This window comes from Rousettus aegyptiacus, unplaced genomic scaffold (assembly GCF_014176215.1).
Source record: "Rousettus aegyptiacus isolate mRouAeg1 unplaced genomic scaffold, mRouAeg1.p scaffold_m13_p_15, whole genome shotgun sequence".
Taxonomy (NCBI): Eukaryota; Metazoa; Chordata; class Mammalia; order Chiroptera; family Pteropodidae; genus Rousettus; species Rousettus aegyptiacus.
In genome coordinates this window covers 44,781,928-45,070,285 of record NW_023416290.1, presented here as the reverse complement: position 1 = coordinate 45,070,285, position 288,358 = coordinate 44,781,928, and the positions used below count along the sequence as shown (strand labels likewise).

At 34.9% G+C, this 288,358-nt stretch overlaps 1 protein-coding gene across 8 annotated transcripts; it reads left to right on the top strand.

Annotated features, from left to right (window-relative positions):
- Positions 1 to 47,531: 47,531 nt before the first annotated feature.
- On the top strand, positions 47,532 to 283,505 carry TRPS1 (transcriptional repressor GATA binding 1). 8 transcript variants are annotated; one of them, XM_016138163.2, is made up of 8 exons: positions 48,370 to 48,500; positions 49,938 to 50,063; positions 89,438 to 89,594; positions 92,724 to 93,652; positions 106,595 to 107,724; positions 122,650 to 123,253; positions 273,717 to 273,839; positions 276,880 to 283,505. In XM_016138163.2, the coding sequence occupies exons 3-8, from the start codon at positions 89,558 to 89,560 to the stop codon at positions 277,939 to 277,941; spliced, it is 3,885 nt and encodes a 1,294-aa protein (XP_015993649.1). In that variant the 5' UTR covers positions 48,370 to 48,500; positions 49,938 to 50,063; positions 89,438 to 89,557; the 3' UTR covers positions 277,942 to 283,505. The 8 variants fall into 8 exon arrangements, with proteins under 8 accessions (XP_015993656.1, XP_015993654.1, XP_015993649.1 ...); XM_016138164.2 differs by lacking the exon at positions 48,370 to 48,500 and adding an exon at positions 48,648 to 49,168; XM_016138165.2 differs by lacking the exon at positions 49,938 to 50,063.
- Positions 283,506 to 288,358: the final 4,853 nt, after the last annotated feature.

The following is a 288,358-nucleotide window of genomic DNA, read 5'->3' as shown; positions in this document are numbered from 1 at the left end:
TTCACAAATATTTATTTAAGGCTGCCAAGTTTCTGATGCTATGTGGATGCTGAGGAAAATTATAATGAACACCACAAACTTGACTTCTACCCAAGGGGAAATTTCAGTCTAACTGGGTAAACTAAAATGTGCCAGACTATTATGTCTGTCCTTTATACATTGTATTAGTTTTGTATTGATGTGTGACAATTTACCATACACTGGCTCAAAACAATGCCTATTTGTTAGCTCACATTCTTGTGGGCCAGAAATATGGCATGGTGTAGCTGGATTCTCTGCTCAGGGAATCACAAGACTGAACTCAGTTATCTATCAAGCTGAGTTCTTTTCTGTAGGCTCTAAGGGTAACCTACTTCCAAACTCATTCTCATTGATAGAATTTAGCTCCTTGAGGTTGCAGGACTGAAGTTCTTGCCTTCTTGCTCACTGTTAGACAAGGACCACTCTCAGCCCTTATAGAACTCCATCTAGGAGCAGTTGTATCCTGAAAGAATAGCCTAGACTATTTGGTTGCGCTCTCTCTCTCTCTCTCATTCTCTCTCTCTCCCTCCCTCCCTCCCTCCCTCCCTCCCTCCCTTTCTTTCTCTCTGTCTATCTGTCTGTTAGCACTGAAAGTCTTTATAATTGAGCAGGATTTCTCAACTTCTGCATTATTGACATTTTTGGCCAGATAATTGTCATCAGGGGCTATGCTATGCATTGTGAGATATTTAGCAGTATTTCTGACTTCTTCCCACCAGATGCCCCCTTGCTTCAGTCCTGTCAACCAAAACTGTCTTCTATCACTGTCTCCCGGAGGATTTAATGTCCTCATTGAGAACCACAGCCTCAGGGCAAAGCCAATGTTCAGATGCCTACCAAACGGAGAGAGTTATATGAACTTAAAAAATTCCTCTCGGATGAGGCAACTCTTAGTTTTTTTCGCCCCATACTATGGGTATAGCTTTGGCAAGAAAGCTGTAATTCTCAAGCTCCCTTAACTGAGATAGTTTTCTTTCCTGAACAGCATTTGGTTATGTTTCTTATCCTTTCAGTTCACTGTAGACACATTCCAGTGCATATCTCCCAGTCCATTCCGTTGATTACATTTCTGCTTATTCAAGTAAAACTATGTCCTCCCTTTCTAGGATTACTTCATGATCACCTTGATCGAAGCATTAAATGTCTCCTACTTCTTTAATTATACCCTGAGAAATCCCAACTTGGTTTACTTTGTTTTACTTCCACTGAGCCAATCACAGTCATTGCACATGGATTTATTTTAATTCAAGGTTAAACATTTTCAATATTACATAACATGAGAGGACAGATTTCTCATATCTCATGTTTAGCATCCATTTCTATTTCTATATTTTTTTCTATAATTTATAATTATGCTTTTTAAATGTATTTTTCTTTTTCCCCCATTAGATAAAGGGCTCTCTGGGAGCAAGGACTCTGCATATTTTATTCTGTGCTGAATGCATGCAGATCTACATAGCTCCTGGCTTATAGTAGTAGTGAATATTTATGGAATGAAAAAGTGTTTATATGTATGTAAACACTCACATATACATATTTACATGCACGTACATAAAGCATTCTAGATAGTTTTAACATTTCTATTATCACAGACTATTCTAGCATCACCTTCAAACAAAGAAAAATGCCTAAAAATTTACACTTAATATGTATTGCTGTTGTTTCTCTTTTATGGGGGGGAAAAAGCATATCTAATGGATACTTTTACATTTATTAGCATGGGTGAGGAATGCTGTACTGACGTGAATGTCTGAATTCATAGCAATAGAGTTTGAATATTGGGTTAAATCAGGGAGCCAAGCATGTGTATCTTAGTATTTCTCTCCAGTACCTAACAGGCAATTATCTTCTTTTACTTTCCTAATGAAAATACAATACGATTTAGAAGTGCATATTTTTAACAAGTGACACAAATAGCTTGATTATCTTACTTGTAACAATTATTTAAGTATAGTTGCTATAACTGAATTGTTATAACAAACTCAATTATTGTGATTCACAAGTACTATAAATGATAACCATAATGTAAACCTGTAGAATTGAAGTAAAAATTCACAATATCTTCACTCCGTTTTCAAAAGTCAAACAATCTGTTCTCCAAAAGGCAGAACATGTGGTGCCAGCTGGGATCTTAAGTCGAGTTTCTTATTCTCTCTGTATACCTCAGGGAGTTCATCTACAAAATAATGATCACATTATCTACTGAACAAGAAAGTGATTAACAAGTCATAGCTTTTGCTCTTTGTAGGCAGTCACCTGTTATAAGAAAAACACTTTTTTATGTGCCATAAAAAAACAAAGAAGGATTACTACTTAAATGATGAGGCAATGCTATCTTATCATGGAGATTGCAAGACACCCTGGTTTCTGAAACATTAAAACATGAAAAAGTGTGTTTGATAATCAAATATTTATGTTATTTAGAAAAGACATAATTCACACATTCATTCATTTAGCAAACTTCTCCCGAGCACTTTTTGCAAATGATCATAATAAAAGTTAGGTTTACTTTCTTTTAGATTGCACAATTTAACAAAATATGAAAATAAAAGCTTAAAATTTAACATGGTACCAAGTCTTAATGAACCATTTTTTAAAGATTTTACTTATTTTCCCTTTCTATGAAAAAGTATCTGATCCAGGCTTTGGTTTAGATGTTCAGGACAGAAAGATGATAAAGAAAAGTAACCACGTGCTGAAGGTGTTCACAATTTGTGGGGAAGACAGACAAGAAAACAAATAATTACAATACAATGGAATCACTCACTGTCATGAGACCGCAGAGAAGGGAGCAGATACCATCTATGTCCCAATACGTGGTGACTCATCATTTTCCCCTGTTGACTCATCAAATTGATTTTCAGAGAATGCCATCTTCATTCTGTCTATATTTTAAGAGGTATCGCACTCATTTAATCTAAGTATTCTCATTGAAAATTTTATCCAAAGTCTCAAGTGCCTATGTAAATGAACATGGGAATTATTTTTTTTTAATTACTCCTTTACAAATATATTTGTGATCTCTACATTATAACTACTTTTGCATTACATTTTAAGTGATCATTAAAAGACTTATTCTCAATAATGTTTTTTCAGGTATGATATCACAGTGTAAAAAATAATTTAAAAATCTGTGTAAATGTATTTGATGCCTTTATTAACCAATTTTATCAGGGACATCTTTAAGTACCAATAGCAATCATTTCTGCTTAAAAGAATTTCCCCCAAATTGTTAGTCAAAAGAGAAAATGGAAACAATTCCCATAAAATAAGATACTTTGTAAAGAATTAAGGTGTCGCTTCTCTTTTTGGAAAGATGGTTGTGAGGGGGAAGCTCATTTTATACTCAGTCATGTATGATAATCTTGAGAAAGTTAAGGAAAGTTGCATCTGTGGAGATTAAACCAAATTAGAACCTGAAGGATTACTTGGATGTTCCCAAGGGCAGAGTAGGGGAAAGAGAAAGAAATAAGAGTGTTCAGTGTAGAAAGAGAATATAGTCTCAAAAATATAGTATTTTCAGGAAAACATAGTTTTATTCAGCTGGAGCACACAGTGTAGATGTGAAGTGAGATGTAAAACTAGAGAAGTATGTTTAGATCCAATCACATAGAGCTAATAAATTTAAATTTTTATATTGCAAGCAATAGGGAAACTTCTAAGGTTTTTAAACAAACAAATGATAATAATAGATTTTTAAAAAATCTATGTAAAATAGCTAAATGCCAGTGACATACATTAAAATAAATATAACAAAATAGGTAAGATGAAAGCCTTATGCAAAATGCGTTTGGTATCCACATTTGTTTCCCACGCCCATCACTTGTTTCTATACCCATTCACCCCTCTATAGTACATTCATTTCATTCCGTACTACTTACCCAGTATCCTCACACACTCTTCTTAATCCTCCTCTATCAAAAACTTGGAGGAAAATAAGAAGCCGTTATAGACATCTTATTTAATCCACCAGCAACCATAAATTAGATCCCATTATCAAGATTTTACAGACAACAAAACTATGCTTTACAGAGGTTAGGTAAGTTTTAGAGCTAGAATTTCAGAAGCAGGTCTATAGGAAAATACATTCTTGCTCTTAAATGTGATATAATATATGGGTCTAAAATTGTGCTGAATTCGACGTGCAGTATTAAGGGATTTTCAATCCAATCGGGAAGGAAAGAGTAACAGATGGGGAACAAAGAGAGAAGAAATCACGGTGTAGATAATTTAGCAGTAAAGTCATATAGAGAATGAAGAGATCTTTGGGAGACTGAAGAGTCACGAAAGAAGAACCTTGAGGGCTGCCTGGAAAATAGTCATCAAGCAGAGGTGGTGGCAAGTACGGTAGTGGGAAGTGCAAGAAGAGACACATGGAGGTAGAATATTCAGGACTGTAAAGAATAATTAAAACAGGGAGAAGTTCCAGTTATAGGCAATAAGACTGGATATGAGTTAAAGGTTTATATATGAAAGACTCTGATGTCAGAAATTACACCACATGTAACTTATGATATGCTGTAGGTTTTGATATGATAAAAAGATAAATATCATAAGACTCATCTGGCAGCCATATACAAGCTGGATTAAGTTTGCAAAGAGACAGAAGAGAAGCCAACTAACAGGCTGTTACAGTAATCCAGGTGTGGAATGGTGATGGCCTGGACTTTTATTTCCCCCTTACGTAAAACTCATGGTAACAGCCATGGCTATGAAGGCCTTTCAGAAAATAATACAAAAACATGGCCTCACCAACTTGGAGATTAGTAGTTTAACTGGACAGAGGCCATGGACCAGTGAGTCATTGGAGACATTTTAAACAATGCGTCCAGACAGACTCACTTTGTATTCAGCTGCAGTATACCTGGAAGGTAGGGTAAGGTTATCATCAAAAACTGTGCTGAATAAGTCTGTGATGCCATAGACCAGCCATTCAACCTATAAAACTGCAGCCTTATGACCCACCCAGTGAAATAGAATTATATGTTGAAAAAGTAATCTACTGTTATACGTTGACGTCAGTAGGTTCCACTAACTGAAAAAAAAAAAAAAAAAAGGTTGAGTTTATCAAGATTTACAGAAATCAACAGTTTCTGTGGTCACTTTGAAATTATAGGGGAAATCCCTCAATTTTGTGTCATGGATTACTTCTTCCAATTAGAAAAATGGAAGGAAAAATATTTAATGTTGTTAAGCACTCCAAATGTTTTTTTGGGGAGATCTACATTCTTTTTCTATCTGCTTTTTCAGAATGTTTCTGCCTGTGTGCTCTGTTTACTAATGTGGAAAGTGTAATAAAGGCTTTCAGAAGAGAGGTACGGCTTCCCATTTGTATTCTACAGGGTAGACAGGCTCTACTTTAGGAGCCTATATGGATAAGCACCTAAATTTATCTAGATGCTCCTGGAATTCCAGAGAGCCTAGTGCTCCTCTCCTTGTTATCCCTTTGGATCTTATAGAAGTGGCAGGATTTACACTTACCTAAAATAATTCACTGAGGAGTGAGATCAGTTCTAGGGGTGATGCCTATGGTCTATTGAGCATTGCCTCCTAAACCATCGTCTCAACGGAAATGGAACTTGTGCTGTGCTGTCAGGCTGCAGTCGTTCTGTGAGAAAGGAAATCAAGCCGTGTGTGTGATCTCTGAGGAAAGCGATGGGGAGAACTCGGGGAGGAAGTGGGGAACCTGAGTACTTCAGCCACAGTGCTTGTTCCATAAGGCCAGCGCAGTCCAACAGAAACATAACGAGAGCTGAAATGCGAGCTGCAGAACATAATTTTAAATTGTCTCGAACCCACATTAAGAAAGTAAAAATAGACAGGCAAAATCCATTTTAATCATATATTTAATATAATCTAATACATTCAAATTATCAACATTTCAACAAGCAGTCGATATAGACATTATACATGTACATTTTGTGTTCTGTTTTGTGCAGAATCCGGTATCTATTTTACATCTTCGGCACGTTCCAATTTGAATGAGCCGCATCCAAATTGCATAATCACTATATGTGGCTTGTGGCTCCCCTCGTGTAACTTAATGTCACAGAACTACTTAAACCAGGAAAGGTGTTTTCATTCAGTTTTAAGAATGTTGTTTCACTGGGATAAGCTCATCAAGTCAAATAAGGAAAAGAGAAGGAGGTAAAGAAAACTCAGTTTTAACAATCCCTTAAACTTTAGGGTTTAATTTTATTCTCACGAGGGAATTCTCTCCTCGTGTGAAATGGAGGCAGAGAGCTTAAAAATGAGGACACAATAGTAAGGATAAATACTGATCTGTAATGGTGTTTACTGGCATGCAACAAAATGAGCAAACAAAGACAATGTAGTGAGATTTCCATAAAGTCAAATTTATTTAATTGAGAACACTCCCTGTTATTTTTATTGTATGTTCTTCCCCTTTGTGTGTCAAAATGCCATTGCTTCTATTAAATAATAGCAGTAGTAAATTTGATGGATGTGTTTTTAATGTCTCCCCTGACAAAATAAATTTTGGCAGATGTATATTGATTCTGAACTTTAAATATGTTTCTCTGAAACATAAAAGTCATGAAAATGCATCTAGAGACAACTATTAAAGGTAACAGAGACCTATTTTGGGAATGAGAAGCCCAGCGTTCGAGTCCTGTTTTTTGCTAATAAACAGGTTAAGTGCCCTGAATCCCACTCATTGAGCCTTTCTGGTCTTCACATATTCACCTGTAAAATGAGGGATTTGGACCAGATTACCAATGAAGTGAATTATACTTATGAAATTCAGCTTTTATGACTCGGCTAAGATCTTTTAGTAAGACAGTGACAATTTCAAGATACCGAAGGCAGATGGTGGCTTCTGACATGGAGCTAGTGTGTATTTCCACCAGAGGTAAATTATGTGATCCTGTTTTCAGAAACTCCTCCTTGAAAGCCTATGAAAGGAAATGTGCTATATAAATAAGTGATCATCAAAGGAAAGACTTGCTTCTAAAATACAACCTGTATGTACATGGTGATGTAGGCATGTAATACCATCTGAGTCATGCCCACAAAGCTGCTCCATCTCCTGACATGACTAATGCACCTTTCTCCAATTCTTACGTGAAGCTACATTATGGTTTTGGCAATTAAACTGATTGATATTTGGCTTTATCATTTTAATACTTCTATAAAATACCCGTTTAACCTGTTCTAATCTGTTGGTAAGTAGGAGTTGAAGTGGTTTCCAGTAAGTAAACAAAAATACTTCTCTTGATTTACTACCTAGGGTTGGAAAGAAAAGGAAGAGAGTTCAAGATATAATAGTATATATTTGAATATATAATAAGAAAGAGAAAACCTGAACATTATTCAGTGTATAAGAGTATTAATATCTCAGTCAAGTCATAATTTTAAATATTAAGTTCCCATAGAAAATTAATCTTCTCTTGTTGATTGTCTTGAAATGTACTAGTGTCCAATTTTCACAAGCAGAATTGGCTTTATAACGTGTGAGTGTTGTAGATTTGCTGCTTTTCTGTTAAAAGTTTACAAGTGGATATGATTTATGACTCCGGTTTCTTTCAAAATGTACCCTACTCTTCATCTAAGAAAAAAAAAATTGTCTCGAAATATATTTAGGGTCCATGACCCCCCAAAAAATTCAAAGTGCTTCAAACTTCTGTGAAAAAATATAAAAATGGAAAATGGAAATATTAAAAGTGAGATTTTTTTTCAATAAATTTCTCTAAATTCTAACCTTCCTATTCTGATGTTTACCTATCATAGAGCATACTTCCCAATATAGACCTTTAGCTACCAAAGAGATAAATTTAGCTTGATTTCTATTTACCTTATATATATTTAGATCTTAAATGAGTCAGGTTGAACAATTTTTAAATAAAAAGTTTCCATGATTTCAGACAGTGTGAAAGTTCTGTGTAATAGTTGAGAAATGTTATTTACTAAAAAAACAGGTTGATCACATTACCTCTTTTCTCTTTTCATTGGAAAAATAAATGAGCTAGCCTAATCTTTTTTCTGAATAAGAATCTTGTTACTCGAGAGTTACATGTTTGCTTATTATTTGAGAAAAATATAGCTAAATTCTAACCATTTAAAAAAAAGATGAATAAAATACATAGACAAATCATTTCATATAACGTGATTTTTCTCTGCCACCCTGAATGTTTGATTGATAAATATAATAGGTTATATTTATGCACACATGTATATATACTATAGAAAATATACTATTTTCTGAAACTCTAATAAAGCTAAGAAATAAACCAGATTTTTTTCAGGGTGACTTATAGCAATTTCTCTTAATATATTTAGATTAGAACTAATGTACATTTCTAATATTCCTTTTTAGATTGGAACAGATTAATTTTTTCATCTGAACAGTTGAAGATAATGAAGTCATTTTTGCAATAATAAATCTCTTCTTCACAAGTATTTGTCCACCAATAATTAACAAGTTAGACTATCTTAGCATTTATTTAAAAATTTCTACTTTTTCTTAAGCATATAAATTGTGTTATGGAATCTGGAATTTCATTATTACTGAAGTAGTCACATTAAATCCTTTGCGGAAACAAAAATAAAGATAAAATATAACTGATTATTTCCTAGGCTCTTCCAGAACTATATTGGTAATACACTTAAAAACTGAGTTGCCTAATACATAGTGGGGGGCACAACTGTTCATGCAATAAGCATTTCTTGAACAACTCCTATTCATTCATTTGTTCCTTAACTGGTCCTGCAAATATATTTTGAGCCCTTATTATGTAGCTATCAGTCATTGTGTTGGACTCACAAAATGAATCAAAGAAGAGGGCCTGGAAGTCCTCTCCCTACAGGGAGCTTGCCGGAGATAGTCACTGCAATTAGATATAAATGTTTGTGTGATGAATATTATAGAAGATAAGGAAATACCAGGAACATTATAAAAGATAATGGAAATTGAAATAAGAGTTTATCACAGGTCTACCTGATCTGGAAGGCAAGACAAAAGATTTTCATGAGGAAAGTGACATATAGGCTACGAAGTGAAAAATGAGGATGAGTTAATGTTAGGCTAGAAGAGGGAAAGAGGAAGCCAATAGAGCTTTTTAGATAATAAATCAATAATGGGTTTAAAGTCCTGAATTCTGGGAGATGTTGGAGCATTTGAGGAATAGGAAGAGCAGAGTGAGGAGCAGCATAGGATGAGGTCTCCCAGAGCTGGTCAAGAGACTAGCAGTGCAGGGATTTATCTGCCGTGATATGGACATTGTATTTTATCCCAAGTGTAGTGGGAAGCGAGAGAAAGCTGTTAAACAGGAGTTTCTGGAAAATTGATCTCAAGATGAAGTGTGGAGAACAATTGGAAGGAAAGCAAGAGTAGAAACAGAGGAACCATAATGAAGTTATTGCAGTATTCTAAGCAATAACTTGGACTAGGGACATGGCTGTGAAGATTGAAAGATGTGGATAGATTCTAGACAATTAGAATATAAACTCAGTAGGACCTGGCTGTTGGCTTAGATATGAAGATAGAAATAAACTCCTGCATTTCTGGCTTAGGCAATTGGATGAATGGTGGATTTTTGAGGAAGCTGGACCAGGAAGAAAAATTCTGAGAAAGTCAGACGAATTCACTTTGAACATGTTGCTTTTAAGGTGCCTGTGAGACACTCAATTGTTGGTGACAAGTAAGCATTTGAAAACATGATCTGGGGCTCAGAAAAGAGGTCTGAACTGGAGATATAAATTTCAGATTTGCTTTTACGAATGGTAATTGAAGCCATGTGAGTACACGAGACTGCCTGAGGAGAATGTGTGTGGAGCGCGCAGGAGAGAAATTGTAGGACAGAGCTCTGAGGAACTCCACTACCTAAAGGTCAGAAGATGGAGAGGAGCAAGAAGAGACTGAGAAAAAGTAGACTGAGTCATAGAAAGAAAATCGAGAAGGGAGCCCACAGAAGAGAGGATTTGGAGGAGAAATTTGACCCAAAGTGTTGAATTCTGCACAGGAGTCAATTCAGGTATGTGCTATATAAAAGAAATCGTGCTGAGTACTCTGAGGACCACAGAGATGACAAGCCATGGAGGCAAAAAACTAACTAACCAGTGCGGGAAATAGGCATATAATTAACTTCCAAACAGAGTAGAATAAATAAGCACTTGCTAGGTTAAATGCAGACACTTGGACATAAGGAAAATTTTATGTTATTGTCTAAATGATTTTTAAGACTGATTCTAAAAAGGTTTAGACAAAATTCACATTCGAATGCATTTTCAAAATGTTCACTTTAATAATGGCATTAAGAAAAATACTATTCTACTTTACGTATGTATTATTTGACTGGTATGGAGCAACCATGTATAACAAAGAAAAAAGAAATACTTTCATGTTCAGGAATTTGAGAGTTTTGACCCTGGCCCAATAATCTGTTTCTTCTGGAGCTGGCTTTGCCCCATCGCGGCCACTTCATAGAGATCCAGGAATTTGGCCTTAAAGACGATTGGACCTTAAGGCAAAGGAAGATATTGTTCTTTCTTCCTCGGGGTGACAAAATGGCCCATCTGTTGAAATGCACAATAATAGCTGGGACAAATGTCATAGACACTTAGTAATTCAAAATTGAAGATAATTTGGACCCACTATAATTTTTCTATTATTTCAATTATAATTAATTATTTTAAAGCTGTTTTCAAATATTTACACATTTCATATGTATATTTCTTATATCAGTATAATCTTACAGTTCAAATTTAAACTTTCAAGAAAAACAAATCAAAAAGTTATTTTTAATAAAGTTTTATATTAGTAATTTTCTTTAAATACTGCTCTCTCTCATGCATTTAATTTTTTAAATTTGTTTTTGCATTTGTCTTACCACATTTCTGGGAAGTAAGCATTTTTTGTTTTGTTTATTTGTTTTTGTTTTAGGAATACCTTGCTGTGTGAATGAGGTATTTTTGTAATTTTCTTTTTAATACTTTTTAATATCATACCAGGAAGTGCCTCATCCTTAAAAGCAATAATTACATTTCATTAAAATGATTTAATTTAGAATATTCACTAATTAAGCATAATTTCTCTTTATTTATATGATAAATTGATGAAGCTCTACAGACTATAATTAAAATTCCCAAATTAATTTAAATATCTTGAGAGACTTTGTCTTAGACATACTTTAATGTTATCTCATTATAGGGATAGTAGGCTAAAGGCTCTTTGATCTCATTGATGGATAAATTCCTCTCTTGGTCCATAGTCTTCCTCTTCACATTCTTAAGCATGTTTCTAAAGAGTTATTATTATTATTGTTTGAGAAATTTAACATTTTGAAAGGAACATAAAAAGATACTGCTTTTTCTTGAGTATAGTGAATTACTGGATATAAATTGTACAAATTTCAAACAAATTGGACAAGCCTTTATATTTATAAATATATGTATTGAATCAAGCTGTAGTTAGTTTTGTATGTTTTTGAAGAGTTCATATCTTAAGTGGAATTTAATTAAGTCTCTTTTGACATGAACAAGCCAGGAATTACAATTTATTTTCTTTCTAGTGTATTCTAGAAGAACATCCTTTTTGTTTCTCTGGGAAATTTTTTATTGACATTTTAGAGTATCTGTCACAAGAGTTTGTACTTATCAGCTTGCTTAATGCTTTTAAATTTAATCCCCAGCCATTTTGTCATCAGAAAATAGCCATATTCATAACAATTCACTTTGGGTTAAATTTACATGTCAGAGATTCAACACAGGGAAACAATTTGATGGAATGGAAAGAAATTCAGGTTATACAATTGAACTTGAGTCATGTCTCTTCCACTTAACAAGTGAATGACCTTGAGTATCAATTAACCTTTCTTAGAATTGTCTCAGCTTCCTCATCTGCCAAGCAGGGAAAATAGTACTTGCTTTAACTGCCACAGTGCATAGTTGTAAAGATCAAATGATAGGATATATGTACATTATAAAGTAGTGAACAAAATAAAGGTATTACTATGATTACTAATATCAGTTTTAGCAGGTTAAGGAATGCTGTTAAAAATCAGGTGTTATCTTTTGGCTGTCTTTATCTCAGAATACAGAAGATAAAGCAATGAGAATTTTTGAAATGAAGGTTTTAGGAACATCGACAGTCACAATTGGACAATAAAGTAACAAGAAGTTTAGAGAGAAACATGAACTATGAATGTGTGTGCATGTAGGTATGAAAAATTGAATTGCATGATAAATGAATTCATGTATTTTCCCTGTTGGCTATAGAAATTGCAAAAACAAGTTTTCTTTAGTTTAAATCAAAAGTCCTATATTATCTTAGTTTATTTTTTTCTCTGTCTTAATTTGTAAAATGAAGTTAATATCTAACTCCAGGATCTTATGTCAGTAATGCTCTGTGGTATTAAAGAAGGACCTCAACATAACCATTTCAATAGATTGAACCCAACAACTACCAATTGATTAGTGACTGTGCAAGACACTGTACTTGACAGATGCAGAAACCACTAAAATGAGTAAGATGTAAGCCCTGGAAAAACATACATTTTGAAAGGTAGATGATACAAATATACAAATAAATAAAACATAAGAAAAAAAAAAGCAAGTGCATAATGGGGGTAAAAATAAAATGCCATGGGATTCAAAGAAGGAAAGAATCAAATTTCGTTGAGTCAATGTCCTCAAGCTTTATAGGAAAGTAGAGAAAGTGTGAGATACTGATGCGAGTACTTTGGCTTGGCTGCCAGACATAGGGTCATCACAGAGGCACTTGACCTGTGATGTGATAAGGAGAAATAAAGGAAGAATTCATTCAAGCACTTGTTTGAAATTCATTGTGAGCATACCATTGACCTGCCATTGTGCAAGGAGCAGAGGAAATGGTGGCAAATAACACATTTGTTGTCATTACGGAGTAAGACCAGAGGGAGGCCAACCCAAGACACCCCATATAAGTTGGTGGGAGACACATGGAGGGAAGATGTGTTCTAGTGTCCTAGGAATAATGACATGCTGAAAAAGACACAGAATTACCAGTTGAAGATAAAAAGGTGTTTTAAACATAGGAATAAAATACTCAGAAGCAGATGTTGAAAATTTAATCTGACAACAGATTCCAGAATGAATTGAAGTGACTTTAATGCCCTGGTGCATACTGAGGACTTTATGTACATGTGAAACTGGTTTTTTGTTTTTTTTTTTTTTTTAATATTCTTTAATCAAATCCTCACACTAATACTTAAAAGTAGATATTACAATTCCAATTTTTAAAGATGGAGAAACTGAAACTCAGACAAGTAAAATGACTTATTCAAAGCTACAGAGTTACTAACTGTAAGTGCTAGAATTTTAACCCTGATGTTGACTCCAAAGTCTGTAATCTTGAACTCTACCCTATATTGAACCCCGGGGAGAAAGAAGTCAGCAGAGAAGCAAACCATCATCCTTGACCCTCAGTACAGACCATGGAGTGTCATTCCATCCCCCTTTCACAAGGAGGATTTGGTAAGAAACTATGCAGTTCATTCATACATTATTCATTGATTCATTCCTTCGACCAGCCTGGATTCTGTCAAGCACAGTGCTAAGTGTTTAGATGCAAGATGAATAAGACAGAATTTTTGCCTTCAAAGAGCTTAAAATTTAGATGAGGAGACTGTTGAGTAAGCAGGTTAGTTTATGGCCCTAAGGTCAATGTGAGAGCAGTAGTGAAGGAGAAGATCTACAAGAATAAATGAGAGAGGCCCCTCCCCAGACTTGGGGAGGATCAGAAAAGGCATGTTGCAGGAGTAGCTTTCAGTATGAACTGGGAAAGGTTAGGAGGTGCTAAAGAAAGCAATGAAGGCAAATGAGACAGACATGGAGGCCCAGAGTGTGTGGGATATTGTCAGGCCTGCGACTAGTTGGGTAAAGCTGCCTCTCAGGCTTATCCCAGTGTTGGTGAGAGAGGTAAGTTCTAGAGACATAATCAGGTCTGGATCATGAAGAGCTGCTCAAATGTATGGAAAAATTATACTTATACATTACTAATGGGAGTATAAATTCAGCCAAGTCTTAAAACAATATATTACTTTATGCTTTAAAATTTCACACCATTTCATTTCATATCTATAACACTTCTGTGAAATTCCATTAAAGGAAATACTTTAAAATGTAGGCACAAAGTTATTCATTGAAGTTTTATGTATAATGCCAAATTTTGTAAACAAACTAAGTACTTAATATCATAGAGACAATTCAGCCAATTGTGCTGCTTCGATATGAATGTGATACACACACACGCACACACACATATTTGTGATATATAATTGCTATATCATAGAGCATCAATCCTAATTATTCATGGATTTCATATTTTCAAATTGCCCTACTCACTAACAATTATTTGTAACCCTGAACCAAACTCCTGGCACTTTGCAGTCATTCACAGACATACGAAGAGCAGCGAAAATTTTGAGTCACTAGAGACACACATTCTCAGCTGAGGTTAAGCAAGGTGGTGTTCTTCTGCCTTCTCATACAGTGAACAGGTGTCCTATATACTTAATGCCACATTTTTTAATATTTTTGTGCTTTTCTTATGATTTTGCTATTTTAAATAGCCTCCAAGAATAGGGCCAAGGTGCCGTCTACAGTTTCTTAGTACGAGGCTGTGATACGCCTTACACAGAATATTCATGTGTTAGATACGATTTGTTCAGGCATGAATCTCAGTGCTGTTGACTGTGAGTTAAGTGTTAATGAGTTAAATAAGAACTCTCTAAGCAGAAACACATCTAAAACATGAGTGTGTATTGATAGGTTGATGAAAACGTTGTGATAAGAGGCTCATGGGAATCTAACCCTGTATTTCCCCCAGGAGTAATGCTTTACTGTTTTCTAATTCAGATTAACAGTAACTTTATAGAACTTAAGTAGCTCAAGTATTGACTGTAAATATACACCATACATTCAGGGGTGTGTGTGTGTGTGTGTGTGTGTGTGTGTATGTATATACACATACATCTGTGTGTGTGTATATACAGATACACATTATCTAAATATTAACTAATAATATAGACATGCATTTGTGTATATATATATATTGCATTATAGGATAATTTCCTAACCATTTTTTTTATAATAGTCTACATGCCCATACCCCTAGTTCAAATAAAACAAGATTAAAAACAAAGATGGGATCTTCTTTGTTTTAATGACATATTAATTTCATAATGAAAGAATAATGCAACTAAATAACAGTTAATTTAGGTTTTAATTCGCTTGAGATGAATGGGGTAGGTAGAACTAGAAAGCTCTTGTTCGATATTGTGTTTGGGGGAAGCCAAGGGCTGGAGTCAATATTCTTAACTCTCCCCTGTGAAGAAAGCTGAGACTTAGGTCACCTCACAAGATCTTCTCCTTTATCCTCTCACTCCTCCATAAATTATCTCAGCCTTTACTGACGTCACAAAGCTGAGTTGATGAATATCTCAACTACCTAATTGTTTATATCTTTTGGACAAAGTCCATATGGGAAGAGTGATTTATGGAAGGGATAATTTTGAATACTTTAAGCTAACCAAGAGAAAAATCTTTTTTGTCTTGGTGCGTGCATATAGAAGGCCTCTGAGAGATGGACTGGAAAATAAAAATCAGCTGCCTGGGATAAAGCCGAGAAAACGCACACATACACACAGTTCATGATGGCTGCAAATAAAACTCAAGACATACCCCATAGTAGCAGCATTAATCAAAAGAATCTTTCAAGGTCCCACCACAAGGGCATAGGCAGTAGAAGGAGACGCAGTAACCTCTTCTATCTACTTGGAATTCTTTATTCTTGTTTATCTAGGTTATAAATATTGTGATGGTGGTTGAATGACTAGAATTGGGATGGCCTGGTTTGGATTATCAATGGGGAATCTTGACAATGAAACCACACGGTTTAAGAGAAATCTTTACTGTGGTCTGTGCATGATACAGCTCATAGGAAGAAAATAAATTGACTTCCTCCCTCCGTATTCCCCCTTTTGGGGGAGTGTGCTGTTTGGAGGCAGAATTGGGGAAGCGTGCTCCTGGGAGCAGATATCTAAGAGGGGATTCCCTCTGTCATTTCTATTCAAATTATTAGCATAATTCCTCAAACACAGACTCTCTAAGATACCTTGAGTTATTTATTAATATTTAAAGAGGTTATTTGGCATGAAGCATGGAGTATAACTCTTAAAGGGAGCTGACAGCAGAATGCATTTGTTAACTAGAAAGACATGTCTAAACTTTGCCAAAAGAAATACTGTGTGCAACAAGCGCTTTTCGAGGAGAGGGTTGTTTTTTCTCTGGATGGTGTGTGTGTGTGTGTGTGTGTGTGTGTGTGTGTGTGTGTGTGTGTGTGTGTGAGAGAGAGAGAGAGATTTTTTGTTTTTTCTCAATTTCCACTTCCACACCCCACCCCCGTTTCTTGGACTCATTTCTGAATGAAATACTAATGATAAAGGAAAGAAAGCCTTGCAATAGCTATGAAGACATATCCTCTCTCTCTCTGGTCCCGGGGCAATCTTTCCTTCTAGCTTAGAATTTAATAGAAGACCACCCTTACTGTCCTCCCATCTAACTTGTTTATATTTTGTTCATTTTCTTCATTTTAACGAGGTGATGAATAAATGTGATTTACAAGGAAAAAGGGACTGTCAGGGCTAGAGACTGAAGTCCTCTGTTCATTCATACACTAGGGAAGGTACAAACAGGCAAAATGCAAATCTGTCTGTCAGTAATCACAAATTTGGCCTGGGGGGGCAGAACCTAGTTAAGTGAAGGTAGTTAATTTTTCCTCCCTGTTGCTTCATTCCTGGATCTCTTTAGCAGCAGAGTTAGAATGCTAGTTACTGATTTCTTTCCTTCTCCAGACCACTGACTAACACACTTTAATGTGTGTCTCTTGCAAGCTTCAGAACGCCACAGTTTTCATCATGCGGGGTACACTTTAAAGGGTGGCAATAGCAAATAAATACAAATCAATATCCTATATATTTGTTTGATTAAAAATGATCTCAAAGCTATGGGAGCTATCGAAATTATATATTTAATTTTATATATTTAAATGTAAATTATAAGGTCTAGGGATTCATGCTTGGGTAACCAAACATAAAAATAAAAGCAAGGAAATGATTACTATAAAAATCAGGAAGGTGGTTTCGTTTGAAAGGAAGGAATGGCTGCAATTAGGATGGGACACATGGAGAGGCTTTTGGGTGGTTGTCAAAGTTTGGTTTGTTGACCTGGGTGGTGAGCATGAAGTAGATGTTCACTTTATAATGATTTGCTAAGTTCTGTTCAAAAGTTAAGTAAAATTCAAGGTAGTTGCTGCCATCGGTGGAGGGAAGGAACTAGCATGAGCGATGCCTCTCAGACGCTGTCGTTGTCCCTTTGCTGGCCCAGAGTTCTGGAAACATGAGTTGGTTCAGTTTGGGAAACATCTTCCAACAGACTACTTATGGGCACTAGTGTACACAGAAATTACATTCCAATCTAAGTGTAAAAATTCAAAATTAGACTTCTTAAAAGACTTTAACACATGTATTAAGATTTCACCCTAACTCTCTTTCTACCTCTGAGAAATCTCAGTGATTAAAAAAAAAAATCACTCCAATTATCCTGAATGTTTTAGTGAAATTTCACCAGCTACTACAATACAAACTTTGCTCACATGGGGGAATAGGAGTGGAGGGACAGATTTAGAAGGTAGATTTAGAGGAAAACAGTTTGTCTAGGGAATGCCACAAGTCTTCCTGAGGCTATGACTTGCTATAAATAGAAAACAACATTGAACAACTCAAGGCAGCAGGTCAAAATAAATATATAGTAGCTCCTCCAACTTTGACCTTATATGTGTTAGAATAACCAAACAGCACTCAATAAAAGTATTTTGATTTGTTTTTCAGTTTGCTGAAAAAAAACTTTCTTTCTGCTGGGCTGTAAAGTCCTGTTAGAACTAAAGCCAACAGAGACATTTTGGAAGCTTCTTTAACTTTTTTTTCCCCTTCTTCTTTTTTTTTTTAATCTATTAAGGATGCTCACTGAAAGTCAGAGTCCATTTGGGAAGTAATCTAATCTTTTTAATAGCTGATAAACGGAAATGAATAACTTCTTGGATGCAGCAGAGGTGGAGCAGGTTTGAACAGCTAGTACTCTCCTTTTTTTTACATGTTCATGCAAAGCAAACCAGCTCTTCTAAAATATGATAATGCTAGAGAATCAAGCAATCAGATTAGAAACCATTTTCTGATTGTTCCCCCAGCACTGTGCACGACAACGTTTTCTGAACCTAGACTTATAAAAACATAGAGACAGTTTTAAAAATCCTAGTTAAAAAGAAGAAGAAGAAGAAGACAGCATTAGAATGCTCTGCTAAAGGTGAAGTTTGTGGATGCAAACACCATCAGAATGATAACAATAAAAGGTGTGGGAAGACCTTCCCTGGCGTCATGAAAATTAACGTGGGCAGATTGCCTTTAATCATCACATAAACTGGCAAAAAGAAAGGGCAAGGATTTCTGAGTGACTAGAAAAAGGTACTCTTTTTTTGAACCAGGATTACCATGTAGCTCCTCAAGAGAAGCCGGGTGAAGGTAAAGGAAATACAGTTTAGTGTAACATCCCTTAATTATTTACAGATGTTTATGGAACTCCTAGTTGTATCATCTGTTCAGCAGGGGGGAAAACATAAATGGAAAAGCAGGGATCGGATCCCTCTTTCTGCTATCAATTAAATCATCAAAACAAAATTATCATTCAAATTACAATGTATCATTTCACTTTTAGAATGTATGGGGGACAGCCATCGATGAAACAGAAATCTGTAAACCATCAAAGCAACAAAGCAACATTAAAGTTCAATGAGCAGTTTGTTCATGCATGTTTTAATCTAGTTAAAAAATGGAAACCATGCTCACGTGGTCAAAATAACACTTGCGTCAAAGGAGTCTTTGAGGTTCAATCCAATGAGACAGGCAAACGACTTTTGTGAAACCCCAAAATATTTTCAAGAGGAGAAAGGGCTCCCTAGGGACCTGAATACGGTGGCATTAGTGGAATTTTAATGTGGGAAAGTATCTAGCAATAAGGCGAGCTTGTTAGAGGGAGAAAATATCAAATGTTCAACTTCTAAATGTGTTCTCTTTAATGATTATGTAATTGAGAACTGTTTTCTATTTTCTATTAATACTTACATTCTATTGTTTCCTATCATGCATATGCTAAGCTTGCTTTGTATTAAGTCCTGTGTTATTGTGTCTTGCCATGTTAAAGTAATTATCTGTCTCTACAAAAGAGATTTATTACCTTCATGAATCTGACCATACACACATCTTAAATAAATTAATGAACTGACAAACAAAGAGTGCCTCGTCATTCTAAGTAGCTGACAACATTTAAAAAGCAGTCACATTGCAGTGGCAAATGTTTTAAAGAGATGGGCACTTTTGGAAGAGTAAGAGAAATTATTTTGTGAATAGTCGTTTTTGGCAAGTATCCTAAGTGCATCTAATAGTTAGTCAAGGATCAATGCTACTCCTATGTTTTTCTAGAATCCTTATTGTTAGAGTACCTTGAGTTATTTTCTACCAAAAGACCACTTTAGCCTGGAGTTTCTCAAGAAGCTGTTCTCTGGATTGGCTCGGTAACTTTATCCAAAACATACTGACCAGATTGATTTAGTAATTTGAGACCAGGTGCGTGGATTTTATTAAAGATGAAAAAAGATTATTTATTTATGGAAGTGTGTAAAGTATCGGCAAAGAAAAACAAACACTAGATACCTTTAAGCAAAAGGAGTTTTCTCCAATACAAACTAAAAAGCAAACAAAAAAAAAACTATATTTCTTTTTAAAAGACAGTGTTGTCATAGTTTTTAATTTGAAATTTAAATGTCAGCTAATACTTCGAACTGCCAAATTATCTTTCACTCCACTAAAGGACAGAAATAGGGTCTATTTTTCTTTATTTATCCATATTGTCCTTTTGAATTTTAAAAAAGTAATTGCAAGAGGAAAATAAAACTCAAAATTCTTGACTGAAGAATTATTTTGACCTAATTTTCTCATAATTGGAATATAGGCAGATATACACAGAATTTTCTATAAGTCAGATTATTACTATACTACTTTTTCTTCACATAGCTAGTAAAGAGTATTATTTTCTTATCAATATTAGGTCAACAAAATAAATACAACAAACATCCAGCTCGTAAAAAATCAAGGATGCCTCATTTCTGTGCTAAAGGATCAGCACAGGGAACAGGAACAGCATTCACTGCCAGGCCTCAGGGATCACAAGTATTAAAAAATTATTGAGATAACCGTTTTCTGCTAGGTTTTATGTCTGAGCACTTCCCAAACCTTTATTTTTACAGTTTGACAATTTTTTTTTCCCCTCATGAACAAGGCTCTTAGGAAAGATTTGGAAACTTGATTCCAAGAGAACTCCTAAAGGAAAATGTCACTAAAAACAGTCATTCCTCCAGTACCCAAACGCCTTCGCAGTTGTGATTTCCTGAGAGTGGTAAGTGGGTTTTTAACCTACTAGATTATGTTCAAGAATTTAAAAATGTATTTTCTATAACTAGGTAATATATGAGACCCATATTTCAGAGACAAGCTTTCTAGTAAACAGAACGTTCTACTCCCCCTACTGAAGTATATGTCATATTTTTTTTCCCCTGAGCCACTTTACATAATTTAAAAATTTTTGCTTCAATAGATTGTCCAGACATTTCATTTTCTAAGAGTAAACTTATATTAGTTTTTACTTAAAATTCAAAACAAAATACTTAATCATTAACTTCAAAAAATAGAATACCAAGTTTCTGTATATTTAAAAGTATAATTTACCTAATGATATCAAAAATATTCACTGCTGAAATATACCTGTTACATCTTTTTATAAGTTCTTGACACTAGATCTTAAAAAGTAAATTTGTAATTTTTTTTTTATGGATTAAAATATAAGCAAATATTGCTTGTAATTAAGCTACACTACTGTAGTTACTAAATGCTCTGTGTATGTTTGTATTTTGTCATTATCATCACATCATCATCATCATTATCATAACCACCGTCATCATTACTAAAATGTTCCAAGTGCTTATTGTGTGTGATGCCCTGTGTTAAGTGCTCAATGTGCACCATTTCATTTCTCTGTCTAGTTCTTACTTCCAAGAAAATGTCATAAGATCAGCAACTGATCAGAAATGTCATAATGCGAATGTGGCTCTTGGTGGGAGGATCTCACCTAACAACATTGGTCAACATGTTTAATGGTGCTGCTCAAATCAGTGGAGAGAATACTTTCATAATTGTGTTTCCTTCTTCTTTCTAGGGCCTAGTAGAAAAAGAAATATTGGGTTGGGGAGGGGGAGAGGTGTGCGAGGGTGAAAATAACAGCATTCGGAGAAGGTAGAAGAGCAGTCTCTATTTAGAATGAAGGAAAGAGCATGATTTTCAAATACGTTTATTTTTATTAAAGCTTTCCCCTTACATACACAAGAATGAAATTTATTGTGAATGTTATTTTAAAGTAACGTTCAACAATTGTACTACGCACAATAATTTAAACCTACACAAAACTGGGTATTCTGAGGCGTGTTTTAGAATTGCATTTCTTTCCAACTAAAAGTTATTTCTTTAGAAAAAATACTGAGATGTCAGCAGTATGTTCTTTAAACTGCGTGCATTTCAGTTTTGATTCTGTTGTATAACTTTAGGAGAAAGACAGCACCTGAAAAACATTCAAATCTCATTTTATCTTTATGTCATTTGATACTGTTCCATACTTCTAGGAATTCATTTTTGTTTTTTATGTTCTTTCATAATTATTTCATTAGAGATGAAATAATTTTTATGTGAGTGTGCCTAATTTTAACCCTTCTGTAAAAAATAGAACTTTTAAATCCCCCAACTCAACTTTTTAAAAATGTCGATTTAATATTTCGGAGGTAATTAAAAATGGAAATTTATAGATAAAATTTTATTACTGAGGATAGTTTTTCTGTTACTAAAATTTCCTGATATAAATCTCAGTACAAATAGTTTTCTAAGAATCCCTTTTTTCCTTCTTCCCTGTTTCATTTTTATTGACTATTTTGTCTCATATGATACTTCGTAGGTATTCTTAAATAAAAGGTACCATGTAAATGCAAATAGGCTTTAATTAAACTCTCCTCCACCAAAACGAAACGGGTGAACATTAATTATTTCACACATCATGGAAGAGGATCATTTCTAGAAGTTAGTTGCTAGTAGTGTGAGTGCATGAACACATTCTGGTCTCTCTTATGCATTTACTATTTCAACACTTCACGGAGAATGCTTTCCAAAAAGTCCAGCTTTGCCAGTGCCTTTCAATATGTAACTTGATGTTAACGTCCTTTGGATAGAAAGTAGTATTGTTTTCAACTTCCGAAGAGCTCAGAGTAAATATAAATACTCTGTTGAGTGTCTTCCAACATTATAGTCCTGTCATGTATCAGAATCTGAACTCCACCTGAACGGCTTAAAGGGGTTGTCATTGAAAAGATGTTTTTCTTTTGTAAAAGTTTAAAGTGGGTCAGTCGTGCTTATTTGAATTCTGCAAAGCAGTAAGAATCTTTTAAAGAAAACATGCCATCTGCAGAAGAAAAGGGAAAGGAAAATAAAAGCTGTTTCTTTAAGATAAAGAAGATATTTGGGGGGGGGGGAGGGTAGTCCTCACCCGTACCAAAGAATGTAGGTGTAGAGAATTAAAGACTGTTTCACCTGGAAAATTAGAGAAGCTAAATCCTTAAATTGTAAGAGCAAATTATATAATAATGTATTTTTCTATTGCAAAAAAAAAAAAAAAAAGGAAAAAAAAGAAAAGAAAAAAAGCTTACACAGGTCAGAAAGTAATGTAAACTGCTATCCAATGGAAACCGGTTATGTTTATGTTTGTGACATATTTAATAGTTTTGCTAAGAGTATCACCTATTTCTTAAAACAACTAAAAAAGTCCAGAAATACATAACTTAGGGGGGAAAATGGACATCGCAGTTACTTAGTAAGGGGTATTTTCTATAAACTGAGTCATTTAACTTTATGGTTTCTCACAGAAAGATTTTAACCCAGCTAAATCTGCCTACATGCAAACGGCTTTGAGAATAAAATAGTTATTTTAAAAAAAGGGAAATTCAGTCTGCCTGTAGAGAAACAAGTGCAGCATATTTTTTTCCTTCTTCTAAGCTTTCCACAGGTCATCAATCATGAATTTTCCCTGGTATTTTGCCGAAGCGTGGAGTGAAATGTGCGCCTGTGGGTGTACCGATAGGAGGGTTTCCGTACCTGCACATTTTAATAAGTCATCCAAACACAGTCAGAAGGAAACCCAAACTTTGCATATTTACCTCATCTGTGATTGTAGCTGACATCAGAGTGTTTTGGTTGAGTGTATCATGTATTTCAAATAGGACTCAACTCATGCATAGTAAAAATGAGATGACATAGTTTTAAGTTAATACCCTTAATATATTAGTAAATTAACGAAATTAATTTATATTCCAGAAATTGCTACGTTATATTTTTCATCTTTGTTTTACATCTCAGTCCCATTTTAGTGACTCTGTGCCTTCAGTGTACTTTCCATGTGTTCCTGTCCTCTCTTTTCATACTATTGGGCATTTATAATTATAAATGAGTTCATGAAAATGGTATCACTGGCAGGTAATGTGATATACTTTTTTTGTATTTTCAGATAAAGAAATTAGGTTATTTACCTAAGGTCCATGAGCAAAATGTGCTACAAAGAAAGACAAGATTGAAAGCAACCAGTTTCTAATTAATTTCTTGAATCATTCTCTGCCACTGTTTCTGAAAGTGGTCCAATGCTTCAAGCTTATGCTGTAGTTTTCCACTAAAAATCTGATGGCATATTTATATTTTGCCTGTAAGAAGCCGATGCACTTTTAAAAGTGGAAAGTGGAAAATTTAAATACATTTAGTTTAACTCAGGAAATAATTACCGAGTACCTATTATGCTCAAGCACTGTACTAGATACAGTGGATCACAAAGATGACCAAGACAAGGTCCTTCACCTTAAGGAGCTTGTAATATAGAAACAGGAAATAAACACATGGGAAGAAATATCCGGATGCATTTTGGAAATAGCAAAATAAAGAGTAAAGAGGCCGCAGATGTGAGAAGGCTTCCTGGAAGAAGGGTTAGCTAAGATGCGTCCTATTGTATTATAGGTACATTACAACCTGTCAAATGTTGTGGGATGGGTCTGGAGAAGATAATGGGTGCTAGGTCTTTAGAGGATGCGCTACACCCCATGAAGGAGCCTTAAAGTCTCTCTCCAGTGCTTGAGAGAGACTTTAAGCAGCAGAAATGGTTAATTTTCCAGGTCATTCTGGAGTCAACAGAAAGGGATGCTGTCACAAGAGGACAAATATGGAGGCAACGAGATGAGCGAGGAGATGGTTCCAGAGCGTGGTCTGTAGACAGGAGCAGGGGCACAATGTGAGTGTGTGTGTGGAGTGGGGGGTGGGGTCGCAGATTCCACCTACACCATATGCAGTCAGAATCTGTTCAGTATCTTTGGTTTTCATGTGCCCATTAAAGTTTAAGGAGCCGTGATCTAGACTGAGTGGGACTAGACAATGGCTTCGATTTTGAAAGTTATTGAGAAGGAGGAGCAGGCCTGAAGTGTTGGGAGACATTGTCAGGGTCTTGCAGGTCTTTCATTAGAAGCCAACACGCCAACAAACCAATGGCATTCATGTAAACGATATCATTTGTATTCTAAGACTGGAGAAATTCAAGCTCAAACATATTATTATAGAGAAAATAAAGATCAGTTGACAAAGAAGATAAGGAGATGATATTATTAATTTTCAGAAAAGCAAAAATGTGAAATAACTGGGTAATTCAAAGAGAAATGTCCATTAGGAATCTGGATTTACCTATCCGTAGACCTGTGGAAAGGTCAGGGCGGAGATAAAGATGTGGAAGTCATCAGTCTGTTTTTGGCTGTTAAAATCACGATGGAACATGGTCCCAGGGGGAGAATAGGTTGGCTCCGAAGACCCAAGGGATGCAGAATTTCTGTGAACACACGGACTGAGAGAAAGAAACCACGAGAGATCAGTGGAAGATACGGAGGGCATCCAGGAGCCGAGGGAAGGGAGTGTTTCGGGAAAGTGTTCAACAAATTCCAGTGCAGCAGGGTTCCAGAAGATTTATGTCCACCGGATTTGGCAAACGTTTTGGTTTGAAAGCTGGAATATTAATTTTGTAAGGAGACTCAGATTCACTGTCTTCTGCTAGCTAGCTCATATTACTTTTATAAGTGAAATAGAAATCATCACTGAGTCTGAGTCAGAAATGTAGTCTCTGTTGGTGGTTTTATCCATTATTTAATATTCTCTGTCATTGAAAATTGTCTCCTCCATTCAGTGGGATTCTCTAGGATGAGCACCTGAGGATTCCAGGTGCAATGAAGCCCAGTAGCATTGAAATCTCTTGGAAACTAAGTCATACTCTAAAGGTTAATTTCCTGGCAGGTCAGCTGGAAGTATGGGATTTGTTGTAGGTAGTGCTGTCCTGAGTATGGGATTTAGAATCAGGCAACTCTGTAGTCAAAACCCATTTATGGCAACTACTAACTACGCTATTTTTTTCTTAATCTCATTTTGCTCATCTGTAAAATGGGACTAAAAATGCCTGTGGAGTCACTGAATTGTTTAAGTGAGATTTTTTATATATATATGTATATATGTATATGTATATATGCATATACATACACACACACATATATAAGGAGAGATTTTACATATATGGAGAAAGATTTTATATATAGATTATATGTGTGTGTGTGTGTGCGCACGCGTGTGTGTGTGTGTGTGTGTGTGTGTGTGTGTGTACGGAGAGAGAGAGAGAAAGAGAGAGAGGGAGAGAGACTGAAATGTGACAGACTCAATAATCCCACCCCTGTAGGATCATACTTATTTTGTTACTATTACCAAAAAGTAAGTATAATTAAAAAGTTATCTGTCTCACCTTGAAATTATTTATAAAATTATAGATTGGATGATTATGAGGGAGGCAACATAGTACTTCAGAAAAATTACAGATATTAAGAATTTAGAAACCTGGATGGAAATCAGCTTCATAACAAGTTAGGTGAGCAATAGTCATTTGTCCCACAGATATGTCGCACACCCACCGTAGATCAAGTTCTTTGATAGGAGTCAGAATGTAAATTACACATGGGAAGAGATTTTTCTGTTTTAATTTACTGCTATAGCTTAGCAAGTAGCAAGAACACTCAAAAATTTATACGTACCTAGGTCTTTAAGAGTATTAAATTTTAGCTGTAGATTCGAGTAATTGTAGATCTCGATTTTTTTTTTTCTCTTCTGAGGCTCTGTAATGTTACCGTTACAAACAGAGTACAAGAGATAGAAAAGTGTATATATAAATAAGAGTCATAACAATTAAATTGTCCGTGTAGTTCATATAATAACTCATGGAACACTTAACATTTATTTTGTATACCTACTATGTGCTAAGCACTGAGAAATGGTGAACAAATTTGATATAGGTTTTGCCCTCACAGGATATATATTTCATCTCTTTTATTTCCATGTACCCCATGCCTCTATATGTGAGATGTCTGGCAGGGAGTTAGCCTGCAGTTTGTAGCCATGAGAGAATAAATGAAACTAATCTACACTAGAGTTAGTCCCATACCACTGAATGCTACCCAAAGATAGCAATTTGCAAAAGGTAAGTTAATACTGGAATAATTTCTTCCTAACTACAATTGTTTGAGATAAACAAAATAAAGTCTACCATTGTAGCATCGGCAACTTGACCAAGTAGGGAGAAAGTATGCAGGCCACCAAAGAAGGAAAAAGAGAAGTAAATAAAACCACACAGAGGTGGAATTACAAGGGCTGTGAGAGAGCAGGGGTGACATAAGTCACGTTGACAACCTACGTGGACTGAGCCTGATCCAGAAGAATGTCTTTGCAAGCAATGGGTTTAAATCCCGTGAGCCGTTGACGGATGTTTAGTTGTATTTCCTGGTGTCTGGTGATAACCCCTCACGTACACCCAGAAAGGTATCCATCACTATGTATATAAGTCTTTCCATAATTTATCTGCCCTCCATTGATTTTGTGGGCAGTATTTTATTATATGTTTAGAAATACCACCTCATAACTAATTCCTACTTGTTGTGTTACTATTTAATTTTTGTCAAACTATGATAATATTTAAAGTGTTCTTTAAAACATGTTTGATTTTGAAATGTGATTTCATTTTCCTATTTTACACATTTTCCATTTTTAGAATAATAATTATTGCATATATGTCACTTAATTTATATAGATTTCCCCTTAAAAGATGTTAACAGAAATTCTCTAACCTGAGAAATTTGTTTTAATGATATGACTTTTGTTTTTGATAACTAATAAGTATGTATTTTTAATTTATCTTTAATAAGTCCAAGTTTTTTTAAAAAAAAAATTGGTATGAAAATACACTGTTTGGGCAGATGTTGATACACAAAAAAGAAAGTCACAGTTCTCTGAAACATTAACACATCTATAGTGTTTTATATATGGTTACAAAGTAATGTGGTAAAAGTGCCTATTTGTATGCATAGCTGCTAATTAATGTTTCCTTAGACGGAAAGTATTGCATAAATGTGTACATATTGACATGTATTTAATATAGGCAAACCTATGTAAATAAATCTATTTAACCATATGTCAAGCAATCAATATATATCATCTCCTAAATACTAAAAAGAGAAACCCAAAGTGCCCTGTCACATGCTAACAGTGTATTTTAAGGACATTAAATCAGTGGTTCTTTATTCTGTGGTAGTTAAACCTGAGGGCCAGATAGAGCCCATCTTTTAGAAGACCATGTATCTATATCATCTTCATGGAACTTACACTAAGTCATTATAAAATCTGCAAAAAGTTTAGAAATACAATTTTTCCTGTCTGACAAAAATTTTTTTAAAGGATTTTCTTTTGATATTTCTAATTAAATTTTTAAACATACAAAGTGCAAATGACAAAAATGAGTACATTTGCTAATAAAGTTTGAAAACTTGATTTCAAATCGTTTTATTCTACAAACTTGTCTCCTGATTTTACAGCAATTTATTCAGCTTTAGAAGTAAAATATGAGAAAACCGTTTTTAGAGATTGTCTCATTACTTAGAAGAAACAATGTGGAATTTAGATTTCATCATGGATTTGTCCCATGTACTAGCTCTTTCAGTCATTTCTACTTTAGGGATTTCCCAATCGCCACAGTATGAAACATTTTCGATGCACTAATTAATATCATTAAGGTTTTTAATTATTAATGATTATAATGCTAAAAATAAAAATAGGTTTTTGTTGCTTTTGTTAATGTTACTATTTGTTTTTAGGACATGAACAAGGATGGGTTATATTGATTGTTTGGGAAAGATGTTATAATATTAATAGACAACAAAAATAAGCAGAACCACTCAACTTTTTTTTTTTCTACTTTTCTATTGAGGAGTATGATCTTCAAACTGGAAAGGTTAGAACAAACATCGTTAGGAGGGCACTAAATTCCAGAATAGATGAGGAGATAATAGAAAGTACCTAGCACTTCAAATGAGTTTCAAGTCTCCTTATGAATAACGTCTCATGGTGCTGAAAGAACTTGCAGATGTGATGATGAAACCAGTTTCAGTAATCTTTAAGAAATCATGGACAACAGGAGAGGTGCCAAAAGACTGGAGATGTGAAAAATATCCCAAATCTCTCAAAGGGATAAAAGCACAATGCATCAATTGTGCGGTAGGAATCCCTCAGCCCCGCCACCCCCATCAAATTCTAGATCATGTTATCAAATAAATGGTTTATATGTAAATAGGGGGAAAACAGAGTAGTTACTAGAATTCTTTAATGATAACCTAAAAAATATTGTGGCAAACTAACCTCATTTCTGGGTTTTATTACAAATCACTATTAACTAAAGCAATGGTTGAAAATCATAACACGAACACAAAGCAGTATGGTATTTCAGGTGTTATATTGATTTATTAGTTCAGGATTGGTGAAAATTTTTATATCAAGAGCCATGTGAAAAGGACTTGTGTTTTTTAATTGCCAACATGCTCATGTCAGCCAGCTGTGTGACAACTATGCTAAAACAGTACCAACATTGTAAGGTCTGTTCATTTCAGGTGAAGGAAAATGGTATTACTATTGCGCCTACGATTAATCGGAGCTCATCTTGACAATTCTTGCTTCCAATTTTTGGGCACCAAACATTTGGAGGATATTGTCAAACTGGAGCTGACACAAACAAGAGTGAACAGGCTGATGATGAAGGGCATTTCAGTCATAGTAGCGAAACCACTGAGAGACGTAAAAAGACTCAAAGTGTCGTTTTCAATGATGTAAGGAGAAGCACGTGGTCATGAATAGATTGTTTCAAGCAGATCCAGAGGCTGTAGCCAGGAACAATTAATGAATGTTGCAGGAAACCAGAGGAGAGGTTTCTTTCAATTAGATTCACCAAAAAATGAACCCACCTGTCTTATGAATCAATCATTTTCCCATCTCTGGAAGTATGCAGGGAGGGACGGAATAGAACAAAGGAATTTCTACATTGCTTGGGCAATTGGTTAAATTTCAGATTCTTTTTAATTCTGATTATTTGACCCTAAATATTTCTAGCTATCATTTAGTATTCTTTGGACATAAAAAAAAAAAAAAAGATAAAAGAAAGAAAATATCTTGAACTGTTTCTAAATATTTAGGAAAAGTTATCGAATGTAGTAGTTTTCACTGCCATGAAGAAACGCATTCAGATGTCATCATACAATATATCCCAGAAGCAAAAGCTTTATTTGAGCTTTCTTCTTTGGCATAGGCACAACTTCTATGTCATCTTAATGATGAATGCGTATTTTGGCATTTTATCTGATTTGTTGTTATAAAAGAAACATGTTTAAATTGTATACTTACACAAGCTCAGCATCATTTTCTCTTTACTGATTTAGTTAAATATAGATTGTGAGCTCAGAAGGGAGCAAACGGTTGATGATTCTCAGAGTCTTTTGTACTATAAATGTATGATCAAGAAAGTAAAAATTCCCAACCAGAGAAGACTAACTATATTCTCAGCTCCTGACAAGATGGAAATAATTTGATAATGTGAAAAATTTAACCAATTTACCCTCAGTTTCAGTGAGCTAATTCAGCCTATATTGTAAGATGTGTCTTGCCAAGTGACATACCTATAAAATTTGGACTCCTAACTCTGAAGATTTGCATGTCGGTTAGAGATGAAATCTTTGAGATATATATTCAAATTAATGAATCATGTACAAAAAAAAATGAAACAGCCTCTAAAATAAAACACTCCCTTATAAAATACTAGTACCTCAGTGCATATTTCCTAGGGAATGGGAACTTTTAAGACATGGAGAAAAATTAATTTAACAGTTAGAAAGATGTGACAAAAGTTTTCCTTCAAAATGAAAGAGAAGGCAGTTCTATTGTGTATCACAAATTTTGTTCACTACACCATAAATATTTAATAAACCTGACTATGGACTGATAACATCAAGGAATATTTTTGAACATATGCAAAATATAAGCGAGTTAGCTAACATGACTTTACATATTCATTATATAAATTTTAATGCTTGCTAAAGTTGTGGAGAAGTAATTTAATTATCATAATGGAGTGCTTATAAGAGGATTACACTATAGGCAAAAGTTGCTATCTGCAGTTGGATTCTTTAAAAATGTAGTACAGCAAACCTCATGTATAATACATGTTGTTATAACAAGGCCTCAGATATGCTAAAGGAGAAGTCGATACTCACGCACCCCTCCCAACCCCCACGCCTGGAAGAACTCTGTATTCCCCTTTAGTTCTTGTTTCAGGTGTTACTCCTGAATCCTATATCTAACATTGTAAAAGCTTCAAGGTATTTCACAAATGCTAAGTGTTACCGAAGGCTTCACTTTATAATTAAAATAAACAGATAAACAGAAAAACAAAAAATCTGAAGGTCTAAAGACTTAGAAAACAACATAATAACATAAGAGTAAGTTAGTTTTAAGAAGCATAGCATCGCTCAAAACAATGTTAAATGAGATAAAACATGAGGCAATACATTTATATTCAATGAAGCATTCATTTTCCTTTTTCAGATAATACTTGCTGAGTTAGTTAGGCATCAAGAAACATTAAATGGAAGAAAAAGAGGCCAAAATACAAAGAACTTGCTCAGTAACCGCATATATTGTTATAGAAAGATATTTAAAGTGGATTACAAGTGTGTTTTCCCTCAGCTTCTTAAAGATTGGAGAAGGACATCTATATTAATGGAGTTTGCAGATTGGATGCCAACATTATATTAAATTGTCAACATGAAGAAATATGTTAAAACATGAGTACTCCTAAAGAACTAGAAGTGGTTACAGCAATAATGATATAAATTAAGGAAGTATAAAGCAAAATGTCTATGGGAAATAATTGAAAATACACTATTCTCTGGTGAACCTGAAAGACACTTAAGAATTGTCACAGAACATTGGTTCCCTTTCTTGGGTTGTGATACAGATTAAGGTTGCTGAGCATCTACAGAAGGGTCAGGAAAAATCCTCAGGGGAAAAAAATGTGTTCCCTGACCTCCTGGGTAAACACAGAATGGCACAGGGGAAAGAGGTATGTTTTGGTTTGTACTCCCCCTCCTCCCTCTCCTCCTCAGTAAAAGGGAAATAGTAGGGAGGGAATATAGGGTGCTGAGGAGTCTCTGCCTGGGCTGTGGCCACAGGACAGGCCAGCAGTATTTCAGATCGACGTGGCATAACTATCTTCCTCTACACAACTGGCTGTCATCTACAATCCTCACTGGCTACCTTTGATTCAGGGGAAGCAGTAACCCCCCCCCCCCCCCAAAAAAAAAGATTTTATTGCAATAATCCTTGTTATATATTCATTTTGATAAAGCAAATAAGTGGAACTCTTTTAGTAACTTTTTTTGTCTGGCCACTGAAATCATAATGATGATCGATTTATACCTTCCTTAATATATCCAAAAAGCAGGGTAATATAGATGATAGAAATGGATGGTTTAAATAGTTGGTTTCCAATGAAAAATACTGAGGTTCAAAAAGGAAGCAGTATTTTCTTTTTTATTCCTTGGGATCTGAATAAGGAAACTTGGGGCATTTTTTTTTTTTTTCTGAACGAGAGCCAAGAACAACTAAAGTACTGAAGAAGCTCCAAAGATACATTAGAGGAGAAAAAAAAAATCTATTTTTTAAGCTGCAGAAAGAAGAGCCTACAAACAAGTGTGGCGGGCAGTTCAGGTGACTGGTAAGATTATGTTGTAAAAAACAGAAATTTAGCTTGAATGTATAGAAAACTATTTCCAAAAGATGAACATCTAAACAGCTAAACTTGCATACTGGTTTCTTAATGATGGACAAAGTGTTCATTTTTTTATAAGATGAAGTTTAATGAGCTTAGACAGTAACTATACTTTCAGAAAAGAACCACATAATCAGTTGATAGTTCCCTCATAGCTAAGATTTCTATTCTATTTACACTAAAGAGAGAGATAATTTCAACCTGATAATTTTCATCTCTGAAGTTTCATTTTATGTGCCCGTTGCCAACTTATAGACCCTCTCAGGGTTTTGCACACTGTAATCAGGGTTGCACTGCTCAACACCCTTTTCCTAGAACAATAAAAACTCTCCATACCTTTTCAACTTGTCACGTTTTCACTGCATTATAGAATTTAAACAAGCTTTGAAGATGAAAAAGACTGTACACAATGCTTAAGTGTTACTATTATTATGATGATGATGATATGGTCTACAAGATGTACAAGGGCATTTTGGGATGAATGTATTATGAGTCACAAAGTTGCAACTAAAGACAGCTGTTTGATTGCTACTTGAGAGAGTAGAGTTGAACAAGCCTGAATATGGATGATCTCATTTGGCTTTATAAAACTAAACAGAGCACAGGCAGTTTAGTTGGATAATATATCTCTAAGGAAAAGAAGAGTTAGTATAATTCATCTCTCTGCTGTAGTATATATCATGCTCTTGGTTATAAACTCCAGATAGGATTTCTGTTTCCAAAAGGTCAGATTATCTTTAGCCTGGTGACCTCACTCTTTGGTCACAACATGTAAGCTTTCATTTTACTATCATATTTTTTTAACTTTAGTTATATTTTTCGCTTTCTTATCTTTTTTGTAATTCTCCCCACTATATTATGATTCTTGTGTTTCTGTGATTCTTCTGTTACTGATTTTTTCCTGTACCATTTCTCCTCCCATGGAAAAGAAGAATAAAATTACTTAGAACTTTGGTTTGTATTTATGAGCTCCCAGGCTATTGTAAACTATAGAGGGAAAATATGAATTAGAAACCTACAATCAACTCAATATTTCAAGATGCAAAGAAATGAAAAGTTAAATAATTATATAAGATTAAGTAACAAGGAATGTCAAGGGTATCACGTAGTTACCAAATGAGTCAAATAGTCACAAAAGGACTGCAGATTTAGGCATGGAATCTATCACAATGTGTTAGCTGGGCTATGAAGTTTGCAACAAAGAAATGAGACTTTACCAACATTGTATTGATAGGCAGAAAGGAGCAGGGATGGCATTTTAGACTGGAGGAACTCTTTGAGAAAAGTTGCAAAGTTGGAAAGGAAAATATGTTTTTTTATGGAGTGGTATGATTGGAATAAAGACACCATGGGGAGTTTATGGAAAAAGGGTTAGGAATGTTGCTGGGGTCAAATTTAGGCAGATGTTGACTTTAGATCAAGAAGATGAAACTTTACTTTGAAAGCCTAGAATAGTAAGTATCATGTGTCACACTTAATTTGTTGATTGATATGCAGATAGAATGACTTATAGATGACGTCATGAAATTTGCATTAACAGAGATTAGGAATCGGCCATGGGAAGGATTTTCAAGGTTCAGCTGGAACAAGTGCCATGATTATGAACATGAATGTAATGGCGATATGGAGGCAGAGTACATGCTAAATATTCACCAACTGTGAATTAAGCAACATGGAGCCACTGAAGATTTTGGTACAGAAGAATAATTGGACTAAGAGGTATAAAAATATCTAATAAATGCATATATGTGGATTAGAGAAGGAAGACAATGGGCAACCCAATAAAGCATGAGACAAAGGTCTTAATACAGAGAAGTGGCCATAGGAAGGAAAAAATGATGTGGAAAAATGACATGACAAAGGGAAAAACTCAATAAGACCCGATGACTGGCTGTGCATATGGGATATAGTAGTGAATGAATTAATGAAAACACAGTTTCAAGCCTGAGTGACTGAGATGCTTGGTCTCATAACTTAAAAATGTACGTTTTCATTGAATACACTTGTCTTTCTTACAGTATCTGAATCCGTGGAATCTGGGTCATTGAGCAAATGGATAATCTGTTCTGGGTGAGTATTACTCCAAAATGAAGTAGAAGGGATATGAAAAACATTTGGGATTGGCAAACTTGAGGGGAAAAAATCGAGATCCAAAATATCATTAAGTGATTTATTGTAATTATTTATAATATTTGACTGGTGATTTTTTAAAACCAGAAATGCATTTTCAGTGCCAGATGTCACATAAGTAAAGAGTGAATGCATTATACTTTTCTTGACCATATGTATTACAAAGGGTTGAATATGTAAACCCCGAGAAGGCAGAGACCATCTATACTTTTGATAACAAAAGCTCTGTGGAGATCTCCATATTCAGGTTTCTACTGGAAAGGAAAGTATTTATTTGATTTTTGTCCAGAAGGTGTCTGATGTACTATGTGAAAATGGAGTCTTTTGTTATCGGATTACATAGTTCATAAAAATATAGCCCTTAAAAGTAAAGTTTTCTTACTAGGGTATGACCCTTTGAGTAGTACGTAAGCTAAGTTAGGTGGTAAAATATAATATTTGGGAAGACTATCAATGAGGAATTGGTCAAAAAACATTCACCAAGAAGAGCAATGAAATGAATCCTCCTTCTTTAGAATTGTCACGACTGTACCCTGTATACAGCATTATCTCAAGTAAGAATATTTAAGGTACAAAAGGCCAAAATTACTGGTCATATAATATTGTTTTATTTATGGAAATATTTATCAAAGACTTAGTCACAAATTCCCATGGTATATTCAAATCTATTTCACTTGTAAGAATTAGTTTTAGGAGCAGTTGTGAGGAAAGCTATTTTCGTTAATTTATATTTTGGTTTTTTAAATTGATAACTTTTAAAAACTATCTGCCAAATGGTGGGGGTAGAGCTATGCTACATAATATATAGCTTAAAAGTCAAATCCTAAAAGAGATAACCTACTTCTCCAAATGCTTAACATATCTAAGAATGGCTTGAACTCACATGACACAATCTAACCTAGAAATGGATGAGGAAAATATCATAGCACAGAAACTAAATTTGGTTCTGCTATCTTTTTTTTTTTTTTTAAATAAGGAGCTGTGTGAAATTGAGAGTTACCAATTTCTCTGGATTTTAATTTCCTTAGCTGTGAAGTGAAGAGATTAGACTAGACGCTCTCTCACAGAACTAAATGTTCTTATCATGTGGAATCTGTGTAGGTGACCAAGTAGACTCAAGAGAAACCCATGAACATTGATTTTGAACCTTATCACCGCAAGAAAGTCTGGAGCTGCTGGCTGACTGCTTTCTTTGTGCTACTATATTCCTCCACTGACTAATACATAGAAAACATCTGAGAGAAACAGTAAATGTCAACTTGATTACAGAGTCCCAGTCACCCTGGAGGATCAAGGTTAGCTTCCTCAAAAGGTATGAAATTATACAGCCCTGCCCATTTCCTCTAAGTGTCATCAAAATAGTCTTGGTTCCCATGGGCACTTCCTTGCCATGTTGGTAAAGATATAATCAGTGCTTGTTTTATTTCTGGAGACAATTTGGGCAATACATATCATAATGTAGAATGTATATACCCTGTGTTCCGGTAACCTCCCTTCTAAGAATTTGACCCAGGAGATGACAACGCAGGTGTGAAACACTCTACACTGAAGAGTGTTCACGACTGTGTGGCTCACAATGAGAAAAATTGGGAACAACTTAAAAAAAAAAGAAAGCATACTCAAAAACAGCCGTTTAAAAAATGATGTAAATAGAATGAGAAAATGTGGACATTTTATTAATTGTAGGAAGGAAATTAAAGACCAGCATGCCTAATATAGACCATTTATGAAAAATCGTGAAATTGCATGCGTATGAGTATAAATGCATTGGTAGGTGGTTTTTGAGCTCTTTATTGGAACTTTTATATAGCACATGAATATTTTAGAATCAATATATACATCAATATTTCAAAAACAGTAAAAGGAATAAAGAATAATTTTGGCTCCTGATCAGTCCCAAGTGAGTGTAAGAACACTTGGGTTACAGCTATGCCGGTGGGTAGCATTCTTTTTGGATTGTGGCTAAGTTGTGAAATATTAAAATTTGAAGTTTTTTTCTTTTTTTTCTTTTTTTTAGAAATACCTTCGGTATCAGAAATTACAATGTCTACGATAGCACTTAAGTATTTATTTGTTACATCATTATAGCTGAAGGATTTCCCCTTTTTTTCTGGCTTCAAGTCCTACAGTTGTATAACTATCATGTACTATTCTATATGATAATATTGCTTTAGCTTTGGACAGATTTTATTAAGATATCTTAAGGTAGTATATTTTGTCTTTCTGTAAATATCCTGTGGGATACTTCTTTTGCCTGTCCAACATTTGAAGCTATTCTTCACTTTATGAATCTCTGTGGGAAGTCAAGAAAAACCTCCCCTTACAGAAACTAATCATGTGAGATACTTGCTTTCCCAGCATCCCTTGAGCTAAGGCACAGGCTCCATCAGCAGACACTCCTGCGTCAGACTTTAATGATAGGGTTATGATTGCAAGAGGAAAGTAAGGAGGAATACTCTCTCTTTCTCAATAGCAGAAACAGTGGTGGTAGCTGCATGGCCAAGTTTCTGGGAGCATTATTAGTCCAACTGTGCAAATGTTGCTCCCTGAGCCCAGTGGTGGCAGCAATGATTTCTTCATCAGTCTAGTTCTGAAGATAGTTTGGGGTGTCTTTTCTAAAAGCTAAGCTTTGAGTCGATTTTCCAGATCTCACAATGATTGTTTGAGCTACTGGGAACACTTGTAATACATTTATTTTCTTCTTAATCATTCCGTCAGTTATAACTGATGACTCTGCCTAATAATACACTCATGCTTTTCTGCCCCTCGTCAATGAATGCACACTTGTACCTGCATCCTTGCCTTTTCTCTGACACATTCAAGAACGACAATATGCTATAGATGCGATCTGTCACCGTCTTAAGGACTTGGCTTCTGACATTATGCCCTCTCTTATCTGCTTTATCAATCTCTTACTTTGCACTGGCTCTTTTCCTTCCGCAGGCAGGCGTGTTCGTGCATCTTCCATCTTTAAAAAAAAATCCCTTGCCCTCACCCATACTTTCAAGTAACTAAGGCTTTGGCTTCTTAATTGACAAACATCTTAAAAGGGTTATCTGTGCACATCGTCTCCACTTCCTCACCTCTGACTCATGGCCCAGCTCTCTCCACTATGGTTTCAGTTCTCATCTTTCTACTGGAATACATTGTGCCAAGGTCTCCCACAGTCTAAGGCCATACAGTCTAACTTATGAAACACAACTTCTTAGCTTCCCCTCTTTGTTGAAATGGTTTCCTTTCTCTTGGATGGTTTGCACCCTGTGCTGCTTTCCTTTCTCTCACCTGGGTTCCTCCCTGCACACCCCCCCCCGCCCCCCCCCCCCCAACACACACATACACAATATCCTTTGCTGGTTGGGAAGAAATCTTTGCCACTAATTGACTTCTCTAATCTCAGTCCTAGGGGCTCATCTTTCCCATGCTTTCTTCCAGAAATAATGTGATCTGTTTTCGTGGCTTTGAAATGTCACTATATACTAAATGTAAACCTCTTGCACTAGACAGATTTTAATCCTGTCCTTCATCATTTTATGACCACCAATGTCTTTCTATGAAATCTCCATTCCCACATATGGATTTGAATTCCTTGGTCATCTTCACATGGAGCCTTTCAAATACTAAAGGATTACTGACATGTTATGATAAACATTTTGCCTAGTTAGTCTCTTACTTCCTTCAGTAAATTTTGAAGGGCACTGTACAGAAAACTCCAGGTTTCTATTAACACAATAATAGTAATTTATAAGGTGAAGGTTATTAAATAAAACTGCTGATTTAAACAAATATCCCAGCGGTATTCCCAGTATACCGCTATTGTTCACAGAGGTTATTGAAATTTGTCTTTTGGATACTTTCACTGAATTTCCAAATCATTTTTAATATCTTCATGTCTTTGCCACCTGAGAGTGAATTCAGTGTTGAATTTTGTCAAAAATTACACAGAGCCAAGCCTAGCAAGTGAGATGGGTCATCAATCTGTGCAATATCATTTTGGTATGGAAGTCCATTTATTTGAATTGCCTATAATTGGCTAGAAATAAAATTATACTTCTTTAAAAGTTCCACAATAGTACAGTTCTTGGATATCAACTGACACTGGTTTAAGCCCTAAAGAAAACTGGAGAATGCAGGGGTTACAGCTGGCTTGGGGTGCGGTGTTATTCAGGGGTCCCCGCAGCATTGCAGACCTCGGTCTCTGTCTCTCCACGCCTAAGCTCTGTTTTTTCTGCATTTGCTCAAACTTTCTGTGGTGGCCAGACAGCTGCAAGGGCTCCAGCCTCACATCTCTGCAAGCCTGAGGGCCATGGAATGTAAGGTTCAGGTTTTTTCTCCAGTTGTCCCCGAGGTTTCCTTGGTTCTGACTGTCAGGTTCCTGACTGTGACACTCCGATAAGCAAGGCCAGATGCTTGCTTTTCTTGCAGTGAGTCATTTTATAGAGTTAGAACAGGGGCTTCTCTTCCTACAGAGGAAAAACAGTGGACTATGGCTAGGGAAGAGAGAGTGGATGTTGGTATAGCTAAAAAATAGCGAGTGTTCACTGGAACTGGACACACACACACACACACACACACACACACACACACACACCATAATTGCAAGTTTTAGTGTCATGTCAAAACCATATGTTGGAGTCTCAGGTCTGCCACCAAAATGGTAGGATAGGGTAGTGTGTCTTTAGACCTCTGATTGAGTAAGTTCCACGCCTGACTGCATGTTTGACTTTGGTCTGGCATTGTATATGCCTCAGTTGCCTTATCTACAAAACGGAGATAATAGTGATTCCTACTCCTTAGAGTGTTTAGATTAAATAAATTAATATATATGAAGTACTTAGAACAGAGCCTGGCATATAGTAAGCACTGTATAAGTGTTGGCCATTATTGTTACTTTGGTATGCCTTCATCTCCTTATTTGTAAAATTAGAGGAGGAGTCTGCATTGTAATAGAGAGCCGATATATTATAATTCTATGCTTTCTAAGCATGTAGATGATTCTCATCCTCGAATATAGTCTCTCCAAAGGAGACTTTGAAGCAGGAGGCCTGAAACCTGTCACGAACAGGCTACATTTTATCATGACCTTAATAGAAATTATATAACCTTCCTCTCATGGTATTCTGAATGAAAAACAAATCCACTGCCAAAAACATGGTTAAGGAATATGTGCCTGTTAGAATAGCTCGTCACTATGTTATAAAAGCTCTTAGTAAAGCAGAATGATCCTCAGTTCTTACCTCTGTTCTATCAGTAGAGTCTCATGCTGGATATGTGAAGAAACATTGAGTAAGAGTTTGAGTTTTGTCTAATGATATTATAAGTCATAGCATAGTTTCCCACTGAGCAGTGAGCTCGGTAGGACAGATGATAGAGTTATCAAATATAACCAATAATGGAACCATTTTTAGAATATGTTGCATATATTAATCTATACAAATTGTTCAGATGTACCTTATAGAATAGGTTGTTTCTAGATGGCTACTTTATATTATTTTCACTTTCGTGGTCTAAAAATAGAATTGCTCTTTATTTACCTAATATGAAATCAGGTGTAAAGTAGCATGTCTCTTTAAATAACAGCGCTGGGACACTGTTAGTTTCTAACCTATAGCAATTAGAAACTCCTGGCATAATTGAAGCAATCTCTGCATTCTTCAAGTGTCTTTATGTTGTGGAAGATAATAAGAGATATGTCTCCTTGTTTAAAGGGCTTCAATATATCTGTGAATACACATGTATGGATGTATACAGACTATGCCATGATATTCTACATGACTAAGTTATACAGTTGGGTATGAGTAGTTCAAGGGTTTTGCCTGAAACTGCTTTTTAAAAAAAGGAGTTAAAGAATATTGAGAACAGATTAGGTAGTACTGTCTAAACCTTCATTTAAGACTGCGAATAATAGAAAAAAAAATGTGATTGAATTATCGTTTAATTAAAAAGGCAATGGCAATGATTATGTAGTGGTCATCTGTAGTCCTGGGCGTGCCCTTAATCTAAAATTTCCGATGGCCTTGGGAGAAGTGAACGATATAGTTCGACGTGTCAGATGTTACCAGTGTTCTCAGTCTCTAACTTGTGAATATCTTGGGGCCCAAGAAATTCCCCTTATTCCCAGGAGTCTTACCTTGTTTATCTTACTGACTTAATTAGCTTTGAACTATGAGTGTCCATGCCTTTCTTTTCAGACAGCCATCTCCAGAGTCTAGACGAGAGCAAATTGGAGCAATTGCCCAGGGCTCTGCTCTGCTGGGGAAACCCAGCAGCTGGGGCTGCTGCAGTGGGTTTGCGGATGTCGGCTTAGGAAGGAGGAGGAAGGTGAAAGGGAACGCCATAGAGCACAACAGCCAGACACAATTAGCACAGTCTGTAGAGCATCCTCCACCCCCAACTTTTGCCCACTCCATGAAAACGTGGTAACCCCAGTGCTGCTAGCATTGTAAACTACTGTACGTGACCTTTTCTTCCATGTCTGAACTACCTTATTCTCAACATTAGCTCATGCCTTCATGCTTTCACCCAGTTAACATTTATCAAGGTCTGTCTTCATATCTTCACATTTGTTATGGATCAAAACATATGTATTTAACTATTGAATTCTATTATAAAGATGATGTTAGACCCTAGGGTGCAAAGATGACTTTAAAGCAAGTCTTTCTGTATCAACCAGAGTCCACACAGATAACACAAGACATACTAAAAGAAGAATCCGAAGATAACACAAGACATACTAAAAGAAGAATCCGAAGAGTATTTAATGAAGGATCAAAGTCAGGGGCAAGGTTTTGGAAGGCAAAAAAGAGATGGCGAAACATCCAGAGCCTAGCAACAGCCAGAAGCAGCTGCCCCAAGGCCTAAAATCACAAGGAGGTGGGGAGGTCTTATTACTAGAACCCTATAAAAGTATAGCCATGACAGAGGGGCTGCTCGGCAGGAGAGAGTCAGGGGAATAAGTACCCTGACTGTCTCTCTTCCAATACTCAGCGCTAATAGTGCCATCAGTCAAACCAGATAGTGGGGAGCCCAGGTGATGTAGTGTTCCTTTTCTTGCATGGTGCAGAAAGAGAATGTGGGGACTACCTTCCTTCCAGAAGCTGACAGTCCACTGTCTTCTGATTAGTGTACAATTATAGCTGAGCAACGTTTACAGTTAGAATAATAAGTAATACTTATCATTTGATCATTTGGTCATGTCTACGTGTATGTCTCTATACCCTTCAAATTGTCTAGATGCACCAAGGATAAATCAATTGTGTGAACACTAAGATGAAACATTAACTAAACAGAAGTTTTTATTTTTCAGATGATCACACACTCAGAAGCACATGTACATATGCACACACATGCACACATGCTTCCAGACACTTCCATGGGATCCATATCATGTTATGAAGTGCTCCCTGTGAAAACCCTGGGACAGCTGGATCTATATCATCAATTAAATATTACATGTTTGATAACTTAATATTCAAAAATTAATAGCTATCATAGATAGACTTATGCTAAAATGATTCACTGTTTTAATATGAAACAATATAGAGAAAAAACACCATTAATGTTTAAAGAGATAACTGTTTATCTCTACTTCACTTTTGTAACTTTCCTAACTCACAATTCTAGCTTCTAAAACTTCAAATAATCCCTTACCATCTGAAAATTCTCAGCTTTCTGCTTCATTTTCTATAATTCTACATATTAATGCCTAGTATTTAAAGATCATTTAATTCACTATTTTTAGAGCAACTTGGAATTATGAACCCAAACTTAATGATAATGAGGACAATATTTCAGAGGAGGACAAACGTCTCCTGTGATATAGTGCCAAAAATATGCTGCTGAGATGAAGACCACCCAGAAACTTCAATTGGCATATGATGCATCAGCCCATATGTATTAAAGACAAAAAGAACAGAAAGGAAGGAAGAAAAGGCCACATGGAGCATTTGAAATTTGGGCTCAACAGTGTGTTTCTAAGTAAAATGTAAAGAGGCTGTTCTGCTCTACAAATTCAATTTAACAGATGTTTATTGAGTACCTATAATTTGATGGTCTTCTGCCTTCAAGAATCTTGCAGTTTAACACAGGAGGGAGGTAAGTCAACAAACAACATTATACAAGTCACTGTGATTTGTCTAGAGAGAGAAGCAAGTCCTGTGGAAGCTTACTTCCTGCCTTGCTGATTCAGATCTGGAATTTTGGAGAAGGCTTCATGCAAAGGCTAAATCTGCGTTTGACCTGAGAAGAGTGGGGATCTAGCATGGAGAGTTGACATGAAAGGCCCTTTGAAGCCTTCCAAGTGGTGGTGGCAGTAAATAGAAGCATTCTGAAGTGTCAGGTGGCTCTAGAGAATGGCTCAATAGGTGGGTCAGGAGAGTGTCCTGTGTGGAAGAATGGAGTGAAGAAATAAGGTCAAAAAAAGAGTTTGGGTCTAGGTTGTGGGAGAACTTGAATGTCATAAACATTTTGGTATTATTCTTTTGGCAGGTGGGAATTATGGGATTTTTGTCATGAAGAGCAGAAAATGCAGAAGGGAGAGGCTCTGATCCGATTGCTCTGTATAATGATGAACAGAGAGAGAGAGAATAGGGAGGTGAGGCCCAATGAGATGTCTCAGGAGAGATAACTTTTTAATTTGGGAAGGGTCAGCGTGGATAGAAAGAAAAATAGTAGGAGGCACGAAACCCTTGAGAAAAGGAACCATGGGAGGATGAGGCAGCTGATTAAATGTAGGACCTGTGGGAGGGGGTCTCGTCAAAGGTCTGAGGTTTCTGGTCTGGATGACTCAGCCTTTGAAGAGAGATAAGGTTTGTCTATTTCCTTCCTCATGTTGTCTCTCTTTATATACTTCTCTTCCTAAACTAGGATATTAGACATATATTATTCAGATTCATGAGTTTGGTTTTTAGTGTACTATTTCAGTCTGAAATTTAGGCAAAATCGGGTGTTGGGCTTGGATATATACAACTGAGAGTTAATTGAATAGAGTTTGGAGAATGGATGGGATGAGATTATAGCAGAAGATAATAGTGTAGAGGGTAGAAATATGGAGAACATTGGAAAACACCTACTTTTTAGAGTTAGATAGTGGATCTTGGTTAATTTAGATACAAATGTTTCTTACTGAGAGAAGGAAAGTGAGTTCAGTTATTTCCTACAGTGGCTTGGTTTGAATGCACAACACTGAGTAATCCAATAAATTCCACTTTTAATCCAATGGATAGTGTACGGTTGGTTGTTCATAAAACCTATTGAAAAAAGCAAAAATTCTTATTATTCTAGGGCTCCCTAAGCAGGGATTTTGTGTCTGTGTGCATGTGTGTGTGCGCACATGTGCCTGTGTGTTTCTACACCTCAGAAATTTGTTTCCTCTTTTAATTAAATAAAGCCCATGTTTGTTGGCTTTTAGGGTGGGCTGCAAGGCCCATCTGTTTAACTAGGCAGTTGCCTGATATTGCATGGGGAGGGTTGGCAAGTGTAAGTGTGAATTTGAATACCAGATACGGGCTATTTTAAGCTGAATTTATCTTTAATAAATTCACCCAGAGGTGTTCAGCAATAGGTAGTTTGGAAAATGATCATGATTTGTGTGGCAGAGTCTTTTTTTTTTTTTTTTTTTTAAGGTTGAGTGGTGTGTAATTGCGAGAAGAAATAGACTCGGGGAAGTTCATCTTTGATAATGCTGTTTCTTTAGGTCCCACGGTGAAGGAAGGCAGACTACATCAATAATTGCTTTTGATATGCTGGAAGGCAAAATAGTCTTCCATTTCATATGATATAGTACTAATTTGAGAGCAAATAATACATAAATATTTTCTCGATAGTGTGCGTTAAAGCAGTCGGCATTTAGGACCAAGGGTTGTCAATCTTTGAAGTTTCTGAAAGGAATTGCAATTTATGACGTGTTAGGGTAAACAGTTGGATTACATTTCTGAAATACGTGTTCCATCAGGTAAAATCATTGTGATTACAGGGACTGGAACTGTAAGTAAGTTATGTGCTAAAAGGTTGAAAATGTAAAACAAGTATGCTTGTGCTTAACTACTAATCCCTCTTTGTATCTCTGCTGAATAAACTACAAGTAAAGGGGGAAAAAAAAGAGACTGTTTAAATAATAAAACAGAAAAAGTATACTATGTTATTTTAAATAAGAAGCATTATATAGCTCAAGGAACTGTTTCATCGGTGCTCCAGCCGTGAGAGAATATTCCAGAACAAAGAATTATGAAAGATTATAAAGAAGTTATTTTAGTTGAAAGTTATTCCTTTTGTTTGCTTTTTAAAATTTTCCTTAATTTTTTGATGTATTCTATAAAAGCAAAGGTTGTCATTTAAAATCTAGACTCCATTGTTCAGAAACGGGTTGCAAATAACAGCTAAAGAATGGTTTTAAGGGCTTTGCATATGTTTGACAGCAGAAGATAATAAATGTAAATAAATCTTTAATATTTCCCTTAATTCAGTCTGTGCCATGCAAATGTCAGGACTATAAACACAAATCAACAAACATTTGAAGGAAAACAATATACATAACTTATTTTATATATTAAAAACAACTGTCAAGCAATTATGACCTCATGTATTAGTTGGTTGTTTTGAAATATTCCTACTAGAATTAAAAAAATGCTATGAGGGCCTTTGAGCTTATACATATTGTGTCAATCAAGAGCATATGTAATATATCTAAAGCATGAGGTAAAAATTTTCTTCATAAATTATTTCATAAATAAATAAGTAATTTACTTGAAAAAGTTTACAAAAATATTTGTGCTTTTAATAGTTCTCTACAGATCCTTTGTGGTTCATGTAAATGGATTGATACAGACAGCATTTTGATCTGCTGTACTCTAACCCGAAGGAAAAAAAAAAAAAGTAACATGAAGAGATTCTTCATGTCTCAGGCAAACTTCAGCAAAATTGAGTCCGTGAAACTTCATTCATTAAATTTTTAAGTGACCATGAATTTGTTGGCTTCGATACCTAAAGTGTAACTTTATCCTTTCAATTGAAGAACATAATTCACTCTCAGACCTTTGGCTTTAAATTTTTATATAATGTATAATTTTGGGTACACTTAATGGTCAGATTTTCTATTATTACAGGTGGAAAAACACCAGTCATCTCAAGGATTTTGTGCTTGCAAAAGCATGTAATTTAATTTTTTTGAACCAATTTAATCAATGATTGTTTCATGTGAGTAAATTTACACTCTTGATGATTACCTTAGATGTGAGAGTGACAGAGAGGAAGATCACTTCCTCTTTTGAAATGTCATTTAAATTTTGGGGAGCAGAAGGAGATTAGGGGACTAATCCTTGTGATATATTGTACTATTCAACTTTGCTGCTAAAATGCTATAGCCTGAGATTTTATCAGTTAGATACCAGCTTCAGCAATTTTAGGTGGTATTAACCCTTTAAATACAAACTGTTCTACTATTCAGATGCATATTTCAAAATTTATTTGATCTAATATTTTTAGTTAGTCATGACTCAAGAATGTTTCACGCAAATCTTTTTTTTTTTTTCCTGAATAAAAATGCTTCTCACTGTGCCGTGCATATTTCCATAAAAGTCGGTAAGCTAATTTATGGCTTAAAAAAGAAAATAAAAGTCTATATTTAATATATGAATACCTTTTACAGTGGAAATTGGCAGTGGACAGTATTAAATGACTCTAGTGTGAAAATATGCAGGTGGTCATTAGTAGCTGACTATGAGATTTACTGAAGATTTTGATATTAATTTTCCCTGCAAGCAGAACTACATATAAATCTCACTGTTCCCAAATTAATTTAAATTGATGTTAACATATGAATAACTTCATGAGTATAAGGTTCATTGTCTTCTCACTCCTTTAGGGAATATATTGTTTGCCTCATTCTGAAACTGTATTTTGACTATTCTTTTACCTGACTAGTTTCTCTATTGCAAAAGAATTACTGCTTTTCTACTCATAAAGAGTGTATGGGACACGATACCAAAATTCTGGAATTAAAGTGCTACAAAAAAAAAAAAATCACGAATTGCTTGACTAGGTATATTAAGTAGAAATGAAGTCCTTACAGAAAAAGCAGTAAGTTTCTAAGAACACATACGTAAGTTAAAATTTTTTTGATTAGCTTTTTCGGTTCTGATAATAGTATGTTTCGAAATATATATTCATCTTTTCTCTTTGAAGGTACAAAAATCACTTAGTGAAAAATATTTTGGAGGAAATTACTTCATCTTCGGCTCACAGATTCATGATTGTACCTCTCTAAAATTCTGATTTTAATCATTTTGTAGTTTGGAAAAGGAAGGATGTTTCTTCTTTTAGCACAAAATTAGTTTAAACTGCTTTTCACTAGAGGAAAAACATGCCACTTAAAGTCACCCAACTGAAGAAAATGAAGTCCAAACTCCCAAGAAATGTTTACTTAGTTTTTAACACCTACTATACTTTGACTGCTGTCATGGTAGTCTTATGTATTATTGATTTTTAGAAGTTAAAAAAGAAAAGAAAAGAAAAAAACCACCCCGCTCAATTCAGTAACTTATTTTGAGGATATTTTACTTGATAATGAGAGTACTTGCAGATGTGAAGTAATAAAGAGAATGTCATGCTTAATTCAGAGTTCCTTATCTGCTACTACAACCCCACAGAGCGGCAGGTACTAATCTTGCAGCATTTGATAATGTTCTCACTTTATCTATTTTGTGTACCCCCTTTAAGCGCCCGTGGAGCTTACTAGCTTCTCTCTAGCCCAGAAAACCATAGCAACCTCAGTCTGCACTTCTCCAACTCAGGATAGAGTTCAAGTTCTCCTCAAGCCCTCTTGCCATCAGATGCATCGGAAACACAGACCACCAGCTTGGTGTCCTAAGACTTCTTCATGTCCTAGAAAAAGGGGGAGGGAACACACACACACACACACACACACACACACACACACACACTCACACACTCTCACACTCACTCACTCACACACCCTGCGTCGTTTAATTGGTAGGGAGAATGGAAAGTAACACCCGAAAAGGTAAAAGCACTTTTAGAGTTCTTTTGATTGTTCATGAGAGCATCTCCGAGTGTTTTGGGACCATAGATCCGGCCGCCACGCTCTGACGCCGATCTGCCCCCCCACACCCTCCAAAGGTAGGTCCTTATCTTTATCACAGTATCCCTAAAGCTTTTGGATTTTTCCTCGGTTTCCAGCCCGCACGTTCACACATGGGGGTGGGGGAGGAGGAGGGGGGAGAGGCGGGGCGGGAAGGTAGCCGGTCCCTGCACCGCGCAGCTCTCATTTGCGGCGCTCGGACTCGGGCGAAGTTCTCGCGCAGCCGGCTGGCCGCGGCTGGGGCCGGTCCCGGCGGGCGGCGGCGGCGGGTGCTCGGAGCCGGGCGGGGCGGCGGCGGAGGCGGCGGCAGAGGCGCGGGGACGCGCGCTGTCTCTTTAAGGGAGCTCGGTCTGGGGTGGCGCTTTCCTCCGCGAAGGCTCCTTTGATATTAATAGTGTTGGTGTCTTGAAACTGACGTAATGCGCGGAGACTGAGGTCCTGACAAGCGATAACATTTCTGATAAAGACCCGATCTCACTGCAATCTCAAGCGTCCTCTTTTTTGGTGCTGCTCGTTTCTCCAGACCCCGCGTCCTCTCGATTGCTCTCTCGCCTTCCTATTTTTTTTTTTTTTTAACAAAAAACAACACCCCCCCTCCCCTCTCCCACCCAGCACCGGGCACATCCTTGCTCTATTTCCTTTCTCTTTCTCTCTCTCTCTCTCTCTCTTTTTTTTTATAAAAGGGGGGAGGGAAGGAAAAGGGGGGGAGGCAGGAAAGACCTTTTTCTCTCCCCCCCACCCCCCCCAATAATCCAAGATCAACTCTGCAAACAACAGAAGACGGTTCATGGCTCTGGCCGCCGCGCCACCATCTTTCGGGCTGCCGAGGGTTTTCTTGACGATTAATCAACAGGTAAGGAGGGGAGGCCCGGGCGGGCCGCGGGGCCGAGGACCGTGGGGGGCGCGGGCGCCCCTCGGCCGGGCCCGGGGCGCCGCGCCGCGAGTGCTGCGCCCGCGCGTGTGTGCGCGAAATGTGGGCGATCGCGAGCGGGGAGCCCTGGGAATTAAAAGTGACTTTCTTTGGGGGGTAAAAAAAAAAAAAAAAAAAGAAAGAAAAGCTGAGGGAGAGTGTGCAGAAAGCCAAGCACAGGCTTCTCGGGTTTCACATGCATTTTCTTTCTTCCTTTTTTGCGAGTGTGATTTCTTTCTTTCTTCTCTTCTGCTCTCTTTTCCCTCCTTCCTCTCCTCCCTTTGGTGGGTCTGAGGCATCTGAGCCTTAGAAAGGAGCGACTTCAAACTGCAGTAGCCCCTGGAGTCAGGAGGGTCAAGTTCAGCCGCCCGGGAGGAGGAAAAACAAATCCCCATTTGCCAAAAAAAGAAGTTTCGGGCCGGTGCCCCCTCCCCCTCGCAGCCCCACTCCCCCTCGCTGTCTCTTTCTGGCTGATTTTAATTCTGTCCTACCGGGCGCAGCGGAGGAGCTGGAGGTGGTTGGACCCGAGGGGCCGCCGCCGCCGCCGCTACAGCAAGTTTTCTGGGGCTCCTGACAAGCGGGGAGCAGACTAGGCACCAGCATGCAAAGTAGTAAGTTGGTCGAACTTGGGAGGGTCGGGAGGGTCTCCAAGAGGGGCTTTCGTGTGGTCCCCAAAGTGGGAAAACAGCACAGGACTGGCGTTGCCTTTGAAGAGTTTGCAAAGCCAGGCTTCAAACTTTTTTCCCTTAAAGGCCCAGCTGGGCTGGAGAAGGAGGGTTGTCGCATCTCCTGATGCACCCGCCTGAGCGCGGCTCAGGGCAGCTTGGCCGAGGGGTCGGTGCCCCGTCTGTGCCATGTGGCAGGGCCTTGCAGCCAGGGCGCTTCCGTAGGGGCTGAGGAAGGGGCAGACTTCCTCTGCGGTGCGGATGATGCGCCATGTGTCGCGGGTCAGCGGACACTGGTCGGTGATTAAATGCCTGACAGCGATGGGACATCCAGGCGGACAGGCGCTTCGCCTTCTGTCTAGTTCCTGTTTGGGTTCTAGAGAAACGCATCCTTGAAAGGCCAAGGCAAACACCGCTGTCCCCTCAAATAACTCCGGGATTACAGGACCCCATGCATAATTTGAGGGTGAGGCGGAGGTGGGAGCCGTTTGAAGTGCAAAGCTGTTTTTGTGGCTGGGAAAGCTTTTTTGTTAGTACCTGTGTGAGATGGTGGTGTTTCTTTCCCTTTTTTCCCCCAGGGAAGTCAGTAACTGTTTTATGACCCTAAGACTCTAAAGCAATTTAAGTTAGAGGGCGAGAAGGACTGGTGGGTTTCAGAGGAAATCGTGGACTTATTAAATTTTAGGTCTTGCTTTACTTCCTCATATCTTTTTAGGCCTCAGAATTGATAACTATGAAAGTTTTTGAGTAAGAGCGATGGATCTTAATGCTGAACCAAAATTATGATAGAATATTCATCCTTATCCTATTTTGGAAAATCACGGCTAGACTTTTAAGTGAGGTAAGTGAAGTGAGAAGTTTAGCGGAGAAGTTAAATCACAGAGAAGTTAGGCCGATTCATTGAACTTTTGTAGATTCATTGAACTTTTGTAAACGCACCTGGGGAACAGGAAAGGGTCTGATAGGGATACTAAGCACAAAGGCAAAACACAGATAGGGCCTGAGACAAAATTACAAAGAAGTGATAACTCTAGGCCTGGTTGTTGGCTAACACTTGATTGCTCAAAACAAAAATAAAATAGGAACCTTCCAGCCAGTTTTCAAAGTCCTCCAGCTCTTAAGTTAAAACCTATGGATCTTGCTGGCACTGGCATCATGTTACTTTCCTGCTGGTTTTAGGAAAAGTTGATCATTTAGAAAAGGCTGCCAGAGTTAAAAATGCAAGGGGCAGCAAAGGAAAGTAGTGCGCGCAGCCAGTTCTTGACGTGGACAAAATGAGAATGAAAGTTTCTGAGTTTAACTGTTGTTAAGTTTCTTACATGTGCTCATTTGCTTAGAACACTTTCTCAGATAGTCCACCGGTTAATGTTAAAAAAGCCAACTAGTTCTAAAATGGTGTGGCCTTTTTTTTTTTTTTTTTTTCACCCAAGTATGCCACGGTTGTGAATAAATACAGGGTTTGTATGGGAAGATGAAGCGTTTCCTGTAAGTTTTGATGCTGACAGGACAGTCTGGAAATGATACCAGCATTTTGAGGACTTTTTTTTTTTTTTTTTTTTTTTACCTTTAAGCGAAAGTTTATTAATGATGTGATTAATCTTAACAAGTCAAACGTATCATTCTTAGAGCTGATCTCTTCTCAGATTTTTAAAAAAACTTTCTTTTAAAGTTATACCCTGGAATGAAACATCTCTAGATTCAATTAAATAGACAGGGCCACTAACATGCTAAAGTTTGACGGTTATTTCTGGATACTGATAATATGAAAATAAAACTCCTCGGGGGAAATAGAGTTTAAAGCCAACATTATGACTGACTTGATTTCTCTAAATATGAGACATTCTGAAGCTCCATTAATACTCTGTTGGCAGAATGTTTTTTCCCATTGGTGAGCTGATGTCTGTGGCTTCCTGATCTATCTGTTGTGTGTTAGGATATATGTGGGTAGAATACTTTTCCACACATATTAACTAGGTCTGACACTCTTCAAATAAATGGTGGAACATAACGAGCTCCTTCCAAAAAAAGTTTGTCACTCCTTTGAATTCTAGCTGCTGTAAGAGAGTGCTCTTTAGATGTTGTCCTTTGTCTCTTCAAGGTAACATTAAAAGAAGTGTCTTAGTAGCTATGAAGTCCGAGTCGATTTTAGAGCTCAGCATTTTGACAATTAATATTTGAAATGATTTTGTAAAATTTTGCTTGAAAACAGTTTAGAATCTGTATTAGTATGCTAACCATAAGTAAGTTCCACATGCCCGTACCATATTTTCAGTATTATTTTTACTTTTCTTTTAAGTCACATATTACTTCTGAGTTTACTCTGATTTTCACAGTGTAGGTCACTCTGATACACATAAGGATATCTTCATTCATCAGGAAAACCTTCAAAACAGGGAAATGAACGCAGCTGTGAAAAGACTGCTTTTAAGATCCTAGTATTTCAATAATGTTTCTGTTATATTGTTATGATTATTTGATGGGTGTACTTGTGGGGAGAGAGAAATACGGACTATGATTTGCATTTAATGATCTGCATATTTCTATTAAGAATGCCAAAAGGTGTTAAGTTTTAATAAACTCCTGTCTTACCTTCTTTGTTGAAGTAAATAAACATGACTAAAAGTTTTAAAAGAACTTGTAGCAAATTTTCTTTTGGGTAGAACTTTATTTCAAGTTGGAAATTAGCACAAATATTGTTAATTGGCCTTTAAATATTTTCTATAAGACAGATATGTAAAAAATTACTTTTTTTTTTTACTTGATTGAATATCCCTTTGACAGCAAACAATGTAACAACATGTTGCTATTGTGTGTAAAACAAAATAGACGTTAAGAAAGTTATGGGCAGGTGTTTATCATTGATTTAAAGGGAAAATTATTATTTTTGAAATAAGCGATGCACTTAAAATAAAACGACTGGTGCACATTAAAACATATTCTTATTAAGATATTCTCTGGTGTGTAAAATGAAGCCATTCATTCAACAGACTGACAACTTTCCACTTGGTATTTGCCTTTGCTTAATTTAGTTTCCGCAGGACAGCGAGTGTGGTAGTCTGCATCTGTTTTTGGCAGGCATAGAAAACTATAAACTCAGACAGTTCTGTCCCAAATATTGCAGCCCACAAGTGACAATCAATCTGATAAAAACAGGCAAGTTTTATGGACTTGCTTTCTGTTGTTCCTCCTGGGTCAAGCTTTCAGGTAACAAGTTTTTTGTTTATTTTTTCTCTCCCTTTTGCTGGTTGTAACTGCTAATACCATTGATAACTAATTCTGAGTCTTGTTTACTCATTTCCTTATTTATTATTTATTGGAATTTGGGGGAATCAATGACGGCATATATGAACTTGGTTTTACTTTATCCATGTGATAACTATATTCATCCTTCGATATCATCATGCAGAAAGACGTGAATTCTTTGTTACAATAATAGTCATGATTTATGGAACTGTGGGGTCCCCTTTAGATAAAATATTGAAGAAACTCTTATAGCCTTTGCCAAATAGAAATTTAATCTAATTCTCTAAGGGTACTTGTAATTCTCATGTATGGAGAAGACTGACGCATTTTGCAATTATTTACTTTGAAAAAATTGAGCAGAGTTTTTGTAATTATCAGAATTATTTATCTCTTAAAAGCTTTAACCACTGCATTAAAGTAAATATGCTAAAATACCAAGTGTTGTTTTATACTACCGTTCAGTAGCAAACAGCGCTGCAGAGGGAATAACCACTTTTAAAAATTTATCCTGGAGTATAAGTGAGTCTGAAGCCCTTTGTTTATTTGTGTAGAATATTTGATTAATTATATAGGGCCCTTACGAAGTCTTTAATGTTGTTATTATGGTCCCCTTTAGGGTTTCCACATTACCCTGTGGTTCTCAATTCTCTGAGAACCAAGTTCATTGGTCTTTGGTTCTCTGATGCGTATGATAATGTAGAATTTGATTTAGGTTAGAAAGTGATCTTAAGACTTAAGGAAACCTCCTCATTGAGTTTGCAGAAGGATCTATGGATGAAAATTATTTCGAATTGTTAAGTTAGATGAAGAAGGCTGACTGGTCACTGCAGCTGTAGTTGCTATTACAGTAATAATGTCTATTTTTTGTTATCCACTTTTTCCCCCACCACAAGAATACAAATCCAAGTAGCAGAAACAAAGATGAAATTATCTGTGTATTTCAAATTTGAAGCATCATTGCAAATCATTTTCTGATTGAGATCTACGATTAAAATACAAATAACATCCAAACACGTCAAAAGAAGACATGACGTTTTTCGTTCCTAAGTATGTTTCATTAAAAATAAGAAAGAAAACTTTTAATTTAAAAAAACTTTTCTAGCTCTTTAAAAACCTGCCGTAAATACTTTACAAGTGGCTAGACACCTTCCCTGGTGGTTTAGTTTATACAAGCAGGAAACTTTCTCTCCTACTCTTTCTCTCTCTCTTTCTTGTTTTCTTTAAACCAACTGACGTAATGCCAAACTTTGCTTTAAAAGAACAGACAGAAGTAATTGGTAGCTTTTAACTTTTAATAATGTTCTGGATTGGTTTTAGTGGCCAAAATGCCATTTAAAATAAAAAAAAAAAAAGTTCAAGTAAGAACGGGCTTGTGGCCTGAGGAAGAAAGGCTCTGTTGATGTAGTTATTTTTATTCTTGTTTTTCAATCTGTTATTAAAAATCTTTCCTGCTGAACACTGCTGGATTTCTCCAATTGCTCTCTGTGATGGCTGGTGCATTTCAGGTTACCGTAACTTAAACGGTTTTTGGGTTTTGGGGAGAGTGGGTATTTGTGTTGCGTTATTTCTTTCTTATTTGGAACATTTGTTTTTGTTTCAATTGAGATGAATTAATTAAGATTATCAATGGCGACAGGTCAGTGAGTATGTTTATATAAAGAATGCTACACCTGTTAGCAAGAGCCTGAAATGTGGAAGTTTAATTGTAACATTAATCATTTTTATGTGCAGAGGAAGGAAAAAAGATGAAACTTTACAAAACTATATTTTTAGATGGAAAGTGTTAATTTTAAGGGTCAGTTTGTTTCTGCTGGTTCTTTTTTCTCTCTCGCAATTTTAGATGATAATTTTTAACCCTATTTATTGCACAGTATTTTTAGTTTCTTTCTTTCTTCTTTTTTTTTTTTAATAGTCATTTTCTTTCTTCCTGATCTTGCACAGGCAAACAGAACTCTCTCCAGTTAAGAGACATCTTGGTGATGTTGATTGACAACAGGGCAACTTCGGAAGCTGGCAAGTAGGAAAACCTTTCAGGAGGGCAAACAGATTTGTGCCAGTTTTTCCTTCCTTGGGGAAAGATACTTCACCCCAAAATGGGGCTCTGTCCCCCATTTGGTGGGCCAGAACTGAGCAGCATTACTGATGTGAATTGCTCCTAAGGTTTAAATCTTATGGTGACTTGCCTGGGACTTATATTTGATTTTAACTCTAAATTTGTTCTGAGAGATTTTTCTTTCTTTCTTTTTTTTTTAAAAATAGAGTGCATTTTAGAAATAATACATACTGAAAATTAGATATCACAAAGATACCTTAAAATGTCTTTGAAGGCATTTATAATTATAAAAAAGATTTCTCATATTTAGAGAAGTTGAAGTGTTCTCTATGTAGACATTTGACAGTTTTGACTTATGCATTTCTCAGTGTTTTTTTGTGGGAGAGAGTGATAGACTTAAGTTCAAATCAGAGGCATTCTTTCTTTGTTAATTGCTTCTTTCCTAAGGATTTGTCAGGAAAAATTTCAGGAACTTAAGCTATAAGTTATTAGCATCAGCCCAGTGAAAGTGTCTTTGAGTAAGTTATGATTTAATTTACTTTTTGCCAAGTTTTCAGCCATGAATTTCTAGTGACGGGTTTTTCTGTCAATATATTTTCATTTAGTTAATGTTGGTTTATTCTAAACTGAGGCAACAGTAATAAAGTTTAACAAGAAGAAAAAAAATGGCAGAGGGAGGTGTTTAGAACTGCAGTCTTTAATATCAGCATTTGTTTACTGTGCAGTGGTGGGGAGGGGTTAGCGAGGCTTTGTGGAAGATGATACAAAAAAAAAAAAAAAAAAAAACCATCAGCTGCGCATATGATCCCCTCCCCTTAAGGTTTACTTAAACAATATGTTTCAGTTTTGTCTCAAACCATTCTGCATCACTTCTGCTCCAAGAATCTACCACTATCTTGGTTCCTGAGCGATTAAGGATGACACTTTCTGTTGTATAATGTACTGGAGTATTGTTTGAACAAAGGTAACATATTTTGATTTGTGTAATTTTGGGGTAGTTAGTAGGAGGATACCTATAATATGAAGGAAATCTAGCAGTGTAAATGCCTGCAAATGCATGGAGTATCCACGATAGCCATCCTATGTTTAAATTATTTCTTCTATGTGTGATTGCTATAGTAGGTGTTTTGCATATGTGATTTATGTGAACTGATAATACGTAGATGCACCTTTGTGGTGGAGTCTAATATGCTAAACCATTAACTCTGAGTTTTAAATATGAATCTTTTAAGGAGCTACATGACCTACTTTGTAAAGTCTAGGAGTTTGAAATGACTATGGAGTTTAAACATAACGAAGCCATCATTATTACAAAACTTATACTCTTTCTGAATTTAGTAAGAAATTTAAGAAATGACAAAAAACTATAAATCAAAATGCCACCTTTCAGTGTATTTTAAGAAATACACCTCTTAAGATAATTTTTTCAAAGTCCCATTTCTGTTGAGAGGAGCAGTTTAGTGATGGTGCTGTTTCTGAATATTTATTTTTGTAGGGCAGCATTTTATAGTTTATAATCCTATCATCTCAAAACGTTATGTAGAAATAATATGGAACATGTAAAGACTCTGTACTGTGACCATAGCGTTCTTCCCTAGGGTGATGGATTCTGTGCGTCACCCAAATATGATGCTGTTTGCCTGGCTTGTAATACTGGTTTTGAGGGTTGCTGTATGTCCTATTTCATCAGGCAACACAATATAAAAACTTTGGTATCTAGGTAATTGACACAGTCAAAATAGGTTCTGGAAAATGTTCCAAATATTTTTAAGTAAGTCAGAAGTTAACTTATAATTCTATTTATTTAACACTTAAATAAACAAATGACTCATTGTCAGCTTTTTAAGCTTTCTTATAGTAATGTTAGAAGGAAAATATACGTGTCCATAGTTTTTTTTCCCTTTATTTGAAGAGAGTGTGGTTCCCTTATTTGCATTTATAATTGCTTCATCTGTTAATTACTTTGTATTCATGGTAGTGAGTAGGATAGTATTATAAAGAATAATAAGGATGTTCATATTATCTAATGTATATGTCCCAAGCCTTAGTATTGTATTATTAAATTGAGTATTATAATAACCAAGAATGAACCCAGTATAGGATGATAGATATACAACAGTTGTTATTTAGACATTAAATATATTTTAGCTGTAGAAAAAAGAGATAAAAAAGATTTTGCCTCAGAGCTTTTTTATTTGTAGAATCTGGATAGACTTTTTTATGAAACTTACAAATCAGCAAACAATTGTAATATAACATGTGCTTCTTGATTAGATTCTGGAATATGGCTTTCAGAGAATTCTTATAAATCACTATTTCAGTTTCTCCTTCTAGAAACATGTATTATATCTGAGGTCAGATACATCTATAAGTAGTGTAAATATATATGGGAGAAGTTAGTTAGTGGAATCTAAGTTTCTTTATTATTTGATACACTTCATGTGCGCAGGATCAAGCATTACTAATCCAGGTTTAGCTTTATTTTTCCGAGTTGTGCACAAGTGCAACGTATGTGACTTCATGTTAAATTAGTGTTACATGTAGACGCACATATCTGTAGTCTCACTCGTGTAGAATGTTTTCGCATTACAGGCACTGAATGGAATTTTAACATATTACATATCTTTTTGAAATTACTTTAATTTTTATAGTATGTTTTAATTACTTAATGTATCCCAACACTTATTTGAAGGTTAATTTAATTATAATTTTGGTTCTGAAACGAGAGCAAGATTTGGCAAAACAAGCGAAAAACCAACTTCTACTTGTGACTCCTCTGTGATGTCATTATCCACACATCATCTTTAGCTCTGAAAGATGTAGAAATATATACCTCAGCCCTTTTTTTCTCTCAATACTATTACCTAGTTCCAAACATATAAAAGTTTCTAAAAGAAACTTTTTTGTTTCTGCTTAACTACGATGCCATTAAATATTTCTGAAAGAGAATTTAACTTACTTTAATTTTAAAAACTGCCATTCAACTGCTGGAAGTTAAGACTGGTCATATATATATTAATTTTAATCAAGGGTCATGTTATTAAATTTTCTCAAATATTAGTCTAATTGTTGACTATCAATTATTTCTAGATATGCCTTTGAGATCTTTTAGAATCATGTACTTCCTGTATTTGGCTGCTAACTTTATGTTAATAAATCAAATGATAAACTGAAAAAAACAAATTACATTTAAAATTGTCTTTAAGTTATTATTGAAAGTTATTCTTTTTAAAGATTATTGCAAATTTTGCTCCTCAATTATGCAAACTTAGGTAAGTTTCAGAAAATAACTTAGGTACAAGTGGTCAGTGTAAGCAATTACACATGCAAGTAATGAGTAACATAAAATATAATATTCCGTGATTTATAGGCAAATAGTAGGAGATGTTTCTCCTTTGCATTTGGAACGAATTTGCATTACATTCATTGGCTGTAAGATGTGGTAAATTACTATAAGAAAGTCACTATCATTTAAACGTCAATTATAATAAACAGTTTATTTACTCTTTATTCCCATCACTGTTTATTTTATTTTTAAATGTTCCATTCTTAAGACAATTTTTGTCATTGAAAGAGTGCCCTAATTACTTTTGACTTTTTCTTTGTACTTTGACAAGTTTTAAGTACAAAAGCTGCCACTCATAAAATTTGGGGCTAATAGTAAAAATCATAATGTACATATTTTAAATGTAAACATGTATACATGATCTTGCATGTTCACCTTGTCAAATGTTTAACTCTTTAGTGTTACACTCTGTACACACCTGTCACGTACTTTTTACTCCCAGAATAGTTCACCGTGTCATTGTTAACTTTTAATTATGTATGCATGCTCCTCTCACTCCCTGAATAACTCAGTGTATCATTGGTAATAATAAAAAAAATTTAAATTTTGTCCAATAATGATTAGAAATGGAGAATAGGAGGTTAGATATGAGTGTGAGCAGGTTTTCCTCCTTTTCGCTTATCCCATTTTTGGTTCCCATTTGTAGAAAGATGTATTTGAAGAAAAGGGGGACATAGATATTGTACATTCCATTATGTTAGGAACTATTGTTATATATACCTTGATTTGTTTACATATTTTTGACATAGAAAACTTTTGACCTCTTTGCCTTGTATTACTTGAGAATTTTAGATAAACCCTATTGGGGTCACACTCAGCAGTTGCATCTTTGCATGACAAAAAGCATTTTCTAGCTACTGGAGTGCCACTGTGTCGTTTTCCTTCAGGAATGGAAGTCCTGTAAATTAATCTGACATTTGAAAGCACAGCTAGGATTTTTCCTTTTTGAAAATCCTCTGGAAGTTTTTCAGAATAAGCAGAGATCACGGGCAGTGTGATGTTGTTCATTTCAGGATGCTAAGGAAAATTATGCTGAGACCAAGCATACTTCCTTTGGATTATTTTGCCATGCTTTATTATCCGTTTTTTTCTGTATTTTTTTTTCTTTCTTTGAGCTCTAATATTTCAGTCTGTGGAGAAATAAAGATTTCTCCTTTTAGTGGGAAAATGTACCAGCTGTAGGATTTTTACCTACATTTCTTTATGATAGTTATAATTTTATTCAGGGTGGGGAGCAGTATAAGAAGAGAAAAAAATGTATATACTGTAAAATAATAGTTTGATTTTATTGTTTGCTGTCAAGCAGACATTTACCGTTCCATTTGTATGAGGAAATATATTGAATGAAATTAAAGAAAGTTGTGGTATAATTTTGAAACAGTTGTAAGCACCGACTGTGACTTATTTCTGGCAAAAAGATTAAGACAGTTTTAGTTACTCAGTGCTTCCACCGAATCTAGTAGTCCAAGTTTATAAATATGTATTTGACCAGTTGATCACAGATGATGCTTGAAGCGAATGTGTTTTAATTCAGGGACGAGAGTACTGAACATTATTTTGCCAGTCGATATGCTTTAGATTTGCAAGAAATAGAATGCCAACTCTCATATTATCAGCTCTTTGAGGTCTTTAGAAGAGAATTTTACTTGTTTATGGTAGCTTATATGTAATAACATCAAGCCCAGGCAGCTTAACGTGTTTGTATGTTGATTCTAGTGAAGTTCAGTAAATGGTTGCATTTCCATCAGGACTGAAGGAGTAATGTACACAAGAATAGTAGCCATCCATCTACTAAGGATGCTTCTGAGGTTTGGAATTTGTAACTGATTTTTAGGAGTTACGGCATAAATATAATAATAGTTAGAAATATTCAGAGTGTTCACCTTTTATAAAAGTTGGTTCTGTCTTTCACATCTAGAAAAATATAGCAGTGAATGTTTGCTTTTTGTGTGTTTTGTCTCCAAGCAGAGGAAACTGACAGTTTTATGTTTTAAGTGCCGAAAGTTGTTCTTGGCTAAGCAGTCCCTGAGTTAATCACTGGGATGTTAACTTGAATTTTTGTCTTTAAAAAGTTTTCAGATTTTAAAATGAAATATCCTTCCATTATTTCCAAATTGACATCCTGCGTTCTGGATTGGTTTTTAGAGAAATGTTTTCCAAATTCTCTTGGATTGCTCGAAGTCCATTGATTTTGAAATGGTTTGTTTTCTTTAAAAGTTTTTCTGAAAGGAGAGGAAATACTTCATCTTTCTAGAGTTTTATTATAAAACGCTTGTTATTTCCAATAAGATGCAAATTAATTTTGCATTAATTTTATATTTTCCTTTTGTGTTATCTTTTTAGAAACTCATTTGGAAATATTAAATTGGGAGATACATAATTTCAGCTCTTTTTTCACACCTTTCTGTGATATTTTGGTCTTTTCTAAGCATTCACTACAGATAAATCCTTCTTTTTGTCATTTTCACACTTTCATTTTTTACTTCAAAGAAGAGTGGTGTTTGAAAATCATATATTTATTCTTTGAGGCTAATTGCAAAAATTATAAATGCTCTAAAATAACGTGTTTCTCATTTGTGACTTGGGCAATTTGTCTCTAAAAATTTGATTGAAGGAAAAAGAAAAATATTTTAACTAGCTCTGAAATCAGTTTAAGGTAGGTAGCCTTGTGAATTTTTCCAAAAGTAATAAGACAATATAAAATACTAATAATGCACAGAGTTAGATTTAAGCCTGTATATATAGTGAAGACTTTAACCTGACGCATTTTTAGTGTAAAGATGTTTTATATAAAGAAAATTTTCTCTGGTTTCATCTGTATTTTATTTTATTTTATTTTATTTTATTTTATTTTATTTTATTTTATTTTATTTTTTTTCAAACTACTTTGCTTTAAAATGATTGTCACCTTTAAATTATAGTTATGTGTAAAACATATAAGGCTGCTATTATAAACAAGCAACAGCTCTGCACATTCATCTGAAAGACTAAAAATATTTTCGTTTGGAATAAATGCATCAGGCTCTAAAGAAATTGATAGCAAATTGCAAACTTAGTATCCGAACCTAGCGCCCATGCCGTTTGCTGAAAGTAGAACTGACTTTGGGAGAGTGCATTATTTCCACTTCTGGTGGAATGTGTTTAACAGGCTTTTGATGTCTCCACTGGTAGAAATGTGGATATTTCAACCAACCGCGTCCTTGTTTGGTTCTGGTGATGTCAGGCAAACATTTTGCCAAAACTTTGGTCCAGTGTAATCAAAACCGCGTTGTGCAATTAGGCTAATGTGATGATTTCAAATCATGTTTAATGTGTTATTTTGAAGGGGTAATTTAAAATTTTTTTTTACCTATTTGGAATCTAATAGGAGAGCCGAAACAATGTATTTTAGATTTAATGCTAAGCCTCTAAATACAGATAATATGTTTTTAAAAATTCCACAGATCATTTCTTCTTTTCCTAATATAAGAGAAAATAGGGTTTATTTTTGTAAATACCACTGTAGAAATAGTCAACATTTTTTTTTTTTTGATGAAAGATGATCATATAAAAATGAGGAAACTTTCTGAGCCCTACGATATGCGTACTTTATTTCATTAGGGTACATCAGTAAAACCATGTACAAAACAGAAGAATAAAAATTGAATTACATATCCGAGGTCAGATGGAGGACGAACTGTGTAACCTGTGAGAGAATATCCTTAGTTTTGTACTTGTGCTCGGAAACTTGGTCCCCATCTGACTAGCTGAGGGGCACATATTTTATCTAATGTTTGCAAATGTGTAATGTTCTGCTCCCTACATACATGAGGAAACGTAGATCTAGACTTGAGAGTCCTTTAACTGTTTTTGTTTGTTGTGGAAAAATAGACCCTGGGCAATAAAACACTTCTTTTCTCAACGGCTGAACTTGACTTGAATAGCTTGATATCTGCTGGTCAGGTTTTTTTGTTTCTTGGTCTTTCTTTAATTCAGGTATTATTCATGGTGACCATAGAATCATCCTTTGTTTTGAGTGATAGAAGGGATATGAGCTACTGTCTAGTCTAGCAGAATCATATTATTTCACAAAACTGAAGATTATAGTTAAGTGAATTTTCCATGATCACCATGTCTTTTACTGCTTATATAAAGGACTGAACTTGAACCTGTGTCTGGCCACCATCCTTATTTATACATAAAACACTAGGAAGTTTTGATGTTTGTTGGTGAAATATGCCTAATAGTTGAGATACATTAATCTTTATTTTTCCTTTCATAGATAGGTATGAGAATAAAATTAATTTATCATTTGTTAGTATTCATTGGGGAATTGATGATTGTATAATAAATCAGTTGTACATTCATATTATTTTTCTAGCAATACTTCACAAAGATAGGGGAATCAAATTTATAGTTTAGATGTTATCCTGGAAGGTTAAAAAGTTACTGCAGAAAATCAAGGCTTAATGTTACTTTCAAACACTTGAGTGATAGAAGTTTCTTTGGATTCATTTATATAAAATCCAGTTGGTATTAAGAAATTGGTTATAAAATGGTCATTAATAAGAAGTTAGTTTGCATTATTCTTCTCTCTTTAGCTTAAAATAACCTCCAACATTTATCTATTTTGAGACTTTTTTTTTTTAAGTGGTCCGTTTGAATTAAAAATTTTTTGTCTTCCAATGAAACTGGACTTTTTTTCATTTATTACAGCCATTACAGCCATAAGTAACTTGGCAGGTTGAAAACTATGGACAGCATCTGTGAGATTAGGCCTGAAATGTGCAATTAGTTATTAAAACATGTTTGAGAAATTATGTGTGGCATTTTGTGTAAACTCTTCAGCATTTATAAAAACAAATTAACAAAAGAATAATAAAGAAACCTCATTTATTTTAAATGATTTTCTTATTAATCCTATCTTTCAAAAGAACAATTTCAATTGAAATGTAACGAAAATGAAATGTTTTAAAATATCAATTTAATGCCTTTATTTTTCTTTTAGGATTTCTTTAATGTTCAATTTTTATTCATGACCCTGCTATACAGGATGGATGCAATTCACATATCTTTATCGATATAGTTAAGCTAATTTCAATTATTTAGTTTGCTGCATTGGAAAAACAGGAAAGTCTTTTGATCTTAGACATCTAAGGTATTTTACTTAAATTTCTTCTTCCTTTTTCTCTTTCAGTGCTCATAGTTATATTGTATAATCAATCTAAAGGGTTAATGTAGTCCCCTGCCCCCCATCAGTGAAATCTATGATTTATAACCCTGGATGCCACTGTCATTTCCTTTTCTGTTTTAAAGAATTGCTGTGACTTCCATGCAGAAAGATATTGGACCCAAGACATCCTCCAAACTCTTTCAAGTCAGCTCCAGAAGTGACTTTGGAAAGGGCGAGGAGGTGTGTCAGACACTGAAAATGGGCTGGTTTGGTTTCTGGTCTGATTTTGAACCCATTTCTTGTTGAGTTGCCAGGTGCCTTTTATGTCTGGGTTTTCCTCGGTATTTTAGCCAGAGGGCAGGCTTGTTTTTAATTTGATTGTTTTGATTCATTAATGTTTCTTTCAGGTGAAAACCGTTTAAAGTGGCTGTGAATAGTTACTCCTTTGAAATGAAACAGTTTGCTTGTGGAAAATAATCATATTCAGTCAGTCAGAAATTATCAATTAATTTAGAGACTAATGGAATGACTTTTGACATTAAAAAGCAATTCTTCTAATGTGGGTTGAGGACCCATTTTAACTGCTATGCCGGTCATCCACATAAAATCCCTTTCTTGGTGTGATGAGCATGCTGTACAGAGAAGGGCTGAGAACTTCCATTATTATTACGTAACTATCTAGGATTCTTTTCTAACTTTTTCTTTGGCTTTTATCTCTTTATATAGTTGACTTTTTTTTTTTTACCCCGACTGTGAATTATAGTTGAACATCCAGTATATAGATGATAGAACCATAGGAAATGCTAGAAATGCATAATTCGCCCTAGTTTTTCTTAGTTATTTTAGAATTTATTTTTCTAAATAAATTTACTTGATTCTCCCCTGATATACAAACTCTGTCTTTTTCTTCTTGTACTTTAAGAGATTGGAACCTTTCTGTGTACTTTTGGCATTGCATATCAAAATAAGTTTAAAGTGGCTCTTACACTGGGCTTTTTTGATCAGAATGTACTTTTTTGTTGACTTTTAAAACAGGTCAAATCCAGGAAAGGTTTAAATAAGTTGAGTTTTTGTATTTCTTTCATTTATTAAAGGATTTGCTATCTTGACAAATCAGTATACATTTAATTTTATTTTACTTCCCCTTAATCACAACTGTGCTAATATATTCACTTTTGTTAAACCTCTTCTCAAACATTCTTTTGTTATATTTTATATTCTGTTTTATACTTGTTCTCTTGGCATGTATTTATGAACAAAGACTACCCTGGATTTTATAGAAAGTAGCTAAATGGCATTTATTTTCTGCCCATTTGGATTATAATCCAGTTGCAGTTGTTTATGTAGCATTCCTGGAATCTAGGAAAAATCCAGTTGCAATTCTGTAGCTAATATATGGCTACTGAAGCTGAGAGATAGGTTAGGGTTTAAGTGCTGGACTGATTTTAGGTAACAATTGACAAATACTGACTATAGCTTCTCTGACAGTTTAGAAAAATAACAAGGTAAAACAAAACAAAAAGGTACTTTTTATTTATTTCCAGATGGAGTTCGTCTTGTACTTGGCATGGCACAAAGTCAAAGTGTTTCTCTTTGAGATTTATTAATTAGAATGTTTCTAAGCCAGATATAGAATCCATTTTTTTTTTCCAGATAAAAGATAAACCTACTGACATATAAAAATAACCCCCGAGTGGGGAAAATATTGAAAGCCTAAATCTGGGTTTCTTTTAATGTACATCTCCATTTCTCAACTAAGTGAAATAGGCCAAGACTCCTCCATTTGTTGACGCTGCTGTATTGAGGACAGCAGTGGCTGCATAGCAGCCAAGTCCAGTGGTCTTTCCATCTAACTGCACCTCTTAGATATATTGGATGCTGCCAGCCTTTCTGTTGAGCATCTCTCCTGGCATGGCTTCTGGAGCATTGCATCCCTGTTATACTTGCTTGGTCTGTCTTTGACTTTCCCCTTCATCTCTATACTTTTCCTTGAGGATTATATGCTTTCAGCTTTTGATCTGAATGAAATACCTCCAGCACATTCACCTCTAGACCTGACATGGCTTCTGATTTCAATGTCAGTGATCTTCGAACGCCATAGATATTTATTAATACACCTGTTTATCATCGATAGCTTGGCATTCGGTACCCTAATCACTGCTCCCAGTTTACTAATTCCATCCGTACCATACCATGTGTTCCATCCTCAAAGCGGTACTCAGTCCCAGAACATTCCCAAACAGTCGTTCATGTTCTCCCCTCTAAGATATGGCTTTCATCCAACCTTAACTGCAGGAAGTCTGCTTAGTCCTCAGATATTGACTTGTGTATTTCTTCCTGAAGCCTTTCCATTTTCACCTATTGAGGTTTAAACCTCACTGCCCTGTGCTTCCATTTATTTGTGGCTTTAGTCTATATAGCCCACACCAAAACCCACTTGGCACTGCAAGTCGGAGGAGCGTTAAGAACATAACCGACTTAATTTTGTTCCCTTTACAATGCCTTGGGTACCGTGGTTTCTCAAAAGTATAGCATTAAATTAGCACTGGAAGAAGAACACTTGGATCAGAAGAGCGTAAGTTTAGGTGTTGAGAAAATTGTGAAATTGGATTGTTAGGTTTCAGAGAGGAAAACTGTTTATCTGTTGCCTAATCAATAGACATTTTTTGAAGTCTGCCCTAATGTATTGTTCTAAAGTATAATACTGCTGGTTATAACTTAATATGCTATATTTTACAATGTGCTTTCAAATCCTGTCTTTTACTGGTTATGTCATTGAACCAATGTGACCATGTCACTGGGGCAAAGGGAGGCCCAAATACGTGTGCGGATTATAGAAAAATGACATCCCAGACCGCCTTGTGCTTTACTGATCAGAGATGAGAAGTAATAAATGATGTGCCCTTAAAACATGAAGGATAATAATGTTAGGCTCCAAGGTCATGAGTCAGAAATGTGTAATTTTAACTTCCACGTGTTGACTGTCTGTCAGCCCAGATGTGTCGTGATGTTTGAGAATAGTGGCTTATATATTAGCTACATGATGAAAGTTACTGTAAGCAGTTCAGTGCATGGACTCTGAGGGAACAAGGATGATTTAGACCTTCAGAAGATCTAACAAGGCTACCGATGAATAAGATTTGTCAGGAGCCGAGCAGAACCTTACGTAATGCTGCTTTGGGATGCCCAGGTTTATGGCAGTGGAAGGATACTTTGCTCTGTGTAATACCCATATGTCCTTGAAGAGATGGCTGATAAAGCGATAACTGAAAAACAGCTGCTGAGATGTTTTCTCACGTTGAAACAAGAATCGCTGGGATGTCTTTGAATGTTTGTTTTTTACTAATCACTTTTAATTTCATCTTTAAAAGCCAAGGAACAATTTTGAAGTTTGTTTTTGTTTTTTAAGACCACATCCTTGGCCTCTCGCTAGTTTTTTTTTTTTTTTAACTAAAAATCTTTCTTAATCTGAGAATTGGAAGTCCCTTTATTTATTATATGACTCTGTTAAGCACTTAAGTATTATTTCAAACAGCTCTGGAAAATGATTATTGTGCATTCCCAAGTCTGTATGGATATGGAACCATGAGGAAGAACTCAGGGAGAGGACCTATTTAGTGAATTTCTTTATTTCTAGAACAGTTCATTACTTATAGCATTCACATTTATCTATTTCTTCCTGAGTAGTGAAATAGTCCAAAGCTTTCCAAAAACCTTAGCTAATTGCATTTTTTTTTAAATGTAGCTTTTCTGATGTCACCTTACGTCTATCTGCAACTTTAAAAATCGTTTGAAGGAGAGCGTTGGATTTTTAAAAGTAGTATCTGCTTGATTTTTACATACTGTTTAACTGACAGGAGAAAGAGTTTCATTGAAGAGTGCAGTCTCGTTAACAAGTAGGGGTTTTTAAATCCTTTGTACTTTTCCACAACTGTAGGGGCGCGTACTTTTGGTTGAAAGTGAGTAGGCGAAATTTAGTCCTGCTGTTCTGGTAGTCTTGGTGGCTAAGAAATCTCTTTATTGCAGTTTCATAATCCCTGACATGACTCTCCGGCTCTCATGTCTGCTAAATGCAGAAATAGAGGAAGGAAATGTATGTTTTGGCTCCATTAAAATGTTCCTTATCAGACTGTATGTAGGAGGAGTGGACACTGTTGAAGACGCCACTGCTTGCCAGCTGGACAGCATGTGCGCTGGGCTAGTTTCCTGTCGGCTACAGCTGTGTGGTGCCCTTAAGTGATGGGAAGGGGCACATTATTAAATGTGTCGGTTGTAGTGTTTTCACTTGTGAAAATCAGGGAGCAGAGGGCATGCAAACTTTGCCCAAAGGCTGGACACAATTTGCATAGAAATGAGCGACATGTAGCAGCAGCTGATTTGGTAGATGCCCTGACCACTAAATAAAAGTGAGAGCAAGCAGAGGCCTTGGTGAGTTAGGTTGACAGGGGAAAGGCTGCTTCCTTCTCAAGAGGTTACCCTTCCACTAGGGGCCACTTTGAAATGATGATAATGGCTCAGACATGTTGAGGACTCTGCTAAATGTACTATCTCCACTTGAGGTACGAATTGCTGTCATCCTCATTTCTTAGGGAAGTTGAATAAATTGCCTAGGCTACCACAGGTGGCAATAGCAGAATCAGGATTTGAACCCAGGCAGTCTGGCGGTAGAGCTAAGGCTCGATAAGCAAGTCTGTCTCTCATTGGGTGTGAGCAGGGTTTCCAGTTGCTATCTGTGCCAGGACTTTCAAAGGTTAGGTGACTTTCATACCAGCCCTGTTCCAGCATGCTTTCTCTTTAGGCCCTAATCTACCTCTGCATTGTCAGAAAGATAAAGCCACCACCTTTATATATACGACATTTAAAAGCCTGGCTTTCGTAATAATTCACATTCAACTTGTGTTCTTTTCCACAGAGATAGCTGCAATCTCCTGGTTAAAAAAAAAAATCATATTAATCTAAGTAACTGCCTCTTCTTGGCCTCATTATAGTAAAAAGGCTGCGATCAGCAAACTCTTATTTATAAGGGGAAGTTGTTGAATGACACGGAGATGTGGTACTGCCCCCTTAATCCGTAGGACTTTGTGTTTCTTAAATTATTTACCCTCCTGAATAACTATTTGTGCTCCAAATGGGGTCTTGACAGTGTGGCATTCTGACTTGGCTTCTGAGTGTTACAAAAACATATAAAAAGGAAAGGTTGGTTTGGGTTAAACATACAAACCAACCAACCAACCAACCAACCAACCAACCAACCAACCAAAACAACCTTTTGTCATCTAAATATTAGCCTTTTTGTCTCTGTTGTATTAATAAAAAGTAGTTTATATTTTATGAATAAGCTATAAAGACCCAGTGAGTTTTGGTGGTTAGTATAGTCACAGAACTAAAAGCCAAGAATAAAATTGCTTTTTTCCCCCCTTTTATTTTTAAGGAGAAAAAAAAAAAATTAGAACCGCAGATAAGTAACAAATAGGATTCCGTTTCCTTTTAACTGATTCTCAAGAAGCTACAGCGAGAGCGAGTTGGTCGTGTCTTGGAAGAAGGCTGCGTGCTGTCTGTGGCCGTGCCTTTGAAGCTGCAGGCGACAGGAGCTGGGAGCTTTGTGTGTGTCGCTGGTGTTCGCTTTCGCATGAACCCCGTGGCCTGCTGCAGTCACCGTGCGTGCTCCACACCCGGGCTGTGGGCGTGTTGTCGCAGGAAGTCCTGCGGAAGCAGTTGTGTGCGCTGGCTCCCCCTCGTACCTCGCTGTCTGGCTGGTGCACGCGGGCTCCCAGCCGCGTTCGCCTCCGCATCTCTCGCTCCCTGCGCCCTGCCTGCCGGATCAGCTGCGTCCAGCCAGCCTGGTGCTCGCCTTTCTCTCCGCCTGCATCTCCCGCCTCCCTGCCCTTCTCCCCACTTCCCAACTTGGTGTCCTGTCTCCTCCATCATCTCTCCTTCCTCTTGTCTTCTCCCTTGCTTCCTCATTTTCTGCTGCCTTCTTTGATTTGATGCTCGACTTTCATTTCCTCCTCCCTAGTCCCAGATGGGTTTATCAACACTCACTCCTCTTTAAATCGTATTCACCTGTGATCATTGTGTGCTACAAGAAGAGACAGTCGCCAGTGGAGATAACTGAAGTTCTAGTTTTTCATTACAGTAATTGCAAGAGTATTATTACCTTCCAATCAGTCACATACTTTCTCATACAGAGTTTTCAAGGAGGTGCTTAAGCCAGTATTTCTGATATTTTGAAGTATATTAAGTTACACAAACATTCTTGAGTAAGTGGAAGGATTGTGTCTCCTGCGTTCTCAATCAGAAAGCTCTGAATAAAATAAATGTAAGAAAGTCATATGCACTGAATTAGAATTTATGTTATAATTTAGAAGTTTATATAAGCACAGGAAGCCTTTTAGGAGTGGCTGAGGCTTCTGTTATATTTTCGGTGTTCTTAGAATTGAGGCCTTTATATTTTTTTTAAATTACGAATTTTGAGACGGCTTCTCTGCATGGATCCCTATCAAGTTTTATCCCATTATCAAGCTTATTTTAAATTAATTCTTTTTAAGGCCATGTTTTCACACCCTCTATATTAATTTCTTTTTCTGGAAGTTCATATTATTAAGGCCATTTAGTAATACGTGAGTATTTTTAGTAGAGCTGCTTTTAAGTTCCTTACTATAAAAGATTGTAGTAAGGGTTGAATTTTATTGAGTCATATAATTTTATATGTTTCATTTTTACCTTGAAGATTCCAGTATGCCCGACCTAAAGAAAACAGTTGATATATATAGCTGATGCAAAGAGGCCATTTTTTCTTGTGCATGACAGGATTTATATATTGATAGCTTAGTTAATTTTAAAATTAAAAAAAAATAAGGAAATCGAGATCTTGCTTTTTAACTTGTAACATTAACTTCTATACTGCTTTCTATAGGGGTAGAATTTGCTAAGTTGATTTCATAAGACAGTATAAAACTAGAGATGTTTTATTGGAAAAAAAATTGACCCCTAAATATATATTAAAATATTTAATACAGTAAAGTTTTTTAAAAGTAGTATGTTGGAAAAAAATAATCTTATGATAAAAAAATCAACAATACTAAACCAGTTGTTAGTAAGTGCTGTCCTGTCCTCAAACTTCTTAACTAAATAATAACCCTGTGAAAACCAAGGTACTCAAGTCAGTGTCGGGAACACTGATTCTCATATACAAATAATAAACACTGTGTCCACCATATATTTTTCTTACTGTTAGAGCAGCCATTCCTGCAGTTGAGAAGGTACTTATTACTTCAGTGGTCAGAAATACACATCACAATGTTTTTTATCCTTTTTAGGTCTTTGTCGTTGTTGTTGTTTTCAGTTATTTGAGCACTTTGGCCTCTTTTCAAGCTTATTTATTCTCCAGACACATACAGTACAAATTAAAATGAAGTTTCAGCCATCCTGTTGCCCTACGGGACATGTGATTGTCTGGAATAGGCTTGTGTCCAGGTGTGTTTAGAAGATCAATCGGTCGTAGCTATGTTTTCCTATCTGGTGTGGCTTTGTTATAATAAAATCAGAATTAGAGTAAGTCCTACTTTCTCTAGTTTCCAGTCAACCCAGCTATAGGCTGTGAGGTCTAGCTGGGAACGGATTGTGGGTGTAGAATCCATTTAAATTATATATGTAAAACAGGTTTGGTGAAGACTAACGTGCTGCGACACTATTTATTATTATGTTAATAATTATAGTCGTTCTATTTTTAATCTTTTAAATTTTCATACATTATTATCAATGGGAGGGAGTGCTTGCTTATTTAGACTGTTCAAAATGGTGTTTCTAAGGCCTTATTTTTTCTTTTAATTTAAAACCTTAAAATTAGGATATATACAAAGTAGAATTTTAGCTGTCAACCATGTAGGGAAGAGTGGCATCAATTATTTCAAAAAGACTAGTTGGCATCATTCCCTTGGAAGAGTATATGCCTTAACTAATCATTAGTTTATAGTTTGGATTTCTGTTGTATAAGTTTTGGTGTTCAGAGGTACTCTGAATTGTAAAAGTTTTTGAAAGAAATATTTATGAGTTATTGTTTATCTGTGCCTTATTTCTTGGGTCTTTAATGACTCACGCCATCATTTTGATTTTAAATTATATTAATACTTAATTTTAATACATGATTTTTTTTAATACATGACTTTTTGAAAGTCAGAGATTTCCTGTCATAGCTTACTTTTTGTATCAATTTCATGACATTTCTTCCTCTTCTCTCAAATGAGTCTTACAAAATTCCCCTTCAGAATTAATCACTGTTTTATTTGTTAATAGATTGTGGTAACTTGGTCAGACTGTTTCAGTCTTATTCCTGAGGAGAAGGAATAAGTTATTTTCTCTGGGTATTTCAGAATTTATCTTTTTTTTTTTTTTTTCATATATAGAGCATGTGCCACATGATCATAAGTACTTTGTGAATAAAAATGATTTGTTACTGCCGAGGTCACCCAGTTTTTCCACAGGAGAATAATAAATAGTCATGTGATTTCATAGCTTCTGTAGGTTGTACTGTATGGTACAGTGATTCTGAGGCATCATTTGCAAACACGCAGCCTAAAATATCAAGTTAATTGTGTGTGTGTGTGTGTGTGTGTATTCTTTTTCTTTTCCTTTTTGAGAAGTAAGCATGTTTTTAACATCGGCAATAAAAATATTACTTATTTACAAAATATGTCTATTAAAGGAATAACAATATGATTAAAATTAATGGTTTTTTTTAAAGGTTAGAAGCTCAAAGCATTTTCTTAACAGTAATACATGAGAGATGTCATTCATAGTTTCTAGGGAAATTACAGTGAATGATTGGAATTATTTTTATTTGATAAAAGAGAGATCCCTACTGAGAGCACCAGTCCTAAATTTTGGTTGGCAAAAGCTGCTATCGAATTATACTTGGAATGAAAAATTCACAAGTCCCATAACTAAGGGTTTGCAATGTATTGATAAGATGACTAGAATTTCTCATTTTGTTATACAGGTTTTCAAATAATGGAGGAAGTTCTAGAAATCACTGAAGAATTTCCAAAACGCAACTGTCATAGGGTCTCAATGATAATGGTTCTCTGAATTCTTAATCATTTAGACACAGTTCCCTCTATATTTTGTGTTCTAGACTAAAGCTCATCTCCATATTTGTATTTATATTTTTGGTTGTACATTTATATAGTGTTTGGTAATAAGTATTGCATACTTTAAAAATACTCAGATTCTTAAGACTTCAGAAATTAAGAAAACTGAAAATGGAGCTTTTCATCTCTGTATCACGGTTGTGTTTCAATGCAGATCTTTAGTAACTAGAAGCCATTTCTATGTTCTGGTAATTTTATAACCCATTTTGAAATGCATTTGTTGACCTCATTGTAATTTCACGTGCCTCTAATGAAAGGCATGTGAAGGTATAGATTGCAAGAATGAGCTGTGGTTGGTCCCTAACCCAGAACCCACTAGTGTATTTGCTAAAACAGAATTTTCCAAAATTTAAATGATGTCACATTTGAAAGCAATGCCAAGAAACAATGTGGCAGTTTCTAAATTTTGTGAAGCTAAACTCCTTGGTTACAAGAAAGAGTACATGTCACAGATGAGTAGTTAGTAATGACTTCAGTTTAGCAGGGAAAGAGCAATTCCCATATGCTGATTCTAGTCTCATAACAAAGAATGTTATAGAAAGATTGCACAGTCTTTAACAAGCTGTGAGTTAATGTGACAGTGTCAGTGGATCTAGTTCCATAAGGAGAACCACATTTCTTCAAAAATATTTTAAGTTATACAGAAAACTCGCTACAAGTGAATCTGGACTGTTGCCCACTGTACCCTAACCCCCCAAGTGAAGCAGTAATATTGAGTTTAGTTAAACAAATTGTTTGGGACTACTTGAGCCTAAGTACCTGGATATCTAATAAATAAGTCTCATTATCAGACTCTGAACCTCAGAGACTTACCTCCTAAATAAGGACGAGTGTATAGAAACAAGAGTTACACACCTTGAGCCTCAAGTAGCCAAGACTTATTTTTCAGATCATCAGTTTACCTCTCATTGAGAGCCACTTCCACCAATTTTAACTTAGACTCCATCCAACATTTATGGGCACTTTAGAAGTCAAGAAAATGAAGTCAAGTTGTATCACTTTCAAACCTTTGGAACATGTACTGTGGACGTCGTTGGTGTGATAGATTTGTTATCGACCATTCATTTCCATGGCCATTCCCAGGAACTTGGCCTCTTATGCAAGTTCATATTGGCACTGTAATTTCCTTGCTGCTATGAATGCTTCAAAAACTAGTGGATTTGATTTTGATTTTGCATGGTAAACTTGACTCCCTTTAAAGCTTAGAACTTAGTGCTCATCATTTTGCAGTTGCTAAGATTCTTAGAGGCAGGGGTAGGGAGGAGCTGGGTAGTGAAGACAGGGTCTGTTTTCTTCAGTGATTTAGAAAAACATGTATTCTCTAACATGAGATAAGATACCTTTTTCAAATTCAAAGAATATTGTTTTATTAGTAAACTAATGAGACTGTCTCTCTTTTTCCAGTTAAGATATATAGTTGAATATTAGGTGAGGGACATACATAAAATTTACAGTCCGTCATGAAGAATTTTCACAAAATGCATTTCATAAAGGAGATTTTTTTCCCTCTGAAAGCAATCATAAGGTTGATAATTAAATGAGATTCTAATACGATTATATTTAAATAATATTTTCCAGTCTTCCCATTGCTTAAGACATTCCCAGGTAGCAGACTCTGGCATTAAGGTGTTCTAAGTAATTGAAGGACTCCTAGTTAAAGAAACTATGCTTTTGTATCATGAAATAACATAGGCAACAGGCATTCTGCTGCCACTATTTAACTTACACTGTACTTTTACTATACAAACTGTTTAATACAAGCATCGATTTAAAGCAAAAAATTCTGACTTTTTTTATAAAGTGAAAACAAAAGAAATACAAAGTCACTTCTTTTTCTATCTCAAAATGTTTGACTGCCTCCTTCTTCTTCTTCTTCTTCTTCTCCTCCTCCTCCTCCTCCTCCTCCTCCTCCTCCTCCTCCTCCTCCTCCTCCTCCTCCTCCTCTTCTTCTTCTTTTAAATCATATGACCATGAATTTACTTGTTCAAGAAGTACCTTGCCTCCCAATAGATGCTGGCACCTTGATGCCATTCTTCATTCAACCTACAGCAAACTCTCACTCTGTGCTAATGCTAAGAGCTTAGAGTCTAGCGAGAGAAGAGTGCGGAATATACCAACCATTATAACACAGTGCCTTTTACAGTGTTTTGTCTTATGCGTTTCATTTGTACCTTCTTCTCTTTTCATTCCCTTAAAAAATACCTTTGTAAAGTAGACAGGTTATACATATTCTAGGAATCAAGACAATACAGATACTTTCAAAGAAGAGAATAAAAACCTGGCCAGAACCACTCTTGATTTTGGTTTATATGCTTTTGTGGTCCTTTGAGTGTGTATGTAACTTCGTATGTGCAAGTGTGTGCATTTCTATCTTGATTTATTCTATCCAACCTTGAAAAAGAGGCATTTTTGCCAAGAGTTGCTTTTGGAAGTATAAGGAAATCACTGCCCAAAACTTTTTGCAAAGCCTATTATCTCAGACTTGAGAACAGTGCCAGATTTTTGGCTAAAAATGCAGTTGTCTTGTGCTTGAAAGTACCTTTGTGGCCTTAACTCAAATTCTCAGGTCAGCTCATTCTATTTCTTGAGTTCATGCCTTTAGGTCCTCCGCTATGGAGTCCTAGAGTAGTTGTTGTCAGTGGACACAAAGAGGACTAATATCTGCCTAAAAATGACCTGATTTTAGAGTGCTCATACTTTAAAAACAACTTCCATCTGGGTGGGGAGCAACTGGGAGACGTGTTACCAGGCTGCAGTGCTTTAAAGTGGAATCGTCGATGAACATTTAGTTCCTAAATCTGAGGTCTGCTAAGGATTCCCGACTACAGATCAGGCTTGAAATAAAGAGGCATATTGTGTTGAGGTTCCCTGACCATTAATTTTAACTATTGACTTCCATGGATCAGAATGACTTAGTTGGATTATCACTGAGCTTTCGATTAAGTTCTGCGTGAGCTCCCAATGGGACTAGAATGATCTGGGATCATTTTGGAAGGTTTGCTTTTAAGTTACTTTGGAAAACTTCATAAAATACTGCAGGTCTAAGACCTTAAGATTAAAATGGGTTCAGGATCAACAGGGCTAAGATCAAACATTAAGTATGGGTAAGCAGTTCAGAAACAAACAAACAAAAAAATGGGTGTAATGTAGCTAAGTTAGTCAGTTGATTAACTATTTTTGCCCTTTTAATAAACTAAACTTATTCATTAAATTTCAATAACTTTAATAAATTCACTCAAATATTTACTGAGCAGCACCTACTTATTTATAGGTACTGTACTTGGTCATGAGAAAATCAATATGAATGACCACGGGAGACACTGTCCAGGCAGGAATATAAATATCAAAACATAAGTAAAACATTAATAACCATAACTGCAACTTAAGCTATAGAAGATATAGTGACACATAAATGCCTAAATAAGCCAATGTCATTAATGTCTCACAAATGTATACCCGCACGCGGCCTCATCCTTTCATTGAACTGGAAAGATTTTTCTGATGTTTTTAAAATTATTCTTTTAGTTATGGTAAGAGTTGGATCATACTTGATTTTTCTGAGATATATAACAGCTCTTCATTTTTCTGCTTTCCTCAATTTATGCTTCACACCAGGTGTAGTTTGGTTTCCTAATCTCTTTTATCATAAACTTCAAGTGGGTTCCTGTTTTCTGTAAGTGTTCTAGCCTCATCAAGTGAGATTCAAGATTCTAACTTAACTAACTTTCATAACCACATATGTTAATAACCCAGATATTTATTTATTTACTTACGAACATTGGTTGATAACATCTGTAAATTTCAGGTGTACGTTATAATGTGACATCTGTATACTCTATTTTGTACTTACCACCGAAAGTCTACTTTCCTTCCATTGCCATACCTCTGACCCCCTTTACCCAATTCTCCTTCCCCCAGCCTCATAATCTTCACTGTCCCTTGATGTATGTTTGTATTGGAGAGCGACCCTGTTTCTCTCACTCCTGTTGGAAGCAGTACCTGTATTTTTTCTTTGTCATAGCTGTGAATTCTTATTCTCTCTCAGGATCATCTCCACTATCATCTCTAAATGTTTCTGCTGCTGTTGACCACAATACTTAATTATGAGTGAAAGAAATAGTGGAAATAATAATAATCCTTATTAAGAATTGTAGACATTTAGAACTTACTGTTTGTCTTCAAGGGTATTTATTGTTCACACTGCTGATTTGGATGTAAAGTCCTACCTTATCCTGTATAGTTACTGAAATGTTTACTGTGATCCATATTTCTTTGACAGGGGGAGCTAGTTTCTTAAAAATAATAATTTCTCATAAAATTTCTCTTTTTGGTATTCAGCAACATCGTTTTAAACGTATTATGTGATCAATAAGCAGACTTTATGAATGAATTAATTGATTTGAAGTTTTAGTATTAGATGCTCTTGGCCATAAACAGAGTGCGTATATGATATTTGATGTTGCTTTGGTAGTTTATTTTCCAGTCTGATGAACAAGAGTGGTTTAAGCCACTAATACTCTACATTTGTGGCATAGGAAACAGGAACTTTATTGAGAATTAATTGTGTCGACTTGTGCTTCATAGCCAGAATATCCAGCTTTTGTGAAGAGATCAATTTTAAATAAATTATATATATGCATATATACATTAATATATTAATATATAAAGAAGCAAATTAATTCAGAATATAATTATTATATTTCCAGCATTAAATTTAATTATTATGATAATACAGTATAAAAACAATTGTCACTATCTTATCGGTAAAATAATTGCATTGAAATAAGAGGCAATATTTTTAATATTAAATTAATTTTTAACTCATGATTTTTTCATAACATAGTAATGTAGAAATTCATAGTCCTGTAGTTAACACTTTACACGAAGAGTTAATCTTCCTACATATATATACCTATAAACATACGTATATACAACTTGGTTAAGTTTTGTGAACATATATGATATATGAATTATATAATATTTTCAGTAAAATAGGAATTTTCCACAGAATTTATGGTTTAATTCTTTATTTTCTAGAATTAAAAAATTTAACCACACGCCACTGAAATTGCTAACACAACTGAACCTCTTCAATTCCGTTAAGAAGCCACATTCTCCCTGAAGAGAAAGAATATGTTTTCTGCTTAGTCTTCTGCCTGAATCACTCAGTCCTGTCTTTTCACCTGGCCAGCTTTTGCTGTCTTTTAGTTTGCAGTCATTTTTCTCCCTTTCTTGCTATAACAAATCTGTATTAGGCACCTGTCCACTCTGTTTTTCTTTTCTCTGGCTAGACCATAAGCTCACTGACCACAGGCTTCATGTCTACCTTCTTCAAAATTTATTCTCACCACCTAGCTCAATGCTTGCAGAAAATATACATTGTATGAATAAATGTGATGTTAATTTATTCTTGACTATAAGCATCAGATTTCATAGCGTATGGTCAGTTTTGTAAAGTTGCACAAAAAATAGGATTTAATGCTAAATAGGTACTGATGCCATCAGATATACTTTAGCTTCTGGGAAAAAGTTCTGATAGCAACTTGGTGGATAATCATAAGTTTTTTCCTGACAAGGAAATGAAGGATGCACAAAGGGATAAACTTTGGGATGCTTTGACATGGTTCACTTATTCTAAGATTAAGTTGCTGAATCAAAGACCTAAACAGTTCTCTTTCAAGTTGTATTCCTGTTCATCAGAAAACATTCTTGAATAGTGCTATCCTGTAGGTTGTTAACTATCCAGAGTACTGCCTGTGGTTTTTCAGTATTCATGCGCTGGACCGTGGGCATTGCCTTCCAGAGTCCGCCTGTGCTTTTAGCTCAATTGGACCATAATGGTGATACTTTGTGAAGGAGAATTCCATTTTTATTTCCACAAACCAGAGCAGTATACTTTGAGACCTACAACCTGTTTTATTTCCCTAGAATATGGTAAACACTTAAAAGGCTACAATTTTCTTAGAGACTTAAGTAAGATCTCACTTGAAATATAATTTGTTCAATTTCAGCCTGAAAACAGGGCATTTTTGATATTATAATACCATTAACAGTACTGTATATTACTTTCATGATATATCAGATTTTTTTTTCATTAACTCACTTTATTAATATATTTTATTTTCTGAATAGCACCCTGATTTGTAGGCTAAATAAATAAGACATCATTTGCAGGTATAAAGATCATAACAGTATCACCAGATACCAATAATATTTGTTTAGGTGAACTCTGCAGTTATCTGATTTTGAAATAACTAAATGACTGTTCTTGTGAAGTATTGTGTCACAAACAGTTCAAAAGAACTGTTAATTGTTAATAGTGCTGCCTAGCGCCATGACTTTCTAGGCATCGCGTTGTTCCTTTCACAAAACTTTCTCATCCACACATAAACTTGTTTTCTGTGGTCAGCAGTTGAATGCATAAGCATCAATGCTGTGGCATCTAGAACACATACAGTGTTAGTAGATACAGGAGCAGCCAACTAGTTCTTATTCTGCTTAAACCACATGTATTTTTAGACTTTATGATTCTCTTTGAGGAACTCCATGAAACAGTGTTAAATTATCATATACAAACCTGGAGCCATTTCTGTAGGATAAAATGTGATTGTGTTATACGTCTGCTTGTACTTATAAAATAGATATGAAATGCCACATGAAAGTTTTCAGAAATAATATTTTTAAGTTTCTCTATTAATGTTTGTGTGTTGCTTATTCATTCTCTTTTAGAAGCCATGTGATAACAGAAGCCAAAGTCTTAAGAAATCATTAACTAGGTGGAAAGTTTAGAACTGACTAAATTTTACCTATTAACTTATCTTTTTGTGCAAGACGAGAAATATGCATCATTGTTAGATCTTTGAGATGGACTATCTTATTACATAGATTGAGAACAACTACCTTCAATGAAGGTAGAATCTGCCACATTTTATTTAAACAGCGGACCTTCAGTGCTATAAAAATACTTAGAATTTAGGCATGTGAATTCGCTGAAATAGCCAAGTAATATTTTATTGGCTGTTTTTCATCTGTTCCATCCAGTCTTCTAAGGTAAACAGGTCACCTTATCCCCTTTTCAGTTCAGTTTTCTCATTTGTAAAACAGGGTTCAGTGAGGACTAAATGAGAAAATTATGTGAGCCAGACGCAGATGGCTGTTACATAGTAGGTACCAACAACAACATATTAGTTTATTTCCAACTCTGCTTAGTTTGTCTCTGTGGTCTAATTGATGTAGTGTACCCAAGTGATACATTTAATAACTTCAGATATGTGTCTTTGCTTTGCCATCTTCCACCACCACCACTACCACCACCACCAGATTCAAAGAGAGAGCTCTCTTCTCTGATTTCCTTGTCTGTTATAGTCTCTCTTCATAAGGTAGCTGTTGTTTTTCATACTTGTTTTTGCCTCTCATATCTTTTGAAATCTTTTATGCTTTCAAATCTCTTTTGTCCAGGATTCTGTTTTCTTCTCTCTTCATTTCTCTTTTCTTTTTTATTCTACCACCTATTTGTGTACTTTGGTGCATCTGGGCTCTTTGTGGCCTGAGTAGCCAGTGACAGCATTCCACTCCATTGGATGGCTAGGTTTGCCCATTAAGAAGCAGCTGAAATGTTTCTTCTCAACTTATCACTCTATGATCCCTGCAGAGCAAGTGCTGTGTCATTGAAAAGTCATACACGTGCACACACATACACACATGCACACATATACGCACATGCACACATACTCTAACATTTTTGCTAAAAAACGCACAAATCGGAAATCTTTAGCTCAGTGAGTTATTACAAAATAAATACTCCTGTGCAACTATCTCTCATGTAAACAAAGAGACATCGCTCATACCCTGCAGCCTCCTTGCATCTCCCTCCTCCTGTTCTCTGTTCCCTTCTCTCCCCCAGGAGTTAATCACTCTCTTGGCTGCTCACGCTTTAGATTGGTTTTGTTTGTTTTTGAACTTTGCATGCATCGAAGTACGATATTCATGTCCATTAAAAGGCCACATTCTTTTGTATCTGATATCTCACATTCAGCATCCCATTTGTGAAATTCCTCTAGTTGTCGTATGTAGCTTATTTTTGCTACAGTATAATATTCTATTGTATGACCATGTGTTTCATTGTGTAGTAATGTACAACTTTTTAATCTGTTTGAGTGTTGTACATTTGGGTTCTTTTAAGTTTTGACAGTTCAAATACTGTTGCTGTGAGCATTCTTGTGAATGTGTAAATTCTCTTCTGCCTCATCGTAGCTCTTTAAAAGTCAAACTTTTATTTACTTTTATATATTTTGCTATTACTACAAAACATTTTGAATTTGGAATGCCAGGAAATGCATAGTGAAAATTTTGTAAGTAAAATTTATATATATATATATGTATATAAATGTACATAATTATAGTAAATACACATTTAATAAATACATCAAATACAATATGATATTCACACATGATCACTACTTATACATTTATTGCTTTATGACCACAAATTCACAGCTGTGTATCTCATTCTTTTTTCAGTGTAAATAAAGACAAAATTAATGCTTTGGGCCCCTTTATGTTTTAATAGGGTTTGTTATTAATTATGTTGATTTAGATAATGTTAGCATTACTCTAGCTTTTATTCTTGCAGGTCTATTTATGTCAAGAGATTTAGGTCTTCCTTGAAGAGATAAGCAATATGCAGAAGTTTCTGAGTGTGCTAACACCCGTATATCCAATAAGAACTTTTGTGAGTGCTTAATCTATAGTAGGCTGGTCTCAGTCAAGAGGGCCATATTAGTATTACTCAGCTTTTTAAAACTTATATGTCTTTTGCTGTATGTGATTGTCTATTTCTCTGTAATTATCATTATGGTGTGCCACTGTTAATGATGGAAGTGTACTCTAGCCTCAGATGTGTTGCACTTGGGAAAAACTTGAATTGTTGATTATTTATAAATATTTAAGTATATGAATTATTTTATATCATTATATAGTAACATAGTCACATATATGAAAGGATATATATTAACATTTTTAATTAAAGTAATATTAATAATTATATTTTCTGGTCTGGAAGACTTCACAGTCTACTAAAGTAGCCTAAAACATAAACATATAATTACATTGTAATGTGGCAAGTAACTTAAAAAGAGACATACATAAATTGCCACAGATGATAGAGGAAAAAACTCACTTTTTCCTGGGGGAATTGTAGAGAGTTTTGCATTCGGAGACTTAGATAATTTGGTAACCTTATCGATATACTAGGTGTTATGAGGCAAATCCAAAAGTTAGGATACCTAGTAAGTAATGCATGAGACTGTTGGATAGATTGTATATTCATTGACACAACTATAGAACAAATCAAGTACAATTGATGGGAATCTTATAAAAATTCTCTTACAAGATTATTGTCCTATAAATTTCTTAAAGTGCTATCACTTTTATATCTATGAATGTATTGCTCGAGTTTTGTTCATTAAATACTAGAGACACCAGGAGGCTTGTAGGGTATGAGCAATGTCTCTTTGATTACATGAGGTCCACCATGGCTTTAGACCACAGGAAAACCCAGCTTGTCCACCTGCTATATCTGCCACCTAGGCAAGTGCTTTACCTTTTCCAAGTCTTAGCTGCTTTATCAGTGAAATGTGGCTAATTAAAGTATCTTACTCAAAGAATTGTTAATGAAAATGAAAATTGAATGAGATAATGTGGCCTTGGCACAGTACTTGACTTGTAGTAACAGTAACAGTAAATGTTTGTTATTAAGTAAAAATGTAGGTTATACTATACATCAACATTCAAGATTGTGAACCTAAAATAAAAGTCTATTTCTGATTTTTGATTTCTTTCAACACTCAATTAGATTTTGAAGGAACTATTTGTAAAACACCCGAATCTAGAATTAAATATATGTTTTTTCCCTTACTTTGTTATGACAGGTGTCCACACAAAGATTGATGGTGAAAAGAAATTAGTAATTGGGTTGCAGGTGGTGAAAATCTTTTCTAAAGGTGTGTGTGTGTGTATGTGTGTGTGTTTAGATAGAGTCTTAAGTATGTATTGAACTTGAATGTGAAGATTTACTAGATTACCTGTACAAAATACTTAATGAGATAATTTCTGCCCTAATTCCATAGCCCCACACGTATTTATCAAATTGCTATTCTTTCTATGTGAGTGAGAAAATCAGGCACTGTGGGGGCCCTGGAATAACCTAGATATGTGGTGGTCCTGTGACACGTGGACCTCACTGTGACCTCACTGCCATGTCTGGCTTTGTGTTTCAAATTAATTTAAAATTAATTCCTTTTCAGATTTACTTTGGCATCTCCTTCATCTACTTTTAAATTTATTTTTAATCTTTTGTTTTAATCTTTGGGGGTAGGGGCCATGCAATAACAATGAAACAAAATCCAAGGGCTTGTAAAACTAGGGCCTGGGATTTGCAAGGGTGAAAGAGGGAGGCCACTCTCTGTACACATAATTTTCCTCCTTCTGCATCATCCGGAAGCGTGAATTAGACTGTTGTTAAGCTAGACTACAAAAGGATGTAGTCAAAGACTCAGTCCACACTAGAAGTGCATTTCCTGACTGCAGTCCGGGCATTAGCTTCTACCCTTTCTTATGTGTACAGCTGAATCTGGAGGTGGAGACTGAGTTGAATTGGGAGGAATGATATTTAATAATAACAGGGGAGCATGCAAGTTAGACATATTCTCTCGGGTATCTGCAAGCATTTGAGAACTACGGATTGTATCTATATGAACTCTTGGTCCCTCAACACAATCCTGGGTCATAATATTTCATTAAAGTCATTGCAATATTCCTGACTTAATTTTAATCAGATAAAATTTAGGTTACCAGGAAAGAATGAGACAAATTTAGCATGCAAGGTGGTAGTGTTTTAAATTGATTAACTGTAGTGGGCAACATCAGAAACAATAACTGAAAAAAAAAAATAGAACTTCTTTATGCAATGATATCTGTATAAACTGTTTGGCTCAGAGATAACAATGGGCTTATACCCATATAAATTTCTGTATGTATAATTTGGACATCTGAGATCATATTATACGTAGGTGTTTATCTCCTGCCTTTTTTTACTCCGTGTTCTATCATGGTTGTAATCCTGTGCCACTACACATTCTTTTAAAATACCGATTCTAAATTGTTCATGATAATGGAATCTGATCTCCTTTTAATGTTGATAAACATGCTAGAAACAGGAAACAAAAAAGCTCTTCGAAATGGCCCACTTCAGATCAAAGCATCTTAGCTTTCTTGTCAAGGCAATAAAGAAATACTGTTTTGTTTAAAAATATTACATATGCTTTAATATCAGTAATTTTCTTCCTCAAAAATTAGTGTTTAGATCAGCATCTTCCGCTGTGCTCAGCAGAACATTAGTTTTGTTGCTAAGTGGCATGTGACATAAAGCCGTATGATATTGGAAAATTCCAATGCAGATTGAACAGACTCCCTACTCGGAAAACTCTAGGACTTTTCAGAGCTATAATCACTAATATACATTGTGGATCTCTGAAGAGGGGACATGAAGTATACAGTGTCCACTAAACTTAATTTGACCAAAGAATTACCTTACATTTCTTTCTTTCTTTCTTTTCTTTTCTTTTTCTTTTTTTCTTTTCTTTTTTTTTTTTTTGGAGCTAATAGCATGGTCAGAACATAGAGAAGATTCTTGAATTTCTTGGCATCTGTGCTTAAATAGTTGCCATAGTAAAACCTACAACAGAGCCTACCTAAACTTGGGTTGAGCAGAGTTAGAACGTTCTGAAATAATGGTTTATTCAAAAAAAAGTTCTTACAGCTGAAGATTTCCAAGCCTTCTACTTACCCAAATTACTAAGGGATTCTGTATGTACTTTCTTTTTTAATATATAAAACTTTTCTCATCTTAGGCTTCAGGCCAAAGTGGTTTATTCTATTATCAGAAGTTGCTTTCCTGTTTTAAAATGCTTTCCATTGATAAAATGATCAGTTTTCTTTGGAAAATTTCAAGGTACTTAACAAAAGCCAAAAATGGTTCCAGCCTGTGTGTGTATAATTTGATTTTATCGAAAGGGAAAATGATGCTAAGTTGGTTATATTAACCATTTAGCACTAATTAGTGCAATACGTAAAACAGATTTCATGTCACTAGTGTGCATTCTTTACACACTAGTCATCGATATTGTTTATTAATTTAAATGGATTTTTAAAAATACATAGAGAACAAAGGCCTCTGACCCCTGGAACTTAACATGTGTAAAGCGACATCCTGAGCTTATTTAGAATTCCCTTTAACTGCCTGTATGCATTTGCTGATTCTGCGTGATATATGTGCCTTATCTGTTAGACACTGCTGTGGTTCACACATTGGTCCTCAGATGGGTGAGGGCTTTTAATCTGCTTCTTGTGGTGCTTAGGGACGAGTGCCATGGTTTATGAGTTACTGATTTCATAAGAAGAACTGTTGCATACGATGTCTCAAACCTACTTCCCTTCTCTTTGGCTATTTAACATATATATCTTTAACACATATATATGTTATATATATAGTATATGTTAAATACCATATTGTGTTAAACATTTAACACATATGTATGTTTAAAAATATGTGTTTATTATCAGTATAAGCACTCAGTACACCTTCACAACATTTTAATCTTGTATCTAATTGCACTCTTAAGAAAATTAACAAAAATCTTGTTTAATACACTCGGTTTACTAGTGCTCTGAGGACAGTGACCATTCTAATAGAATCTTCATGGTAGGCATCCTTTAGACACACAATACTGTATATGTGCATGAATTTACCAAATGGATTTGCAGTGATTGACACAGATATTTTCTTTTAGAAGAACAGAAACAGCTGCGAGCCAGTTTATATTGCTGGATTGAGTTAATAATTGAGATTTTCTCTTTTCTTGAATAACAGATTGTAAAACAAATAAAAGAACATCAATAAATTAAAATTAAATCACCTTTAACATACAAAAATGTTTTTCAGCAAATGCTGGGAAGAGAGTCAAAGACATCCCTGCAAAGCACTGTATCTATTTTTCTGTTATCAGTGGAAATTTGATTTACATATAAATAAAATGTCAATTCACATCGTAACTATCAAGATCAATAAATGCATTTATACTTTTCTTGAGCTATTCTTTTGAACTTAAGTGCTATGTTTGGCCCTTTGCCCACGGATTAGTTGAAATATTCTTAAGTTTAACAAAGAAAGGATGGAGTTGAGCCTGGCCCATGCACACATGTCGAGTCAGATTGGCCTGTTTGAATCAACAGTTGTCACTGTAGATTATTTTAATTGTTTTTTCTTTCTTTGAGAGAAAAAGCAAAAGGAAAAACTACCTATGTGGGGAAACGAATGGTTATGTTTCTTAATTTGCTTAGTGAAATTGTGATATTCAAATCAGAGTTTTTAATACATTTGCCTCTCACCTGTTATGAAAGGAAAAATAATTTGACTTTCCTTTTGATAATCCACGATGTGTACTTGCTTTATTTTTAAGTATCCCCTTTAGTGAAATAGGTGCATGCTTCATTTTTTTCCAGATAATTCTGCAGTTTCATTTAGATGTCTAGCATAAAGTCTTTAAGGCAGAAATTTTTTTTTTGTAATTTTCTTAAAAAAGTAAAACAGTCAATGAAATTTTCTAAGATATATATGGATATACAGAGACTCATTTTGGCAAATATGATGTTATTACCAGACTATCTCTTTTTACCTAGACTAGTACATTTGAAATGAGATATTTAAAATAAAGAGAGCATAGCATGATGAAATAATAGCCCAATAAAATCTATTTGGGCCAGCATCAAAACTCTTTGAAATAGGATATCTAAATAGTGTGCATTTTATCTCAAAGAGGCTTGGGTTAGTTCTAGTGTCCAGATGACTATTAATGGGCTCTGTGCTCTGAAGCATATGTTAATAGAAACGATCATTTTGGATTAATTTGATGAGAATTAATAAGAGATTTATTTGATGGGAGTTTTTTGAAGGTGATGATATTTAAATCTCAACAGGATTTAAGACGTCCAAAACTACCTTTAAAGAACAATCAATTCAGAGAGGGCAAATTTAACAGACATGGATAGCGAGAACAGGATCCGACACTGGGTTTATGAAGTTTGAAGCCGTTTACAAAAAAAGCAATCTACCATTGAAGTATTGCCTTGGAATCTGAAGAAATAGAAAACATTTTAAACTCCCTCAGCAATTCTTGGGTTTTTGAATTGGGTAAACAATGTTCTCTTGCATTTTATAGTTCACTTAAGCAATCTGATTTTGATCTGTATATATGGAGTAGACAGGATTCAGTTTTTTTTTCTCTAAACCAGTGAGCAAACACATATGTTCTTGAAAAACCGAACTTTGTATGTTGTTCATATGGAAGCTATCTAGTTTTCTATAGGCCTCAAACTTGACCTCCCTTTTATTTTGCTATCACTTGCTTAATTCTTTAAATTCTTTGTGGGAGACTTTTGATCAAAGGAAACAATTTGCAATTCTTTTTATTTTTTATTTTAATTTTTTAATAAAAGTTACGTGTAATATGTAACTAATTACTCAGTACTCCTAAGTGGTTGGTACAAACAAGCATGGAAGAAACATATATTAAGAAGGCAATCATGTCTTTTCTTTTTGTGTTAAGCTTTGATTTCAAACAGTTGAAAGTTTTATTATATGGAAAAACAATAAGAAAAACATCATGTGGTATTATATATTATGATGATAAAAACTGCTACTTATAATAAAAATCATACTCAGCAGAATTTGAGACAGGTCAAATTATACCATCTTACTCCTCTAACTTTTTAGTCTTGTTCAGGATATATGTATTTGAAATCATATTTGGAAAGATACTCAAAAGTTTTAATTTTCTTTGAGAAAGAGTAGTTTCTTATCATCTTTTCCTTTGCTATTTAAAAAATATTTTCTCTTAAAGTAATGATAAATAATAAAATTAGAGTCATCTTGGTGGATGTGTTTGGCACATAATTGATGATGGACATACATCTATTGAATGCATAAATGTTGGAGGAAATGAATAACTGAGCAAACTGTAGGCATCAGTGCGATTTCTGCCACACTTAGATGCTGATGATTTAATATTTAAAATCTTTCGAAGATATTGGGTAAAGGTTTTCCAAGGTAGAATTTTAGAAAGTGCCTAAGCCATTAATCAGAAGGATTATAGAGTCTTAGAGGCAGGGTGCAGTTTAGAAATAATTTAAAAATAATTTATTTAGAGATAATTTATTATAATTCTCTCATTATATGGACAAAAACAGAGGTTCAGGAAAGTGAAGAGGCTTGGCTTTAATCATGTTGGCAGGTGATTTGAATCAGGTTCAGAAACTGGACACGTGATTTCTGTATCATTCTTCCTCCTTAGGTTTTGATTTTGTAAGGCTAAGATGCTACTAAAGTCATTGAATTTATATCTCTTATCACAAGGAGTTTCTCATCTAATGGAAGTAAATCCTATTTTTCATTTGCTTTGGATGGATCTGTGATCTCGGCTTTGGTTGAGTAATTCGTTTGGTTTTCTATTGCAAGATTATTTGGAGCCAGAGCATTTCACAAATGTATATGTGTGTATGTGTGTGTACATATATATGTATATGTAGGAAGTAAAACTAAATCATTAATGGTTAATGCACAATAACTTGGTAACAAGAGAAAACTCAGATTCCTCTGTTATAGAGGTGCCATTCTGAGAACATGAGTCACAATCTTCTACAGAAAAAATATTCTTTTCTATATATTTAAGCATTTTAATCAGTGAGATAAAGTAGTTACCAGAATTATATTTTAAGCTCTAATGCTATTTATTTTCACTACATAAACCTGTCTAAATGATACTATAACATAGAAATAGTACAGTATCCTATTATTTTCTATAATATCTTTTACTAAAAATGCAAAGAAAGTTTTTAGATTGAAGTTTTAATTGAGAAAGAAATAATTAAGAGTAGAAATTTAGAGTCTCGCAAGTACAATGTCTTACATCTCAGTATTGAAAATTAATGGAAATAGAGCATTTGTAGGAAGCTAAATATATTTTTACCTTTTTAAATATCTTGGCAAATAATATGTGTTCATATTATATCTGCCTTTAAAGTATTTGTGTGTTTGTATAGGTGGAGAATGGTATAGATATGGGAAGGCTCACTATTACTCTCTAACACTCACTATCCCTCAGGCCACTTTAAAAAAAAAAAAAAAATCTCAGGATTAAATAGAGGACTGAAATGAACAATCTTGAGCCTTTTAGCTCTCTTTTAGATTCTTCAGCTCCTCCTTATCCAATTCATTTATCTCCATTGTCTAAATGGTTGTTTATAGTGGACTTACTGTAACTGGCATTTTGAACTTTTTATAATGGTCAGTATGAGGGATATTGCTGTGTAGTAAAATAAAAATGTTTAAAATGGAGTTGCCAAAATAGAAGATTGTCTCATTGATGTAATTTTATATATATTTACTTGAACCCATTTATATATTTAAATTTATATTTATGGTACATCTGTTACGATCATTAATGCAATAACTACCTCAATAACTTTACTCAGTTAATAAAAAATATGGTATAATGGAGGTTTAAAGCTAATTTAATCATGATGTATAAGCTTTTTTTAGCAAGAGTGAAAATAGAAGACTACTAAAAATAGCTAGAAAGATACCGTGTCTTAGTGCTTAGTGTTTCTGCAACTCTTGGTAAGACTTAGGTAGATCTGATGCAGAATTCCTGCTTGCATCGAAACAGTTCTTTTCTGAGACACATGGTATATATACTCATACTGTGAGTCTGCAAGGGACTGGCTATGGGTAGGTGCCACTTCTTGCCTTCAGCTGTGACTGTGCATTGTCAGCAAGTGCACTTTGTATTTTTTCTAGAAATATGTCCCCTCCATGTTTACTAATTGAGGTCTTTTTTATCCCTACCCTACAGTAGGTAAGTATTATGATCCTTAGGGTTTAGGGAGTTTTAGAAGTTAAATATTTTAAATTCATCAACATCACAGTGTGTTGTAAAATGACTTCCATAATCTTTTATATCATATTCCTTTTCCTCCTGCTGCTCTATTAAAACCCAGGGGCGTGAGAAGATCTTGCTCAAGGTTTGCTCATGCTTTTTATCAGATATCTATCAAGCAGCCTGCGGTGCTGGCATAGTACTGTATTTTAGGTGTGATACATTAAAGCGTGTTTATATCATTTAGGAAGGAAACTTTTTTGTTTTGTTTTGTTTTGCAGATGTACAGATCAGCTCTCAAAATGTCTTCTGTGTCTTCCGAGCATCTTCTAAGACAATTGCATTAGCCTCCTGCTAGTTGACTAATAGATTAATAATTGTAAAAAGCATTCTAAAGCCACATGCCTTATGAAGTCAATGCTGGGTATGATTTTACAAGTATGTGAACTATTTTTTCAAGTGAAAATGTTAACTGGAAAAGTTCTTGGCACACAGTATAACATCCTGCAATCTGTTATTTGTCTTAAAGATAATAACTTGAGGGTGGCTATAGACTCATGGTATCTAACTTATGACTTGTTAGGGGAGTTTCGGCACTTAAAAGTATTGCAAATGTGCTTATATTTACATAATTTGTCATTCTGAAAAATTATAGTGATATAATTCCAGTAAATTATTATTTTTTTCTATAACTACTTCAAAGTGTAGTCAACAAAATGGTATTTTTTTTAAAGCAACTAAAAAGAACAGTTCCCTTTCCCCCCACAACAAAAAATAAAACCCAAATAACCTTTCTGAAACTTCTTTGAAGTACTAGCAGCTTAACATTCTTTGTAATATATATTATTAAGGGCTCTATTCAGCATGAGGAGTTAATGTTCTGAAGGTCTGTTCCTGGGTGGATGAAGGAACCAAAATTTGAAAGGATGATAATTTAATTAAATCACATTTTCTTTCAGTTACTATACATGCTGGTTGAGTAGTGTATAAATGATGACCCATTACTTTTCTTCATAATAAAAATAAATCAGCAAAATTCAGGGATTTTTTTTTTTTTTGCAAAATAAGTTAATTTTTTCAATATTAACGTATTTGTATCTACTCACTTTTAAGTATTTTATCTTAGTTCCTTAATGTGTAAATTGTTGCTGTTTTTCTCATCACCTTGTTATTAAAATATAGGCATAAATCATTTTCTCTTTATTTCCATGGAAGGATAATCTTAATGAATTAGTATACTTCGTCCTCATTTCTTTATATAGACTTTTATCTTTACTGTGTAATTTTATTTTATTTTGGTGCACCAGTTAGAATTTATTTACATTAAGGAGAATATGTTAAATTACAAATATGGTTATTCAGTATTTGTCTAAGGAAAGATTAAATTGCCGTATTACTAAAGACATTATGTGTAATGGAAAGAGTACAAACATACAGGAAGTTCTGGAGGGAAAAACCAGCGGATGCTGTACGAAATCAACACATTTTCATACGTAGAAACAGCTATACTCTATAACCTGGAATGCCCTCTTCTGTATTCCAAATTAAAACACTGTATTTCTTACTCTTATAATTTAAAATGATAACTGATTTCTTAGGCTGCCCTTTTGTTTATTTTTTTCCTTTCCTTTTTAGTTTTCTTTTTGTTGGCTACCTGTAAATTTGCCCTCCATGTGTGGGTACAAGTCCCCAACTTCTGTCACTTCCGTCAGAAAATTAGATGCCTCCTAAAATGCCGAAATCAATAAATAAGACATAAAATGCAGACACTCAAAAGTAAATCGGCTGGCCGGCGTTCCGTGTTAGGGCGTGATGGTAATGACACCAGGGCGAAGGCCACCTTCCCTCCCTCCGTCCTCCGCCCCTCAGAGGCCAGGCAGGTTTACATTGCCTCATGACCTTCACCTGAAACTTCTTTCCTTCATTCTGTATGTTTTGTTGTTTTCTCAAGATGGAGATTCTCTGAATTTTTGATGAGTAACATTATTGGTATATAAGGAAAGTAATGTACTTTCTTAAGTGCAGTCGCACTATTTTGACATTGTTCAGTAGAATGAGCCTTTACCTTGTAAACGATTCCTTATATCCTGACTAGTACATTCCCTTGGTTCGGTGATTCACATCATAGAAACTCTGCTTGACTAGCTTTTCCGAAGCGAAGGTCCACTCGTAGAGCCAAAGCCGGTGTAGTTTCTCAGCCCTTGTGAGAAATTATAGATGACAACCACTAAGACATGTTATTAATTTGGATTTTCTCATGACATTTTGGATAATCATGGTGTAAGTAACTCTGTTAAGTCTGTCCTTGTGGCAGAATTGGCTAGTAAAGAAGGCTTGTTTTATTAGTCACAGGTGGATCTTTCCAAGAGACATTTGGGGTGACAGCTCACGTAGTACTTGGAGGTTTTCAGCTGGGGAATTAAGGAACACAGGCCACAAGTTCTCGAGTAGCCTTTGTTACTGTCCTCCTTTATTGACACAACACACATTGTTTCTTATCTCCTTACACGCTTAGAGTTTTGATTCATTAGACTCCACTAGAGGAATTTGTCACAGTGTCTTATTTGGACCCTACATGCTGATGCCACTAACTCGAAAGGCACAGTTGAACTAGCGTGTGAATGTGAATCATGAGAAACTGCTGCCATTTTGCCATTTTTAGCTATTAAATGACTACATCATATGACTCAATTCAATATTTTACTTTAGTCAACTTCTGATGGTGGAATTAGTACTATTTGCATCAGGCCGTGCTTTGAAACCTGGGGCTTAGTTAGGTTCCCTAGCATGCTGGAGAGAGTTTTAGTAAAACCCAGCCTGGCCACTAGAAAGAATTCCAGGTCCCCTGAAATCTCAGGCAAGACCCCCAAACGGGGCTTAAAGAAATTTATCAGGAGGAAGGAGATGAAACATTTGTTATCCTCCATTTTTAAAAGTAGTGGGGACAGTTTTCACTTTGTTTATGGCATGCTATTTTTATTTTTTGACTACGATCATATTTTGGTTGAAACTGTATTTATATCTTGGTTGCACAGTGTGAAACAATATTGAATTCCAATTTACATTGTTTATATACACATATACATAGCATATAAATAAACATGTAATATATATTTTATAAACATACACATGTATATATGATAAACATAATAGGTATACACATTATACATAATATATAACGTATAAATATGTACACACAGATATATATATATCATTGAATATGACTGAAGAAAGAAGTTGAGCAGAAAATATAATTGGCATGCAAGAAAAACTAATAGGAAGGATAGAGCTAGTAATGATAATTAATACTTTGATATTCACAAAACCATTTAAAAATAATAAATGAACCACTCTACGACGAAAGTGTTCTAAATGTAAATTGTTGGCTTTAGTTTAATTTTTCTTTTGCTATTTTTAAAACTGATCTTCTTTCCTAGAGGAAGTTTTTTATTAGTGCACCTTAAAAATCCTTGAATAGAATAAGAGTAAGTAAACTATTCTAGATTAGTTTAGATATCTGCAGCCTTCAAATAACCCTGTATTTTCCTTTTCCTTGTATTTTTATAGATATGGTCCGGAAAAAGAATCCCCCTCTGAGAAACATTGCTAGTGAAGGCGAGGGCCAGACCCTGGAGCCAATAGGTACAGAAAGCAAGGTATCTGGGAAGAACAAAGAATTTTCTGCAGATCAGATGTCAGAAAATACGGATCAGAGTGATGCTGCAGAACTAAATAATAAGGAGGAACATAGCTCGCATGTCCAAGATCCATCTTCTGGCAGTAAGAAGGACTTAAAAAGCTCAGTCCTGAGTGAAAAGGCTGGCTTCAATTATGAAAGCCCCGGTACGGGAGGAAACCTTCCCTCCTACCCACATGATGAGGTGACAGATAGAAATATGTTGGCTTTCTCATCTCCAGCTGCTGGGAGAGTCTGTGAGCCCTTGAAGTCTCCTCAAAGAGCAGAAGCAGATGACCCTCAAGATATGGCCTGCACCCCATCAGGGGACTCATTGGAGACAAAGGAAGATCATAAGATGTCACCAAAGGCTACCGAGGAAACAGGGCAAGTGCAGAGTGGTCAAGCCAATTGTCAAGGCTCGAGCCCGGTTTCAGTGGCCTCAAAAAACCCACAAGTGCCTTCAGATGGGGGTGTAAGACTGAATAAATCCAAAACTGACTTACTGGTAAATGACAACCCAGACCCGGCACCTCTGTCTCCAGAGCTTCAGGACTTTAAATGCAATATCTGTGGATATGGTTACTATGGCAATGACCCCACAGATCTGATCAAGCACTTCCGAAAGTATCACTTAGGACTGCATAACCGCACCAGGCAGGATGCTGAGCTGGACAGCAAAATCTTGGCCCTTCACAACATGGTGCAGTTCAGCCATTCCAAAGACTTCCAGAAGGTCAACCGTTCTGTGCTTTCTGGCGTGTTGCAGGACATCAGTTCTTCGAGGCCCGTTTTACTAAATGGGACCTATGATGTACAGGTTTGTGCTTTGCGCCGCGATCTCTTTGTGCAGAAAAAAGTTACTAGGGAATGACATGTGAGTTCTTATATGCATGTTCCCAGTACCCAAGGAGGAGCCAGGTGCGTCCAGCAGAAGTGATGGACACACTTCATAGCTCTTTCATCCAGCGTGTATTCAGAGTTGTCTTTAGCTGCTTATCATGGACATTAATCCTGCTATTTCTATTTTATTGGGAAAAGTCTTTTCATGGAATTAGCTAGGCTTCATATTTCTGGACATATTTCAAAGTAATTTGATTTTTTGCACAGTCTTCCAAAAATGGCACTAATCTTTATGATTCTACATGGTAGCAGTTCATTCTTTGTTCTAGTTTTAGATGATAAATCTTTTGCTATAGCCTTTCCTTCAGGGAAGGTCTTTCTGTTGTCTTGGATTAGGGTTAATTTTATACTCAGCCCGATGTCAGATTAGACTAGATTTAGGTCATATAGATAACTACAGAGATATATTCTTGAAAAGGCAACATAATTGCAAGTGAAAATTTGGAAATAAAATTTTACTGTGATTCAAAAGAAGTCAGTGTGATTGTAAGTACTAGGGACACCAGAATGACCTTGTTGTAGGCCAATAAAGCATTCCCTTCTGCATTTAAGGAAAATAGTAATTTATGAAAGCATTTAGTAGTAATTTAGATTTCTACTTTTATTAAAACTGGCATACCTTTTTGATCTACTCTTCTGTCTTTAGTTTATGGCATATGTGAAATGAAAAAAATTACCATTTCAAATAGAATGAACTGCAGAACTGGCGCTAAAGAAATGTATTTTTTTCATTTTAGCAATTTTTAGTGTCGTCAAAACTCATGGTCAGCTTGAGAAAAATGTATTAGGTTCTCTTATAGTCTGTAGCTTTTTATTATATTATTGGGCCAGGAGATTTAAAAACATTAGATTTAATATTAACCTTCTTTAGGAGTGATTATTAGAAGTATCAGAGAACTAAGGAAATCACATTACACTTATTGACTGCCTAAATTTCTTAAAATATTGGTCCTTTTTGTCAACTCAACAGTGATAGTGCATTTGATCTAGACCTGTCTATTGGCCTAGTGCCAAATAAGAAAGTCAGGCAAAGGGGTTATAAATAAGAGGTAGTGTGGACATATTTTCAGTCCTTGTAAGAAGAATCAGAAGAGAAGTTTCTAAGTCTTTTTAAAATGCTAGAATGACAATCCTATCACTTTAAGGGAAGTATAAAAAAGAACTCTTAAAAAGCCAATTTCATCTTTGTAAAGCTCTCTTAAAAATTCCATCTTACTTTGTAAATTTCCACAAATAGAATTATTTCTGTGGAGCAGCAAATTAAGCCAACATAGTTATTATGCATGAAAGCTTCATGCTTTGAACTGCTGTCTTATTAAAGATCATTTCACTGTCTTATGTCAGGTACACTCTGCTGTCAAACTATGATTGGAAAGCAAATACGTGTTTTAGATAAAAGGGTTAGAAGTGAATAATGTCAGTATGCGAAATGGTGTTTTATAATTAGCAAGTAATACGATGTTAATACCTGGATTTCCGGCTGAGGTTTCAGTTTGTTCACTCTGGGGACGACTTCTGAGGGAAGCTGATCTGGGTTGTCAGAAAGGCTCTAAAACGAAGATTACTAAGGCCTATAGTTTGGAAGAATTCAGATTTTTAAACACACTTCCATTTCCCCCAAACAGTTATTTGTTAGGATCTTAGTTATTTATAGTAAAGTTTATGTTTGGGTGGAACGAGCTGGACACTTTTCCTGGGCAGTGGTTTTAGAAATAAAACAGATGTGTGAGCTATCTGAGTTTGAACTAATAGAACTAGAAATAAAACAGCTGATCTTAGACTACCCCGCCGACTGACTCCTTGCAAACAGCACACAGGAAAGAGGACAGAAAGAGGTAGGAGAGAGCACGCAGGAAGATAATCCTGTTAAGATCAATATTTTTCCAAAGAGAAATAATGTGGCCGAAAACAGAAAAAAAGCAGTGTGTGGAATAAGTGAGTGATGAGTTCAAAGAAACAATTGGATTTAGAAACAAGTCTAAAGAGAGTTAACTTTCTTCAAATTAGGAAGAGAACACTAAATATACTTGTAGGCTGAATGCTAATCTCGAATACTTTGCACATACACCAGATGTTGATGCAGAAACATGTCTAAAGATAAGTAACTTATTAATATTTTTATGCTGAAATAAATACTGAACAGCTTCCCTATATGCATAAACTGAATAAAAGCACATCTGAAATTCCCCTTTTTACCCACACGTCTGTCTCTGTTGCTGAAATGCCGTTTGAGAGCTTCTTTCCTCAGCGCTTGAATCGTGTGGCGACTGAAAATTGTGGGAGAGAAAATGCTGACTGTAGAATTTCTTTAATGCAGTTTTGTCAGAAATTTTTAGTAAGTTAATGCTTGTGCATATTCTGATAAAAAGATGTTGGTAAATATGAATATTACAGACATTCAATTTTAGGCATTATTTATTGAATCTGTAATTTAAGCTAATTGAAGAAATAGATGAGCAATTCATTAATCTTTTTCAATTAAGCTGGCCTTTTTTTTTTTTTTTTTAACATTCAGGACACTTGGTGGTTAATGATAGATTTATGATACTTTAGGTCAAGAAAAAAGGAACAGGAGGCAGAATAGAAGACTTAAGAACTCTACGACTTTGATCTATATTTTGATTTGACATGGATGATTTTAAATAATTTGAACTGACTTGAGTACACCCATGAGATATACAGTTGGAAAAAAATAATTTAAACAAATTTTAAGATTTCCAGTTCTGAATTCAGTTGGGGGGACTAATTGAAGTTTAGACATACTTGTACCAACAACATCCACTTCTGTGTAAATTTTATTACAAGCAATGAAGTCAAAGAATCACAAAGTTGTGAAAATAGTGTCAAATAACAGCTTTTCTTTGTACTGCATAGTAGACAACAGTAGACAGAGGCTCAGCTGGATAATGGGGGTCACTTTAAAGAACAATCAAACCAGGATAGCTTTTACAGAGTCTGTCAAATTCAGATACCCCAAATGCCACCTTGAGATGCATACCTAACCCTGAAATCAAGAGAGGTGGATTCTGCACCAAGGAAAACAAGAAAAAAATTAATGGCTGGCTTAGGATGTTGCTGGGATGTTAGTTTTTCAATTTTTTAAAAATCTTCCCTGCTGCTTTTATCAATTACTATGCTTAAATTGTAAGAAAAATAAATAATGGACATGGCATGATTTGTAAGCCCTTCGTATAATTTTTACTACCTGTATTCAACCTTTGAGGCTCACATAGTGACCAATAATAGGATAAGAGATTGAGTTCTTCAAAAAGTAATTACAGCTTCTTTCTTTTTAATCTGCTTTCTTATGCTTATATTTAAACCATCGCTGAACGGAGGCCTGTGTTGTTAAACATGGACTTTGCTGTTTCATTAGGGCTTAATGTGCTGTGCATTAGGGCGTTTGCCTCATCTTTATGAGGGAGCCTTAGCCCTCAGACCAGGTTAATAAAAGTTGGAGTCCTGTCTAGTTGTGCTTCCCACGGGAAAGTGTTTTAGCTCTCCCAAGTTTATAAATGCTCACGATGTATCTGTTGCCTTTTCATATTACTAAACCTTTTCTGTTATTCTGCTTTATCCTGGACTCCAAGAAGGTAGCTATCAGGTTCCAGCTATTAAATTCATGTTGGCCGGTGATGAAATTCTAAGGTTCACAGAAGAATGTCACTATTAACTTACCAGTGACTGTCTTGTGTTTGATCTTGGAGCACTACATTTCTGTTCTGTAAATATTTTTATCGGAGTTGCACAATATGTCATGTTAGAGGCAGGAAGAACAGATTTTAGAGATAGGAAGTCATCTTTTGTATTTGTATTTTCAACATATTTAACTCTACGAACTTTATAGATCCTTAACATATGCCAGTATATTCATTTGGACAGGGGGTTACAGTTTGGTCTGGAAAAAAAAAATCAGGGAACATTAATCTCATTTTGAACTGTTTTGACTTTTCTTGAATTTTACTTCCAAATATTTATTTTTTGCCTCGCAGTTTCCTTTGATCTGGAGTAGGGGGGAAGTTGTAGATCTTAGCAGGTTCTGTTTCTTTGTTTTTCTGAGCCGAGGACAATTGCACTTTTAGAACGACTGGTGAATGAGACTTTAATCACTTCAGACTGCCTGTGGAGTACAGAATGTTTGGCATATGAACCCATACTTATTTTCAGTACTGTGTCTCTTTAACAAGAAATAAAGTGTACAGAATAAAACATATGCTCACTCTAAGGCCATAAAACAAAGCAAAGTTCTGTCATTTACCAGGTTATTTTCATCATGGAGATGGCCAAACTGGATAATATAGTCATCTGGGTAGAATAGAGTAGTTTGACCATCCTCAGTAATCCTTTTACCTGCAGGATGGTTACATCTCCACTTGGCTTTGTTTCATGAGAGTCAGTAGGGTAAATGTCCATTCTTCTTTGATTTTGTTTTACTCTGCCATCCTTTAAAAAACATGTATCGCTTTCTTGAATGTCAGTATTTCTCTCCAGGCAGAATGTTTAGAAGAAGAAATGGCTACCAGTGCATCAAATCAAATTTAACATTATTCAACCCTTAATAAATATTTTATCCTCTAATGGCCTGCTCTGCTAACCATATCAAGTCAGCAGATTATTCAGTGTTTTTTGCTTCTTGTAATTATAGCGCACGTGCAGCTGTTGGAAACATAGAAACGTAAGTAGTGTCCTGATCCCAGGAAAGTTTGGAGAAGAAGAGTTGTTCCCTTTCACTTTTTCATTTCCTTCATAGAGTCTATTTCTAAGAATCACTAGACCATAGAATTCCTCATCATGTGATTCTAAAATTTCAAGTGTTAATATTTTCAGAATATCTGAAAAGATCTTTGTTTAGTTTTAATCGGAAGTCAAATGTAAAATTTATTTTTCTGTATTACTTTTAATTTGATCTACACTTCTTTCATCTGTTGGCTTACATAATTAAAATTACACATATCTTCTGTTTACTTTTTCTAATTTTGGATGGACTTCTAATAATAACTAATATTTATTAAAGGTTTCATATGTGCATATGTAGCTCTAAGCTCTTTACATGTATTCATTAACTCGTCTTCATAAAAACCCTTGAAGTAGACACTACCATTATGTCCATTTTAAAAAAATGAGGAAACAGGCATAGAGGAATTAAGTAACCTGCCCAAGATCACAAGAGTTGTGTAAGTGGGGTAAATGGGATGTAAACCAGGGTAGAGAGGCTGTAGAAGCCTGTCTTTACAACCAATATGGCATACTGCCTTCCCAAATATAAGACTGAAGTTTATTGGAACTAGAAGAGCAATGGAAGGTAGGCCAACTGCATATAAAGAGGAGATATAAGACTGGTTATTCCCAGCATATGAATCACATTAAATTTGGGGACTTGAGTGATTTCTCTGAGATTGTCTCTCGTCCAGTCTGTATAGTGTAAGACTGCCTTGTTTGAACTTACTATGGTTATAATTGAAATCACTGAAAAGCAAATTAATTTTTTCGATTTGCCTTGTTTTTAATTACTGTGATCCATTTTCACTGGTAATTTTGCTACAGAAACTAGTTTTGATAGACTGAGCAAGGGCCAAATTTTGATTTAATCAATTAAGGATGGTGCAGTGCTTTATCCTCAAATTAAGGAACATTTCATCCATGTATTTGATTTATTTTATATCCCCCTCATTTGGAGGACTTTGCTTTAGGAATGTATGATTTAATACATGGCCTGAGAGTTGTATTCTCATGTTTTGGTTAACTAGACACAATCTAGTTTGGTTTTTCTATGAAGATTAAATGCTAAGGAAATACACCCAGATCCCATTAATGTTTTCCAAGGCTGTGTAATAAAAGTTTCATCCTTGGCCTAAGAGTGAGTATGGGATTGGGTGTGGAGGCAGCGAAAAAATCAGAACACCTTTAGAGTGTCTAATTTGAGTGTACTGCAAACCTCATCATGCTTGGAGCTGTGCAGTTTTCTTGGGTACCGTGGGCTGCAGTGAGGAGCTTGAGAATTCAGGACTTGTTTACTTGTCTAGTTGTTCTCGTTCAATATTTGGAGGACCTGTTGATGGACAGTTAAGGGACACTTGAATTCCTTCCTTAGTCCAGTAACATTTTGGGAATCATGTAATCAACAGGGGTTTGTTCTAAGACCTGTTTTTCCAGCTGAGAGGGTACAACTCCACCTTGATATTCCATTGGCACCTCAAAGTCAACACGTGTAAAACTGAAGTTGTTAGCTACTCCCTGGAAGAACTTTTTTTTTACCCTCCTTTGCTCTATTCTCCCATTTTCAAGTCTGCCAGGCTGGAAATGTCAGTTCCGCAGAATTTCTTTCTGATAGGTGTCTCTCCCCAAATAATCGAGTAGTTCGTCTCAGTCTTCCCTTCTTTATTCTTTTGCTGCCATTGCCCTTCGTGTTGACTTAGTACATTCTTACTGGTTTCTTTGCTTATTTTCTTTCTCCTTCTGTTCCCGTCTGTTCTCTTCTTTCCTCTTCTGTTCTTTTCGCTATTCCTGCTTCCTGCCCTCCCTTCTCTTCTTTCCTTCTGTTTCTTTTTTTTTTCTGTTTTTTTTTTTTCTCCTTCCTTCCTCCTTCTCTATCCTTCCTTCCTCGCTCTTTCTCTTTCCTGTTCGTCTCCCTCCCTCCCTCCATTTCTTTAATTTATAAAAACTTTAGATCCGTCTTCTTAACATTTTGTAGGAAGTATAGGTCTACTTTCTATAAAAAGTTTATCATTCCAATTGCATTTGTATAATTAAATATACATTGTCCAATAAGAAACTACTTTTCCAAATTATCTCTTAACTCCACCCATTTCCCCTCTACATTTCCTGAGAGCGACTTGCACAGTTTCGCCCTCATTTCTGCTTCCTCGTTTTGTTTCCTGCACCTGAAAAACCTTTCCATGATCACTGCCTTTGAGGCTCATCTCAAACACCAGCTCATCTGTCCACAGCTGGGTCGTCACCTCCTTCCGGAAGCTAATGCCAACCTGTCAGTGTCGATTAGGTCTCTTCCTCTGTGTTGTCATGGAGCTCGGTACATCTCTCAGCAGAAACCCATGTTCCACTGTTGTCATCGATTGACTTGTGAGCTTTCTGCAATAAGCCACAAATATGTTGGGGTTTTGAACTAGGTCACTTTTGCGTATATCCCCAGTGCTTGGCACATAGTAGGTATGCAACAAAGCAGCCTCCCCTGGAGGAAAGACGTTCCATGGTAATTCGACTCTCTGTTTTCCCCACTAAGACACTTCAGAGCACACATGCAATTTTTATTGATCTCCATTATGAGCCAGCGGCAATGATGAGTCAGTGCTATGGAAAACACACTCAGCTTTATAATTCACTCGCACTGCATTTTTTTCTTTCATTTTGCATTTACTCCCCTGAAAGACTGTCTTCCAAATTGTTGAGACTAACTATAAGATTTATTGGTATTCTATCAGCCCAAATACCAAATAACCATAGGGAATTAGTTCAATATTCTGCTGAGTAAAGTGAGAAATCCAGGTGGGGGTCAGCTGTTTATTACTATAGTCCAAAAAGCTGACGATTAAAAAAAAAAAATGCATGTAATTAAAAATATGTAGTATTTTGCCCTTAAATGTGCCCCTTATACCAATTCAAGTTTTGGTCCTCCTCCCACCAAAATTAGTTGGCTCTTATAAATTCGGATGAGAAGGGTGTTTATTTCAGTTATTCTGGTGACATAAGAAATAGGCTAAATGGCATGAGCCTGAGATGATTGACATCTAATTAGATTTGTTACTGAACATTTTAAACATTAATCTCCACCAAAGGCACATCATTGAGGAATATTATATGCTCCAGTGTTTTTTGAAATACAGTACAATGCAGAAAAATTCCTTATGTGGATTAGCACATCAGTTCTGACTCTAGATATTTTCAGCCAAGATCGGCCCTTATAGATATATTCACTTTATTTGTTGTAACTTTTGCATTTGAACAGTGATTTTTAAAAATAACTTAGCGTTTTATTGTTAAGGTTTTACTTTTTTTGACTATCAGCCCAAAACCTCAAGTTCTCAAATTAGTACCCTCCTAATTGTCTCTGTTGCTATCAATTATAGTACTTGAAAATGAACCACATCTGAAGAAGAGTTTGTGTTTAGTTCAAACAACTCTTTTTGTTCCATTGAACGTAAGTACATGTGCTAAAGTGTCATTTTCAGAGTTTTCAGGCTTTAAAAAGTCTTATTCTTTGACATGCTCTTTTAGATATCATTCATACTCATTTTCGTTCCATATTATTAAGAGGCAAAGAATAAATTGAGGTTAAAGACTGTGAAAAAAAGCCAAACATATTTTTAACTTTTATATTGAAACATTTTTGTGAAAAGACATATGCATATAAATTATAAATGAAAGTCATGCAACATACCACATGGAAAGAATAGTTTTTAAAACTAAGTTTAAAATAGAATAAAAAGTCATCATGCCCTTAAATCAGTGAAAAACAATTGAATAGGTATGTTGAGTGTTTCTCTATAACTGTAATTTATAAGTGAATGGTCATTTGATTTTGGATGAAAGATGGATTTTGTCCTATTTTTTGAAGAAGCCCATATATGTCAGGTTGAGTCAATAATAATGGGGCCGTGATTTACTATCACTTCCTTATCCCAGGTAATTCAGGGCCTTAGTGAGTAATTTCTCTCTGTGCTCAAATCTTCCATAATGAGTTCATTCATTCAACCAGAATGTATTGAGTCCTTGCTTACTTCCAACGATAAATAGAATACCACCCTTTTAGTCCAAGAAGGAATAAATATAACAGAAGCATTAGCTTAGTAATAACAGCATAGAACTTTTTTATTTACACCTAAGGTTTCTAGGAGCCACAAATTTATGACTTTTGTCGCTAAATGACTTCACCATTTTCCCTCTATTCGGTCTTCTTGCTGGCAGGGTAAACTAAATTAAATAATTCATTTTATTAAATAATAATCCAGTGTATGTAACTAGCACTGTAGAGTGTGCTGTCTAATATTATATTCGCTAGCCACATGTGGCTATTTTAATTTTAGTTAATTAAACTAGGTTAATGAAAAGTTTATAAAAACTACCTGAATTTAAAAGTCACTTCTTCAGTTGCCCCAAGTGCTCAGTAGCCACATGTGTCTGGTGAATACCATACCGGACATGGTAAACTACAGAATGTTTCCAGCATCCTAGAAAGTTCTTTTGGGCAACGCTTACCCAGAATTTGCAAATCACTTTTAGATACATTTACTCACTTGACCCTCACGATAATCCTATAAAGTAGCAATGTATATAATATAAAATATGTTCATGAAAATGAGGAGATTGAAATTCCAAGAGGATAAATAATGTGTCTTTCCATAGAACTTCCCTTGGGAGCAAAGAAATGCAAGTAAAGATAAATGCAAATGAATAAAGAATTCTATCTATAAATTGTGATCTTCCAATGTAATATAAGTAACTTAAAAGAAATGTGGTCTAGCTTGTTTCCTGTTGTAACCTGATATTTATCACAGAGATGGCACAAGTTAAAAGGTAGCTAATGATTGGATGAATGAATAATTGTAATGTTTGGTCCAAACAGAATTTACAACTTAATAGAAATTTGAAAATGTGGATATCCATATCAAAAGGACCACTGGATTAATGGATTATAATCAAAGATCTAGTTAGCAAAAAAAGAAAGATTGAAATTTATAATCTTTATACTGCTTGTGATCTCTTTTTAAGTATAATCATAGGTAGGAAATGATAAGTTGTTCCTGCTCCTTGCTTGTTTTAACCACTTGAAAAGTTTGAAGTAATTCTTTGAATGTGTAGGCACTGTTTCTTGGCAATAACATGCAATAAATTCTTGCTGCACACATTTATTTTGCATAACTGTTCTTGCTATATATTTGTGTTTCACCTAGAAAATAATTATTTTAATTAACATATGTGAGTCATGAAAATAAAATGAATATCATTACTAGTCTTAGATATGGCCTCCTAAAATAATAAATTACGTTTTATTTTTAGACTGGCATATAAATGATACACATCAGTTATATTTCACCATAGCTTAAATGTACATCTCTTACAAAGTATAAAAATGGCCACGAAGTAGCCTTTAGATCTTCTTCTTGAAAGAGAAAAGGAATAGAACATGGTGATTATGTCTTCCAAAGTTGGCTTTATAAGGTGTAATATACGTAATGCTAATATTACATTAACAATTAATAATATAAATACTAATATGATTTATTGCTCTTTACCAAAAAGGCAAATTGATAACCAGTGGAAGTGTCAGTCTTTTGTTCTTGCCATCAAATAAGATCCTTTTGATTTTGTTTGTTTGTTTGGGTAGTTTTGAAAGAACAATTAGTAGTATGAAGGCACTCATCAGCATAAAATATATAATCATTAAAAGCATCTTAAGTAACAGAATTGGCTGATTTTTCCCTGGGTATAAAATACAACTTTTAAGTAGACACCACCAACTTAAAAGATTTAATGCAGTCATTATAGTAGCTTAGTTTATCCTAAACCAAAATGCCTTACTGGCAGGTGGATTTTTTTTTTTTTTTAAATATGAAATGGCTTTCTTTTATGGTCTCTTCAACCTGATGGTAGTTATTCTTTGCCTGGATTTTCTGATTTTTAAAGTTGTCGAATACCACAGAGAATGTTATGGTGCTTAGTAATAATTTAAAATTGCTTCAAAATTGTATGTTTGGGGATTTCTTAAGACTCTATGTGCTCTTTGTTCAGCCTTTTCAGTGTGGACATGGAGCATGAGACTTGAAGATTGCAAAAGCAGAGAAATAGTGATGATGTGTTGTGGTTTCTCAGGCATCCCCATTCCACAAGCAGAAGTTAAAAACGTTTCATATTAGGAAGCCTGACAACTTTGAAGCAATGTGGTAGCTAAAATGAGCAGATTTCCATCTCTAGATTACGTTAACTAGCTTTCTTTGCTTCCATTAGAGAAGAACGGGGGAGACTTCTGAATTGCCTGTACTGATTCAGATTGAAGTCCCTGAACAAAGTGCCTGAGTTGATGGCATCCCATTTAAATGTTTTGTTTTGTTCTTGAAAAAAGGTTTTGCCTCACCTCCAGTGACTTGGGAAATAGATGGAGGAATTTTGTGATATTATGCATTGCGTTTCGGTGCAGATTTTAGTCACTGTAGCTACTGAAGTGCTAGGTTAGAGTGACGAATAGACTGTGTCCTCATGTAGCCTGACCCTGACATCTCTCACATCGCTGATTGTCAGGTGCTGCCAGGGTGGGTGCCCCCATTCTTCCTAGATGATGCTCTGTTGTTGACAGACTAAAATCTGTGTGCTTGCCATGATGGATATAGACATTGTCAACAGTGAAACACTGTCATCCTTCAATTAAAGGCTGTGGGAGATCTTCATAAATTATTATCTTAATGTATAGTAAATACTGAGCTTTTCTTACACATTTCCTAGCACTGTAATATTGGAAACAAATTTAGAGGTTGTCTCAATTAGGGAAGATGTTGTTCTTCAGAGAGGTTAAGTGATTTGATCGAGGTCACACCTCTCTTTAAGTGGAAGAGTGGACTTTCATCTTAGTTCTGAGAAATGGAGGTATAAACAAAGCTCTCAATGTGCTAAAGCAAGGGTATTTGCATATTAAGTAGAACGCTTTAAATGTTTTTGAGATAGTTGAGACTTTTCATGGAGTGATTTAGACATGAGCAGTGATCACACATGTCAGTTTTGAGCAGCTGTTGAAGAAGGCAGAACACGATTATGCCACGTGCTTAATCTGTTACATCTGGTTGCTGGAAAAATTCAAAATTTTTCTGATAGTTGGAAGAAAGCATTTCTCCCTCCGTGGTGTATTTCACTCAAAACTTCTATTTTAAAACAGGAATTTTGGCTACTCGGTGGTGGCATGTAGTTAAGCAGCCCGTTGAGGTGCTCGCTGTGAGGGGAGGAAGAGTTTTATATTAAGTGCCCTTCGAACCCCTTCATGGCCTGGATGCTATACGAGTTTATAGTTTCTGGTAGAAAGCAGAGCTGCAATGATTTTCGTGGGAGAGTTATTTTTTTCGGCCTTTGAACATCCCCATTACCCACTCTTGGAGGGGGCTGGGCCTTTACTATGAGACAGGGCCTTAATCTAATAAGGTCCTGTTTATCTTCGTTTTCTTCTTTTTATTTGTCCTACATTGGGAAACATTTTAAACCTGTATTTCTGTCCTCCTCCACTAAGATTTCAAGCCCATTGTATTAATTCCGTTCTTAGTCTAATAGTACATGCTTGGGTTTTATTTACAAGGCATTTTGTGCGGTCATTTTAGCACCATTATTTTAGCCCCCGAATGAACTTCATCTTTGCCTGCAGTCTCATTGCTGTAGAAACTGCACAGAGGATTTCCTTGGAGAACGTCTGCATTGAGTAAATCTCTAAGCAACTGTCTCTGGTTTTGACAGCAACCCTTAGCTTTGTGAGAAGAAATCCCATGTGATTTGGATGCTTCTGCAGGCACTAGATTTGAAGGAGGTAGTAGTAAAATCTACTTCACTGAACATTGTTTTCTTAGTTTTTTTTTTTTTCTAAAAAGTATATATTATTAAATCCTTTGAAATGGAGGTAGTTCTTTTATTATCTACCTTCATCTGATACTTTGGCCACAAATGGTTAGCATAATGAGCCTCTCATAGAGTAGTTATTGAATAATGAATGGTGAGTTTATTTGGCTCTGATTATTGAAGTGATTTCTTAATAAGACGAATACTGTTGCATTTTTTGATGTGGAATACTTGACAGTGTCCCCACCTTTCTGCTGCAGAGAGTGCCAAATTACCGATACTTTCAAAGTAACATCCATCTCTTCTATACCAGGTCACTTCAGGTGGAACATTCATTGGCATTGGACGGAAAACACCAGATTGCCAAGGAAACACCAAGTACTTCCGCTGTAAATTCTGCAATTTCACTTACATGGGCAACTCATCAACTGAACTAGAACAGCATTTTCTCCAGACTCACCCGAACAAAATAAAAGCTCCTCCCCCCTCCTCTGAGGGCGCAAAGCCTTCAGAGAAAAACTCTAACAAATCTATGCCTGCACTTCGATCCAGTGACACTGGAGACTTGGGGAAGTGGCAGGACAAGATCACAGTCAAGGCGGGAGATGACACTCCTGTCGGCTACTCAGTGCCCATCAAGCCCCTCGATTCCTCACGACAGAATGGTACAGAGGCCACCAGTTACTACTGGTGTAAATTTTGTAGTTTCAGCTGTGAGTCATCTAGCTCACTTAAACTGCTAGAACATTATGGCAAGCAGCATGGAGGAGCGCAGTCAAGCGGCCTTAATCCAGAATTGAATGACAAGCTTTCCAGGGGCTCTGTCATTAATCAGAATGATTTAGCCAAAAGTGCAGAAGGGGAGCCAATGACCAAGGTGGAGAAGGGCTCTAGTGGGGCTAAAAAGAAGGACTTCTCCAGCAAGGGAGCGGAGGATAATATGGTGACAAGCTACAATTGTCAGTTCTGCGACTTTAGATATTCCAAAAGCCATGGCCCTGATGTAATTGTAGTGGGGCCACTTCTCCGTCATTATCAGCAGCTCCATAACATTCATAAGTGTACCATTAAACACTGTCCATTCTGTCCCAGAGGCCTTTGCAGCCCAGAAAAGCACCTTGGAGAAATTACTTACCCATTTGCTTGTAGAAAAAGTAATTGTTCCCACTGTGCGCTCTTGCTTTTGCACTTGTCTCCTGGGACGGCCGGAAGCTCAAGAGTCAAACATCAGTGCCACCAGTGCTCGTTCTCCACCCCTGACGTGGATGTGCTCCTCTTTCATTACGAGAGCGTGCATGAATCCCAGGCATCGGACGTCAAACAGGAAGCCAACCATCTGCAAGGGTCAGACGGGCAGCCGGCTGTCAAGGAGAGCAAAGAACACTCATGTACCAAATGTGATTTCATTACCCAGGTGGAAGAAGAGATTTCTCGACACTACAGGTAAGCCATATGCAAGGGAAAACATCAAGAAACTAATGGAAAGAGTCCAGGGGTCTGATTCAGACGTTGTTGGGAATTAGTGGTGAGTAGAGGAAGTTACAAGACAAGATCATCTGAAAGATGATGTGCATAAAACCACAGATTATGTATTTAGAAATGTGATAACTGTAGATTTTAATTTGGTCACTTGTTTCAGACCATTGACTTTTCTGTTCCATACCTGTTTTATACTATTTACAGAGTGTATTTTACAACCTGCAGTGAAGCTGATAACAATGTAGCATTTACTAATTTACCAAAATTGGTTTATTTGTCCTTGCTAAGTATTGCTCCGTATTCAGTAATTTTTGATGGAGCCTCTCCCAAATAGAAGGTGCCCACTATACTTTGTTCTATATTCCATAATTTGTTTGCTATTCCAACGGAAATAATCAGTTTGAGGACATGTTGCACATTTTTCTTTTAAAGTGAGATCGTACTTTTTGTGCTTTAAAAAATGGGGTAACACCATTGTTTTGCATACAAAATAAGCCGAAGGTGAGAATTCTGTAAAATGTGTGACTTTAGGTTTCTCTACACTCGCTTCCCTGAGCAAATAAAGCCGCTTCAGCAATTTCAGATTTGTAAACAAAATTAGGGTATGTCAGTGTGTTCTTCTTTCACTTTATTTACTTTATAAGTGTAAAATTTCCCAATTTATCTTTTGTGCTTTCTAGAGAAGAGTTTAGGATACACAACTTTATTTCATTTATTTATTCATTCCTTAACAAGTTAATTCTGAAAATGTGCATTGTGGCAGGCATTGATAATAAAAGAGGAAAGAACAGAAACAGAGCCAGTGCTTTCATCGAACTTACAGTAGGAGATCTTAACAGATCATTATAAGAGTGATGAGTGTCATAAAACAAGAAGCAGAGACCACCGTTTGAATATAATGACAAAATAGCCCAACGTGATAGATTAGAAATGCCTCCACGAAGAAGCATCGTTTAAACTGAGACTCAATTATAAGTGGGAATTAGTTCAGCAAAACCCTGGTAGCATAGCGTGTTCAGGTACAACTTAGTGCTTATTGGATGCCTTCTCGTTATCACGTCTCTGAACATCAAAGCGACGATCTTTATTCACGATTTTTTAGTGCTGTTCCATGCACAGACTCACTATCCTACTTTACAAATCTATTTTAATTTTTACATCTCAAGATTTTCAACAGTTCTTCTCATTTCTTTAAAAAGTTCTGTGCTTGTACTCCTGTGTGTGTTTTCTCAGTCATCAGAAACGAAGCCATTCATGCCCAACAATAGGCTAATAATGTTGGATGTTAATTTGAAGGGCATCCTAATGTTCACAGTGCATCTGAATGTTCAGAAAACACTTCCTTGAGATTTACACTGTTTAATTTATAAGGTCAGCCCTAGGAAAGACACAGTCCTGCAATCAAATATGTTCACACTTGGCGGTGAGTGTTTCTGGCTTCTCTGATGTTAGCTGCATGTTAATTTATTTCTGGGACTAGCAGACATTAGCCGCCTTCTGAGTTTTACTAGTGTATGTATTGTGTATGCACACTTGTTATGTGATATAAAAATTTACAGACATAAATGTGGACGCATATTTGTTAGGTGATGTAAAAATTAGACAATCCATTCTTTTTTTTTTTTTTTGAAAGAGGAGGCTTTTTCAGCTAGAAAATCAACCCAACACACACACACACACATACACACACACACACACACACACACACACACTCCCTCACTCACTCACACGCTGTGATACATCTAGATACTAGAGCACTTAGACGAGTGGTTTTTCTCAGGGAAGCTGAGGTTATTGCTTGAAACCTGTCTGGAAAAATACTTTGTGTGTTTTGGTTAAACAAACAAGTAAAATCCCAAGAACAAAAGTATGTGTAAAAATATTCCTGAATAATCTCAGAGTTTTGTTAATATTGAGTGATGAAAGTAAGGTCCAGAAGGAATAGACTAGTCTTGTCTTGTTTACTGCTGTGTTAGCATGGTCCCAGGATGGCTAATAGGTGCTCAGTGAATATCTTTAAATAAATGAAATCACTGTGAGTTTTTGACTTCACGTCGTTTGAATCAGCTGAGAACTCCATGGTAAGTTGCAGTTGAATCTTTGACTATTATATGGTCTTGAAACCCTTCTGAGGACCTTGAGTTTCACACAAAGTAACATTTGTCTGTGCAGTTTGGGTTTAAGTCAACCTCTCAGTATTTTATTCAATTAAAAAAAAATTGGACAGCACTTGTCCCTAGGGCATTAAAATAGCCTTTTACTTATTCTTTAAGCCCGTTGGAGTTTGTGAGATCCTAGGTCTTTTAAGGTGCTGAGTATATCTCTAATCTTCTTATGAAATTTTATAAAATATTTGAAACTTAGAGAATTACAATTTCAGGAGTCCCATATTGGTAGGAAGAAGCTCTATTGAAAGTTGAACAACAATGGAGGCTCCAGGGAAAGGAAATAGTCACGTGGATTTTGAAAACAATCTGCTATCAAAGCATTTTCCCCCAAATGCCACATTTTGAAGATAGTATAAAATGACAAGTTTACTATATTACAGTAGTATCTTTCTAGTTAAATTTATATTTATTCCTATTATTCATGTTGGGGAAACTTTCACCATAATTCTGTTATTACTGTGGAATATTCTAGACTTTTGACTGTTTTATATACAACACTTATGGTGCAGTAAAAAGGTAGTATAAGCTGAGACTTGTATAATATGTGAGGTCATATAGCTATAAAATAACTATAGCTGAGAAGCAGGAGAGTTGATTTAAAGCTATGAAAGAAAACACTAAAACTCCAAAGAACTAGGCTTAACCTGGGTTGAACTGCAAACATTATCCAGTCAGTAACTGGAACATGGTCAGTTCTCTTTTCTTAATGTTTCATATTTTCTTATGATATACCTCGCTCACATCGTGACTGAATTATTACGTTCCACTCATAAATTTGTTCCTCATACTCCATTTATTTTATTATTTAATTTAACAGTGTACTCATGCTCCAGTTACCTCCATTCTCCTCATCAAAATTTTCAGTGTTATAACTTATGTTTCCAGAGTAAGCAGGACTATCTTCCTATAAAACAACTATACTAAATAAAACATACTTTTTAATGCTTTGCTAGACTTCCATGAATTATAAAAGTTCTGAAGCTTTTCTCTTCTCCCCTTCACCAAAGGTGAACTAAACCCAGACTGGAGAGAAGTGACTGACTAACAATCATGGAATGTGAGGTTGCCAATACTGGTGTTGCAATTGGTCAGGAGACTAAGCCTGGAGTCACTAATGGAGAGAGTGTTCAAAATCTGGCTTTTACTTTTACACTGGCACCTTGACGATGATTCTACATTAGTGCCTTCCTCTGATTCCTGTCAGAAGTAAACACAAATTAGTTCATAGGAGTGCACACTCATTTTCACCTCTATGATAACTTTTGGCTTAAGATAAACCTTCTATGAGCTAGCTATTATAAAAATTCTTCATACAGATAGGGATATAAACCACTATATGTAAAATTAGTAGAAAATGCAAAAAATAGCTTTAGATACCCAGGGACTTCAGATACAGTGGTTTTCAGTTATAAAATAATAATAAATGTTTAAAGAAATGAAAATTAGACTAACAGATTGATCATAATATATGAGATTGCACGTGACCAGGAATAAAAGAGAAATAAATTGTATTTTTGAGTTGAAAATATAGTTACCGAAATGTAAAATGTTTGGATAGGTTAAATAACAGTGAATGATAGAAAGCAAATGAGTTAATCGGAAGTTAAATCTGGAGACATTAATCAGAATAATAAGAGGAGAAGGGATGCTAATACAAGTATAGTAAGATATGGAAATATAATAAGCCATTTTGACATACATCTCATTAGAGCCCCAGAAGAAAAAATTAATATAGATAATGAAAGATAGGCAATTAGTATTTGAACAGATAATGGCAAAAGGTTTTCTAGAACTTATAAAAGACATAAATAGAAAGATACAAGAAAGCATAGCTTATATTAAGCAGGATATATACAAGTAAATTCAGTCATAGACATATTGTTGTAAAAGTTAAAATGCCAAAGCAGAGAGATCTTTTAGAGCAACTGGAGAAAAACAACGTAACTACTCAGAGAAGAGAATTAGGTTAACAGCCAACTCTTTATCACAATGATAATGGAAGAGGTAGGAATACTATTGAGAGTTGCGTAAAAGAACAAAAAAGTCAACCTGATATTGTCTATCTGTCAATTATCTTCCAAGAATAAGAGCAAAGACATTTTTACAAATGTAAAGAACAGAGAACATGAGTAATTTTAAACAACCACAGAATGCCTATATATGCAGATAAAAGGGACAGACTAAGAGACTAGGTAAAACTCTTATGTAAGTTTGCGAAGAAAATGATCAGAATTAAGTTCTTCTAAGGTGCTTGAAGTGTCTAGAGTTGGTGAGTTAAAACTATTAAGCATATTTGGAAAATTTTAAGGATAACCAATGAAAAAATAGGAAATGAGTACATGAATTCCAAAGCTATAGCAGGAAAAAAATGGAATAACAAAATAAAAAACACCCATAAAATTCAGTCTTTTTTTTTTTAAATGGCATGAGAGGATACATGAGAAAAATTGGACAAATAGAATTTCAAAAGTAAGATGGTAAAAAGAAAAGTTCAGATATCAAAAATTTTAATGAACCTCTGTGTGTTAAACTGTCCAAGTAAAAGGTATTATCAGACTTATTTAAAAGAAAATTAGAATATAAGCTGTTTACAGGATACATGCTCTATAGAGAGTTCGAAAAGAAAAAAATAGACTGAGTTATTAGAACAAATCGAAACCAAAAGAAAATTGAGATAGCTTTAGTAATTTCATACATTTTAGATTTTAAGACAGAAAACGTATGAAGGAAAAGCCATTGCATAATGATGAGAGGTTCAGTTCTTTGAGGAGATATAACAATTCTAAATATATAAAATAAAAATAAATATATACATAAAGCAAACATTAATCGAAAATTGCAGGAAAAACATGACAAAGCACAACCATAATTGTAGATTTCAGAAACCTCTCTTATTAAAGGTTGAACAGAAAAAAGTTTTTCAAAATATAAAATGATTTGAAAAACATATTAACAAACTTGATTTAATAAAAATTTATCAGTTCTGCACTTAACAATTAGAGAATGCATGTGCTGGAAAGCAGATATAAAGTACTTAGAAAAATTGACACATGTGAAGCAAAAAAAAATCAGATTTCAGAAAACAATACCACATAAAACATATTCTTTTACTTAGACTTCAATGACAAAAAAGATAAGGATATATGAACTTACATAAGGCAAATACTAATCAAAGAAAAAACGAAGTCATTTTATTAATTTCAGAAAACATAGATGTTAAGAAATACTTTAAGGGGTGGTAACTCTCAGTGTATATGACCTTTCTGAAGTAAATTTGGCAAATTCTGGCTACATCAGATGCTCATATTCCCCGTGACCACATAATTTCACTCCTCAGAAGAAAATGTCTTCGTTGGATACACTAGGTAATATGCAAAAAGGTTCACAGTAGTACACTGAAAGAGCAAGCAACCCAAACGAAAATTGAAAGCAAAAATAAACAGGAAAAAAATCCTAACCATTCACAAGAGGTTAATAAAGTTATTTGTAGATTTTTCTCATACAGTGGAATATTTTAGTGAATTGGAATAAATGGCAATTGAATATAACATGGATGAATCATGTAAGTGTAATTTTCATTGATTAAAAACAAATTGAAGAGGACTGTTTGAAGCCAGAAACTATTTTATATAAGTTCAAAAACTAGCCAAATGAAACTAAATACATCTATTCATATATATACCATATATATTCATATGTTATTATACATATATTGAACTGTAGCATGAATATTATTATATTTCTCTCTACATATTATTCTCTATATATGTACACACATAATAAATATTTTTATATGGAGAGAGCAGTTTATTTCTAATCATATTGTATGATTCTATGATTATGTTCTAGTGTTTTGGAAACCTAGATATGTGTATTTGTGTATATATATATATATATGTATATATATATATGGATATCGTAGCTGGCCAAATTAATGTAGCTACTGCTCAATCTCTTCAAAGAGCTCTGTAAAAGAACATGGACTGTGTGCTCTGCTAATTCTGAAGAATAGATTTTAAGAAAAGAACTTAATTATCAACACATCTGAAAAAGCTAAGTACGCAGTGCATTAGTACAGTTTCTAAAAGGGTGAGGACCATGATGGTTACATTTAGATTTGTGTATGTTATAGAACATGTTCTTTTAAACAATACCTAATAAATCACTTCTCGGTTAATATCCCGAAATGAACGTAATAGTTCAAGTTGAAAATCCCCACTGTGATAAGAAACATTACTCAGGGTATTAAATTCCATCAAGAAAATAACCCAAAATTGCACTACCTTTATTTGTATACATTATTTATTAGAAATTTCAGAGGTAATGGTCCTGAAGACTGTATAAGAACAGTTATCAAATTTTGGAATAAAATCAATTTTAGCCATGATTTTCATTTCATATTAGTTTCTATAAATTATTTCCCATTTCATTTTTACTTTAATTTTATGGGAAGGCTCATCTTTCTCTTTAACATTTTGTAGGGGATAGCGGCTTCTCAAAAATGAATTATAACTTGAAATTTTCAGATATGACATTAGTTGTATTTTTTCCTACCACTTAAAGATGAAATGAGCTCACATGCCCCCCTTAAAAAATCAGGCACCAAATGAATAAATACTAATCAGATTATGTCATCTTAAAGATAGAAGGTGAGTGAACTGAATGGAATTTTATTCATTCTGACTTTCAATTTGTTTTAGATTTTATTTTGTAGACTGCTCCTCTGTACTTCACTAAGGCTGAATGTTGTATTTCCAACTTCTAAAAGTCGATCGATATGGTTATCCACCTGGAGTTCTTTTTTGTCTTCGTCCTTGAGATACTCTCGTGACCTGGTTTTCATTCCATCATTCTACAGTGTCAGTAATCTCAAGTGCCACATATGTAGACCTTTGTGACAACAAAGTATATATTACAAAAATGATTATTAGATGTCAAATCTACTGCCTGTGTCTAAATTAAATCACCTTCATTTACTCCTTTTCTGTAAGATTTTTCTGTAGGTGTCTGATTCTAGAATTACCAAAAAATAACTTTCAAAGTCTAATTTATTGGTGTTTATGATTTATTCATTTACTTTGCTGCCCTTTTAATCATTGAAGAAGAAAAACTGTGGTAAAAACTGTTGAAAGTGAAATACCATTACTCGGTAAAGGAGACCTTTTCAAGTGATGGCCTAAATCTCTGAAAGTTAACATTTACAGGAGAAAAATAAAGTGTTCCTCAGAGCTGGCTTCACATGTACCTTGGGCTGGTATACTATATAATTAGAAATTTATTAGAGTAAAAATGAGTAGCATCTTTTAGCTGATGTCTTTAGAATCTAAGAAATCTCAGCCCTTTATGAATTATGAAAATACTTTTATCTCTACTAATGAATGAGATGGTACTGTTCGGATAAAAGGCCACTGTGCACTGAAATATGGATGGATCTGAAATAAATGCTTTTTATAGCACATGAAAATTCTGTCAAGTAAGATAAGGAATAAAACATCTCACAGAGATTTTAAGTCACTTGAATTAAGTACAATTTGGCTTTTTTTGAAGAAGCTTGATGTAGTTTTCTGGAGTCAAGGATGATTTAGCTTGTTAGTCAGAGTTTCTTTGATTCATATTCTTGTAAAATGTTGGAGGGCACGTATTGAGATTTTGTCTACGTATATCCCAAATATCGCGTGGGACATATTTACACTAAAATATTTTTTTGTTTATTATGTGAAATTGAATTTTAACTGGGTGTCCTGTGTTTTATATGGCAACCTTATGCTAGGGAGAAGTAAAAAATGACATCTAGTATGAGGAGAGTGTTTCTATCGAGTTGGCAGGAGAGTATTGAATTTAAATTAATGTAAAACATATTCTTGTAGTGCCCTTTAAATTAGTTTGACTTAATGTAACCAGAAGTTCTAGGAGTTTGTAAATAATGAAGAGTTTATGCAGAGAACCACTCAAAATATACCATCTACAAAATATCTGTGTACCTCTTAATATTTCTCTGCCACTTTCTGGCTCTATCTCTTAAAACCAGGATCCTGAACTCTCCCAGAGCTGTAGTGGTTTGTGGGATTTCAGAGCCGATCACCCCGAAACCTGCTTCTCTGATGTGTGGATTGTTCTGAGCAAAGGGCAACTTTTAGCTTCAGGCTCAGGAGGAACTCGAGCCCGTCCCTTGACTACATGGAAGGACTTGAATTTAGGGCCTTGACGGTAATGGGAGATTATTGGGGAGAACCTCTCTATATGGAAGAACATACTTCTAGTTACTAAACATCTATTCTTACCATTCTGCAGTTACCTTTGCAGCTCCCATAGCACCATACCCCACTCAACCTTTGCTCAGCCTGACTTACATATGTGTGTTTTCTTTCTGCCTCTGAACCTCTTATATGTGTGGGGTCTCTGACTCTCTCGTGTATAGAGAGTTCCCATATGTACATGTGTATCAGATTGCAGTATCATCTCTTCCTAATCTGCCTCATGCCTACTTGATTATTAGACCAGCCAAAAGAACCTTGAGGGTAGAGGAAAGTTTCTTCTATTTACTGAATGACTGGATGTTCTGGGTGAGGTTGGTGTGTGTGGGGGGGGGGGGGTACAGAGCTGTGTGAGCTTTGATCTTGATCTTAAGGCAGTTATACTATAACTGAAAAGTAAGACTATCACAGGATTTTAATAAATGGCAATGTGGAAAAAATGCTCAAAGGAAGACAGTTTTAGAGTAGCACAGAGAAATGCGAGGTTTACACTTGGGTTGAGTCATTTGGGAAGTCTTTAGGATGCGAAGGTGGTTAAGGTGGGTGTTGAGAAATAGAGGAAAAATTCCCTGAACGTTTTTTCGAGGTTTTCATATTAATGCTAATTAAATGAAACACATTTAATAGGTTAGAGGGGAGTCCAAACTAATAGGCTTTCACAATAACTAAACTTTTATTATTGAGTACTATTTCTTATACTAGGGCTCGAAATCTGTTTTTATTCTTTGGGGACACACTATCATATTGAAGGGCTTCTCTGTTGTTATTGAGAGAATGACACACATCAGAGAATCTTCCCAATCTTTTAGGATTTAATTCCTGAATAAGCTAGTAACATTGCACCAAGTACCAAACAACAGACATAAAAGAGTAACCCTAGACAAGAGTTAAGATACTGTTTCGTGCCCTCCATATTATTTTATGTGAATTGACTTGTCTGTGCTTCAGGTTTTTGTTTTGTGAAGTAGGGATGGAAATACTTTGTGTGATCGTTGTGGGATGATGTATCTATATCTATATCTATATCTATATCTATATCTATATCTATCTATCATCTATCTATCTATCTATCTATCTATCTATCTATCTATCTATCTATCTCTATATATAAATAGCCTGGCACTAAAGAATATTGAAAGATGATCTCCAAACAGTTAAAATAAAAAATATGAATTACCGTTTTGAGATTCTGCTTGACAATGTCATGTCTGTAGTTTTAACTTATGAAGCTGTTAGTGTTGACTCTCAGAAGTATGTGTTATTGCCCCTCATAAAGAATTCATTTGGGAATGTTCAATCCAGTAGTGAGTATGTAGAGTGAGAGTTCATTCCAGACTAATATCCATCTTGAAGTTATCTCTGACTATGGCTTTATGATTCTTGCTACTTAATGTATAGTCTGGGGACCAACATCGGCAGTATCTGGGAGCTTGTAAGAAATACCATTTATCAGGTTGACCCCGGACTTCCAGAATAAGAATCTAAATTTTAACAAGATTCTCAGGTGATTCTTATGCATGTTAGAATTTGAGAAGCAGTGCTCTAGATGTTAATATAGGTTGTTGAAAAGTTTATCCTGAAAGTGGATTAGTGTTGTCTTTTAAATATATTTTCCTGTCATTTATTTAAGACCGATGGTATAGGGAGAAAGCAGTCCTTCAGATCTGTAGAGCACTAAGTCGCAAATTACCTTTTCTGCTTCATCTAGAGCTGTTCAGTGGCCTGAGAGAGTTTAGCAGTTTCCTGCTTAATTGAGCAGTTTAACAGTTTACTGCTTAATTGTCAAGCTTTACTGTCTTTTCATTAATAGTAGTACCAGAATCTTAAGATTCTAAATAATTTCAAAAGGGCATTACCTGTGTTTTATTAATGCCTCGGAGTTCAGAGAATGTCTTATGAATTGTTTATTGAGTTGTTAGAACCATGATATATCTACTAATATTGATACTGGCTCCCACATTGGTGGCACCTGAGGACCTTGTTAAAAATTCAGACTTCTTGGTTATGCCCAGGTGATTCTGATTCAGCCTCGGACCATATATTGCTGAGAAACGCCTTAAGTTTCAGCGCAGCACATGGCCTGTTTTACAGACCATTTCTTTTAGTCTCTTTTCTGTCAGTTAGAAGACCTTTCTCATTCCCCTTATGTTTTCATTTTCTATTCCCCGTGTTTCACTTTTCCATACTGTCAGTAATTTCATTTATTTTTGTATACAGTTAAAAATTAGGCAGCAGAAGATAGAAAAAGAGAACATTGATTTGGGAGATAGAAGCCCTGTATTCTTGTCTTGATGTAGGCTCAATGGACAAGTCACGATTTCTCCATTTTACTATCTGTCAAATGGGCTTTCTAAAGCTTCAGCGGAATGTGAGATCAGAGACGTGTGAGTGCTTTGAACTCTTCAAAAGAAAAGGTGTGTGAGTTGAGCTTGTTATTATCACTTTATTTTAATATCCTTCCTGTTAAAATGTGTTTCTTTTTCTACATAAAACCTGGTTCTCACTGAAAACATATCTCTCTAATTTCTGTTTTCTTTTTTTGCTTTACACCCAATCCCCAGCGTTCTCTGAATTCTGACAGTGCTCCAGCATCTGTATCATGGAAGGTTTTTCCTAGGTCAGTTGGGATCCAGGGCTCCTCTGTGAGGCACATCTGAGCAGCTTTTGCTGAGACCTGCAAGAAGTCCGGGGGTTATTCAGTGGGATAGGAGCTTGAAACTAGAAAACCTAGAAGCCCAGACACTGTCTCAGAGTGTGATACTTCGTGATGAATTCATTGTCAGGCAGGGGCCTAGGGCCTTGTATGTCGAAGTGGAAGTACCAGACAAATAATGAGTAGGGGTAGGATGCATTTATTTTTATTTGGAGAAGGTGTGGGATGGCTCAGGATCTTTCTAGATTGCACCATAAGTAAATAGCAAAGGTACGTAATCTTAATTAATTAGCTACATTACTAGATATATTGTGGCTCTAATCCACCATAATGAACCCATTCACAAGACATCCCCACCGCCCCAGATTTTAGTAAAACGTAGGTTAAGCCCTTTCTATCTTTGTTATTTAGAACTTCAAGATTCTGGGTGTTTCCACTCAATGAAAAAAAGAGTAAAGCTTGACAATTAAGTAGTAAACTACTAAACTGCTGAATCTTTCAGGTCATTAAACACAGCATAGAATGTATTCTACCTGGCAAAGTCTTAAAGGAAAGGCTCTTCTAGGAAATTGACTTGTTTTTAAAAATGATGGCTGTCATAGTGAAGGTACATGGGAGAATGGAAACGAATGATACCAAAACACCAGTGTGTAAGTTTAATTTGTGCAAAGAGCACGTAATACAGATTCACATCGAAGAAGGGGCTTCGTTTAATTTTAGAATATATAGTGATGTTAAAAAACAAAATTCAACTGAGTAAATTTGAAGATCTAATTGGCTTTAATTAAGCAATTCATCATTCAAGCAACATCCCATCTAACAATTACAAGGGTGCTCCAGGGGATTGTACGGAAGGAAGGTTTTTGTAGGAAGAAGGATGAACAACCGGTTAACCCTTAAGTACTTATTTACTTAATGTGAGTGTTATTTACCTAATCTTCACAAAAACCCGATGGAGAGACACTATTATTTTCATCTTTTTCAGTGAGGAAATCGAGGCAGGTTCAGTAAATTATTCAAAGTCACATATATCGTAAAATACAAAGCCAAGATTAAAAATCAGGTTTTCTGTTTCTAGAGGCACATCCTTAAGTGAACTAAGTTACTCTTCCAATAAAAACTGTGAGTCTGCCATTTTAAAATGATTTTGTCGTGTGGTTCTCTAGAATCTTGTATTTCTTCTCTTCTGTGTTGGTACTTTCTCACTTCTTGTTGTCCTAATCATAATATGTCATCTTTACTTCTTGAAATAGCATCAATGTAGTTTTTTGGAATTTTTGTTCCAGAGCTACCAGTTTTGGTAGAAGTACCAGTGGCAATTTATACCCTTAATTTACAGGCAAGGGTCCCATCACAGATTTCAGAGATCCTGCCATGTCAGGGCAACCCCAAACTCACTGGCACAGTGGACAATGAGCTCATTAGATCTATCTAGAGGTGAAGGTGACCCAGGACCAGAGCTTGTGCATGTGCTTCCTGAAGTTTGTTCATTTGATTTTTAATTTTCACGACTCATTAGATTATGTGATACATTTTCAGTAGGGTGTTTCCTAGGCATGTTTTGAGCTTTAACCATTCTGATACATCATCCACTTTTGTCTGCACAATTGAGCTTCATAAATATAACAAGTTTTTTAAATATACTTTTGAGTTTAGGAGATTATTCTCTTGTTGGATCATACTTGAATGTAGCTTTGGTAGGAAAGGTCTTTGGATGAGGTTCCCCGACCTGTACATACTAGATTTTATGTCTTGTCTATTGTCTGTTGTGATCTTAATCATGTTTTTGGGTTTTCTGGCCTCAACATTGGTGGCAAGGTTCTTACTTTTGGTGATAGACATTCTTTTCTTAAGGGTGAGGCTTCTTTCACTTGAGAAATTTTTGTATTATGTATGTTTTTTTGATCAATTTATCATCAAAATATCAGTTTTATATATTATTTGTTGTATTTTGCTTTATCTTTATTACTTAAACAATGAAGAAAAGTAGGAGAAAGGAGTGAAAACAATATTCTGTAAAAAGTTAGAGTTAAATATCCATGAAAAGATGATAATTATGCACAGCATTAAGTACTCTCAACAAATAATGGCTGAGATTTTGTTACATGTCGTAATGATTTTGAACTTTGCTTCCACAAATGGGAACATTCTTTTGGATTTTCAGCCATCAGACAGGTCTCATTAGGGAGTGAAGTTATTCAATACAGAGACTATTACAGTTCCAGAGTGATTAAAACCTACAGTTCACTATGCTCCTCCTCTGCTTATAACCTGCAATTGCTTCCCTTAACCTGTGACTGTATCCTCTCCCTTACCATGCTCAACAAACCTCTGACCCTCCCAGCTTGTTGATGGATATGATTCCGCTTGTTATTTATTCTTCCAAAGTAGCAATGGGCACTTTTCAGTACCTCAGACTTGCTAGAATAAGCTTCCTTTCTTCTTCTTCCTCCTCTGACTAGATTAGTGAATTTTTATCCTTTGGGTTTATACTTCTCCCCTAGAAAGACCTTCTTGACTATCTTAAGCAGCCTTTCTACCCCGTTACCATCTTACCGATTTAATTCATAGCATGTCACTCTTTGTACTTATGTATTTTAGTCTGATGTGAAGTTGTCATTCCTGACTAGACTCTAATCACCAGATGGACAAGGACTATGTCTTTTATTCACCAATATGTGCCCCGTATTGGCAAAGTAATATTGTGATGATTATCTGCAGTTTTATACACACACGCGTGCGCGCGCATACACACACACACACATTTTGCACTGGCTTTAAGTAATAGCTCTTAAAATTTTTTCTGTTATTTAACTTGGTAACTCCTAACATAACACGATAGAGTACAAGTGTTCTACATGGTATTTATTTAGAGAGCCATACAGGGCTTCTAGTTAAAGCAAGTATGCCTCATTACAAATCATTTGTGTATCTTTGTGATATGCCTTTTAGGATACAGTGCCTCTATTCTTTGTTAATCAAACATTTGTCTTATTTTAACAGTTATACTTCTGTCTTTAACAGCAGAAGATTCTATGAAATGCAACAATAGGATCTTGTTCTATGACTTTTAAGAGAACACACACACATATTAACATAGATTCATGCACACTCTTAATTTATCTGTATAGCACTTGTCATGCTTCTTGATACCTAATAGACAATTTGTTGAATGTTCATAAATTCTTACAGATAGAATTTGTTTAGCAAAATCTTGAGCTTCTAGTACATCTTATTTACTAGATTATGTAGATCAGTCAACCATATTTCATTAACTAGATGGATTTAAAGTTTATGGTAGAAAAGAACGTTGTAATGAGGTAGAATCTATTTTAATATATGTACAAGCTGTACGAAGCACTTCAGCATCACAAATGGAGGTATATTTATAGTGAAAAAAAAATCTCAATGTAGTTTAAATAGAAAGTGAAATTCCACTGAGGAAACAGGTTTAAAAACATGGAAATCTACTTGAATAATATAGATTCAACGATTATCCAGTCATGGTGAAATGAACAGAGCAGGTCATTCAATAGCAAAGCAAACACACCAGTTTTAAATGTGAATTGGGTGGACTGTATGCATGTATGTGTGTCTATATACCTGGTATTGCTAATATAACAAAAGAGAATGTCATTCTTTATGTAGAACTGAAAGTGCCAATTAATTACATTCCAATTTTGGGATGTCGAGAATATCATATTTCGTTCTACCTGTTCCATTGCATGAGATAAAATTCAGGTGCTTAAAGAGAATTCTTTTAAAAAGCCCTTCCGAATGCTAGATTTCCCATGACCGTTTTCTTCTCCTGCAGGAGAGCACACAGCTGCTACAAATGCCGTCAATGTAGTTTCACAGCTGCCGATACTCAGTCACTACTGGAACACTTCAACACTGTTCACTGCCAGGAACAGGACACCACTACAGCCAACGGCGAAGAGGATGGTCAGGCCATATCCACCATCAAGGAGGAGCCCAAAATTGATCTCAAAGTCTACAGTCTGCTCAATCCAGACTCTAAAATGGGAGAGCCAGTTTCCGAGAGTGCGGTGAAGAGGGAGAAACTAGAAGATAAGGACGGGCTAAAAGAAAAAGTTTGGACTGAGAGTTCAAGTGATGACCTTCGCAACATGACTTGGAGAGGAGCAGACATCCTTCGTGGCAGTCCATCCTACGCTCAAGCAAGCCTGGGGCTTCTGACGCCTGTGACCGGCACCCAAGAGCAGACCAAGACTCTAAGGGATAGCCCCAACGTAGAGGCTGCCCACCTGGCGCGCCCTCTTTATGGCTTGGCTGTGGAGACCAAGGCGTTCCTGCCGGGGGTGTCCGCTGGCGGAGAGAAGTCTGGAGCCCTCACGCAGCAGTATCCTGCTCCGGCAGAGAACAAGTCCAAGGATGAATCCCAGTCGCTGTTACGGGTAGGAAGGTTTAATCTTTTCATTCCTATATCTCGAAGGGAAAATGGGGAAAACACGCATTCTCTAGATTTAGTATCATGGTTTTTACCAAGGGGAGCGAAATGATGTGTATCAGTCTGGGGATTTATACTTATCAGAATGAAGGGGCAGAAAATAGCTCAAGTGTGTTTGTGTGTCCTGTACACACACTTGATACAGTGGTGGGCAGTCTCTCGTTTGTCACTGCTTTTAGCTCAGATCCAGTGTTGGTTAATCATTCCTGGTGATTATGTGAAACAACAAGGCCACATTCGGAGAGGGGAGGTCCACGCTCCCGGAAGGATGCACACCTTAAATCTTAAGGTGATGTGACACAGTGCCTGGTGAATAAGGAAATGAGCAGAGATTTAAATTGCTAAGAATGCGAAGCCCTTGTTGAGATGTTAATACAGAAATGTAGTGTTGTTTTTATTTTTATTTTTTAAATTCACAGTGTAAATATGTACAAATGACAATTCTTGTTGATGTTTAGTTGGCAAGAGGGGGAAAAAAATGAGACAGACCTAAGTGTGAAGGGCATAAAGAGCATATTATAGGGCTCTTTTAGGGAGGGAGACATAGTCCCATGAGGAAGAACAAAACAAAACCTGGGTAAGAGAAGATCCTTGATTGCTTTCTTCATGCTGTATAGACTCAGCAATTGTCAAGAAATAGTTTAGATTTTAAAAATTCATAAGCTCCCAATAAGTGATGCTCGCTTTTTGCCTAAGGCATCACCGCTTTAACATTTCACCTTGACTCTTCAGAAAGTTTGGAGTTTCTTGATGATTTCAAGCTTTGTTCATGCATCTAAGGTAGGATCAGAAACCACCTAACCATAACAAAAGAGCCGGTTAGGAAATAAAGTTTAGCCAGCCAGATGCTTTGACCTGTAGGTGAGAGACCACTGGTTCTCTCCGGATGTATTCTGGGGAGAAAAATTGCTCTTTCCAACGTCTGCTTGGCCACTCTGCTCTCATTTCCTGCCAATTCTCTGAAGCCTATCTGTGCTACTCAGGTATTCTTCAGTGGAGGTGAGAAACGCCCCTTAGAGGTCACTGTCAATTATAAAAGCTGATATTTCTCCTGCCTGTAGTCATGCCCTGGAACTAAAAGAAGGGCTTGAATGCAGAAAAGGTGATGCCCCCTGTAAACTGTGAAACAATGAATCCTACAGAGAAGAAGCAAGTTTATTATAAGTAACTTTGGAAAGAAGAGAAAGATAGTTCCTGTGACCTTCACGAAGGTTTTCAATTCAGGGAGCTTCTTTCAGATAAATACATATGGAGTTGCATTTTTATAACTGTAAATGCTAGTTATTTTCTTACCATGTTAGGACTCTTCTGATTGCAAGTGGCTCCAATGGTTTCTGGTTATAAGGCAGGAATGGCATTTAGTCCTAAGTTTTTAAATTTTTGTATTGTATCTTGAGAGCATGGTGTAATTGGGTGCCTTACCTCTCTCTATTATTAGAACTCCCCACCTTTTTTTCTCCCTTTTAAAATTGTTTTCATCCATGGCATCTTCATTTGATTGCAAATTGTTTGACTCTTTTAGACTGTTTTTGGAATATTACTTTTTCTGCCATTTGTATACACTAAGAATTAAGAAATGGAGTGATCATTTATTAGGCATTGAAGTCTAAAACCTGAACCAGCAAGCTGAGGATGATAATACTTTTCTAAAGAATTGTTTTTCTCAGTTCCTCCACTTCCTTAATTCCCTGACTTCGAGTTTCTGTTGCATCATTTCAACTGTCTTTTCGGTTCCTCTACATTAGCTGCTGAAGTAGGAAACCTTTAGCAAGAGACTGCTTACGATGTTGTACGGTGAACAAGGGACTTCCTAACCATAAGATTTATGATCCCCAAGGTGATCATCTACTCAATTACAAGAGCTGACAAAAAAAAGAAGAGAAAAAAAAATATATTTTAAAGAGTCTTGGATCATTTTCTGTGATTTTAGTAAAATTTGAATCCTTAAAATTTACATTTTTATTGTATTTGAATAGTGCTTTTGGAAGTCACCAGTTTTATTGGATATTTGGAAAAGGAAATACAGCTAATTTAATTTATCATGAAATAGTTAATGTTATTAACTGAATTAATATTTTTAATGTACACATATCTTAGCCAATCGGCTCTTTAAGATACCTAAGAGAATTAAGAAGCAGAGTCCACTCTGATTGTGAAATTGACAAGAAATTTACTGTGGTGGTACAAATTGGTTTCACAGAGTTATTATAGCAAATGTATACTTCTCGGTTTATTCCTCTGCCATCAGTCATGGAAAACCCAACAGAATATCACAATCATTTTTATTAAACACAAAAACAAAATACTTAAAATTTGTAATGGTAGAGGTCTAGTTAGTACTGAAGATGTCCAGTAAAATTTTATAAATATACAATTGAAATATGCAAACATAATTTACATGTTTTGAATGACATTACAGTGGTCTATGTAAATATATATACATGTAGAATATAATATGTATATATGAGTTTAGATGGTAGAATGGATCTTGAAATTGCCTTGCTATTTGACATGTTTATTTGGAAATAGTAAGCAATTTAAGAAATGGAAAATATGTTTTAAAAGTGATTTTTAATTAAATAATGCATACAATATAGCATCAATGGGGCAAATGTATTTGTAGATACATTTGTACATATCGCTTCTAAAACTAACAGTAAACAAATTGTCTCTTTTCTTTAACTACTATACAGAGTGCTATTAAGAATTAATATGGAAAATTTTTCCAGCAGAAAATATTAATTTAAAATAATTCAACACTGTGCTGGTAAATAACAAAAACATTTTTAAAGAGTAGGCTGAATGTAGTCAGGGCCATGCCACAAAGCACATAATTACATTGTTTTCAGAATATTGGTCTTTGTGATACATGTTTTTTAAGTGGCTTTAGTTATGAAATTTCACTGTACCCAAAGGGAGAAAGGAACTATAAGACTCACAGAGAAGATCGAAAGACTCGAAATATTCTGTTTTTTTTTTTTCTTTTGCATAGGTAAGTGTTCAGATTTTAATTTTGTGTTTAATTACAGTTCATTTATATATTTTTGTATCAGTGAGTGCCTTTATACTTTTCCTTGTTGTTAGTATGGAATTGATCTTGTTATTAACAAATGTAAATTGCGTATGTGACCCGTGTTGACCATTGTGCTTTGGGTGGCAGAGGGCATGTTAACATAAGCCTTCTCTTGTGAATTGCTTTATGAAAATTAGATTTTTCATGTATATCAACTACATAACATTTTAATAAAATCATTGTCTTTTTTTTCTTTTGTGAGTAGGAAGAAATATTAAAGCTTTTAGGCTCTTCGCTAGAAATAGTTGACATTTATATGAAAACTTCATAAAACATGAAAAACTTCCTGGAAATGTTTTGAAAATGCAGTGTTTTCATTTAAAGTTAAAATTTGGCTCTGTGAAGAGGTTAACATATTTAATATCGCTTATGCTAAAAGCAAAACTTAATTGGTTTTGTATGTTCAAATAAACGTTTCTTTCTCATTTTAAACTAAACTGTATAGTGTAGTCAGAACTCAGTACAGTTGTGTGCCCTTTTCTAAACTTTTTTCTGTAATGTGTATTTACACAAAGATATTTATTTAGTTAGTTAGACTTGTGCAGATGCAACTGTATTCATCTTATTATTTTCTGGATAAGAAATTCTAGATTTCATTCTTGTATTTGACTTTTTAGATTGGGTTTTATAACAGAAAACTTTGTTTTTTAACTGATAACCATGTTAATAGAAACAAAAGACCTGTCGTATTTCACAATGATTTGCCAGTATCACATGCATTTTTTGTTAATGAATCGGCAAATCAGCATTAAGGTAAACTTCTCCATGTCATTTGCCAGAGCAAAATGTCGTAGTCAGATAGCTTATAGGCTCTGATTCTTCCCCAGGTTCAAACATCATAGTTATCAGCCCACATTATTCATGTATCTTGGGGAAAAATAAATCTCTTTGGGACAGATTTTAGTATCAGTGTAAGTTTATTTAGGACATTTGTCTGTTTTAAGGTGCATATTTTTCACTGCTTGGTTTTGGCAGAGATGTTCAGCCATGGGCTGCTGGAGTTGCTTTCCAAGTTGAGCCAGAGACTATCAAAGGAAGGGCCTCAAGCATCTCCGTTCATCGCTCTCTCAGAGGGGATCATGTGCCTGCAGTCCTCACAGAAGTGCTGGGCCGCTTAGTTAATTAATGTTTGTCAAGCCATTTGAGATCTTCAGATGCAGGGTTCTAGATAAGTGCAAAGTAGTGTGATTATTTGTTCATTTTGTAAATGTGATACCAAGACAGTACAAAGCAGATGTTATTTCCCCTTTTCTTCAACAGCGTTAAATTTATAGTTTAAAGATTGTTGATACCGGCTAGTCTATTGAGATGCAAAAATGTTCTTTTGGGGACAGTCCATTGGCAACCAAACAAACGTTCAAACAAGCGACAGTGTTGAATGCCTTTACAACCAGTGACAGAAGATCGTAGGAAGTTTTTTAACTAAAGATGGTCTCAAGTGAAAACCTGATATTTATTGTTTTGTTTCATATTTAATGAAAATAAAAGCAGTTTTTCAGTTAACAGGTAATTAGTATTGACCTATTGTCATATTCATGTACATAACTGTTTTCCTGATCCTGTTTGAATTTTTTACATATGTGTATATCGAATACCAAAGAGAACAGACTATACCAGGAAAAATGGGAGGTTTGTATCTCCCTAATCATTGCTTACAAAACGGTAGTTTTTATGTCATGTTGATAAAATTTCTCTTTAGGTAGCCGTTGATATGTGATTTGCCCAATAATAAACTATTGAAAACCATCGACTATATCCAGAGTTAAACAATCCTTGTACATCTCTGTACTTCTTCCCAATATAAATGCATTTTTGTGTTCATCTATTAGAAATGGATAAGATTTAAATTGAAATATGTTATAGATTTACTCTAAAAATACAATCTATTCATTGAATTAGTTATGTGTAGTTATTAACATGACCATTTGAATTGTTTCTATTAAATAAAATCTAGACAGCTTTTTTCTTTTTCTTTATTTTTTTCTTTTTTCTTTTTTTTTTTTGTCTCAGTATACTGTTTTTGACAGTAGATCACAACTAAAACTAATTTGATACCTATATGTTTGGTTTTATAAGTCAGCTCCATTGGCCCAAGTATTTTTAAAAAGCACTTTTTTTGCACTTTTTTTTTTTTTTTTTTTTTTTTTTTTGTAACCGAGGGTTTTTGTGAGGTCTGGCACAGTTCTGCTGGCCCAGGTTTCTAAGGCAGGGGAAGCAGATGTATCTTTGAGTGAACTGGGCTGCAAGTTTGTAGTCACTGTGAAACGATATCCTTCAGCACAGTATCTGTTAATTATTTCCTGTATAACTATCTTTTGCTGAGCTTCCTTTTTTCACAGACTGCATGAGTCAGGAGATAACAGGGCTCCAAAAGGAACCCATTGTTAAGCGGCCTTAGATGTTGGAAGAGAAGGGTATATAGAAGATGGTCCAAATTTTAGGAGCACAGACACAGAATGATTCAAAAGTGTGTCAGCCATGAGCTGCACAGACTTGATGTGACTAGTATTTTTTCTGACAAAGTCCAGTCTGTTGAATGTATTTAACAGAACTGTCGATTACCTAAAAAGCCAGGAAATTTTTTGTCTTGGATTTTTATGTATTTTGTTATTCACTCTCACCAAAAAAGTAAATACTGTTTCCATTACCGTATTCTCTTGTTTTCCCTTCCCTTTGATGCTGTTAGAGAAGTTTTTCATTAAGTAATTATAGGCAAGGACACTGATGACTAGAATGGTCTACCAGTTAATCCAAGGAAGCTTGGCAAGCTTGGGTTATTAGTTCAAGGAGATGTAAGTAGTTTCAGTGAAGTCTGAAGAACCTCCTTCCTTCATTTCTGCGAAGCAACATTCTCATTTTCTAGATGTTTATAATTATCAATAATTTACAAATAAAATAGAACCCAGAATATGACTTTATTTTGGAAAAAATTCACAATACTTTATCTTATGGCATTTTTTTTATGTTATCAGTGATTAAAAGTAAGGCTAAGGAATCTTTTGTTTTTCTAAGCACATTAATGATGTGATAAATTGAGTATTTGGTGTCATTATTCATGTCAGAATGATCATCTATCTCTCACACATAACTACGTATTAACTTACCTCTACAAAAAATAGTTTCTCAATTTAGGAGATTCAATTTGGGCATGTTAATTATTAAGGGGATAAACCATTTCATACCCTGGAAATTTATCTACCTGTAACCTTATGATATCAGAAAAAGCTAAAGATACATAGATATATTTTTAAAAGGCAAATACGCTTATAAGTTTACTAACAATTAAAAATAGATGAGTCCAACTTTTATGAGAACTTGGATACAAATAAAAAGATTTTAAAAATAGATTTTGATAAAAACAATAATTTGTTCGAAGAAAGTCATAAGACCCATGACAGTGTGAGTTAAGTGAATTGCATTTGCCCACATTTCAGTTTCTAGAATGAAAAATTTACTGCCTTTCCATTAACTTGTTACTTATCCTTTCATCCTCACCAAAACTCTTTGAGATTGAAGCTGTTATAACTCTTTTATTTAGATGAGGAAACTGAGGCAGGGAGATGCACTAACTTGCCTAAGGTCACACTGCTTAGAGTATCAGAGAAGCAGTTCTGACCTTCTTGCCTTGACTCCAGAGTCCATACTCTTAACCCATGCACGGTCTCCTTTGACTTTCAGTGGTTTGTTAGTAATTGCTTGGATGGCTTTCTACAATTTCAGAATATTTTGTTGTATCCAAATATATACTTTTGAAGTGTTTTATGCATCAAACAGAAAAATTGCTTTTTGAAAAGTGTGCAAGTCATACATGCTTATTGAAAAAGAGGTAGATAATACAGAACAATGTAGAGAAAATGAAAACCACTCATAAATTCCAAGCAACAAATACTTTTTATATTTTAGTGTCTAATTTATTCTTTATATGTATGCAAATACATATTTTGTTCACACACAGGATCATGTGCCTCACCCTTTTGCAATTTTTTTTTTCATTTAACAGTGTATTGTGGACATCTTTTCCTGTCAACAAATGTAACCCACAATGTTTATTTTAGTGCCTTATCCCATGAAATATCTATATCATAATATAGTTAACAGGGCCCCTTTTGATGAACATTTAGGCAACTTCCAATTTTTAGTTATAAAGAAATTTTGACAAACCTTTTATTATTTCATCGTTTTATTATTTCCTTAAGATACTTTCTCATAATATAATTTCAGTTATGTAAATGAGAAAATTCATGACTGATAGCAAATGGTGTTCAATGTCCAAGTCACTGTCATCTGAAAGGGTCATTTTTAAGATATAAAATAAATTGGCTCATAAATAATGCTGAAAGAATAATAGCCTAGAAATATTTAATTAAGGAATAACCGTTAAACTATAAATTGACTTATGTAATGATGAATGCAGATAATGAAAGGAAAAGCAAATGATAATTTTTAAGATCTATGTTTTATCATGTATATGAAATATAAAAAATGCCCAAACACTAGGTATATGGTATGGTATGCTTTGCTGATATTGAATGTGCAGCAGAGTTCATTTTGTAGAGAAATTTATCTTTAAGCCGGACCTGTTTTCCAAAGCAGAGTTGAGTCATATGTCGTAAGTGAAAGCAATCACTTCAGCTAGACTTGCCTTTTTCAAGGGAGACATTTTTCTTTTTCCTCATTTTTATTTTGCCTCCATGGACAATGATCTTGCTAACCTTCACAATTTCTCAGCTCAGGTTTAAAGTTTTTACCTTCGTTGCTTGTGCGTTGGATATGGTGGGTAATGGTGTGGGCTTAGAGGGGTTATAAGAAAAAATAACTTTTTTTTTAAATATGAAATTTAAGGATCTTTATTTTTATTTGTTGCTAAAGTATATTAATTCCATTAGGGAATATTTTTCTTTCATAGGATTTTCAGAATGTCAGCATATTCTTTCATTACTAATAAAGTATTAAAAGGACAGAGAAAGAACTTCCTCAATTAACATTGAGTTTGTGCTTGTTATATGCTGTCTATACAGTTCTGGGCTATTCTTTACCAATTAATAACATTTATGAAAACATGTATGATGTCATTTATATATGTACGTTTTAAGACAGGCTTTTATAAATGGGAATCTAAAAATTGTCAAATATTATATTTGAGAGAGCTATTCACTTAAAAATAATTATTTGCTTTAAAAAAAATCTCAGTATGGAACTTTTAAAATTACTTTCCTGGTACGTACATTAAAAAACGGAAACACTTTTATTTCTATTTTATTTTAGAAACATGTGTTTTTTTTGTTTTTGTTTTTGTTTGTTTTTTTGTGTGTGAAGCATGGTACATTTGAAGCAATGCTGGCCATATTTTTAGGAGATACACGTGTTTGGTTTATCTATTTCTTCTTGATGTCAGAAATTTACAACCTATAATCTTCCTGATAATTCAAGAAACTGTTGAAATTTAGAGCATTTAAAAACATGGCTTGTCTAGATGGACAGTATATGGTCTGCAAATTAACTAGTTAATTTCCCAATCAAAACTTTATGTCATTATATATAATATAATGTAATATAACATAATAATATAATATGTTTTTAAAAATCAAATCAAAATTCAGTTTTCCTCCAATTCACAGGTGTTTTAAATATTTCTGAAGACTTCAAAATGTATCCAAATTATTCTTGAGTAGTATGCCTGGCCCTTGGAGGTTACAGTTGGGTTTGGAAAGTGGGTGTATTCCATGTTTAATACGTTGTCTCTGGCTGTGATTCAGGCTTGACTGGTTTTTATTTTCCGGTAAAATTATATTTCATGTTTTCTTTTACTCTTCCCTTGTGATGTAGTGGAAAGAGTACTAGATTGAAGGAAAGGAGGCTTTGTGTTTTAGACTCACTTTGTGACTAACTAGCATGTGACCCTGGGTGAGTCACTCAATCCTTATGCACTATTTCCTTCTTTGGAAAATTATATATAGAGAAGTATACAGTGGTTCACATCTCGTTAAACTTGCACATTCTAGAGCTCAAGTAAATTTTCTGTAAAATCTTAAACATTTAGATCTGTGGATTAAAGATACCTGAAGCAACCTTAAGGCAAAATTCTTATAGTTTTAGACTTAGCGATGCTGATTTCCAAAGAGATATCCTATATTTGATACACATGTTCTTAAATCAGATTTCCCTCTAATGGCCGAGAATCCATAAATTATAAACAACTGTCACAATAAAGTCTGAAATCTTCAATGATTATATTCTTTGAGTTTTTCTTACATAAGAAAACTCATTCTTTGAAAACAATTTTGTTTCAAAGAATCATGCTTTTAAGGGGCTGCTTATGAATGATGATAAAGGGAAGTATGCATGATGAGAAATAAAATAATGCTGGTGAGAATATGACATGCTTAAAGTCTATTTACTCAGTTTCTTGGCATCGAGCAATGATGCCTGTTTTGTTCCCAGTCAGATGTTCAAATCAGAATTTTGGATGCAGAAACTAATTTTAGTAGGTGGGGTGCAAATTTCTTATGAGTCCATGAATAGACTCTAATCCCAGCTGTTTCATTACAATTATAAAAATAAAATTGGCTGTGAATCATTCAAACTCTATTAAATGGATGTGAATAATTCACTTTTGTCCCACTACTTCTTAAAACTATAAACCTATCTGAGATTCTTTATGGTCCTTCAGAGTTCATATCTCATTATTCATATATGAATTATTTGAAGTATGGGTGGTCATGATGAAAATGATCATATTTCTGCTCAATTCCTGTGGATTTCAGGAAAGGAGGTGCCTCTTGGGTGAGGTAGGGGATGAAATAGATAAAGAAATTGGGAAGATTCTACACAAAGAGGAAAGATTGTCAAATTAATATTTCTTGGCATTTTCTTTCCTATTAAAATATATATGTTTATTGTAGACACTTTAGGAAATATAAAAAAGAAGAAAATGATTACTTAAAACTTTAACATATTCCTTTCTAGACACATACACACTCACACACATAGACATACAGACATAAATTTGTTTATTATAAAATAGCCTTCAATTCTACTTTATAATAAATTGTAAACATTTTCTCATATTAGTGTATATTGTGTTATATCACATTTATTGGCTTCATTGTATTTCATATTATTGTATGTTTTACTAGTTGTACTAGAAAAATGGTTATTGATTCATTATTGTTGGAAATTTAAGTTACTTCCGATTTTTGCTATTATAAATAGTGCTGCATCGAAAGTCCTTGTAGCTAAATAATTGTATCTTGCTCGCAGTTTTTTAAATTGTTTGAATTGGTTTTCCTATAATCAAGTTTCTCCATGGGATGACACAGTCATGGATTTTACTGGCAAGTATAAGTCGCTTTACCAGGCCTGTGTGCACATGCTCTTGTGAACTCGGAAAAGAGTATCATTTCTTGACTTTCATTAGTTAGAATTGCCTCACAGTGGTAGCTAAGATATAGAAACTCTAACTTCTTTTTAAATATTATTATAGGGAAAAAAGGTAATATGATGGTTTGAATAAGGTGCATTTCTGAATCACCAACAAAAAATCAGCCAAGTGTCTATTTTGACTTTGAATGTCAAGGTGACTAAGGAATCTTTTAACTATAAAAATGAAATAGAATATTTAAATACTGTTATGTACTGAAATGAGTCTTACAAGATATGTACTACATTGAAATGAGTCTTTCAAGGTAAATATATATTTAATATATAGAGCGAGGTAGCTATCTCCAAAAAGATTCTTAAAGTCAATATATTTTGTTGATCACATAAAGTTGATGCCACTACTCAGTAAAGTATTTGGCACACAAACTCTATTTTAAAATATTTGAATTTATTTTAATTTGCTCAAGGTCATGTGCATAGATTTTTGTAAGGTAAGAATGAAAATCAGGTGTTAAAAGGAAGTGTGGAAAACCATTCTAAACCCCATTTTTATTTTTTCTTCTAAGCATCTTGCTGCTCTATGCAAAGTCTTTTCATAAGACTGAAGACTAGTTGTATTTACAGATCATGAAATTTCAACAAAATGCCCTTTTGATTGAGAGGGTTGAATGCAAATTTGATTGTGTCTAAATTTAAATACATTAATACTCATCTAGGTTCAGGATTTATTTTCAAAGAACCAACGTGCACTAGACCAAACCAACCTAGATTCAGATTTAAAGGAAATAGAAATTTAAAGTAAAATATAACTTTGTAGAATCATATCCTGATATACTTACTGATTTCTAACTTTTCTTGTTGTTCACTAAATAATTTAGCACCTATTTTGTTTCAGGAATCATAATCCCTATAAAGGGTCAATGAGGGTTCTTGCCCTCAACTAATATGCAATCACATAGACAGCTGTAAGATTAAAAAAAAAAAAAGTCTTCTTTAAAAGGGATAAGGGAGGTAAGAGAAGAGTAGAGGTCTTTGGGTGTTTAAAGAAGAACAGATCACATTCAACTGAGTGACTGAAGATGATTGTCATAAAAGGTTTTCTGAGTTGGTTTTTGAAAAAAGATTAGGCTTTCAGCAGGTGACTATGACTCTGTGGAGGGTAAGCCATGTGAGAGAACAATGTGTGGTTTATCTTCTCACATTTTTAGGGAATAGATAATAGAAAAGCTTGATTGAAAGGTTTGTTCAGTGTGGTTCGGGGAGCTAAGACTTGATGTAAGGTTAGGATAATTTCCTTCAACGAGTATTTGAAAATTTTTATTTCAGAAGGAAATAGGCAACTATGACAGATTTGGAGCCAAGGATAAGTTGATCAAACCTTTAATGAGGTTAATATTGTGTTTTACATAGGTTGGCTTGGATAGGGTAGATAAATGGATAGAATTAGGAAAGAGAAAATTAATTAGTAGGTTAATCTGTTATACTATGAGTGATAAACTCTACACTAGGATAGTGAAAATGAAAAGTGATTTCTTTAGCTATGCTAAATGTGTAGAATCTTCAAGAGTTAGGAAAATGTACATATGTGGGTGACTGTGATGAAGGAGGTTGTGATGGATGAGGCTTTGAGTTTGGATGACTGGGAGAGGAGACTAATAACAGCTAACATTTGATAATCGCCAACTGTGGGCCAGGCTCTGCTCTTTATTGGTAATAACTCATTCAATTTTTGCAATAACCCCATGACATAGATACCATCCTCAACTCTATTTTACAGAGGAATAAGAGCCTCATAGGTGTTAAGTCACTTGCTCAAGCTAGTAAATGAATGGGTGAAGCCAGATCCATGTTGTCCGGCCTCCAGGTTCACATTCTTTACTGTATTGCTTTTCAATGAATGGTAGGGCCATTAGCTGAAGTCTAGAGTGAACTATTTTGTGAGTGTAAAATAATGAAGCTAGTCTTATACCTACAATTCAGATGAAAATATCTAATGGATAGTGGGAAATGGCATCTCTTTTAGGAAATAAAGGAGTTTGAATGACTTCTAAATTAATTGATGTTATTTTAATAATTGAGTATAATGAAAGTCTAGTTTAAAATATTCTAGGAGCAATATCAACATGGACAAGCTATGGACCCTGATTCTTTAAGTCATTTTCAAACCAGGAGGGGAGATCATGTTTATATAAATAATATAGTACGGAAAATGGAGTGTCAAGTGAAACAAACAAACAAAAATGCCATGGAGCGAATCAAACAAAACGCAGTAGTTTGTTTTATTTATTCAATTATTTTTAGAGGAGGAAATGACTGCTTCTTTATTCAGTCATCGAGGAAGGCTTCCTGCAAAAGGTTACTTATCCATTGGTTTTCAAAAAGTGTTGGGGTTTGATAAATGTGGACGGATGGGGCAGGAGATTACTGGGGTGCAAGAACAAACATAAAAGAACTTTAGTATTTGGAGAGCTGGAGTAACCGTCATAGTACACAAGTCCAAAGAGATTCCAGGTGGGTGGTGAGCTTTGTTACTCCAGCTGAAAAAAAAATAATACAGCGGATGAGCCCCACCGCAGACTGCAACTTACTATTTTGACATTTACAAGATCAAATTTTAAGATCTTTTGTGTATGGCAAAATATTCGAATTGATAGGATTCAGAAATTCACAGAAACATACTGAAGGGTCTTATTATTTACACCCTAAATGCAAAGGAAAAAGTAGGTTTTAAAGCAGAGTTGGATATTTAAATCAAAGTCTGAAGTAAGAATTTAATAACTTCTTTGATTAGTGTAAATAAGCCCTAGAAAGTTATTTTAACATATAAATATACTGTTTTGTATAAAAACATGTATAGTATGTACATGTAAATTATTCTTTTATTTAAATATAAATTAAAAATAATTCTATGTAGGATCATTATATAATATGATCAAATGAAATATAAATGAAAAATATTCTTGAATACCCATTTAAAAATGGTATGCCATATGTATTACACTAATTTGATTGATTCATTACATAGAAAAACTATTGTACTGTAGTTTTATATATCGGTTTTCTGATTTATGCACTAATCATTTCTTTTACGTTTAATCCATTGGCTTATTTTTATGTCCTATTTAATGTCTTATCTTGTCATTGAGAAGAAAGAGAAATCCTTGCCTGTGATATGTCACCTGTTGTTTAATGGCTAAAACTCTTACATATACTCAATACTGTATTACATGAAGTCATTTTAAAAGCATTGCTTTCCCTTTTGTTTAAAATTCCTACAATTCCTGGGATATTGGTAGGGGGTTAATGGAAGTCTTGATTAAAATCTTCCAAGCTTCAAGGCTTTCAGTTCTTGTAAACAATTTGATCTGAGAGATAGGCTTATGTTTTTTTACTAGTCTATTAACTGATTTAATGTCAAGAAAAATTCTTTTTCTTTTTTCTTTTTTGTAATAAGTATAAATTAAGACACATTTTAAAAAATCAACCACAGACCATTGATGTCACAGAATTTTTGGAAGTTCTTTAGAAAATTCTGTATAGATGCAGCATAACCGTTTAAAAGAAAGGGAGATGTCTTCTGTGTACTGATTTTCCATCATTTGAAATAAGCCTTTTAAGTTTTATATCTAGATTACTTTTAAGTGGTTCTTTGCATACTTGCAAGACCATGAGCTCTGATCACGACTTAATCAATCTCACTCAGTTCATAATAGCTAACCAAACTATAGGTGTATAAAAGCTCAGAAATAGACAAAAGTCATAATAATAGAGTTGAGCTTTACATTCAGATTGACAAGCTTAGATTAATTAATTATCCATCTTTGTGACCAGCACAAATTCACCCTACATTTCTAAGACTAGATGCAAAGACTACACACTATTCAGGTTCAGCCAAAAATCTTAGTTCTGTTTTTAATGAACCAGATGAGTCTCAAACGTGGCGGTTTAGGTTTCCATGGGATTGAGTTGGCACTCCTGTAGTTTCCAGGCTTTATGATTTGAATATATGAATTTCTGTCAATGTTGGGATTTCTGTGATTTCCCTGGGCCTGAAATTGTGATTCATTGAAGTATGTGTATGCGTACTTCTGAGGGAAGGGGTGTTTGTACAAGTCTGGGGACACAGAAGAGCAAAGATATAAGAAAAACAGCAAATAATACATTTTCTTAGAATTTATCCATTTGTGAATTTTTCTCCCTTGATAGATTGTGAGCTCTTGAGAAAGGACTTTGCCATTTTCATATTTCTATTTTTCATTGGTCCTGCCATACTGTAACTCTCTTAGGATGTCTAGAATCAATGTTTTATTAAATAGGATTCTTTATATACACTTTTTTTAAACTTGGAAAACCGCATTTTAGTTTCTGTATGAGACCACAATATTGTTTGTATAATTTTCTACTATTAATTACCTTTATAATTACAGATTAATATTTGAATACTCTTTTTTAGAACTGAAAAATTAAGTAATTATTCCTTTCATGCAATTTCTTTTAAATAACCATTAGATTATAATATTTGGTGAGTTGCTTACTTCTGGAAAAAATTAACAGGTCAATTTTGAGTTCACAGAAAAATAAATATATTTGAGCTTTACTGGACCGTTTTTAAATTTGAATTTTTTTCCGAATTATCTGGTAAAGCAGAGATTTCTCAGGGTCGACAGAACTTTTTGATACAGGAATCTAAAGAATCAACCTGCCTGTGTATTTCTAGGCTTAAAAGAGCTCCAGTAAAACCTAAAAGTCTTATGGTACTTTTTAAAGTCATGAATCCAAAATCCAATTCTTTGATGTGAATTCTTTTATAAAAAATATTTAAATCTGTATTTCATTTTGGTTGAAATACCCAGTCTGCACAGCCAAGCTGATAGTTTGTCATGCATGATGCTGAATGATACTGAATCTAAAATGTGGAAACAAAGTTTCACCATCCTTCTGTACTGCTTCCTTCTAAAGAAGAGAGACCTTTTAGAACATTGGGTACTGGGCTCAAGATAAGAAGTGTTCAGTGGAACTGTTTGTCCTAATAATTTTATGATCAAGTCAGGGAATCCAAGGCTTACAGCCTAGAAAGTGTGATATGAAGAAAAAAAAAGATATTATTTCTTGAGCTTCAGCCTCTGACTTCCTGGAGACAAACCCGGAAAGGAGAGTTCGAAAGCTTTTGTGAACTCAGGAATGCATATGTTGTTTGTTCTACAAACGGCAACCTCATCATCTTAATCTCCTTGCCTAGAAGAGATGAATAGAAGTACAATTGTGTCTGTGGAATTAAAATCTATAAAGGCAGGGAGCTTTGTTCTTCAAACAGAGTTCTTGTTTGTTTTCTTGACCCTTAGGAAAGTAGTGGAGGGAGAGGAGAGAGAAAGGATACAGACGTATGCAAAAGAAAGCTGGTGAATTATTCTGATCTTCTTAGCCTTGATGTTGATTGTGCCTACACTCTCTACAGTAGCCCTCTGGTACCAGATTCATTGCCTTTCAGGACTGGAATCCATGCAGAGAGCAAGAATTCGTGAAGAAATAATCAAAGCCAGGAAGGTCTTTTGCTGTAGTCTTGTTTAATTCAGCCAGTTATTTTTGTCTGGATGGTTACAGAAACGTAACTCCTTCAATCATTTAAACGTGATGTAGTAAAAGTCATTTGCAGAAAACAAAACTTCACTCTCTTACTTTTTTTTCCTTCAAAGGCTAATCTGATTAGCTTTAAAATATTTGCCCGTCTTTTTATTCAGTATTTGAACGGTGCCTATGGAAGACATACGGATTTAAATAGTAGTTGGTTTGCCATCTGCTGATAAGGGAAAGTGAGATGCTAAATCAGAGTGGCAGGAAAGTCTATTTCAGTAGAAGCTATTTCGATCTGAAATACTGTAGGCAATCTTACAGAGGATTTTAATTGGGATTATATTGATGTGTGTTAGTAGAAGGAGTTTATTTGATGGTATAGTTCAACTTATATAATCATTAAATCTATATATCAGTTTAGAGATATGGGGCTATACAATTTTTTTTATTTCATTAATTATAGAATTTTTTTTATAAAATAGTCATTTGTGGGAAAACCTTCCAATGCATTTTTTTTTTTTTTTTGGAGCAATGGTATATTTTATATCTCATGCAAAAAGTTAGAACATGAACCATAAACTTTTAAGATAAACTAGAAATGAAAAATATGTATTTGCTTAACGTTTTTATGGTAAGTTACATTTTGAAAACCGAATTTTAGGAGAGTAGGAAGAAAAAGCATATTTTTATGATGGTAAAGTGCTGATATATAATATTGAAAAGTACATAATTATGTTTCAGGTTAAAATTTTGAGAATGAACAATCATCCAGGCATTAAGAATGATATGACACAATATAACTTTAATCATATATATGTATGTGCATGCATATGTTTGTATGTGTTATATGTGTGTGTGTGTGTGTGTGTACACACATTTGATTAACATTTACACTAGGTTTATTTTTATTTTACAAATTAATTGGTCATTCTTTCATACACCATGTGTCTGGCATGTCACTTTTGGCTGGGGCACTACAAGGGTCAGTTTCTGCCTTCTGGGAGGAAGGGAGTATGGAGTTTTCCTCGGTGTCCAGGATTGTGCCGAGCACTCACAGACATCATCTCAGTTAATCCTCTGAACAGCACTGTGGTGCTGAACATTTGCAAGACCATTTCAGTGACTGTGCTGAAGTATGGAGAAGTTGAGTGAGTTGTCCCCCCCCACAAACAGAGCTAGTGTAATTAAGTTTAGAGAACACGTAGCTTGTTCCTGTTGTGCTTTGGGCTCTGTGCTAAACGTCAAGAGGTACAGGATGACTAAGAAAGCCCTTGCCCTTTAGCAGGAGTCTGTGAGGTGACAGACATGTAAAGGGATGGTTGAATGCAAGGTAGACAGTGCAGCGGCAGAGAAAGCAGTGCCGAGTGCAGGCAGCTATCTTGGCCTGGGAGGCGCACAAAGGCTGGAGAAGATGATGCCTGAATGAATTGGGTTTGATGAATAAAGATGGAATGAGAGGTCCAGGCCAAGAAACCACATAGCATGAACAAAGTACTGGAGTCACAAACCAGTGTATGAGTAGTTTATCAAGAGCAATGAATCCAGTAGTAACTAGCCATGTGTGGTTATTAAACTCCTGCAATACCGCGAGTCTGAACTGAATCGTGCTGTGGGCATAAAATACACACTTGGGTTTCTAAGACTTGGTATGAAAAACAATGTTAAACTATCACATTAACAGTTTTATATTAATATATATTACATTTTGAAATGACAATATTTTGGATAGATTGGGTTAAATTACATATACTTAACAATTTTACTTAAGACTCAATGAATTTAACTTGCTGATTTAGAAATTAGAGATGGTTTGGTGTTTTGGAAGCTTTAGAATCTCTGCATACTATTGATTATTTTTGTATGGTTTTGTTGGCACATTTGAGTTATTGAAATGACAGATTTTCATGCATTGGCCTTATTAAAGAAATAAACCTCATCAGTTTATTTCCACAGGGAACTATGCGAGAGGTCCTGAAATCATATACCTAATTCATCATTTCTTAGAACTAGTTTTTTAATTTGGAAACTTTGCATTGAATTTCTTTCAGGTAGGTTTATGGTTTTTAAAATAATTAAGACTATATTCTTTTTCTACTCTAAAATAATTGCTGTTTAGAACTTAGACACTTTCTAAACTTTTTTGTTGCACAGGTATTTTTTTCAAAATATGAAACCTCAGAAATTTCTTTGGTATACCAACACCGCCCGCTCCCCATCATTATTGAAAGGTACTATGTCAGTTTTCTTTACGAAAGTGCTCATGAGGATGTAATTGAGAAATCTAGAATAGCTCATCACCCCAGGATCTTAAAGTCAGCACATCAGATCCTCTTGAAAGGCTGTCCTTTCCTTAGATCAGGTGAGACAATTTGGTAATGAATGAAACTCATTCAGTTGATTTTGTTAGGTTCTACAACTAGGTCTGTGCCTCAGACACAAAGTTTTTCTCAAAATCAGGTATTATATTTATTTTTGTAATGCTCACTCTTAGAAAGGCCACAGCTATCTATAGCAGCACATTATTGTCATGGATACATTATAAGCTATCCCAGAATTACTGATAAGTTAGTCATGTCCTTTTTGTACATCAGAAATGAGCATTCTCTTGTCTCCTTAAAGAGAAAAAAATCAGATTGCCTTGTAAATATTTTAATGCTGATGATGACATACAGCACAATCTCAGTAAATGCTTTTCCCATTCTTCCCATTTCTTTCCCATTCCCATTTTTCCTTCACTCCCTTTCCCTTTAGCTATTACATCAAGTAATTCTATAACTACCCCAAAGCTGCCTTTGCAAAGAGGATGATTTCAAACGCTACATACATGGAATTAAACCATAGCCTCTTAGAAATAGAGGGTCAACATTCTAATCCCTGCTACGTCGTGAATACTGTAAGGAGTTATTCGACTCCTCTCCATAGTCATGCTGAAAGAGCTGCAGGAAGTTCAGGGAATTGTAACATATGGACTGTACCTTCAGGACAGAAATGGAACCAAGGATAACATGAGAAGGTTACATCAGTAGTAAGAGGTGCCTGTCATGGGCGCTTCTCTTCTGCCTATGATATGTGGGTGTGACCAGGTTGGTGGTACTTCCTTAGCAAGGCTACTGGCTTCAGGTATTTGGAAGATTTTGTTATCAAGTCATTTAAGACTTTTAAGTCATGGTGCTAGTGTTTATTCTGAATTCTGTTTTTTGTATTTGTCTTGAATAGGTTTCTAAATATATAGGAAGATTTTGTCTTGGTTCAGAGAGGAGATAGAAAGTGTTTTTCTTGATGCTCAATGGAGCAATTGTTTTCACTCTGCCACTGTTACAGATAGTGTTGTCTAATATATATATATATATATATATATACATATATATATATACTTTTTTAAAAAATGTGTTACATTTATTGAGGTGACTATAGTTAATAAGGTTATAGAAGTTTCAACTGTACAGTTTTATAATACAGCATCTGTATATGGCATTGCATGTCTCGTTCTTCTAGGCTAGATCCCTACAAGTAAAATTTCTGTGTCAAAGGTTATGTGCCTGGAAATCTGGACATGCGATGCCAGATTACTCTCCTATTTCTAATATCAGCAAGTGATTTAAAAATTAATTATGTCTGTTCGAAATTTCGTTGGATCAGAATGAGGGTAGATGTGAAGAATCCACATGTGGAAAAAATATGTCTGTAACTAGGAACTGTTTTACTGAGTTTTTCTCTCTCGTGTTGATGTATTTGTTATTCCCTTGGTGGAGCCACTTATTTTCATCATGTGGTGAATCTTTTATTTCTCTGTCTTTGGAACAAGTGTTTCTTGGATAGGCCTGATGTATACACTTGACTGTGACAACCAGCCTTTCCTTTCACTGGTGCAAACTACTACAGTTGTTAAGAAATATTCAGGAGAAAAAAAATGTAAATTTTTCTCAGACGAGTAAGATGCGCAGGGCGATTTAAGGTAAAACGTGGAGACAGACGCAGCACACATACTATGTTGTCGGAGTGATTTTTACATTTACCTCCTTAGATGTTGAAGCAGTGGAATTGTCTTCCTCAGTTTTCCCCTCCACTCTCCATCTTATTTCTTTCTTTTCATAGAACAGTTTGATGAAGTTATAGCTACTAATCTATTTTTAACCATTTATCCATTAAAAAAAACATTTCGATTTCTAACTAAACCTGAGCAAACTAAAAGTGTATGATTAGCTTAGATTTTTTTTTATAACTTCCATAGAGGTCTTAAATTTTTATAGACAGTTAGAGGATCGCGTTGCTATTACTTAGTGAAGAGTCACTAGGTATTTTGAAGAATGAGTGGCAAAAGTGATGACATTCTGTTTCTTCTGTTTTCTGATTTCTGGAGGACTGCCATTCTCCACATTTCCTCTGGCCTTAAGGACTGCCAGCTGGCTATTTAAAAAAAAAAAAAGAAGAAGAAGAAAGAAAGAAATGCAAAAACAATAACAATAAAAAATCAGAAATCTCGGGCTAGGGAACCTGGGTACAGCCACTTCCTTAGTGCCATCGAGCCTGGAGCTCATTGGCCAAGTTCTTTCTGCTGTTTTGATACTTTGGAGACCTGGGTCATTGTCATTTTCTATTCTGCCAACTGGCCTTGAGCAATAGACCAACTCTTCTCTTTGCTTCAGGCTTTGGGGAAGCTGGAGTGTAGTTTCTTTCCATAATTCTGATCACCCTGCCTCTGGACAATCTCTTCGTTGACTTTATGTAGTTTTATAAAGCTTGAGTACATGCAGCGTTTCTGATTATCCACTAAGACCTTAAAGGGTCTATATGACATGTAGACAGACAGACAGACACACACACACACACACACACACACATTTGTGCTGATGATGGTATGGCTTTTTATGTATGTGCGCAATTCAGTATTATAGTTTGTTTTAAAGTAGTATTTGGGCCATGCTCTTGTAAAAAAGTTGTGTCTATGTATAGGTATAACTGACATGAAAACAACATTACAAGATTAGGCAGACAGTGTTGTTTATAAGTGAACTTAGATTTCCTCCCCCTTGAAGTTTCAATAATGTTTTAGGTTTTTATAATTTGATGTGTTAAAAAAAAATGTTGCTCTTTGCCAAAATCAGAATTATGGAGCATGATGTTTCTTATTTCTTGGCACTGTTATTTTTGCTGCACCAAATATATATATTTTAGATGGCATTGTGAATTACTTCGATTGTAAGTATAGTCAGTAAATCGGTGATAAAATTATGTTGCTTTTTGCTCAGAGGATCATTTTCTCAGCTAGTGTACCTTGGAAAGGCAACTTGTAGGTTTCCACCAAGTTACGGAAGCCGAGATAATTGGGCGGCATTTTTTCTTTTTGTTTTAAAACTTTGTTGCTTTGTAGTACTTTGGCGACCTTGCTAATATATGCATGAAAGCACAGTCTCATGAAATGGAAAATAAAATCAAAACAGGAAGCTCCACTATGTTTGGTAATAAAGAAAACCCAACAAAAGCATTGTCATTTTTTCCAACGCAATTAAATAAAGAGAGATCACTAATATTCCACTTATCTAATTAGGGTCTCTGTCACATGAGCCACCCTTCACCTTTCTTTTGACAAGTGCGTATGCTGTCAGACTCTGCCAACAGATTGGGATTTTGAAAATAGCCTTTGAGTCTTCTTCCGGGCCAGCCCACAAAGAGATGGTGTTGGAGAACCACTTGTGAGAGCCTTCTGAACTTAGGGGAAAAGCACCTGTGGCCTTCAGCACTGCTCCCAGCAAACAGTTCACGTTGTTAACTACTTTCTCTCTGTCAGCAGGAATCTTTGTTTCACACCTGTGGGTTGTCATGTCCGCAGTCAGAATGAAGGCCCAAAGTATCTAACTTGAATTTCAGCAGTGAATGAAGATGAGGATCTTTTCAAAATGCCAAGCCAGTTTAAGAGTTCCATGTGTACCCAAAGGCCTCTTCAACCCATGTGGCAAAAACATGTTAAACACATGGACTATGAGTGTGGACAGAGAAATGTCCTTCCTTAAAAGAATAACACTATCAAAGCAGTTAGTGTCTTGTGACCCCTGCTGTAACTAAACATGTCCTCTCATGCGAGTCTGCTGCAGGAGTGGACAGAAATCTTGGGGATACCAACATGGTGAGGGGGTTGGTTGAATTCAGCACTTTGGCACCAAAAACTGGAAAGGAATAATTGATGGACCATACGGTATGTGTGGTGGGCACTATCAGCTGTTTAAACATACACCAGTTATTTTCAAGCTTTCCAAACCCATCTGTCACCATATTGTCCAGTTACATGAAATAAATTGTCATTTCGCCCTGTATAAACTGATACAGTCCTAATTGATTTTTGCTTCAAACTTCTGTGTAAATAGACTTGTGTCATCAGGCTCTATTGTTTATTTGTTTTGGCTGTTGTTTCCCCTTCTAGTAACTTATTGTATAATTTTTGGATATTTAACAAAGGAAAAAAAAAAACAGGTATAGCCAGATTTCATAAAATGTAGGTGTTAAAAACACATCTTGTAGGGTTTAAAAAGACCTCGTGAAAACTATAGCATATCTTCCTTTCTGCTGTGTATATAGCAGATCCTTGAATAACGTTTTGTTCAGCGCTGTTTCCTTTTAGTGTTGACGAGATGCTATAGGGACTTAAGTCTTGTTTATATGTTAGCCTGTGGTAAAATTGGTTTCTGTTATACATCGTTTTGCTTAAAGTCTCAGAACCCATGGAAGACGTAAAGTGATGACTTACTGTAGTTGAGTGAAGAAAAGCACAGTATGTCTTTATTATAAGCTCAAGTAATATATCTCATAGCATCTTATTTAGTCACTGCCATCTCTCTCTCTCAGGCTTCACAGTGTAACGTGTGATTCAATATTAATTCCTGGGCCTTTTGGCAGTGTTGGCAGGCCCAGTTCATAAACGGTGGTGATAAGAGTGAGATTCGACGCTGCTGTCTGCAAGAACTGAACCCAGTTTAGAATGCTTCCAATTCTCTAGAGAGTTCTGTGGGGCATTAGGCAGGGATGTAACTGCATAGGAAACTGCATTTTTTTTTTTTCAGTGGTGGTAAAAGCAGGAGATTTCTTGGTAACTGTTTCACTGGTTCCTGAGTACGTTTTTCCTCTGGCAGTGTTGAATAGACCCAAGATTGCGTCGATTTCCCCCAGGAAATATATACTCCAGAAATACCCATTATCATTGCATGAGTTATCATAACACCTAATACCTCAGCTGGAGTTTAAGCATTATGACAGTTAAGGGACTTACAGTGAGTACACTAAAGACAAGAGGGCCTGTGAATACAAGTGAAAAATAATGCGGGTGCCTGCGATCGATTTAAATTGTTAAAGTAAAGGGTATGGTCACTTTGAAGTCTTAAATTTTCCATATAAATTAATGAACAAAGGGTATATCATTCTTTTAAAATTTCTTTGAGCTTTTTTTTTTCTTTCTTTCTCATTTGCATAAGAGGAAATGAAACAGTACAAAGTTTTTAAATTTTCCCCCCTTCTAGCTAAACCACCGGTTTAGTGATTAGCAGAAGAGACTCTTATATTATGTTTGAGCGCAGTTCCCTGGCTGCATTTCGCTCAACCTTGACGAAAATCTGCAATAAGTACTTTGGAAGGGGTTAGCCTTTTGTGCAGAGTGTGTGAGAAATCCTGCCAGACCAGGTTGGTTACAGAATCCAGTGTCAAATTGCCTTTCCTGAGTGGTGAATAAGAAAGTGCAGACAACAGTAAAGTAGGGGAAAATCTTCCAAAACACACAATCACTCTCCACTTCCGACATGCTTATTGTCTACCTTTAAAGGACTCTCAGTTCTGTTCGGTGATAAGTACTTGTTGGGTGGGTTATATGTGCTTTTTAAAAAATTATTCAAGTCATTACTAATGGGTACAGTGTGTCAGTACAGTAGACAGGAGTTTCATTTACACAATCCGCATTTTGTGTGATGCCTGTTGAGGCTAGTTGCTTTTCATTTAATCTTTTCGATCATGCTATTCGCCTTAGGTGATCAGCAACCTTTAGTGTAAATCCTAGCCAATCTAATAAAACTGATGAAAACAGAGAGAAAATGCATGCAACTCACACGTGCACACATGCGTGCGCTCACACACAGCGACTGGAGGCATTCCTTAGTGTTATGCCTGTATTATTCTACAGGGTAGGTAAATTATATATCTCTTCCCTACCTGTGAAACACTAGTCCTTTTCTCTTTTAATTTTTTTTAAGCAAGTACATTCTATTAGGAAACAGAAGTCTATTTTCTTATCAGTACCCTGCCTTGTACTTGGAAACTTGAAAAAAATTCAAAATTTTGTTTAGTTTTAAATAGTATATTTCCAGTTAGCTGAAAGTTGTTTTAAATAAGTTGTTTTATGCCACCTCAATTTTTTTTTCCTTATGTAAACTGCAGTTCTGCATCGGTTAAGCATTTTTTGGGGGCAGTCACACTGACCAACTGATTTTGAGTTTCAGTTCTTTTTGGAGAAAGAGAAGAAGGAATAATATTTGATAAGTCTAGTTGCAGATTTGTATTAAAAGTTTTTTCTTAAATGAGAACTTTTTTAAACAAATATTTTTAAAATGACAAGAGTAAAAAACTATTTTTTTCTAATCCATTAGAAGAAGTAGATTAAAGGGAAAGTTGAGAGGTTGAAAATCCCAGGAGGGGTCTTTCTATTTCACATAAATACTTTTAAATGGTTCTGCCGAGTTAGAGTTTTTGTTTATAATATCATCGAGGTACTTTAAAAAATCATCATGAATTTTATCTGGCTGCAAAAAAATGCCTTCTCATACTTACCTTCTTGGGGCACTTTATTACTTTTTATTTTTTGTTTAGTCCACACTGTACGGTCTTGATATATCATCATAACTTGTGACTCAGGGAATATTTACAGAAGCGCTGGGAAAATTCGTATCTTTTTTTTGCAGTTAAGGTTTGAGCAACAGTTTTGAATTTGTTGATCTAGAATTGCACATGCTCAAGGTCTTTGGTTCTCTTGGCATGCTCTCCGTAGGATGGTAACCTCACGTGTTTGTTTTTACTAGCAAATGAAACTTTCTTTTTAGGTGAGTGTGTATATTTTTTAGTACTTCAGTCAGTACATGCTTGTGGTATTGTTCCTGGTGATCAGAACAGGTTAGGTACTTTTCACTGTTCTCCTGTTTGTATTAGTAATTGTGCGTGATTTGAGCCAGTAACTTAAAGGTACGTATTGTGTGAGAGACCTTTAGACATTATTTGTGTCATCCCTCTTCGCTTAGCACCTTTCATTTATTCTATTATAAAGGTCATCAGGGGTAAAACTATTTCCATTATTTAAATTGTAGTTTTTTTAACACGCTGTGCCCCCCACATTACCTCCCTATTTGCTACTGGACTTCTGCAACAATTGAGGGGAAAAAAATAAAAACAAGATTAAGGAAGCTGAGAGAGCAAAATATTTCTTCTGATGCAGCTGATATAGAAGAATGTGGCTTATTCTCGATTCATACTGACTTCCCGAAACTGAACCTCACAGCCTTGTAGATGTAACTAGTGCCTGGTGTGCGTGTGTGTGTGTGGGCACACATGCACGTGTGTGTCAGACATTACCAGCTGTGTATACAAATAGCCAAATGCAGCTCTTACTGTCATGATGTTTTTAGTCTATTAGGGAAGATAAGCCATGCATACAGATGACCAGAATACCTGGTAAGTGTTAAAAGCAAGGGCTGAGCATTTCAAATATAGGTGTAGAATTCACCCCCCAGATATCGCAGAGGTTTTGTTTATAAAATGTTTTGTAACATTTAGATAGAAAGAATTGTTAGTCCAAAATAACCATAGTGCTATCTGTAATTAATGTTAATGTTACTTCTGTCTTTATGAAAATAAAGCTGTAACTTTTGTACCTTGAGTTTTACTGTGTTAGAGGTAATGAAAGGAGAATGTTAATGTTAAAATGGTAAGTAGAGTTTGATCCCTTTTTCTTTACCTCCTAAAGCAAGCTTTCTGCATTTAAATTGACATTTTCCCCCCTTCTTGGCATTACCAACTCAGCAGGGGGAGGTTTTTTATGCTGAAGTGATGGTTCTTCGTACTTCAGCAGTCAAAAAGGGAGTGAAAATCATTATTTGTTTCCTCTCCATGTCGCCTGCCAGGTATAGCATTGTAAAAACACAGATATGCGTATCACCACAAGGCATTTGTCCAGTTCAGTTTCTGAAAGGCCCTTAAGTTTTGCCTAGAGTTGGTAAAATTAAACTTTATAACCTAACGGGCAGTTTCACCAGTGTACAGATTATTTTACCCACTCCCAGTAGTCAGCGTTTCTTTCAACTTTCCCACAGTGCAAGTTTGCATGTGGGACTCTAAAATGGATGCAGCACCAGCTCCCTGCAATGTTCAAAATAGTTCAACGCACGAAGTAACCTAGATATTTAAACGGCCCCTTTACACCTTAGCAACGTGGTGGTTATGATTTTATGAAAACAGTCTTTGTTTCTTTTCTCTGCTAACTGCTGGCTTTAGTCAGCAAAGATTCCTCTGCCTCATTAATGTTGTAAGGACTCTAAATAAAATTTTTCTTCATGGATCGCGTTTTGGGCAGGCTTGATACTGATGGCCGGTTTTAGTGCTTGTATCTTCCTGACCCATTTTATCATTCGGGGAAGTAGCCTGTTTTAGATTTTGAATGCCCACGGTAACCTTCTTTCTATCTTTGGAAGTGATTTGAGCCTTAACGTTGACTTTACTTTTATCGTAGTCTTAAAAAAAAAAAAAAAGAAAGAAAGAAAAAGATGAGTAGCCAGCATCATGAAAGTGGATGGAGGGAGCCAAGAGTTACCCCTAGATTCTCTTGAAGTATAAGTAACTTATTCTTGTACTTTGGGTGTCTCAGTTTTCTAGTGCCTCCCAGACAGTCAAGATGCAGGTTTAATATTCACTCACACATTCATGATTGAAGTCACTATATATAAGCATAAAATGTTACGAAACGAATTATATAAAAAGATTAAAAGGCCAACTTAATCATCACTGGCTGTTATTAAAATCAACAATTTAATGACTCAGTTTCATACTAAGGATACACACATGGGAAAAAGTACATTTAAAATGCAACTGTGAGATTTTACCGGGGTTTGATATTTTCTTTAAATGTTTGGAACTTTGATGTCAAATTTTATTTTGTTTGTAAACTCTGCATTGCCCTAAAAATAATGTCCTCATCTGGCCTCAGATAGGCTGAAGTATATTCATTCATACATTGAATAAATACTTATTTGCTTACAAAACTAAGAGCAGAACCTTAGGCTGGGTACTGGGTACGCAGTAGTTGAAAATGTTTCTGGTCTTATGGTAGTTACTTCATTTTGTGTACATTTTCCTAAACATTCAAGGCTAAGAAGCATAAAATATTTGTGGTGCATGAGACCTAGGAATAAATCAGAATGAGCTCGTATCTACTTCGTTCTTATGGTGGCCCTAAAATTGACACTTTGTGAATTAAGTGTTACCCAAGTGATAATGCCATACAAAGAGGAAGACCTGGATTCAAAATGTTAAAGGCTTGTTTTGGAAGGCCAGTGAATAACATTATCTCACTTTTGTATCAGAATTTCAAGTGCTTCTTGGTAACATATTGATATGGTGGCACACCAGCCATGGGCGATGATAAATGGGCATTTTTATTCATGTTCATAAACCACATAGCATTTTCATATGATTTTAAATATTAATATATTAATATATATTAATATATTAATATATTTTGCAGTGCCAAAGCATTAACATTAAGGAGTAAAAGAGAGCATACTTGCAGACTTTTCTTGAGACTTTATAGTGTTTAATAGATTTGAAAACACAGGTATATTTTAAATAGTGCTCAAGCTCCTTTAAGGGCAAGTGAAGACCACGAGCGTTCTGGCAGAGATGTTATCCTTACAAATGAAATCTTTAGGTAGAGTGTATTTGTTAAAACAATTGATTTTAAATTTCACCCCCTGCCCCCCCCCACCCCTCATCTTTTTTCTTTAAAAAATATAACATGTTAGCATTCTAAAGGTTCTTTATCATTTCTGGTTATAATGATTGTTTCATCATTGGTCCAGTGCTTTCATATATCTAGCAGGCTTGAATCTAGGTAATTTGATAACCCTTTGAAAGCACATGCAATTCGTCATAAAACTACATTACAGAAATCTAACCGTAATTACAGATTTGAAAGATCCGAATTGTACAGAATGCCACTGAGTAGATGGTGAAAAAAAGCAACGATTAAGTACAGGCCAGTGATGGGAGGATGTAAATCCACAAAGTGAATCTAACGCTGCCAAGAGTGTTTTCTCATCCTTCATTGTTAAAATGAAGCTTTGAAGCCCCGAGAAATACTGAGAAACAAGATGCCGTGTGCCAGACCTAAACCTTGGATTCTGTGTGCGCACTGGTGCCAGGGCTCCAGGGCTCACCCTTGCCTGCGATTTTCTCTCTACGAGGAAGAGGCGGAAGAGCTTGGCTTAAACATTGGCCTGCCACTGTTTGCTCTCCTTATTTGTTTCTCGATTTCTGTTTATAATAAACTAAAAATTCAAGAGTTTTCCTTGAAGGCCGATAGGAGGTTTTACCTTTATTTCATCAACTTTTCCCAATGTTAACAGTAAGTGACAGCTATCTGTATTAATACTGTGTTGTTATATTACTCTGATATTATTATTTACTACCATGTGTCCATTTATCCTTGGTTATAGGCTGTAGTTTATAGAGTATCTCAGAAATTTTAAGCAGAAAGTACTTAAGCTTTCATTTATGTTGGCGAGAAGGGCAAAACCATTTGTTTTGTGAATTGAGTTTAAGATGCCCTCACATTTGGGAATCTGGTTACGTGAGTTCCAAAGTTAGATTTTTCTAAAGAAAACATGCTCTTAATTGTATCATAATCACTAATGTCACATTAGGACTTAGAAATAGTGCTTTTGTGTATCTTATTGTTGCTGACAAAAACATCCTTACAAACATATTTTTCTTCCCAACTCTGAGAGGAAAGACAGGCAGTAGGTACGATGCTTAAAATCTGCTATGATATTGGAATGGGGTATAGTAATAGCATTTAAGGGTCATGTTTGCTCATCTTGGATCTAGTGCAGACTTTTACCTTTTGAGGAGGGGAAGGAGCAGAGTTTCAGTGTGGTCATTTTTTTAGTAGCTTGTGAGTTTGGGACACACAAAGGTAGAAAATAAGGTCTTAAGTAATCAGTAAACTATAGCACTGAACCTGTCCTTCGCATGTGCTGATATATGATTTACTGGGATCAAAGATGCCATTGGCAGCTTAGAGATCTATGGCATCTAGGCAAACTTAGCATCATAAAATTGGGAAATGCCACTAGACATGATTGGATTTCTGGAGATCCTAGACAGAAGATTTCCCAAATTACATGAACAGATTTGCTGAATGGATGTTTGTGTGTAAAAGAAAAAAAAATATTAGAGATATTTAATGATAGGGTGTTATTCTTGGCTTGAGAAAAACGTGGTCTGTTTAGGGAAAAAGAACACCATCTTACGGACTGGCCTAGGAATGACAGACAGTTGCCATTCCTTTCGACAGATATAGTAGCAGTACACCATGTGAATAACAAAAGGACACAGAATAAATAAAGTACATCGATTTTCAAGGCCTATAAAACTGACTAAGGAATTAATTGGATCCTACTAAATGCATATGGAGGCATTGTAGGAGTGGTAATAGCCAATTTAAATAGGCTGTTTCTGTGTCAGTAAAAAAAAAAAATGGAAATTTAGAATATTGTGGTTTTCCAAAATAACCATTGAGAAGAATCTATACCCCCTGCAATCAGCCTAGTATTTAAGAGACAAATTCAAAACTTTTGGGGGGAAGCGGTAGTTGCCAGCGTGAACCTTGACACCTAAAGGTTGCCAATATACTGGATGTTCTGTCTTCAACGGTCAATCTTTCATCAGCTCTATTTGAGGTCAGCACGGAGAGTGCTTGGAATGTGTTGAAATCACACTTATTCGTTAAAGTTTCGTGATAGGTTTAACATTGTCTTAGCAGAAGTGTCATTGGCGTGCTGGCTGCTGGTTTGCATAGGTGGAAATAGACTGGTCTCAGCTCCACTCACCTGACTATGTGCTGATTTACGCGTCCTTATCCTGTCCCCATCGGCCCGTGTCTCACATACCCTTCCTTGATTAGGATGCATCAGCTGGTGGGTGAGGGCGGAGGGACTGACAGACAGATGTCAAAATAATCTCTTCCCTTCACCCTGTCTACGCTTACATTTGGAACGTGTGATATGGTAATGAAAACTCTAACTGAAATTCTACTTGGTATTCTGCCGAATGTTATAAACAGCAAAGTTAGCCGAGAGGGGGTAAGAAATCCCCAAACTAAGCGTATTGTTAGTGCAGAATCATCCATTCAGAAGAGGCTTTGGGTGTTTGGGGAATGAGATTCCTGAAGATATTTGGGAAAGAGATAGGAAAGGATCTGTAACCACAAAGTGGAAGAAGAATACCTCAGTGTTTGAGGTAGAACCGTTTATTTTCACCCCTTTGCCCTGTTTCATTCATGCTCATTATCCAACTGGTCTCAGTCTCCCTGTGCTTCCTTTGTCCCTCTCCTCACCTCCCCCTGGGCCTTCTGTCTCCCTCTTCACACTGTCACACCTCTCAAAGGGCCTTCTCTGAACCTGCGCCATCTGGAGCAACCACCCCTTATCTCTGAGCTCCATTGACTTGCCTCCCTTTCTAATCTCTTTGGAAGATTTATCTCTTCTTTTTTTGGCCTCCGCTCTGTTCATTTATTTCTACTTCTATTATTACATTGATAAAAACCACATTCAACCAGACGGTGAGGGATGTGCTATTGAACTGATGTGAATCTTTCATTGAAGACGGTGTTGCAGTCCTCATTTGCCATGATGTGTGGCTTCTTCTGCACCTAATAGTTGCAGAGGGATCTCAATTTAAAAGGCGAAAATGAAAAACAGTTCAGTTTTTCACCTTAAAGCAATCATTTTATGTTGCTCATTGTTTTATCGTGTTTTGGGAGTGAGATCGGTTCTAGGAAAGGAGTGGGCATTGGATCCAGGGCTATAAAACGCCCTTCTGTACAGGTGCATTGGGTTGGACATGGGATCCAGGTGAACTTGGGATGTCTTATTTTAAAAGCTCCCTTTTAAGACGGGTGAGTCTCCACCCTTCAGTCTACTCTGAGGGCTTGAGAGGAAGAAACACATTTTTTCCTTAGTCGTGAATGCCTAGGAATGCCGAGCCCATTTCAGGTTTTCCTTCATTTGTTTGCTTTGCATTAACTTTAACAATGCTTTTGAGGAACTAGTTTAGTGAATGAGAAATAGCATCTAAACACTCTCATGGAAATATTTAGTAATACTTCTTACTGTTAAACATTCTACAATATCAGAATTGTTTCTTTAAAATTAACAATATGTTCCTAAATGTACTATACAAATACTTTTTGAGGATTGTAGGAAAAAAAATATAAGGTCTTAATAAAGACTATAAATGTAGAAATTGAGTTTAGCAAATATTTAGCTATCAGAGTTTATTAAAGGACTATTTGTATGAGGAAGCTCAGGAATCCAAAATATTCCCCATTTATAATATATACTATAAAGTAGATACTGTCTTCCAAATTTCAGCTTTTATTTGTTGAAGGATTCAGTAATTTGTATGTGAATTTATTCTTATGCTGCTGTGAAACTGTGGATAAGAGATCAAGAGTTTCTGAATATCAGTAATACCTATTATCATAGAATTTTTACCGAGGAAAATAAATGGAATGGAAAATTAAGCTATTTAATATATGTAGTGATATTTACATTCTCCTAAATAGCTTATTTACTTATAAAAGTTACCTTCATATTAAAGAGGAATTAGAATATTCCAGATACTAAAATAGACTATCACAAACTATAAGCAGCAAATGTGGTTTTCTATTCTAGAAAGGTTCTTAACAGCATGTCAACCTACACTTCATGTTAGTGTGTTAGTGTCAGAAAGGAAGAAATACAGACTACTTTTTGAGGAATTGACACACCTCTATTTAGAGTTAAATATTAGGAATATGGATGACTCAGTTGATTCATCCATTCCTTAATTATTTTAACAAACAGTTCTTAAGAACATTTACTCTACATGGTCTAAACACAGATCCAGGCGTAGCAAGTACAAATTGAAATATGCAAAATTCTGCCCCTTACAAAGGTTATATCGCAATAATATTTGTAGAGTTTTTTGAAAGATTGTTAACTTCAATGATATAATAGAGACTATATGATTTGGGCATTATTTTAAAATACGATTTTTATGTAAAGTTATCATTGTCCCACTACCATTAGGACACATGCTTTGAGTTTCTTTTGCAATAGATGCAATAGAATTGTAAAGCTCCTTTTCATTCTCCGGGGCATTTCATTTTCCTATTAGGTGTGATGCATTTTTCCGTTTCAGTGTTCTGGGGATGGTGAAGCCTGTGACTGTTGTACTAGGTCAAGTTTAATTAGTCATTTCTTGGGTGGACCTTCCGCTCTGGATATCGCCAGGATTAAAGTTTGAAGACAAGATTAATTTGAAGAAAAAAAAAAAAGTGCTGACAAATAGTGTATATTCTGTTGATTGTGGAAAAGGTGGAAGTTAACAAATGGGATCACTTTTTATAAAAACCAAATTATTACAGAAATTAAAGAAGAGTTAATGGGATAGCTCAATTACAGTGCAGTTTTTTGGTTATATTTAACTTACCAAGAAGCTACTGCACTGCAGTTTTGAATGAAAAATACTAATTTATTTCCATACCGTAAGAAAGGGAGGTATTAGTGTAAACCAGTGTCATCTACTGTGTAACAAAGTTCTGTTGAAAAATTATGTTTTAAATTCGTATTTTACTATGCATTTCATTTTACACTCGTGAGAGTAAAAAGTAATAGGATTATTATTTTCTTCTGATATGAACAGATAAAATGGTAGTAGCAGACAGCAGATCAGAGTATATCATTTTTTTTAAAGGAGGGATGAAGTAACTTCCTCAACACATTCCAGCATTTTCAGATTATAAAGCATGTTATGTAACTTCTTACACCCGTGTGTGTGGATCTGAGACAGATTCTTTCATTTTTTTGGAAAGGCCTTGAAGTACACTTAATCTATAAATCCTTTCCGGTGGGGGGGGGGGGGCGGGGGAGAAGCATATCCTGTTAGATTTGGTGACATAAAGGTCAGAAGATAAACTGTAAGTGATACCTGTGTTTATTTTTTTGACAGTGTTAAATTAGCAACCCCTCAGACCTCTTCTGGAGAAGTACAACCTGAGTAATTGAACATGTCACTGGGGAGTTTGCTTGGTTAAGCTGATTCCTATTATGTTGACTTGTCAGGGGCCAATAATTAAAGCTGAAGAGCGATGCTCATTAGTGTCTGCAAGATGATTCAGAGAGTAAGAGGAAGAAGTCCTTGAGGCACACCTGCAAAAGGCAGGCATTGCAAGGAGGTGAGAGCAGACGGACAGGCTTGTTTTTCTGCTGCGTTAGCAATTCGGCTCTAAAAGGGATTCACTAAATTAAGTGTTGCAAATGTATTCTCCTCAACTTAGATTTTAAAATGCATTTTACTTCTGCCTTTGAACATAATTTTGTTCCATGTAATCATATTCTGCTCAATTATGTTTTTAATGCTATATAAGATGTTTTAGAAAACAGAGACAAGTCAATTCAAAAGCACTTTGAAAAAATTTTATACTAGTAATCATTTCATTCATTTTACTGGAAGCATCATAATAATCAGAATCTGCTTCGCTCCTTTGAACTCTCAATACCCTACACGTAAAACATGTGAGTTATCCAGCTTCGATGATAAAGACTTTAGTAGCATATATTTGTCCCATTTACTTTGCAAAAATTGAAATGGAAATATTTAATGTATATTTAACATGAGCTAAAGCACATATAGTACATAAGCATTAGCTCTAGAGAAACCCAGGAGAAAAGGCCACATAGTCAGTGTAGAATTTAAATTTACCACAACCTAAGCAAAGCCATGGGCTTTTCTGTAACAGCTCATAGTTTGTAGCACTGGAATGATATGGCAACTTGAATCATAAAGCCAAGAAAAAAGTTTTGTTTGTCTTCTTTTGAAATTCACCTTAGGTAGACTCAGTTTTCACAAACCCATCATGGAATTATGGATTCTCCAAATAATTGATTTTTTTTTCAGTTGGGGGGAATTAAGACAAAAATAATTTATCAAACCTCTACTTCTTACTGTAATGTGGTTTTGAAAAAACAGTGTTCTGTATTGGCAAACTGGCCTTATGCCTCCAGTGTTGTGACTATGAAATCTATTTTTGCTGGCGAGATGTGTGTTTCTTGTACAAGATTGCAGAGTTAATGATGGAGTCTTTGGCTTGACCTACAGGTCTAGCGTGTTCATGTCTTCAGGATTCTGCCTCGAAGGAAGACTCTTCCTGAATCTGGAGCTTGTAGTGCTTGTATCACTGATGCACCACGTTAGCGTGGAATTATTTGTGTTTCTCTCTTCCCCAAGTGAATGAAGTCCCTTAAGGGCAAGGACTGATTCTCGTTAATATTTTCATGCACAGTGATTGGAACTCAGTAAAGGTCGGTTAAACTTAACTTAGTCAAGGTGCAGATGAGACCTTCAGGGACAGTTACAGATTTCCAAGAATACCAAGGGCTTTAGAAGTCAACTAGAACAACTCCCTTCCCAGTGCCAAGAACTTTTTACCTACTGTTTTTTAACAGCTCCTTTCCAGGTCTGGTAGAAGATTTCTTGCATCAGAGAGGTCATTGCTTTGCGAAGCAGCTGTTTCTAGATTGCACAAGTCCAATTAATAATAATAACAAATAGAAGTTAAAATGGCTTGCTTTACATGAATTTTCATCTGATGATTGAGGTACTAATTATTAGTACTTCTAATTTAGAGATAAAGATGCTGAGCTTCAGAGAGGTTGAGTGACTTACCCAAAGTCCCACAGCTAATTAGTGGTTGATTTGGCATGGGAGATGGGAATACACGTTTCTAACATAAGAACTGGAATGCGTGGCTGCTAAGCTGCCCTTCTTCTTCTTCTTTTTTAATTGTTATGAAGCTATTTTTGATTCCTTTCTAAAATCCCACTGTTAGAAAAATTTAAAACTCTACACAACTAATTTCTTACCACTAGACATCATTGGTGTGTGTGTGTGCATGCGCATGTGTTTTAAAGGCAGACTTTTGCAACATTTGTTATCCATCCTTGCTTACAAGGTCACCACTAACTGTCAGATCATTGCCTCATAGTAGTGACATAAAAAGCACTGTCGAAAAACAAGCGGCTTTCTTGAGTTTATCTAGTAAAGCTCTAATTTACATTTACTATTACATGTACCTTAAATCTAACTCCGAAAGGCCATTTTAAACAAGGTATTATAATAGGAAAGCTACTTAACTGAGATTCCTAAGTCCATGCTTAAGTAGCTGGACACTTTGGTGTGAGCCACACAATTCTAGGAGTGTAGTCCTTCAGCTGTTTAAAGGGAGTAGCAGGGAATGATGGGAACTCTTTTCTACTCATCTTCTAGGGTTGATATTAGAGCAAAATGGGCTCTATATTAGAACACTTTGTTAACAATTTATGTGTGAAAACTTTTCTGTGGAAGAGTTTGTGGTATTAATGCTATTATCTTATACAATATATTTTTATAAGACCTGTCATATTGCAAACATAATCAATATTGAATCTGGTGACAATAATATAACACTGAATACATACTCATTTGCTTGAAGATTGACTGTGTTTGAATTTAAGAGGATCTGTCCTAAACTTTGAGTATTTTTTCTTCAAGTTGCCTGATTATTTGGGGGTAAGGGGGTGGGTAGGAGAAGGTTTGTTTAATTAAACATTTTCATTTTAAATGAATTTATTTATTAAAACTAGGAAAAACTGAGCTTCTACCTTAACTCATAAATTTCAAGGACTTCTCTTTGTGATAGAGTGAGATAAACCAATTATATATTCTGCCCAGTATGTCTCTCATCTGTTCCTTTAAAAAAAAATGTTAAAGCACCATTGAACCAATTTTTACGGTGCTATTAATCAGGGTAATCAGTATTAATACACTACTTTACCAGCTCAATGCCACTTGTCAGTGATATGACAGGGTGAATTTTACATCTTCTTCACAAAGGCTTTCATCTATTAGAGGGAAGAAAAAGAGATCAGGATCTTAATTGTTAGCAATCAGAAGCCCATGTGATTAAGACCTGCATTCCAAACAGGACATGTCAGAGATTATGCTGAGAATGTTTTTCATCCCTTACTAATTCTCGTATGAATTGGAACATAGCTTTATTTACCAATACCTGAAACATTAATTATAGACCCGCTGGAAAGTAATATGACCATTAGGAAGATAAAAGAGTTTCATGGTAGAGTTAAGGGTTTTTAATGTGATTCCAACTGGCCTGCCTTCCTCTAAGTCTTGGTTTGTAGGTTTCTGAAATGAGTGCTCTCTTCCTCAGTCCTCCAAAGGAATCTCATTGATTTGGTTTCTAAACTGCCTACTTCAAGATTTTCTTTAGGTTTAGAGTTTTTATGAGTGTTTTATATATATATTTTTTTTCTGTTAAAATAGAAGTAATCCTTAGAGTAACCACATGTCAATTTATTTCTAGTGTTTACACCCCAGCACGATTTTGTTTTCAGGTCATCAGTTAGCTGTTCAGAGAATTTTCCCAAAAGGAAAATTCAGGTAAGTGCAGCTTATAAGGCATGGTGGAGATATGGTTAATATATGGGCCACTGCTTTGCAGGGATGAAGCCATTACTGGAAGTGGAGTGGACCATAAGGTAGAGATTCTGCTTAGAGGGGAGCAGGAAGAGAAGAGAGGCCAGAGAAGTTCTGATTTTCCTGAAGCTGATTATGATGATTGCTTCCCATCTGGGCCATTTAACAATGGATGATGCTTTTAATGACCAGAGGACCAAGTCACTTGTTTACGATCCCGGAGCTTAGGACAGGATTTCACATCCAAGACAATCTACGGCACAACCTAAGAGCTTAAACCCCCATGCTTCATTGGCCCCGATAAATCTAGAGAGACTTATCAGATGATTTCGGCTTAGAGAATGAGAAGAGAGGGAGGGAGAGAGAAAATGGCATCATCACATCGCCCTCTTCCTTCCCCGATTTAAAAACAAAAGCAAAAAATTTGATGCTTTGAAAGTCATTTGAACAAAGTATGGGTAATAAAAACATCTTTTAAGTGTTTGCTATTTGATATGGCATTTTAATGATTTTTATCAGACAAAGATTATACTATTTGATATATTTCTTAATAGAATTAAAAAGTAAAATTGAGTAAACTTCCTGTAATGTGCATGCTAGATTAAAAACTTTAATTTCTAGGAAATTAGAAAGACAGTGATAGCCTTCAAATGTAGCTGACAATTGGACTGGCAGTTTTATTATTTAAACATTTGAACTGACCTTTGTGAGGAAAGTTAACACGGGATTCAGATCTTTTCCTCCGAATTATTCGATGACTGCTTCTTTTCTGTACTTGCGGACATCTGCCCTTCTTTTCACCAGTCTGGCTCTACAATGAACCTCTACTTTGTGCCTAAAAGCTAGCAAATTTCAAAGTAGAAGTTGTTAATACAGCTCACAGTAATGGGTAGTAGTGCAGACAAACTACTTTTTCCAGATTTATGGTTTCTATTTGTGTTAAGTGATTATAATTGTAGATAATTTGACAATGTTTGTTTAAAGTACTTTATGGAAATATTAACTTAGTTAAACATTAAAAACTGTGTGTGTATGTGTTCACACGTGACATTTTAACATGCCAGGAGCATTACATTTATATTTTCCCCTACTTTTATCTATTGAGCATATAGTATTTTCTCCTTTTGAAATACTAAAGAATAAAAGATGTCAAATTCACAGTGACTTAAATAGCAAAAATGATTATGTAAGAGCTATGATATTTCTGAAATCAAAACAAATAGCATCTCAAGTGTCACTTAAACATATTGGAATACTGATTTGATTGCTTGAGAAAGCCACCTATTGGTACCAGGTTTTTGTTTTTCATTTGTTTTATAGCTTTGTAGCTAGCAGTGGAAATATTGTTAAAAACATTGCAAATGAGTTTTAAAGATATATATAACTATGCATATATGTATACATAGGCATGTGCATCCAATTAAATGAAATGATTTAATTATACATATTTTTTGATTTGTGACATTTTACTTCTTTTGAAAGTTGCTTTCTGCCTGCTCTTGGTATTTCCTAAGTTGTGATATATAAATAATGCCAGGTCAAGTTTACAGTTTGGACAATTTGTAAAGATTTTTTTTTTTTCCCTTAAGGATGGGATGATAAACTAAAGTACTGTCATGCTATTGTGTGTGTGTGTATCAGATTATAAACCATCTTATGTTGTCCACAGGTTTTATTATATTCTGTGATATCTGGATATAAAGAATCAAAATTGGTGAAATTAGTTGTAATATGTGCATTTCATGTCATCCATATAACTTTATGTTCATTTTCACTTCCTTGAATCTATTCTTGAAATTAACAGTGAGACCATTTGTCCTAAAACTAACTTTGAATAATGGATTTATAAAGTATAATTAAAATATACTGTGTGGTTGACTTTTGAGCAATGATTAGGTTTGTTGGATTGTTTTCATAAATCCGAACCAAATCCTCATCTGAAATATGCATTGACTACTCAGTTTTAATATAATCATTTTAGTAAGCATAGAATATTGTATAGTTCTATTTAGTTGTTTTTATTTTGGCTTTAGTTTCAAATAGTTTCAAGAGTTAAAAAAAAGTAAAAAATGTTTTGTGGTAATTTAACATTATTAAATATAGTGGCTATCAGTAATATCTAAGGCTCTTAGGTAGGATGATGAGTGATATGAATTATCTTGATAAGAATTAGAGATACCTTTAAGAAAACATTGTGTTAGCTATTGACCTTGAACTCGTGCTACTGAATAGAAGGAAGAAAAGTATATCGTTTATGTGGTTTAATCACACAGGTTGCCACATTGACATCAGTAAAAGAAACACTAATATGAATCCAAAGGGAGCAGCACCTTATCTTTATTTCAGTATATTCGATCATCCAGGTGTTATTTATTCTTGTGCTTGACTATATGTGATAGGAGTAGTTTCTGACCCAGTGAAAGAAAGAGTAAACGCATTGAAAGGAAGCATCCTCTCAAACCATGCATATGCATCCACTTCAGAAACTACATCCGATAGCTGCCAATGATAAAGAGATTGATAAAGAGAATTTCGTTTGGAGGATTCTCAAAATAGAATTGTTAGGAAAAAAATCCTCTGATTATCTCATAGTCCATAAGCCATTTGGATATATCATGTATTGTTGTCTGCATTTTCAAATGACTTTAGTTGATAGTAGGAACTTTAAACAATATATGAAAAGGTAGAACAAAATTATTTTTTAGTCTTTTCCTCCTCCTTCCTCTCTACCTTCTTTTTCTCCTTCTCCAATTAGCTTAAGTTGCTTGTAAATCTTGAAGTCCAGTGGTTCACAAAAGGAAGAACAAAGAACCCCACAGAAATCACACTTTCCTGGAGAATGGAGTGATACTTATAACGTGACACATTTTAACTGATACAGGAGAGAAGCACTGGTAGACTTCAATGCCTCTCTAGAGCCCAGGCAAAAATGGTTGTGCTTAACTTCAGGGGGGTATAACTAACTTTATGTCAGCATACATATAGTCCATGAAATGGATTTTCTTAGGTTGCTGGATGCCTATTTTATTAAGTAAAACAGCTAAGCGTAGGGAATGCAGTTAGCATTAATACATTGGCTACATGGAAAACCAGAGAAGGAGCAATTAGGGGTGTCGTATTCTAAACTCTTATCAATGTCTAACCAATGTACTGTATACTTGAAACTAATAAAATAAATGTTTATTTTAAAAAATTTTACAGTACAAATTTTAGTTAATAGTTTCAAAGAAAAATGAGAAAAATGTTTTTCCGCACTGAAATATAGACTGTCTCACCAGCCGAAATCTCAGCTTATGCTGGGGAGACACGGGAGTTAGAGCAGAGGGCCTTCCTGGCACTTCTACGTGCGTATGATCCAGCATCATATAGCTGTCAATGATCACACCATTCCTGAGAGCCAGGCGTGACGTCATTTTAAATATTAATTCATTAAATTCTCACAACAATCCTATAAGGTATATAATATTACTCCCATTTTAGTGATAAAGAAAATGAGGTTTGAAGAAGACACTTCTGTTAGGTGCTGGGCTGGGATTTGAATTGGAGATTTGGTACCAGATCTTTCTTCTTAAGCACGAATCTCTCCTCCTTTCTTCTCATTGTTAAGTTCACCAAAATGACACTTTGGGGTTTTGGAATTTATTTCCCTTTTGGCCAGAAATTTCCTTTAAATCCCTTGATATCTCATGAGGATTTTATTCCATGTTTAAAATACATTTTTGTTCATTTTGTCTAGCTGTAAGTAATGATTTGAAAAAATCAATGTCTAACTACTTAGGATATTTGCATTTCTTATGATTTATTATTAACAACACTGTCAGTACTATGTTAAACAGACATGAGCATCTAGAACATGTAGTTAGGACAGTTTCAGAGAAAAAACTCTTTAATTTGTTTTTGTCAAAGAGCAAAAACCTAAGGATTTTATAAAATGGACTAAATGATCTACAAACTGATGAGAGGGCTATTTTAAACTCCAGACTAAATTAAATTAGACTATTATTTGTCTTGAATTTCATGTTTTGTTCATTTTAATTTGCCCTCATGGTACATAAAAGAGAGAAAAGTCTTGGTTTCAAACAAATCACTAAAACGAATCTTGGATAAAGAGAAAAAGAGGGACATCATATTTAATTTGATAGAGTTAGCCTCAATTTTTTAAATATTTATTTTGCTAAAAAAAAATTTTTGTACTCACTCACATAGACTAAAATCTAAGACCTAATAGTTTATATGCAATAAACACTTGGTTCTTTCAGAAGAAAAATCACAGATGGCTAAAAAATAAAAAAGGGAATTGCAAAGGGTCTTTGAAAGAGAGTGAGTTGGCAATTTTTAAGTCATCCTTAATCTTGAAAGAGAAAAAATTATATGAAAAGTTTGATATTAGAGGTGGACGTACATAACCCAACACCAAAAATAAAACCCACATAACCCCAAATTTAATCTATATCACCTCCGTGTGGTACACTATGTTCTTTGAAGCTGTATCTTTTCCATAAGACTATGTCTGGGTCAATATTAGAGTCACAAGGAATAAGAGCAGTACAACTTGCTTATTTTCCTGTATGCTCAAAGTGGTGTTGAAAATATCCCATCTTCCCCCCACCCCCCTTTCTCCTTTGGGCTTCTATGTCCCTTAGGACACCAACCTGCTTCCAATATTGCCATAATGACTTGATGAAATTGTTTGTGTCCAGCTTTAGGAGAGTAGTATGGATTCTCTGCTTTTTGCAAGTATAAAATATTAGATACGAGTTTTGTTACCAGTTTTGTTGTTGTTGTTTCAAGAAATTGAAAGGAGACACCTAGAGCTGGGCTTTTCCTCATAGAACTCTGATCATTTTAGAGTAGGCCATATTCTGGGACTTAAAATTGTTTAATTACAGCATGGGACAGTTCTCTTGGAATAATAATAGCATTTATGTAGCCTGTTTCATCTTCAAAGTGTTTCACAGGCACTCATTAATTCTCACAACATGCCTGTGAGGTGGGTATCATCATCCCCATTTTACAGATGCAGAATTGATGCGAACAAGTTAAGAGGCTTGCCATAGGCCACAGAGGGAAGTCAGAGTCTAAAACTGGGATGCAAACTGAGGATGACTGGCACCTAAGTCTTCTTCTTTAGCCCTAAATGAGGCCTCTTCCCTCTTCCTCCTCATCTTCTCATCTTTTTTAAGTCTTGGAAGGGACTCTGTGTGGTCTTTTCCTTTTTAGTCTTCTCTTATAGAGTAGTTTTTTTAACACTGCCCCAGAGATAAATAAATCATCTTAGTATAACGGCTTTAAAGACCTAAAATGTCTAATCAGGATATAAATATTTCAAAAAGTCAGGAAATGAATTAGTTTTGAGTGCAAGAAGGGATTCCAAATTACATTTTGCCCAATAAATACTGCATTCGTAAACAGTAAAAGTAATGATAGTGATTAGTTAACAGTACCAAATAAAACGTGCATTTAAAATGAACCTGATCGGGCATTTTTGTGTCATACTGACTGATGTGTACACAGTCCATTCTTTGAAAAATCAAGGCACTCATTTGAATTGTAAATTGCCAACATTGTAAATTGTAAATTGCAGTCGTCTTATTGTGCTGAGATGTGACAAATTACGAATGGAATATTGGCTGGGCTTCTCTGCCATGCATTTCTCCTCTACTTGCTGCCGCTATCGCCATTAATCTCTTTTGCAGGAACTGCATGGAGAATTGTTCTGGACATGGAAAGGACATTAAGTTGCATTGTTGGCTTTTGCAGGGCTCTGTGTGGCTTCCCTGACCTCTAACTTTTCATATTTGTGTAGTTCAGTACAGTGCTTCTCATTTTTGGTCCCGCTGTGTGTGGATATAAGAGGTTCTGGCGGTTGATGCCTGGACAGCTCACTTAATAAATACTGTGTGTTACAGTCCAGAATTTTGGCTAAAATATGTCAAGTATATCTTAAAATGGAATGTGATCCTCAAAAGAAAAATCCTATCAGAATCATAAAATGCATCAAGGATGAGTGGATTCTTGGTCCAGGCTCTCATTTTACAAATGAGGAACCTGAAATCGAATGTTGTTCATAATGAAGATTGGCTTTTGGAGATAAAGAAGCTTCTGTGGTTGTCAGAGCTATGGAGTGTAGTGTTTTCAAGTGGAATGCTTGACCTCTTATACCTATGTAATTTTTCTAATTGTTGAGTTTCCATCTTAAAACACAAAGAAATTCCACATATAATTTTAGAAATGTCTCTTCATTATAGAGGTTACTTTTTTAGGTAGGGATTGTAAAAGTTTTCTGCTGCCTTGTAACCAATGAAACTGGTTGCACTAGAATAAAGAATAGTTTTAACTTTTTGTTTTCAATGGTTTACGGTGAAGCACAAATATCTATTGAATAAGAGGTGAAGTTGAAAATTTTGCACTGTGATGATCAAGAACAATGGATATTAAGAAAGTACAGTAGAAACCCTCTTAACCTATCCTTGGTTAGCCAGCACTTCCTGGATCCTCTGTAAAATGCACAGCCTGATGTCCACAGTGTGCTGAGTACCTTCAGATAATAGATTATATTCTCTAATGTAACCTGTAATATACTTATGCCATTAGTAGTTGACTTATGCGTGTTCCAGGAGTCAATAGGGATTGTTCTAAATCTGTTTTGGCATTCGAACTTACTATTATATTTACATAAATAAATATATCAAGTTATGATATCTTAGAATGAAAAGAAAGCTATTCCATTACTATGAAAAGTGAATGCTTCAGAACAATTTAATAAGCATTTATCACTTGAAGTATTAGATTAAGTATGAGATAGTTGCATAAGATTGGGGAAAAGATCATAAGCACTTGGAAATTTTAGAGCATCCATTAGGTGCATAGGTTTATGGAAGAACAACTTGGCATTTAATTCAAAGATTGGCAAAAAATATATTTTATGTGTTTTAAGATATGATAAATGGTTGAATAATATAATAACTAAGATTTAAAATGATACTATAAATGGGATTTTTGAGTGATTCCCCACTTCAATTGACTTTTTCATTTAACAGACACTTGATCGTTAACTTGTGAGGTGACTTCTACAGGGAGGTAGACGATAAGAAATGCTGCTGATGGGTGTTCTTTTCACTTCGTGCACATAAAACCACCAGTCATTAATTTTTTTTTTTTGAGTTTACTTAGCTATATAATAGTATTGATTCTTTAATATCCCTTAACATTGACCAATGTTTCACTGCATTTTCTTACTAATTATATACTTTCCCATTAATATTCTACATTGACTATCACATTTGTGTATTTTAGAATATCAATATTGATGAGAGGGCCCACTATGCTGTTTTGCTAAATTGTACAAAAAACTTAAAAATGTTAGTATTTTTTTCTATGATGTAGTATGTAATTCAAGATAAATACAATCAGATTATAAATTCTAAATTCTGAGGGATGAAGTAGGATTGGCCATCTAAGTAATAGAATAGAAACACCACAATGAAGAGGTGGCATGTGGTGTTTGAAGATTTCTCTGGCCAAACTGTACTCAACTATCAATGAGCAAAGAAATAATCCACATAAACTTTGAAGAATGAGAGAAACATGATTCCTAGGACCAGACTTTCAGATGGAAGATGATGGATAGTTGTGATGGTATGAGTTATCCAGTAAATTGAGAAACTGGGAGAGGATGTGATTGAACATAAAAATTTAGAAGTGGTGGCAGAAAATTGAAGCTAAAAATATTGAATTAGAGTTCAGAGATTTTTTTTTTTTTGAGCTTTAAATTGCAAATTAGAATGAGATTGATCCTGAACTTTTCCTCATAACCCTTGTCGAGAACTTTACCAGTGAACCCGTCATGCTAGGTAACAGACACCTCTTTGCTGGTGGATCTCCTGCAATGGAGTGAGGAAGCGTTCTTTGTTTCTTTTTCTTATATTTCTAGTATTTGAGACAGAATAGGCCCTCAGTAAATATTAGTTTAAGGCAGTAATAAATCAATAACTAGTGGATTGTTTTTACAGGCTTACTTTTGGGTTGACTCTGCTTTAACATAATGTGATAATTTTAGGCACTAAATCTAGAATTTAGTGCATAAGCATTTGTCTTTTATTCTCCTTGTGGTTTCCATTGATGCAGAGCTTCATGGTAAGTGAATAATTTACCTTTCTTTTTTTTTTTTAATGTTGTGTTTGCAAAGTTGGTTAAAAAACAAAAACTTATATATAAAAGAATTGTGTCCAGATTATAGATCTACTACCTTAGTGGCAATGAATGGGTTACATATATTTTCTAAACTTCAAATTCATCATCTGACACATAGTAGATTCTCAGTTAATGTTTTCAGATTCTAAGTATTGCTCACAGAATAATGAATGAATCTCAGAAGAAATATTGAAGCTCACTTTTTTATTTTCTGAAATTTTAGAGAATCTGACACTCCATTGAAACATTACTTCCTCATGGTCATTTAGGTAATTGCATTGTCTTCCTTAAGACATATATATGGCAAAGAATGTTCTAAAATACTAAGAAGTACAAAACAGCAACACTAATGTAATTCATGAACATTTTCCAAATTTACTGGCAAGACGGTCTCAAAAATGTGTCATTTGCACATCTTGTTCATAGCACAAACAAAATAATACTTAACTATGTAATGATATACGGTATTAAATCTCCCTGGGAAAAGAGTTGGTTTTAAATACTTTAAAAAGAAACTTTCAAGTTAGTGATTTACACAGTTAATTATAAACAACAAGGCTTGTAATTAAGTGTTGCCATTTTGGGTGGAATTGGTTTCACCCATCGCTAATCCGTCTATCCTTGTCTTTGGCCTTTGAGAGATTACAGGAAAATGCTCACGATGAAAAGTTTAACTTGTCAAGAATAAACATAGATGCAAAGTCCGGAATATCAAATACCGCAAGTGATAATTATCACCACCTGGAAATAATTTGTACCATTGAGTTAAGTAAAGCATTCTCCCTTTCTGCTGATGGGGAGTTTTTAACCTCCTGATCACTGAAGCACTCCCTGCCGTTTACAGTGATGTATCTTGTGGTTCATTCCCAGTAGTCAACATAGCACCAAGCAATTAGTAGAACACTGGAGGATAAGTGTTAGCTTTGTAAAATGTGACTAAGATTAAACCCGGAGCAAATTAGAAGCAAGGATGAGTGTTTGTCCAGTCTTTTAGTTACTCAAAGTCCATCCAACTCAGTTGCCTCTTACTTCAGGTTTCCACAAAGCCTGGGCTTTTTTTTTTTTTTTTTTTTGTAACAAATAATGAATTATAAAATTGTAAAACAATGAAATTTTCTGGATTATCTTAATATCTTACATACATATTTTCTCCTACGTTAGAAAAATCTTTTTGAAGTCGTAGGATATGTCTATTTAATAGGAGTCTTAATTAGGAGTTCTAAAACATGGAGATCAGAGGATGCATTTTTATAATAAATAAATACGGGTTTTAAATGCATTTTACATAGTTGACCTACTTAGACTTAGTTAAGGGTTTTGTGGCAGAGTTGTTTTTGTTTATGATTGAGTATCTTAGCTTCATTGAATTTTTGTGATTGTTAATGAGTTTCTCATAGCCCTTTATAGGCAAGAGTTGAGTTTGAAATTTTGACTGCTTGTGTTTAACGAGATTTGATTCCCATTCTCAAACATTTACACGTATACTTCCAAGGACACATTTTATTTAACATAATATAATAAACAAAAATGAGTCATAACTATGACCATTTTCCAAAAGAGTGTCTTGGATGTTTTATATATATTATATATATAAAATAAACTCCATGTAAAAGGCTTAATAAGTGAAAAATATAGATATTTGAAGTTAGCTTCCATGTTAATTTAAAATTATATTTGACTTTTTCTCTTTATATTATAATAAGATATTTTAAGGAGTCATCTAATAGAAAATTTAAAACAGCTTTTATTTATTTACATGATAAATAGATAAGAGAGACTACAGGGAGAGAATAGAATATACGTGAGCTCCCTCTGTTGCTTTGTAATAGCATATTATTCATGACATACGATGTGGTGTTTAAACTAACATGTCAAAGCAAATTGACTTTTTTCCAAAGGCAATTTATAACTTTATTTTAATAGAATATAAAGGAAACAACCTCTCAATGTAAAATTATGACCGTCAAATTTGTGTTAATGTTTTTAAATGATGAAAACATTAAAAACACACCATTTGTCACCAATGAGAGGGATAGAAACTTCAGCTTTATTTAGGAAGCGGTCACTTAACTCCTAACCATTACAATAGAATACAGGGCCTAATCCTGTGAACTATCAATTTGGGTTGTGCTAGTGGCCAGATTGGCAAGATAGCTGATCAAATTCATCCTACTTTATATTAATTAAAATAAGACAATAAAATATGAACACACAGAAAAACATATTGGTAAAACTGAAGGGTCATTCAAAATTATGTAAGTGACATTTTACGCTACTATGAAATGCCATTTTTATGATGACCTATTATAATTTTTAAAATATGTCTTAAAAATTTAAGGGTAATTGAATTGCATGACATAAATATGTCTTTTTCCCTATTTGTATTTGAGTGACTTCAGTAACAGGTATCTTAGTGGTTTACATTGGTTGGCTCACTAATTTCATGTTTTGAGAAAAAATCATCTGATTTTATTCTTTTAAAATTCAATTTTAAGAAATCCTGTTATGATGTAAAATGGTAGAACTCTTGACTATATTTGTGTAATAATGGGCAATTAATCATCATTTGTGAAATGAAATGTGAGACTTTGGGGTTTGAAATATTACCCCAATTGTAATACTCTGCAGTTGATAATAATAATTAAGATTTAAAATGAACTAAAATATTATACTACTTTATCTGATATCCAAAGCAGGTGAATCAGAAGTCCTGACTCTGATGTGTAAACAACTGTTTACGCTAGATAGTTTAAAAAAAAATTTTTCCTCTTCTAAAACCTAAAACATTCATTTTGTGGCAGGCAGTAGCTGAAGCTCCTAGGGTATTTCTAACTTTAAAAAGTATTTATAGTTTACCTAAATAATTATAAGAGCTGGTAATTGAAAAATAAAGAAATATGTGATACAGTTTATTTCTCCATATTTCTCTCCTTTCAGACTCAGTCCAAGTCAGTAAGCATCATTTGTCTTTAACACTTTCTGAAATCACTGTTGTTAATTGGCTTAACAAACTTTGATGTTCAAAAAGGGAAAAGAAAGCAAGAAAGAGATTGAGTTTAGGGGCATTGTCTTTTTTCCTTTTACATGATACAGAGCACATGTGGAAAATGTCTTCATCTTCAGAAGTCTTTTGCTGCATGTTATGAACTAAAAGATTGTGTCTCTCTGAAATTTATACGTTGAACTTCTAATTCCTAATGTTATGACATTTGGAGATGGGCCTTTTGGGAGTTAATTAGGATTGCGTATGGTCATGAGAGTGGGGCCCTGGTATAATGGGATAGATGCCCTTATAAGAAGAGACATCACAGTTGCTTGCTCTCTCTCTCTGTGCACATGAATGCTAATGAATGTGAGCACCCAGCAAGAAGGCAGCTGTCTAGAAGCCAGGAAGAGTGACCTTACCAGAAACTAAACCCTGCTGGAACTTTGATTTTGGACTTTCCAGTCTCCAGAACTGTGAAAAAATAAATTTCTGTTATTTAAGCCATCCAGTCTATGGTAATTTTTATGGCAGCCTGAACAGTTTTGAGCCATCAACCAGCTACTAAAAGTTTTATTCAGCCAAAATTTACTCTTATATTTCAGGATTCACAGTGTTTCTCCAATATGAAATTTTGGATCATCCGGTAATTAAAGTGCTGGAAACTCAAAGCTCCTCATCTTTGTTTCTTTATCTTTACTCACATCTCACACCATAATGTTTCTTCTCTTCCACTTCTTTGGTGTAGACACTATCCTGTTCTCTAGACTTTTACAATAGCCACTGAACTTCTCTTCTTGCCTTTGGGTTCACTCTCTCTAATCCATCCTCCACTCTGCCCACAGAGTAGCCTTTATGAAATCTGGTTATGATCCTGGTTTGCTCTTGATTAAAACACTTCATTGTCTTATCATCAACATGGCATACGAATGCCTTCATGAGCCAAACACTCTCTTCCCATGCAACCCTCCCGACATTCTCTTTTCATGTTTTGCAGCCCAGCGAGTGAGATGAATTCATTTACTAATCAAAAATTGTAAGTACTTTTTGTATGCCTAGGGATTTCAAGATAATTAACATATCGCGCTTGTGTCATGAATGGTCTCAGTATGAATCATATTCATGCTTCGGAATTCAGTCTGACCATTCACGTCTAAGGGGAAGCCTTCTCGAGTTGGTCTTACTGTTAGGTAATATCTTTGTTTATGGATATTACTGATAGTTCTAAAATTGTACCATATTATAATTAGTTGTTTACAGCTCTATCACCCTTCTAAACTCTGAAGTTCTAAGACAGAGACTGCCCTATCCATGAGTTCCTGATTCCAGGCTTAGTGCCCAATTGAAGAGTCTCTCAGGCAAAATTTATAGAATTGAATCATACTGAAATAGTCCTGAATAGCCTGTCTTTGAGTTATAGAATCTTCATCTATTCTCTGATTTATAGTTTCATCTGTCAAATATTCAATATACTGTTACCATGTATTATTAAAATTACACTCCAATTTCAATTCCATCTTCTCCCTGGTCCATATAGGTTTGTTTTGGATATCTTGCACCAATAATAACCATTTTCAAAATTATGGTGCAAAGGTGTATTATTGAGGGTCTGATTATCTAATCTGTAGATTATTCTGTATACTTGGTGATTCTTCCGATATCTTTCCCTCAAAATTTCTCTACCTCTTCAGTGTCCATGACCTTTACATTCCTTTTTCTTTGGCTTTTCACAGACATGCAATACTTCAGATTTCATCATTCCTCACAGAGACATTCCCTCAAGACCAAGAACTTGGAAACCTTCATCTTTGACCACAAGCTCCCATTCTTTCTTTTATCTTATCCATTTCCTCACACTTTCTGATACAATTGCCAGTCTACACCTATCAGATATCTTCATCTATTATAATATGGTACAATTTTAGAACTATCAGTAAGATCCACAAACAGAGATATTACCTAACGGTAAGACCAACTGGAGAAGGCTTCCCCTTAGACGTGAATGGTCAGACTGAATTCTGAAGCATGAAACTTTCTTACTCTTTGTAAATTATCCTTTTTCTTTTACCCAGAGTTTCTTTAGCTTCATCTCATCCTCATTAGGAAAAGGAGCACTCCACCTTCTTTCCCAACCTGCCTACTTTAATCTCTTTGATCTGTCCTCTTATGACTTTTTCAACAGTCTTTCCTTTTCAGTCTTTTCTACCAATCCATTTACGTCTACATAAAAATATATTAAATTATCCCCTATCTTATTCATAACCTTCTCTGAAAATGATTTGTTTTTGTTTTTGTTTTTTGTTTTTTTCTCTCTTCAGTTCTTAGCCTCTCTCATTGTGAGAGATGTCTGAAGCTAAAAATTTAGTATCATCACAAATGGATTCAGCAAGGTTTCTATAATCAAGAAATTATATGAATTGGTTAATGAGGTGCTCCTATAGACATCTTTGGTTGTTAAGAATACTTTGAATGTTTAATCTTGATAGTAAGTTCAGAACTAGGCAGTCTAATGTCTTCAAGAAACCTTCTCTAAATAGTTCAGGCTATATGATTTTTTACTTCTGAATTTCTTGGGCACCTATATCATTCACTTTAGTAGCTATCTTTAGTAAATTCATAAAAATTAGTAGACCAGAAGTTCTTTAGGCATTTATTTGTTTTAACATGAAAATTAATTATATATTCTTTAGGATGATTGGCATGCCTAACAAATGGGTTATGTTTCCAATGTAATTACTACCTTTATCTTGATACTACTTCATTTTCATATTGCTGTGCATATGTGTCTAAATTTGACCAGCATTGACCATTCCAATTCTATTTCTTACTTACTGAGAACCTCAAAACTAGTTTGATTCCTCATCCTGGTTAAATGTTCTTTATTCATGCCCAATTTTCCCCAAGCAGCTTGTGTGTTCTACCATGGCTGGATTTTTGCTTTAATTCCACTTATCTCCTATAAATTATCTGGCATAGTGCTAAATGTGCAATCAACACTTGGTGATTTATGTCATGATCTTTAGAAAATAGCTAAAGACAAGGTCAGGGAAAACAAATACTGATATATTCTTTGCGATGGAATAGTATGATGACATTAAAAGTCAGGTTTTCAAAGAATAATTAATGGCAGAAAGTGGTCAGATTGAAATTCACTGGAAAGATAAGAAGGCCTCAAGAACTAATAGCATGTGGATTTTTTTAAATCAAGTTCTCCAGATTAGAAAGAAAATATAGGGACTGTGTAAGCAATTTCAACTTTTTTGTTATTCTTTTTACCTCTCCAAGCCTTACAGATTTGAATGCTCATTTAATGCATCTTTGCTGATTTAATTTTTCAAAGATCTTGTATACTCAAAATATCAGTTGCTGTTAGATGTTTGTTTTTGTGTGATTTGTATCCTGTGCATATTGAGAAACTGTGCTTTCAACATGTTTGTTTACCAGATGCTGAAAACTAGTGTTACCAAGTAACTACCTGGTGTTGACCTTTAATTTTCTATTGTTGTGATCAATATCATGGATATTGTTCATCAAAAACAAACAAACAAATAAAAAAACACTAAAAATGTTATGTAATGTAATACAGATTTTATGCTGTAGTAGTACCTTGTAGATGATTCTACTCTCACTCACATGAATGAGGTCTACACTTTAATGCAATGTCTGGTGAGTCTCAGTGTTCAGCACATGACAGTTTTTATTGTGCTCAGTTTCCAAATATAAAAAGATATGTATTGGGCATAGAGTTAAGTAAAAAAGATTAGTGTAACACCTTTTGTCACCTGAATTGCCCAGTTTATAAGTTATTATAAAGTCTAGTAAATAGCTTCAAATTTTACTTTCCCAGAAAACAGCATATCCATCTTTTGTGTTGCCAATTTGAGTTATTTATTTTTTTTTTCCTGTAATAGTTGCTTCTTAATGCTAAAAGCAGAAAAGATGAGTAAGGAGAACAAGTAAATTTAAAACTATTGCTTTGGGGTTTACCAACAAGTAATTAATTATTCTTTGATATTTTTCAGTTTCACCTATTCATTGAAATCTAAGATGGCTCAAAACAAAATCATCTTTATTTCTTCCTCTAACTTTAGGTGTCTTTGGCTGATTCTGACAATTTGAGAATGGATAACAGTGACCATTTGATTTTTAGGTAGAGGGAACCATTTATCTCAACTGTGTTAGCTCAAAGCAGGTAATGTCAGCTGAAAGAAAATACCAGAATAGCTTCTTTTTATTAATGCTCAATCATCTTGGGTGTTTAGAGAAGTAAATATCTCCTCATCTAGTAACTGTTTTGCCTTTTTTTTTTTTTTTTGATTGACTTCTCTCCTCAGGACCATTTTAAAGGGAAGATATAATTGGCTAGTGAAAGAGACCTTTGCTTCACATAGTTTTCAGTTTTATCATAAATTGCCCTTTAGTGCATTAGAAACGAAGTAAAGGAGTGAGTAGAATTATAACTGTTCTTTTATTCTCTTTGTTCCAACCTTGCCACTGAATTTTTCTTTCCTATCTATCTATCTATCTATCTATCTATCTATCTATCTATCTATCTATCTATCTATCATCTATCTATCCATCTATCTATCTATCTATCTACTATCTATCTATCTCTATCTTATATAGGAACTCAGCATGAAAGATGTGGGGCAATTGAATGCCTTATTGATTAGGTTATCAGAAAAAGGGTGATCCTTAAATGTCCTTTTTTTTTTCTGATTTCAACAATGAACAAAGCTTTACACACACATTTGGAGTTAAAATATTTCACCTTCTACATTAAATGTAATTTTGCATATCTGAAAAATAGATAGTGATGTACTTACCTAAATGTTATTCTTCTGCAGAAAATGTTATCCCTATGTACTTACCTAAATGTTATTCTTGGAAGATTAGAGATCAGAGAATAAAGATTTAAGTGCCTACTAAAAATCAACAAGAAGACTGAAGTCAGAATGAAAAAAAATAAATGGCCGATGGTTAAAATCTGTTTATATCACTTAATAATCAGCACCTTCTCATCAAACTCTTGAACCCATAAGTAATGAAAATTTTAATTTACTATGAAAGCTGATATCCCCTGGAATATTTGGATACACAAAATGTACAGTCTTATCATTCCCAAAGGTTGAGGGACCATTGGGAGAAACACATAAAATACTTACACCCTTTGGAGTATAGGTAGGTAGCTGGAAAAATTTGTAGAAGGAAGCCTCACACCAGTATCTCTTTCCTATTAATTGAACCATTCATATTCTCTTTACTAAAAATTTCTTGGTAGAAGACCAAATTTGAGTTATTGTTCAAAATTGGGCTACTTGGCAGTGTTTCAAGGGTCAGTTTTGCAATTAATCCTTATGTGACTAGCTAATTTATTGCTACCAGAAGCAAATAGTCTGGTTCTTTGCCACATAATTTAAGGCAGAGAGATCTGGGATTCCTTTTCTAATGTACTAGAACTAATGTTTTGTCTTTAGCACATAGTTTATTGCCTTCTCCTAAGTGAAGCATGAATTTGATTTTTAATTATGATTTTGTTATTTTTAAATTTCTAGTACTTAGGCATGTTCTCTCTCCTTTCTCTACACTCTCTCAAAATTTATTCTTATTAACTCTGTTCGAACTTTTTTGTGTTTTTCTAAATTATAAAAGTAGCGGATTGCTGGAGAAAAGAACAAAGGTAAACAGATTTTGGATGTTGAAAGCTAAAACTGGAGCTTTTTTTCACCTACTCATTCAAATATCTTCAGGTTATAGAAATATAGACCCAATATGGGTCTATTTATAGAATTACCAGTATAAACTAAATGACCTAGAAATTTCTTGAGTATTTTACATGTTTCTTTTTTAGCCTGATTTAACCTGATATTATTTTCTGTCCCAAGTGCACCATGTAAAGTCTTTACACAGTTTCCTGACCTACATTATTCTTGGTATGTACTCTGCTAGTGGCACCGTAGGCATCTTAGGTGAAAGAGTTGCTTAACAGGCCATTGTCATTGTTGTTTTTTAAGTTATATCTATTATTCATACCCAACAAATAAAATTCTACTTAGATTTCCACAACTCTGAACCCTTCTTAACTATAGTACCTTTAGATTCTCTTTATCTATATTCTTCAATAGAACTTTTTGTGGTTTTGGACATTTTCTATAATCTGTGCTGTCCACTTGTATCATGTGACTATCAGACACTTCATTTAAATAGCCACATCTATGTAGTAGTTGGAGAGCACAGCTCTGGAAAATTAATCTTTATTACTACTGTTTCTATTATGTGCTAGTGGTATTGAATTAATCAAATATTTTGATCTCATATTAAAATAAGATGGTAGTTTTATAAGATCTAATCTCAGCCTCAGAGTTATACACATTTCACAATCTTTTAATCATCTTTGAGAAGCAAAGCGATTATGCTGCCTGTTGATCTGGGTTATACCTGTAATATTTGTATAATAATGTAGTTCAGAAATTCAAAGTTCTTCCTTCTCATTAAATCATTTGATCTTTATTTTTCTGTCTCCTCTAAGATTTTGCTTTATCAGTTTTCTCCCTGTCTTATGTGTTCATTTTCATAGTGGAACTTGGTTTAGCACTCATCTACCAGCAGGAAACCTCTCTTCTTCTAAAAATACCTTTAAAAGATGGTTTTATTCAAAGTACACTATAAGCCCCCCCGAGGGTAGGGACTGTGCTGGTTATGTTATGGCCCCAAAATTAACATAGTGCCTGGATTATTACAAGAGTTCAGTTCATTTTGTGAAAGAACAAATGTTACCTCCCCATCCCCAGTACTCTCTAACCCAGTGTAGTAAAAAGACAGGCTTTGAAGTCAAATTCAACAACTTGTTTCCTGAATTTTATTTTTCATACATAAAACAAAGAAAATAATTTCTATTCATAAAAGTGGACAATAAATAACAAATTTTAAAATGAGCTAATTGTAATTGTTATTATAATGTATATAAATAAACTATATTGGGCTAAAGAACAAATCATAAAATGTGGCAAATAGTGATTGTCCCATATTTGTTGAATAGATGAATGACTTTGATAGATGTAACTGTTGGTTTTAATTTATGAAATTCAAATGGAGTAAGTTACTATTTACAATGGGCAATTCCCACAATCTCTTCTTTATATATTTATAGAAATGATGAATTATTAGAATTTTAAGTCATCATATTTGTTTAATTAAATCATTTATTCTTGGGCAATGTGAGATTGATATATGACATAATAAGTACATTATACATAATATACATCTATAGCACATGTATTCTGCATCAGAGTTTGAGAATAAGTTTGAAGACAACAAAAAAGGAATAGTTGGTGCTGTTAGGATGTTTTTCTGCATTTAGAAGCTTCGATTCTTTCTACTCTTTTACACTATCAAAGTGTTAACAAAAATGAAAGCTATAGCTTCTAGGAATCCATCACATAATAAGACTGAATAGTTGTTACCATTATACCTATTAACCTAAAAAAAAAAAAAAAAAAAGAAAATGTGTTCCTGTAGCTTTTTTCTGTTACCTGTCCCATCACTGCCATTTTTAAAAGGAAATATCTTCTATGCTAGCTTAAATAGGCTGTGTGTATGAGCATAATCTTCACACCTTTTCCCGGCTTCTTAATAATGTAGACTAATCTTTACTGTATCTGAGTTTAGAACTCAATTAAAATCATACTTAAATTAAATTTGTAGGGCATTAAGGTAATAGTATTTTTTCTTGTACAGGCTTTTATGTTTTATGAAAAAATTTTACTCTGTACAGCGAGCCCCATGTGTACATTGGGAGAATTGATCTGAAATCACTGAATCCAGAGTACACCAAAATAACTAACCAGGAGATTGTCCTTGTTATGTAGTTTCTGGTAAAATGGGAAGATTTAGTGCTTAGACAAAATGTTTCAGATGCTTTCAAAAAAGTTTGAGTATATTTTTATCTTTCATAGATGAGCTTCTATATATTGGCAAAAAAAAAATAAAACTTTAAAGGACAGAAATATTGAACTTATGATTCCTTCATTAGCAGCTGTACTAAAAGCTTTATAAAAGTTAGAGAAATTTAAAATTTGGAAATAGGATCATAACCCCTATTATAGGATTACTTAAAGCTATAAGTAACTTTGATCACTGGTTTGAGCCGGTAAAATTTTGTTGACTGATATTAACATAGTTATTGGGTGCTTCCTAATTTAATTGTATATGTGCAGCATTATTTTTTTATGTTAACATTTTGATTCCATTTCTATTTTGTTTCAGAACTTTTTCTTCATTGTTTATTTACTACAGATTTGTCTTTGGGAGGAAGAGCTGATAATAATACAAATGGCATGTGCCTTTTCTAACTGTATTCTTAGAAATAAGAAAATACATCCAAAACAAATGTTAGGATTATGAAACTTTGTGGTATGAAATAATCAGTAATCTAATAACATGTGCCAGTTATAATGAAGAATAGACAATAAAATGACCCATTTAAAGACAGATCTTCAAACTACATACTAAACATCTATATGGTCAGGTAATTCTTACCTACTTAACTGATTATTTTAATAACCTACTCATAATAATGATTTACTAAATACAATTATGGATAACTTTTTAAGAAGCTTGAATAAAAATAATTTTCTGGATCTAGAGTATTTATTATAAAAATATTGTGATATAAAGGGTTCCGATAATGCATTATTTTTTAAAAATATATTTATTTTCCAATTACAGATAACATACAGCACTATATTAGTTTCAGGTGTACAACATAGTGATTAGACATCTGTATGACTTATGACGTGATCCCCTGATAAGTCTAGTACCCACCTGAAATCATAAATAGTCATTACAATAGTATTAGCTATATTCCCTATGTTGTTCTTTATATACCTGTGACGATTTTTATAACTGGCAATTTGTATCCTTAAAACAACTTTAGAAAGAGATTGGAAGATTCTCGTATGCATCTTACATTTGTCAGTACCCTTCCTACCTTTCCAGTACACACCTGATTTGAGTAACATTCCTGGTAGTTCATTGGTGAGCTGGAAATGAATCTTCCTCGTTTAACAGCCAAACCTTAACTGGAGCCTTCTCCATATACAAGCAGGTAATATTTTTATGATACTCTTTTTAGGGAGTTTTTTTTTTAGATTAACTTTCCCACTTGCGAAAGCACTGGTCTTTAGAGAAACAGCTGAATATCCAGAATGAAATTTTGAGTATAGATCAGTGATAGTTCAAACTAGAGTTTTCAGACAGTTTGGGACACCTTTTCAAGTGGTTTGCCTGGACAATTTTAAGGGAATTGCTGTCACCATCACTTTAGACAAGAAAAGCATAGCTATCACACACCCAAAACCTTAGCATGATGCCTGTTTCTAGATCATGACAACCTCCTGGACACCAAACAAAGAAGTAAATTGAACACTGCTTTTCTTAGATGCCTCCTTAGACTTAAAAAGCACTTAAACATTTAAGCTTCCTGCTTTTCCCTGTCTTTTACTTAAAAAAAAAATCTGTTAAGAGTAAAGCTTACAGTTAGTGTGTTTGGGGCTATATTTAATTGCTCTGAGTGCAATCTTTCCCTCTCTAATAAACTTAGCATCTGATCTTAGAAAAATGAAAACAGTATCACAGGAGATTTGAGTGATTAAGATATTGGATCAAGGGGCCTGAGAAACAATAGCTTGGCTACCTGTTGATCAAAATGACAATACAATTTTCCAACTAAACAGGAAAGTAACATAATTGTAAGGCACCGTAGATCATTTCTTGATCTTTTAAGGGCATGCCAAAGAAAGCTCAAAGCACAGAAACTTTTTCTGGTGAGCAGAATACCTGCTATCTGGATTTATTACACAGAAGGTGAGAAATAACTTTGTACTAACCTTTGCTCAGAACATACTAAATGATCTAAGACCAGTTTATCATTTTAACAGATTAAGATATATCCAATTTTGCATTAATGTTATATAATGACAAAGAATTCACAGGCTACCTTTTATTTTATATTATTTAACGAGTAAGTCTATCAACTTGCCAAAATTTAGCCCATTTTATTACTTTTTCAGGGTTGTTATTTGCTAGTATTGTTGAACCAAGTGAAATAACATTTACTTTCCTCAACCGGTATACAACTTATCATATACACTCAAGTTTTATCTTTTACTATACTTTTTTATATTATTGAGCAATCAAATATTTTACTTTGAAAACTACTTTCTTTTTTTATTTCCCCTTGTTAAACAAAGAACATAATGCTTATAGTGTTGGACTTTCCTGCCACTGTTGCTTATAAAAAAGTCTTAATCACCCATATTGACTATAACGTTCAACCAGGCTAATATCTTTTTCATAGAGGTTAGAGATAAATATTTGAGATATGCTTATTATTCCCACTCATTTTAACACATTTACAAAGTTCATAAATGCCATAATACAATCTCTTGCATTGCACTCATTGATTTTCAACTTTTCTAAAGTGGAAAAAATGAACATTAACAGTATAGTGACCCAAAGATATAGCAACACTATAATTTTGATAAATTAATGATCAGTTTATTAATACACTGTATTACTTAGGAATTCACCAGTTATCTAAAGATTACTCATTAACTCGATTACATTTAACCTTCCAACTACAGAATGTAATTATTTTTGATATAAAAACATTTCGATTGAACACACCTTTTTAACAATCCTAGACATAATTTGTTGAAATGTTAGCAATCAACCTTTTTAAGAAGTTTAGGAAATTCAGATTAATCTTTTCATGAGGACATAAAACTAAATTTTATAAAAAGTAAGGCGTAAGCTTTCCTTATACTTACCGTCCATGAAATCAAGGAAAGATATGTAATGTTTTCAATCCAATGATCACAACACTCACAGTAATTCAAAATGTACCTCTACTATGTAAATTCTGGATTTATGTCCTTATATAAAAATGCTCTGAACTAACATTCTGTATGGATTACAGTTTTGTTCTTAAAATAGTAGTTCATTTAAATTTTAAAAGTTCAGTTTTTTTTTAGAATCTGGGAATATTAGAAAGAATGTGATTTTAAATCTCACCAAACCAATCAATTATAACATAACTCATTTAACATAGACATCATCATATAATTTATTAATACACTCTAGGTATAGAAAAGCCTTTTAAAACTTAGAACGAGTGATGAAGTCTTTTCTCACTAGAAAAACAGAGAGCTTTCATCTTCACTTTTTCAACTTCAGCCATGGTCAAGAGTAAATGAACACTAAACTCACTGGTTGAGATCTGAAAATTTTGTTCTGTTTTCCATGAATGTCTTCTCTCATAAACAGATCAACATAAGAGACTAACAAAATGGAATTTCATTGTCTTTTACCCAATAGAGAATAGAACCCCAGTATCCCAGTAGTTAGAGATTACCAAATGGTCAGTAATAGGATTCCCTATCATTGTTGTCACCTATGGGAAATGACTTATTTGCTATGTGCACACCCGAATCAGAACCAAATAACTTGGTCAGGAACTAGAAACAAAAACAGAAACACAGAGTTAAGGTAAGAAAGAGAAACAGAGAACCATTGAAGCTAAAGTTTTATTGTTAAGTTTTATTATTGTGTAGGATTCACTCCTTGGGCCGAAAACAAAAAAAGAGAGCCTTTGCTTAAATGTTTCTGGAAGGTGAGTTCACTTGGGCATCTCAATGGAACCTTCAAAACTGTCAAAGAATAATTTTGAAAATGTTTAAAATAGCATACTTAGACATAGAATGAACACACTTTAAAGATTATTTTTAATTCATTAATGAGAAGACCAGTAAGATGGCAAAGCTACTTTACAGGAAAATTAGAGGAACATGAGTTATACGGTCCTCCAAGAATGATATTCTGACTTAGAGACAAAACCAGTTAATACTATTCAATAGGGCGATAGAACCTTAAACTCGAGGTTATCATTTTTTTTTAGACTGAAAAAATTAACATGTAACTTCACAGATTTGGAGCCTTTAAGTATTTGTAAATAGTAAAGTCAAACACAGGTACATTCCCCTAGATAATGAATCAATACTTTTGTGAGCCTTTAAATAACCTCCTGTATGTAATTAAAAGAACACGCTACCTACTTTTTATTTTACCTTATTTCCAAGTTTTATGTAATTTATAATAACAGTGCTAATGGAGAAAAATCTTAGATGCCAGCTTAAAAATGTGCATATTAAAATGATGTTTTCAATTCTTTAGGCCTACATAAACGATAAGTTTGACTACTGAGTATACTGTACTTATCTAGTTCATGTGTCCAACATGTTGAATAGCTTGACCTAGAATCAAGAATCTATAGCTATTCTAGGAATCTGAGAGATAGATGATCTGAGATGGGCCCAGTCCTGTGTTCTTTCTTCCTGTACTTTTTCTGCTCCGTAGTCGATTTCTCTAGGTCTCCTAGCACATAAAATATGTATGCATATGTGTATTCCTGGAATTTAAACTTTAGGAAAATTGTCTTGAAACTGCTGTCAGGCTAAAAACCCTATGTAATTAACACTGTCAATCACAATCAGGACATATGTTAATGCTACTTTTTAAAACTGTTTCCATCTCTTCTGTGGATGCATTAGCAAAATAATCATATTGACAGTGAAGAGGTGTGTATAGGAAGCATTATCTAGAATCTAGATGTGTGTTTCCCCTTTTGCTGAGTTAAATATTTCAGATGGAATCAAATGGGTAGTAGAAATGTCATGATTTGCTGCTAAAATATAGGTAGGAACTGTAAAAGAAGTATTTCTTGAAGGGCACATTCTAGATTATTGTGTTTTAATAATTATTTTAAAGTTTTGAAAAAACATTATATTCATAACAATTGACCCTTTTTTTCTTTTGAACTGTTGTAGAACTGCACTCTTTAATGTCTTTATTAAATATAGAATTCAAATAACACCCTTCATTTATTTGTTTTGTTTTGTTTTTAATTCTCTTCACAGTATCATAAATACTATCTGCAGATTGTGGAGCAAAGCATTTTTAATTTAAAGTTGTAATGATGAAAACATTTATATGTATACTGGATTTCAGGGCCAAATAATTTAGTATTTTTCATTGGCTTCATTTCTGTTGTGTATTTAAATACATTGGAAAGAACAAAATATACATATATTTTAATTGCAACTCTTTAGATTTTTTTTTAGAACTAATGATCATCTCTTGAAATGGATTTGGTGTCACTAAGTAAATTATCTTGAAAGAGAATCTTTTTTATCAGATTTAAAATTTTCTAACTCCTTAATTGGAACATGATGTCTAAAGGCAACATATTTCAAATTTACATTGTGAATTTCAAAGTTAATTAAAAATTTAAGTTCAAAGGCTTACCCTAATGAGCATTTATTACGGTAAATCCTCCCTAGGAATATTGTTAAGAAGTTATATTCATCTGAAGATGTGTTTTTTGTATAGTTTTGCACAATGTGTGCCTTTATTACTGGAATTTAGTTTATTTTTCATGATATATTTTTTTGTTTGTTTGTTTTTATCCTATCAAGTTCTCTACCCATGAAAATATCACTTTTAAGTTAGCAGCAGCAACAACAACAACAAAAATAGCAAGCAAGAGAAAGTTGAAAACTATTACTATAAAAAATAATACATCAAAGAAAATTTGATGGAATTTTCATCATCTGAGCTTGGAGGACATGTATAAATACAGACACGGAAATAGCCACTGCTCTTTAGGAAAATGCATAGGAAAATTTTGCAGACTAACACAAGATACATGACTTTGGCAATTGCAAAATGTCAGCAGTGTTCATGACAGACATATCTTTACACAAATACCTGCATGTGGATAGTTATTTGATTTGAATCTGTTTATGTTATGTGAAAATAAGTTAAAATTTCTATCCATTTACTTTGAAGTTGACAGAAAGTACTACAGGGAAAATATCACTCTTCTAATGTCTTAATTTTTAATTTTTCTCATATGGTTACAGTTGTGCCATATTGAGTTCCTTTAACTTTAATGATGAGTATATCCACTGTCCCTAATAATTTTTTCCACTTAGATTAGCATGTACAAGGGTGGATTTAGGTTTTACGGGGTCTTAAAGCATATGAAATTTGGGGGGCCTCCTTTAAGAAAAAAAATTCATAATCATGGGTGCACAATTAGGCAAAAAAAAAGAATATTTGTTTAGAATAAGAAAAGAAAGCACAGCACATGACAGAATTTTAAAAGCTGAAAAATACCATACCTATCATGAAAATCTAGAAAAACAGCATAAAATTTGTGTTAACTATCTTCCTGGTCACCTCTACGATTCCTTTCGCTCACATTATGGTCTGTATGTGCTTTCAATACCTCATCATGTGACAAGAATTCTGTAATATTTTCTAGAAAGAGAATATTTTTTGCTTTAGCTCAAATAATCAAAATGTGTTTCATGTGATTGATATAATTGGTTATTTTATTTAGCTTTACAGCTAATTATTGGTGTGTGAGGTAAATTTTTTGGATTCTCATTCAATCTGGTAACACCTCCATCAAGTATTCTTCATCTATGAAGCGCGAGATTTGGATGTATTTTGCGGAGTCTAGCTCCTGACTCTTGTTTCTCCTCTGCTGCCAAAAATCTTCCAGTGCTGGGCAATGAAGGAAAGTTATATTGGAATATAACCTCAGGCCATGCATTTTCCTATCCTTACACCTGGTCAGCCAAGGACCAGCAGGTACGTGCCCGGGGTAGCAGGAAGCCTTCCTTAGACCACAGTGGCTTGCCAGATAATTCTGTTGGACCCAGTTTCATTATGCTATCTTGAAGTCAAACCAAATAGTCAATTAGTAATGAACAGATATGGTTCTGAAACAAATCCAGTCAGCTGGGACGGAAGTGCCAAACAGTGGGACAACCAAAGAGGCAGTCCTGTATCATGGTCAAGAGCATAGCGTCTGGAGTCAAACTGACCCAGGTCTGAAACTGATGAAAGATTGTTAGGTCTTTGATTTCTCGATCTTCCCAAAGTCGTCTTGAAATCTGAATTTGGAGATTTAAATTTTAATATAGTTCGAAAACATCTTTTTAAACTATATTTGGCAACTTTATCTTATTTTAATAGCAACGGTTGTATCAAAATTACAAGAGAAAGAGGTCCCCAAGCTGAGATCTTAGGTCTGCGTTCTTCTTATGGACATAAGAAGACTATTTATTAAGGTATCTTCCAGGGAAGGTGTTATTTATATAAAGCCTTTCAGGGACTTTTTAAAAGTGAAGAGTTACATGATTTGAATAAGAAAGTAATTATAGGATATCTACGTAAATGAGAATAACAAGATGAGTACAGACTGGCAATTCCATCTTGAAGTTTATAGGAATACATAGATTTTATGTTTTAAAACAATTTGTGGAAAATATCAAAGCAGGAAATGTTCCCTGGTTTTGACAAATTAGTTGATTGTTCAGATTCAGATGAACAATCATATATTTTGGCTTCAAAGCAAAAATGTCTCAGATTATCTTCTTTCATTAGCAGTGTATTGCCAATGTGCTTTTCTTTTTTTTTTCTTTTTACCATTTTCCATTCCCTGCAAAAATAAGAGTGAAATAGAATTTTTCACCTCACCTTTTGCTCTTTTAAATGCAGGATTTTATTAAAATTTGGGGGCATTCTATAAAATATAATAAAATTTAATTTGGTGATATAGTGCCATGTAGTAGAAAGAGTACTGGACAGGGATTGAGAATAACTGTGTTTTATTCTGAGCCTCAAATGACCTCGAACATACTTTTTAACTTTGATGAGTCTCAGTGCCCTGTACTCTAAAATGGGGTTAATTATAAATGCCTACTTCTATGTTTGTTGTGAAGCTCCAATGATAGATTGTATATGAAAATGACAAGCAAATGTGTCATCCCTACAATATTGTTATTTTGAGAGATTGGCAAGATACTAGGAAATGATTAAAATTTTATATCTTGTTTTATATGTTTTTATTATTACTAATGTTCTTTGTTGTTAGATTATCCAAGTTCTCAACAGCAGCATTATTGACACTTGGGCCAGATACGTCTTTGTCGAGGGGTGCTATCTTGTGCATTGTAGGGTGTTCAGCAGCATCTCTATCCTCTACCCACTAGAAGCCAGTAGCACCCTCCATCCCCAGTTGTGACAAAAAAAAAAATATTTCCAGACATTTCCAGACATCCCTTTTGGAGCAAGAATGTCCAACATTGAGAACCACTGGATTACTTTCAGGTAGAAATTTTTAGATCAGTTGGTTATTGAACAGGCAATCAAGAAAAATAAATGGGCTACAGCAGGCAACTATTTAAAAAGTGAATACTTTAAGCATTTCTGTGCAACCGAAACATAAAACATGTAATCATTAATTTCCTAAAGTAGAGCCTTTTCTTTGAGTCATCTCCTGATTGTAGTCTTACTTGTCTTTTATTAAACCAATCCTTTAATGTATCTTTTTCAGCTTGATGATTTCCAATATGTAACAGCTGAGTAAAAATGGAAAGACAGTTAAATAATTTCAGGGTAGAAGTTGTAGAGGAGGAAAGTCATTTCTCCTCTGCCCTTTTAAGTTCTTGGTTGAGACCATTCATGTAATAAAGACAGATCAACAGGAGAGAACAAACAAGTTGAATAACATGGATGCCTCCTCCTGTTTACATGGTAGATACCTAGGAAAACTGAGTAACCCCTTGAGAAAGCCTAAGCCACCATCTTAAATACCATCAGAAACTAAAGACAAAATAGGATGTTGGTGGGATGGGGAGTCAGTTTTGGGATGTTACTAGGAAAAGCATGGTAAGGAAGATTAAGGTCATTATGTAGTTTAACTCCTTGTCTTCTCCATTGATGAGTTCTAGAGATTTGGAGTCCTTCTCTGCTGGTACAGGGAGAGACACCTTTACAAAATGGAGATCTCTCCTATAAATATAAATGTTGCTTACAAAAAGATAACTTTTACTCAATTTTCAGAGCTTCTCTCATGTTCATTGTTTCTGAAAAATAACCAGCTCAAATTAATGAAAATGCCAAAGAGACATATCTGGGGTTGTATATTTTGCTCCCCTCCAAATCTTCTAGATTTTATAATGATTCAGTATCTTTTGTATTTATCATCTGTATCCAAACCAATATTCACTTTGTGATAAGTTGACTTTTTTGAGTTTTTTCAAAGATTTCAACAACTCAGTTTTCACAAAAAAATATCAAAATTTTTTTTGTTGGCACTCATTTTTTGACATCAAATTAAAAGATTACTGAATTTCTTAAATTCCTCATTCTGTTGGCTAGAAGTCTATATAAAATGTAAAATTTAGAGGCAAGTAGAAAAATATATTTAGGATCCAGTTATGAATATTTTACTATTTATTCATTTGAACAAAAGATCAAATAATTTCATATCTATAGAAAAATGTATTTATTTTGTAATCATATTTTTAAAATGCTTGCTGCCATGATTTTCTTCATAATTTGTCTTAACAGTGTTAACACATTTATAATAAATGGTGTTTGTCGTATGTGTTTCCGTATGTGTGCGTGCATGCGTGCCTGTGTGTGTGCGTGTGTGTGTGTGTGTGTGTGTGTGTCTGTGTTCCTGCCCCTACTTTATATTCCATTTTGTTAATTATTTGGTGAATGTCTACCTAGATTCAGAGAACAGTGGTATATGTGGTGACTTACCTTCTAGTATGCTCAGGTTAATGATTAATTTTTTTAAAGGATGATTGCCAAGTTTATTTGTCCTACACAGTATCATTGGGAAGAGTTTGAAAAGTTTTCAAGGAATCACAGAAAATTAAGTTAAGATAATGGTCTCAGAACCCAAATTGATTTTTACCCTGTCATGGATTTTATTAACAAGTAATGAGTGGTAATTGACAAGGAAGCTTTAATGGGTACCCAGTTAAAGTTAGCATTTAGTATCTTACATCGTAACTAGATACCACTTGGGCACAGTATGTATATCCTTGTTTATCACTGTGGAGGAAGAAACTTTTCTCCACCCTTCAAACTTCTTTACCTGGTCTGATAATTTAATCTATACAAGAAAAATAACCAAATTTAAACACATACATATGTGTGGGAATCCCACATACATGAGAGAGTTAGAGACCCCACATATGAGAGATTCAAAGATAGAAAGGGAAAATAAGGAATATTTGACATTCTGAGCTAAGGATGAGGTAAGACACCTGGATTTTAAAGAGGAAGAAGGTCATTACAGGGTGATAAGAAGAGCAGATGTTCAGTAATTGCTAGTTTGCCCTGCTGTATACATAGGTCAAAAAAAAATTATTTCTGGTGATAACTCTTATTATAGGCAAAGCTTCTAATTTAAATTCTTCTAGGTAGTTAGGGCCAGGGGCAGAAGTTTCTCTTGAGCCTGCGGGGTCTCTGTGGCCTTTGGCTGAAAGTAATTTAAATACCACAGAAGTATATCTTGGGGTGACTCATTCTTAACCTCTACAACCCCTACATTACCTTATAAAGATATTTAAGGCATAATCAAAGATGAAGCAGCTGCTCCGTTTTTTGCATTCTTCTGTCCACAATATTACAGAGCAGAAAATTTCTCATTAGTGTTCGTGGGAAAGAACAATCTTCTTTGATATTTATTTATTAATCAAAGCGAGTTCTTTATTCAAGGAAGAATTTAGAACATCTTACAATTATAAAACATGATTTTATATGCTGTAAATGTGAAATACTTAAAACTTATTAAAAGATTCACTGTATACTGATTTAGGTCAGTTTTACAAAAAAAATATATTGATTTGTCTGTTTTTACTTAATGCTACATGCTAGACTCATTCCATTTAAAGACAGGAAAAAGAGGTGTTTGGCTTTAATTTATGTTTCGTGGCAAAGTGCATAGATGAGTATAATCTGCAGATTGTTTTTTTTTTTTCACATAAAATGGTGAGCTAATTCTAACTTTTTAACTATACTTGTTAATATCACTGTGTTAAGTTTCTGAATCTGTCGAATAAAAAGTCTCCTTAAGAGTGTAGCCATGAGAAAATCAGATGTCCTTGTCTTCTATAAGATGTCTATCACAGATGTGACAACATCACGATCTTAGTGGTTTTAGGCAACAGTGAAGATACGTCTTTGGATTCTAGCAGTGACTCTCCAATGTACTCTATGGCCCTGGAAAAGTTACTTCCTTACTGTCAAGTCCACAACGTATTTTCTTTATGTGCTACTTTAAGTACCTTAAGTATGTATGTAATCACCTCTAGAAGTTTCTTCTAGCCTTAGACTCTAATATTTATTGTCACACAGGAAACACAGTTTTAAAAAAAACCCTCAAAATGTATCATGTTTGTCTCATATTGGAATTGGCATGTGACACTGTAAAGGTCTTGTGATAGGAAGCCATCATTTTGAATGTGAGAATATTAATGGAGCCATAGTCATTTCCTGTCATACTCTTAAAAGTTATTTCGCCTCCTGAACTGTTTTTAGTATCTCTTGTGTTAATTTGAAAGGCTCAAGTGTCATGTATTTAAAATTGCAGCATATAATAGTTAACTGCAATATTAAACTATAATTTTTATGAATGAAAAATAGCATCAGTATGGTAAACTCAAATTGCATAAAATAATAATTTAAGCAGATTTAAAAAATAATTTTATGAAAGAAATTATTAAAAGTGGTAACAACTTAGGAGCAGACCATTGTATAAGGGAGAAGGGAAGGAGAGTTTCACTTTAAATATCCACTTTTATCTGATAAAAACAAATAATTTTAAACACTCATTGCACCTACTCCTATATTTTCCATGAAGGTCTTTGAAGTGGAAAGATAATATTTTCACTTTGATTTCATTTGATTTTTACATCAAAATAATATTTTTGCTTTTGATTTATATTTAACACGTTTACCTCCTTGTCTTGTTTTGAAGTTCTTCAGACAATGATCAGACGACCCAGTTTAATTCTTCATAGCATTTATTTTTCTACCAGTTTCCAGTATTAACAGGAGATAAGTGGCAGTTGTGAACTAATCGAGATTGCAAGTCCAAAGAGAAAGTATCAAGGTGTGAGCCTTGCATTTTTGCATCATGGTGCTCGGATAACTGCAGTGAGACAGCCAACTTGACTGACCAGTGGGCAGGAGCTGAAGGCAGGTCCTCTACGATTCAGACCATAGATTATGGTATCAATCAAGCTGTGGAGTGGCATGTGATAGATCTGTTCAAAGAAAAATGACTAGAGAACTCAGACATAGAAAAATGGGCTTTAGGTTTTAGAGTTCCAAACTCAGGTAACATAGTGCTAAAGGCAGAAATACCACCTCTGAAAGGGAAGGTGGGAACCTTCTAGCAAGAGCGAGGAAGGGCTCCTGTCTGAACAGGACTGACTTGTTTCAGAAAGCACATCACAGTGGATGTGACAGAAAGTTTTGGGGTGATGAAAGTATTCTTAAACCAGATTGTGGTGATGAGGTAGCATAACTGTGTAAAGGACCTAAAACTCAAGTATGGAAGAAAGAGAATAAATAGGCCTATGGAGACCATCATTTCTGGGGGAAAAAAAAATGGGTTTGTGTAAGAGGGCGTGGATACACGGAGTTACATTTGGCGTGTCTAGATCTACAAGTAGATTATGAGCATCTTAAAAACAGAAACCATGCCTTATTTTTTGTGTGTGTGTCATTCCCATTCCTCATAACAATTTTGGGGGCAGAGCGGTTAGATATTTTTTGTTTGTTTGTTTTTGCAATGAAACAATAATTAAAGCTCTTATGTATATTGAGACGTGTTTGATAGAATATTAGACCAATCTTAACTAGGACATATAGTTAAGATATATTATTGTAAGCATGGATACAATAACCTTACTTTACCATGTATATATTTACGGGATTTAACATATGCGCACAAAATTTAAGGGAGCTAAATTTTGACCCAAGTGTAAGACTATGGTAGATGATAGCAAATAAATGAGATTTTCATATATACGTTTTTGGTGAAGGCAGAGATAGAAAATATTGTATTCTCTGACCACAAATATCATGGTGATTTATTGAACCTTTTCACTCATCAAGAGAGCTTCTTTAGCACAGAAAAAAATTTTTAAAAAGGATGCATTTATTGTATCCATTTTGGAGGGAAGGATGATATAGTTATTTCTGGAAACAGTCTTCTGAGATCAATGAATTTCTTCCCGTCGTGATAGGGCCAATTTTAGATTCTTTTAATTTACATTGAATTCATAAAGAAACGTGGCCATACTTTGTATTTATAGTCTGAAAATTTCCATTTTTAAAAACAGACTAGTTCCTGAGGAATGCAGCTTTTTTTAAAAAGCAACTAAAACCTCAAAAATTCTCTTTTTTGTCTTCTTATGCTTAAAAAAGTACATGAACATACTGTTTTTAAATTTAGGCCTTTAAAAAAATGTCCTCATGCTGAGTTCTTGTTTGCCAAGTTTTAGCTTGGAGAGAATTTTTATAGCTTTTATAAACCCCTAGAAATAGAAATTTTAAGTAGAAATCCTTACACACCCTTAGTGAGAGCCACAAATCTTGCCACCTTTTGAGAATGAAGGTAACTTTTCATTATTTAGAGATGGCAGCAATGACTTGATATCATAGTTTTCCAAAGGAAAAAACTCTTGTTTAGCTGTGTATTTGATGTTTAATTTTATATATGGTGTAACATTTAAAAAACAAAATTCATTTATCTCAATTAAGTGTAATTTATATATAGGAGCCTGTGTCTCATCCATCTTTTTGATGTCACATATAATTTAACTTGTTAATTAAATGTATTTTGTGATTTAACGTCTAAATGTAGTTTCAATTCACTCTGGAAGGTAGATTTTTTTTGTAGTCAAATTGATTGTGATGAATATCTTTGGAAGTATTAAAACAACCCTATAAAAGTCTTTGTTCTCTCTTCTATTATGTAAACTAAAGGATCAGTTAATCTTTGGGGAAACCCAGATTATTTCTGACCTTTTGGATCCCAACTCTCTTGTGGGGATTTTAGGCCATTGAAACCAAAAGTATCACTTTCCAAAGTGATAACTGTGTACTTCACTGCAAGCAGGGGTTGATTTTAGATTGAAGAACAGAAAGGGAAAGAGCAATTGATTGAAGCCTTGGGTACAGAGCAAGGTCAGTGCTAGGAGGAGAACAAATGACGGAGATACCCAGCAGGGACCTTTGGTCATTTTTTGCATGGACCTGAACAAAGCCAGTCAAATGCGTGCATATTATTTTGATTGAGTTTTCTTCTGAGGAAAAGATTTCTAAGCAGCAATATATATTTATTTTGAACAAAATCTGATAGAACAGAATTTTAGTAATGTAGAAAATTTATAGACATCTAATAAATTTTGTTCTAGCAGATAATTCACATTGAAAGAGATAAAAGTTCTTGTTTTGCCTGGGACATATTTGTGGCTTCTTTCCTCCACCAGAAAGACAGTAATTTCAGATTTGGCAGAAGGTATGCTTTTTAAACTCTGGCACAAGTGCCCTAAAAGGAACACCAAACAGTATAACAGAGGACAACTTTAAAGGGAAAAAAAGAAAAAAACAAAATACTCTAAGACTAATATTTCATTCTTGAGATAGGTGTATGAATTAATGCTGGAAGATTACTTGACTACATCCTTAAAATCCTTTACATTTTTTTCAATTGAATGAGGCTTTTTTACATCTGTGTCTGGAACTAATTGTGATAACCTTGACATTCAGAATGGAGATAAAGGATAGATAGCTTCCTTCAAAATGTTTCAATATGACAGGAAGAATTATCTAATATTGATAAATAAAGCAACGTGACATCTGTCTTGAATTCTGAATCGACTTGTTGAGCCATGTAAGAGGTAAAAGAAGAGACTTATTTGCAAGATATGAAATGCAGTTGGGAACAACCAAGGTCAAAGCCAAAACAGGACTCACTGCAGAAGATTTTCAATCTTAATGAAAATCTCTTTCAATAAGAAATTGACAGTTGAATAATGTCATCATCAGAAGTTTAATATTATTTTTAGGACCTAAGATACAAAGTTCCAGAAAACTGTGTCATATTAATAGCTAATTTAAAATTCATGGCTAGGAAGAAGAGATGAATAGTTTTGGAGTAAAACCTGAATTACAGAGAGATGTCCTGAGCTCCCGCATGAGTGATCATTCAGTTCAGTGTTTGTGACTGTACAGTTTTAAGAATTCTTAGAAGGCTCTTTTGCCACTGAAAAATGCATCATAAAGGATAAATCTATTATAAGCCAAGTTTGATATATGTGTTTATATAGCTACATAGGTCCACTATTCTTAAAAAGAGGAAAAGTAAGAGAGGTATGGCACAACGGGACTTGTTTCTGGATACATATGAGAGAATGTGACTGAATTAGGCTTTGAAGGATGGGCAAGACTAAGTTAAAGTGACAGTGTGGATAAGGAGGAAGATGCAGAGTCTAGTTTGGACCTAAGAAATCTTTGCCTTAAGGAAATACAGTTGAAGACACAGAGGTAGAAATCTTGCATGTCAGGCTAAATGAATTGAACTTCACTTATTAGTCAAGGTAAAGCTATTAATGTTTGCAAATGATAACGATGTATTATGCAGATTAAGCCTGCCACAACATTAGGGGAGCAAGATCCTGGCAACCTGCTTGAATAGCAAGTGTCACTCATATAAAGCACTGGCAAGGCAGTAGAGTGGTGGCCATGGCATTAGAGAGAAAGGCAAGGCTGCTACACAGATGAAAGGAGAATTTCTAGGCTCCATGGGGCACTGCATATTGAGTCAAAGAGAAAGCAAGGAACAGCTGCAACAAAAAAATCCCTCAGGTTGAGTTGACTCATTAGGACATAAACAGGTTCCCTGTTTGTTTTCTGTAACTCACTTCTTTTGGACAGAGATCAACTTATTTTAAACTTCCCTATCTTTGCATTTTTTTTTTGTCTTTGTAAAATGACAAGAATTTTAATTAGCCTTGAAAAATCAGTTTACAACATTGTAGATGATAGAAAATGGCCAGTACTAACAGAAATGGAATAGGGTTTATTAGACTTAATATTGGCCCAAACTAATATGTTTCACCCGTGATGTGCCACAAGCATATCAAGGTCCGCAGGTATTTAGTGAGCCCTTCCTGACACTAGATAGCAAATTCCTTGATGACATGGATTTATGTCTTATCTGTCTCTGTATCCTCAGCCCTAACTTCATGCCTGGCACCTAACAGGTTCTCCATAAATAATAATTAAATGAATAAATGGAAGCCTAATATGATTTCCAGCATTAATTGGTTTGTCATAAGTCTTCTCATTGGAATGGGTCCTGTTCTGTTGGGACCCACTACCCCTTGAAGAAATGATGAGAGCTTGGCTTTAGGGAAAATATTGTGTACATCCATGCATCATTACTTTCCTTGAGTCTTGTCATATAGGGAAAAAAATAAACCTGAAACATTTATTACATGTCCTTAACACATTAGGATTTTAAGTTAGTATAAGGAGTTGTTATTACTTGAAGGAGCATATTTGATTGGCCAATATTTTTATTTAGTTTAGGAGGACAGGCAAAGTCCCAAAGGCTGCACAGATGTAGACTCATAATTTAAAAGGTTTTTTTTGTTTGTTTGTTTGTTTGTTTTTAAGAAAGGAACAGTGACCAATATTTCAGGGTATGCTGAAAAATTCATCAGTCATAAATACTCCCAGGAAACAGATCAGAAGTTGGAGAGCACTTGGACTCACTTCCAAATGGCTCTGTCCTCAGACTTCTGCAGCAGTAAGCTAAAATTCTAGAAAGGTCTAGGTTCACAAACCACAGAAGAGTTATAAAAAGGGGTTTTCTAGCTTCTGTTCCATATGCCATTCTGCAGGATTTAGAAGGAAATGCAGCCAAATTCAATGGTCATTACCTGATAAAAACAACTAAAACAAAAAACAGACATTCTCTGGATTATCCCCAAGCAAGACTGAGCAGGACTGAATGCAATTAGAAGATTCCACTACAGAAAACCACCTGGATACAAAATATGGCCTTGTTAGGTAACCTGTGTTAGGTACCATGTTAGGTAACCTATGCGTTTTCAAGGTAGTATTATAGGAAAAGTATTAGAGAAATTTACTACATCGTGAAGTACACATTAGATTCATTAGCTGAGGAGAGTATTAATAAGTCAGTAGGCATGGAGAACTTCAATTTCAGTCAGCTCTACAAAGAATGGAGGAATACTTTAAGCTGTGTACGAACATGCTCCATTGATATTTTACCATGTATAACCTTTAATATAGTATTTTTTTTTCAAAACAAAGTTGTGTGATCTATGTTGATTCCTTTATGTTTGTGACATACAATACTTTGTTTTGTCTTTAAAATGATGAATGAATTCTATGTATATTTTTGTAGTAAACTTGGGTTTTCTGATGTTGAATCGTGCAGCAATTCCTGCATGAAATGAAATACAGGGCATATCTAATTTAAATAAGTATATTAAGCTGGCATTACTCTTCAAGAGAAACTAATGTTTTGCTTTTATATTTAAGAAGGTGATTATTAGCTTTTTTTTTTTTTCAAGGAACAAAGTACTAAAACAAGTGATAAGAACTTGCTTCTGAAAAGCTAGACAAGCTCATCTCTTCACATCAGTAGTGGAATGACAGTACAATTTAGTAACTTAAGCAGCATATTAGGATTCTCAGCCTATGCAGAACCCTCAGGCCAGACCTATAGTAGTTGTAAGAAAATGATTTATGTGTTGTAATAAATGTTACTTCTCAATCTGTTTGCTTGTTCAATGGTTGAGGTCCCAAAAGAAAAGGTCTATCTCAAATTAGGACTGGCATGTATTATCTGTCAACTTTATATAGTACTGTAAAAGTCATTCAGCTGACAGTAATATTAGCAGAATGTTTTATAGGTTTTGTACTGTGTGAAGCCTTGTCTGGGTGAGGAGAGGCGATGGGTCTGTGGTCTGGGATAAAGTTGCGTGTAGATGAGTCGTTTCAATGCTTCTCTGTAAATGAACATCTGGCTCACATATTGATTCCATGTGTGAAAATGAGATCAGCCCATATAATGACCAGAATCAATCAGACTTCAGCTGAGAAGTAACGTACACTGGTCTTGATTTGTTAGACAACCAGAATTGGCAGCACCTTGCATAATTTGGCACCAATTGACAAAGATTAGGCTGTTTGGGAGTCTGGGTGGTTATTAATTTGAAACCCCCCTTAAATATTTTGCAGGGTAAAATCAGCTGTAACTTATTTGTCCCAACCCCCTCCTTTTCATACTAGCTCTAATTGTTTTAGACAAACAAGTGAGCTTGCGGCCTGTTCACTTTACACAGGAAGACATGAATTCTTTGATCCATACAATATTCTTTAGCTCAACCTTGGAGCTATTTACTGAGCAGATGTATTTGCAGACAGACAGTAGAACAGTTCTTTGTGAACAGAAATGAGGACAGTTTCTATGGATTTTCAGCTCATATTTCTGCTATTTACTGTAAAGAGAGAAAATTAAGCCATCTTTATTTTTAACCTGAATTATTCTTTTTTCTTAATATTTTTGAAAATGAAATTACTATCAATCTTTCTGTTTTCTCTTCACACTTTACAATGATGAAAGCGAGATCAAACTCAGAAAATAACAAAATACCATTTCATTTTTGCCCTTGGCATAATCATGAAGAAAAACATGTGAGATTTAAAACAGGACAGATGTGATTGTGAACATTTTACAAATAGGTCTCACTCCTTAATATCTGGGTATAAATGAAACTACCTGTGCTGTATTAATAGTAGGTATTTGAAGAAAAGAGTAGTTATAATTGTCAAAATGTAGTTTAAAAATTTTATTATCACTGTCAAATGGTTTTAAAGATATAGACTCATTTACTTTAAATTTAGGTAATCTTATTTAGGCAAGTAGCTAAACCAATATTTAATTTTTCTTCCATTTGATAAAGCTAAATGCTTTAGATGTAATGGACCAGACAATGTAATAGTAACAATAACAAGACAGTTTCATAAATGTCTTTTTAAAATGCTATAAGATATGAGCTCAATTAAGACTGTTTGATTCCTACTTAGGATAGAGAGATTTGATTTATGAAATCAATTCTAGGAATTATTCTCAATTCTTAATTGTGGCTGGCAGTGAATTACTGAACTATATTCTCTTTTGTCATCTCAGAACTTGGTTTTCTGGACCTCTTGATAACTAGTATATGAAAAGTCATCACCTTTCTTTATTTTTTTTTTCCACACAAATTTGTAAATGGTAATGAAAAATGTTTCTTTCAGGAAAAGTCTTTTGGGGTCTTCTGATTTTACCTCCTGGTCATTTAGGTAATTAACATCATTTATGGCATTTTTTTTCCTTTATATTTCCTTCTGATTAATTTACCAATAACTTAATTTAGTCCCTTCTACCTATATATGTTTCTAAACTAAGGAATGTAATTTTGGGAGGATAGCATTTTAAACTCTTAAACACACCTTTGTTGTTGTTGTTGCTGTTGCTAATCAGGAAGCTTTTAAATCCAAACAAACATTCAGTGTGTAAGTCCTAGTTTTTCACAATTCCTCAAATTGCCTCCAAAAGGCTTAAGGCCTAACTTTGATAAACACAAGTGCCTAGGTTTTTGCCAAATGCTTTCCAAGATCACTTTGCAAGAATAATGTCCAAAGACAGCGCCAAAAGAATACCTCTGGTAAGCAGATTATTTATTATTTGTAAAAAAATAAAAGGATCAGGAGAAAGTTTTAAGAAAGAATGCTTGTGTGTATAGGCAGAAATGGGAAGGCCAGAGCTTTTATAATTTCAGACCATTAAATAACAGAATCATACAGAACACTTATAGAAAATATATTATCAAGACATCATGAAATCGACATTTCAGAAATGGCGAAGTGTGTGGTTGTCTCACACCTTAAAACAATTTTAGCACACATGTGCCTTTTCCTGTCTCTTATGACTAGCCTCAGGTAAGAATTCTTGCATATTAAAAATATTATCACCATGATTTCAAAGTGAGGCCAAGTCCTGTTGTTACAGGAATGTGTGATAATTTACTGTCCTGTCTGCACTATAAGTGAAACCATGTTAACAGCAACCATGTTCAAACATGGTTTTCGTTATATTTCAGACATGGTGTGGACAGCTTTATATTTCATAAGACACTTCTTTATTGTCTTTTCTGTGCGTTGGTTAGTTTGCCATAATTCTTTCACTGAACTCATCCACAAATGCTAATTGATAAAGACAATAACCTTTGGAGCACTGTACAGATACCTCGAAAAGAGCTGTTTATTATTCCATTTTTATTTACAGAGACTTATTTGATATGGTAAGATATATTTTTGCCAGAATAACCTATATGTGGCTCTCTACCTGGATATGACGTCATATATCTTGTACCCCTAAAAATGCCAACCGAAGTGTCTCATGCGTCTGCTGTATCTTAGAGAAAAACATTATCCTGTTGCGGTTTTACAGTTGGAGGTTTTCTTACACCTGAATAAGTTCTCATTTTTACTTTATTTCCATTTTATTTTATTTCAGGTATAATTTTAATATATATTAACTAGCTAGTTACAGAATAAATTCTTGTGATAGGTATTCATGCATTTCTAAAGCAACAATCTTTGGGGGATTTCAGAAATAAAAATGTGAAACAGACAATAATTTTTTGGAAATGACTCAGTGTTATCAGTATCACTCATAACCGCATGGCCTGACCTATGCTAAGAAAATGATTTCCCCTAACAAGATTATTGAAGCTGCCTATTCTGCCACTTTTTTTTTTTTTTTTTTTTTTTTTTTTTTTTGACAAATGTGTTTAAAGGTAGGGAGAGGACCAGTTCTCAATTGGGTATATTGAGTTTTGTTCATGAGAGCAGTGAATGACATAAATAAAAAGTTGTTTAACTTCTAATGATGGAGGGGTTCTGAGGTAATCTGAACTTTATTTTTTTTAGACACTGAGAGTCATAGCTCCTGGCCTTGTTCCACCCATGTGTCATTCAGTAGCTGATTTAAAAAAAAAAAAAAAAGGTATTATGAACAATAGTTCTTACTGGAGTTCCCAAAACACACTAGAGTTCTTTGATCCATTGTTTCCTTTGTCTTAGGATATCTTGGGCTTTGTAACCCACCTTGCCACAAGGCAGACTAGAAAGAGACTAAATATATATTTTTAAGTAGTCTAAGTAGGACCTAATAATTTCTGAAGTAGAAGCATTATAGTGGAGTTGACTCACAGGTTTCGGTGACCACTTGACAGTGAAATGGATGTGAGGAAGTTACTCTGCCTGAGATAAAAACAGAGGATTGTAGACAGGTTGGATAAGAAACATGTAGACTTCACTGGAGGAACTTAATGAAACACTCACTGGAGATTTTACACAGGCCCTTGGAAAAATATATCAGTCGTCTATAATGATAAGGGTGCATAATTTTCATTCACTGTCACGATAATACCGAATAAAGGAAAACATGGTTTTTATTGCAGTAATGTTTTTTGTACAAATTACAACATCATCATGTTAAGAAAGGAATGTTTGTTTTTTTTTTATCAACCCAGAAAAAAATTCCAAAGTTAATCAAGGTGATGAAAAAAATGCATATTATGTGTAGGTTTGCATCTTTTTAAATAAGAGTAAGTTTTGCCTCTTTCCAAGTTATTATTAACCTCTTTGTTTGGTCAATATACATTATAATTTTTCTAGAACTGAGGGAACTTCAAGAAACTTGGCCCAGCCATCTAATTTTTAAATAAAACTTAATTATGTTATATATTTTAGTTTGGAGGCTTATGCTGTAGGATATGCTATATTTTGCTCTATTTCAGGGTATTTGGATTTATTTCATTGTGATTTATCAATAATTTTTAAATAATTCTGAAAGGGGCTTTTTCTTAAAATATAGAAAGTCAATCAAGAGAGCCTTACTCAAATCCATGATTAGGTTTAAACTCTTTCTTTAGATTATTCTTTCTTTCTTTTTCTCTTTCTAAATTTGATGGCAGTTTTTTTGAGAGCTAGCACTGAACCACATTTGAATTGAATTGAATTGAATTGAATTGAATTGAATTGAATTGAATTGAATTGAATTGAATTGCCTAATAATTCACCTGCATTTGTGTGGTGTCTTAAGTGCCCTTCTTAGAATATTTTACACACAAAGAGAAACATCAAGCAGGGTTTTAGCATTAAATTATAAAGCGATGAAGCCAGATTATTTCTGGATATTTATAAGATTTATGAATATAAAATATCACAAAATCTACACTGTGAATAATGATAAATATATATTTACTAATGAAATATTAAAATATGAGATACCTTTTAAAAAGTGTGTGCACACGTACATATATGTACATTTATAAATATTCTAAGCATGATTAATTGACCTGCCGTTTTTAACAGTTTCACTACTGCTCCTTGTCTGTAGTTGGCTATTGAGCATTCAAACAGTTCACACAGCACATGCCTGTTGAATACCTACTATGGACCAAATACAGTGTATTGTTTCTAGATAGTGTATTTCGACTCTGGATTTTGGTGTTTGGATGGGTACCATAACAGGGCCTCCAGGTGTTTTGACACCTAAAGCCTTGTAAATGTCCACATTTCTGTTCATGGCTTCTCTTTTCATAGCCCCTGTGTTTTGCCTGGTCCTGCATCAAAGTGATAAAGAGAAAAGGAATTGATAATTGGGGATAAATAAGCCTTTTATTATTCTAGTTTTTGAAGTTAAGGCTTCGTAGTGCCCTGGCCTCCAGGATGTTCTTATCTGCTCTAAGTTGCTGGATCCTATTGTTGACTTTCTCAAATTTTATCACTGTGCTTCAGAAAATTAAAACCATAACTCAGAAGATGGTATCAACTGATCTTATTCTGATTTTGTGACTGTATTTCAGAAAAAAATAGGCTCAGTGTGTACTTTTATTCTTTCAGATAATTCCATTTTTAGGTCACTTTTAATCCATACAGGAGAATTTGGTTCCCACATAGTTAAGTATGTGTTGGCTCTATCATGCCAAGAAAGTAGACTTGAAAACCTTTGCTTAATAGTGAGTCACTGAAAATTTTGACCAGGGGAAGGACAAGATCAGATCTGCATTTTAGGGAATTTATTCTGCTGGCTGTGAGGAAGGTGGGCTGAAATGGGCAGCAGCATTCCATTGTGCAGATATGAGAAAGCCAGTTAAAAATCAGTCGAAGACCTACACTAAGGCATTGAAATAGATTTAGAGAATTTCAGTGGTTCATAAAAATTTAGGATGTTAAGTTACCTAGAGTTGGTAAAGATTGGTACATTGCTTGAGAAAAAAAAAAGAAGAAGAAAAGACTTTTTTTTTTGGTCCTGGCCGACAATAAGAAAAGCACCATTTACAAAGATAGAGAGCTAGGAATTAATGGAGTTATTTATTTGTTTGATTGTTTTTATGAGGGAGGTTGGAAATCATATTGGTGATAATCATATTATGTGTTTGTTTTTAATGAACTCTTTGAATTTCATGTTTGGGTACACACTTTAAAATTGTAAGCAGGTGAGGATGTGGCTCCAGGTGATTTTTTTTGTTTGGGTTGTACAGATTGGGGAAATTAGGGATATTTAAATTATGGATTAGTTGAAGCTGTGAACATAGATGAGATTTGTCAGGGTTCAAAGCTCTTGCTTTAGTTTGTGGATACCTAGATTATGGCAGTTACACTCTCATCTTTTAATTTGCATGTTTATGCTCCCGCTAGTGGTATATCCCTTGAGGCCAGGATCATCTTTCTTCCTTTCAGCATCTCTAACATCTAAACAGTCCCTGGACCAAGGGCAGGTATTCAAGTATGTGTTCAGTGAATGAATAAATCAAATATATGAGTACACCGAAATACATAAAATGAGAAAGAAGGGACTCTAAGGAAAATACAAGTTGGGGTTGTAGTACTATTTCAGAAGAGTTGTCTTGCAACTTTGATGGCAATCAGAAGAGATGGGTGGGTATTCCCGAAGCCAGGGTAGGAGAGTAACAGAATTAAGTGTTACTGGTCTGAAGGCTCATTTAGCATCCGACTCCATGAGAGAGAAATGAAAGAAATTTCCCCGTAACAGGATTTACATTGGGAGTTTGGTGGTTCGTATGCTCTGACATTTGGGATTCTCTGTCACTGTCAAGAATACACCTGCCCAGTTCATCATGTGGGTACATTCAGTTCAGCTGAATGACTGACAACCTGTTGGAAGTTTTTCCGCATATCAAGTGGTAAACTAGTAGTAACGTTTTTTTTTTTTAAGTTGTTTATGTCTTTTCAGAAATTATTTGTAGGTACAATTGTTCAGTATGAAGATGCTCACTGAATTTAGTGAGGGTATATTATAATGTGCCAACCATGTAATTACTTGCTTTTGTAATAATGGATGTGGATAATTGAGACACATTTAATTAGACAAAATCCTATACCGACCGTTTTGTAATGACAAAAGAATGACACTGAACTTCTTTAGGTAACATAAGAAAAAAAGTGAGCATTTTCCCAGAGCACTTCATGTCAGAACCTAGTATGACAAATAACTTCTCATTATATCCTAGTTTCCTATATTCCATCCAATAGTATGGAAATATCTTCATATACTGTCTAATCAGTTATATAGCTCAAATATAGCAAACAAATTCAGTAATCTCTCTTAATCAATGCTCATTAAAGAACACTACAGCAGCTTTTCTTCTGCCCCCAGGATGGTATGGAAACACTTCAGACAGACTGACTCCATTACCAAAGAAAACTGTGTTTCCTGACTCACTTCTAATTTAGGGTTTTGATCTGGGCTTCTTCTTAACATTCTCATTGCTTTTGACTTTTTGGTCATTGTTGGGAAATAAAGCTCGATCCTTAAAAGATCTCAATGTGAATATCTTAATTAGGTTTTACGACACTAGAAAAATTTGCCTCCAACAGCCAAATTGAGGGTAGAATTTATGTAACAGAAAAAAAAAAAAAGGGAAGAAAGAGAACCTGGCATTAACACACAAGTTTTGTGTATTATTATGAAAATAACCAAAAATTGTTTTATTTTCCAAAGAAGCAAGGCATATTGATTCATCATAAATACATTCAGAGCACTTTACCCTTCCTGAGATTTTTTGCTGAATAGTCTTTTAAATAATTTATAAAAAATCAAGAATTGTGTTGTTTAGTAAATTATAATAAATTTGAGTCAATCGCCCTTTCTCATATATCAACATAATTTCAAAGTTTAGAAAATAACCAAGAAGTCCATTGTCTCAACCTATATAATCATTGTGTCAAAGTAGCTCTTCATCCATTCCTTAATTTATTCTTCTATTAAATAAAGATGGAGTGATAATAGTAATATCACAAGTTCTGCTTGAGGCATTAGAATTTTATTAAATGCCAAAAATATCCTGTGATTTCTGAACACTTTTGACTTTTTTACTTCATTTTTTTTTTTTTACTTAATTGAATACAATAATAAGTAGGTTAAAAAGGTGAATAACCATTTTCAGTTTAGGGATTCTATTCTGAGATCCACCTCACCTCCCAGGTGGTAACTACTTATGATAGAAATGGGTTGCTTTATCACAATTTTAGTAAACAACGAGGATTAGCTCATTTCTGTCTGGGGTTATATGCGTTTTCTGTTAGAGACAACAAGTGTATTGTGATGAATCATGGTTCCATCAACCCTGGCATTTCCTTAAATACCTAACGTGAAGTTCCTTTAGTGTTTTCAGGCAAGGTTTGATCTTCTTTACCTTGTATAACGTGAACCTTTTGTTTTAAATACATTACATTTCACGCCTAGAGGATTCAAATACATATTTATGGTTTCTACTGCATTATATCATGTTTTTCTGTCCTAACTATCTATATAAATAAAATTTCCAAATTCTGAAATTATTCTCCAAGTTATAACCGAAAAAAAAAATGGGGGGGGGGGGAGGATATTTTTTAAGTATTTGGTAAACTGTGATTCGTTGAAGTTAGTGAATTAACTGTACTTTCTTTTATGACTGTACTGCTATTATAAGGTGACAAGGTCCATTGCTAAGGTCATTACCTTCTTAAGCTGCACCTGTGTGATATATTTTTTTAGTTCTTTTATGTGTCTCTTAACATCTCCTTACTCACGTCTGACTAATATTTCTGTCTCACTAGTGTTGTTAGGTGACCTCTCCACCCTGTCCTAAGTCCTTTTCTTTTGATGCTTCTGAGCTGCTGAGGACTTCAAAACTGCATAGGAAGAGAAAGGAATCTGATCAAGTACCTGGTCAGTTTTATTATTAATAAAAGCGTGAGCTTCATGGGAAGCTTTATATTATCCCCTGGACATTTACCTTAATTTCGGAGAAAGGAATTTTTTCTTATCCTTGATGTTGAGCTTCAAGATAATACCCACAAGAGAACAGGGCCAGAAAGCCGATATAACTTTTAATCTTCGTATCAATTGTCTTTTCAAACACTAGTCTTAACTTTCAAAAGAGCAAAGGAGCATCAGCGAAAGCACATTCACTTTTGACTTTTCATAGTATTCTATCCACCTTTGCAATTCTTAAAACTGGTTTCAAATTATCTCAGTATATCATAGACTCGGGGTGGACGTACAAGTAGGGTTATGAATTCTTAATTCTACTGTTACATATTTAACAAATGCATTGTTACTATCTGATATTGTTCTGGGAAGACATTGGGGATACAGGGAATAAAAAATACTCAATTTTATGGAGCTCTTTTATATGCCGAGACATCACCAATAATAGGAGATGTTTTCTTTGAATGCTTTTGTTCCTGCTCAGATTAAGATCATAAAATTAATGGAAAAAGACAACACAGTAGTAAACGTTGTGTTTTTCTTGTCTCTCATCTATATGCTAAGAACATTGGTAACTCTCTTAATATGCATTGGGCAAACTCTTCTTTATTGTGAGTAAAATTTTATAAATCTTGGCTTCCTAGATTTTAAACTCTGTGTAGGTAGGATCCAACTCTTAACATCTTCATAGGGATTTTGTATGTGGAATACACTCAGTTATTGATCGAGCTCTTCAAGGCTCTCAGTTCCTTGACAGCTTTGAGAATGTCCCTTTCTTGTTGTGCCTCTGGCATCTGTAAAGATTCAATAAATATTTATTTAATTTCTATTCAAGTAATATTTTAATATTATAAGAATGCCCACAATCAAAACCTAATCTTACAATAGATGCCCTTTACAAAGGCTTATCCATGTACCATAATTTTAACCTCTGATATTCTTGTATGACGCATAATGTCAACATTGAGCAAACAGATGGTCTGCCCTTCTTTGAAATTGAATAATATGAAATATGAGAATTGTTGCTCATGCCACATGGTTATTCCCAGAATAGAACTGGTCAAATTATGCCCTCCCCTTTAATCACTTTCTTTACTTTCTGTGTAATTCCCTGTTTTTCAGAAGAATTAGAACTTGAGGACAATGGAGCCCACCATCTCTAGACTTGATATAAGGTAATACAAGTGAGAGAGGGAAAGATCAAGTGTATTCTGTGGCACAAACAAGACTTCGCAGTATGGAGAAATTCACCCTACCTTATGTTTTTCATAAGAATCGAAATGACCAGCAAAATTGCTGATAGCAAAGTTTAATTTAGTGGATTTATTTCTTTCGCCAACCATTTAGTAGTAAATAATAGCCATTATATTTCAGAATGAAAGAACAAAGTGCTAGCATATTTTTAAACAGACAAACATGTTATAGGATATTGATCACATTTAAATTCTTTACCTTCGTTCTGCCTAGAATGATTAATTTGTCTGTCTTTTAATATTGATTTTGCTACAGCAGAATAGTTACCCATTTGCAAAGGAAAAGAAAACTTATCGAGATGTAGGCTGTGTTTTTTATATTTAACAATTGCTTATTATATTTAAAGATTTCACTATTTATTGCCATACTACAAGAACTAGAACATGTTCTTTATTTTGAAAGGCAATCCATTATTGGAAAGAGCTTCGGTTGGAGACCAAAGAAGTGGGTTGAAATTGTGGTTCTGCCAATTGGCATCTGAGTCTTATAAAGGTTTCTTAGACTTTATAAGTTGCAGTTTTATTTTCCACCTAGTAGAAATAGCACCTATTTTTGCATAATTATTATAAGGATTTTCAGATACAGGATTGTTAGTTGCTCAGCAGATATAGCTATTAATTTATTACATGAGCCATGAGAAGCCATGGAAAGAATTCATGGGGTGATGGTTGTGGTGCGAATGATTCTAAAAGAGCAGATTATTGATTTTCCTACAGTGTGACAGTTGGAAATAATCATCTAGGAAAGGAACTAAGGAACTTCAGATACTCCCTTTCTGAAGCTATCTAATAATTCAAAAAATACCATGCTCAATTCAACTAAAAATTTGGACTCTCTATTGAGTTTTGTTTGAACAGTGTGATTAGCTCAGTATAATTCATTACTTGGGTTTAACCTGGTCCTCTGGTTTTCCCATAACCCTTTCTTAGACTTTCATGTTACACAGATAATGGCTAAACATGCTGAGTGGCAGGGAAGGTAAACCAATCCTAATTTGCATGAGCAGTCACCTTCTCGTATCAAGAAGTAGTTTCTATTCTTCAATTGGAAAACATTCCAATTTTAAATTTTAAGAATAGGAAATAAGATGGCATTCAATAAATGGTTAATTTAGACCTATATTTTTTCTTCTCCAGTTTCCACCATAATTTGGCTTTTTTTTTTTTTTTCCTTACATAACATCTATTAGACTATAGTACAGGTTTCATCACAGAAGTAAATAACATCATGTTTCCTTGGGAGCAATTGAATAACAGAATAAAACAGTGCTTACTGTTTTTTGAAAGTTGTATCAGATTGTCATGGTAATACAGACTTGCATCATGTCGTCATAGCAACCAGAATTATAAAATGGATTTAAAGAGGATGAAGAGATACCCGTCGGTGCTGTGATTCATTTAACTTTAAAGATTTCATTTTTCCTCTACGTCTGTTATTTCATTTTGCTTCCTTTTTATAAAATGTGGAAAAGAAGGGGTGGGGGGGTGGCGGGAGGGAGGGGCATGAGGCTAGAGGGAGTAATGGGAATCCATACGTCTTCCCAAATGAAGAGTTGCAGCAGAAAGACATAAGTCATCACATTCTCTGTAAGCCAGGTAGAATTCAGGGTCTGGAACACAAAATCAGATACACTGCTGTGTCAAGCCCTCCCAACCCGGAGCAGGAGGAAGCTCCACTCTGAGTGGGTGGAAAAGGTATTTATCTTTCTTTATGATTATTCATGACTTTTCTTTCAAGCAAAAACCTTCCAATCTTACTATGTACAAAAAGCAATATTGAGCTTTTGGGAGCTGATTGATCAACTTTATCAGGCTTTGGGGAAGACTGTTTATTCTCTGTAATTAGAATGATTTAAGTCATTATAGTTGCTCAAGAGTTTAAACTTTGACCCTTGAGGTGAAAAACTAATTTCGATACTAAACCATTTCCATTATTCCACAGTGGGGACCAAAAAAAAAAAAAAAAAAAGCTTTACGAGGCAATTGAGATATTTGTTGCTGGAATGCATCCAATGACAGATTCTACAAATAATAGTGGTTGAAAAAAAAATAAATTTGTTAACTGTAAAGATTTGTTTAAAATCAGTTGTTTCAGGTATTCTTTCTCTTAACTCAGCTCCTAACCTCTTGGCATAAGCAGTTTGCTTTCATTCTTTTTGTTGCTGTATTGCCTCCTCTCGACTTGATATTTAACAAATTCTTGTGATGCAAGTTGCAGCGAGTTTTAAGCATTAATAGTAGCCAGGTAGTATAATACAATTTTTAATGAATGTCTGTTTTTTATTCTTTACTGTGCTTTCTTTGGAAAGATGCCCATGAAACAAAGTATTAAGAAAACACACTGCTGCCCTGGAATGTGTGTATTAGCTGCAGATTATTTCCTATTAGCAGATTAGCTGCAAGGCTATTGGCTCAGAAAGGTCTTTGAGAGTATTTTGTTTTGTAACTGATTCAAGCCATGGGAGAGAATTGCCACCATGATTGGAAAGAAGAATTAGCTACTGTTGCCATGGACACTAGAGTTCACAGTCCCATTGTTAAATCTAGGGCTTCAGAATGAGATGCCCCAGCATGAGTTCAAGCTTTGTTAATGAAATGATCGAATATATTTTTTCAGAGCTGTGACAGAATCTTGTGAAAGATGTGAAATACATTTTGGCTCCAGACATATTTAGAGTTTCCTTTATACAGCAGTGTTTTCTACTAAAATAAAATAATCCTATGCTGTAGCACTCTATGGAAACTAATACATTCATCCATTTATATCTTTAATCACCTTTGTAATACATACTCATTTATACTATGTCTTTAAAAATTATATTTTCTTTAATTATAGAAAAGTAAAATTTCAAATATTCAAATTGTTAGAGGACCTGTACCAGTATGCTTTCTAATGATATAAAGTGACGATAATATTATATGTTAGGTATATCTTTTTAAAAAATTATTTATAGAAGAATATAGGTCAAAGTTACCAATATGTTTTAAAGATGAGCTGTAGACCATGATGTGACATACAGTAGCTTTTCATTTTTAAAATTGGAAAGAAATTGTGAGAGTTAAGGACTAGTGGTTTGTTATGGTGATATGGGTGAAAACCGGTGAAGTTCAAAGGGAAAGTGACAAGTGTTATCAGTCGTAGACTCCTGCTGTTAGTCCAGTCAACAGATATTTAAGTACAGGCAGAAGCCAGCCATAATGTTCTGTACTTCCAAGAGAGCATTAGTCTTAACTAGGCTTTCTTGTTTTAATATCTTATCCTTCCTATCCATCAAAAACTTTTGTTCAGTTTTTTTTTCTCCTTTCAATACCGTTTTGTTCATTTGCTTTTCAGAGAGACCTAGATTCAAATCATATTTCTACCACTTATTCATATCCTGTGACTTTGGGCCAATTAGTTATTTTGTCTCAGTCTCAGTTTCCTCATCTATAAAATAGAACAATAGCACCACCCAATAGAGTTTTGCGGATTGAATTAAATAAAAATGAATAAAAATGATTACTGTAGTGGTACATCGTGCTTTGTACTCAGTAAAGACAATCGTTATATTCAGAAAACTTCAGTGGCTCCTATTTCTCACAATCTGTTTAAATATTCTAGCAATGAAACTCAAGCTATTACTGCAAACTTATCTGCCTCTCCAACTAAGTCATGAAAAATGTATCTAGTTATTGTCTCGATACCTCCCAAACAGATTTCATGAACATTCTCACCTCTGAGTCTTTGCTTAGCACAGTCCTCAACCAAGAGTCCCCTTACCCCTTCTTTTCTGCTGAGGTATGTATTTTCTTTGAGATCCACAATCTCTAAAGTATTTCTCGACTAATCTAACCCCTCATCCCCAGTGCTCTTTTCTCATTTCAGTTGTTTTTTTAAATTTTTTAAATTTTTTAATATATACATTAGAAGCCAAGTTAGAACTCATTTGAAATTAAAAGACCTTAATCCATCCTAACCATCAGGCCTTTCTGGGTATATTTCATTTATGAATAATTTATCACCAAAAATAAGTATATCCCATGGATATCCACTTTCACAAATTTCATTTTTCTTAATTTGTGTCCAGCTTTATACTTAATTGCTAAACCTGTTACAGGTTTAGTTAACTTGTCATCTTGATATTTATCAGACAGTGATTCTAATGGCCTCATTGCTATTGGATTCTTGTCAGCCTGGAGGGTGGCATCATCAGGTGTTCTGTGATTCCTTTCTATTAGCGTCATAATGGGAGAGACTATCATGTTCAAGCCAATAACAAGCCAACAAGCACTTCAAATAAAATGAGTAATAATCTAATGTGCTACTAGGTCATGCATATTCTCTTTCCAATGGGACATCTTAGAATTTAAATCACATGCAAATAAATGCAGATAACTCCCTAATTTGGGGATACAATCTGGCTACTTCAGCTACCTGAAACATTTTTAAAAAGAAAGGTACAAAGGTCTCATCGAAGAGGATAGTGAGTAACATAGTTGCACGAGAAGGAAATTGGAACCACTTTTGGCAAAGTCCATTTATGCCACAGAGGAAGTTCACTTGTCTTCTTTGTTTATTTCCCAGTTAGAAGGGGAGAAGAGAATTGTTACCGTAAACATCCTGGGAAAAAAAAAAATCAGAATTCCAAATATATGTTCCCGAATTGTGGCGATGTTTTTCCTGTATGCTGTGTTTAGATAAGATAATGGTAGAATTAGATTATTATAAGTGCCATGGGTCTGGCCAGTGTAGAATTCAAAGAGCTGTAGTCTCCCCTGAATTGATTCTGAATAGAGGGGAAATTGCTTTCTAGTTTACAAAATAATAAACCAACCCCCAGAATTCTAGAAAATTTTTTTTATTTTTCTAGTTCTTGATAACTTAAAGAAAAGATTTTTAAGAAGATAATTGTTTCAAATTCCATGAGATTAATTCTGTGGTCTGGGACAGTGGAGTTATTTGGGCAGATCATCTTCTGCTTGTTGTAACAATAATAACACACAGGAATAACAGCAGAAAGGTAGTCATTTTACTCGGGAAGGACAAAATAAAAGACTGAAATATACTGAATTTATAGCCTTGCATTAAGTTTCTGGTGGAAATATGCATTTATACATCAGAATTCCAAATTATTAGAATTTATTTATTAGCTCTATTAGGAAGAAAGTCATTTTTGCATGCATACACATGCATGTGCATATATATGGTAAGTTTTTTAAGGCACAGATTATAATTGAAAAAAATTTTGAATAAATATAATGTCATAATTACCTCTTTATCCTCTTATAATAAAGATATTTTAAATTATCCTAACCTTAGGAAAATTGTGATGTGAAATATTACTTTAGAGGCTTACTACTTATTATAACTTCTGGATTTTATGACGATAGAAACATTAAGTCCCTGTAAAACTTGGTCTTGCCCTAGTAAAATCTCCTTGTCTTAGTAAGATAAAAAGTTTGTTTGACAGAACCTCTCTGTGCGCCTTGTAGTGATATCTATATAAAATATAACCGTACAACAAAATGGAATGAAATATAGAGATAACCATCAGCCATTCATTCTTCTTTTCTTATACCACTTATATTTAGGTAAAAAGGGAAGCTGGAGGATCAGTAACTTTTTTTTTTTCCATAGCAGAGGATGGAAGGACACAAAACAGGCATCGGCAGAGACTTATTTTTAAAAAATTAAGATAGATCAAGAAATTTACATTCGAATATTGCTAAGGATATAAAAGAAAGGTAAAACATGATACACTTATTCTTGGAATGTCCTTAAAAATACAATTTGAATGTGTTTCATAAAGTTCTAACTTTAAAGGAGCTCTTTTGAAAAGCTGAATTCATGCTAATAAAGATCTCATAAAGTATATTTTCTGATAACATTTACTGTCCTCAAAATGTCACAAGAACATTTTTTTTTCCTGTCTAAATTAGAACATAAACATAATATACCCTCAGAACATCATAATTCCTGATCCTTTGATACAAATAAATGAAAACAAAATGTCCATTCTTTAATTAAGGTTTAAAAATTCAACTCTTTATTAGTAAAATCAAGAAATATGTAATTGTACTGTCAGACAATGGTATGCTATAAAACTTTTTAATTGGAAAAGATTGAACGCTTTAGGAAGAATTCTACACCTTTTCTAAAAAATGGAGGGAGACGGAGTTTTAATTTGCTTTTAATTAACAGCATGTTACTTTTTAAGACTAGGATTCAGCCAGAGTTTAGTTTTGGTTTCGGATGATGGGAGTCAGCGGGCAATATGGCCACATAAAAATGGAATAAGGAAATACGTTCCCACATGCTTGATGGAAAATGCTAACATTTTATTAGTATCCCATATACCTCATCTCTTTCTAAATGAAAATGTATGTACCATGTAATTTCACTTGAAAATAGGTATTGACCTAAGTTTAGGCAAAAATAGGGCAGGAGTTTGCGACAACATGAATGGATCTTGAGATTATCATGCTAAACGAAATGTCAGACAGAAAAAGTTGAGAACCATATGATTTCACTTTTATGTAGGATATAAAACTGAAAGCAAACAAGCACAATAAACAAACAGGGACTCATGGACAGGGATTGTGGATTACTAGTTACCAGAGGGAAAGGGGATAGAAGGGTATGGTAGATAAGGACCAACAGGGTCAAATATATGGTGGCAGAAGGAAATTTTACTTTGGCGATGAACACACAATGCTATATACATAGGATATATTATTGAATTGTACACTTGAAACCTATATGATTTTACTAACTAATGTCACCCCAATAATTTAAAGAAAAATAAAAGGAAATGGGACAGGATACGAAGGCCTAATAAGTCATATAGATTGTTTTTCAATAGACAAAAGGTGTCATTAGGGTGGGGTGGGAGTTCAAGATCATCAGAGTTGTACTTTTAGAGGACAGGATTTTGTTACTATAATATATATATATATTTATATATATATATATATATATATATATATATGGAAATAGTCATGACCTACCAAAAAGAATATGCAGGGTTTTTTGTTTGTTTTAATGAGATCATGTTTTAAGTATCAAAGCATGCATATACTAACATCAATTATAATAAGCCTCAACTAATTTATGAGCTGATTATTTTAATTCTGAATCATCTAGTATCTGCTTTATCAATATATATCTTGTTTTCCTCCTTTGGGTATGAATTCTCCAAAGCCACCTTAAATGAGAAGGAAAAATTTTATCTCAAAGACTTGGGAGGAGCTTTTCTTAAAAATGGCCAGTTTACTAATAGGTTGTCTTATACTAAAATTAAACATATTGATTGAAGACCAGAGTCCTCCACAACACATACACAAAGGCAATAAAAAAAGAACAGTAACTTTTTTTTTTTTTGAGAAAACCATACTGTGTAATCCTCTGTATCTATGACTTAGTGAATCATTTTAACTCTGTGCCTTGTTCCTAGTACTGAAAGTGAGACAGAAACTATAGCTACTGCCTGCATTTTGACTTTCAGATATGGTTTAGGTTCTCTGCTCGGACTTCTGTTCTCTATTACTACTCTATGATATAGTTCTTTCATTTGAGACAAATGATGCAGACATAGTGCTTTCTGGGATTTTGTCTGCTTGTTTACTTTCTCCTTTCTCTCAGTCCTTAAAGACATGACATTTGCTTTGTTCTCTGCTGTATCTCTAGCACCTTCAGTAGTGCCTAGCACATAGGCAGTACCCAGTGAGTGCATGTTGCATGAAAGACTTGCAACGATTCTCTTACTCTATCAGGGAGATATAGACATATGACGAAGAAGACAATTTTATCTGGTCTCCCTTCAAATGCGACCATGGTGAATTCCTTTTTATTCTCATTGCTCATCAAATGCCTCTTTCCTTCCCTCTTGATTTATTGCTCGTAGTCTAGCACTTGGTCTTCCTGTTCTCCCTCTTACTTGTGTCTTGTCCATCTAGTTTCTGCCAGGATAATCTTCCCAAATGTAGCTTTCAAACTTCTAATGACTCATGCTGTTACTTAGGTTGTCATTGAGCTGTTTCCTGTATCTGATCCTTGTTCCCTCAATACCACAGTAAACTCTGGCAGCGATTGTGGCATTTTTTTTACCATTCCCCCAGAGAGTGGCTATCTATAGTGTTGATCCTATAAGTTGCCAATATATAGTAAATATATTTCTGTATATGATATGATCCAGAGAGCACCGAGTACATTAAAACTAAAGGAATACATTCGTTTCCAATTGCTATGTAACTAATTACAAATTTAGCAGATTAAGATAGCACAAATTTATTCCTGCACAGTTTCTGTGGGTCAGAGGCCTAGAGCATGGCTGGATATTCTGCTTTGGGTCTCACTGCTCTGAAATCGAGGCGTCATCCAGGACTGTGGTTGTCACCTGGGCTCAGTCCTCTTCTGAGCTTACTGGTTGTTGGCAGAATCCATTTTCTTGCAGCTATAGGACAGAGGTCTCCATCTTTTTCCTGCTCATTGGCCAGGGACTACTCTTAGCTCCTATTAGTAGTGCTTGCCTTGTGGCCTCTACAGATGTTTACTTTCATCTATAAGTAAAATTGGGCCAAATTGAGTCACATCTCTGACTTCCTCTTCCGAGAGCAGCCAGAGAAAGCTCTTTGTTTTTACAGGACTCGTGTGATTAGGGCAGACCCACCTGGATTATCTCCCTATCATAATAAGGTCAACTGATAGGAGACTTGTCTTACATGTGCAAAATCCCTTCACAGCTGTACCAAGATCATTATCATGACCGAGTGACTGGAGAGGACACATGTGCACCACAGGCCAGGAACGTCAGAGGGCCGTCTTAGCGTTCTGCTGCCCCAAGCAAGGAATTACAGATTCCATAGTCTCAAAAGGGAACATAGTTGTAGAGGTGATCCCTGAGGACAGCTGCTGCTTCAGGACTGAGGGTGTTTCCTTCATTCAACCAGTTATTTCCGGAGGTCCTCTTGGATTGCATTGGCACCGCTCTAGGAGGCTTTGCATGCTGTCAGTGCCATAAAATGGGAAGACTAATATCGCACCTTCCCTCACATCCCAAACTTTGAAGATGAGATTGTAGAAAGTGTTACTTCCAGGAGAGGTAATGCCTGTGTAAGGCTTTTTAGTTGAATACAAATAGTCGAAGTATTCTCAAGAAGAATACTTTTATAATATGTCACAAAGTGAGTGACAGACTCTATAAGCATAGAAGCCATGCTCTAAAGAACTGAAACAGGACAAGGATTTAGGAACCCAGACTCCTAGTCCGCAGTCGCTCTTGTAGAGCAGTATTTGAGATGTCTTTAACACTTGGTACTCTAGATATTTCTTCTGTGCTGGGGGCATTGTATTTGAGTTACTTCTTTTAGGCGAGTGTTACAAGAATACAATTTGCAAACCTCTATGAGATATTGACTAACCTAATTTTATGGAATCTTTAAATATTAAATATTAGGTTATTTTAAATGAATAAAGGTAGTCATTATGACGCTGTGTTCACCTGTATTGTCTGCCAGAACCTTATTTTTAGGTCTAAACTAATGAAAACATATGACATTTTTAGTAGTGTTAAGGATAAGAGGGATGCTTAAATCAGGGGTCCCCAACCTCCAGGCCACGGATAGGTAGCTTCTTCAATGGCCTGTTAGGAACCACAGCAGGAGGAAAGTGGTGGGCAAGCTAGTGAAGCTTTATCTATATTTGCAGCTGCTCTCCAGTACATAGCATCACCACCTCAGCTCCATATCAGGTCATTGGGCACTAGATTCTCATAGGAGCACTGGTGCTTGGTGCCAAAAAGGTTGGGGACCACTGGCTTAGATTTTCTAGTTGAAAGATAGTCTGCCTTGCCTTGAGGTACATTCATATTGGTTTGTTTTAGTGAAGAAAACTTTCAGTAGTTCTAAAGTATTCGACTTATGATGATCCCATCACATTCTATAACTGTAAAATTATTAATTTTTTCATATTTATGGTATTACAGTGATTAAAGGAAGAAAATATATTTTTCAGGACAACTATGAGTCAAACACACTTTTCCATGAAAAAATGTTTGCAACCAACAAATGTCCTCTCATTCTCAGTTTTCTGCTATCTAGAAGAAATCCAGCTGTCATTTACATGTCTTTCAAACCATCACTCATTTTAGAAATGATCGTAAGCTGAGTATACTGTACTTTCTTTACTATGTTAAGGCATATTCATGACATTTGCAGCCTGGCGTGCATCTGTCCCTCTAGGTAGCTTAAAATGTTAGAAAAGACGTAGGTAGCACCATTTCACTTATTCCTATAGGGTGTATCCACAAAGGTTTGGGAATGAGACACACCAGAATTTGAATCTTGACTGCTACTTACTAGCTATGTGAACTTGGGCGAGTTACTTATCCTCTCTGAGCTTAGATTTTATCTGTAAAAGGGAGATAATTATTTATCATGGAGTGTTTAGATTTAAATTAAAAGGTGTAAATAGCTAACATGATGACTAGGACATTCTAATAACCAATAGTTAATGTTCCTCTTTCCTCTCTTCTATAGTCATAATTATGTCTGTTTTGATAGTAATCTCTTTATTCACTAGCAACAGTTACTGAGTGTTTATTCTGTGCTAGGATCTGTGTCAGGCATTAAAAATATAAGGATAACTAAGACATGGCCTCTGCCCCAAAGAGGGCAAGACCAACTTACGTGGGAGAACAACGAATATGCGAAAATATGAAAATGGGTATAAAATGCAAGAAGGTTAAACAATATTTGAATGAAAAGGCCAAATTGTAACTGCTTATTACAGAGCACAGTAAGTTATGCAACAAGTTTTATTATCACATGGAAATAATTACTTTAATCTTCTTTCTGGGTTTTGCCGTGGCTTTCCACTCATTCAGTTGCAGTTAAGGTGGGGTTCTTTTATCTGAAATGCCCACAGGATATGGATCCTGGCTATTGAAGTTATTCTTATTTCCTTTGCTGCTGGAACCATGTTGATGGTCAACTGAAGCTATTTTCATACTCTGAAGATTTGATCTTTGATGAAAGGAGCCAAAAAGAATTCAAAGGAGTTACCTTGCCTTAGGGACTTCCTCTTACGATTAAATTGATGTATCCCAACTTTCTTGGGGTTTAAAAAATACTAAAAGGCCCATGTTAATTCTGTTTTGACTTAAAAGTTGGAAAGGGGGGTTGATCTAGTAATTCAGTGTATGCAAGGGAAGATGTAGCCATTACTTGTGATTTAATGCATAGTTTCTTGCATTAACTAGTTTAGATATTCTTAGTGATTGAAACAAAGAATACTACTTTGTAAAGTGCAAAAATTAATTCACTTTTTATTATCATAAGATTTTGCAAAGTCAGAATTTATTACCATAAGATTTTACAAAGTCAGTTATGATTCAGTGGAATCCATTTTCCTATGCAGGCTAGATTTCATCTTATACATAACCAAAATATGGCCAGCTAGGACTATAAATATCTAAACATACATACATTAACCCTCATTTGAAGCCATGCTCCCCACCCCCGCCCCGCCCAATCAAATGGTTGGTTTTCATTGAAAGCTGTTACTTAAACAGCAAAGCTAAATGGTCCGATGTGGGGAATGACCCAGTGAAATATATCATTTTGGGATCCTCACTGAGCCCCTTATTTATATTCAATTATCACCTTAAGGATTCTTAACCTCCTTTGTACTTCCTTAGGATTTTATGACACATATGAAAAGCACTGTTCTATGCTGTCCTGTATAGTATTCTCTTTATTTGTATCATTTTACTTTCTTCCTAATCATTCTGAAATTTCTCAAGTTCTGTCTTTCATCTCTATAGTCATCACGGTGCCTTTTGCCACACCTTATCTGAAGTGGTACGCAAGAGAACTTTTCTTAATCGAAGCCTTGAGCCAAAAGTTTGATATTTGAGCTATATTGAAATTTTAGAAAAACTCAAAGGGGATAAAAAAAGATCACTTTCTCAGCAGATAAACGTATCCAGGTTTCCACTGTGTTCCTGAAAGCAGTTCTAAACATAGCCAATTTCTGTTCTGCAAATAGTTATCCTTTTTATTTGTGATGAGCAGGCAGGAGCTTCTTTAAACAGAGAAAGTAGTTGCTCGGATTTGGGAATGAACAGAGTTATTTCTCATAATCATTCTCATGCCCTAGTTTTATGATGATTTGGTACAGTTAGATGAGGCTCTCTAGTGTTTGAATTTTGAAACATTATCACTTTACTTCCAGCTCATTCTAAACCCTTGAGATTTTTAAGGACAAATAAGTAATATCATTGGACTATTGGAGGTATAGTGAGGGGTGGGCAAGCAGCACTGTGAGCTCCGTTTGCTAGCACCCCAAAAGGTTGAGACAGCTGAAATTTAAACTCCATATGTTAGATGAATTGTACTTAGCTAGGTCACACTTTACTTCTTAGTTTCATTAATTGATTCTTAGTGGCAACCAGCCTTTTGAAGAGCTATTTATCACCCTGAACTTTCTTATCTAAAAATAGACAACAAGTCACATATGTATATATCTTATTTACCAAACAGTTACCTTTTTCCAAATCTGTTCCATTCCTTGACACTTGGCAAAAAGGGTTGGTTCTTGGAAAAAATATCAGCAGCATATCGACAGAAAAGAAAAAGCTGATAATACATTGCAAATGATAGACCTAACCTACTACTTTCTCTTTGTGATGATGAAAAGGAGAATAGCAATTAATATTTTATTTTATTGTAAAATATTTTTAAATATTTTATGGTAAAACTTTTTTTCTAACCAATGTTAATAATTCTGTCAACTTATTTTAATGGATGACATGCACATAAATTTAGTGTTCATACTGAATCAAATCATTAGCTTAAAAAAAATTTACACAATGGCAAGTCCCGTTAACTAATTATGCTAGATTGGCATTTCAGAAGCAGTTCATCACATTCAAGTATTAACATTTATAGAAAGGAATCTTTTCAAAGAATCCTCTTATTTTAAAACTTGTTAATGAAATGGAGTAAAAATTGATATATGTGTATGTAAAAATTGTTTCCGAATACAATATATACATCCTTAACATGCATTCATCTTCCAGTGGAAGGTTACACATTAAAATAGATTGTTTCTCCATTGGATGCAGTGTTCCAGATAGATTCTTGAGCTATGATAGTGTTAGTTACAAGAAAGGGAAAAAAATGTAACAAAAGGTAGAAAATAAAATCAATCTGTCCTCATATAAAAACTCAGCATACCTAAGAAGGCATCAGGTTTCCCATGCCTTAAATATTGATCCTTCATATTGAAATTAACCAGTTTTAGAGCATCATCTATAAACTGACATTTTTTCTATAAATTCGATAAGAGAATATAGACACACTGATAGCCCTTTTAATATTGAGCTCTTTCCTTAATGTTTAAACTTCGTAATAATAATAGCTACCACTTTTTGAGTTCTTCCTTTACGCTAGGCACTCTGCTAAGTATTTTGTATAGTATTTCATTTAATCTTCCTCTTAAAAGCTATGGATAGAACCACACAGCTAATAGAGAAAAAGAGTTTGGAAGATCACATGCTACTAAATGAAATCAGGATTCGTGCCCATGATGGTCCATCTGACTTCCAAGGTCATCCTCAGTCTGAACAAGAGGAAATCCCTGAACACCTATAAACTGCAGCATATACAGAAAGCACATTAAGGCAAATGGTATGCAGTCTGGGTATATGAATATGAATAAAACTATATCTCTACGAACCCTGCTTTCTCCTGCTTCGCACATATTTCTAGCCTCTTCTTCATTGGGGAGTGAAAAACCATCCTCTGGGCACTGTAACATCTAGTTTTTTCTCCATGTAACACTAAAGACTTCTGATGCAGTGATCAAATGTTTTGAGGCGAATCTTCTAAGAAATATACTTGGAGCTTATGTCATGCTGTCATTGTTCATTTGTCTGGCTTCAATTATTTATTAAAAGCAAAATCCGTGACAAGTTTATTGCTTGTTAATATATGAGCTTTACTTCGCTACACATTTATTCCGTTGATATGTATGTTGATATCCTAGCTGTCAGTGATTTGTGATGTCATTAAATATAGAGAAGTACATGTAACAGGGAGTATACTTAGATATAAGATTTTACAAAAGATTCAGTTCCTTAAGAAATCAACAGTCTTAGGTGTTGTTTTGTTTGTTTTTACACTGATCATCTTCATTCTTTGAATTAGATCATAAACATTTTAGGGGAATGGAGATCCCCCCCCCCCCCGCCGATTTTATTTTATTTTTCACAATGCAGAATACTGCATATTGCTTATAGAAGTCAGCCCCAGGCCAGCTACTGTTTCCTCTACGGAATCTCGCAATGCAAAGGAGTCTTTAACTCAATAGTTTCTCACTTGAATTATGGTTATATCTGTCCTGTTGTGCCTTCTACACTAGACAGCAAGTTACGTAAGGGCAAGATCTTCATTGAATTCACCCATCGCCTTGGCTAAGTGCTCAATTAGTATTGATCAGTATTATTATTTCAAATAATATATCTATTAATTGTATAAAATGTCATACTTAATTTTTCAAAAATGCCTTTCAAGGTAATTTGAAAAAAACTCAAGTCAGGAAATTATGCCTGATTTATTATTTTCCCCTTCTAAGCACTGATGCCTTGCACATAGTATATATTCAAAAACTGTTTTTTTTTAAAGTTTGCCGAATTACATTTTTAAAGTAGAGTTTTGTGACACCTCCTTGTGTTCATGTTGAAAATATGACTGCTCCACTTACAGGAATATGGAAAGCAAGCAATGTTAAAGGGCTGGTAATATTTCTAGTCTTGCAATGTGATTGAAACATTTTTCCTGAAAAACTAAAACTAAGTCGATAAAATTTTAATAAAGAAAATAAATGACCAATAAGCATATTGAGTTTTAACCTTATTATTGATAAAAGGAATATACATTTAAATAAAAATGAAATTCTATTTTTCTACCACATTGCACGGGTATGGACTAGTGATTAATGATATAAATTCGTATATCTTTTTGGAGGTCTGTTTGACAATACATAGTATGATTTTAAATCAGCCTATCTTACTAGAAACCAAACCTGTTTAGTTCTAGTAATTGAGTCAAAAGAAGTAACATGTGGATGCTTATCACATATAGTTTGTGTTAGAGAAAGGGAAAGAGAAAGAGAGAAGGAAGGAAAGAAGGTAAGGAGTGAGGGAGACTAGAAACAGTTGAAACATGGAAAGCGTAGCCTTCACTAAATACACCGTTTATACCGTAGCGTGGATAACTATGCACACATGAAAAAGCACACCGCACATTGCTTATTGACATGGGATGATGTTAAGTGAAAAGATAACATAAATTGAAGAAACAATCTGCATAATAAGATCTTACTGCCTTTTGAGTACTTGCTAAGCGATCCATGGGACTAAGTACACTGATAGGAACAAGAAGCCATGTTCTAGTGGAACTTACTACTGTGTAACTCCAAACCTAAGTTGCTGATAGTGGTTATTTTACACTCAAAAGGTAAAACTTGGTTCGAAATTGTGGGTCTAAGCTGGAGAAGCAGCAGTGCCTCTACAACAGTGAACCATATTAGAGGTTGAAAATTTATCTCCATGTAGAGCTCCCAATTCAGTCTTCTGTTAGAGTTTCTCATCAGCTATGAAGAAATCGTGGAGTAAGAGTTTAGAGCTTATAAAACCTTACCGCAAAAGCTGAAGGTATGGGAGTGGTTCTCGATGTCTGTGGGCATTCACAAGAGGTAAGGGAATTCTACTAGCCCAGAGCTAAGCATGCGTGTGATGTTTGAACAGTAGGATAATGGTACCTGCTAGCATATCTCTATTTTATGCTAAAAAAAAATACATTCCTTAGTGCTCTTGCCACTTTCTTTCTATAGCATTTGTTTGTTATAAATGTATTAATCTTCCAAGTTAATTTTTTCTTACACTTTGATTACTATTTTTTCCAGTCCCATATTAAATAATGATAAATAGCACTAGTATTTCTGTGTCACATTTTTCACATAATCCAGTTGGGTGTTTGTTCGTTTGTTTGTTTTTCACTTTTTAAAATTTATGATAGAATCTAGATGATGAGGAAACTTTGCTAACTAACCTCAACTTATTACTATGTTTCTGTAATAGAAACTATAAAATGTAAGGCTAATTTATGATGTGATTTTTGATAATGGCTATAGTTATTGTGTGTTTGAAAAATGCATTCACATGAAGGAATTGGCAGTAATAGCTAGAGAAATAGTAAGCATGTGTATTAAGTGGTTTTTGAACTTTATTCTGAGGGCATTTTCAGAAATAGAAGGTGATGTTCTTCATTCCTAGTTAAGACTTTGGATGGAAATCAAGGACATTGCTGTATCAGCCATGGCTCCCAATATTTTTTCACTCAGTCGTGTTGGTCCCTTTGAAACTCAAACATTTATGAAAATTTATAATTTTGTACAAATATTGAAGACCTGGAATCGCAGAGTCTATATAAATCAAGAGCTGCTGCTTGCTGGTTAGGCAGAAACTAAATTTCTGCCTAGCTCTTTCATTAGAATTACTTGTTTGTTACAATATGATTTTCTTCAAAAATAGATGCTCTGAGGCAAAAGAGGAACCACAGGCTATACGTTGAATAGAAGGTTGATTAGTTGCCCAAACTTCAGTAGTGGGCGCCTGCCATGTTTCCTAGAGAAATAATTCCTCCTCTGAAATCTCATTGTGCTAATTACTAGTCCCAATCGAGTTCAATATTGCCAGCAATAGTTTTGTAGTTGCTTATGAGTCAAGTTCAACAGTTTATGTGTATTTTTTGTGCTTAAACAAATAAAATATATATTTTCTGAACATTTCTTTGTAGTAAAGCATTTTATGATTAAAAATCTACAACTTTGTGTCTTTTATTTTGTTCTTTTGCTTGCTTTTTAAAAAAATTCTACATGCTTCAAGTTCATTTACCAATGAACTAGAGCATATTATAGATAGTAAATGTGGAAAAGGTGGTATATGCAAATTCTTTCCACAAAGGAGCGAGATAGGTGACTACTTTTGAGTAGTAATTGACAGCGCAAAGCATTACATGGAATACATCATTGTGCTTTATTTATAATGTAATTTCTGGTATTAAATGATAATTGTTGAGATATTACTTCTCAAGTGTATGACTGGGGCTAAATATAAACTGGAACTAACAGAATGTTGGAGTAATATTTGCTGTTCTTAACAATTACATATTCCTTACCTGTCCTTTATTAAGACTGAACTGCTTTCTTTCAAATGTCCTGTACTTGAACAGGCTTTTGTTTTGTGTGCAGTATGTTAAAAGTGCTTATGCAGTTATGATAGTTTCTAAGAATTTCAAATTGGTACCAACTACTTGCAAAAGCAAAGTGATTCAGGTTCTACAAGAAAGGAAGATGTGAAGGGAAGTCAGGGTGTATGTATGTGTGTGTCTGTGTTTATAATAAACAGAAACCAAAAAAATATATTGTAAAATTACTTGCCATCACCCCTAGAAATTATTCAAATCTATGCTAAATTTATAACCAGTACATAACTAAATTTGTTTTATGACAAGAAAAGTTTATAAAAAATGCTTCTGTTATGACACTCTTTTAAATACCATTTATGCATTTTTTATGAACCAAATTTTTCACTTAATCCTCTGCTTTATGCACTTAGAGTTTAAAAACTTCTGCAGCGAAATGTTATTGTCTTTACTTTTCCATATTTTAGTTTAGGATGAAAGCAAGTTAATTTTATATTGAATTTTAATTTCCATTTGAATCTGGGACATGATTGTCTTTTTTTCTTATTTCTTAGTGACCAAAGAAGCCTGAACCATTTTGGCTTACTGCTTTTATAAGCTATCAGCAAACAGAATTTTTATCACTGGTCTTTTTAGTAGAGTACTAAATCCACATGCACAACTTTTATATTCTCCTTCATTTTTCTTCTTTAAATTTTCTTTACTTAATATTGAAGATTTTCTTTTTTCCATCTACAAATTACAGAAATATTTTATATCTCTTAAAATTTTAATAAGTGAAATTTATATGCTGATTCATTTCCAATATCATTGTATATTAACTCACTTTTCACTAATGAACTCTCCTAAATAAAAGTACTTTTCACCACTCCAAGAAGACATTAAGGAACTATTCTCTTCCCGTTGATAATGGACCTGAGAATGTTCAGTAATATAAAATTTTTTCAACCAATTCCTTTTCTTTCTTTCTCTTTCTTTCTTTCTTTCTGTCTTTCTGTCTTTCTGTCTTTCTGTCTTTTCTTTCTTGGAAGGAGTTTATATTCATTTCTCCAAATCTACCAGAATTTATTTTTGTTATTTTATTAAAATCTTGTAATAGTAAACCCTTGGCAATCTATAGTGAACAATTTTCAATAAATATTACAGAAAAACTGTTATTTACAAGACTCCACATAACCAAATCATGAAAATAATTTAAAATTATTTATTTACATGCTAACACGGTAATGACTCAGTTCTCTGCTTTATATCACAAATATCACAAAACAGAACTTCCCCTTTACACTATGGTTATTACAAAACCTTATGGCTCAGACTATTTTAGCTAAACCTGGCTTCTCCCTTTATTGTTTGGATTTGTCCTTCGTAACATGAGTAATTTTGAAATTCCTGTAGCAGAAAGTTTTGCTTCCTTGTCTCTCTCAGAAAGACTTATTTCTAGTGCTGAAAATTGAAGCAGCTCCTCAGGGTGTGAAATCAGAACACACGGCTCATTCCCAACCACTGCTCTAAATATTAATTCAACTTATATGAATCATACATAACATATACTACCCCTTTGTGCTGGAAAATGCCACACTTTTTATAGCTGTTGCTGTGCAGCTAGGATAATAAGAACCAAAGTCGTAAAACAGTAATTAATATACTTTAGAAGTGAGCTGTTTTATTGGATAGATGCTCATTAAGGATGATAGATGGCAGTTATTGAAAAAAGCATAAACCATTTGGTCAACACAAGTGAAAGGTCAGGTGTCATCTCGAATGCTTTAATTAAGGATGCTTCACTTTTCCTCTTTGCATATCTTCCTGTCTACATATCTGAAGAAATTTGGAAAGAAAGGTGTGCAGGAACTAAAAGGAAAATGTGTAATGCCTGCGCCGTGAGGCTGAGGATGAAATAGTTAGTTACGTGTTGGAACTTTTAAATGACCTGACTCTCGGGGAAGTTGCATCGTTCTCTGCAAAATACACACTGGTGCTTTCTGAGCCTGGCACAAGTCAGCCACATCTTTCTGTGATTAATTACAGGGGGCAAAGTGTTACGTTTTGAAGCCAACTGCTACCCACATTTAATGCTAAGACTCTATGCCCAGAAATAAACTCTGAAAAATTAAAAACTGGCTGAAGATCAATTTCATCTAATGAAATGCATAATATCTGTGAAATCATCTAAAATACAGAATGAAAGGAACTTTCCCAACAGTCAGAATATCGAATGCATTTTCATGTCTTCGGCATAGAGAATATGAGCCATAGATATGTTAGTTATTAACTTTAATTGGGCAGCTAGCTGTCTTTTACCCACTTGTTTAATGTTTGTTTACAGTTTCCTTTCTTAAATGATACAGAAAGCTATCTCATTTAATAGAAAGGTCCTTCCATCTTAGTAGCTAATGTTAAAATATCTTAAATGACTGGCCTTTAGTAAAACTACATTGACCAGACCAAACAAAGGTACTTATTTTTAAAGCTGAACTAATGGCTGATTATAACAACACACAGGTGCTTGTTCTGTCCATGTTATATAGAAACCGTTCATAGATAAACCTATTGTTAGACAACAATCTTTTGTGGAATCATATGCCGGTGTGTATAATTCTATTCTTAAGATGTAAAAGCAGGCGTTATAGTGTTTAAATAAATGCAACCAAGAATAAGTACATATCATTCCATATTTTCAAATTTGGATAGCAGTTAGATCTTGCCTAGAATTTTAACTGTTGCATGGTATTATCTCATATTTCAACATCTTAGTCAAATACTGGGGGAAAAAAAAGACATTGAGTGTAAATCAACTGTGTTTTAAGATTGCTGATCCATAGAATGTTCTATGCTATGAGTAGAAACCTTAATAATGCTGCTAGAAAAAAAGAAAAAAGAAAATGCATTAATGAGAAGTCGTCAGTAAATTCTTAAAGTCACTATTCCTTGTAGCTAGGAAGCAAAGAGTAAAGAGAGAGCGTCCTTTAAAATCCTGCCCTTGTTACCTACTCACAGAGATAGTCAAGCTATCAAAACCAAAGCATATGCAAAACTAGATGTGGAAATATTCAATCTGGTTTCAGTAATAGCCTTTTATGAAATTGAGAGATTTATATACTCAGAAGCTTTCAAAGGAACTGGACTAGGGCTGTGTAGCCAGTGGGTAGCATTGATGTGGTATAGTGGTTGATTAAAAAAAAAAAAAAAAAAAAAAAAAAGCCCTGAGTATAACCAACCCACTGCAGTTCTTTGGAAAAGAGGTGATAATATGATTGTGGCTATGCTCTTTTGGACATTATGGGCAAAGACATAGCTAAAAATTATTTTCTTCAAATAGCCAATTTACTGAAGACAACACCAGGCAGTGTCTTCTTAGTACCAGTGGTTAACGACGTTCTAGTTCAATTGTAACTTGCACAATATCTGTTCTTGCTGTTGCTGCCAAGCATATTGCAGATCAAGGCGCCTGTTATGCAACTGTGAATAAGAATCTTGGGCCACTCTATACCGTTTCATCTTTTCAATTGGGAGTTTTATTTGGTTCAGTGTGTGTGTGTGTGTGCGCGCGCATGCATGCATGTGTGTGTGTGAGTGTGTTAACTAAAGTGTGATGACCGTCAAATAAACAATAGATTATGTATATCTCCCTTTCAACATGTATCATGTATCTAGAAGTTCTAGTTGCTGCTTGTGTTCACGTGTGCTTTTTGGGGGAAAACATTAGCATACGTGCACTTTACTTCTGTTTTTCAAAATGATGAACTAACAAGGTAGAACCAGTCTCTTCTACTCTTCAGTTTCTTTTGCTGTTGAGAAGTATAAAACTTTTTCCAAATCATTTCTATTTAGCTTTGGCAAGGGTTTTTTATTGTTCATTGGAGAGTATCTCTAATATGAAAATTCTTCATAACTTAGACACAGTAACCACACAGTTAATATGTGGTTCATGAAAGGCTGGTAACACTGCCTACTTTTTCCACCCTCTCCCTTTAATCAATTTTATCGCTACTTCCACTTTATTCTGGGAGTCAGCATTCATGTTAAAGTACTATTTGCTCATTCATATGTGCTATGGAAATTATTTTTATTCCTAAAGCATTTCTTTCTCTGAAAATCCTGGATTAGATTAAGCAAATATCCTATTTATGTAAATAAACGTTTAATTAAGGAGAGTCAGTAACAATGTCAGAAACAATAAAATGGATGATTTGTCAGAAATAAACTGCAGGGCATCTGATCCTTTGAAGATAATTGAAAGTTGACTATTTAAAAACATGAATTAAAATATATATATATATATATATATATATATGGATCTTGATGAGTTACAGTTCTATAAATTACTGTGGCATTAGTATTTGGAAATTAAAACTCAAACAAAAACAGTGCTCTAGTTTGTCACTTCTCATCAGTGAAGTGTTTTATAACAAATAGTACTGGAATCTTCATGGGGAATTTTCTATAGGCAAGAAAGCTCTAGAAATTGTCGGCTTGGAGGAGGATTGCTCATTCATTCTTGTTTATGTTGATAGCAGGATTACGTTTGGATCACATCTCTGTTGCACCCAAGGTGATGAAGATTTCTCTTCAGTCAGAAGAACTTCAGTTATGGGGGGAAAATGGTTATTACTCTTTGCTTAGGTACCAGAAAAGGTTTAGATGTGCTAAAAGCATAGGGTTATTTACAGAGTCAGGTAAAAGTAGTGATATGAAATTTTATGTCTAAGCCTGGTTTCTTATCCTGCTGAAGTCAGTTTCATTTCCTTGAGTGACCTTATAGCTTGCCAGCTATCTATCACATTCCTTTCTATCCCCTTGCATATCTGTTAAAATAATTTTCAGTGCAATACTTGTAACTTATCACTCTTCCCTTTTTTAAATGTCTCTTAATCTCTACCTTGACTCTCAGATATGCATATCACTTAGATCATAAAAAAAAAAATTATTTGTGTATAAAAGACAAATTGGGAATATTGACTCTTTTTTTTTAAACAAAAAGCCAGATTTCTTAAAAGAAACCCTTCCATACTACTGATTTCCTAGCAAAATAGTTTTTCTGGAGCATTTTTTGTCACAGGGCAGGTTTTACCATAACTTCGATACTTGCCAACTGTCCATCCCCAGTCCAGAGCTGCTCTTTTAAAGATGGATGGGGAGTTGGCATGGGGTGGGGAAGACGGTACCACTTTATATGAGGGAATCAAGTAATGTTGAATGTGATTTTTGTTTTGTTTTGTTTTCATAGCTTCCCCAAATTTTAAATAAATCAGTTCTGGTCATTTCCTTTATGTAAATGATTTTTGGGGAGAAATAAGAACCCGTTATGGGAATATCATTCAAAATTTCTTTTTAAAAAATTTAAAACTGGCTTCAAATGCAGGTCTACAGTGAGATCTTACTAACCATTACAGTGTAAGATTACAATGAAACAAATTATTTTTATTCAATTCTGAGGGGAAGTCTATTAAAGACATGCATAATTTCAGAGCAATTCTCTAGAGGTGAACTTTTTTATGGTAAAATGAAGCAATGTAACATAATGCAAATCATACTACCATTACAAAAAGGAAATTAAAGTTGGAAGAAATCTGTCAAAATATTGTGAAAGTTGAGGACTCAAGCTTTATTACTTTATTTTTAGAATTCACAAAGATGTTCCACTGCAGAAATGCTTCTGGGCATTTGTAAAATGGGCGGGAAATGAAAAGAGCAGTTGCTACTAAATGCCTGTTAATTCAGCCCTTCATCCCGCCTCCTCTCTGTCATCCTATTACCTCCTTACCTTGACCATTTTACCTGTAGCCATGCTAGAGCCATAGCCAGTATCAGTCTAGAAGGGTTTTGTGATTTCAAACGTTTCCTAGGACATAAGGTTTTTGCAATGCTAATTGTTTCTCATGTTGAAACTAGTTTGCATTTCGTTTGATCCCTTCATGTCTTTGAAGAGTTTACATTAAGGTTTCAGAAAAATTCTCAAACTCTCTGAACATTTAGAGAAAGAAAAAGAAGCCCTCGCCCATATTGCCTTTGTCAACAGTTTCCTTTTCCAAATATATTCCAATATGGCCAAATGACAGAGTTTATGATATTTCAGAGTTTCTCTATTCCCTTTGACTTTTCAGTCAAACTACTGATACTATTTGTCTTGGAAGGAAGGAAGGAAGGAAGGAAGGAAGGAAGGAAGGAAGGAAGGAAGGAAGGAAGGAAGGAAGGAAGGGAAAAGAAAGCAAAGAAAAGAAAAAGCAAGGAAGGAAGGAAGGAAGGAAGGAAGGAAGGAAGGAAGGAAGGAAGGAAGGAAGGAAGGAAGGAAGGAAGGAAGAAAAAAAGAAAAAGTGAAATAAGCACTGTCATCTACTATTTCTGTTTGTTTTGTCTGTGGAGTCGCAGAGGTACAATACATTTTTTAAAAAATAAGAAGTCAAGCAGAATTTCCTTTGGCCACCACTTTCCTTCTGTTTCCTGTTGATTATGAAAGCCTGATTATAATTTATAAATTAAACCTGAAATGTTGAGGAGATAATGTACCAAGCAGTTTTGGGTTTAGCAGTTTGATAATTTGAGTTGCACTCGAATGCGTAAGCAGAGTTTGTGCTGTGTTATTCTAACAACCTGCATTCGTAGATGCAAACTTATGACCTAGAGTCACAAGCAGTGAATCTCCACTCTTGACTACAGTAAACTTCTCAATTATTCTTTCAATTTTAAGATACATATTTAATTTTCAAATTTACTATCATAAGTATCCGAGGTTCCAATTAATTTTGTAAATTACTTTTTTTTTTAAAATTTAACAAGACTTTAACAGCTAAAAGGAGCCTTCATCTTTAAGAAGATTTTGTTAAGTGAGAGCCCAAAGTGGCTATGTTGTATCCAGTTCTTATGTGTGCAATGAAAGATCATACCTTTTCACAGAAATTAAGTTTGCTCAAGAATAATGCAATAACTCATTTCCTTCATAGATGTTCAAACTTCATAATATTACTGAGGACGATTTACGTATCTTTTCTGTTATATATACATATATATTTTAACACATATGTATAAAATATAAGTATTTTATATATTTTATATATGTATACATAAAATATAAATTTTATGTATAATATATTTATGTATATTAGGTCACTGAATGTATATAAGAGAGTACAACAGAGACCTTTGTTTGTTATAAATTTAAGATTTGAGAATTTCAAGGACTTAAAACTCAAAGCTCTGCCCTAGTTCCCTTGTGCTTCAGAATCACTCTTTACTGGCTAAACGAACTCCTGTTTTTGATAGTTTCTGCTGGCCAAGACAGGGAAAGCCAAATGTATTATAAAACTTTATGCTGAAAAATTCTAATAATGTATTTAAGCATATATTTTTGATGTTGAGACTATGTTGAATTGATTCCCGAAAGCATTTAGAATTTTTTTTTTAAACCCTGGAGAAATGCCTTTTGAAATATTATCCCGATTTACCAACAAAACATAGTAATTATAATAGGACACATTGTAAAGATTTTTAATTTTCCATTTGTGATCTTATATATTTTGGTGGTTAAGTCTTTAAAACCCCAACTCTAAAGTGAAATTGAAAAGTTCTTAAGAAAAGAAATCTGCTTTTACAAAGCCTAGGGTGGGAGAGAATAATTACACATAGCTTTTTGATAAACAGTCTAAATTGTGCTTCAAAGGACAGATGTGGCTTTAATAATCTGAAACATTTGCATTTTCAGATTAAACTTTGCTTGATTGCATTGCACTTGATATGTATACTTAAATCTATATGTTAAATGTTATACTTTGATATAGCACATCTTGTTTGACTTTGTTCTTATGATCTGACAAGCTTCATTATATAATAAACTAGTTTAAATAAATCTTAAAGACATAAAAGTGTTCCTGACAGTAAGGAAAAATTTAAAGCACACAAATGATATATCGGTTAGATGTTCCAGAGAGAGTCAAAGTTTTTTCATTCAAATCTTTGAACATGTGTTTTGAATAAAGCTGTAAGGCATTTTCCAGTAACCAGTGTTGTATTACAAAAATGAGTAAAGGAAAACATGTTTCAACATTTTATTCAGTATTGTCACATATTGTTGCACATTTCCTGCTGGAAGTAAATGTGACATTTGTAATGCTAATTTCTCAAACCTAACCTTTTATATAATATAAAATATTACTGAGAAGATTGTGCTCCTGTCGGACAAGCACAAATAACGAACTACTCTATCAGAGTCCAAATGGGTTCCTGATAGTTTGTGTGTAGTTATATTGCAGCTCTGATGTAAATCCTTCATGATAATTTTTGAATTTTTTTACTACTATCTAGGAATAACCAATGATAAGCAGGTTACAGAACACTTGACCCAATATCCTGGCATTTTGTCTACAGCCAAAACCAGGAAATATCACTATAATTAAATTGATTGCCATGGTGGACAAAGCATTGGGGTAATATAATACGGTGATGTAATGAAAAAAAGCAAGAAATTTATTTAAAGGTAAGAAATTTCATGCTCTATTACTAGGATTTTAATGTTTTATTAATCGAAAATGAATGACTTATTTGACTCTGAAGTACAAAAAATGTAGCAGGACATCTAGTTGGTTATTTTGCTGTTCAAAATAAACAGCTGTCTATCTCTAACTACATAAAAGTAAGGAAGCGAAGTACTGAGCATGTGCGGGCAATTTCAGTATTTAAGATGCCAACTTGGGGAGAGAGGTACTTAAAAATCAAGCTATAAACTAATTTATAGAAAGGGGGAATATAATTTATTCCATCATTACATTTGTTATATTTTATTAAAATGTTAGCTTTGGAAAAAATCTAAAATGGACTTTGCAAGTTATCATTAATACTACATTTCTTCTTGAGAGAACTTACTTCTGAAATAAGGAAAAATGAAATTTAATGTTCAAGCTGGGGAATATTCCCTTTTTATAATATTAATTTATTAAAGCATTTTAAAATTTAAAATTGTTTTAAAATGAAATTGTTTTGAATAATTGATAGCCTTAAGTCGATGAAAGACTTTAAATAGCCTGTTCTTTTAGCAAAGAAGTTAGTTTTTCTAATGAGGGTTTCCAGGTTGGCCAGCCTGGAGACAGATTTTGGTTTCATACACTGAGTGTGGTCAGCAGCTGGCCAGGCTCCCTTGCACCACTCCATGAGGTCCCAAGATCTGACCTCTAAGCTTAGGAGAATTTATGTGAATTCTATCATTGTTGTGTCTAGGAATTTAGACAGAATTTATGAGGGTGGCAAAAGACATTACTTTTTATTTCATTCTTCCTCTGAAGATAAAATAGTTAAATTTCTCAGAAAAGAACATTTCCTTTACTTGGTTTTCAAATTGCTTATACTAAATTTAATTTTATATCCAGCCGTTGTTCTTTGGAACTCGTGTTCAGTCCGTGTGAGGACATTGTGTTTGTTACATAGGTTTATACCTATGCTTTGTGACACATGGCTTTCATGATTCATTCCCTACCTGGATAAACTTGCGAATAGTTCTACGTGGACATATCTCAGCAGCGAAGCCAAAGTGTCAGTGTCGTGAGCACTGTTATTTATTTAGATGGTTTTTTGCTTCTACCAAGTCGGGTTATAGAAATCTCACAGCAACATGGAGAGAGAGCAGGCGTTACTGCCCTTATTTTATAGATGAGAAAGTTGGAGTTCACAGTGATGAATCACTTTACAATAGCAAAGGGAGGATCCTACATCTAGTCCAATTTTGGTACAATTGTGAGTTTAACGTATGACTTCTGGGCAGTGTCCTGTCTGGCTTCATCACGTTGTGTTGCCGGTGCCTACTACTACCCTGACCGGCGTTTTTAGTAGGTGCTGAAGAAGAGCACAGAATGAACAAAGACTAGAAACCAGATTGCCTGGCTTTTTTGTCTTTTACCGCCAACACCGTATGAATATATAGAGTTCTAGTAATTAGTAGACTCCAAAAGTATGGTTTGTTTTTTTGTTTGTCTTTGAAGTATGTGCTTCTGATTTGTGCCAATGATGAAAATAATTTTCTTTTGTAAAATTTTGTTCGTGAACCTAGAATTTAACAAAATTAATAAATACTAACATTTAGCGTGCACTCATTGTGTGGCAGATACTCTTCTAAGCATCTTACATGCATCAATTTATTTCATCTGAACAGCTCTAAGATGTAGATACCATGTCATCTCCATTTTATAGATGAGGTGACTGACGTGGATGTGTGTGGGAGGTGAAGTAATTTGTCCAAGGTCACGATATAGCAACAGTAGTTCCACAACCCGATTTCTGTCCACTGTGTTATTATGCCCCTTGCCACACAATAACTGTTGGTTTAAATGATCGTTTGAAGGAATGATTTCTGGTCACAATGATTTTTCTGCCCCTGTAGCTGCTAGACTGTCTGCAAAGATCTCTTGGCCTCCTCTGTTGGCACTGGAATTTGGGAGCTATCCTGTTCCTTGGGGGTCAGTTGTGATGGGGCTTTGAGAGTGAGATCATATGTCTTCAGAATACCTTCATTATGAATTTCATTCACTTCTGGCTGTAGGCTTTGCTCTTTGAGTACAGGGGAGATACACATTAAATTTAGAATAGTAGTTACTTCTTGGAAAGGAGAAAGAAGGAAGATGTTGGAAACAGGTAAACAGGAGGCTTCCATTCCATCAATTGTGGGTTTGGTTGGCTTGCTTGTGCTTGAGTTGTTTCTTTTAAGGCTAGAATTAGATTGTGCTTTCATTATGTTATTTTTATATTTGTTCAGAATAATTCCTAATTAAAGAAAAATTTTAAGGAACACAATTAGATCTGGATCTGTAGGCAATTAATAAACATGTGACTTCAGACCTGATGGGTTCAAGAAGGAAGGATATGCAGGCAGCTTTTAATCACAGCCTGCAACAATCGTATTCTATTTTTTACTTCTGTAACTAAGGTTTATAGAAATCAGTTATTTAATATGGAACTTAGAGGAAGAGAAAACTTCATATGATTATTAAGGCTGAAGGCTCTTATAGACAAGCTAGATTGAAAAGATTTGAGGCATAGAAATATTAATTGACTTGAGAGATGCCACAAAGATAGTTGGTTCAGGTGTTCATTAGTTCAAGAAATTTTTATGGAATGCCTGCCATGGGAAGGAACCTTAGGCATTACTGGGGACAGGTAGATAAATAACACATTGTTTGCAAGAGATTTTATAGTCTTTAGAGGGAAAGCATCTGGGTAAACAATAATTATAATACAAACTATTAATTGCCTTAACAAAAGATGTAACTCATGGCTTATCTCCCTCCATCGCCTCTATCATGTCTATACTTAATACATATAAAGCACTTAGCATAGTACTTGGTACATAGAATTCTTAATGAACAGTACCTGTATGATCAGATTTTTCATTGTATTTTATAACAAACAGGAAGAGATCTGCCAGGACTCATGGTTCAGCCTCGTCACTCTTATATGTTTGTGAGACAGTAAAACTTTCCTTGAAGTTCTCAGGCAAAACTGTTAACCACTGTACTATTATAGGGCCTTGTACATATTTTCTGTAACTATATTTATTTGGGCATATTTTAATTACTCGTTACATTACTTGGCTTCAACTCTGAGATAAATTCATTCATAGCAGCCACTGTCTCTTGCTCATGTGTTCATTCCTAGGACTTAGAATATAATAGGTGATCAGTAAATGGTTTGTTGTTGATTGAATGAATGCATCCTACAAAGGGTTAGGGGATAGGGGGTGGGAAGTAGAAACTCCTAAGTTTCTAGATAAGTGAGTGGCTCCTTTTATGATTCTACCACAGACATGTCTCTACAATCTAGTAGTAAAATTCCACTCTAAAATGTTATTCTTGCTCTGTTAAATATAACTTTTAATTCATTTATTATATGAAAATAAAGAGAAAAATACCAATAAAGTTTTATAAACCCTAGGGTTTGATAGAAAAAAATCCAATTTTTGGTTTTAACTCCAGAGAAACTTGTAGTTAAGATTCAAATATCAACCTTAATCAGTTATGATGAGTTTCTCACTGAATTTTCAATGAGATAATCATGTTTTGAATCTGTAATGGTATATGTGTGGTTTCATGTACTAGATAAACTAAAGTAATAATATTTCAGAAAAACTAATTATTTTTTAATCTGAAATCTAATCATAAATTTAACTGAGCAGGTGATTATATATAAGGATAGGTTATTTGCAATTCACCAATTTATCAAATATTTATTGAACACCTACTGTGTGTCTGTCACTGTTTTAGGCACTGAAAATATATCTGGAAGCAAAAGAGACAGAGGTTCCTGCTCAATATTTTTCGGATTTTTTTTAAAGATCCAAGTATCTTTTTTTTTTTTTAAAGTCTGTGTGTGATTGGCTACCTTTTTGCACAGTTTTCACTTAGCTAGCCTACAGACAAGACATGGATATCCATTCATATAATTCAGTATGCTGACAAAATCCTAATTTCAAAGACATGTGGATAACTTCAATGGCCTAAATTTGACTTCGCTCTACATAATGCGGAACAAAGTAGTGTATAGGGATTTCATAGTGTAACTCCATGAAAATCAATAAGAACTCTGCACACCTAAACACCTGTGCACAATTCAAAATTCAGGCAGACAGTTCCACTTAAAAGATCACTAAGTCAGCAGTTGAATAGTCTTTGGGGATAATAATGTTATCATCTCACTTGCTTTCTCCTTTAACTTTGTCATTCTACAAACCTATTATTATGGATAAGAAAATAACACACTTTTCCCAGTCTGGTGTATTCAGAGGTGTGGATCCTATTGGAAGAGTGGCTCAAAACCTAGGTTAATAGGGAGCCATCTTAGAAACATCACCCATTGGAACTTTGGGAAATATAGTGTACTATAAATTATCCTCAAAAATGAATTAGTTTGAAGAGAAGGTAAACTTTAAAACGTCTAAGACTTGTGAACAAAACTCATTTTAAAGCTATGAATCAATACTGTTAATGAGTAAGTACTTGTGTGGTCAGGAGCTTTATAATGAATTGAAGTCCATTTGGAGGACAAAACAACAAATTAATTGGTTGCTTTCATTCACAGTGGCTTTTAAAGCTCTTACATTTTAGGTTTTCATGAGCTATATCTAACCCTTCTTAAAATGTTTTAAGTTCTTTCTCCTTTTTAGGATTCGGTTATGCTGGTAATTAACTTACATTATTCTAAAGTTTTATTTATGTATATTTTTACCCTGAAGAAAGAAATTTAAGGTAAAATGTAAACAAGGTAATAGATGAGTATTTACGAATTTTTTAAGCACTTAGGTTGTTAACTCTTTGTTTATTTATTATAAAATACAAGTCAGTTTAACCAACTCATTGGGTAACACCAACACTTGGTTTTGTTTTTGGAAGGCAGCTATACTCACCAGTACCGGCAGTTTTCAGCAGCTAGTTTGCATTAACATAGGCATTGGAAAAGCACAGACCTGCATTAAAAAATTTCATCTTTTAAACATCCTGGCCTTCACAATCAATCTAATGGTTTTAATTTTTATTATATTTTAAAAATAGGATTTAAACATAGCTTGGAAAGGTTTCATTTAAATGGTGAATAGCTTTCACTTGCCCATAATGATTTTAATTGAAAATAGAATTAAAGATATCTATCATAATTAACAATACTCTTTCAAACGAGCCTCTCTAAGTGCTAAGTTGTGTTCTCATATGATTTCCCATTGCTGGGTGTCATACCAGGTGCTGCCTAAGTACTCAGTAAATAAATAATTACTTGCGATCTCAGTCACATCTGATTGATTCTCTACAGGTGTATTGTTCAAATTTGAATTGAAGTATTGCAACACTATTTACTAGAATTATAGCCTTCGGGGAGTGAAGGCGCCATAAATATGATGCATCCAGCCCTACCTATTTACAGGTGAGACCCATAGAAGTGCACTTAATGACCCACAACAGCTGGGTGCTGGGTTTGGCTTTTTTGCCCATTTGGTTCGCTGCTCACCTCAAATTGTTATTAGTGATATCATTAGGTGTATGGGCGTGTATTAAGGGGATTACTCTAATGGTGTCACCTTTAAATTAGACTAAACATTCATTTAAGAGAACCCTAGATTCAAGTATTCCAAAAACAGTTTTCTGAGCAACTTGATAATGCTTCTATTTTTGGAACACTATAAACAATCTAAGGGCACAACCTCCTGTGAGCTATTCTGTTAGCTACCAGATCGTATCCCTAGGGAACCTCATCTTTGCCTGCCTCCCATTTCCTCACATCCAGTCATTGAAAATCAGGGCTGAAAAGGAACTTAAAAGTCATGTGACCTAATGGAATGCCAGAATTGCTCTTAAATTAACCCCTCCTTTCAATTGTCTCAATGTCACTGCTTAGTCATCAGAACCTCATGGACTTCCTAAAGGGACTGCAGTTTTTACTTCTTCAATTCATAGTTCAGACTTCCCACAACTGTATGTGTCTGACACACAAACAGGATTACATCATACCCAACCCCAGATCTCGGACCTGTTCTACTTGCTGGAAGTAATTAACACCAACACTAACTGAACCTTTTGAGGCTCTTCCCTCACCTTCTCCTATGAATGTCACGTCCTTCTAGCTTTGGTAATCGTTAAATTCCTATTGGACAACCCAGAATGCTGTCCACCGTTTTCGTCTTCATAAATCTTGAAGCTGGGCCAGCCGCAATGGTGTTTCACTTTTTTTTATTTTCGCTTTTTTTTTTAAAAAAAAAAAAAAGCACGTAAAGTTCAGCTATCTATATTTTAATCAGTCTAAATTAACCTAAATTCGTTGCCTTTTAAAGTAAAGCTACTATACTTTAATCAGTCGAAATTAACCACTTCCTCTTTGCATCAACACTGTTTTGGGTGCACACTGTACTTTCTCTCTTCCTGGCTCTTTTAGGACAACAATGTTTTATGCGTTCCTTTTTTTTCCCCCCATGGCACGTGAATGATGTGATTTCTCTCCCACTAAATAAAAGCAATAATTTGTGCCTAATTTATTTCATGCTCTGTCCCTAAATCGTAGGAAAAGCCTTCAGTAAATATTTGTTAAATGAGCAAATAAGTTGGCTCATTACTAGATGCTGAATTGCACTAATTTAAATAGACATTTCTATTTTAGAAATCTAGAAAATATAGGAAAATGTGGATTTGTGTCTCTGATTAAGAATTCACTAAGTCATTCTCTTAGCAGATTTCCTAATAAATTTAAACCCAAATGATCTGAATGGTGAGGATTATATTGTATCAAAGAAAGGAAATGTCCTTGTGCATGTTTCTTTTTATTTTTCTTGGAGAAAAACATAGAAGAGCCTTATATTTTCTTATAATTTCTTTATGATTTTCTTGTACCTAAATGTACTGAGAATTATTCCAGACAATTTTCCAATTTATAAATCTCCATATGACCTTTGCCAAGGGGAGTAGTTTGGATACGACATTGAGTTCACTTCATTTCTAAAATATTTTGTTTCCGTTTCTTAATCCCCAACCATCATTAATCTGAATCCTGTAAAATACTCTGTAGGAAATGCATCTTAAAAGTTAACAATCTTGTATCTTATAGATTATTTAAATATTTAGAATACAATTCAAGTTCCAGATCAGAGTAAGAATTTAGGAACAAAAAAGCAATATCAAATCTGAATCAAGAAAGAAAGGGGCTAAAATTCCCAAATAGTTAGAGGGATATCTGAGAAGCAGAATCATAATTCAAGGTTTTAGTTAGAATAAAACAGGATATATACAGAGGTTCATCAAAGCTTGCCTAATTCTTAATCTAGAAAAATTTTCAATTACTAATAAAAATACATTATTCATGTATTATAAACCATGAAAGAAAGTATTTTCCTCTTTCAAAAAGAAGCCTTTTACATAGGAAAAAAAAAAATTCAGGCTTCAGAGAAAAAAGAAAAAAGACCCAAATTTGAAGCTTACTAGGTATATTATCTAGCCTCTTAGCTCTGTCTCAAAATCTAGTAAATGAGTTTACTTTCACCTGTTTAAGTTTATTAATAACACTGGTGTTCAGCCAGGATTCTCCAAAAATGCCTTAATGACGTGAGCCCAGTGGAGCCCTGAAAATTCCATCAGACTTTCTCCCCAGCAACTTGACTTACACTGAGTTATTAGAGATGGAGCACCCAAGCAAGGCTTGAAAAAAAAATGGTTTCACTGATATAAAAAGTTTGAAACCCACAGAAATAACCTAAAGAAGCTAGAAATGAGTATGCGCTTATAAACTGTAGCTTCGATTATTGGTTATTACATGCTAGATTAGATCTGTTAAATATTAAAAACATGAACCTCAGGTTACTAAATGGTAACTTCCCAGGTCCCTTGCACGACATGTCTCACAGAGGAGCACATCTCGTGTGGAACGAAGCCCCAGTGCAGGCATTGCTCCAACCTGAGGTTTTATAGTCACTTAAATTCCTTTTGCCTTTGTTACAATTTGTGCCTATTAAATTATAGGGTTTTTTTTTTTTTTTTTGTAGAACTGAGAAGAACATAAAGAATATTATATGTTTTAAAGTATAAGAAAAGTAATGTGAAAATACCAACAGACCTTTTTCATCATTTGAGCTAGAAATGAATTCTCCAGCTCTTTAAAAACACAAAGAATTTGGAGCAAATGATGGTGTTTAATTTGATCAAGACATTATAAGCGTTCTTAAAAAGAAAAACAAATTTCACACACTACTTGGAAGCCTAAAATTTATTGAGAACTCACATTTCTACCAACAGTCTAGTAATGGGTTTTTATGAAAAGCTTGGGGAATGGGAATACATTTTTAAAGTATACAGAGTCTTAAGGTGAAATGTTTTTATTATGAAAGATTTACATTTCATGCATTACAACAATTGTTAGAAAGAAGGATCTTTTAATGCCTTTATATTCTATTACATGCAATTGCGCTTTGAAAATATTCTGTATTTCAATGTAATCCTGTGAATTTCATGAAAAATGACAAAATAAAATTTAACTCAGCAAGTTTCCAATCCACAGGGTTAATTAATGAGGAGTGTTATAGGATTTACAAATAATTTAATCCATCAAAGTACAGTGATAATAACATCATTGTTGACTACATCAGATTAAAATTAATCGAGCATCAGTATCTTGGGCTCTGAGAAAAATATTAAGTAATAGAGCATTCTATCATTTCAGTAGTGTGAATGTTGATGAAAGAACTGGTGGTTAGAATTCTCTTGTGGAATTAAATATGTCAAAACAACTTATACACAGTGGAGCTTACTTTGCATAAAAGCCAAAAAAACTTGAAAAACTTAAAAGACAATCATAGCATGGTAGTACAGCAGAACAGTAGTAGAAGTGGAATAATTTAAAACATTACTAGAAAACTATTTGAATTTTCTTAGGCCAGCCAATTTGAATGGCTGTATCCAGGGTGATATTCAAAATATTGAACAGGCATGTGGCATGTCTCAGCCCAGCGTAAGTACGCACACACTGCAAAGTTGTGGGGGTGGGGAGGTTCAAAAGTAGGTAAGAAGACCCCAGTATCCTATAGATTCCAGGATACCATCATAGAACTCCTGCCCTGGGGATGAATCTCAGGCATTTATTTACTCTTTAAAAGTAACCAAGATGATACTAATAAATAGGAGTTTGGTAACCACTGGGTGAGACACCCTTTTTCAATTTAACTCAGGTCAAATGGCCAAATGAATAAATTCTCTTGCAAATAAGGAATCCTCTCATCCACAGGCTTCAAGTATGTTAACTTGGGTAGGGCCAAACGTATGTATCACAGCAAAATTTATTCCAGTGCAAACAGCACTTCCTAGCATTATCTAGTCAAATTCATCCAAATCAGTTGCCTGTTTATAGTTTGGGTTGTTTAGACATTGGTGGTCTTTTGTAATTGATGCTGCAGTAGGTACATAAGTCCTTGCAAGGTGTTTTGAAAACCATGTTCATTTTAATGTCTCCAGTAGTTATTGTTGATAGAGCTGATGTGGCCTTCCCAGGATGCCAAGCCAACAATGTGTTTCACATTTTGAGCCAGCTTTCAACTTTATCTAAGACACATGATGAATTTTCTGAAGGCAGGTGTAGGACAGGCTCATTGAGATATCTACCATGTGCGTGTACACACACACACACACACATTTCTATTAACAAAATTGAGAAACATCCGAAATGGTGGAGGGAAGTTTTATTTGGTTGATTTTTATTTTTGTGTTTTGCCAGTTTTCACTGAATAGATGTGACTTTATCCAACTTCAGTTTTAAGGGTTGTGGATGAAGAACATGTGAAGTTTTATGACTGCTGATACAATTTTTCAAATAGTCACTGAACTTTTTCGCTTTTGTTTTGTTTTATGTTAGCCTAGGTTTATTAAAAATGTATTTCCATAATGATATATCTAGAGCGTTATTAATGGTGATGTGACATTTTATATGTCAGGCTCTTGAAATGATTTAAGTAAAAGAGGCATTAGTTTCCTTAGTTTCAACTAAAATGATAAATTCTTATATTACATCTGTGTTCAAGGAAATGCTACTAATATCATCTCATTTATATAAATACTTGTCAGGTGTCTGCCTGATTTTCCAGGCATCTGAGCCTTATCCAAGCATCTCGAGGCCATGGTACTTGGAAGTTCCTTTGTATTGCAGTCTACGGTGTCATACAGGGTTCTTCCCCTCTCTACAAAAAAGCAGTCGGATCGTTGTCACATCAAAGGGAAAGATACCATTGTCTGTGAACTGTCTAAATCCGCCAGAAAAAAAATCAGTTATGGGACAGAATTCATTGGAGGTTACCATTTCTTCCAATGAAGAGACCCCCTCCCCCATTTCCTTCTCAGAAATGTAAATATATAATATATATACTATATATATTTTTTTGTTTGGTGAAAAGATACCAGTAAAGTGATAACATCTGGCTGGAGCAAAACGCTGCCAGCTAAGGAATGGTTTTCCTCTCTGCGGGTCTGACCGGAGTCTGATGTTGTGCAGATGTGCAGCCAGGCCTGACTGTAAAAGTTATAAACATTGTCATAACATTGTTCGACTTCTCTAGTATTTCCTGTCTTCTGCTTAGCACTTTATTACTAAGTCTGGCCAGCCGCCAAGTGAAATGCAGGGAGTTAGGGCCTCTGGCTTGAAATTTAAAACAAGTCCAGAATTCATTGGGTTTAATTTGATATGCGAACTCTGATAACTCACACTTGTTAAAATAAAGCCGCTTACCATTCAAGTTAGATTTACACAGCTTTGAGAGAACATGGGAGAAGAGAAGGAAAACACATTTTTCAAAACTTTCATATTGGCTTTTTAGCTCTTGATTTTAGAGGTGGGAGTAGGGGGAAGGAGAGGGATTCTGAGCGGGGAACAGCTGATTCAGAGGCTGGACAGCTTACAGCAAACTTGTGTTCATTTCCTGTATTAGATGCAGTTCCCTGGGCACAGAATGGGCCTTTCTTTCAACACTTTTGAGCACGTTCTTTCTCTTGGCTCATTTTCAGATTAGAAAGGCCACATGAGGCTCGTTGCCTATACATCATAACAGAATGGTGAGGTGAAAACAAACGAACAATACACCAGCAGGCCGATTTTCTGCAGAGGGTATCTTGTGCCAGGGTTGAATGGGAACTTCGTTGAAGCACCAGCATGAAGACATGTTAACCCAATTTTTCCTGTAACGTATACATGATTGATTGGCAATTTCTGGACCACAGGCTGTGGTTAGGATTACATCAATCAGGAAGCAGTAACTCTGGAGGGACTTCCCTTAAATGATCTAGTGTTTATTGGCGAAAGTGGTTGCATTTTTCGCTGTCTGTTTCTTTCATGTGTTCATCAGTTCCATTTTTGTTTGGCACCTGGTGTCAGTGCCTTAGATAGGGAAATTTTCCTCCTTTTATCTCCTTTCATCATTTAAAATGCAAGATGCTGCACCTAGGACAATGTGTGGTACCTAGAATACACTGATTAAAAGAGAACGTGATGTGAATGAATGAGAAACGAATAGTGAACAAGAATACGTTTAAGTGTGCATATAACTAAAATTGGATTTTTTGTTATCCGGAAGTGGTTAGGATCACTTTGTGAATTAACAGCCTGCCAGAGTTTACCTGTAGAGCATCACTGACCTAAATAGAGCTCTGCGCATATAAATATATCAATTAACATCAATATACACTTTTTAACTTCCTTGCATAATTATGTTACAGCCTCTTGTCCTTGTAAATAAAATTTAAAATTAATAGGTGGAAAAGAATAGGCTAGGGAAGGAATTTCCTAGATGCTGGCAGTCATCCACTGTTCACTCACGCCACACCTTTATACATTTTTGGGGTAATAGGAAAAATTTCATCAGCAACATGCCGTCAGAATTCTGATTGCTGACGTGTTTTGTGGGTTTTCATATGGTTTCGAACGCATGTAACTCGCTGTGTTCCCAAAAGGATGTGTTATGGATCTATGAAATTTTTGTAAGGTGTGAACACTAAAAAACTGTCCCAGGGCTCTGCTGTTAATTTGTTTTTATTGAGGAGGAGGCAAGAATGAGGCGCATGTGTGTGCAGCCACTTTTCACTGCTCTGTTTTGTTCGTGTGTGATTGGTGTCCGGGGATGCATAGGCGACGCATGAGTTACAGTTCATAACTCCGGAGAAGAAAGAAGTTCCTGACACAGATCTTCCAGGCCACAAGTTTCGAAACTTATAAAACTGAAAGGTAGAAACAAGAAATGCGTGTACCGTTACTTCAAGTTCGGGGTTAAAAGTCACTTTCAATAGAGACAGAGCATTAGCTAGCGATTTTGTTTAAGTCGTCCTCACAAAATCGTTGGCACTTTATTATATTATCTAATTTTTGGAAATGGAATGTAAGGCATGTGGAAGTTAAATAGCGTGAAGAATGAGAAGTATGTTCAAAGCATTTAAGAGGCCTGTGCCATTCAGAGCAGCTCCTATGAACCTAGAAAGATTCTGAATACTGATCGTCTAATCACAGTGGGTTTGGAATTCCGTCTGTGGCTCCACGTCATGATCAGAACAGATGCTTCCCAGGCTATATAGGTGGGTGCAAGAAATAGATTTCAGAAATAACTCACTAAATTTATAATCAGATTTTTCTAAGAAAACTTTGGAATCGTACCTCTCAGAATTCTCCATTACACACAGCCTAATGGCTCTGCACAAGGCAGGCTTGTGCCTAGTGCTTCACATTGCTTACTATAGACTCAGTTTTTTTACACAAGAAATTTCCTCACTTTTTTCTCTTCCAAGTATGTGTGTGTCTGTTTTCTCTAAATCGCATATTACTTTGGCATCTTCAAGAGAAGGCAACATGCATTTTAAAGTGTTATGTGTGAAGCTCAAAGTATTTCCTGTTATTTGGGAATGCTGCTTTGACCATTATTTTTCTTCCAACAGACTGATGGGAACCCAGCGTTAATTACGTATGCCTTTATTGGAATGACCAAGTTAAACAGCGAGTTGATGTTTGCCAATCTCCTTTGAATATTAAGTAGGCAGATAAGAAAACCTCACTTTAATATTATGCTCTCCATCATTGGTAGATTGTTACCAAAGGAATACATAGCAAAGAACACAGACAAGAAATCATGAACTCTTGGTGTGAGGCCAACAGACCGCTAGCTAGCTGCTGGATTGGTAAGAAAGCAGCTTTCTGCTGTCAGAATCAACATCAGTCAGACAGTCGCAGAAGCTCTAAAGCCTTTGGATTTGTTTGCAATGAGAGATTTGTTGTGGATTTTTAACAAGGCTCCAGTGTGTGTGCCATGCTTGGTAAATATTGGCCTTCAGGGTATTTTTCAGTCACGCTGAATGGACTATTAGTTTCCCCAAACTGCAAAGTGCAGAAAATCCATTTTCCTGATTTCGTTGCCATTGAGATTGCATCATAGGTTTTTGCAGTGCAAAAGCAAAATGAAATCTAGCAAAAATCTTTAGAGACCTGGAAAAGTGAACAGGAAGAAGAAAGGTACCTGTGGCTGTATAAACAAATGGGCCTATAAAAGATATATAGAAGAACTCAATAGTTAAATTGTTGAAGGTAACTGAAACATTTTGTTTTCTTTAAAAAGGGGCACATTAATAAGTATTGTGAGTCATGGTAATCAACCTTCTCTAATAGTATAAGTTGAACATACCTTTTAAATGTTATTAAAATTTATTTTATAACAAGTGTATTTATCAGAAATAACCATGGTAGAGTGTATGTGGTGAGGCTTCTGTGGGGCGGGGGGGGGAAGGGAGGTGGGCGGAGGGGGGGGGGGGCAAAACGACTCGACCTGTCAGCAGATGTTTTTTTCTTCATTCCATAGTATTTTTTCTCCAAAAAATGGGTCGATATCAACAGTTATGCTCAAGGATTACTTGACCTTTTTTCAATTAATATTTAAAATTTCCTTTTAAATTCTTATATTTGGTTTCTAAGAAGGAATTTTAGGAGATATCACAAGTATGTCAAGGTTCAAATTAACAGCCGGAATCCGAAAGTTCGAGTTCCATGATAGTTGTTCAGTGGTGAAGTGATCCAACAAATGAGGTTGTCGAATGGATTCGGTGTGCTTATACGCTTACATTTGCTTAGAAAATGGCCGGCATGCCTGTATTCAACACTTAAAATACAGGAGGCTAAACTTTCAAAATAGTGAGAAGTTGAGGATGATGAGAGGTTATCGCCCTGCCCCTGATGGAGAGACACCTATTCGATCATGGATTTTAGGAAACTTTCTCTGGCCTTCATTTTCTGCCAAAGGCCTTGTGCATCACAGGAAGAGTAACCGGAAAGGGTACTTTTCCATATGTTGTCCATTTGGCTGTCAGCACTCCTTCTGACAGAAAAGCAGAGCCTTGAGTGACTGCTAGTCTGTCTTAAAGTATGATAATGAGGCTAATTAGGAGAGATGCGAGCTGAACTAGATTTGCGAAGGCAATTATCCATATAGCTTTCGTGCCATGCTTTGTCTTTATCAGATTCCTCTTCCCTAATTTTGTCGTGTCTCAAACATCACAAGATTAATGAAAACGTCTAAAGCAATATGAGCAGTGTGGTTGGTAGAAAAGAATAAAATATATTAATGGAATTCTGTGAACCTGCTTTCTCTTTGGACTCTTCTGAAATGAAGTTTTGGAGCATGGCTCAGACCATAGTTGTACTAGTATCATTGTTTACTTTACATAAATGAAAATTAATTGTGTTTTTCTATAATGAGTCTATATATCTTCCTTGGTGAGTGAATAGTATTTTACTTGATTCTTTTATGTTAAATCATCATAGCAAGTCAGTAATTTAGTGTACTTGAAAGGAAAAGACATCAGAGGCTTGCAAAGCAAGCTAAAATGTATTCTCTTTTATGCGATTTAGGAAGTTGAAACATTTTAGTTTCTGTTTTCAAATTTTAATACTTAAAATTTGACAGTTATGAAAGTAAAGGAATGAACTCAGATCTTTACACCGTGATTTCATAGTAGGCGACAATGAACATAAGTTTCATTTGTTCTAAGTATTTAATCTTAAAAGTTAACGGTTAATATACCTCTATTTTTTAAAACCTGCTGAATCATTTTTGAATAGTGCTGCTGACATTTCTTCTGATATATATATATAATATATACATGATTATGTATATATGTGTGTGTATACACACACACACACACACACACACACACACACACACATATATATATATATAACATGGCATTCTAAGAACAAATTATTTCTAAAACATAATTATAATTTTACCCCTCATTCTCAAAAAAATTGGAATTATTTAAGATTACAATGAAGTTAAAAAGGGTTTATTTAATTTAGTAGGAACCCAAACTGGGGTTGATTGGTGTTTGTGCTCGCATTATACCTGAGTATGATTTTTTTATTACTTTTAGCATATTTTATTATAATTTTCATTACTTTTGTGTTTCATACAAAAGTTCATTAGCCTATGGGCTTCTTAAAGTATAAAGGATTCATTCTTCTTCTTTCTTTTTTTTTTTTTTTTTGGTTTGTAGAATTGGTGAAAAATCAGATAAACCAAGAACAACATAGAAGTAGAAAATCTGTCTGAATTGCTAAACAATTTTTCTAATATGAAATTCCATTACCTTCAAGTAGCAATTCAGTAGCAATTCAGAGAAACTCCATGTTGTTTCATGTTGTGATAGTCACAGGACTAAGATACTTGGAAGCAAATGCGCGGAGCAAAGGTATAGTAAGTAGTTTGCTGAAGAACTTAAAGCAGAACCAGAAAGTCATAGTCCAACTGGAACAAAAAGACTAGAAGTGACTTAAACGAACTTGCCTGAAAATCACTAGTGGACCTTGTTAAAAATAGAGACTGGTGGACTTCACAACTAGGGATTCTGATTCAGTGGGTCTTGAGTGGGACAAAGACAAAAAACAAAACAAAACAAAAACACCCACATGTTTTTAGCAAATTGTCCTGGGTTAGTCTGATGCCAGTGGTGCATCGACCACACTTTGAGAAACACTATTCTAGTTCAAGAGATTTGCCACCCCGAATATCAGACTATCAGAGCACGGCTGTGCAGTAAGATCAGGTAGGGAAACTAAAGCAGACAGGAAGCCTGAATTGGTAACCTCAGAAACTGCATTCTGTTAGGTCGAACTATATAAAATGGCAACGATTTAAGGTCCAATCTATAATTCTGTCTTAGTCAGAATGTGATTTTATAACCCCCAAAACCTTTCTAGGTTCATGTTCATCATTTATAAGTTAGTACTAATATTTAGGCATTCTAGAATGGCCATGGATAGAGAATTCAAGCTGGGACTGAGATTAGGAGGATGCACACATCAGGGACTGAAAAATATGAGCGATCAGAAACCACGCCAAGGGTGAGGAACCAAGAATTTCAAAGGAGAAAAAATGAGGAAACTAAACTGATGCAAGATTCTTGTTCCTAACTGAAGCAGCCTCTGCCTCAGGCCCAAGTCACTTTCCTGCTGGTTTTTGAAGCAGGAACCAATCTCAGTACAACTAGATGGGGTCCTGCAGGTGGAAGCAGGTAATTGGAAGCAGCTGGTGCAGGTGAAAAGTGTGAGACAGGGAGAAGCAGCCATTTTTTGGCCTGATAGGAAACAAAGCTCTTTCTTCTAGGGGAAGCAAAGAGTAATAAACATCTACTGGTAATTTATACACGGCGTAGTACTTTTTATGTAAATGATGTTTCTTAGATAGCTTGAAAACACTTCCCTGAGTGTTTTAAACATTCTCACTCTACACATCCTTATATTTTGTATGAACTCTATAAATAAACACTTTGCAAAGTCAAAGCGAACTGCAATGCATATTCCCATACCCAACCTATCGCAAAATTCAAATGTTTACAGGCCAAATCGTCATTTTATAGTACTTTTATTCAAATTCAGAATTTAAAAGTAATCAATGATTGAAAGAAAAAAAAATTCTGCAGGAAAGAATTGTATTTACTTTATGGGAAAACCATCATGGTAAATACATGTGTCACATACTTTTCCTTTTTATAAATGTGTCCATGAAATTGTGGTTAATGACATGCCACATTTTATATTAAAATCTTCATGCATCGATATTGATGTATATTGATATTTATAAATTTGTTAAATTTATAGTGGCAGTATAGCAATTATGTATTATTTTAGTCATTTTTCTCTGGTAACTCCATCTCTCCTTACACTATTTTTTTTTTTTTTTGCCTTTTGTTAAAACAGTGTTTTGAAAGCAAACTGTCTTTAGGTGACCTCGTTTTCTTATGTTATAAATTGAGCCATTTAATTCTTCCCAATTCTTTACTGAACTAAATTTTCCTGAGCAATTAAAACTCATAGTTTCCTGCCTCCTAGAATTCACAATCTAATGCAGTAACACTCAATTTCCTCATCAGCTTTTTTTTGTGGTTGTTTCCTTAAAGTAAGGGGGTAATTTTGATGCAATTCATTTCCAACAACTCTGGATGGACTTAAAGTGAAATATGATTTCAGGTTCATGATTAGAGTAGGGAAGTTATTCAGCAAGACTTGCTGAAGGGAGGTTTGGGGAATGTTGCAGAAAATAAGTATAAAGAGATATTAAAATATGTATTTAGCTGTTGAGGTGGACTTTGACAGCATGGGAGAAATAAAGCAAGTTTCCTGGAGCTTCCTTAGAAGAAGTGCTTGAAACCAAATTTTAGAGTCCTTGGAAGATAAGACGAAGAACTGTTTAGAACTGGATGTAAACAGATGAGTAGGAAGGACTTAAATCAGTTTAGATTCACTCTTCATTCATGCATGCATTCAACAAGAATTTATTGAGCACCTGCTCTGTCGCAGGTACTGTGTTGAGCCCTGGATATAAGAAAGCACAGTCTCCATCAGAGAAAATAAAGACGGACAAGTATGGAGTCTAAGTGAATGGCATGTGATCCCATATGGGTAGAGCAGAGAGGTGGGGATGGAAGAGTTGGTGGATGATAAGCTAGACCAACTGGGGAAGGTTTAGAGAGATTGGACATCTATATTTTAGATCTCTTTTGAAAACCTTAGGGACCTATGTTTTGGACACATCCAAGTTAAAGTAATTATTTACAGATATATTAGGCATGAAGATACATTTTATATAAGCATCCAACTGGTGGTGTTAGCCAGTCACGGGGTAGGAGATTGCTGAGTTTTATAAGAGGAAAGGATAGAAGTCTGAAAGGGAAACTATAATAACTAACATTTTCTGAGTACTTACCATTATCTAAGCACTGGATCAACTCATTTAGGAGTTGTCTCAAAGTATGCTCATTTGACAGCATATATACTAGGCATCGTATCAAAGTAAGTATAAGCAACTTGCCCAAGGTCGCACAGCTAGCTAGTGTCAGAGAATCTGAACCCCAGCAGACTGGCTTCAGTACCTCCAGATTACAAAGGCACCTCAGACAGTAAAGGCCTAAGATAATATCAAAGGACTTGCAAGTTATCATGCTAAAATTAAATGCTTATGGAAGTCAAGCAGGTTGTGTAAATGCCGAGGCTCAGGAGTCCTGGGGAGAAGAGGCTGTTGCGCCTTCTGAAGGGGACAGTCACAGCCACCTCTGTGGTATTTTACCATGTGAGATAGATAAACCTAGCAATACTGGATTTTACAAGTGTCAATAAAATCTGGGAAAAAAGTGGGGATTTTAATTTGAGATCACCAATTTTTAAATGTTGACAACTGATTTAAGTTTTCCTGTTGTACTACATTATGTGATTTACCTCCCTTCCCCCTGAACAAAAAACACACACCCCATGCATCGATAGAGCCATGTGTTCATTGGGAAGATAATTCTGATTTGCAGTAAAAATCCTTTGGAATCCTCACATATATTACGCATATATTAGTGAAGGCCCCTATCTCTTGCCATAGATAGAATTAGAGAATTTTCAAATATGGATCTCACTATAGTTTCAAATTTTAAGTGAAAATTTATCTTTTCTTTTCTCCCACATTTCTCAAGCAAAAAAAAGGAAAATAAAATGTAATTTTTTCCTTCAAAAAATCAATGAGTAAAAATGTTTATTGCTGCCTACACTGTGTCATCTACTCAGAGAATTTGACTATTTGTATAATACCAGTAAATCTAAATATGACATTTGAAATCAGTCTTCCAAGTGTTTCCAAATAGCCCCCTGTATTGCATCATGTAGACTAAATAGTGAACTTCACTACAATTGGTTTTACCCAGTTTTACCCAGAAAGATTAAAATATTAGTGATGCTCTAAATTGGTTCTTAGGCTTTGTGAACTATAGTGAGAAACCTCTGTATTTATCAAGAATCGTAGTGTTAAGTTTAATATAATAAAAAGCCATAAAGTTGTGCTAGTATTTCAAAGGAAGTTAACATCAAAAACTTGTGGAGAAAAGCCATGGGCTACTGTCAGCCTTAAAACACACACACACACACACACACACACACACACACACACACATATACACACACACACAGTTGGGAGACCTGTTTTGGTAGAATGAAGCCTGGTTCACCAAAGAAGAGGGATAATGAGGCCATTTTTCATTATTTTCCCAGTGGATTTTAAAATAGTTACCTCATAAAATAAATAGTTTAAGTTTCCACATTACTTTTGCCTTTAATCTGTGCCTATGATGCAAATAAATGAGTGGAGATTTTTATACTCCCAGAGTTTTCCTCAGAGTCACATATATTAAAAACGAACATCTAAGGGATAAGTGTGATTTCTTGCTAGAGCAAGAGCTTGCAGGATGCTCTGGTCAATTGAGGGAAAATGCTTTATTAAAATGAATTTACAAGTAGATTTATTTTTATATTTCTTGTTCAAGTATGTACCACTCTACCTGATCTCGTCATCACAATTGTTTCTCTAACTTGAATTTAGTTTAAACAGAAAACTTCAAAACTGAACTGGGCTGCCCAGCCTAGAAATATGCGTTTGGAATGTGGGTTTCTATGGAAAGGTTGGATCTAAACTGTTTTTGATACAAACACGAGCAGGAAGAAGAAGGTGTTAGAGAGCAACTCGAAGCTTTTATAAAATTAAAAACCCCCGTGCGAAAATTAGAACTAGTTTTATTGCCCTTGTTAAGAGGCGACTGAATTAACTTAGCTATCTAGCTAATAACAGAAATAGTCTACCTTGGCGAAGCTCTAATTACAATCTCTGAACTTCTCAGTAAGTTTACAGCTTAAAACATCTGAGTGATTCTGCCTTTTGAAAGCCATGTGAAGTTAGAAAGGCGGCCTAATTAAAACAAATCTTGGATAAACCACTTCATGGAGATAGAAGTTTGATGGTTGGATATATCAAAAATTGTTACCAGATGTTGTGCAGAGTCCTTAACAGTTTAAGAATCATGAGGGTTTTTTTTTTTTTAACAAAGCAAAAATATTCTAATTGAAGTTGTCAGCAGGAGTGAGACTAATATGCCTGTATTTGATTAAATAATAGTTTATTTAACATTCGGTGTGGCCCGAAATTGGCCAAGACAAAAATCAGAAAACATTTTAGCCAGAAGACTTAAAAAGAAAAACACAACAAACTGACGGCATTATCTAAGTAACTCTCAGGCACCGTGGCTTGATGATGCCAATTTGTATTTTGTGATCGCCCATTCTCATCATATGTCATCCCGAATGTACTCTGCAGTGAAGCCATAGAACCTATTCTTTAATGTATTTTGCATTTTCCAAAAGGAGCAAAATTAGGAAAGCAATACAAACTTATCGCAAGATTTACTGCCGAAACCTCGGGAAGCAAACACCATGTCTTTTTCCATTATAAAAATGTAAGTAAGCATCTGTATTCTTAGGAGTCATGTGTTTTAATGTAGACTGCTCCTCTAACTCTCACTGGGATTTGAGCATTTTAGCTGTATGAAATAGAAGAGTGTAAGACTCGCACGGTCCTGCTGCAACTTACAGGCACCTTTTCTTGATTACATGGTAGGGGCACGTAACTACTTCCTTCCCCTACGGTGGACAGCTGTGCATTGCTCTCGGATGAAATGCAAGAATGTCCTCCTTCTGAAGAGCACAAGCTCGCCTCATGCAGACAGTCCTTCCTATTGACTTGAGCCTCTCTCCCCTTTGATCTCCTGCTTCTCAGGCACGCACACCTAGCCCTGTGCCAAAGAACAATGTGGCAATGCCTTGGTTTTTTTTTTTTTTTCCAGAATAAAATTTTATAAACTTTTATCTGACTTAAAAACTTAAGAAAATTGTCCACCTAGAATCCTGGGGAATAGATGCATTTTTTTTTTTTAATAGACTTTCCATATCATAGTCGGTTCCCAAGCTATCATGTGCTCTCCACAATACACAGAGGTCTGGATTTTTAAAGTAAATGGCAGCATACTCTGTGGCAATTATGAGAAGACAACTGTGCTGGAGGGTCATTAATCATTTAAACATTCAAATAAAACTAAATGTTTCTTTTTAGATCTAAAGTGCAGCCCATAACACGATTGAAATAACCTTAATGGGAGAAGGGAATGAAAAGACAAAAAACAGCTGTTGCTCTCTCTGCGCGTGTGCCATGGGCTCTAATCAGAGAGTGAGATACTGTACATAGTCGGGGAGGGGATCCTCGTTCAACCTCTGTTTTCTACTGTCTTGAGCTTTCTCAGTGTAAAGGAAGTTTGAGTGGATGTTCTTACATGTCATAACACTGCATCTCTGGACATTCAGCAGAAGGGACCAACGGCTGGAAGGTTTAGTTTTACAGCTGTTGCCGAGTAGTGTTTAAAAGTTGCTTGTTAGTTACAAAGTGCTAATAATAACGTAAACAGGGTACAAAATGTCCCCCGTGGCTAATGAGAAAAAAACTACGTTCTTTAAATATAATGTTGGCGTTATTAAAATAAATTTAAGTTTTACCAGTGATTTACTTTAAAAACGAACTTTGTAGGGACCTGAGGAACATGACATCGTCCACCAAATTTGTCCTTGAGGATAATACAGAAAATAACTTACAGACCAGTTGAAAAACGAATGACTCCATCATGTCTTTGCCATTTTAGCAAGTTCCATTTCTGTCCATTTGATAATCCTTAAAATACATTGACTTCATAACATGATTTTTACTTCTACATCATTTCACGTTTTCTATTTTCCTTTTCCTGTATCACTGAAAATGGTAGTGCAGAGATCATGCCTCCCCTTTTCTGAAAAAGGTGAAAATGGTGAAAGAGAAGAATAAAGTTAATCTGGCTCTAGATCATCTAGAAAAAGAATGTATTCTTGAAACACTAGAGCTGGAAGAGACCATGGAAATCGTTTGTTAATGCACTATCTGATCCTTTTAAATAAATGTATAAAGAGGGGCTGAGGAAACATTTATTGAACACCTATTGTGTGATTGGCACAGTACAAGACTGCATGATAGGCCCGATGCTTCAGAATAATTAGCCACTTGCTTTTTTTCTTGCTCTAGCAGAACCTAGAAGATAGTTCGATTAGAGCACTTAATCAGGGCTTTGTTCCATGGCTTCCCTGAGAGCTGGTGAACATTAAGATCAAGGGTTATGTCTTATATAGCTATGTAGTCATAGTATCCGGCATGGTGCTAGTCACAGGGCAGATAACGAATGGTATTAAGTATCATCAAATGAGCAAATGAATTACAGATAAATATCACCCAATTATCATATTTAATGTGTCATGGTCTTGGTACTTATGCATGTAAAGGTTCTTCATGCTAGATATACGTGCTTTTAGTAGTAAGTGAGCCTGACACTATTTCCTATTTTTTATATTCTCGAACATCTTTTGGATGATATTGGCTTACTTTCATTTAGATTTAAGAAAAAAAAATTTGCCATGTTTTACTATTTTAGCCTTAATACCCTCATGAAACACATGAAACTCACTTGCTAAATTTTAAGATGCTTTCTGCTCATAGGGGAAAATGGAGACCATAGCTTCTTTTCCTTAGAAAGAATGTAGAAAGTAGTCTCATCTTCTTTGGCTCTGAATTACAATCCAGACAAACTAGATACATGTTCAGTGATGTAGATTTCAAACAAGAATATACCAACTCCTCCAGGATGTGAAGAGAACAAAAGTTGAAATTGATAATAATAGCTAATCTAATATTTACAGTGTGATAGACATAGACCTAGAAAAGGGGATTTTTTTGTTATTTTTTTTTTTAATCAATCCATTTAGATACTGATATGAAAGAAGGTAAGTTCTTCTTTTTGTTTATGTAATTACTCAGCCTTTCTGGAAGATAAGGATGATATCTTGTCATTTATTTACTTTTCTTACATATGTGCCAGGGAGAACAATTATTGGCCCATGAAATGCTTTTTGATGTTTAACACAGGATAGTAGATATATGCATTCAAATAAAAATTTGATGTTACCTTCGTCATCATTGTGACAACTGAAAACCCCTGTTGGTCCTTCAAGCACAGATAAACCTTCAGGAGAGTTCTCATGTGAGCTGGCCACAAGGGTTTTATTGTGAACCTTCCAGACATATCCTTTATATTCATTGTGAACTAAGGAAACAGTATTAATTGAATCTCAAGTAGCTGACCATGGCACCTGTCATGGGGGCATCCTTGTTTTTTTTTGTGCCAGCAAGATTTTGCCACATTTTTCTAAACAGACTAGCAGTAAAGTAACAATTAACAATTATACTACTATCTATAATGTTGCATTTGTATAAAAAAAGAAAATAGCATGGATCAGTTTTGTCAAAACGGTTATATGAGAAGTGTAGATAATGACAAATTCTTTCAAAAATTATTCGAACCAAAGAAAATACTAAACGTCATGACAGACAGCTCGAATATGGTCAGCAGTACTGTCGGCACAGATGTTCTGCTTGACGAAAGACTCCTAGATAGATAACATATTGTGTGTGTGTGTTTATTTATAAAAGAAATGTGTTGATTTTATTTTTTAAGTTTTATCTCATTTTTAATGCCTTACTTCTGATGACAGTCCTTAATTTTCTGTTGAGAATCTATACCTCCCTCACTTTTGTTTCATCTAGTTCAGATGACGCTGATTTTGACCCAGATTCAGGTGTTCAAGTGTGTGCCTTAGATCCTTGTTACTCAAACTAGAATATTAGAAATGCGGAATCTCATATTCCATCTCAGACCTTCTACATTAAAAGAAAAGAAAATGCATTTTGACAATATCACCAGGTAATTTGTAAATCACATTAGGGAAACTGCTATAGACCTAGTAAGCTAATCCGCCACTTCATCCTCTGCATAACCCAAGCTTGGCCAATAAGACCTTATGTGAGGGGATTGGCTTGAGCTATTAGGAAAGTGGATTCGGCATTTTTCCCTCACTTGTTCAGTCAAGCATATGGGGCTATATATACAACAGTCATTTTGCTATCCAAGGAGAAGGTCTGTGTGAGTGAGGTCATAGCATAGAGGAAACATATTCCAAAGAGAGAGATAATCTGTACTCTCATGATATCATTTGAGTCCTGGTTAAACCGTGCTTAAATCAGAGTTTTTCCTGGTTTTTCAGCTTCATGAGTCATAAGATTTATCTTCATATTGATCTAGTTTGGATTATATTTTCTGCCACAAATGACCAAAGGAAACCAAAAGATGCAGTGAAGAGTAATGATTAAGAGTTTATTCAAGTCCCACAACCTATTTGCATGAGTTCCATATGAGAGAGAGAGAAAGAGAGAGAGATTGATTCACATTTAGAAACATAGAAATCATAAATATCTCAAGATTGAGACATGTCTACTTTCTTGCGTTCTCTTAATTACTTCATGTATATTTGCCTTACCTCCCTTCAAAATTATAAACACTTCAAGGTACTGAACTTTTCTTACATGAGGTGATAATTTAAAGTAATAAGACGTTTATAAATAAACACACCAGAATTTATACCAAGTGAATGTAGACTTTCAAAACCACCACCTGAGGAAGCTGCCAATTTACTCAGGTTTTTGCTGACTTTGGAGAGAACATTGTTGTAAGTCTTTAGAATAATGATCAGCACCAGCTTTTGAGCCAGGAGATCACACCAGTGATTTGCAAGTTACATCTGATTTTTACTGAAAATGATGCTACCGGGGCTAGTATTCAAGCCAATCAGAAGTCTTACTGAGTGACTGGCCTCAGCCCTGAGTCCTCTGTGGGACTTAATACAGTACCCCCAAGTGCCTCAGGCCTACCCTAGACATTCCTTGGGAATTACTGCCGTCTAGCAATCAAGGAGTAGCACCTGGCTTCCTGGAGGGTCCCCCAAGTTCTGCTACAGCCAACACTAGTTCTAATTCTGATCAGTCGGCGCCCGTGCCATACTTGTTGGTGATATGTTTTCATATCACCCTTGGGAACTACCAGAGTGGTTCTGCCATCTTATTCATTGACTATAGTCTGAATAAATTCTTCTTTCTTCTAGAAATGAGATGGGCTCTCCAAAAAAAAAGTAGATTTTCTGTCACTGAGAAAACCAATTTAATGAATATTATGAATATATACTTCTGAGAAACATTGCAAACGGAGGCGTGAGATTAACCTCAGGGAACTTGTCATCTTTGTATAATAGAAAATGATTAGCAGTTGCATTAAAAAATAATAGATGAATAATCTATACTTGATAAGTGAATAAGACCATATTTCTTAATGCTCTTCAGTGTGCTATGTGGTGTCTTGAGCTTTAGATTTTGTGGGAAGCAGAGAATTTTCATTTCTGTTCCTAAAAGAGGTAAAGAGGCAGAGTTTTTTGAACAGTGAATTCCTAAGGGAGAAAATTCTTCCTTTATTGATTAAATAGCAGGCATTTTGGTTCTAAGTTTTTTTCTTTCCTGTCTGCTACTTCTGCAAATCAAGATGATTTCACTAGGTTGTAAATAGTCAAAAAAATTAAGGAGTGAAGAAGACTGTGCATTGATTGCTAAGGAAAATCTAAATCAACCTAGAAGGAAGCTAAAGGAAACCAATGTTTATGGCTTGGACCAAAATGAATTTCATTTGTAGTTCTAATGGAAAATTAGACCAATATTGACAAGTTAAATATTACATATTTAATAATAGAAGCAAATCCAATTATTTAAACTATGAACTGAAAAACATTTTCGAAATAATAATTAAATTTAATGAATATTAACTAAGTGATAAAGACAATTTTTCCCCCCGTACAAAACATGAAGAGATATTGTCTGTATTGCAACAGTTTGGTGTATCTGATTTTATTAGACTATTAAAGCAAAACTTTTCTAGTAATATTCAGGGGTTATATTACAGTAATATATTACATAGTAAAATAAAGTAAAAGAACTGAATAGCTTCTAGAAATCCCTCTTTCATAAGTGAATATTTTCAGAATTAGTTTTGAAATATAAATTTCAGAATTATAACATCAAATATTTTAATAATTATATCTCAGACTGCTAATATTACATTTCCCATCACAGACTTGTCTAAATTTTTTCTTAAAATAAACTATTCAGAATCACCTATGAAAAATATATTCGTATGTGTTTACAGACACACAAAAGTGAGTGTGAATACTTACTTCTTGGGTTAATTAACATCCTGTTCTTGGACATTATGCATGCATAATTATTAATAGCAAAAGACAGCTTAGTGTGATACAATAATTATTTTTGAATAATCCTAAATCTACTCAAGTTGAAAAGATTCTGACATCAGGAGACATAAACAGCTGCCCTGAGCAAAACAGACACTACTTTCTTTTAAAGTTCAAAAAGAGAAAGGTAACAATTATCCCTGAGACACTGGAAACAGAGTTGTCTGATTTTTTTTTTCCAATTGCCTTCACTTTTTGTAAAAAGAACAGTGTACCAAGGATGTGTTAGACAACAGAAGATCTATCAGAAGCAGTAATCAGGTAAACATAATTAATGTAGCAAAAGTGTAATTGAAATTAAGAATAGCTTTCCTTATGTGCTTTTAGTACCTTGCCACAATTTCTTATTCATCTGAAGTATATTCTTAAATTTTAATTCAAGATGCCATGTGGAGCCAAGGTAGAAAAATAACACTTAAACGTAACTACCTCTGCAAAATTAAACTTGGTACAGAATTGAGTAGGTGTAGAAACGGTGATTGTTAAATTTGTTGTTCCTCCTTCCTACTTCATCTGTAAATCCAGTGTTACTTTTCATCATTAAGATAATTCTAAGATTAGTGTTTCAGTTAAATCTACTTATTTAGGTGCTACATTAAATATAATCTATCTAGAGGTGGTTTGGGCATAGATTAAAAATTCCAATGTGCCTGCAACTTATTTGTCCTGAAAGAAATTTAAAAAAAAATTTCCCTGAAATTATCTAACTTAATCCTGATTTACATTTGGTTTTAAAAAGGAGAAACCTAGAGAGAGCCTTACGAACCAGACTTTAAACATACTGCAGTTTGCAATGAGTTCATAATGGCAACCAGTCAGTGATGGAGGGGTTTGAAGATCAGAAAATTCAAAGGAATCGCTTCTTCATTTTTAATAATCATACCTCCTTATATTAATGAATTCAATTCAGGATAGTAATTTTTAAAATTCTTTCTGCATCATTTCTTTAACTGGTCACAAATGTTTGTAATACTTCAGTGTTCTCTGAGTTTCAAAATGACTAACTCAGATAGGAACTCACATTATTTTTCCATTTCTGATCCCTCCCTTCCCCCACTGTTACCAAAGAAAACTCATGCTTTAGTAAATCAGTCTGTTTTCATGCTTAAAAAAAAAAAGTCAAGTTCAAGAAAGAATAGCACAGCTGTTCAAGATGTCATATCTTATAAAATAAATCTATTAGGAAGGTCAAATCCTGGAAGAGGTCAAGTCAATGACATAAGTGGAATAATTTGGTCATTTTCTGAAATTTGTAAACCTACACACATAAAAGCCCTGCATTAGATGGACTTATTAGCTAAATCTCTGCTAATGGTGATTTTCTTCTTCTTTAAAAGTTAGGACTTTTATGTTTAAGGCACACTTTTTCTTTTAGCAAATGTGAATTGCTTTGAATTTTAGTCTGGTACCAATCAGTCCATTTTGTTTATTTTTGAATTATTGCCTTCATTTGGAATGAATTTAAAGGAAGATGGCGATTTCCATTTTTATTTTGCCAAAGAAATATACACATGGTATACAGTGTGTGTGTGTGTGTGTGTGTGTGTGTGTGTGTGTGTGTGAGAGAGATGAAAAAATATATTGGAAAATAAGTAGATAAAGGGATGACTTAAGTCAGATCTCTAGTCATTTAACTTTTCCTTCAGAGGGTACACAAATGTAGGGGCATATAATCTGTGCAAGTGTTTTTTGAAACATACGTAAATTATTCTTCATGAAATGCTACCTGCTGGTTTTTTCAGTTTCCCTGATTCTGCCATTACAATTTTTACTTCTTTTTCATCAGAGATATTTTATATTCTAGTTATATATAACCTTTTAACTTGGGAAAGAAGTAGAAATTTCTCTTTCTAAAAGTAGACATTTTAAAATACTAAGTTATTAGCTCCTGAATTTTTAAAATTTTTAAACCGTAGGACCTTGAAACTACTTTTTTATTTAAAGGAGATTTCCATGTATACGCAATATACATATTTTAAATGTATGTGTGCATGTGTGTATACACACATACACACACACACGATATATATATATTACATATATATACACATACCATATATATAATTAAAAATATCAAATTACAAATGGTTGCTTATGTATATAAATTATAGCCAGCACCCAAAATTAATTCTTGAGTAAAAGCTTCTAAGTCTTGCAAAATCTAGTAATTAAATATTTATTGTCATATTTATGATAATGTATATAATATGTGTGATCACACTGTATGAAAAGAAGAAAACGACCTGCAGCTAGAATGAGTAATATGCATAAAGGAATTTGACCTACAAAGCATTGCTTTTTGTAAGAAAAAAGCAGTGGCCACTGATTCCTTTCCTAAATTTTCATTTAGCTTTTGGGGTGAGAAATAATGTCCTTTGATAAATTCATGAATCTCATGAAAGTCAACAATTGTCACCAAACTGATGTATGTAATGAAATCCTTAAAGGTCTCTTGGAATACACACACACACACACACACACACACACACACACACACACACACACACAAAAGAAGGCGAAAAAGAGAGAAATCAAGGAAGAGGAGAGACGTATTCATATTTTTAAAATGCATAATTGATGTGCTAAATTTTCTTTAAGACAGTCACCTACCTATATATAAGAGATTTATTCATACTTATTTTCATGTTGTAAAAATGAAATAAATATGGCAACTTTGTATACATTTTGTGCATATATGCCTAAATATGTGCTATGGATATTGAATTATATATGCATGTCAAATGCTTCCTCAGTTATTCAATATCTTCTAAAATCTAATATCTCTTGATGCTCAGTATCTCCTATAATTAAGGAAGAAGGAATGTAATGTTCATTGAATGCCTGAGACATGCCAACACAGCATTCAGTATTCTGATTATGATCACTGAGTTGTGTGTGAACTGAGAGAATCTCTAACATAGTAATAAAAATGAATCACAAAATATTGATGTCTTACTTTTCATCCATTAAAAACAATAATTATTAGGTGCCATGTAAGACGCTCTCCTAGGTACTCTTATTGCTTCATTTTTTTTTCACAGTGTTCTGTACACATAGTTAATTATATTTCTTCTCAATGACCTGGAAAACTCATGGAATTTTCTCTCTTTAAGATAATATTATTGGTATTTTAACCACACTTATAAGATATGACATTGCTTTAATGAAAATAAAAGCAACTAGCAAAATCTCACTAACGTGTTAGTGCTGAAATATTCCAATGGATTGATTTGTGTATGTGTACATATACATACACAAATACACACACACACACCATATGCCACTTCTCCTACTCCTGCAAATTGCTCAGAAGCTCAAGCAAACAAAGCTTATTCCTTTTCTTTCCTGTCATATATACTCTAAACGTGGTGCATAATTTATTAATTTTCTTTTACATTTCACGGAAGTGAAACTGTATTCAGCCTGAGCCCTATTTTCTGTTACGATGGCTGTCATTTATATTTTATGAATAAAGCACCACTTAAAGTATAATTCTTTGATCACAGTATATATGTATGTGTCCTCACATACACATGTTTGAACAGAATATGTTTATCGAAATTAGCAGAATCCTTTCTTCTGATCGAGGTCAACTCAATGAACTATTGTTAATTAAATGCCTACTATGTACAATGCATTTATAATGCATAGATTAAAAGAAAAATAGGCTCTTTCTTCAGAAGCCCCTGTCCTCTGGGAGTGACCTGCACTCTATCCCCTGTACCTAAATGCTAAAAAAGCAGAGCAATTTGATGATTTAAGACAATTTAATAGTAAATGAAAAACTAAGGCAGAATTGGTATTCAAATTAAATTGGTATTCCAAAAACTGACAACAAAGTGCCTCCTTATGAAGAAGAGTAGTTTTGATACATTTCAGATAAATCTGAAAATGCGGAATAATACAAGAAAACAGCTAAATCATTTTTTCTGGATCTCTTTTTTTCTTTTATGTGTTTTAAATTTCAACTTCTCTGTGAATATTTCAAATATTTTTATTTTAACAGCTTGGTAATTGATGGTGTATGTGTGTCTTTTTTATATTCTTATTACTCCACAATAGAGAGAAGTGTTCATTCTTTTAGGCAAATCACTTTAAAAAAGCAATTTGTGGTAATTTGTTATTTTTGGTTATTTGTATTTTCTGCAGAAATTGTGAACAGTTTGATATTGTTGATCTAGAGTAAAAATAATGCCAATAGAAAAAGAATATAAACGTGAGGCGGGGGAAAACAAATGTTAGAAAAGTTAGTTGCCGTGTTATATTTTCAGAGCCCTTCTCATGAAATAAAATCTCACATACCAGGAGTTTTGTATCTCAGGATGTGCTGCCAGGCCTCAGTATTGGTTTCCTGATTTTGCGTTCAGTGTATGAAATGTCAAAGAACAAAATGATTTTAACTGTTCCTTTGGTGGGAATGACTCGAGGGGTCGTCTTGAGAGGGCTTGATGTGATGAGGTAGTTCTTGCTTTGGTATGTGATACAGTGCGATTAACAAACTCCAGATCACACAGAAAACCGGGTCCGAGTAAGGTTATTAAGTGCAGTTCCCTCCCCAAGACAATCTTTTGCCATGCACTGATATGGTGGTACTGGAGGGGAAATAAATATATATAAAAAGCAAAGACAATCATTGCTTTCTTCTTGAGCAGCTGCAGCCAGTCCGACTAATGGACGTGCAAAAGCAGAAACTGGCAGCACAAGGTATGTGTTCGTTTTTACAGATGGTACTGCAGACAAGTTGGTAATGGAAAAGGAAGTCGTGTACGTGAGCTATTTGAAAGGGGGGGGATGGAAGGGGGGCAGCCTATTACAGTACTTTCCTGTGTAATTGACTGTGTGAGTTATTGAAGAAGCAGTTTTCCCATGAAAGATTTCAGTTATTACAAAATTACATCATTATTGTTAAGGAAAGTTATACGTCCAAGTTGTCTTTTTAAAATAATGTTATTAAAACTTTAAAAATCAGCTTGGATTTTTCCTGTCTGCACAGTACCTATGTAATGAAATTATCTGCTCATGTTTGGTTTTACCTATAACGGTCAGAATTCTTATTTAAAGACACATCTTCCTGTTGAACAATAACATAACAATACTAGGCACTTATTTTAACTATTTGAAAGACGTATTTTAATACCCATGTATTTTTGTGTCCTGAGGATACACAAAATTGAATAAAAATAAGATAACATTCTAAAAGAATTTTTCATAGGTTCAAAAATTAACTGAAGTTCAAGTTTATTTCCCTTAGGACCTCCCCTTCACCTTCCCCCACCCCCTATACTTAAAAGTCATAAAGAGTGATATGGTACGAGAAGTCTTCCCAATATAGTATTGTCAAATATTTAGTCCAAATTGTATACTTGGTGTCAGGGTAACTTGTTGACATGTTTGCAGTCTCTTAACATGATTCTTAACTGTTTTAAACTTCTATATATTTAACTCTGTATTTCCAAAAGTTTTTTTGTTGTTTAAGTGGAAAAAAGTGGCAATTACCATCTTTCTGCTGAGCAAACTACATGCAGTGTTTTAACATCCAATTATACTGTATCCTCCTATCTTGATAACCTGTAAAAAGTTTAGAGTTAAGAATATTTTGGTCTTTGCTGTTCTGTAATGAAATGGAAACTATATCACACTTGAAAAGTATCAAAGTCAATTCCATAGATAGATGAAAATATATATATTTTATATACGATAATGGGGGAAATGTTTTAGGGAAAATAATTATAAATATTTTCATATTATCTAAATCTGAGGAATTTGGTCAAATATCTCACTTTGGAATCTTGAATAATGATGATACCTAACACATTGCAAAAGGTCTCGATCAGGACACATACAAATATATAAAGAAAATCTAGTAAATTGTTACCTGAACATACATGTTTACAAAATTTGTCAAAAGCCCAGCACCATTTTTCCTCCCATGTCTGACCAAGGCAAATGCAAACAAAAACAGAAATCCTAGGTCACAGCCATTCTCCCATGTAACTGGCATTCATACGGGCTAAGTCAGTGGTGTCGCTAATTTCTAGTTTTCGGTAGAGGCTTATTTCACATACTTTTTTTTCCCCCCTTGCTTGAGACAAAAGAATCAAAACACGTGAACTACACTTACCCCCTTCCCCAGCACTACCTTCCATCAGCCAAATGCCATGTCCCTCTGGCTATGACTGTATCTATCAACCTCAAAACAGATCGTTGCCATATCTGATCAAGGATGAGTCATTTATTTCTGGTACTTCAAAACTTGCATAATTTTGATCAGCTGTTGTAAGGTGGCTTGAAGAGATAAGGATCCTTGAAAGCCAAGCTATGGTAAAATATTTTTGGTAAAAATTCCCCAATCACCTCTTTAGTAAGAGGGCCTAAAACATGGTTAAGAACTGTGGCTCTGAAGCAAGGGAAACCTGGGTTAGTATCTTAGCCCTACTATTTAACAAGTTGAAAAATGTTTCTAAGCCTTAGTTTTCTCATCTGTAAGGTGGAGCGAATAATAATAATAACAACAACAAAACAACAACATAATAATAAAGATGTTCTACAATGAAACTAAATCTGTAATATATTATCCTACACAATGTACTTTTTAAAATATTAGATGTATGATGATGATTATTAAAGAAGGGGTACAATGTAGTCAAACAAGAGAATTCTACCAGATAATTGATTGAAAAATGGTTTTTAGAATACAATCCTTGTTTTTGCCTAGACTTAGAGACTAGAATGTATTTTTTAACACTAGATAACTCAAAGACTCACTCTCAGTCTTTACCTCATCAATAAAAGAAATAGAATAATAATACCTAATAATTCACTTTGAATCTAAACTGGGATAATACATATGGAGGGTTCTTAACCTTGGGATCCACATAAAACCTTTGGATACATTTTATAAAGAACATTCTTTTGAACAGCCTGAAATGACTTGAAAAATATTCTAGATATTTTTTGGGGGTGAGAGTGTCATAAATCTTATCAAAAGGTTTATGTCTTCCAAGAATATTTAGGAACCATTGAGAAACTACTGGTGTATACATAAATGCCTTGAAGATGGTAACACTTCATGCTTCAGTTATCTGTTAACTAATATGAAAGAATTATTGATTATTATTTGGTATTTTCTGTTCTTTTCAAAATAACAATCATAGTCATCTATTTTAAAGGCAACCCTAAATAGATAGTATATAAAATAACTATTTGTCTCTTTAATTAAGTACTTAGAAGCTAAGCCCTCTGGACTTCAGGACTTTTCTGGAACAGATCTCTATCACCAAGATTTTTATTTTTTATACTGTAAGGAATTCCCATAATAAATGTGTTTTCTAAATATATTTAAATAAAATGTGCAGTAAATTTGTTAGAACAGAATCAATTCTGGTATTTTCATGCTAAAGTTTATTGACAAGGTACTAAAATTGTTTAACTATGCCTCCAAAAAGCCTCTTTTTTTTTCCTTTTCTGTGTCAGATTTTGGCACTGGCATAAAAGAAAGTCCCTATAAAACAACTCTCCAACCATTGTTACAGCAAAAGGTGAAAATGGATCCATGGTGGCAGAAATTGAAGGAGTAGGAGACTTGAGTAGTTCTTTTGTCAATAATGACTTTCACGTGGAATGAAAAAAGACAGCGCAGACATAAATTTTCAACCATATTTTTAGCAGACCAAATACAGAACCAAAGACAGAACATTACAGAAACGGCATGGCTTAAAACTCCAAAGATCTGGGTTTTTTGGTCCTGGTCTGTTACGGAATTTGTATATGGCATTGTATGTTTGGTTTGCTCATTACCAAATATATGAGGTAAGTCAAAAAAAAAAATGGAGATGGAGTGCTTTAGACCTGTGTAATGGGTTCTTTTTTCTGTATGATATATTTCTAAGTTCTGTAGATTTTAGGAATCCATATAAATAATTTAAAGTGTGGTATATACATTGAGAAATCTTGATTTTTCTGGTGTCCCACTCTAAGAGACATTAATTGCATCTCAGAAGAAATGGAACTAATGAGTTCAGCACACTAACATTTCCTGATGTGCTGGGCACCTCTCATGTGGTCACGTGTCAGTGGAGTAAGTTTTAGGCACATTTGTACCTGGGTACAATATATGATGCTGGAGTGTGTATTGCCTCAAGTCCTGGAGGAGGTGGTTCCATTGCTCCTAGCCAGGGATGTCAGCTTTGTTTACACTGGTCTCCATTATTATTGCTGATGTGTTGAGGAAGTGAATTTAATAAGCAGGGTAAACAGGTTTTGTTTCCAAACTCTGAGATAGGTGATTATAAGATGGGTACTTGGCTGAACCTTGTAGAATCTCTTCAGTTTTCTGGCAGGAAATCTGAGGGCAAAGAGGGCTGTTTTCAGGCAGGCAGGTACTTGCCATACAGCCCATTTCACCTGATTGTTCACAATTTTATTTAGAACAAAAGTCAGCCAAGGTCTTGGTAACTATCACTTTCTGTTGGCAGAATTCTTTCCCTGTTTGTGCTAAAATATTGGCCAGCCTGTTGTCTGATAAAATTTTGGCTGTTAATTTAAAGGTGTGCATTGCAAACCACCATCTATTTTTAAGTAGTTTTAGTTCTGCATTCTATATATTCTTTAGGGTCTACTGGTGTGTAGTCAATAACTGATTAATTCTGTATTTGGGTAGAACTAGGAGGGGGTGGGGATATGACTTTCTATATCTCTTAGTGGTAACAACTAAATAGTAATAACGACTAAAGTAATAGTCACCATTTATTCAGCAATTAATGAATGTTACTATATCTATATGATATTATAGACATATGTATATGATAGTAATGAACACATTATTTAACTCATATCACCTTTTTTGATAGTAGGAAAGTATTACTGATAGGACATTATTACACATATTTATGAAGGAGCACAGAGAGTGTACCCTCTGATTATTAGATAACTTTCATCCTTTAAATGAGATTTATTCATGGGAAATACTTTGGTTTCTTCATAAAAGTTTCCATATAATTTACATGAATTAAACTGTCATTCTTTGAGAACAATCTGTTTGTGTCATATTACCTCTATACTTAGTGTGTTTTTAGCAGATTCTACTGGAAACTCTGAGAGAACAGTCTTTGTCATATACTTCACTATAACTTCTAGCTCAGTGCCAGGCACATGGTGGACATTCAATAACTGTTCCTTGAACTGAAATGAATTAAAATTACCATTGAAATTTTATTATTGCAAAATGGTTCCTGAAGTCTCTATCATAGCCATCTGTGCATTTCTCTAAAGTGAAATTCACAAAGGATTCTTGATATAATCGAATAAACAAATTATCTAAATAGTTAAAATATTTGAGATGCATCCAGACTTACAGCACATATATCAAATTTCAAATTGATTTGATTTAAAATGGCTAAGATATAAAACCATTTAAAAATGTGAGTAAATACTCTGCCCATCAAGGCTTATTATATAATTACGTGGTTTGAGTATGGTTCTTACAGAAAATTATTATAAAGAATATTTTCTGCACAAATTCCTTCACCAATGGAGACTTTTAATATCTTGGAGATGAATATTCATGTGTTTAAATGTTAAGCCACTTGAATGAATTATTCAATCAAATTTACTGTTTATTAATCAAATGAAATCAGTTCTTTGTTAACAATGAAATTTGAAAACCTTAAAGTGTTTATTTTTACCTGATCTTCAAATAATACAAAAAAGCAATAAATCAGTTGAACCAATTTAATTTTTTTTTTTTGCTAAAATCACATCTAAGTTTATTAGCACATTTACCAAAGCTCAACACAGAGTGATATATAACTAATTTAAGTTTCCTAAAAGCAAAACTTGAATCAGAAGCTTTGAGAAAAATCTTAATGATAATGATACAATATAGTAGTTAGCTGTGAACCTAATGACTAAAGATTTTTTTGTCATTATATTTCTCGGGATACTCCACAGCAGGAAAAAAAAAAAAATTATGTTGGATTTAAGTATATTTATATTAAAATATGGGTGTGTCCATTTTCCATTTCAAATCCTGGCATAGATAATTGTCCAAATTCATCACCTAATTGTTGTTGTAAAAGTCAGTATTGTGGTTATAATACATTTGAAATAAGTGATCCAAAGAACTCTCAGTAATTGTCACTGAAAAGCACTTGCTTGGCCAATCACTGGACTGGCCTCAGAATTCCTTGCAGTTAACTGTTCCTACTACCATCCTTCCCTTTCACACAGGAAATTACCAGCCAACAGAAATAATATGGAGGCAACACAAATTCGACCTAAAAGTTACTAGGCAAATTACTAACGCTTGAAGTTAAAAAAAAAAAAAAAATCTGTTTCTCGAATTGTTGATTCTGGAATTTTCTCTGTAGAAATTTTCAGTTGAGGAGACTTTCATGTAGATTTGGGTTTTCCGCCAGCCTTTCTTTACTCTTGTCCCTTGTTGACCCCACATAGAAGAAGATCCCATGTGTTAGTTAGAAAAGGCCAGCAACAGAGGATGTTATGGCTGTGTGTGGCTTTGGATCTGTAAGAGAGCGCTTTCCCTCAGACTGAGAGGAGAGTAAGAATGTTGCTAAATATGCCTCTCAGGTGTGCTGCTGATGTTATCTGCCAGCTACATATTGCTATCATTTTCTTTCCCAGAAGCGTCTTTATTCAGATGACTTGATATTTTTCTCTCCTCTACAAGGTCATGAAGGTACAAAGTGTTAGTAACTCCTTGAAACAGCATGTAGGAAAAGGAAAAACAATCTTAATCATATTTAAACATACACAAGCACATGTAGAATCATCAGCAATGTGTGACCATCACGACGTACATAAAGGAGAGCTGGAACTTCGTGCTACCTGACCGTGTATTCTTAGGACCTAACAAGTACCTGACTTTAGCCATTTCTTATAAAGAAGTGTGCGGAATGTAGGATTGGAAAATTAATTCTCTTGATTTTATTTTCTGCATCATTAGCTGTCACTGCCCGACGGGGGATAAATTTGTCAATCTGAATGGGCTATTTTAAACAGAAAAGACAAAAAAAATTCTCCAAAAATAGGAGTGACTACTAATGATAAAAATAATAGCTGCGGAGATTATCTGCAACTTTTTTAACGTTTAGCTGCTCAAGACAGAGCACTGTCCTAGGTTCTTATTACTTAGACTATTTGATGATTGTTAGGGGACATGATTTCTGTCTTTTACAAACGTGGTGTAAAGGAGAATGACAAAATATTTTAAAACTATGTCATGCATGATAAACAATGAATGAAATAAGGTCTTTAGTGCTGTTCTTTCTCTTTAACAAGGGCAAGCTTGTTTTTAAAAAGTGGGGCAGGGGAAACTTCTATTCTGCTTCCCCTTGGCAACAGACTGCTTCTCTGCACTCGATTGGGCTAAGGACGTTGATAACTTCAAACAAAATGCCTTGCAATGTTCAGCCAGCTTGCGTTATACAAAGTGAGAACTAAGTCAGGGCTCTCAAGTCTGTTGCAGTTTAGAGAGAGATGAGGCACAGTTCTGTGAATCTGTGGTCCCACAGCTGGGGACAGTATTTCTTTTACCTGCTCTGCTGCTTGCAGAAATTCCAAGTGCACCAAAAATAAGGTTCTGCAGTGCTTACCAAAGTGATAAATTTGTTTAGATGGGAGGTAACTTAATGGGTGAAATATTTCTCACCTACCTCCCACTCTCTACCCCTACACAAGCACGCTCCTATTGAATTCTAGGTGTGAACACCTAGGTATTTCACTCTGACTCAACTTTCCATTCTCATATTTGATAAGATTGACACAAGCGAAAGGCATTTGATAGTATCCAACTCTTATGTTTTAAGCACATCTAAAATATTTAATAAGTAGATTCAGGAGATTAAAGCAAATCTAAGGAAATATTCTTCTCTTACAAAAGAAATATAACTTGTTGAGCATTTACTATGTCTCTGGCACTGTTTCAACTGCATCCATTAACCCACATGAATACTCAACAGCAGCTCGAGCTCTAAAGATGGGGAGACATGTAAACAGCAAGAAATGAAGTAACACCCAAAGTTGCACCCACAAAAGATGGAAACATATTTTGAATACAGGTAGTCTGAATCCTAAATCTGATTTTTAATCTCCATGCCACACTGACTCCAAGTGAGCGAATCCAAAGTACTCCTGATAGATTTTTAAAAAGATACTCTTTAGCCAAAATATATTGGAGCGGCCTTTATTGGAGCAGAAGTACTGCTTAATGCAAGATACACCTGTGGAAACTACTGTAATTTCAAGATTTTCCTTCTAACTAATGAAGGGCATTTTCTTTGCAAGAGAATTAAGCACAAAATTGTGCAAGGATTAAAATGCTCTGAAACCAGGATTACACCCAGTTTGGCAAGCTGTGTCAAGCACCCAGGGCAGAAGGAAAGAAAAGCAGGCTGGAGTGAATGGTTACACATTCAGATTTGAGCCTCTGCCACATATGTGGGTTAGTTTCCAAATGGACATTTACATTGCCTTTATGTGAATCAAGTTGGTGTTTATTTGCCAAACGTGTTATTTAAATCTAGGGAAAAGACAGCATAGCCCCAGGGAAATTTCACAATTACAACCTAACTAGGTTCCCCAACTTACTTCGGATAAAGGGGGCCCCAGAGTGTTTGATAAACACAGCCTCTAATAGTTCATTGATTTTCAGGAGGCAGCAGTCTCTACTTTTGCGGTAGGTCCCCACTGGGACTTGTGGACTAACACCCAGTGTTTGCTCTTGCTCTTAGTGAGATTTAGAAACGTACAGCACATTCCTGGTCTTGACTTGAGGGGAGGAAGAAAAAGGGGAGCCAGAGATTATCTTTGTGAAAAATCTAGCTTTTATTACATCACCTAAAGTAGCACAACCTGCTACACTAATGAAATCGTGTTCTTGGTTGAAAAGGGCAATTGTTAGCCTGACTTGGTGCTCGCTAAAAACATTCCCCAATCTTGTTAAATTATTGCTCTCATTTCAGATTTTTATGGCTGTGCAGCTTACCAGCCCTCATTTCTTTACGTTTCATTCATTTTCCTTGTATTGATGATTAATGGAGGATGTCGAATGTTAGAGTGAGCAGGCATCAGCAATTGCAAGATCATAATTAGTTTAGCTGACGAGGGCCTCTGATAGCACTTGCATCTGGATGGAAAAATTACCCTATAGGGAACTGGCTGCTCACCAGGTCTTTTTAGTGATACATTGTGAAACACCCGATGAATCAAATGCCCTTTCAATGCCAAGAAAGTGTTCCAGTCTTGAAGCCAAAATTATGTCTGCAGAAAGCTTTCCATTTGAAATGTATCAGAGTACAATTATAACCATTGTATTTTCTTGGCAAGGATACCGCTGGTCTACAGTATGGAGTCAAGTTAAATAAATTGCCTAAATTTTATGAATCCCCGAAATTTCGACTTTCAGTGTTTGTAATTTTAAATTTATAAGAAAATTAGGTTCCAGCAAGACTTTTTCCACTCCTTATCTAACATGCATATTTTATCATTAAAGGCTTTGCTTCCTAGAGAAAGGAGAGCAGAGTTGCAATTCAGGCCGCCTTTTTTTTTTTTTTTTTTTCTTTTCTTGCAAGAGAATTCCATTTCCTGCCTGTTAGTATTTGTGCCTACAAACACAGCCCGACTTTTGTTTCAGTGAGAAGTTTAATGGAATCATTACTCGATAGCAAGAGTGGAACAAGCCATACTAATTATCTACTTTTAAGTATTCTTAGATTATTTTTGAATCTGGTGATTTACAGAATTCCACCCACTAACATCAATTTGTATTCGGAAATGCTTGTGATTTCCGAGCCTGAGTCAAATAAAATAATGAAATAGCCATTGATGGGACCGGATTGTATGGCTTGAGCAGGCACCTCGTAAGGGTTCTCATTAGTAAACTACACTTCTAGTTGGCTGAAGTTTCTACTGGTTCTCTCCGCTTCAGAAAATACAGAGTGTTCCCTTTCAGATTTTGCAATTGCAAACCAAAGACCTGAATCGAGTGTCTTATATTCTCTGAAACGTATGTTACATGAATGACATATAAAAAGGCACAAATCAGGCTTAATTTTAAATGGTTTACATCCTGTACTTATTCCAAGCTCGATGGTATTTTAAAGCTCAGGTGCCATGGGCTCCTCTTTTTCCAAAGTATGTTAAACATATTGCCATGTTCTGTCTTCTGACTTTTGTTTTGACACTTTTAAAAGGTATATTTTAGGGTTCAGCATTTAGGAGCCATCATTAAAGGCACAAAACCCAAAGTTCAAAAAGTTAAAGTTGTTTCTGTGAAAAGCCTTTGGTGTTGCGCACACCTCATCCATCACTGTAGGGTTAATTATAATGAAAATCAGTGGTGCCTATTAAACACAATTGAACCTGACCTCATTATGGGCAGTGTGGTTTTATACTGTCATTGTTGCTAGTCTGAAGACAAAACTCCTGGGTTGATTTGGTCTAACTCCAGTGATCATGTGACTCCCCTCTGACCTTGTGTTTTTCCTGTTTCAGAGGCGTAGAGGCTCGGGTGTCTTTTGTGCCAATTGCTTGACCACGAAGACCTCTCTCTGGCGAAAGAATGCAAATGGTGGATATGTATGCAACGCGTGTGGCCTCTACCAGAAGCTTCACTCGGTAAGAACTTGTTAGGCTGTTTCACAAAAAGCTTTCGGAAGCAGCCGGGTTTGTGGTGTGCTAAGTACCATTCCCTGGTTTGCAGTGCCTGCCCCCGCAGAATAGAATACAGTCACTTTGAGCGCATGTGTGATTTATGGCGAAATGGCCTTAGATGTTGTGGGGAGATACCTTTGAGATCATTAGTGATGCATTATGCTTCTTTTGATTTAAAAGAGGATAAGGATGGATTTCTGTGAACTTCATATAACAGATAGTTGAACGAAGGTTATCAGAATTCGGTGAACTTAATTTAGGTAGAAAGGAGACAGCTTCTTAAAAGTTCAAAAATATATAAAAAAGTTGTTTTAGTTCTAAAAAGAGGACTCTCCCATGTTCAGCATAAAATATAGAACAGGGAGAGAATGCTCATTTTCCGGTTTGCCTTTGGAATTTGCAAGTGTCATCTTAGCCGCTTTGGGGGCTGGTGTTTGGGCACAGTGAGAAGACTGGTTCAGAACGAGGACCCGAAAATGCCAGGTGGGTCTCTGCAGTGCTTTCAGTGCATATTTAGGCGAAGTAACTAAGTGCCCAAATAGCACACAGCAGAGGAAATTGCACAGGTGCCCTGTGTTTTAAGGTCTCTGGCTGGCTTCTCTCTGTGGCTCACTGGGGTATTTCCAGTAATTTCTTACCAAATTTTAGTCAGAATCCTATACTAAATTTTAAACTTATAAATTTCCCCATCTGTACATGCATTTGACTTCCTGAAGGATATTTTTTTAGTTTAGAAAGTTTATCTGCTGACAAGGGCTGCCTTTAAAAATAGGAATACCCCATTTAGTAAATAGAAGTCTGTTTCCTCTTCCTTTTTCATTTCGTTTGGTATTTTACCATAGCCCTTAGCACAGCCAATGAGTAGATTACAAATACAGGGAATAAAATTTTAGACAAACTGTCCTCATAAATGGACCGTTGGAAGCACTCTTTGAAAAATGGGTGCCGCCAACAATACTAATTGGTGATAAACTGTAAAAAACCTTAGTTATTAACATGTAGCTAGTAGATTTTCCCCACCAGCATCACATACCTTACTCTTTTTTAACCTTCACCACTTAAGCACAGCAATAAGCTTCCATTTAATGAGTACTGACATTAATGATTTTAACTGAACTCTGGCCAATCATAGGCCAGGAATTAATTAAACTACCGCTCTTCCAGCTTATGATAATTTAACAACTGTATCAAACTTTTTTCTTATAATTATTTTAATATTCATTTCTCCAGAGAGGAGATGTTTTCCAATTTTGAGTTTTTAATAAATCGGGAATTTAACTACATAAAGGTTATGCTCACATTTCATGTCAAAGATTGCCACAAAGGTTAGGGAATTTTAAAAAAGGTATTAATGCAGATCTCAGGTTTCTTTCTAAGGTAGAGATTACTGCATATTTTTATAACGCGAATATGAGTTCTTTATACACCTGAACATTCTGAACGAAATAAGTGAATATGGCTTATCCATGGGATGTGTCATTTTCATTCTGAAACCATTAATTGAACAGTCAATAACAAGTGTGTTATCTTTCTTTCCTTCAAAATACCTTCGTGACACTAGAAACATTCCAAAAAGGATTTATATTTGCATATTGTTTGAAGTATAAAAGATACTCTCTTGCTTTAAGATACATTCTTTCTAGGAATAACTTACAAATTACATATTGCATATATTTATATTTTACATGGAGATTAGTTCCTCATTTCAGTAATCTTTTAGAAAAGTCAGATCTCAGCCCATTTAAAGATTCTTCTAAATTTTTAATCTGTAAATATACATTAATTTATTAAACTTATTTTGATTTTATAAATGAAAGAGCTCTTACAAGTAGACTTTATTATAGTCTCATCTGTGGATTTTAGTTATAAAGTATAAACACCAATTGAACATATACATAAATACCAACCATAATACTTACGCTGAATAAAATACTTAAGCTGAGGAAAAGTCAGCATTCAATTTAAGTACAGAGTACAAAGTTAGAATGACAGATCGGCTAATTGAACCAAGGCCCAAATGAATTTAGATTTTCAACAGAAAACAAATACTTCATCTGTTAACAAGTTAAATCTTCCCTACTGAGTGTAAAATATTATTAAAGGAAGAGAAATAACAGTGAAAGGTAAAAGAAACAAAAACTAAAACTAAAACTCTCATCAACGTGGCTTTGATTACCTGATATCTTTCCTCAGGATTCGTTCGGTCAGTTTGATTTTTTTGTGTGTGCATGCCTTGATATTTTATATTTTATATTCACATTTGCAGTTATTTAGAAGAATGTATGTATTAGTCAGCTCAGACTGCTGTAACAAAATCCCATAGACTAGGTGGCTTAAACAACAGAAATTGATTTTCCCACAGTCTGGAGGCCGAGAGGCAGAGGGCGGTCAGAGGGCCAACTTGATCGGGTCCCAGTGGGAACCCTCTTCCTGGCTTCTCACTGCATCTTCATTTAACCTGTTTACCTCCCAAAGACCGCGCTCCGTCCAGATACAGCTACATCGTGGGTTAAAGATTCACCATATGAAGTGGGACGGAGGCGGTAGGGGGGACGCAGTTCAGTCTATAGCAATGGATAAATTTTCTACAGTTATCATCAAACCCTATTTCCTATATTACTACATTGACATCTTAGCACATTACTCAGAAGTTGAGAAATGTCAGAAAGATCGCATTTGTTTACATAACTTTCTATGCGGTTTTATCACTACACGGTGCATTTCCAAATTTATTATTTAATTTAGAAAAGCCATTTGTAAGTAAATTAAAGTTTCTGGTCCTCCCTACAAAGATGGGCATGATTTAATTAGGCTAAAAGAGTATGCTTTGGTTTCTTCCTCTGGTCCTGCTTAGGGCAAAAAAGAGAAGATTTAGCAGATCTATAACGTAAAACCTATCCATGCTTTGAACTTAAGCATGGTTTCTATTTGCGAGGAATTGTTAATGCATTTCAATGTATTTTTAATGTTTTCCTTTTATGTGTTGTGTGTGCGTTCCCTGCAGACTCCTAGGCCTTTAAACATCATCAAACAAAACAATGGTGAGCAGATTATTAGGAGAAGAACAAGAAAGCGCCTTAACCCAGAGGCACTTCAGGCCGAGCAGCTCAACAAACAGCAGAGAGGTGGCAGTGAGGAGCAGGTCAATGGAAGCCCCTTAGAGAGGAGGTCAGAAGATCATTTAACCGAAAGTCACCAGAGGGAAATTCCGCTCCCGAGCCTGAGCAAATACGAAGCCCAGGGTTCATTGACTAAAAGCCATTCTGCTCAGCAGCCAGTCCTGGTCAGCCAAACTCTGGATATTCACAAAAGGATGCAACCTTTGCACATTCAGATAAAAAGCCCTCAGGAAAGTACTGGAGACCCAGGAAATAGTTCATCCGTGTCTGAAGGGAAAGGAAGTTCTGAGAGAGGCAGTCCCATAGAAAAGTACATGAGACCTGCGAAACACCCAAATTATTCACCACCAGGCAGCCCTATCGAAAAGTACCAGTACCCCCTTTTCGGACTGCCGTTTGTACATAATGACTTCCAGAGTGAAGCTGATTGGCTGCGGTTCTGGAGTAAATACAAGCTCTCCGTTCCTGGGAACCCGCACTACTTGAGTCACGTGCCTGGCCTACCAAATCCTTGCCAAAACTATGTGCCTTATCCCACCTTCAATCTGCCTCCTCATTTTTCAGCTGTTGGATCAGACAATGACATTCCTCTAGATTTGGCGATCAAGCATTCCAGACCTGGGCCAACTGCAAACGGTGCCTCCAAGGAGAAAACGAAGGCGCCGTCAAATGTAAAAAATGAAGGTCCCTTGAATGTAGTAAAAACAGAGAAAGTTGATAGAAGTACTCAAGATGAACTGTCAACAAAATGTGTGCACTGTGGCATTGTCTTTCTGGATGAAGTGATGTATGCTTTGCATATGAGTTGCCATGGTGACAGTGGGCCTTTCCAGTGCAGCATATGCCAGCATCTTTGCACGGACAAATATGACTTCACAACGCATATCCAGAGGGGCCTGCATAGGAACAATGCACAAGCGGAAAAAAATGGAAAACCTAAAGAGTAAAACCTTAGCACTTAGCACAATTAAATAGAAATAGGTTTTCTTGATGGGAATTCAATAGCTTGTAATGTCTTATGAAGACCTATTAAAACAAAATACTTCATAGAGCCTGCCTTATCCAACATGAAATTCCCTTCTTTTATTATTCTTTCTTTTAATGAGTAGGTTACCAAGATTTTCAAAATGAGACAGATGGTCAGTGAGAAAAAAAAAAAAATGGAAGATGGCATGTAGTCATCACGTTCTAGAACCTAGTAAGCCAGAACCATCTCGGTGAATGTGCTCGGTGGAAACGACCCAAGAGAAGTATCACCAGACCATAATTATTGTATTTATAAAGAAAGAGGTCAAAGCTGTCTAGAATTTGGAAGGTTTTACACATTATGAGTCTAAAGCAGTACTGGGCTGGCCATTGGCCCATTTGTTCAAAAACCCATGAATTTTGGTTGCCTAAATTTAGAAAGTATCATGAAATCCTAGGCAGACGAGGAGAAATCTAATCTCCAGGGCAGTGAAAGGAAAATGGTGTCCCCCTTACATCAGGCTCCTCTCATTGACCATGTTTCAGATTTAGACCTAGAAATGTGAGCTGTGATTCGGCTTGGTGTGAGGTCAGCAAGAAAAGTGACAGATGGTGGCACAATGTTTTTGGCCAGCCCTGCCTGTACATACACATGCACACCCTCTCTGATTTTTTTTGTCCTTTAGATGTTCAAATACTCCTTTCGAAAGTAGTCCTTTTGTTTGCAATTTAGGTTCATTTTGTCCAAATATATATACGTTTTTAAAAACCAGCGTCCTCAGTGCTTATGTAGTAACTTTATTTTAGCCAGGTATTTTCTTTCTTGTATGTGATGAACCAGTGTGGATTTGTTTTTTAAGACTCCTCTTGGTCACTAATCTCACTTGGCACGTTATAACTAAAGGGATCCCTTCAGTTCAAAAGAATAGATGGATACAAAAGTTTAGACCGTGGGCTTAATTTGTTTAGAACATACGGTATTTCTCCACAAGGTAACCTGCTGTATTTATTTATTTTCTTTTGGTTAAATGTAATTTCCAAACTTTGTGGTCAGGCAGCATCTAAGGTTACATTACCACAAACTGACGGTATGTGTACCAATCCATCCCTTCATTAGATTTATACAGGTTTAGTTAAGTAGCATTAAATAGGATTCTTAGAAGTATGTCTTCATAGTACTTTTAATACTTAAGGCTTTGTAAAACTATCCATGAAGGGAAAGCTCCTCAGCATAACTGCTCAGGGAAATAGGGCTAAATAACTGAACATTAAATAATTGGTTAAAGGTGCTGTTAGTCGAGCCTCAATGCTTGCTACAAGGATGTATGTACAAGGACTGACTTTAATAATTTGCATTATATCGTCCCAACCAGTAGTTTATTTTTTGTCACGGAGATGTAGAAGATATTACAAGCTACTGGATGCACTGTCAGATTAACTTATTTCATTAAAGAAGTTGGGAGAACAAATAGGAAAAAAAAAAACTTATTTTTCTAGTAAATATTAATGTATTACATTTCAAATAATGGTGCCTGACATATTGAATAATTATTTTCTACAGTGTACGTATGCAACAAAGATATTCCATCATGCATTAGAGTCAGTTCTGGCTCTGCCTAGCTGTTTACATTTGCAAATGTAGCAAACAAGGTAATGAAGCAACTATTTCTATTGCGGTAGATATCTTGTGTGTGTGTGTGTGTGTGTGTGTGTGTGTGTGTGTGTGAGTGTGTGTATATGTGCATTAAAATTGTAAACGGTAACATGAAACAAATGAAAGTTCTTGATATAATGTTATGGAAAACAAGAAGGAAATGAAAATATTTTTATGCCTACTTAGGAAAAAAAGGGTAGCACTATTCATTCCAAGTACTTTTTTTTTTTTAATTTTTAAGCTCTTAAGTCACATTGTTATGCTTAAAATGATACACATATATCCTTTTTATTGCTTTGTCTATGTTTCAGATGAAACATTTCAGAAATTATTTTGATAAGTGCTGCTGGAATCTGCAGCACTGATGTTTTTATTGCATTCTGTAGTCGCATTTGCACTCCATTTTTACATTAATTCGCAGTTGCTTTGCATTGTTTTGTTTTGTTTGGGTTTTGTTTCTTTTTCACAATGCCAGGTCTTCGGTTCTTAAAGTTGGATGGCAGGTAGAGAGTTCAACCAGTTCCTGACTGTTGTAGTGAATGAAATGTCTTTCTGATGTCGGTGTTGTCATTTCCATTCTTGCATTTTCGTTTTCATGTTAAAAAGAGAGAGAGACAGAGAAAGAAAGAAATCAGGACTAAGCCTTCTGCTCCAGTTTCATTTTTAAAGGGCTCTATTCTGATCTCACCTGTCCGGTAGCTCTGATTCACATAAACTGAAATAAAGAAATGGAATGAGGAGCTTTGATATTCAAATTATGTGACCATGATTTATCTTTCTTAAGAATTTAAAGAATGCATCTCAAATGTACAGGCAGACTTGAGAGGTGGCAATTAAAGATATAACAAAGATTTTCCAAATAATAACACAATATTTAATTTTCTTAGAAAAAAGACTAGCAACAAAGTGTGCTCTGGCAATCCTCAAGCATGTGGACTGCTCAAATCAGCAAAATACCAGAAGTTTGGCTAAGTTGGGCAATTTTTACAAGTATGACTTTGGGGGCAAAATGACTCCATCAGCAATTTCTTCAGTGTGTCAGACACAAACAGGTTGTTCACTTTTGGCATGTGTGCCTTTTTATTTTCATCTGACTTGTTTTTCTCAGACAGACTTGGTAATAATGTTTAGCATTGGGAAATACAGATCATTAATCTTGGAATATTTATGGTCAGTCTACTTTCAGTAGAATATTCTTGGATAGCATTGACACTTAGATCTTATTCCATATTCCTTTATTATTGATTATTTTATTTTCATTTTTGTTATACATATTTTGTTGGAGAAGAGGTTGAGCTTTTTCGAAAAGAAGAAAATTTATCATAACACTAAAATACCCCTTGTATGTTCCATCTTTCAAAATATATTACAAAAATGGTTAGTTGTTATTTTTATTTTATTTGGTTTTAAGATGTGTGAGTCATTTTGTTGTCTTAAGTTGTCATTTTTAAATGACCTATTTAGGGACTTGATTTTTTTTTTTTTTTTTTTTTTTGAGAATTTCCAGGACGATTTAGGAATTTCCCCTCTTGGAAAAGACTTCCCCTATAATGAAAACTATATGCCAGGTAAAATTGTATGCCATTTAAAAACTGTCTTTGAAAATTACTTGTCTGTATTCTGAATCAAGCTTTGGATCAATCAAACTGTGAGCCAGGACCAGCTCATACATTCTCATTCTCCTTTTCTCACTCTTCCTCCCTTCCTCTCTCACCTATCTATTCATAAGGTTGTTGGGGATAGAAAAAGCCTAAAGAGCCAGCCCACCTCACAAAGTTGTGGATTGAGAGACATGACACGACTCTTAAGTATATGAGAAAAGGATGAAGCTCTAAACGTTAACACATTAACTCTATAGTTAAAAAGGGAAAGAGCCTGCCCATTCTTTCTACATGACATATTGAGATGTTCTTTTAAAAAGTCAGCTTTTAAGATAGTGTTTTATTCTAAACTGTTCTCTTTTAGTAAAGGTAGATTTTAGAAAGCAAGCATGGGGATTCTTTTCTAAGACAATAAATGACAAGAAGAAAAAAGTGATTACCTTTGACAGCTCTTTGTTGAAGCCTGTGGTAGCACATTATGTTTATGATTGCACATGTGCACATAATCTATTATGATCCAATGCAAATACAGCTCCAAAAATATTAAATGTATATATATATATTTTGAAATGCCTGAGGATATACGTTTTCTTAATAAATTGAAGAGTATCAATACTGCTATTAAAATAATTATTAGCCTCCTGCTGTGTGGCTGCCAAACATCACAAGGTGACATGTCTTGAGACCTCGAACTCCCTGCCTGTTTAGTTAGTGAACATTAATGCAGTTCTCAAGGGGGAATGGCTTTCATCCTGCGTTGGAAGTGTGGAGTAAAGAAGCTGGCTGTCGGCTTCCATATAATGTGCCAGCCTTTGGCCTAAAGTTTACACGAGCTCACAGCTTCCTGTCTTCGAGTCGAGGGCCGTGGCAAAAAACGCAACGTGTCTTTGGTGAGCAAGTAGGTGAAGACTTGCTGACTGTCCTAGATCACAGGAGAAAATGGAGGAATCGAAATCAACCCGAATAGGAAACTAAATGTGCTAACCAAAGGTAGGTACTGTTAGGTGGAATTCTATCAGCAGGCAACTGTCAATGAGAAGAGGATAGAAAGATGTGCATCGAGACCTTGAAGGGCTGTGTTATTTTCCCAAAGAAAGACTTGGCCAAGGACAGAAGGCACAGCTTCTTTGAAGAGCAATTCCTCTTGGTTTTCCAATTACCGTTCCATAGACAGTGGACTCGACGTGTTCCTGGTAGCGGTGCAATTGTTTAGAAAGCATCCTTGTTTAATCACAGTAATTAGGACCTCCGGAAGATGCTAGGGCAGAAGTGTGTCAAGTCAGGGATGAAGAAAATGTGAAACTCAACATTGATCCACACACGGAAACTGGATAATGTATGCTCATGTGTTGTTCTCTTGAATGGAAAGGTAGAGCTGTAAGCTTCACTCCATCCTACACCAGAATAAAAGCAGGAGTAACTTTACATGGAAATAACATTTAGCCTTCATCAGAGAAAACGATCCTTCAAGATCCATAAGTCCCAAAACTGTATTCTGATTTTACCCCGGTTGTCTTTCATTATATGACCTGCAGCAAATCACTTTTTCTTTTTGTGCCTCAGGTTCCTCACCTGTAAAATGGAAAAATATATATATATTAATAATATTAATAATAATAATAATAATGGTAATATAGTACTTGTTTGTAAAGCACTTTGAGACCCTTGGTTGAGAGGCACCACAGGAGTGCCAAGTATTATTATATGGCTAAGGGGCTTATTTAAATTCTCAGTTCCCAAGGGCCAAGAAAGGTTGGGGTCATTTTTGTTAGAAATGAGCTGTAAATATCATAACTAGACAGCCTATAATGTTGGCTATGAAGAGGCAAAACTATTACAAGGCTGATAAAACCATAGTTTCTTAATGGCTACCAACAAGGCAAATATCACAAAAAGAAATGCCAAATTCCTTAGGATGGACAATTTGACTACGTGGACAATTTGGGGGGTGGGAAGGGAATGGGAAACATCTCAAAATGCCAATGTAAAATTAACTTACAGCAATATTCACCAGCAGAAAATGTCTTTCATATGGAATGATTTCATGTTGCTAAGAAAAAATTCAATTTGTAGTCCTGATTTGAATATTAGAATGTTGGCTATAATAGCTCTGTTCTTACAACACATGGATTTTTTTTTTGTTTTGTTTTATTTAATTTTGTTTTCATAGTGCATGTTCATTTCTACTCACAAACATGTTCTTGGTGTATTTCTTATGCAAACAGTCTTCAGGCAGCAAAGATGTCTGTTACATCTAAACTTGAATAATAAAGTTTTACCACCAGTTATACATAATGGCGTTGGTATGGTTTATATGGATTCACTTTCATCTATGTAGCAATATTAAATACACACCATTGTAATGCATAGACAGGCTCTAATGAATTGAGATGGTGAAATCACCATAAAAAAAAATAATAATAAGACTAAGATTGAAAAGCCTGGACTTTCTCAACTTGTTTTATTTTGCTTTGCTTCCCCCCCCCCCTTTTAACCAACAAATCTCTTATTGATAGACTTTATGTAAAAAAATTATACTAGTTCTTTTAGGAAGATTAACAATAAAAAATTTGTGTTTGTTTCAAAAACATTTATTGAGTATCCAATATTGAGTGTTGAGTATTGGGTAATGATTATGTTGCGATATGTGATATCTCCAGCTTTTGAAGTTTAACCTTGATTCTGTTCAGTATACCCATATGAATATGATATGAGGGTCCTGGTAAACCATCTCGAGAAGTTTATATTAATAATATGGCATGCCTTGTTTTGTTTGCTTAAAATGAAATTAATCAGAGGAGGTTTCCCGAAGGGTGATTTTGAAAGAGGAGAGAGGCAGAAGAAATCCAGGTAGGAGAAAGGACCTGAGAACACTCACCCAAGTGTCTTTAATCAGCAGGAAAAGTACAAAAAGTTCAAGACGTAAAGGATATAAATAACTCATTGCTTCAGAAGATTTGTTTTGAAAATTTTAAGTTAATTAGGATCTACCCTCCTTGCACAATCTTCACTTCTCATTTTTACGAACCTAACTTAACAAATCCTTTATTTTTTCTAGCTCTTTCTTCCTTGTTTTGAAAACAGCAGAGTAGAGGCTTTGAGGGGCTTTCATAATGGTAATGCGCTGTTTAAAAGCTGGAGGCAACATTCTCTAGATACGTGTGTGGTAATAGCACGTAATGTGATTTCTTTTCCTTATTTAGAATTTAATTCTTCCATCAGGGACCTCTTTTCAGATAGAGGTGGATGGACTTTGTTCTCACCCAGGACTGTAGCATCCCTTTCAAGGAGAAATATGTGGCTATCAGCCATTTACCACTGGAAGAGAGAAGCGAGTCAGCACTGGCACCTTCCCCTCACCTTTTGGTCTCCCATCTCTGTGCCGGTAGAGCAGGATTCAGAAACGCAGTGGAACAGAGGATCAGGCAAGCAGCTTGTGTGGGTGAAGCCAGCTGGTGGAGACTTTGGGAACTGGAAAGTGTGTAAAGGTAGCCTTTCTTCAGTTCAAAGGATATTGCCAAGCTGACTTGTGTTCCCCGATTTTCAGTTTTCAAGGAAAACTGGACAAAGGGAATTTTCTACGAAATCTCATTTTTAATCTCAGTGATTGGCTTTACTTTTTTTTTTTAATACTGCAAGCCAAACAAAACATTTGTTCAGACTAAATTCCACCCATAGACTGGCAGTGTGACCCCTGAAGCCTGAACAGTAGTGACCTCTCATAACTGGCAGGGAGGAGATAGGTCCAAGGGCTGAGGTTAGCTGTGGTTCCTCTGGGTTTTGTCTCAGGTCGCAGTGCATCTCCAGCTTTGCCAGGAAACCCGAAAGCGCAGCAGCAGCAGCAGCAGCACCTGCCTGATTCTTTCTTAGCCAAATTTGCTTAAGACAAAAAACGTTTGCACGGAAGAGAAGCCTTGTTTTTCAAGCATACTGCTAATTCCTTTGTACTTTTGTTCTCCATCTTCGTAACCCCAAGCACATTTTTTTTTTTAACATACTGGTATGAACTAAAAACAAAACAAAACAAAAAAACTCAAAAACTTAAAAGTTGCAAAAGTTAATATTCAGTCACATCCGAGATTTCCTCTCCATGTCATATTTTATAGTGAAAGTAATGGGTAGAAAAGTAAATCATAACAGTAGATGGGAAAAGAGGGGCTTTTTTCTGTTAACCATTTTAATGAATAAAGGATTTTTAAAAATAGAAGTAAGTAATTTTTATAATGAAATTGTATTGCTAAATTTATAGCCTTCAATATATACAGGATGTTAGTAATCTGAAAGTTATCTTTCATAAATGTTACAGTATTTATTTTGAATATATTACATGAGTTCACAACCTGTTCTTCTGACTTCCTGCTCACTAACAACAACAAATAATTAACAAATATTAACTTTTTTCTTCAGGTAAGCTGTAGAGACTGGGATGGCAGGGGTTATTAGAGAGAAAATATAACAGAAACCATTTAAATTATTTCTATAAATAGAAGGTGAGTTTCCAAGTTAAAACTGCATAAGCACTAAACTGTAAGTAATTTCCCAGGAATATTTATGAACTGAAAATCCACAAATACATCAGACTTTTTCTCAGAACATGTATCACCTCCTACTTGAAAGTAATGCCTGCCATCATGTTTAGACAGTCTTTTTTTTTTTTTTTTTCAGTTAGTGTATTACAACCAATGATATTTTCTTTAGAGCTTAAATTTCTTTAGATGTTGTCTTTCTACATAGCATGTATTACCCAATGAATCGATGGATCCTAAAAAGCATATATACAACAGTGAGTTTACAGAGCTCCATTTGATATCATTGTGATGCTTTGTTTTCTATCATTTTATTTTTAACAGTTGCTTCGATTTTTTTCCTCTAGTGAAATTATCATTGCCATTATTTTGTTGTTGGTGATAAAACACAGCCCAAACCCAGGCTTCATGCGTTTATTTGACCAACATTATTTGAGACTTTACTGTGTACCAGGCACTATTTAAGGCATTTAGACCTTCTCAACGAAAGAAAGGCCTAAACTCCTGTTTATGTGGAAGGGAGTAGACAGTAAACATACATACACAACAAATATATGAATAACATTTCGCATTAGAAAATAAATGCTCTAGAGGAAAAAATGAAGCAGTGTTAACGGGAGGAGAGGCGAATCGATGCCATAGTAGGGTAAACACTAGTCAGCCCTCTTTCGAGCCAAGACTTAAAGGAGGCACTGGAAGGGTGAACAGCGGGTGCAAAGGCCCTGAGGGGAGAGAACACATGTGATAAGTCTAAGGAAGAGCAGGAGGCCAACGTGGCTGGGGCATGGTCAACCAGGCTGGCAGTATTTAGAAATTCACTCCAAGTCTAAAGCATTGAGGTAGGAGGAAATCTGGTCATTTAGGACATGGTAGGTCTCTTTAAGGATTGTGGCTTTTATTCTGTTGGAAGTATTTTAGTGTTTTTGAGCAGGGGTGTGTCCTTTGGCTTAATGTTTTAATGGGACTATTTTATGCTTGGAATAAATCATAGGAAGTAAGAATACAAGGATAGAAGCTAATTTAGTAATCTCTGCAAGACATAAGAGGAGCAGAAATTATTTTGGAAGTAGAACTAGATAGTCTGGATGTATAGTATGACAGAAAGAAGAGTGAACCTTTTTTTCCAGTGGCTCAGAATAGATTTGACAGATCAGATTTGGAGTGGGGAAGGAAAGGAGTTAAATTTTGGACAAGCAATATTTAATATCCAAATAGAAAGGTCAAGCAGACTGTTAGATCTATGAGTTGGAGTTGGGAGTTGAATAATCATTAGCATAAAGACAGCATTTCAAATCATGAGATAATCTAGAGAGTGAAGAGTTAGAGAAAATATGCTCAATATTTGAAATTAGGGGAATGTGGAGACACTAACAACAGAAACCAAGGAGAGACACTCTGCAAGGTAGGAGGAAAAACAGGAGAGTAAGGTGGTGTGGAAGCCAAGGAAAACAAAAAGGTATTATGAAGGAGGGAGTGATTGGCCTTACAAGATACAGCTGATAGGTCAAGTAGGCTAAGTAAAGAGGATTGGACATGAGCTTTAGCAACATGAAGGGCACCAGTAGGGTGAGCTGTATAATTTGTGGGTCCTGGAGCAATTCGAACATGCAGTGCCCCCTTGTCCAAAAATTAAGAATTTCAAGATGATGACATCAGAGCATTAAACGAAGCTCGGGTTGCATGCCTGGGAAGCTGGCCCTGGTCAACAGTGCATGGACAAGAGCAGTCTGATTGGCGAGGTAGGTATGAAACCCTGATGGAGTCGATTTAAGAGAGAATAGGAAGAGAGGTTTGGAGAACTGAGTATAGAGACAATTTTGGGAGCTTTGCTGTAAAGGGGATCAGCAAAAGGGTGACAAATGGCATGAGAGTTTGAATCGATAAAATTGTTTTTCTGTTTTGTTTTCCACTGAGAGAAATAAGAATATTTGTGAGGACGATGCAGTAAGGAGGGCCTTATTCATCTTACAGAAGATAGGAGAAAATAGCTGGGACGATGTTCTTTAGCAGGTGAGCAAATGAAAGGAGATAGGATCTTATGCCCAAGTGGATAGGCTGACTTCAAAAAAGAAATGAATAGTTCACATTCACAGTCACAGTTGGCAAAGCAGATTGTGTAGACACAGATGTTGGTACATGTGCAGATGTGATGGCGAAGTCCCCCAAAGCTCTATTTTCTTGATGAAATGTTTTTCTTGTGGAACTATGGTGCTGCTTATTACTCCATTCAGAACTCCAAAGCACTCCATTAAAAACAAGTCAATTTCTACATTAAATAAGCCAATACCGTTTTATATTCCAACAGCATTTGGGTATTTGGATAAAGTCAGAAAGCTCACTGGACTGAAGATGGTATTTGAATCTCCGTTTAAAAATTGTTTCCGTAAAAATCTACTCCACCATACTCATTTTGTTTAGTTAGCTCGAAATATTTCTCATTTTCTTAATTTTTAAGAAATGTTTTTTAAAGAGGCTGTGTACTCTGTTATGCTAATAGGGAGCACACAGGGAGCATTCTTAGTTTCTCTTAATACCACCTTTCACATTTGTGAAGACCCCAGTTAAATGCAGGGTTTTACTGCATTTTCAATGTGACCGTGATGGACTTTTTGAGTGA

Bases quoted from the DNA above. Each gene is read 5' to 3' on its own strand.
- TRPS1 (XM_016138165.2), top strand. From the start codon at position 89,558: ATGCCTTATGAAGTCAATGCTGGGTATGATTTTACAA. The intron at 123,254-273,716 runs GTAGGAAGGTTT...TTCCTGTTTCAG, and splicing joins AATCCCAGTCGCTGTTACGG to AGGCGTAGAGGCTCGGGTGT. The intron at 273,840-276,879 runs GTAAGAACTTGT...CGTTCCCTGCAG, and splicing joins TCTACCAGAAGCTTCACTCG to ACTCCTAGGCCTTTAAACAT.